The sequence below is a fragment of the Protomyctophum bolini genome (assembly GCF_963924005.1).
Source record: "Protomyctophum bolini genome assembly, chromosome: 6".
NCBI lineage: Eukaryota > Metazoa > Chordata > Actinopteri > Myctophiformes > Myctophidae > Protomyctophum > Protomyctophum bolini.
In genome coordinates, this window is record NC_137867.1 from 19,940,101 (window position 1) to 20,228,458 (window position 288,358).

At 36.3% G+C, this 288,358-nt stretch overlaps 4 protein-coding genes across 5 annotated transcripts; 3 read left to right on the plus strand and 1 right to left on the minus strand.

Moving 5' to 3' along the window:
• Nucleotides 1-3,280: 3,280 nt before the first annotated feature.
• On the minus strand, nucleotides 3,281-18,989 carry LOC308316399 (ras-related protein Rab-3C-like; the record flags this gene model as incomplete). Its single annotated transcript, XM_080765005.1, has 5 exons — nucleotides 3,281-3,595; nucleotides 4,198-4,322; nucleotides 9,663-9,781; nucleotides 15,862-16,086; nucleotides 18,972-18,989. 5 exons carry the CDS (start codon nucleotides 18,987-18,989, stop codon nucleotides 3,405-3,407), a joined length of 678 nt encoding a protein of 225 aa, XP_080621131.1. The 3' UTR covers nucleotides 3,281-3,404.
• A 6,159-nt stretch (nucleotides 18,990-25,148) lies between these two features.
• Nucleotides 25,149-31,838, plus strand: LOC308316806 (serine/threonine-protein kinase PLK2-like). The gene is made up of 14 exons (XM_080765580.1): nucleotides 25,149-25,359; nucleotides 25,466-25,573; nucleotides 25,695-25,811; nucleotides 26,024-26,153; nucleotides 26,415-26,598; nucleotides 27,029-27,227; nucleotides 27,472-27,619; nucleotides 27,854-27,948; nucleotides 28,476-28,608; nucleotides 29,041-29,121; nucleotides 29,678-29,837; nucleotides 30,246-30,375; nucleotides 30,546-30,656; nucleotides 30,898-31,838. Exons 1-14 carry the CDS (start codon nucleotides 25,222-25,224, stop codon nucleotides 31,087-31,089), a joined length of 1,926 nt encoding a protein of 641 aa, XP_080621706.1. The 5' UTR covers nucleotides 25,149-25,221; the 3' UTR covers nucleotides 31,090-31,838.
• A 49,106-nt stretch (nucleotides 31,839-80,944) lies between these two features.
• LOC308317219 (mesoderm induction early response protein 3-like) lies at nucleotides 80,945-96,642 on the plus strand. The gene is made up of 13 exons (XM_080766074.1): nucleotides 80,945-80,952; nucleotides 81,766-81,790; nucleotides 82,088-82,233; nucleotides 82,585-82,707; nucleotides 85,127-85,250; nucleotides 85,438-85,511; nucleotides 86,000-86,072; nucleotides 86,579-86,727; nucleotides 87,048-87,129; nucleotides 90,511-90,605; nucleotides 90,707-90,834; nucleotides 92,153-92,307; nucleotides 93,703-96,642. Exons 3-13 carry the CDS (start codon nucleotides 82,135-82,137, stop codon nucleotides 94,176-94,178), a joined length of 1,578 nt encoding a protein of 525 aa, XP_080622200.1. The 5' UTR covers nucleotides 80,945-80,952; nucleotides 81,766-81,790; nucleotides 82,088-82,134; the 3' UTR covers nucleotides 94,179-96,642.
• Nucleotides 96,643-98,003: 1,361 nt separating this feature from the next.
• LOC308316674 (zinc phosphodiesterase ELAC protein 1-like) lies at nucleotides 98,004-213,697 on the plus strand. 2 transcript variants are annotated; one of them, XM_080765378.1, is made up of 5 exons: nucleotides 98,004-98,250; nucleotides 98,336-98,542; nucleotides 98,898-98,956; nucleotides 212,250-212,460; nucleotides 212,811-213,697. In XM_080765378.1, exons 1-5 carry the CDS (start codon nucleotides 98,082-98,084, stop codon nucleotides 213,287-213,289), a joined length of 1,125 nt encoding a protein of 374 aa, XP_080621504.1. In that variant the 5' UTR covers nucleotides 98,004-98,081; the 3' UTR covers nucleotides 213,290-213,697. The 2 variants fall into 2 exon arrangements, with proteins under 2 accessions (XP_080621504.1, XP_080621505.1); XM_080765379.1 differs by having other exon boundaries at nucleotides 98,004-98,238.
• The last annotated feature ends 74,661 nt before the right edge of the window (nucleotides 213,698-288,358 follow it).

Below are 288,358 nucleotides of genomic sequence, written 5' to 3' on the forward strand. Positions count from 1 at the left end.
AGATGGTTAGGAAGTGTAGCTCGGTTTCCACTTCGTTTAGTGTGCAGTGGGTGCATAGTCTGTCTTCTCTCGGGATACAGGTCTGCCTATGACGGCCTTTCTCGATCGCGAGACTGTGCTCACTGAGTCTGTACCTAGTTAAGATTTTTCTTTGTTTTGGGTCGGTCACGGTGCTCAAGTATTCTGCCACTGTGTATTCTCTGTTTAGGGCCAGATAGCATTCTAGTTTACTCTGCTTTTGTGTTGCTTCTTTCCAATGTGTCAGATAGTTTTCCCTTTGCTGTTTTATAATTTGGTTTAGTCCAATGGGTTTTCTATCTCGTGGCTCTGTTTGTGTTTGTGCCCGGAGTTCCAGGGCCAGCTGGCTGAGGGGGCATCTCTCTAGAGTTTCACTGTGTGTGAGTGCCTTGTTTTGTTTCACATGATCTTGTGCGGTTTAACTGATCGTTAAAAAAATAGCTCACTATAAAGTAAAAACAGAGAAATATTTTCTCTGGTAGACTCCTATAGCCTAGGCTACCTGGCACCGCCTTAACTAATAGGCCTATGCAGGATATAGAAAGCCAAAATATCTTCTATTTCTTGTAATTACATAGGTTAAAGTAACTAATCAATCATTGTTTATTTTTCAACAATCTGTTGTTATGGCCTCTTTATAAAGTAATACAGTAAGTCATAGAAATGCTGCTGAATTTGTAAGTTTATGTTCATCATAATATAGGCCTACATCACTGACCCACAGCAGCCTTCATTTTGTTACCCAACATTACCCCGTCTCTCCACAAGGTGGTATACTCTCTCCAAAAATAGAACTAGATTCTGTATGGTTCTGGTCAGTCATAGGAGTCTAATAACCATAGAGTTCCCCTTGTGGCGATCTAAATATTGCATCATGAGAATGCATGAGACCAAACAGGCACCCATGAATACAATTTCTTTTATTTCCTATCATCTCAAAAACATACTTTTTTTTCTTTCTTTTTTTACATTGCTCTCACTCTAAGATACAAATAATATATCTGCTTCTACATTAAGTCATAGTTTAAATACGAGATGTCACCAGAGCGAATGTTTTGGCTTCTTAATAGCCACATTACAGTATGTATTCAACTAATACATGTTGCTCTGAATCTTGCCTTGAGATCAGTACAACATTGTCATTTCATGGCTATTATTAGCATAAAATAATTAGATCACAAACATGCATGTGTGCACACGTATGAAGCACGTGTGCACACATGCGCACACATTACAAGGGTCTTAGAAATAAATTTGAGATGTATCCCTTATTTTGAATTACATCAGTACAGCATATGGCATTGACTAATTTATTTCCCTGACTATCTTTCACAACAACACTGCATTTTGACATGATAATACAAGTGTACCAACAACCAACAGTTAGCAGGAACAGCATACAGTACATGAATACATCTGTATAAAAGATATACACAAACAATACACCATACATTTATGTTACTGTATGTGATCACCATTTTACACACACACACACACACACACACACACACACACACACACAAAGCACACACTCTTTGTAGAGAATGTACATCTTGTGCAGTGCCATTCTGTCCAATATCAGCATTTAACCAAACTATCACTCATCTACTGTAGATGCTATTGGGGATAGGAGTGACTATGTACAGGACTTAATTCATAAAATATTGCACTTATTGGCCCATTGCATTTCACAGCAAGTGCTATGACAATGCTCTTAAATCTGAAACATAGATGGATATATATACACAATCTTAGAATATAAACACAGATAAGTCAGTATTGACTTCATGCAATTTTTTGGAGCTTTCAATTACCTACCCAAAACAAAACAACTGACGATGCAAAAAGAAGAGCTTATGTATTTTGGCACAAGTGTGGTCGTGAGGTGATGCTCTAAGAAACCTGTGGGCTTTTTAAGCTATGTGTAAGGTTATGACACTACAGTATGTGAACATTGTTTTTTTATATGATTAAGATTACTGTACTACATGTGAGTTAGTTGGCCCAAATCATGTCTCCTAAGCATTTTTTGATGTATGTTTTTTAATTTCATGAAATATTGACATGCGACTCAGTGCTTAAATGTAAAACTGCATCTGAGGATATGGCTGTTTATTCCATGCCGCAGGTGATCACTAGTGTCCTACACACTATCACATTCACTACACTGTGCCATAGCTGCATGACGCACCTTCTCTGGAAAAACGTGGGGTTAGTGTGATGATATGGGGGGTGGCTGGTGGCACGAGGTTACAATAAAACGGATGACTCTTTTGGATAAGGCTTAGTACTAGAGGGCCTGGGTAAACCAGCACAAATGATTGACTTTTTGGCAGCATGCTCATCTCATCGCACTATAAAGGGTCATCTTTAGAGGCTAAGCACAAATTACTATTTGTTTTTTAAGGTTTACGGATACACTCGTCAGAGGAATCACACATCTACAGATAGTAAAACACATGTTACAGGACCCACATCAACAATGTGTATATTCGATTCATTCCAAAACTATACATGACAAAGGAACTAACGGAGGCCGTGTTGGAGATGCTAAAAGGCCACTTTTTTATCCAAGGTAGATGATTCTTAAGGTAACAAAAATGCATACACTTATGGACTCGTAAATAGAACAGTCATACCCATGCAAACTCACACATAATTCATTACACAGCCACGCCATACCCACACATTCATCGAACAAGCACACTGCATAAAAGAAAGCCACTATATGTCCTATACAGTGCACTAAATCATATATATTTGGCAGCTTTGGGAGATAAAATATACCTATAAAAGGAAAATACATCCTGTACAGACTAAATAAAAATATTGAATCTAAATTAAAGCAATGACTGACAAATTCTACGCTCCTTTTTATTATTATTCAAAGACTTAAAGTTGTCTAGGACTATGTACTAAAATTAAAATGTTGTCCAGCATTATCAAGGATACTTAGTTTACAAGCCTATTAAGTTGCAGAATAATTAGATGACTAGTACGTCTCTAAAGGTATTTTTATGTCCTGTAATATTACACATTTTACAACACCAGTGTACTGTACAGTATGTCTGTCCGCTCGTTTGTGTTTACGTAATTGTTTGTGATATAACATGATGGAATCTTGTGAGATAGATAATCGGAACATTGTAAGACTACTGCTAAAGTAGTTGTCAATTCTAAGTCCAGAGAGAGCAGCGCTAAATACAAAATATTACCACCCAACAAAATGACTCCTGAATGGAACCTAACCCGTTGCTGAACATTGAGTTGGATGTTTATTTGAATCAGGATTGATAGTGCCACTGAAAAACAAAACATACACACAGCACACTCTCCCACACCCTGCAAGATTAGAGCTGCACTCCCTTTGCCCCTGGAATTGACCACTAACAGTTGCATCCGGGCTGCTGGAGAGGTGGAGCACTGTCTGTCAGCTTGGCAGTGGGGGCCCCCGTGGTGACGGCTGGATCAGTGTCCAGGCTCTCCGACATCTTGTCGCAAATTAGGTCAACAAGGCGCTCAAATGTCTGCTTCACGTTGACGTTATCCTTAGCACTCGTCTCAAAGAACTCAAAGCCTGGATTAGAAGGTTATGAGGAACAAAAGAAACACTCATGAGAGATGTAAAGCATATAGCCTTGATCATGAGCACAGTATATTCAAGACATTTTCTGCAAAGTTTTTAACTAGGGATTTGCTGATCACGTTTTTGTGCACCCGATCCGATTCCGATCATTTGATTTTGAGTATCTGCCGATACCAATTTTCTCCCTCGATCCGATATTTGACACACAATAGTACAATATCCAAAATTACAGACAGTCTAATGTCATAATATGGAAATAATATTGATACTCTAAGCAAGACTTTCTCAAAGACAAATACTGTAGACACAATAACCTAATCTAATCAAAAAGACAAGACGAGAATGAAGGGAATAATCAAATTTTTTTGTGCTCCTCCTGATCCGATTCAGATCATTTGAAAACTACGCGATTTGCCCTGATTACCCATCACGTGGTCGGATCGGGACAACCCTACTTTTAGCAGGTGTACTGTGTTGCATCTGAGCACAGGTTGCACGCACAGTTGTAATCTAGTGAATGTCGTCGTTGTCGTATGGAAACCTTGACATTATGGTCAATGGACTTGGGAAAGAAGAATGGCATAAGGTCTTACCCAGCTGCTCTGCCAGCAGCCTTCCACTGTCCACTGACACAACTCTCTCCTCCTCCATGTCACATTTATTCCCAGCCAGCACCACCTGTGCATTATCCCAGGAGTAGGTTTTTATCTGGGTCGACCTGCATGGAGCGAGATAACAAGAATAACAAAAGAGTCTATCTCTTTCAATTAAGAAATGCTAACTTTAAGTCATTCATACAAAAAACAATCATAATCAGCCACGAGACAGACTCAATGGTCATAACACCCACTCATGCAAAGTTTTGTAGCTAACTCCCTTAAAGCTATAGAATGAGGTGAGGTGTAATGCATTATGTGATGCAGTACGCTTTAATAATAATGGATTGCATTTTTATAGCGCTTTTCTATGCACTTACTGTGCTTACTCAAAGCGCAATGGTCCATTCATTCATACATTGGGAGGTGAAGCGGCGAACAGTTGACGCCAGTGTCCTCACTTCCCACATTCACACACCAATGGTGGCAACCACTGGAGGCAATGCAGGGTCCCCAAATTATTAAGTAATAATAATAATAATAACTATATATTTGCAAATGAATGGCTGGAAAATGGAAATTCCTTAATGATTATATTTGGTTTCAGTATTCATTTATTATATATTTTCTCTATTTTTAAGGTTATTTTTGCAGTCAGTTTGTATTGGTGGTGGGGGGCGGGGCAGGGTAATTTCCGGGGGTCCCCAGCCAAAAACATTGAGAACCCCTAATCTATAGGACGCAGAGAGCCTCCTATACCATGGTTTTCAACGTTTGGTCCATGGTCCACCAGAGGTCTAAAGTGACCTTGGTTACAGGTCTGTAACTCTGAGAATGCACAAATGGAAAGAAATTGACCCTCGATTTGAATCCATTTGTAGGTTGCATTCTTAGAGTTAAGGATTTTACAGCGTAGTTTAGGGCCCCAGTGATTTGATTGGGAATATTTGATAGTAACACACATTAGGATTGTGGCTAGTGAAGCATTTCTCTACGAATTAGATGTTTTTCTTATAAATAGATTAATTGCATAGTGCATACAGACATGGCTTCTACGGGAACATATCACATCGTTTTACAGCAAGGAACCACATTCTATATTGGATTGTTAGGTTACAGCTGATAATAAAGTTCTCTATAGAGCACCAAAGTCTGACGTCAATATCGCTAAGTCCACAGGTTTGTGTATTTATTTATTTATTTGTATTATAGTCCCATTATCTTCCCGGCGGTTTCACTCGTATGGATATGAAGAAGCAATTGACTGAGAGAAAACGTAATGTTACTGCTGCCGAATTAGTTAACATTTTCACTAGAAACAGTCAGTGACTCATAAAATATGAGTCACTGACTGCCTTAAACGATACAGAGACACCTCCCCGACAATATCACAGAGACCGTTTGTTTATTTTTGGACCACAATTCTTATATGAGACGATTTTAAGATGACCCAATGTTATTCTCCATAGAGAAAACTTCTGCGAACCCCTTGGAACCAGGGGATGAGCGAGTGACGTCAGGACTTCGGCGCTCTATGGAGCAAATGAAAGGGACATTTACTTCAGGAATCACACTATTGAGGTCAATGGTATGGGGGGTTCTGATTGGGCTGAAACCTTTCCCATATTTGGAGTCATATGTCATCCAACAGATTAATGTTACAGGCTGGCTACATGAAGCTAAGTTCCAGCCATGCCGTTCCCATGTAGATTTTAAAGATTGAGTGCTGTGATGATCTTTTTCTGTTTTGTGTGTCTATGGAGTTAACATTACTGAGTATAGTAGACCCCCAGGTGTGATTAGAATATTCAAATACGTTTTCCCTGTGTACCTTAGTACCTTAGTAGCTGAAAGCCTGAGTCAAAAGGCCCAATCGCAAATACACCAATGCGCATCACATCGCGATCTGTTGTGATCTTGTAGACCAGCAATTTTTACATTTTAAGAGATTTGGTGTTGAGCAAAAGAAAATAAAGTTAGGGGCCTAATATACAGTAGAGCTAGAGCCCTTGGGCACTACAGTCAATGAAGTATATAGGGTAGTTACTTCCTTGTTCAGACATAACCTACACAACACAATTTTGAAGAAAGCAGTTAGGTGAACGTATCTATCCTTCCCTTGGTGGTGCAGTCTACTCTGAAAGTAGGGCACCCAGCACACAACCAGCTCAACACAGAAAGAAAATCTATTGTAGGAGAAAGCTGTGTGATCTTGGCACTCACTCCCTCTCTCTGTCCCAATCTGACTTGTTAGAGAGCAGTTTAGACGTGGATCATTTCACATCCACTTGCTGATCATGTACAATTTCACTCTGACAGACGACCGAGTCAAAGGCAGAGCTGCCCACTCCGAGCTGGTGTCTGTATCAGAGTTTATGGACTTACTGCATGAAAATCAAAGTAACTAGTCCATACTCGGGGATGCATGAGCACACCCAAACTATATGCAGACTTTGGGAGCACAACCGCGAATACAACTTTGCACACTTTTGGAGAGGACCTCTGTTCATTTGATGAACCTGGCTGTGTCTGACAACCCGGTCATTTACGACCGAATCTCTCAAGATTCAAGAACAGATGGGTTCCCAGATTGTTTACGACCTGACATTGAATCGGTACCACGACCCATGAGAAGTCCATCTTTACGTTGTTTCAGCTAAGCTATGTGCTAATAACCCAGATACGTAATACAGAGATGTTCAAATACAGTAGCGGTTGAATGGAGCGAACATTGCGGGTGAGTGCTTTGGACATGATATACAAAGCACTCCTCTGCTCATAACATTTCTAAGCTCTATAGGTAGTTCATCCACCGTCCGGCTTTATTATGGGAGCACGACCACAGCTGACTTAAAACAACAGTTTAATGAAACTAACAATGAAAACTAGGAATTTCCACCAAAAGCGATAGTAGGATTAGGATATGATGGACAAGTTACAAAACTGCGTGACTGAATTAATAGAATGAAATTTGATGAAGACAAAAAGTATCTGCTATGACAAGTAGCCTCCTTGTAATATAGCTTAGTATTTGTATAATGTAGTTTAGCATAGCCCCTATATATTTTACATGATTTCCTTCTCATCTCCTCTGTCTAGGCACCTTATCATCTTTTATTGGAAATCAACAGCACCTCCATTTCATACACACTGTGTTAAGGATACTTGAGCCCCCCTCTGGTGGTACGCAGAGTGGAATGAAATATTTATATTAATACAGGTAGTTCTTCTGACCAAGCAATTGGTTGAAATAGGCTAGGATGTTGCTGCAAGGTAAATATTAATGTGACCATATAAAGCATCATATATGAAAACAAGGTTTCGTCAGAGCAGCAGCAAAATTGGCTTAGGAAACAAAAACAAAACGATTCAAAGAATACATTATATTTTCCTCCTGTGTTAATAGGATGGGGCAGGTCTACGGCGAGCTCAGGTATTTTAACGTCGGTTAATTATTATGGTGGCACTTGGAGAGCCAGATATTTTCTGTGGTGGTACTGGTATAAAAGGGTTGAAAACCCATGCAGTACAGTATATGTATGTGTTAAAAATGCTAATTCAACCCGTTTGAATATTATTTTACCTGATTTCTCATTCAGTCTGATTATTTTTTCCTATTTTGTTAAGTTGTCACAGGCAGGAAATGGACACGTCACATAGCTAATGCAGGCACAGTCTGGGAATGAGCTGTGTTGCCATGGAGACCCTTTTTTCCTGCATCCCTCTCATAAAGAACAAGGGGAAACAGAAAGTGGAATTAACCACTTGAACCCCAGCATCCCTATTCTGGGGGGAACATTTGCCAAAATTAGGCCATCTACTGTACAAGCAACATGTCTCGTTGTGAGCATGTAGTGTAGATCAGCTGTTTTTAGCAAAGAGATTTGGTGCAGGTGTAAAAAGCGGTCCAACTATGGTCAGTTTTTACTAAGATTAGAGGGTTTAAACTAAAGGGTAAAGCCCATGGCAATTACAAAAGAAAGATTCCAGTTATTTAAAGAAAGAAAAAATCTTCCTCTGCCCATCACAGTTTAATTCCTGTATGGTCTGACAAAACTCAGCAGTAACAGCAGGATGATGGCTGCTAGTCACATGTAATACTTTGACTTCTGAGGTAGCAGTTATAACCTGTTTTGTAGATGTGACACAGACACATGTAATAGTTTGACTTCTGAGGTAGCAGTTATAGATGCGAGACTGCAGTATTTAGTCAAAGGGACAGGTAATAATTAAGAGGTCTCCATTTGTTCTTAGGGTTAGTTACAGTACAAGATAAAGGAGGTAAAGAACACAAACACGATTTAAATTCTCATCATGCCAATGATAGAAGGGTACAAACTTTTAAACTTTAGCTCTAAGCTGGTCATTGTCGGCCCACAATGGAGAAAAAGCTATTGAAAGATATTGACAAGACATCTGTAAACATTACAAAAAGATATGTTTAGTGCAATGTCAGTATCTCTCTGTATCTAAGAGAGGGAGCTTATCTAAAAGCAATACCTTCTGAAATATGTCCTATCCAACATGCCTTTTTCTGTGTACCCATAATTCCCTTGGGCTGACTGTGGAAGATAACAGTGTGGTGTAAATAGACTACAGAGATTTCAAACACCTGCAGAGAGCCAGGGGCAAGGTCTTCAGCAAGATGTAGATGGAAATAACTATCTACTACTGTATGCTACAGTACCACGGTTGATAACTTCATCCGTTTCTAAATGTGTGTAAAACAATTTGTAATTTCTGTTTGGAAAAGTGTAATGCAAATATAAAGGGTATGATAATAATAATAATTATTACTTGTTCTATATCAAATCAAATGTATTATAGCACATTGTACCAAAGTGCTTCACAGGTCAGAAAAAGCAACACAATACAATACAGTAAAATACAATGCAAAAATATAGAATAATATTAAGGGCAGTTATGAGTAGCAAGGAAAACATTTCCTAACAACATAAAAGTACAGGATCATGAGGGGGATTCAAAGGCTTGTGAATATAAATAGATTTTAAGTCTTGATTTAAAAGACTCAGCGGAGTGAGCAGACCTAACAGCATAGGGAAGGCTGTTCCAAAGTGTAGGGGCTGCGAGCAGCAAACGACGAATTAACAGCAAAGGCGCAGTCGCCCCTGAGCCTTTTTTTTGTAGGATGTTCAAAGTTCCCCTGAGGGTCAGCAGACAGGGGAACTTTGGAAAAGGGTATTTGGAGAATTTGGAAAAGGGTATGGGTATGGGTATGTGAAATACACCTTCACCTTTTTCACAGTAGAGTGCTCTGTCCCTCTCTCTCTCTCCCCCCCCGTGAGAGACAGGTCACACAAACGGCATCAAACGGACAATGTCGGTATATGCAACTGTCAAATTGTCAATACAAATCAACCAAGACCATATTAAAGAAACTTGAATCATATGAGCTGAGCTGAGATCCCCAGCATAACGCATTGCAGCCAAGATGGACTCACCAGTCCTGTACGGCACCAAAGGACTCCTCATTGGTGATGTCGTACATAAGGATGAAGCCCATGGCACCACGGTAGTAGGCAGTGGTGATAGTCCTGTAGCGTTCCTGTCCAGCCGTGTCCTAAACACAGAACATTAACCAACAAAATAGGCATTCATTTAAGGCTAAAATATGCTAATAATAATTCACCCCACACCTACAGTACTACAGTAGGTCATTTGCAATATTTTACTTCAGGACGATGGCTACATTTCTTCTACAGACTAGAGTAAGAATTAAACTAACGATGAGCACAGGTAATTGGTATGCCTAATGAGATGTCAATAATGAATAATTCACAAGTTTGATTACCATGAATGGTTAATCAGAGCGAGCACACTAATGTTATCGACAGATTTCACTTTCTTCGCCATCCTACTACTTCCACATACTTTACTTTATTTACTTTCTTTTTACATTCTTTATAATGAGTCGATGGAAGAAAGGTCCCATTTTTCACAGTTCACTGTTGTGCTCTTATTACTCCTTCATACTTTAATTTTGACTCTCCATTCAAACTTTAAAATGTTCATCTATCTTTGAATTTTCATTGGTGAAAAAGTTGTTTTGAAAGGGTTTATACTTATATATATATTTATTTTATTATATATATATTTTATATGGAGGGATAGACAGTAGTTTGACAGGAAATGGGGAGAGATGGGGGGGCTGACATGCAGTAAAGGCCGTCGGGATCGGGAGTCGAACCCGCGGCACACTGCCAGACTGGATTACCTGGACCTGGACCGCTGAGACACGGTCCAGGCCCTTTTTTTGATATTTAACTTTATTTATAATTATTCCTCCCATAGTCAATGAATGGGATTTTATCCCAAATCAACCTCACTTTTGTAGCCTCATTACTCTGGCATACTTTGTCGTAGAAACGTGTATTCTAAACTTCGTGGTTCAAACCGTATTCGAAATGTTACACGGTTTTTCCAAAATTGCAGTTCAATCGCAGGCTGTTTGGCGGCCTAATCAGTGCCCGCTTAGAGTGCGGGGCCTTGTAGACTAGGGTGGAAACTGAAATTCTTTCCTTGGAAATTTACCAAACTAATTGTCGTCCCGCTGGCCTTTACAGAGCTAATAACTTTGGTTTGCAACATGCTACAGACTCGATATTTGGTCCATAGATGTAGACCACCAATAGGAGCATGCTGTAATTGCTTAAGCTCCGCCCCTCTATCTTCCTATTGGCTGGCCTTTACACAGCTCTAACGCAGCATGCTACAGTCTTGCAATTTGCTCCATGGACTTGGACCACCAATAGGAGCACGCTGTAATTGCTTAAGCCCCGCCCGCTAACTTTTATCTACAACATGCTACAGCTTGAAATTTGGTACATGGACATAGACCATCAAGAGGAACGAGCTGTAATGGCTTAATTGCTTAAGCCCCGCCCCTCTGTATTCCTATTGGTTGGCCTTTATACAGCTATAACTTGCTACAGGCGCCTCAAACTTTGGTACATGGACGTAGACCACCAATAGCAACAAGCTGTAATTGCAAATCATTAGTAGACACAGTTATAACTTTACTTACTTTATTCTGCCACTTTTTGGGCATCATACTACTTCCACATATACTTTATGCTAGAAATGTAGTTCAAACTTCAACATGTTCCGCTTTATGCAGTTATTTATACTTTTTCTACTGTTCATTATATACATTACGTTTTTCGGCGAGCCCACACAGTTTCTGCAGGAACTGCTTTTCTAGTGTTGCAACAGACTATTGTAAATGAGGATACTTTCCCGCGCGACTTCATCGGGAATCGTGTGACTGTATTTTGCTAAAAGATCCGTTGTATAGTTTAATTAATATTAAACTATACAACTATTATTGATCGAAGACTAATTAAGGCTCCAATTTAAGTATTTTTTCCCTTGGAGAAAATATGCCATATTTACAAGACTTGGGGGGAGGTTCTTAATAATTATGAAAATGTATGGAAAAGGAATTACATCAGTCAGCCTCATGGTGGCGCTATAACAGCCCACTTATACGTTTTTCCCTATAACTCAGTAAAAGTATAAGTCGTAAAAAAAATAAAATCCATGGATTTCTTGGGTCATGACACATCTCCCCACGCCCCTTTTCTGTCAGGAAATAAATTCCACCAAGTGATAGTGCGTATCATTCGGCCGTAATCGGCTTCCGAATTTAGTGGGAGGGGCCTATTTTACAAATCATGAACCATCCAATCCACCCGAAATTTGAATCAGATGTTGTGGATGGTTTAATCAACCAAGAGCTAAATGCTAAATGCGATGTAACTGTTTGTTGCAGTAAAATAGTTTTTGGGGGGATAAATCTCCTCCAAATTACTTACACATGATCATAGGGGTGACGTGACATTCTAATTTGGCTAGCAAAATTTGTGGGAGGGGCCTATATAAGCTATTGCGGCAACCACACTTTGCAATTTCCCCAAAATTGCGACATTTCTAGTTATTTCTGCTCTCTTGTTTCATAGGATTGGGGAGCAGAGCTGATAATGAGGTTGATGATCAGTATTGGCACCTGGACTCGGTGCCGACACCCTATAAAAGCCTGCCTCCCCAATTCTTCCCCTTTTCTGTTCTTTTCAGTTGCCTTCTGTACCTCTCCCACTATGCACCCTTTTCAACATTTCTGTTAATACATCCAACATGCTCACATAGTCACATATACATTTCACTCATGCATACACGCACCACACTACTGACTACTGATTTCCACATCTCACTTGTTTATTCATGATTTATTCCATTGGTAGACTGCATCTCCCCTGTTTTTTTTGTTGTGTCCTTTGGCAACCCTACACCAGTGTACAGTAACAGTGTGGGTGGTGATGCACATCTGTTTCATGGCAATGTCAGCTAAATGTTAGCAACAGCAGTACAGCTGTACTGTACATGGTAAACAGGCAGCAATTCTTAGTATTTGTCCACAGTGATTTACTCTGTCAGTCTGAATAAGGCTGTAATAGTGTTCTTGTTATAGCCAGAGGACATCTCTGACCTTCACTCCACACACAGACACAGCTCACAGCCTGTCACAGCTGGGGCTATCTACTATAACATCCAAACACGTACATGTACCTTTGTACGTGTATCGATTTGTGCACATGTCACCTGATTCTTTGACCATGTACTGCCTTTTCTCTTGTCTGATTCCTAAAGATGTCATTTGTAGGCATCCACACATTTCACATAGCCCATCTATTCATGGCCAAGTGCTTGACAATAACCTTTGCTTCTCCAAGCTATTTTGGTAACAAGCTATGCTTGTTCTCAGTTAAAACGACTGGGCAGGAGAGAATAGAAAACCAGCTGATTCTAGTAAATGCGAACCCTCCTAGAGAGCTTCGCTCATAGTCTGCTGTTTACCAGAAATCAATCCAAGAAGCTGACTGCCTTCAATGGAATGCTAACGCGAGTGGACGCTGACAATAGTCGGAAATGTGTGTCACTCATGGATTTACGCCTTAAACCATTATGAGTATCATTTTACAATATCTACTGTAAGCACAATGCTGTGCTGAAGTCACCTCAGTCTCAAACCAGGACAGTGCTGTGTTTTACTGGTATTGTAGTTCATATATTTCACAAAAGATGACGAGTGCAACACGCACAAGCCACATGGACACTAAACATCACTCTAAAAGGCCACTTAGTGTAATGCTTATCTCTTGACTCTTTGCACCTAAGTAAGACAGGGCAGAAATGCACATCTTGTTTGTGTTTGAATATGCTTGCCTTTACCAATGGCACAAACACATTACGGTGATTAGTCTGTCAATTTATTTTTACCTTCTACCGCTTTTTCACATACTGTTGAATTGCTTGATCTTTCATCTATGATTGTGAACCAACAACATGTCTTGGGGCAAACCAGTTGTTGCAGTTATTATGGCTGCAAATAACACTCTAAAGCAAGGTGGAGTGAATTTGGTATATACAAGGAAACATGGATGGATGTAGATTAGATTTAGATTAGACAGGTACAGTATGTAGGAAGGCAGAAATATGGGGAAGGCCAACAAAACCTTGAAAGTGTTATTGCAATTTAGACAGGAAACGCACGTCAAAGTAGATTAACCATTTATTGCAACAAATGGAATACAGTTAAACTAGGCGTTAAACGCTCCACTTAGGGAGATGATCCCTTAATTCTGTTGAAGCAGCATGCTAAGCAAAATCAGGGAACGATAGCAAAACCCCCATAGTGAGCAATACGTTGACACATCTTAAATCAGCAGACATTGACATTTGATCAGCAGATATAAGTGTTTTAGCCTATGCCATGCTCTGATCAAAATGTGGAGGCTGGGGTGGAGGAGGTGCTAAGCATCAGCGGATATGTGGTGTGAATTCTGATTGGAGTATGACTGTGTGACGTAATGATCAGCTGAGATGTGAATGAAAATAGGAATGACTGACGCTGACAGCTTAGGCATGCGACTCACGTGTCCCTGTATAAACTAACGCTGTGCTTCATTTCCTAATTTACATAATCGCCTGCATTTTTCAGTTTCCCACAGGCATTTTTTTTTATTACATATTGTAGTAAGAGTTGCTTCTGTGCTTTCCACCTGCTGTGAGCCAAGCTTACACTTACTCTCCTCCTGTCAGTAATGGTGAAGTCTCCATCTGTCTCTGTTCTTGTACAGCAGAATGTTTGGCAACAGGAGGGAGAAAACACTACAACAATTCTTCAATGGAATGATGCACAAAAACTACCATCCAAGTCCCATCGTTTCAACAGTGGTTGCCGCTGTCAAATATAATGAAAAATACTTTCAGCATGAAAAAAGAAAATGGCTCAAATTAATCACTTTATCCCTGACGTCCCTAGATTTTGGGCATATCGTACTAGGCAAGAATGTCTGATCTACAAGCTCACAACAGGGTGTGATGTGAGCTTGTAGATCTGATATATTTGAAAAGACGTTTTTCATTATGAGGGGGCGGGGGGATTTACTGACTTTTGAATGACTAGTTGCTATTATTATTATTTATTATTATAAGAAAAATATATAAATATTTTCTAAGCAGTTTACTACCCTTCTTGCATATGAGGAGAAGTAGAAGGCACTAATATCTACAACCATTGTGTCACAGCCTGTCACTGTGTTTGATATATATTGATCAACTGTGAGGTGCACGCGGAGTGAAGAAGATACGGACAGGGAGGTCTCAGCAGAGACCGCTAGACTAATTGTATCTTACAGACAGAGGTCACTGTTAGGAGGGAGAGGAAGATGGGGGAAGAGTTTCTTTAGAGTCCTTTTGCCATTTACAGCGTCGGTCAAATCAAAGGGGCTGACAATGTTGAGTGTAGCCGTATGCACTGTAACATTTTGAGCGTTCATTTAACCCCCAAACTGTACAAATGTAACCAACTGGACCCTATTCGGTTACATTTGTACAGTTTCAGGGTTAAATGAACGCTCAAAATGTCTCGAAGTTACAAAGGAACAAAATAATATTACTTTGAGGATTGTACTGTGTATCCAGCTTATGAAGGAAATTACATTTCTTCCAGACAGACGAACGCTGCATTCAAACATAAATGCTCTCTGATTCTATTGGGGATGGTGGGAATGCATGCATGACTGGCAAAACAAGGTGAAGCCCCTGGATGTCAATTGAATGGGATATTGCATAGACTATCAGGGCATTGTAGATGTATGGACTGTCTTATTTGGATTACATCTCAAAGGTAACAGAGCACATAGGTCAACTTCAGTGTTGTTTCTGTGCCTACAAAATAGCTTTTTATACAATAGGTTCACATACAGTAGATTCATAGGCAGTGTTCTGGAGATGTCAAAAATAGACTGAAAGAAGAGATGCTGTATATTGAGTTCCTTCATGTTGTTAAGATGGAAAAAACGCAAAGTAATCCTTTGATTTTGGTTTGTCAATGGCTAGTGCACACTGCACAGGATAAGCACACAGAAGTCTTTTTTTGCTCAACTGTATCCCAACAATTTCAACTTTCATCTTTTTTCACCCTCTTATATGTGACCAGTTGTTAAGGCAATCAAACATTTTAGTGCATGTTTTCTTGAATATTAATACTCTTTTCTTATTCATAATTAATTAACGTAGCTAAACTATAAAACTAATTAAACTGTTCAATCTGAAAAACACTTTTCTGGTAACACGTACCCAAATCTGCAGCTTGATTCTCTTGTCGTTCTTGTAGACGGTTTTCACTTTGAAGTCGATGCCCACTGTGCTGACGAAGGCTGACGTGAAGGCGTCGTCTGCATAGCGGAACAGGAATGACGTTTTGCCAACACTGCTGTTGCCAATGATCAGCAACTTAAACATGTAGTCAAAGTTCTGGTCCCCTCCCTCCCCCTTCCCTTTCACATCCTGAGTGGCAGCCATCTGTAAAAACAAACAAAAACAGGAGATTCACTTTGTCATGAAGGTTTTTGCTTTGTAAAAATTTACAGTAGTGAGAAGAACTAATGAAGGTTCTTGGCCTTGTACTCACTGACTGTTATAAAATAAATTATCCATAGGGGTGAGAGAGAGTTGTTAGTTATTGTTGTCTGGGAATCAGAATGTTCTTGGTTCAATCACTTACACCTGACTTTATGAGCAAAACAACTACCAACTGCTCCTGATCAGCAGGTTGGTGCCTAGCATAGCTGCCTCTGGTGTTGGTATGTGAATGTGTGTGAAATAAATGGATGTGACACATGCACTGCAAAGTTCTTTGGAAAAGGTACGAGAGAGAGAGAGAGAGAGAGAGAGAGAGAGAGAGAGAGAGAGAGAGAGAGAGAGAGAGAGAGAGAGAGAGAGAGAGAGAGAGAGAGAGAGAGAGAGAGAGAGAGAGAGAGAGAGAGAGAGAAGAGAGAGAGAGAGAGAGAGAGAGAGAGAGAGAGAGAGAGAGAGAGAGAGAGAGAGAGAGAGAGAGAGAGAGAGAGAGAGAGAGAGAGAGAGAGAGAGAGAGAGAGAGAGAGAGAGAAAAAGAGAGTACACAGGCTTCTTGTAGCCTTAGACCAGACGTGACAGAGGGCAGGTACTCCAGCATAGCCATGCACAGTTGGATACAGATTTAATTGGGAGTTGTGCCAATAGACAGTGGTTAAATGCAGTAAATATTCGAATGATTATTTTTTGGATTATTGTTGAAGCTATCTTACAATTAACAAACAAAACATTTTGGTGTCATGATCAGTTGTAATTAATTTGTAGATGTTGAGAAATAAAATCACACCTGTGTGAACTGAGGGTCGCTCGTATCATCATACATCATTATACATCACATTCCGTGTTCAGCCAATCAAATCATCACAAATGTCATGCCGGCCAATCACAATTTGCGTCTTCACTTTTCTTTCCTCACTTTTGGCTTTAATGTCTGTGTTTACACAGACACGAAAAGCTGGGCATACACCCCTCCAAAATAAGATATGTTTGGCAGTGGAACAGTATAAATTCATAGTTGATATGGGTACTGTAACATTTGTCTACCACCAAAATCAACATTGTCTGATTTCCTGATCCAAAACACCTTTTCAATCCACAACAAAATACAGCAATGGTTCTCAAAGTGGGGTCTGGGGACCCCCAGGTCAGGTGTCCTTAAAGGGGTTTCAGGGTGTCCCCTGACAAATGTGGTAATACAGCATAATAATAAAAAAAATCCCATGTAATTATATGCTTCAGCTATTCAAAAATAGCAGATCTACAAGCTCACAATGAGTCACATTGATGCGTTGTGAGCTTGTAGATCTGCTATGTTTCTATTCTGCAAAAAAATCTAAATCTGGAAAGATGGTGTCAAATTTGCTATTTTACTTTCCGGCCAAAAATACATTGCATGTTTAACATACAATAAATCTTCAGTTATCGAGTCCCTGACACAATCTTTTCAGATGGGGGTCCAATACAGTAAGCCTATACAGTAGCCATGCCTATACGTTGTTTCCACATCACAACCGTTGTCTAATCTACTGGCACATAATGAAATGGATCGCGGATTTGCAAATGGACTCTGAAACAGGAATTTCCGTAGTAATTCCACAAATCAAACGCCCTAAAGAGGACAGGAGTACAAAATTACAGTATAACATAGATGAGTGCAGATATTATTGCTCCAAGGTTAATGTTTCCCTGAGAAACGCTGTGCTCGTCGAATAGATTCAAATTAAATCCATTCTGTTAATTATTAAGGCGAAATCTCTATCCTGCACACCCTGCTCAATGTTACAGCTCGCATCTTGAAATGCCCTCATACAAAGGCCAAATAGGTAGCCTACTGAACAGTATTAGCAAGGACGCAGCACTATACAGAAGTGCAATGTTCGCATTTAAGGATAGAATGAATTGCAGCCACAATTCCAAGCAGTCGACCCATGAGACGTGATGTAGCATTCAGTAGCTAATGCGAACGTTACGTACAACACAAGCAATTCCATTCTGGGTATTCAGGAGGTCATTGAATGAGAAGAGCTCTCTCTCTCTCTCTCTCTCTCTCTCTCTCTCTCTCTCTCTCTCTCTCTCTCTCTCTCTCAATTTTTTTTTGTATTTGACGGAATTCTTTCACACAGCCAGTGATAAATGTAACCATAAAATACAACGACGATATTATGTCAACCAACCTGTATCGAAGGCCTCGGCTCTGCCCGTGCGTGTCTTGTCTTTGTGTTTTATTTATACTATAATGCAGGCGGTAGTAGGCTATGTATTTCAGCACCTGGGAGCTGTCCCCTTTGGTTGGGATCTGGCACGAAGCGCGAGCGACAGTGCAATCGCAAGAAGAGCATCTCTGACGTCAAAACGAACGAACAAGATGGGCGTTGTAGTTTTTTTTACAGCATCGACGCGGGCACTGCAGCCTGCAGGCTCAGAATAATGACTGTCATGACTACATTATTCAGCATGCAGCACTCACAACTGTCAACAGCTGTATATGATGTGCTTTCAAAGGGCAGGAAAATTATTATATGGACCTTTTCCATGAACATAGGTTCCTATAGCGCAGGAGCATATGAGCACTCCATAGAAACGATCTATATCCACTTTAAGCTTATACATTAACCATGCTCCTTAATCAGTATATAGTTAATTTGCTAACTTTTATCCATCTTGTGCACACACGCGCACGCGCGCGCACACACACACACACACACACACACACAGTCACACGCAACACTGTAGTACACTACAGCGTTTAGGATACAACATTTTACAAATCATGTTTGATGTTTTCTCATTTTCTCTATACTCTTGCTTGCAAGTGCAACACGACTATTACTTACCTTGCCATACAAATCCATGTGTCAGTGATGATAGTCCAATTTATTAAAACAAACAAGCTGAGCTATTTACAAAAATACAAAGTAAAGGTCGCAGTCACAGCTGTAGCCTATAATAGATTCCCACTAATGAGCCCTTCAGAAATAAATTATTTTGAGGAAGCAATAATGGCTTCTCCTTTTGCGTCACCCTGGGTCTGGCTGCCATCCCCCCCGCCCAGAAATCAAGCTCCGCTCCAGAGAGCATGCAGCGGCACACGGCTGCTGAGCAAATAGAAGAGGCGCGTGAGTGAGTGATGAGGAATATGATGGGACGTTCACTGGGAGCACCGTTTGTTTGATGAGGTCTGGTGGAAATAGAAACGTAAGCCTTGGCAGTTGGCCCTCTGTATAGTGGCTGCTCTTGTGCGTAAAACGGACACATTTTTTATTCTCTTAGGTTGTGCAGACGTATTAGATTAGACCTACTATATCCACTATTGTGGGTGTAAATGTGTGTATGTTGCCTTGCAAATAGCCCATGTCTAAACATGATTTGCCTTTTCAGCCCTAAACCCTAAACGGTAACCTGCCTTCTCGCCTATAGGCCTGACAACCAGACACAACAGAGGTTACATAATATAATATAGCCCTAAAGAAGGTCATCGCAGAATGCAGACTTATAGGCCTACAAGGCTACAACCGCTACCTGACATTCGACACTGGCTGTAAAATATTATAGGGCGGGGTGTAGCCTGCCCTACGCCATTGAAATAAATCGTTTTGCGTCTGCGTGGCTGCATGTGTGAGTGCGCGCACGCCGCACGCAGTGACAGGGGGCGCGGGCAGGTATAGGCAATGCGTTCATGTTTGTCTTTCCACACTATTGTATTGTACAACAAAATGTGTTATAGTGATATTTAGTTTAGCCGGCTAACCGTTATATTTATTTATTTGTCTATTCTCACCATCTTCAACATTCTAGATTGATCATACAGTCATCATACAATCATACAGGTTCAATCGGTATATTGGGGCCCTTGTGGGGTCTACCTGCAACATGGAAATGGTCTCATTAACTAGATTGTACCAAGAAAGTACTGGTAGGCTACTAGTTCAAGGACTATAGTTTCGCACACCAAATCGTGGTCAACAAACAAACTTATAGAACAACCTTTGCATGACAGTCTTGGCTCTTAGGTGATTATGGCACCATCTACTGTTCGAATAAGGACCAATGTAATGTCTTGTCTACAACAAAAAAAAACAACATAATATACTCTCAAAGTCATATAGGAATAGGTCATGGGTTAAAAATAAAGCAAGCAGTATAGCCTATATTGTACCGTTTAGAATAGAAGTCAAACCTTTGTTTGAGTGGATGCTTAGAGAACCCATTGATGAAGTTCAGACAGTATATATGAGGAACCTCCTTGTTCTTGCATATTTTCATCTGCTCTTCATAAAATCTGTGAATGTGGCCTAAAATTCGTGAATGTAGCCTAATATTTGAATGAATGGAATGCTAATGATGGAAATGTATTGTCATTATCAGCTACCCTAAGACGTTTTTGTCCAAAAGTTAGTGAAGATGCAATCATCTGTCTTCTTTTGAAATATCTGATGTTTCATTCATTGTCTTTTATGGGTCTTAAAGCCTGCAGGTTACAATGGAGCATACAATTGAAGTGATTCTTGAGGACGGTGTCTGTAGCTCCCTTCATCGCAACAGATACCACCCTATTCTAACTGCCTCCACAGGGACCCTGTTGACAGGCTTTTATGGCTTGTTGAGTCTGTTTGCCATGCCTGGCTTCTGCAAAATCTCAAGAAGCCTTCTGGTACTGAAATCATGCATTTAGTTGACTGCTTAATGCCCTTCCCAATTATTGCGTGCTTGTATGAAATCAAATAGGCCCATAGAAAAGCATATTTGCACAGTAACGCTTTGCTTGTCTTGAGCATAATTATGCTTTACACTAGCATCAAATGTAGAAAAAGGTACCGGTAAGTGTAGGCTATTGATATTAATCATCTTTCTTTAAAGAACTACTCTGTGGTCTATGCAACACATTTCATGGCTGAAGTGCATTCACTATGAAGATCCATAAATGTTGCATAATGGATCCTGCACTGCACCTTGAAATGATGTAAATGCATCATGCAAGTTATCTATCTATCTATCTATCTATCTATCTATCTATCTATCTATCTATCTATCTATCTATCTATCTATCTATCTATCTATCTATCACAATCTTAAAGATTAAATCCCTCCGATAGCCTACGCAGTTAATAGCTGGCATTGTGTATCATCAAAATAGAAATCATTGAACCGTTTCATTGAAGCTGTATAATTCATACAATTTAGGATGGAGGATTTGGCAACCGTTACATTTTTCTACATTGATTACAGTGGAAAAAAAGATCAGTTCTGTGTGAGTCTCCATGTAGTTTTGTTCCTTTCTGGCATTTTACAGTACTTCTATCTTCTATGATGGAACCTACAGCATTAGGTGTGTTGGACGTTTGGTTGTGCTAATGATAAACGGACACCTGCTGCTAGGGGGATCCTCCTGCTGCTTATCACTACAAATACACTGTGCAGCTTTGCATGATTGTATCTTTTGCATCTGCCCGTGTGAAAGCAGCATAACGTTGTGGCAGGATACGTACAGGTGCTCCTTTGAGTACTAGCCAAAAATAATAATGTGCCCCCCTGCTTATATGAGACAATTTAAAATGAAACTTATATGACAGTGCTGACATAATTAAGTGACATTATTCCGGGAGAGTGGCTCAGCCCTGTGGTCGCTCTTGCCTATAAGACGTATTACTGGTTTCTATAATTTTTACAATTTCTGTTTTCATATTTACATATGAATTATGTTTGTAATGGCCTATTTCATTTAGGCTCATTCTTAAAAAAAGAATCTGTAATGAGCAGAAGTTGAAGTATTACATATAACATATACCATATTTTATTTTTCCTATCCTTTATTACTCAAAATTGGCGAAGAGTAGCTAATGTGCTATTGATAGAAATACTGGGGTATTTTATTGACTTGTGTTTATCACTGTGGTTTATAGGTACCTTATGTACCATCGAGTATAGATCAAACAAAGAACGCTCTGAAGCTGCTTGAGGGACGGAGAGGTCGTCTGACCGATCTTGGCTCTGGAGATGGAAGGCTGGTTAGTTCTGGTTGGCTATTTTTCTTTTTTTAAACATTGTGCATTTATCCACCTACTGTAAGTGCAAGACTATGTTTAATCCTGTTTACCATAGATTAATTATGTCTTTATGTGCGAGTCCAGTTGAGTGTACCACTACAATATGAATATACTGTATGTGCTCTTGCAGCGATTCCCAACCTTTGGTATTGCAAAGTGCAATGTTTGTGTTTACACAAACCCAGAAAGCATGAAAACTGACTTTTCATTGTGATACCAATATGGCCATCTGACCAGTGACCACTTAACATGGCAGCTGAATGGCTGTTGTGTTAAATGGTCAAATGGGTGTGCCGCAAATGCTTTAGAGATTTTCAGTGGGCCCTGATCCAGAAAAGGTTGAGAACCACTGTGCCAGTGTGTGAATGTATGTTGTTGTTCTTGAGAGGTATTGAATATTAGTATCCCTCCTCATTCAATTTGCTTCCAATGGTTTTTGCTGGCTTCCAGTGCACTGGGTTTGAGATCAACTCCATGTTGCTGGCATATGCCAAGGGAAAGGCCTTATGGAGAGGAATACCTCCTAGCCTGCTAAAAAAGACTTCTGGAAGGTATAACTGAACTTCGAAAAGATTCATTCTTTATTTGACTATTCTTTCTTTTATTTCCGTTCTTTTGTTATAGTCCAATCTATCGGAATACAACAATGTCACAGTTTTCCTTGCTCCAGGAGTTGTGAGTTCTAGTTCTTTCTATATTTTACACAAGTCTCAACTCAGAATCTCAACCATATTGAATAATTTGATCAGGCAACATTTGATTGGCAATGGCTGATCACTGATTTGACCTTTTGTGTGAAGCTGCTAGATGAGCTTCCCGATGATGCATGTGGCTTCCCCTTCCCCAAATGGCCCCATCATTCCTCTCTTGGTTCTAATCTTGACCAGACCTGGGCATATGACATTGGAACGGTGTTGTCAAGTCTGGGAAACGTATAGCAAGACATTTGGATGATTTCAACAGCCCTTCCAGCATTTGATCTAACTCATCCAGATGTATGGAGGATCGAGATGACAGGAGACAATGCTGGAGGGCTAGTTTGAGGACAACTTAGAGATAGAACTCAATGTAAAGTATAAGGTTATGTTTTCAATGCGTTTTTCTCAATGTCATTATGTCTAGATTTGGTCTGTTACTGAAAATGATAACTGGCAAACGTATACAGTTCGGTTCTACTGTCAAATTGTGTTACTAGCTAGTAGTACACTAGTACCTACCCACATACCTACACTAATCATTACTATAAAGTACACAGTACACCCCATATACACTGACACGAAACAAGACAGGAACGCCCAAAAACGTCACATCCGTTTTTTTTACCCTGGGAAGAATTTGCTATGGCTGCCAATGCAACTTTTTCCAATCCTTAATCACATACGGACAAACATCTATGCCGATAATAACTTGCGGAGGTAACGTGCCTTATCCACGGGCAACAGATCTTTCAACGTATGGCATTGCAAATACGTTTGATAATCGCTACTCTGCGCAATATTGTTTTGGAAATGCCGCAAATTGCATTGCAGTGAACGAGAGCAAATCACAACTTACCCTGGGGGTGGTGACTCCGCCCTGAATACGCGTTTTCGTGTCAGTGTATTACTTATCATGGCTGTAGATGTATTTGACTGTACTAACAAAAGTGTTGTGCAGTGTAGTGGACTTTTTGTCACAGGAAATTCAAAATAATATTCTAATATGGGTAGAAATCTTCCCATTTTGGTGCGCATTACTTCCATCTGCACACATTTGAGATTTTGCAGGATAATTTATTATGTGCAAAATGAAAGAATCTACACAACACCACTGCAGAATAACTGGCAACTGCATATAGTCACTGCAACCTGTTGATACAGTAGTATACATGGTCCACATGGTGGTGCCAGTGTTCCAAATTAAGAATCGTGTAAAAGAGAAATGGGAGGTGAGGGGGAGAATTTCAATGAATCGAGCCTGAGCAGAATACACTTGATTTTGATTCATGTTTACAGTATTGTGGAGAGTAATATACCCCAATAGTATGCTATTTAATTATTGTAAATGTCTACATTTCTAAAGGATAGGCTATCTAGGTTGATAGGCTGATTGGGCTAATAAGCAATAACAATAACATATTGCTGTATTCCATGATGCCTGTTTGACCTCATACTAATTTATTTATTCATATAGTCTATTTTATTTGTATAATGCCAGGATGACGACGAAGATCAACATAATTATAAAGGCAGCAGGCACAGAGAGTAGGCTATATCATTAACTGGCTGCTTTTATGTAGCTCTTTTCAATTGATGAGTTCCAATCTACCTCACAGTCACAGTTCATTATTCTATCTCTATCTCGAGTCCCCCACAGTCACGTAGAGACGTAGGCATACTGCGTGTTCCGTCAGTTTCAATAATCTTGACACATTCGTCAAATCCTATTTAGAAAGTATTGAACTTCCGTTTGATGGACTTCAAAATAAGATACGTTTTTAGTGTGTCAACGCTTAACGGACAGTCAATGACAGATAATGAAAGTACTGTATGAAACAGCACTGAGCTTATCAGTTATCAGGCATATCATTATGTTACAAACGCTGTTTGGATGTGGAGTGGCCTGGTGTGGAGTTCATGTCTGAGTGACAGCGGAGGAGGGATTTGTTGCGAAAAGAGTGTCACCAAACAACACAATTATTATTATAATAGTCACTATTATTAGTATTTAATACTTAATAGCATTAATATTATTATTATTATATACATTTTATTGTTCATTAAACCTGTAGCCTATTTGTCTGTCAATGTCTCTGTTATTTTGAAGTCCACCAACCAGAAGTCAAATGCATGTGTGGGTTACACTTGACGTGCGCAAAAAGTATTGCATCTGACGGAACATGGATGGTGTCACAGAGAGGGAGGGAGACCGCGGGGTATAAAGCCACTCAGACAGCCTCCAGACTGCAGTCTGAGTTGGAAACGTGAAGCGCTCGTGCTACTACTACTCATTGGAAATACTGAGGAATATTGGGTCACAACCTGCACACAGTAACAACACCATGTGTGAATCCACGCAGAGGTCTTCGGAACCTCGAAGAAAAAGAACGGAAGACCGCAGTGCGCCTTCGGAAATGGCCAGAATAATCACAGATCCAGCGACGGGGAAGTGCTACTGTCGTGGGAAAGTTTTGGGAAAGGTACGGTAGTTTACGTGACACATTATAGAATGCATCTTTTAGCAGAGTGGCAAGTATCATTTTGGATTTACAATACTGATAATGTTTTTATTTTGACTGTTTCTAGGGAGGTTTCGCTAAATGCTATGAGATGACTGATCTCTCCACGAGTAAAGTTTACGCAGCCAAAATCATCCCACACACGCGCGTCTCCAAACCTCACCAACGGGAAAAGGTAAGCGTGCAGTGGAGTGCTTACTGGCTTTATTGGACCAATTGACTATTCAATAGCCGCTATTGCATTGCAATGTTCCTTTTCGTGTTCATTTTAGACAGTGATGTGTTTCCTTCCATAGATTGATAGAGAAATTGAACTGCACAGAGTTCTCCACCACAAGCACGTAGTCCACTTTTATCACCATTTCGAGGACAAGGAAAACATATATATTCTTTTGGAATACTGCAGTCGAAAAGTAAGTTGTATTGTAATACATTTCAAGTTTTCAACCACTGTATTATTATTAACTTACTACTAATACTATTTCAACATGTGCATTGCATTGCTGATACCCAAATCATACATTTAAGCTGGACATAGGTTTGGCACTATACATATGATATTAATGCTTTTTGTAGAGGAAAATAAATACCACAATGTTCCTTACTGTGTTTTGTCTGTGTGTAGTCATTAGCCCATATCCTGAAGGCACGTAAAGTGCTCACAGAACCAGAGGTTCGCTACTACCTAAGGCAAATCGTCTCTGGGCTGAAGTATCTCCATGAACAAGATATCCTGCATCGAGACCTCAAGCTGGGTAAGAGAGAATCCTGCAGTAACAAACACTCTACACTACAGTACAGTGTTAAGACACCAAGTGTGTTTTTCATTATTTGTTTCCTTTAAAAGTAAACAAAAAGTGTCCTGTTCATTTTGTTGTTCTGATTAAATTCCACTATTCCAGTCTATGAATTCATATAGGGCAGTCTGCACAGTGTGAAGTGTCTTCTGATTATCCTTTGATCCTTGGTTATATATCACTGCTCGCCATCTCATACGACCCGTTCTTCCCCCTCAGGTAACTTCTTTGTGAGTGAGTCCATGGACCTTAAGGTTGGAGACTTTGGTCTGGCTGCCAAGTTGGAGCCAGCAGGAAACCGAAGGAAGACGATCTGTGGCACTCCCAACTACCTGTCCCCGGAGGTGCTCAACAAGCAGGGCCATGGCTGTGAATCTGACATCTGGGCCTTGGGCTGTGTCATGTGAGTAGGGCAAATGGCACATTTACCGTTTGGCGACTTCAGCATCCCTGGGAATACTTATTTGTTTTGACTGTGTCTTTTTAATATACTGGGTCTGGAAACCACCTGCCCCCTCATAAGTGGTGGGAAATTGACACGTATAATGGATATGTTGATTGATACCTCTATAATAGAATTGAATTAACTTTACTGTTCAGCCGAGGCTGGCAAATCATCTTTAGTCTCATCAGGTTACATTAAAAACTTTTTTTTTAAAACAATTATTCAACAATTAAAACGTCATAACTTTTGAATGCAGAAGAATGTAATTAATTAAGTTTGTTAATTACATAATATCAGGTTGTGATGTGTTGATTATCCTCTGAAAATGTGTGTGTGTGTGTGTGTGTAGTGATGATGCCCATCCGCTCACTGCTGCCTTGTCTTGTAGGTACACCATGCTGTTGGGCAGACCCCCCTTTGAGACCACCAACCTGAAGGAAACTTACAGGTGTATAAGAGAGGCTCGCTATTCCATGCCCTCCTCCCTGTCCCCTCAGGCCAAGCAGCTCATCTCCAGCCTGTTGGCCAAGACACCAGAGGACAGACCCCACCTGGAGCACATCCTGAGGCACGACTTCTTCACACAGGTGAGAATACGCTAGCATTTCATTCACAAGATTGCATGCATTGCAAAATCCAATGTTCATTTATCTTTATTTTAGAATTTTACTCTGCTTTAGCATTTACTGTGTATTCTCTCTCTCTCTCTCTCTCTCTCTCTCTCTCTCTCTCTCTCTCTCTCTAAATGTCAGTGAGTAGGAGTACAATACACTGTACAACATCACATTCCTTGGCCTCCACTCACGCCTCTTACATAATTTCTCTCTGTAGGGCTTCAGTCCAGAGCGTCTGTCGGCGAGTTGTTGCCACTCTGCCCCAGATTTCCATGTGTCCAGTCCTGCCAGGAGTTTCTTCAAGAAGGCTGCCGCAGCACTCTTCGGTGGGAAGCGAGACAAGGTCAAATACTACGAGACCTTGAGTGAGTAGCGCATCAACTTTCAAGTTCTTAATCACCATTTTAGCTTCCTCCTGCTCAAGTTGACGGTTATCTTTGACCTTTATAAAAGAGCTCTGACCAGAAAGATACTGTACTTTAAACAATTGTCATGCAAATCTCATCCTGTAATACCTATGGTTCAGCTTTAATAAATGGCTTCACATTTAAGAGGCCCTGCTCTGATTGTATTAATTCTGGGGACATTTTCTTTGCTAGATAAACTAAGCAAAGAGGAAGAGGAGATTTACAAGCTGCAGCATGACCTGAAGAGAACCGTTATCAGCCAACAACACAACAACCAGCTAGCTGAGGTAAGTGACTATTAGTCCACAATCCACATAATAACTTTATAAAAGTTTATATATCCCCAAATTGATACGTGTTTGGCCGGAGACTCCCATAAGAACCTTTTGTGTAAAAAATTTCAAGATTTTGATTGAAAAGGGCACCAGAATACACAAAACATCGCAACCCATTGTGAGCTTTTTGATCGTCTATTTTCAAATATTCAAAGTATAAAATAGGGTCAAAGTGGTCGAATTTATTTTAATGCTAAATTATCTCAATTTGCTGGTGATAAACTGGACCCCCCTAAAGGACCTGGGGGGGCCACTGATGTAAGCTATGCTCAGCATAGCAGATTGACCATGAAATGAGAGGGTAGTGTTTTGATATTACAATTGGAGAGACAACAGTGAGTCATTCTTATATTTTATAACGAGCACATTTTTAGCAAATGCCCTGCTAACATTGTTAACATGCAAGCAGCTGCTGAGTCACAATCATCTAAGTTCCACGTCTTCTAAATACCCGCCTCCATCACCTCTTTCCATATCAGGATGGAAGGCCGCTTCCGCCATCTGCTGAAAGCCCTGTTGCCGTGGCAACAGAGGGCCAGTCACCGACGGCGCGAGATACCATTCGTCTGATCGTCAGGGGGAGTTTGGGGAGCTGCAGCAGTAGCAGTGAATGTGAGTTCCTTTTTTTGTTTTGTTTTTTATTTACCCCTAATCCAAATCTGATGCACATGGATAGGGACTAAGGTTTTGAACTCTTGGTCCTTGGTATCACCCAATATCTTATGTTTTACAAGCTTTGCTTACCACCTGTAGTCCAGTACATGTAGCAGCAACCTGTTTAATTTCAAGGATCCCCAGTTTGATGTATTCGGCCACGGAATCCGATTTGATACCATTCTTTAGCTCTGAAACTCCAATTTACACTGTAAAATCCTCAGGGTTAATGGAACTGATCGGAGAACATCAGAGTTGCAGACCCATAAGAGTCCATTTGGACTCGACATTGAGAAACAGTTCACTAGAACAACTGTTGCATTTCTGAGAGATGTTGCTACTAGAGTCACACTTTGACACCTGTACTGTACTTTTCCTATTTTCCTTAAGGCCTAGAGGACAATACTACAGGAAGTGTGGCGGAGACGGTGGCCAGCGTCTTCAGAGGATGTCTAGAGAACATGCCTAAAGGTAAGGCTTTCAGATTTTATTTTCCCTAAAGTTTAGCTGAAAATACAGTATTTGAACTGGGTGGGAACCCCCAAAATAATCATATTTGAAGTGGGGACCCCCCCCAAAATAATCATATTTGACTCTGTTCTACAGATAAATATTGTGAAAATAGCTGATCTACAAGCTCACAACGCCACATGCAAGACAAGGTGTTGTGAGCTTGTAGATCTGCTCATTTAAAATGTTTTTCCTCTTTCTTATATTATTTGACAGCACAGTAATCCAAAAAAATATAGAGTTTCCTGGCAGTTGGACTAATCTCAATTCCCGAGTGGTCAGGTTTAGCATTGTTTACATTGCAGTGTAAATGTATTACGGTATTTGGTTCTCCCTACATGTTGTAACTTTGTAACAACAGTTTGTCAGTCAAATGTACCAATACAGGTCCGTTTACAAGGACCTGTAATGGTCCATTTGGTCCCTTTTGTAAAGGATTTTACTGTGTATGAAAAGTAATCTTATTATACAGTACATGTTTTCCAACGGTCTTGTTCCCTGTTCTTGACTCCTGTAGCCGAGGAAATTCCCAAAGCCTCTGGAAGCTGCAACCTTCAGTGGGTCACTAAGTGGGTGGACTACTCTAACAAGTATGGCTTTGGCTACCAGCTTTCTGATCACACCGTGGGAGTTCTTTTCAACAACGGCACTCACATGAGCCTCCTGCCTGACAGGAAGTAAGAGAACAGTGGAACTTTCTTTCACCACACTGGCATTCAAGTCAACATGTCTGTGATTGTAAGGCTTTTAACAAAGCACACCTTCAAAAGAGCAAAGAGAACTGAAAAAAAGTAAATCAATTTACCTTAATGGAATTACATAACCTTTTTAAAGTTATTAGTTTCCCTCAACGGATAGGCCTACTTGACAAAAGGTTTCTGTATTGACTGAGCTGTGCTGCTAATAACTGCAGCTAGTGACATACTTGGCAAGTGCTTGCCAGCAGTGCAGATACGGAGAATAACTTGGAATAAATTCTGTGAGCTGAAATGACATAGACTCCATTTATGGTTATTGTGTGGTGAATTTGTTTATCTGGGTCTTTGTTAACCTTCTACTCTGTCTGGTCCCCACCATCTGCCTAGGACCATCCATTACTATGCTGAGCTTGGCCAGTGTTCAATATTCCCAACCTGTGAGGTTCCTGAACACTTTGTGGGACAGGTGACCGTGCTCAAGTACTTCTCCCACTACATGGAGGAGAATCTCATGGATGTAAGTAATCACCTCTTCTCCTTTGACTGTATCGCCCATCCCAGCCCATCCCTATACCACCGTTTACCACGCCTTCTTCTTTTTTTCCTTCGTGTTTAAAATAACCTGTTTTTTCGTCTACCCCCAATACCTTTCTAATCCCAGTGTGGTTTGTTCTTGTGTCTTGTTAGGGTGGGGATCTGGTTGGTATGACGGATACACACATGCCCAGACTCTACCTGCTACAGTGGCTCAAGTCCGACCGCGCCCTCATGATGCTCTTTAACGACGGCACATTTCAGGTAAACACGCCAGCTAACAAAATGCTTCTGTATGGCGCCATAGCAGGGTATGTTAATGTTAAGAGCACTGTGCTTTAGTTGAGATACTATCATTGGCCAATATTCAAATCGGTGAGGAGAAGCAAGGCTTGACATATCAGAAAACACTGTGAAAACAAAAGCAGAGAAAAAGTGTCCATGTCTTAAATTAAACATGCAAAGGGATCTATTCAAATTGCCTTCCTTTTTATTTCTTCTGCAGGTCAATTTCTACCATGACCACACAAAGATTATATTATGTTGCCAAAAGGATGAATACATGTTGACATACATCAATGAGGATCGTGTTTCCACCACCTTCAACCTCAGTTCCTTACTGACAGCTGGCTGCCCCACAGATCTGCGTGAACGCATGGAGTACTCTCTCAACATGCTACTGCAAAGATGCAGCTAAACCCAGAAGAATGTGTTGGGAACAGTTTAGAAGAATTGCCCTAATGGACCTGCCACTGGAGTGCTGCAATGGAACCAGGAAGGGAGAACAGCACCACACATGTGGGATGTCTTAGAAGGGATTTGGAGCGATGACTACACTATTCATTCCTGCATCTTGGCACCTTCATGACTAACTCAGCTGAGGTGCTGGCGTGGGGGGACAAAAAGGACAGAAAAGACTCAATGAAAAGGAAAATGTGTAGCAGAAGGGGATATGTATGTTGATCACCGGACGAGAGGAACAGAGTGTGTTGGAGTGAGAATGTAGGTACGAATGAATGGGACGGAGGCGGGTGCTTGAAGGTGAAGAGGAACACTGGGCTGGTCCCAATTGAGTTGTTTATACTTTGCAGAGTGAAACCCTAAAAACCCAAATCTCAGAATGGTAGCTGAGCTATGCTTTGGGTTATTGTACATTGTTGTATAGTGTAAACTGGCAGCTCTGCAGTGCAGAGAAAGGTGGAAGGGAAGATAACATCACACTAACTATTAAAACTGTGACTCATTCTCATGGCGGACAAATGGATTCGGCCTGCTGGGCTGGGACGAAATGGAATGGGAGAGGAGTTTGCAGGAGCATGACATGCAGTACTACAGAGGTCCACTAAGAATCTCTTTAGAGACATGGTCATATTGTTAGGAACTGTAGTAAATAACTTATTGTGGAAAAAGTGCAGTATTTATTTATTTAATAAAGAGAATTTTCAAAAAGAAAACAAATGCTTGATTGTGTCTATCCTGTTAGTTATTTTCATTCTCAAATACTGTACGTCTGCTGTCATCAGCCATATTGGAGTATTATTACCTTTCACGATTTTGTTAATGGTAATAATTCCTAAGATCTGAATGGAATTCAACACCAGTATGGATGAATGTGACTATTGGGACACGTTTCTCTTTCGCCAACATACTGAATGAGTTTAAACCTCTCCTTTTGGTTTTAAGTAAAATTGAGAAACAAACAGAATAAGTGATGTCACATTTGACTTAGAGTCATTATATTATCTAAATATTAGGCGAACACTAGGAAACTCATAAGCACCAAGTCCCACTCAAAGAAGGTCTTTGATAAGACAGGAAACATCCACTTGGGTCGGCTGAGATCGATGATAAACAAGAGACTGGGCCTGTTTACACTTTAACCAACCCTTTCAATCCCCCACCCCCCTGTGGTTGTTACTGAAGTTTCTTCATTGGTGATGAACACAAGATGACTAACGGGGCCGACAGACTGCATAAGTAGCAGCAGGCTGAACAGTCAAAGTCATAAAAGGGGCGGTAAAATATACTGCCGGGATGAGCATTATATGAGGATGAGGATTATATGGCCAGTGGTGGACAGTAATTAAGTACATTAACTACTTGAGTGCTGTACTTATTGGTTTGTTTTCTTTTTGGATACTTGTGACTTTTAGTCCACTACATTTCAACGACAATTATTGTACCCAACGGGTCACTTTTCATTGTTATTAATATTTTTTCAAGGAAAGCCATAAAGTCCACCATTGAGGCGACCGAGAGGGAAAATGCTACTGGGGGACAAGCCAGGGTCTGATCAGTCCTGGCTGGGTCACCTGAGGGAGGTCGTATGATTGTTGAAAGAAACGCCTGATGATCTCAGAGGCATGTCATCACTGAAGATGTGTCCCGGTGCATCTTTCATTTAACAGTTCTGGAAAATCTTAACATTTTTGGGGGGAATTTAGTACAGCAATACATAGATATTAAAAAGAATATGTACTTTGTAATTTGTACTTTTGAATACTTTAGTATTTAAAAGCAAATACTCCAGTAGTTTAACTCGAGCATAATTTGATTGACCAACTTTCGCTTGAAGTGGACTAATATTTGACCAGGAGTATCTACTAGTATCTCTAGTATCTGGGTTGAATACTTTGTTCACCACTGCTAAGGGCCTTCAATGAATCAGTGTTATATAGTACGAGGGATAGCATTAAGACACCAGAAACTCAAAGATGTTTAGAATTGGACATCAGAATTTGGGGAGAAAGCATAGAAGGAGTAAATCAAATCTGTTTTTATCTAATTTCCACTGATTGACATGTATCAGTTTGTGCCAGCAGTTGTTTGGTGTGCTCATGGATATATGTCCAAACATTCTATATGTTCTTAAACCTCTGAAGGTTCTTGGTGGTGAGCCGAGGACGGAGCCTTGGATCGCTGACGTTGCTATTAGTCAAAAACCATGGCTATGTCTAGGGTGGATGGTGATAACTTTTTACACTCAATTGTGTGTGTGTGTGTGTGTGTGTGTGTGTGCGTGTGTGTTCAGATGGCTTAAACTTCACAATGTATGTCAAGAACATAAAAGATCCTCATTTATATTAAAAAAGAAAAAAATCTCGATTATTCAATTAATCGAAAAAGTAATCGAAAGAACAATCGTTCAGAAAATGATTGATAGCTGCCGGTCTACATATATAGTATGAGAGTAGGTAGCCTATTGACCTGGGTCAATAGAACTTAGGTTAATCATGGATTTTTTAATCATCCTTTTAGATTATCTCTCTGAAGTTCCCTGCGTTTACCGTTTTAAATAATGAATGCCTCATGAATAAACATCCCCATGTGGAAAAATAGAACAGGAAATACAAGGAATTATTCATGACAACACTTCCAGGTCTATGTTCATGTTGCTTGACCATAATAGCTTGGATCTTGGGTCAGACTGACCAAAATAGAATCCAGTAGCAGTAGTTATAGCCTATTTACGTCAGATTATCTACCCCCTTAGACAAAATCACCCGTGGCCCTGAGTCCTGACTCACTCAGTCCGTGGCCCTGAGTCCTGACTCACTGGGATATCTCTCCAAATGGAAGCTCTTCAAGAAAGCAGGAGAATACCCCTTGTATAATAACACTGGCATCCCATTTTCTGGACATGTCATTTCATGCAGGGATGGGGGGGGGGGGGGGGGGATATATATATATATATATACTGGTATGTAGATTGGCTATTTTTTAAATATACCGTAGATTTGTTTTGTTGCAGTGAAGTGGTTAAAAAGATAGACTTTATACTGATGTTGACTTTCTGCATCAGCCATTTGAAGCTGTTCTTGCTCTGTTGTTTCACGGCACATTGGACAGTGGAGAAAGCCTTGTGCGTGCAGGCAGGCTTAGTCTAAGCTGGAGTGTCAAAGGGGATCTCTTTACTTTCAGCTTCCATCACAAAGTTCTCTCCACAGGCAAGGGAGTGACTCAGTGTGGCTTTGATTGTTACAGTAGGGCAGGCGCATTCTGCTCTAGAAGAATACCGTTTGATGTACGTACACACTCGGGGGATTATGGGACCGTTGCATGATATATCAAATGTCAGCACTCCTTCTACAATGTGGACAAAAACAGATAGAGAGGGTGCAGGGATCTCTCTCTCTCTCTTTCTCTTACTGCTGTAGCCTACAGCATGCTTATCAACCACATGAGAGATGAGAAATATAAGTTACAAACTTGTCAGGACAAAAACATGGAGAAACAATGACACGATACTGGCCTGCTACAGTTTATTTGACTCTGTGTATCTTCTACCCAGATACGTGTGTGTGTGTGTGTGTGTGTGTGTGTGTGTGTGTGTGTGTGTGTGTGTGTGTGTGTGTGTGTGTGTGTGTGTGTGTGTGTCTCTCTCTCTCTCTCTCTCTCTCTCTCTCTCTCGTAGTAGAGAAAGAGAGTGAGTGACTGAGAGTTCGATCACTTCTCTACTATACATGGTTTACTCCTTCCCGCTCTCTTCCAGGTGTTCACTTGTAATTGTGAAAATGAGTCACCCCATGGGCTGTAATACCCACTCTTTATGCCAAATAGAGTGACGTTAATGCTGTCTGATATGACGTCTGTCATCTGCTACATTCAAGCCTCTGCCTCAGCCAATTGATTGCCATGGTAACCCCACACCTGCCAATTGATTACTTAACCAGTCCACTTTTCACAGTCAGTTTGCATTCTTCAGACACAGGCAGACAGACAGATCTCCATATACAGTATGGGCACAAAAGGGACACAGACAGATAGTTAAAACGGGTACTATGACAAGTTGACAATGGGTGTTATTAGGTTCCCACGTTGCATCAAAAGTGTGCACATTACAGTAATGCATTTCTGTTTCTCATGTTCCCAGACCATTACCAACCATATGTACATACATGTATGTACTATATATCATAACCATGAGTTTACATTTTTTTAACCATATTTGTAATGAGAGAGAATGAAGAAAGAATCATACTGAGCTTGTAAATGGCCACATAAAGAAAATAAAAAAGAATGTGTGTTGTTTGCGTGCGTGCGTATGTGATTAATTAGTGTTGGCATACATACTCAAGTCCACATTGATCACAAAGCGTGAGCATTAAGTCACAGAGACTCCCTGTTTCCAGTGGTAACACTAACTAGACTGCATTGCAACAGATTGAAGCATATGTCACGCGTGCGTGCGTGTGGTAATCGCGCAGTCCTGTCATTACAAGTTCTTTTCAAGATGCTGTGGAAGTACCACCCTGCTTTTGAATGGCTGCAAGCAACAAAGTGGAAATAGCATTCCATCCATACTTCCTCTAAATTAAAGGGTGTAATATGGTAAATCCTTAAAGTTAATCTCCTTCCCCCCCTCTTTTCATTGCAAAATATTCTAAATATGCTCCATGAGATTTCAACTATGCTCAGAGCTCAGCAGCATTGAACATAGGATTATGAGCTAAATGTCTTGCAGCTGTATAATAATAATAAAGTGTTCCTGAAGAAACAGTGTGGACACTGTGCTGGTAGCGCCTAGGTGGTTGTAGTTAAGAGTGTAGTGTTAAGAATTACGGTGTTAAGAGTGTTGAGCTGTTGCTGTAGCGTTAAAACTCCAACCCATAGGCTTTATGTCCTCTCCTGATGATAGAGGTATTTTGCAACTGTAAAATCCTGGTCTCACGGGTGAGAGACCAAATACAGCTCAGACACGTGTTAATATTCCTACTTGGCCATGGGAGTTACTGGGCTTATGGGTTTAAGACAGCACTATATGTCAGGCATGTGTCGTACTCTACAGGCTACAGTATACACCAGTGGTTCCCAAAGGTGGGTCTGTGGACCCCAGGGGTCCTTGATGGAGTTCCAGGGGGCCTCCAGCTAAATGATAAAATATGGTCGACTCTAATGGATCTGTAACTCGGAGAGTTAAATTAACTTTGATTTTACAATATTTAAGGGTCCCAGAGATAGAAATGGGGGTCCGACCGTAGCCTAATTCAGGTCAAACTGGGGTTTCTTGAAATGAAAATGGTTGAAAATCACTGCTAGAGCCATAAAAATCTTCTCTTATAGGAGTGGCTAGCGCCCCCAAAAAAACCAATACATTTGAGTGAAATATGCCTTTAAGCTCATTAACCAATTTGCATAGATTGGAAATTGAACAGGTGGCAGCTGCAATTAATTAGTCATTAGGAGAGTCAGAGTACCTAGTGGAACAGGTTCAAATAAATCTCAGTGTAGATAATTACATCATAGGAATCAGAAGAACCATGTGAACATTAAACTGGACATTACAAACTTTCAATCAAGAATAAAAGGTAAGAATGGGCTATATTTTACTCAATCTTCACTCACACCTTTCGATCTAGCATACAACATTGATGCATGCTGATGTAAACAAAGGGTAAGTGTCATGGCCGCCCCAATGCATTTCCAATGGAAGTCACATGGTTTGACAACATTTTTGTTGTACGGCTTTCGGCTGTGTTTCGACTGCCCCTCTCCCCCTCTCCTCTCATACAACAAAAATGTTGTGTCAAACCATGTGACTCCCATTGGAAATGCATTGCGAGCTTGCATCATTAAACAAGTCCCATGCATCAGCTATACATCAATCTGGTGTGAAGGTGTAAGTCAGGCCTATGTCCACACTATCCATAATGTATAAATGATAGATAAGGGATCAGGACAACGAGGCCTTTTCGTGGAGGGGTCAGAATGAAATTTGGACTTAGACAGTTTTTCGTCTGTTGTACTCCCATTATGTCTGAGAGAATTGCTTTTGAATGTGGACACGGTTGTAATGGACCTCAAGTCATCTTATTCTAGAGAGCAGGATTCATAGTAATGAAAGGCACCCTCACTGAACCTGGTTCTAATAGGCTCTGTGCACAGCAGCTATATTGGAAATTGGGCCACTTCTTACTTCCTGCACGGGTCTTTCTAATTATACTAATTAAGGCTATGTTCCATTCTGATCAGGGTGCTGACATTGTGCACTTGGGTCTCAAAGTGTAATGTGGCATAATGCAATCCTCATTTTAGTGTGTGTGTGTGTGTGTGTGTGTGTGTGTGTGTGTGTGTGTGTGTGTGTGTGTGTGTGTGTGTGTGTGTGTGTGTGTGTGTGTGTGTGTGTGTGTGTGTGGAAGCAAGCTGTGGATGAGACCAAAGAGATTATAAACTAAAGAGACTAACAACCAGCAGCGCCCAGTGCCTTCGCGAGTGATGACATAAACTTGCAGTTACTTTAAAAAACATTAAAAAGTCATGCTGTACAAAACAAATACTTGTTTTTATCCTATTCTACTATCATAGTCATACTAATTTATTTATCATATTTATGAATGGATCAAAGCAGAATCTTTGGCTATAGCACAAATGGCTATAGAACAAATGGCTATAGCACAAATGGCTAATGGCTATAGAACAAATGGCTATGGCTATAGAACAAATGGCTATGGCTATAGAACAAATGGCTATGGCTATAGAACAAATGGCTATGGCTAGAACAAATGGCTATGGCTATAGAACAAATGGCTATGGCTATAGAACAAATGGCTATAGAACAAATGGTAAGGTGCTTACCCTGCTGCCCCACCTGTCCGGTTTATGTGCACAATGCGTTTTTTCGTGATTGCAACTGCGAAACAGCGCCCCTGGTGGCCAGGGTTGCGCAGCCAGATGCACTCATTTGGGGAGACGAGGGCAGATGGATGACAGATTCAGGTTCAGGTTTATTTGTCATGTGTATAGATACAGAGTATAAATACAATGAAATTTATTTTGCTCAGAGCACTCTCAGTCTTACATACACAGGACATAAACAACATCTATAGTGCAAGAAAAAGACAAAAAAACAGAAAAAAGTGAAGTGACAAAACAGTGCAATACAGTTCAAGGTCAGCTGTTCAGCAGCCTGACTGCCTGGGGGTAGAAACTGTTACTGAGACGGGTGGTACGAGATTTGATGCTCTGGTAGCGTTTTTTGGAAGGGAGTAGTTTGAACAGGGTATTTGCGGGATGGCTGGTGTCTTCCATGATGTTGTGGGCTTATTTCATACAACGAGTGGTATAGATGTTATGGAGACTGGGTAATTCTGTGCTGCCGATGATTTTAGCTGGTGTTTAACGGTCCTCTGCAACCTGTTGCAGTCCTGAGCGGTCGTGTTACCGTACCACACTGTGATACAGCCAGTTAAGACACTTTCAATTATACAGCGATAAAAGTTCACTTTTGTACTTAAGCCAAATCTTTTAAGGCGCCTCAGAAAGTACAGTCGCTGCTGCGCCTTCTTGAGGATGTACTCGTTGTTGAGTGACCATGTGAATGTGTCTGTGATGTGTATGCCCAGGAATTTAAAGTTATCAACTATGTCGACAGATGACCCTTTGATGGAAATGGGGGTGTGGATACCTTTGGACTTCCTAAAGTCTACAATGATTTATTTGGTCTTATTGGTGTTAAGTGAGAGGTTTTTGTTATCGCACCATAGAGTTAGATCCTCTATCTCCCTCCTATAGGCCCTCTCATCACCGTCGGTTATTAGTCCGATCACTGTGGTATCATCCGCAAATTTAATTGTGATGTTATTCTCATATCTGGCGACACAATCAAACGTAAACAAGCTGTACAACAGAGGACTGAGGCAGCAGCCTTGGGGCGCACCGGTTCTGGTGAGAATTGTGGATGAGCATCTCTCTCCTATGCGTACAGCCCACACCAAGGCCACTGAGTTTCAACACTAATTTAGATGGTACAATAGTGTTAAATGTGGAACTATAGTCTATGAACAGTAGTCTGACATAAGAGCTTTTCTTTTCTAGATGTACCAGGGCAGTGTGTAAAGCAAGAGAGGTTTCCGAGACAGAGTTGATTAAAACACTTTGTTGTTGTTTTGTTGTGAGTATGAACTTCGTTGACATTAAGGAAGTATTTAGACAGGTACATGGATATCTTGGTGGTGTAGCGAATCTTGTGGACCAGGCCCATATTGCAAGATGCTGTACTCTGTCGTCAACCCTAAGCCATTCCAGCCTATCAAAATGGGCAGGGGTGAGGTGGGTTCTGGCAGTGAGGCCAAGTAGTAGCCTGACCAGTTTGTTTTGGGAAGTCTGGAGATATATAAATATATCTATAGTCTTCTAGAGAATCTAGACAACCATGACGTACTACTAATGATAGTTTAGTGGGTTTCCAACCAAATCAATAAATGGGGCTGAGCACTATCTGCTCGAGCCGTGTGTTACAAAACTTAAAGATAAGGTTACTTAAATTATACAATGGTCAAAAATGGATGTATGGGGCAACCCAGGGAAACAAACCATAAATATCTATACCTGATCTAAATGAAAAAGAACCCTAGCCAACCAAAGGAAAAGAAGGGTTACAAATAATGAGACTGTATAAACTCCCTACTCTAACTCATGCCTTACCAAATATTGACTGTTACAAAAAGCAAGCTCCCATACTCCTCGAAATTATACTTTACAAATTAACTCATAACGTAAGTATAATTCATTGTAACTCTGAGTCAAAGGCATAAAACACTCGGGGTGCTCTAAACAGCTGGTGCTTGACTTGTTAGACCATGATATTCACAGCTCCCTGGACACGTATGACAAACGGAGCCACAATGCCAACGAGTTCAAGTCACAGCTGCTCTTAAGTAGCTTCCACAGGCGGGTGGGTACATGGAAGGTGAATGGTTCTCCGCCTCCAAGCATCGCAGCAGCAACCACACCTGTGACTGAGAACTTGAATCAGCACTATACAGTACAACAGCAGGCGACAGACAAATAACTATTACCATAATCGCCCCGATTATGTACAGTAACAGTTAAAAATATGAACATGTACAGTAGGCCTACAGATTGTGTCCCTATGCCCCTATCAGGCAAAACATTTAAGCAGAATTCTAGCAGAATACTCCATCTCCATTTTTCTGTAAAGCACTTTGAGCTGCATTTCATGTCATGAAAGGTGCTATACAAATAAAGTTTTATTATTATTATTATTATTAGTATAGTGCAACAGCTAATTGTGGAAAGCAAGCCATTTCACAACAATGTGTGAAGTGTGGTGAGTTTGTAAATATATAGCCTAGTTTTGTGGCGGGAGGATACAGCACTGCTTTGAAGGACTAGCCTAATCCTTTCTCCACACCTCATCCCCCTTGGGTTTAGGATGTCCTCTTCTGTTCAGTGAGTTGAATGCTGAGCTCCTCTCCTCTAATATATAAAATTCACATGAATAATTGTAAGAATATATAGGTGTATGGAAACAAAATGATTTAGTCAGTACAAAGACATTTCCTGAATCATTCTAATTTTACATAAATTAAACTTACCGTATCACACCTATTTCCTATAGCAGTTTGGCGACACATTATGTTGGTTTTTTTCAAAGGCAAAGAAATAGCTGTAAGCAGTTGTTAGCCCCACCCAATATAGTACATTTTAATTTATACATTATCGAACAATAGAATAAAATAAAAATAGAAGAAAATAAGAATGAGCCCATGCACCTTTGGGATTTCTTCCGACCCACAGCCAGAGACCTAGTTCTCAGACCCTAACCCGACCCACAGGCAGAGACCCACAGGCCTAGTTCTCAGAAGTGTCAAGAAGAATGTAGCTCATTTGTGATTCTCACAGCCTGCTTGGGTGAATGAATGTATTCTGCTATGGGCTGAGAGGATGGACCTGCAACATCGATGTCCACCAGGAAAGATAGTCTCCACAGGCCCACCCTTTAAACTGGCAGCCGCATTTCGTTGCAGACGTAAACCCATGCACACAACATGAGCATAGACAGGAAGAACCAGTTGACAACTAGAGCATGTAAGTGAGGGGCACCCTTATCATTATACATTTATTATACATCACATCACATTCCATAATCAGCCAATCAAATCATCACAAAAGTCATTCCGGCCAATCACTTTTGGTGTCTTCACTTTTCTGCCCTCATTTTTATCCTTATATGTACTTTGCTCGGCCAATCAAATCATCGCTATGGGGTGATCAGCCAATGTTTGTGTTCACGCCGACCCTCAAAGCTTGCATCCAATGTATTTATATTGGCCACAATAGTCTTACGTCGTCAATTAGTGCCCTAAACAAGTCCATAGACTTGGCTGGCCAACGATTTACGTCATAAGTGCTCTAAACTAACATTAAAAATAGTATAGACTGCTGTCATGGGCTAGTCCTGCTGTCATGTCCATGTCCCATTTATATCCATATATGGAGAGGTTCTGGACAACTTTATATGCCTATATGGACATTCGGATCGTCGGTTCTGGACAACCTCTTATCTGAACCATTCCGGCTTTGTTTATGGTTATGTTTGAATCATAGTAATGTGGCTTATTTATGGGTGTATTGGGTTTATCTGAGTCATACTGAGAATGTAGTATCAGATCTACATTATATTCAGTATGGTTTGTGTTAAGACCCAATATGATTTTGACAATTTCACTGTAGATTCCACTTTCAGCTGGGAATAAACTTAGTCCCAAATGTACCCAAGCTTTTACACGAAAAACAAACATGTCCTTTGTCCTCTGTTACCAAACAAACAGCACATAGAGTAGGGACATGCTGCCATTTGTACAGGTTTGACATATTTTCAAATTACACCAGAGTCAATCAATGTTTAGTGAAATAGTGAATTTACTCTCGCATCTATCATATACTCAGATGCCCAATGATATTGTTTCTAACCTAGTGTCCTCTACTACATCATTGGTTCTCAAAGGGGGGTCCGGGTCTGTAACTCAGAGTGTACAAATGGAACCATTTAACAGGTCCATTTAATTTGGTTCCATTTGTACACTCTCAAAGTTAAATGAACCCTAGAACACTAAACACTTGTGATTTTCACCCGGACGATTATATTTTTGCAATTTTCATAATGTTGCTGATGTCTGTGGGTCTTTCAGTACCTTCATGATGCTCAATGACATCATAGAAGGTAGGTTTGTTTCCCTGCCCACATCCCTGTGTTTAGTGATAGTGTGAAAAAATCCCATACACCCACAATGGACTTTTTAATATTTTTTCTTCACTGGACCATTCTCACATGTCTTAGGAATGGGTAGACCAAAGGAGAAGTTCCCAACTTCATTTCTCTTTTGTTTGTTTTAAAAACGCTATTGACAATGAAGGGAAAATGTACGTCATCTTGAAACCAACAACAAACAACCATTAAATTGGGACGCGTAGCCTAATGCATGTCAAACTGGGGGTCCTTGCTAGAGAATCACTGCTAGAGCCGTAAACATCTTTTCTCATGGGGGTCCCTGGCATATCTTTTCAAATGGGGGTCCACAGCCTAATAAGTGTTAATTTGGGGGTCCTTGACATGAAAAGGTTTTGAGTTTATACATGGCTCCTTCGCTGTTCCATTCCCTGCTGCTTTATGCCAGCTTTGAATGTTACCTATATCGTAGAAGGAAAGGAGTAAGTGCAGTTCAATCTGGTTCGTATACGGTCAAGCGCAATGCTTCCTGTGGAGAGTGAGGGGGTCTGACAGCCCCATCAATGAAACGATCAATACATCATCTCTCATAATAGGCCTGGCGGTCTCCACTTACTCCGCTATTGAGTGGAGTTGGAGACACACTACTGTTTCCATGGCAACTTGTTTTCTCGCCCTCGCCTGCACGTAGACACCCAGCTGCAATTAATTTGACTGCTCTCAGTTAAGCCTGATTTATACTTAGCTGCCACGCTGATGACGCCACACACACCGGAAATGGCAGATCTAAAAGCTCACAAATCGTTGCGCTGCAACAGGTTGTGAGCTTGTAGATTGGCTATTTTTGGTGAATGGCACTGCGTGCAACCAAGTATAAATCAGGCATTAGTCATCCTGTGTTATGTGTGCCTAATGCCTCAATCAATCTTCTTGTTCATATCATTTGAAGAAAAATCCGACTTCTTCCCTTCTGTGCAACATGAATTCCAGGCTGATTTATATTCTGCCCCTGTGAGGCAACACACCTACTATACATGAGAGGAATTCACTTTCTGTACAGTGTACAGGATTTTTTAATCATTCCTCAGTTATATGTAGTGTTATCCCCTTTAGTACTTCTTACTATACAGCAGTATACTGGTCGATGCCTGCACTAGCCAAGGGGAGGTAACAATAACTGCTCTGCTCTGACTGAAACAGACAGATGCTTGATAAACACCGGGCTAAGATGGTTGCCACATCACTATGAATAAATCTTCCCTCAAGTGATGGCCAAATGTGGCGCAATAATTGCTGACAGAATGTGATGCCATCATTTACTCTCCAACACGTGACTAGACAATGGATGTTATCATCAGCGTGTGTACTGTAAGTCACAAGGAGGCGGGAGCACAGCGACACATCCTACTGGATATCCTCTGTTAGGCCTGGCGGATGAGATGGGAACAATAGCCCTGAGAGATGTTAGGGGTGGGAGGGGGCGGGGGGTGGGGAGGAAGTCTCTTAAAGGATCCAGGAAGGCCTTGTTGCCAGGAGACGATGTGGTCGACTTTGTAGATGCAGGTGTCCTCGGTGATGTCACACAGCAGCTCACGGACGACAGTTGTAACCATGGTGGAAGAAGTTCTATGTCACAGTGGTTCTCAAAGTGGGGTCCACAGACCCCCAGGGGATCCTTGAGGTAGTCCTAGGGGGTCCACAGACCCGGAGTCCTAGGGGGTCCACAGACCCCCAGGGGATCCTTGAGGGAGTCCTAGGGGGTCCACAGACCCCCAGGGGATCCTTGAGGGAGTCCTAGGGGGTCCACAGACCCCCAGAGGATCCTTGAGGGAGTCCTAGGGGGTCCACAGACCCCCAGGGGATCCTTGAGGGGGTCCACAGACCCCCAGGGGATCCTTGAGGGAGTCCTAGGGGGTCCACAGACCCCCAGGGGATCCTTGAGGGAGTCCTAGGGGGTCCACAGACCCCCAGGGGATCCTTGAGGGAGTCCTAGGGGGTCCACACTCCACAGCAAAATGACATAACATCAAAATCAGTCCAACCACTTTAAGCCTTTTTATGGCCTATTTGAAAGTTGCAGTTCTACGGTACAAGCTCACAACGTGTCGCAACGCGGTGTGAGCAGCTATTTCCAAAAATATTCTTTTTTTAATACTTTTTCTTATTAAAAGTTTAGATAACTATTCAAATACAGTATAATATATTTTGGTGATCTCTTTAGTTGTCCTTAGAGATGGTCTTTAGTCAGCCTATATCCCATGGGGGGCTTCCATTATGCAAAGCAGATTACCTTACCTTCCGTGCTGTGGAGCAGCTGTCTTAACGTGATGCCCTCACCTGTGCACCTGTGTGCGTGTGTGTAAACATTTCTTTTCTCCCCATAACCCCAGTGACAGATTGATGTGTGGGGGAGGCATCACTAACAGCGTTACTCACCCACCATTAGACCACAGTGGTGTGCGTGCGTGCGTGCGTGCGTGCGTGCGTGCGTGCGTGTGTGCGTGTGTGTGTGTGCGTGAGTGCATGCACATAGGCTCATAGATTTTTTTAAATATTACACTGATAGGTTATTGGTTTGCCTATGATCCTAGATTACTATTTCTATGCATTTCATGTATTGCCTCATGGTTTCCTTGCTTACTGTAAATCGCTCTGGATTAAGAGTGTCTGCTAAATGCCTACATTGTAAATTGAGCGACGCACGCAAGTGTATGTGTGTTTGTGTGTGCGTGCTTCTAACCCACCTGCACAGACCCTTAAAGACTGAGTCACAGTTTCAAAGTAGTATATCTGCAGTGTCATACTGTATGAGTAGGGTTTGCAGGAACATGTTACCCATCAGCCTGTGTAATCATCTCTGGAATTCTGGGACACAAACATACCCTTGAGAGCAATACAGAATAACATGCAGCAAAAATGTTGGCTTCCTTGAGAGCCAAGCATTGCCTATCAGTACTGGCAGTAAAGAAAAACAGCTCTTTAAGCTACCTTGGCTTTGAACAAGCTCAGACATGGCTCAAAGTCAACACCTTGTATAGCTCTCATACAACATACATAGACATCCCTCTGTCTTTGTATGCCAGTATGTACTCCCTGCATTCCACTGTATTTACTTTCCTCTGAAATGAAGTTGTTGTTCATTGTTTGTCTTCTTGGGGATAAGTGAGAGGATCCATTGTTCAATGCCAAGAGAAGATAATGACACTTAGATGCTGTATGGAGATGTGTCTGTCTGAATTCAGAGGGTGGGCGCCAGCTAGCCTATTTTACCCGAAACATGGTTAACCACTTTTATTGACTGAGGTCCCCTATAGGGCCTAGGGGTCTATACTTGGCCCTCCTTTTTCTACACTAAGGTCACATTCTCACCTAATACTTCGGTAGACTCGAATGCGTATGGGCGGGGATTTTGGGATTCTTGCATATTTAATTGGCTGCGGTTTGCCTTCACACTGTCATTCGCAGCAATTGGAAACGCAGCAGGGGGGGACCTTTATCAATGTGTTCCATTCATAAACTAGCCTACACAGTGAAATCTATGGTAATAAAATTACACTCATAACGTGCATGTGTCGTGCCGTCTGGGGGACCCCCCCCTCTCTCTTTCTCTCTCTCTCTCTCTACGCAAGCAGCCACACACTGTTCTTTTGGGCATGGAGGCACAGCGCTGAGCGCACTGATATAACTCCCCAGTCCCCACACAGTGACAGCACTGCATGTTTACGGCACGCACAGACAGACAGACAGACAGACAGACAGACAGAATATTCTGTAGGCTATAATAGGCTACACTGCAGTGTTTTTATGTGTTTTCTTAAGCAATTGATTAATGTTGTATGTCCTCATTTCGATCAGGGCTTCAGACAGTCTCCTCATTCGACCACGTCTATCCACAGTAACGGGACATCTTTGCGCTGCGTAAAATATGAAAATATGCCTTCTCCATCTCCAACTGTGTTCAGCTCCTCACCCGCCACATTGTTTGCTTCATTTCCTTTATTTACTGCGGATTGCATTCACACCTGCACCGAATCGTAGTCAAGTGCGATTGGAAGCGAAGCGAAACCCCCGTTTTTGGACGGAGTAAAATGCGGTTCTTTGCTGCGCATTAGGATTCGATTTAGTTTGCTTTAGAGCTGATCGAATTTGAATAATTTGCCTATTCAGAACTGACCAACCCTACACACTATTCAGCAAACAACTTGAGTGTTAATGTAACACTTGGACCCTCATAAGTCCATTTATACTCTTAGAGTAACACAGACACTAGGATTTTGCTGTATACACAAAAATGCAAACTGCTGTAATGGTTAGGATGGGTTAAATGCAGCAGGCAATTTTGTGTAAATGCACATGGCAAACGCATAACATAACATCACTTTATTCCTAACGGTTGAAAAGTATTTCCATAGTCCTTCAACGTAATACATACTTTTACATTCATCACTTTCTGAAATTGGAATCTTGGGCTCTGGGAATGGAAGATATTTTATGCGGATGATGCTAAAAGAAAAGGAGGCAGATGATGCAGATGACGCAAGTCTCTGATTCAACATCCTGACATGAAAGCTGTCATAGCCCACGCTGCATGTTCATGCAGCGTGCACAACAAGCTTGTATCAAGTCCTACTTTATTTTAATCAAACGTTCCCTTATTGTGCGTACTGTAGCTCGCGAGGTACTTCTGGCAGATGTACTTGAGTGGGTCACTCTGTGGGTTATATAATTTGACATGTCAACCAGCTGACCAATTTAAGCGCACCTCGTCCCATTGTTGGACTTCCTGCTGTCACGAGCACTGCAGAATTGTACACTGTAAAAGTGTTAATTTAGTTCCGTTAGTAGGCATACACTCTCAGAGTAAAACAAACTAAAAAGAAAACACTTTGTACTGTGTATGTGCCTCTTTGCACCCATCACCGCCCTAGCACCTGTCGGCTCTGCTTCCCTCGCCTGTGGGGTTTTGTTTTTTTAAGTTTCATATCTCACTGCTCTTAAAAGGTTGCCTTTCTCATTGTGCTCAGCATCAAGTAATACATAGCAGAGCTTGAACAATAACGTAAAATATCACGTTCACTCTTGAATCATGTTTTCCTATTATGAGTCGAGTTATCTGAAGGGACTGATTCGAGAAATTCTAGTGTTGCACAGTAAAAACTTTACAACTGTTTCAGAGAGGATGACGCCACAATTATGAGGTCATTGCTGTAACTTTTCAACCACAGACAAGACGGAAGGGATAATGTCACAGCCTATCAGTAAACCATCCAATCAGCTGCAAGACACAGATGTAACAGAGGTCCAAGGTGGTAGTTATAACTCAAACCTGCCATTTAAGTGCATACTTGTTTATTTAGGCTGGGGCTCGCTCTCTCTCTCTCTGTCTCACTAATAGTCCAGACACGGCTGTGAGACTGAGACTCAGGACCACAGTGACACAGCCTCAGTGAGACTGAGACTCAGGACTACAGTGACACAGCCTCAGCACCGGGAGCCTTCAGGCATGATGTCTTCAAATCCCATTAGCCTTATTACTCATTTAAGATTACGCAGCCCAGAGACATTATTATTTATTGTATTCTACCACAGTGCATGCCCACGAGCAGTAATGCTACACTGCGCTGACTACAGATAACAACACTGATACAAACACCTCAGTGCATTTACAGTCAGTAGCACGTCTGGTTGATTAAATGGCAGTATTCATTACCACGTCTACTATTCTTTCTAAACATACTGTACCTGTATGGAACTGTGCGGGATACATTCACTTTTCTTCTCCTATAGGATCCTTTTCACACCAACCATCACTGATATGATATATTATATAATGGCAGGAATGTTCATGTGCTAGGGCTGATCACTGATAAAGCGAGCGTTCAGTATTCATGTCATTTTGAGATAGTACACAGTAAAGTCCTTAGTGTTCATTTATCCATTTGTAACTTTCAGAGTTAAATTAACACTTACTAAGGGGCACGGAGGTGCAGTCGGTAGTGCTGTCGCCTCACAGCTATAGGAGGTCCCAATTCCCACCGGGGATGCTGTGGGCGCCCATACCCTAGTTGGGTTTGGTGAACGGGCCTTTCTGTGTGGAGTTTGCATGTTCTCCCTCACAAAAACATGCAGTAATCCTCCTGGTCTCTATACTACCTCCCCCTGGTCAGCTGGGGCGCCTGATGGAGGGGAAAGGAACTGGTTGGAATAACGTGTTCCTTCCATGCGCTACGTCCTACTGGGGAAACTCCCCCCTGTCAGGTGATAAGAAGTGGCCTGCTCACTCCTCATGCATTGAAGGAAGCACGAGCTCCTTTCGGGGCTCTCCCCAGGTTGGCAGAGGGAGAGTAGTGCCCAGGATTACAGCTTAAACAGTTGGCACCGGGTGAAATTTTTTACCTAAAATGTACTTGTTATAGCCTGTGACTATATTATGACCTCATCTTCTCCCCTGCTGTGCCACAAAGCCATGTTTTTGTTTGATTAGCATGATAACATGTATATCAGTATGTGTACTGTGTGCTGTGTGTGTGTGTGTGTGTGTGTGTGTGTGTGTGTGTGTGTGTGTGTGTGTGTGTGTGTGTGTGTGTGTGTGTGTGTGTGTGTGTGTGAGAGGGATTGGGTTTAAGTTTTACAAATCATACCCTACAGTATACAGTATGAGTAGGAATCTAAGGTGTTGTGAGACACTTTTGGTTCTCAATACTACCAGACATTAGTTACAACAATACTACACTAAGACATGTAAACGCCTGCATCTCGCCATATGGCGGATTATGTGACCTTTTTGAAACCAACAGATCTACTGTACCAATAAGAGTCATGTTTTCAGGTAGCATATCGATCATTCCCAACAAGTTTAATAAAAATCCATTTGAGTTATTTTGTTTACAGAAACACTTTCACATTACAATACCCTGGCTGCCACTCGGGCATGCAGGGAAGGTAAGGTGCTACTGTATTATGATATAATACCACTTTAGTAATGAGAATGATACTGTAGCTGAACTACTATATCTTTGTCACCATCTGTCACAATATTACACTGCACTTGGCCTGCACTGCCTAACTAGTGCTATGCTGTGACAATCATTACTTATAGGTAAATACAACCAAATGCCAAGAGAGCTGTTATTTGCTTGCCAAATCTTCAGTGCATACCGAGGCACCCATCACATAGTAAAGCCAGGATGAGCATCATTAATAATACACTAAAGAAGGATACATTCTAGTGACACAGACATGTCCTGAACATCTTCGAACTGCTTTTTGACAAGTGTTCCTCTGAGTTGTCATCCTCTGCAGCCGTCAGCAGAAATAACTGCTCGCTTATTCAGCTAGTGTAACAATCTTCACAGCTTCATCAGCCAGTATAATATTCACCAGCAATATAAATATTGGATGGTTTAGAAGTGTGTGTTGAGAACAGAATGGACGGCTTACCCCTCAGTACACGCGTCACAATGCAAAATGTGCTTTACACAATGACGTTGAAAGTGATCAAACCACGTGCACTACATGCCCCTGATGTCAGCTATGACTGTTTCTTGTAGGTGGTACACCAGCGGCTCTGCAGCTGCAGATCATTGTAAGTGGGTGAGGGATCACACCTTTCCTTCCTACAGGATAAGGGATGGTTGTCTAAGCACTGGGCTTCCTTTGGCCTAAATTAACACCACATTCCCTTCCTGCCAGGCTGTTTCCTGAGTTAATGCTCCACTGTTCTTTGTGTGCTTTGTCCGGTAAAATTGCTCATTTCGTATAGCAGATGTTTTTGATTATACATTTAAATAAGAATTCAGAGACAAATCAACTTTCAACCAAGATTTGATTATTCCATATTATTTACCTATTTTTCCCTTAAGTCACTCTCTTCAGCTTAATTTATACTTCGTCAAGCGACCATATCACTCGCTGCAAATTTGTCAGCAAGCGAGACAGTCATACGACAAATTAAGCACTCTCGTTAACGCTCTCTCTCACTCACTCGCTCGCTTGCACTCCGTCGTCCCACACAATGTTTACACTCTGACCAGTGGGTGGAGTGGGTTTAGAGTAGCTTCCTGCACAACAGGAAACAGAGCAGGGGAAGAGAGCTGGGACAGGGTTACAGGGGTTGATGGATCTAGTGAGTTCAACCCATTGTCTCTGCTTTCCTCGACAGGTGTACTTACGTAGAGCCTAGAGACAAAATAACAAACAATGCTGTGTCTTATCTATATTTCTTCATGTGATTAGAGTAGATGTTATTGGGACAGGGTGAAATTTGTACCATGTATGCATAGAACATTTACAAAAATATTACTTTCTTTACTCAGATTAGACAATTGTACCTTTTGCAGATATATATTTTTTAATAGCGGTGCTCTGTGTTGCAGATTGCTATAAAAACATACAGCCTATATTACTCTTTTTCTAATATAAAACATAAACACTGCCATTGGGTACAGCAAGCATATGCACAACAGCTATGTCAATTTGACGAGTATACACGCATGCATTTCATACATGTGTTTCATACATGAGTTTCTTAAGCTGGTTTAAGCAGTAGGTGAAACTGGAAAAAATCAATGATGACATTAATAATAGAAGTATCATTCATAGTGACTGGACACACGCACGCACACACACACACACACACACACACACACACACACACACACACACACACACACGCACTCACTCACTCACTCACTCACTCACACACACACACACACACACACACACACACACACACACACACACACACACACACACACACACACACACACACACCCATCATTGGACAATAAGTTTGTTTGTGTGTCTTCGGTAAGCAAGTGTAATGTATCCTCTCGTTCTGTGCAGGTCAGGTATAGTCAGCAACATGATATAGCTAACATCATTGTACAGCTTGTTTGTTCCTGAATAGATTAAGCTAGTGGCATATTTTAGTTCTCCTGCTGCAGAAACTGCCCAGGCATGTCTGAAATGCAGAAGGAAAGAATGGAAGCACATACTGTACCACAGCTGTCTATCAGAAGGCTCAACATTTGGGCATGTCTTTTCAATAACCAGCCCTATTATATATATAGTACAGTACGGGTTTGTTTTTGTATTATTGCGAGTGATAATCCATATTCTTCACATCTGATTTAACCTATTACAAACTGTAAACACATCTCTTCAAACTCCATCTATAAATACAGGAATATCTGTCAGTGTCCTTTTTTGCCTTAATGGAAGTTAATGGATTGATTGAAATTGTGATCACTATACGAGTATACGGCTTCATTCAAAGCAGTTTATAATGGGACATGCCACCCAAAAATAGAATTCGTTTCTTACCATGTTAGGCTGGTGGTGTTTCTGAATACCACATTTAACTTGTTTCCTCTGTCTTCCTTACAATTTCTGCAATATCTGTAGGCTTACTCAGTTGATTGTAGATTTCTTCTCATCCCAGCAATTAGTTAGTTACTTAAGTTTCAAGAGAGTTCAAACTTTACCCAATTTACCCATTGTATTTGTAGTTTTAGTTCCCACATTTATTATAACTGGCTTTAAGTCAAGACTCTAATATGCTAAATTAGATCAAGAAAGCTGAACATTCTGTCTTTTGCAATGTGATTCCCTTCTAGGTAAGGGGCAGACTGGATACTAAAATAAACCTGGGAATTTAAATTCAATGTTATTTTTCATTACTTATTTGTACAGATATCAGTTAATCAGTCAGTCTATGAAATAAATACAAACTAAAGGACCAAAGATACAAAAAATATGGGACCACCCCTGCTTTGCAAACTGGACTGCGCCATCTTGATTTGCGTGTGCACCCATGCACGTGCGCGCACGCTTTCAGTCACTTTTATCTCCAATTCCTTGTCCCAGGCGGCATTTCTGATCAAAACAACGCTTATTGCACGGACCATAGCGGTCTCTGTAATGGCCGCTGTAATGGCGCCGGCCTGTACTCTCATCAGCTAGTGAGAGATCAACACCTAATCTGACAACACACCCACCATTCGGTCAACATCCGGTTCCGGTCGCGGTGTTAATTGGATCTTCAAAATCCTGGCATATATAGTAATCATTGTACTATGTTTTTGTATGGACGTGGTGTTGGGTGCCTGCACATATGCACACATGGCATCAACGCATGGTGTTGTGTGCAGGCGCCCTACACTCTGTCTTTCGTTTTCTTTTCTTTTATCCCCCTGTTCCCCTCACTGTATATATATTTTTTCCCTTTTCGCTTCCTATATGATGAATTCCTGTTCTGTTCTTTAACTACATAGAAGTGTCTATTTGTTTGTCTCTAAATGTTTTGATGAATTGAACAATGTGGACCCTGTTGTAAACAAGTGTAAGGCTTAATTGGGTCGTCCACTCACAGTTAACAGTCTTTGTATTGAGTTTGTGCTTGAAAAGTACTGTAATTCTGCAAACTGTTAATAAAGATTTCAATCAATCAATCAATCAATCATTCTTTAATTAATCCTGGCCTGGGCTAAACGGTTAAAAATGGAATGGCATGATTAAAAAAAAAAAAAAAAAAAGTTTACAGTATTTGTATTTGTAAAATGACGTTTTTATGTGGACACTCCCACCAGTTCATTAAGTATGCCTAGTTTTCCTGGTGGGTGGTGATGGGTGATCCACTGAAGCCACACCCACAGCTGTGGTTGTATGACAAAGGGGGAGGGATTAGGGGAGGGGATGATGGTGTGATGTCACTATATCACAGTTTTTTTTCATTGGCACGTTTGACTGTCAAGGTTTCAGCCTCCAACCCTAAATATACAAAGGGAAGACGTCACATCATGCAGGGTATGGATTATGAAACATATATAATACACCCATATTCCATCACAGATGGTACAAAATGAAAACAATTTTAAATAAACAAATGTATACATAATATACTCCTGTGATACAGGGAGAGCTTAACCATCATATACTCTGTATCTATAATGCAGTTATAGCATATGTGCTCCTTGTTCATGTATATGAATCTCTTACAGTATAAATCCCTCATTGCTTGTGGCTTGTGTGACCTCAGTTAACTTGTATTTGAAGCTGAAACAGCCTGAAACACTTGTCCCTAAGGGGAGCATGTTCCATGCTGCCCCATATGGTCCATTAGCTTTATGTGGCAGGTTGTACATGATGCAGTGCTCTTCTTCACTTGCACATGTGAGTACAGTCTCCTGGCTCTCTTTTTCTTAATGTTGGAAACAAAAATGGACATAAAAAAACCCTCCTTATAATCATCAATGTTATATATTTATTTTCATACTTGGTTTCCGGTGTCTTTCACCAGAAATAATCAAGCAAAAAACACGTTGTGTTGCAAGCTTGTAGATCGGCTAAATTTGGTGCGTGATACGGCACACAACCAAGTAGGCTATAAATCAGGCATTAGAGTGTGCATGAATGGTTAATGTGGTCTCCTCTGCACATTCACTCCTACCCATCTGACATGAATAGCACAGGGAAATCTTTCCAGACCTCTTTATTTTAAACTGGGTGTGGCTAGAAAGTGACTATATGAGTCGAGGCCTGGAGCAAAGCAACCATACAGTGATGTTATGGATATCATTACAAAGACATCTGCTGTATAGCTTCACATGATTGAATGAAAACAAAACCATTATTCGGGCATCTGGATCAAATTCTGTAATTTCAGTAAAACAAATCTGATCATGTGAAAGTTACTCAGTTGATATACTGTACATGATGTTCAAAGCAATGTGTTTTGGGGTCAGAGAGATCACAGGCTTGTGTGAGAGAGAATCTTGCCAAGGGTTATAGGAATACGTGTGTGTGTGTGTGTGTGTGTGTGTGTGTGTGTGTGTGTGTGTGTGTGTGTGTGTGCGCACGTCACACACCATGTCTTATCCTAACTTGCCTCGGTGATGTCACCCAACACTCTGTTCTCACACACCATGCAGGAATGGCCGATGGCACTGATGTCAGTCACTTTCCTTTATCTTTATAAGATCACAAGGCACACATACAACACAGTACATGGTGTGTCTCCATTGTCAGCAGACTCAGCAAGAATCATAGGTCTGTCAACAGTACTCAAATTGCCATCAAAGTCAGAATGAGCATTTCCTGCCCTATACTGAAGATTTGAATATCTCAACTGCCTTCTGGGTTACAACGTGACGCGTTATGAGCTTAGTTTGCCTATTTTTGGCAAAGAGATTAGAGGTTAAAGGGGGGAAATGTTGTGGACAAAGTATTATACACCCGTACGGGGACCACATCAACAATGTAGGGTTTAAGTAGTTCAGCTACAACAGGTTCTGAGGTGGACAAAGCAGTGATACATAATTGCAGCCGAATCCTCCACTATGTCAGGATGATGTCTAGAGACAAGCTGTTGTAAATGGTATAGCAGTACAGCGTCAGGGCAGAGGCCATATCGTCTTCCCACTACCATAGTGAATTTGGCAGGCATATGAGTCAACCTTACCGCAATGAATGATGGCCACGCGATGCTCCTTATACGAGATTGTCACAACAAATTGACAGTTATGAATTTCATGTCATGTTAAGCTGGCGCTCAAGGTTCGCTGTGTCCTTCGAGATGAGTGGTGTCATTTATAACATAAATTCATGGAGTGTTCTGCATTATTGTTTTGCATAGTGGCCGCCTTTATGTACTCGTCTTTGCTTAGTCATGTTGCGTTGTGCCACACCATGCATGCTATGCCATCATGATGGCTGAGTTCAACTGTATACTGAAGGGCTTATCAGAGCAGACAGTGCGACAGGCTGCATTACCGTCATAATGAAATATGTCAAGCTCTGACTGCACTCAGGGATAATTTAGAGTGTAGCAGCACTACTGAGACCTCACCCCAAGAGAGCGAGAGACAAAGGGCCTGAGAATGAGAGAGAAAAAGATGGGATACAGCGATAGATGTGTTGTTGTGTGTCCATTTCTGCCAGTCTATGTCTGCGTTTGTGTGTCTGTTGGCACACGTGCATGTGTGCGAGTGCTCGTGTGTGTGTGCATCTTGCCAAGAGCTATAGGAATACACGTTAGACTGTGTGTGTGTGTGTGTGTGTGTGTGAGAGTGTAATTATATCTTGATGAATAAAGTATTCTGCCGCAGCGCTCCAGCGGCTAAACCGAAGCGGCAGACAAGCCACAGGCCCCCAACTCAGACAGACTGTGAATGAACAGAATACTAATGCACACTGGAGTTGGAGACGGTAGATGGAGGGTAGCAGTAGAAAGATACTGGAGAGGGAGATTGATGAAATGGAGTAGAGAGCTTAAAAAGAAAAATGACTAAAGGGCACAGCAGAGGACAGAATAACAGAAAGAAAAATGTCATCGATGTACAATGTAGAGGTTAATACTCTAATATGGAGCTACAGTAAGTAACAAATGTTGTAACAAGGTCAAAAGTGTCAAAGAAGAAGGATTGGAGGAGTTCATGGGGTTTTATGAAGTGAAAAGCAAGACAAGCTTAACAAACAAGGCAAGCTAAGACCTCAGACCACTTCTGCTATTGTATCCACAGTCAGTCATAGAAATAATTCCATAGATCTGTGTTCTGAGGCATACTGGTGTCCAGGTGCATGTGCTTTGGGATTTTTTGATACATTTATTATTGCAATATACAAATATACAACAAATTATCCATAATTTTTCTCATTTCCCAATAGTCAATTATCAATCTGGCAAAAAAAAGAACAGCACCCTCTGCTGTTCTTTGAGATTAGTCAATTATTTACCCTAATAAAATATATTTTAACTTTAAACCTGACATTCATATTTTGGGCATAGTGAGATGTAAGTCCTTAGGTGACAATTTAATATTATATATTTGTTATATATTACGATTATGTTTTATTTTTTCCAAACATTTAAAGAAAATGCAGAAAATAAATAGCAACACGTTGTGAGCTGGTAGATCAGCGGCTAATCTACCAACTCACAACGTGTTGCTATTTATTTTCTTATTTTTTTTAATCATTAGCCTATTTCACTATGAATAGCCCCACATCCTCTTTGCTAACGTGCAGGAGCTCCTGGGGGTTCCCCTTGATCCCTTGGATTCATGAGAAGGGATTTAGAGGTTTGAACACATTCTGAATGCCCCTGCCGACAGATTCAGTAGTGCAGCTCGGGATCTGTTCATGAGAGATATGCCTGCATGTCTGTATTGACCCGAACAAAACTATTTTCCCTTGAGAATATCTAATATAATGTAATCTAATACAGGTGTTCCTTGGAATTTTGACTTGCCCATTGGTGTGCTTTGGGCACAAAATGTTTGAAAACCAGTATTCCATAGATAATTCCCATTTATAATGCAAAGCACAGTGTGCAAATCAGTGTGAACAAAATAACTGGATACACCACGTGAAGTGAGACAGAAGCAGAAGTTAACGAACAGGACATGCTTCAAACATTTTAGCTCACAGGATGCTAGCCTTAACATACCATCCATTCTTCAGAATATACTCTAAGTTTCACATTCACTGCTATAGTATGTCATCTTTGAACCACATTCTCTCTATGTTCCAAAAGATCTGTTTCTGTTTTGCAATTCCAAGCATTCCCACAAGCTTGTACTGTGTTCTGTGTTCACATGCATTGAATGGCATTTGCAAGGCGTCGTGAGGAGTCATTACGTTCTTGATCCATTCTCAGATAGCATGACATAGTAGAGCACTTTTCAACATTTCAATGACAATCTATTTTTCCTGCTGGATGTGCCCATTATACTCTGCTGTCTAGTAGTCTATCTTTGTCTTATGTAACGGCTCCTTAGGTTGTTAGTAACCCCCACGTTATTGTATCATACATTACCAATACAACCCCAAAGGAACACTTAAATAAAGAAAAGAAAAAGATCAGGAATATGAAGAAAACAATAAATAAAGATCCTTTGTGTCTGCCAGTCATCTGTTTAGGTCCTGTCAAGATCCAACTTAAGCTTTGAAATTTTGTTAAAAATGTTAACGAATTAAATCCATTGAACTACAAGCTCAGACAGCTTTAACTATTAATCTCTTCAATAGTGGTTGGCATTTGTAATAGGATTGCCTTCCATTTCTTTTTAAATATTCATGAAGCATAAGACCACTGCTTGACTATCAAATAAAGCTGTGTGTGTGTGTGTGTGTGTGTGTGTGTGTGTGTGTGTGTGTGTGTGTGTGTGTGTGTGTGTGTGTGTGTGTGTGTGTGTGTGTGTGTGTGTGTGTGTGTGTGTGTGTGTGTGTGTGTGTCAATTTGTAAGTCTAATGCATGAAACAGATTCTGCACTTAACTATCAGAGGGATTATAATAGAGTGATGGTTACAGCTGAACTAAACAGCGTGGTTTTGCCTGAAGTGCATGCAATGTTGTGCCGACAGACAGACAGTTCTTAATGAGGTCAGATCAACATATGAAATGTCAGAACAGGTCAGCTCCATATAAAGTTTTTTTTAATCGTCTGTCATATCTTTGTGGCTTTCACACTAAACGATTGGTCGCCGACTAGGCATCACACACTGCAAGAGTTCACCAAGATGCGATCCAGACCCGATATAGGATATACACATCATTTTGACATCTCTCTCTCTCTCTCTCTGCGTGCACGACACACACACACACACACACACACACACACACACACACACACACACACACACACACACACACACACACACACACACACACACACACACACAGGAAGTGTCACGGCTGACACTTCCAATAGCAGCAATATCATTGGACTTTCTGAAGACTCTCTATAAATGTATTTTATTTATCAAGTGTCTTGTTGTAAAGGTTGTGCCACTGTCAGTGATTACAAAACATTCATTTCTCTGCAGAGTCTCCGGTGTCTGCCATATCTCAAATGTATTTAGTTGTTCATATTAAATCCTCCTCTGCCATTTCCAGCCTCCTCCACTGAAATGACTCACAGATAAAACTAAAGGTCTGAGAAAAGTCTGAATCAACATTTGGATGCAACACGTGTACACACACACACCCACATGCACATAAATAAATGTATACACAGATGGTGTATACAAATCCACACTCTCTTTCTCTCTCTCACATGTGAACGCACACACCCACACATACACACAGAGTGGAGTGACGTCACGTAATTAGGACTTGTCAAGTCATCCAGAATCCTCTCTGGCTCTTGAGGGTGCTTGAATGTTCTGCTGCACTGCTCCCTAATCTATAAGTCTTAGGACAGTGGTTTTCATGTCAAGGACACCCAAATTCATATTTGAACCCCAAATATTTTGTACCGAGGACCACAAATCCACAATACAAGATTTGTAAAATGTTCAATAAATATTCCAAAACTTGTTCCAAGATGTTTTGAACATATAGCCAATGTATAATGTACTTTTAGAGCCTGTGTGTGTGTGTGTGTGTGTGTGTGTGTGTACAGACTTCATCCCCTCACTCCACACCGGTGTTCTTCCCTTTTCATTTATGATTTTTTAAAGCCTAAATATCGTCCAACTGTATGTACCCGTGTGTCCGTACGTACGTCGGTAATCCACGTAACTCAAGAACCGTTTGTCCCAACGGCTTCAAATTCGACACACGCGTTCCACGTGTTGGCAACCCCAGCCTAAATCCCCACAACTGCCATGTGTTTTTTTTGTCAGTCCACTTTTCATAGTCAGTTTGCACTCTTTAGACACTCTCTACACATTCTCCACAGACGTTAACCACCCCCTTCCCCCATATATGGCCAGGCCCATATATGCCCATATACTGATGACATCAGAGATCTCCATATATGGGCATAAAAGGGACAAGGACAGACAGATACAGATATCTCCATATATGCTATGACAATGGATATAACGCTATTGCAAACTAGGGTGGATATATGCATTCCCGATTTTCATTAATTGCTCCCAACTTGCATCGTTCGCGTTCCCAAGTAGGCCGGTACCCGACTGGCACAGGTCTAGTAATGTTAAATTCTGTGTCCCCAAACTAGTGAATTATGCAATTCTTGTTTCGTTGTTGTTTAATAGAAAACATCTGTTGAAAGAGCTTCCCACCATAACACGTTTCCTTGTTTGTAATGTGACGTGGGTCGGATCTGTCATTGAATGAGGGACTTTTCATTTCAGTGAACTTTCCTCTACTAACAACAGGGTTCACCATAACAAGTCCCTGTGTGTTGTCTGGCCAGCTGCACTCTATGTTTTAATGAGGACACGCATGCATGGCTTGGTAAATAGAGACAGAAGGCTGACAACAAGCTTACGGTACAGCTAGAGGTGACTCTCTTAGTGCAAGGGTAAACAAGCAGGAAAGCAGGTTGTTCACAACAGCGAGAGACACATTATCAAGCTGCACTAGCTTGATGAGTTTAGAATTGAACTAGATAAAGTGCCCCTCGGGGCACAGGTCTACCAGGGCAGGTCAGGTTGTGGCCTCCTGGTGGTGCTATAATAGGCCGTTGGGAAAAGGGTGCCATTTCTTCTTACACCTTGGATGGCAATTGGATGATTTGAGGCATTTTGTTCCAAAAATGTGTTTTGCAAAAGTCCACCTTTTGGTAGCGCTATAACAGGCCAATGTGAAAAGGGTAGGATATATTCCTCAGCCTAGTAGGAAAGTATGTGAAAGATTTCACATAATTGCACACTGCGGGCCTGGGCCATGGCTCAGTGGTCCAGGCACCTTGGCTGGTAATCCAGTCTGGCAGTGTGCCGCGGGTTCGACTCCCGATCCCGACGGCCTTTATTGCATGTCTTCCCCCACCATCTCTCTCCCCGTTTCCTGTCAGCCTACTGTCTGTCCCTCCATAAAAAATATGAAATAAAGGCGAAAGCCACAAAAACAAAACATTTAAAAAAATGAAATGCGTTCATGATTTGAAGCTTTTTGTTAAAAACGGGCCAATCCTGCAAACTTTGAAAGCCAATGTTAGCCAATTAGGATGGAATATGAAATATCGGACAGATCCGGCTTGAATACTTGACTATAGAGATAGTGTGTAACGATTTGCGGTATTTTTGGACAGAATCTGGAGGAGTAATATCAAAAAATGTGTTTTTCAAATGTCGGCCTCCTGGTAACAGGCCTTTCTGGAAAATTTGGGGCAGAGGTTCATCGTTGGCATCCAGGGAGTGTGTGCAAAATTTGGCATGGACTGGTTTAACGGTGCCGGAGATTAGCTGTACACAGACGGACAGATACATGGACGGACACACACGGACAGAGTGCAAAACAACACTCAACAACACTCAAAACAACACTCTCTCCCATGCCTTCGGCCTGGTGGAGACAATAATATTCAACATTAATGCATTCTCTTTTATTTGCGGCACCTTGCTTTTTGCCCTAAACCTCTTCATGTTGAAGAGTTGTTGTTTCTGTATATGAGATTGACTCCCTCATACGGGCCAGTATACTTTGTTGTGAACAGGAGGGAGATGCAGCCTCTTTGCCACAGTCCACCTAATCTCCCTTCTTGAATATTGTGACAATCAGGGCATCCCTGAGTTAATTTTGATTGATTGATTGATCGTATTAACAGTTTGCAGAATGGGTACAGTTCAAGGAAAGTACAGGTCAATGCAAAATCTGTTAGAGGATAAAACCAGAAAAAGCACTAAGACTTGTTTGCATAAGGGTCCTCCATTTTCAATTCATCAAAACATTTAAAGACATCCAAATACTGTATGGGGCCAGTTTAATTTAAGCAGTCTGTAAGTGCTCTTTGAGAGCAGCTGTTCGTAGGGCGTTCCACATTTTGGTAGTATAGCAGCAACATTTATTTAACCCCTTGTTTGAGCCAAATCTGGGTTGAATATAAAAAAACTAAGGAGGTCATATTTTACTTTAGGACTGGTGCCTCAAGATCGTTTGTTCCTATAAGTATACGACTTATGAACAAGCAGGCCCCATCTCAGTTCCGTGCATAAAGTGTGATGTGATCCCTCTTGGAACTATGACTGGTGGCCTTCTGTTGGCATTGTTTCTTTATTGTCAATGTACTGTGTGATCTGTTTGTATAGGTTTTCTGTATCCTGATGACTGCTGTGCACAAAACAAATTTCCGAAAGGATAAATAAAGTATCTATCTATCTGAACGTATGTTGTGGAACTCCCTCTGGTGTTGTGATTGTGGACTTTGTTGACATTAAAGGGACACTTCACCCTTTTTGCAAAAAAATATATGTTAATGACGTTTAGAAGCTTTAGATCACTTTCCTGGGGGTATTTATGTGTGTAATATGTGGTTTTAGATATTTTAGATTGTAGCAGTGAGCCTGTTGTCTCTGATGTCATGGACACTGGTCTCACTACCTTCCTGGACTACAATTCCCATAATGCTTTGGTGCACTGCTCCTCCTTGTGGATAGGGGGGAGAGCTGTCTTACTGAGACAACATGTAGTCCAGGAAGGAAGTGAGCCCAGTGTCCATGACATCAGAGACAACAGGCTCACTGCTACAATCTAAAATATCTAAAACCACATATTACACACATAAAGACCCCCAGGAAAGTGTTCTAAAGCTTCTAAACGTCATTAACATATATCTTTTTGCAAAAAGGGTGAAGTGTCCCTTTAAGGAAGTATTTTGAGTTGACATATGGTACATGGGTATTTAAAATTTAATTTAAAAGGTTGCAGTTAACTATGGAATCATGCATTTCCCGTCAGTGTGTTGGTCGGGCCCGTGACATCATCAGGGATAGAGCACGTGACATCAGGGATGGAGATCCCTGATGTCATGAATATTGGCCAGCAATATTAAGCCCATATATGGAGATCCCTGATGTCATCAATATTGGCCAGCAATATTAAGCCCATATTTGGAGATCCCTGATGTCATCAATATTGGCCAGCAACTCTACAACAGGAAAATTAAGATCTTACCCCCCATGCCAAAGCACCAGTGCTCACCCAGCAGTCTGCTGTCACCCAGGTGGATATGTTGATCTGACCCCTCATTCCAAAGCGCCAGCGCTCGCCCAGCAGTCAGCTGTCACCCAGGCGGATGCGTGCACGCGACCTCACATTCAGGTATCTTACTGATATGGTAGACTGAATTAAATTAAACAAATATAGCTACTGTACAATGCTGGTTACCAAGAACATAATCCTTTTTCTCTCTATGACCAATCAGTTGTCTCAGTCTGATTATGATTTAACCATCCCGGATGAGTCAGGGTACACCGGAAGCTTAACTGAGTAACATTGTTGAATCTGCAGAGGCAGTTAACCTCAACCCCTGGCAATTTTCCAACCATATTTGATTGGTGCTATCCATTCTGTACTCTCTTGAGTTGAAACCTGTTGTGTAATTGTTCTTTATAGTTACAAAGAATCCGTTAAAAGTTTCCTTGGACTGTAGCAGCAACTGTAAAGCAAGTCTTTATTTCATCTAACAACGAACCATAACAGAAATGGCTAGACAATGTGCAAACATTGTTGAAAATGTTTAGGGCCAGCAAGTGATATTGTTGACTGAGTTTTTTATTTGTTACAGTAAATCTCACAACAGAGTTTTATATATCTGTAGACTGTAGGCCTAAAAATATGTTTCTTTGTGGTTCTCACAGTACTAATCTCTGCTAGTCTGCTAATTTACAACTACAAATTTGAAACTGACATTGAACTAGTTCTTCCCATTCAAGTTAGCAAAATTTGATCTGTGATGTCTGGTTTTGTTTTTGACTCATAAATTATTCCAGTAGAAACCCAAGTCTTTACATTATGCTTAATTTATCCTCTATCAAACGACGGTGATACCCACCGAAAATAGCAGATTTGCACGCTTGCATCTTGTAGATCAGCTATTTTCGGCACACAATGTTGCCGAATGAAAAATCAGGATTTAATTTGCAGCTATGATGATGTGTTTTTCTGTGGGAGTGGTCATGTATGCCATTCACAGGGAAAAGATCTTGTTTACTTCACATTATTGTTTATCTCCCCAGCTGCACACAGTCAGTGGGAACCAAGGCCTGAGAGGCCCTCACACCCCTCCCCCTCCTTCCTCCATTTTCAAAACATCCCAAGAAGAAAATACATTTCAGCCTTGAAGAATTACCTCATTCATTGTTTTCACCCCTAACAGTCATAATATATACACAGTCAAATATTGACAGCTGTAAAAAGAGAGAAAAACTGTTTTTATTTGTTGGAATGAGATCACAATAAATACCCTCCCTGGCAAATTATCAATATGCATTATATTCATCTCGTCAGTTTATGAAAACCATCTTAACTGAGATTGTGCTTATTATGTTATAGATACAAAAAAGGAGGTAAATGATTGTGAATTGCATAAAGATTAGCCAGCCCGATACAATTTTGACTAACATCTGATTTAGATGGTTGCATGCTTAATTTAATGAAAAAAGGGAATAAGATATGCACATCCCCAAAGTTTTTAGACACGGTGTGCGAACATTTTTAATTGTCACAGTAGTGTTCATGAAAATCCCATAACCTGATGTCATAATGAGGAATTGTTGGCCCTTCTGTTTGTGTAATGCATTTACAACAGTGGCTTGCATACTGGCTTGCAGCCAACAGAGCGATTTGTATTTCAGCCACCTTTCAGCTATGTTCACCATCTTGAATGATGTGACTTTGAGCAGTGCACGTGTGTCCAACATGGTCCTGATCCAAACCTTTAACAACGTACTTCAGGGTTCAGTGTCACTCAGGTTATATGCTGAATAATTATTTTCAGCATATATAACCTGAGTGACACCACAATCTTATTCCATAACTTATGGAACCTTATGGACTGCTGCCTATAGGGCACTAAGGTGGCGTGGTGGTAAAGTGCCTGCCCACACTGCAGCGGTTGTGGCATTGACGAGCATCTATACGAACACAATTGGCCAATGTTCGGGAGAGGGAAGCTGGGTGCAGGAGGGTGGTCTGCATGTCACTGTACTGTATGTGCTCATTCATATGCGCTGGGGTGGCACCTGTCAGCATATTGGGCGGGACTCCCGGTGGGCTGGTTTGAGATGGTCCAGCAGGGGCCGGAACTAAACTGGCCCCTTGGGCCGGGTCTGGCCCGGTTGGGTATTGCCCATGTTTGCCCTTTCAGAGATGGTTCCAAATTTACACCCAAGCAGAATCAAACTCTAGCTGGTTTGAAACCATCATGCTTTACTGGCTTATAATTTCTTATGGTGCTGGTGAGTATTCCCTGCAGGAAGAGGCTCCCTCCCTGGCTGTCACCTCTCTACCCTGTGGGAGTACTTCCTTCCTCCAGGGCTGTGAAGGGGGAGTTCTTTGCCAATCGGTGGTGTGTTCGCGGGATCCCAGCAATGATTCATGGAGCTCGCCTGCTCTTGAGCAAGTGATGTACTCCAATCGGGCCAAACGACATTTCACACTCCTCCTCCTACGCTTACTCACAGAGCCGTCTTCACGCTGAGTCATAAACACATACACAGATATAGCTGGCCCGTGTGGGCGGAGAGTGCCCCCTATGCTCAACTGTCACTACTGCAACTGTGAGGTGTCAATCCAGCCTCCTGGAGCGCCTAATATCAAAAGAGGAAGCTCCCCCACAGCTATTTGAACTTTGTATTGATGCATCAGTTCCTGTGGCAGCAGTCAACACAGGATGATGTTTTTTCTGGCAGTTTAGAGTTGGAATTGAAATTATTACACATTTATTCCCCAGATTCACCGACCTCGATACGCCATTGTTTCCTCTCGCACAATGTCCTGTTCTCTTCAAGTATTAAGGGTTTGGTTTATAAACAGTGCATCCTCAAACTGAAAGAATTATACTTTATTATATGTTCACTGGGGAAATTCACATTTTTATGTTGGGGACACAGTTCCCAACATAATTTAACTTCATCAGTCTAATGGTCAGTGAGCTTGGTTTCATTTACACATGATACATGCTGCCACACAGAAACCGCCACAACTCACACATGCATGCACACACGCACCACTGTACTCATGTCATGTTGCAGGGCTATGCATCCACCCAGCCCTTTAGTACCACACACCCGTCCCGTCCGGATATCGCTGCTGTGCTGAACTTTACTGGGTCAGGTCTAAAGTATAAGGAAAGGGTGGAACCATCTACATTCTACAACATGTGGAGGAGGTGTGAAGGCATCCTTCCTTAAAGGAAGCATATGGACGAAGGGAGAGAGGAAATCAGATCTCCTCCAGAGTACGAAGCAAGGGATCTGGAAAGGAAGTTTAATTGAACCTTTCCAGTCTTGTGCGTGATCGATTCAATGTCCTGGGGGAAATGAGCGTCTTTTATAGAGACAACACTTTTGGCATTTGTACTGGACATGTCCTTGTAGCATGTCTTGGATGGTATGTTTGATGTATTCAATTGTTCCATTTAATTGTATTTTTCTTTCCTTCTGTTACATTAGGTGTAACGGTTGAGTTGACCAAAGAGAACAAGATTTTTTTACAGAATCTCCTCACTGGTCAATACTTTGAAGACTTATTCAAGGTTTCCTCGACTATGCATGGACCTAATGGTACCATTGCACCACAAAGGCCCTAAAACAAGGCTCCAGACATTCCTAAACAAACAAGGCTAATGCTTGGCCCTGCTCATTTTGATAGGTTGGGATGGCTTAGGGTAGACGAGAGATCACAGACTACAGCAACTTGCAATGGACCTGGTCTACAATATATGCTACACCACAAAGACACCCATTGCCTTAAACAAGGGGTTAAATTAATTTTGCTCCTATGCCACAAAAATGTAGAACAGTCGTAAAGGAATGTGAATCCCTATTCCCTACTCTCCTTCAACACCGCTCTCAAACGGGTGGTTACAATTCGAAACTGGACCCTGTAAAAAAGTCAAAGTCCCCCCCTCTCTTTACTGTACATATTTTTATTTCTAATTGGGTTTTATTTTGCATAGTACATCATTATATATGTACGGATGAATTGAAAATGGAGGACCCCAATAGAAACAGTCATTAATGCCTTCTTGGATTTGTAATCCTCTTAGCAGACCTTGTATTGGACTTTCCTGTGCTTATTCTGCAAACTGTTTTTCCAATCAATCAATCAATCAATCAATCAATCAATCAATCAAGAAAAGCAAGGTGATCAAATTATCAAATTGTTTGTTTGATTGTCATTGTTCATGTAAAATGAAAATCCTGTAAGTCCATATGGGAAGTCATATCCTTGGAAGGATGACACTTGAATAAAGAAAAACCAATCAATCAAAAAACTAAATTCATGATCATTGTGCTCGCCTACATTGAGTGACTCACATTTTCTTTCTTTCCTTCTTCGACCTTTTTCATCTACTGCTCAGCAAAGTATAGCTTTGTTATTGTTTAGATACGTAATCTGAAGGAACCAGGGAACAAGATAATGAGACACTGCTTTTTCCTTCTGTGTTGCTTTCTATTTTAATCAGGGATATATTTTGAGAGCGTTTAGAGATAACAGTCCCGTCCCATAATGTGTTGCCCATTGCTCTGCATGGAGAAATAATGGTCATTCCCAACAAATAACCTATACACTTACATTTCATATGCATTATTTACGGTTTCAACTTCTCTGCAATGAGACACAATGGGATTTGATGTAATAGATCCATTCATTCATCGGCAGAGTATGTGACATACATAAACTGCCCATCTTCTTCTAATCATTAGAAGAAGATGGGCAGTTTATGCATTATGCATTAGAATCTAATGCTTAAAAATGGCTCACAGTTAGTATAGGCCTTTTCTAGAATTCAAGACAAATTTCTAGGGGGTATCACTATCATTGGATTTTATTTGCTTCTTTGAAACCATAGTATGATGACTCTTTGACTTGCTTAACCAACTACAGTAATATCAACACTAATTCTGAGGAGCTTTTACGAAGGCAGACATCAGGGCATCAGAGGCTGAGCCACAGTAAGGGGCCAGTCATTAGGTTTCCCACGTCTAGAAGTAGTGGACTGTACATGGGTCAGTGACGTGACACCCCAAAAAAAGTGTTTTTTAAAAACCTTTAAATAACAGGAATATAAATGATTTACTTTTGTTCTACTCACTCTCATCCTTATGGAAACATATTTTGTTTTTAGATATTTTATTGGAATCAGAGTTTATTCAGCATTTTGTTGTACTTGTGCCTAAAATCGTCATATGGTGTGACATGACAATAATTGTTTATAAAATGAAAATGGAGTACACCTTTCTTAAGTTGCTCACTTTATCAAAGTCCTTTATCATAACTAACCTGTAATCCACTATAGTTTTGTGAAAACGTATTAAATCTGTATATTATTTCCGTAATCAACACTCAATGTGAGGCCCATGTTATCGGTCTTTCAATATATTTTGTATTTATTGTGACAAAACTTTCTCTAAAATTACACAAATATTTGTGACTCTTCCTTAGACTATTTGCTATGTAATCCATGAACATTAATGGTTTCATCATTAATAAAGGTATGATTTTTTTCACTATTTGGAACGTCACACCAAATTATTTAGTGTCACACCGTATGATCATATCTTCATTTTTCAAAGCAAACTGTGTTTTAACCTACTTATTAGTGAGTACTGAACTTTACAGATTGATTTAACAATTACTCAGGAAAAACAGCAACAGGAAAATTGCTTTAACATTGAATAACATGGCAATGACTGAATAAAACGAAATTAAACACAATTTATTGTGGATAGTTGCAGATTTTAGGTGAAAATGTTTAAAACAAATGTTTAAATGGACAAAAGAAGCATGGGACTTTGTTATTTATTGTTATATCTGTAGGAAAATACAGTTTGTACCATATGGTGTGACAAAAAACTCATATGGCGTGACAGGAAAACAGTCACACCATTATGATAAAGTGTCACACCATATTACGTTTTCTGCACTTAACATAACATTGAGGCTACTAGCTACACATTAGCATGCTAACAACATGCTAGCTATAACAAAGCAACATAGATTTACATGTAATTATGACCAAAAAATCTAATACCTTTAGCTTTTTTAATGAAAAAGGTGTCACACCCACAGACACTTGGAAGAGTCGCATTGGTCAGCGTTCCAACAAGATCGTATTTCATGAAAAGGTTAAAATGATAATTCACCACAGACACCTGTCATGCTATTGTAATGCAAGTGCTGAACAGCCTTACTGAAGAAGTACCTCTCTATCCCAATGGGTGTCCAAACAATTGCCTGTTGAAATGTCCCAAAATGGTGTCACACAATATGATTTTGGTTTGGGGGACAAAATCTTTTTGATCAGAAATGACTGAAAACATTATGCTTGGACTTTGAAAAGATTAGGCTCACAAATAGACATCTATATTATATTTATGGAATTTTTAAAATAATTTTAGCATTTTTTTCCTTAGTTTTATTTAAGTTCCTACTTTGAGAAACAAGGCCGGGACAGTCGCACCATATGATTTTTGCTGTGTTTGGTTGAAAATTCTGAAGAAATGAGGAATGAAATGTTTTAATCTTGAGTATGTTCACATGGAGCATAATGTCCTGCACAATATTCAGAAGGTTTTTGACAAATATATGTTTTATTTATACATGAGTGACACTGAGGACAGCCAGGGACACCATGTCACGTCACCCACCCACATGCATCCATCCTTTTTTTTTAAACAGCTATTGTTACCCTAGATACCACATGCAGTGGGCTGATACTGCTTTATCACCTAGCCTTTGTTTGGTAATAGCAGGGGATGCCTGGTTTAGCCTTTCACATTACGCCAGCATGGGAACGATCATTGTTTTGGCATTTCCATTTCATATATTTTTGCCTTTGCCATTATGTTGGCATAACATTATTTTGCTTATTTCTTGACAGACATTCTTTAAAAAAAAGAGAAGAAAATACTACTCCCTGCCCTACAGCGATTGGCATCCAGGGAGGTGATCTATCCTTCAGAGGTAAGCAGACGTGCTTCGGCCTTCATCGCATCACCCTTGGGGCTCATCTCCAGAGAGGGAGGGATCCTGAACTGAGCTGAGAGTGTGTGTGTGTGTGTGTGTGTGTGTGTGTGTGTGTGTGTGTGTGTGTGTGTGTGTGCGTGTGTGCGTGTGCATGTGCGTGTGCGCGTGCATGGTCGGTGGCCTACAGCGCTGGGAACAGCTTCAGGCAGGACTTCCTGCTCTGCACAGGAAACAAAATGGCGAGGTAGGGAGGTCTGGAACAATGCTGTGAAAATGGGCCACCACCCAGGTCAGGGGGAGAGGTGCTTGTGAATTAAGGGGAGAGCGCTGTGCCAAGCACGTCCCACCATTGCCATAAGAACCGCATATTGGAACACCTTTAGCCTTTGTGCTTGTGTTCAGAACATTCCAGCATGTGATCATTTCATGGCTGGTATCCATGAAAGCACAAACTGATGAATCACACATTAACTGGAAATTAGGCAGGCCTAATCAAGGTGATTGCAATGCTAGGTGAGATTGCAGCTCATATTCTCATATTCAGTACAACTTTTGTCTGTTTCAGCACAGGTCTCCATTAGGTCAGGTAGGTTATTGTGGCCCTGCAATGTTCGGAATTCACCAATCAGGATGGAATATAAAGAATCGGGTGTATCTGATTTGATCACTTGACTAGAGTATATAGACTATAGAGATAATGTGTTCCAATTCGCGTGATGTTTGGACAGAAATTGTAGAATATATTAAAAAAGAAGCAAAAAAACATCCTCCTGGTGGCGCTATAATGGGAGAATGTTAAAATGGTCCTCAATGTAGTGTGAATATGCTTGCAAAGTTCCACCGCAATCAGATGCTGCGTTCATGATTTGCATAATTTTGTTCAAAAAAGCCCACTCCTTCAAACTTTAGATTACAATCTTAGCCAATCAAGATGGAATATGAAAAATCAACCAGATCCATCTTGATCCCATGACTATAGAGATACTGTGTACCGATTTGTGTAAAATTTGGATAAAGGAAGGAGTAATAACCAAAAATATGTTTTACATAAGTCGGCCTCACATCTACTAAAAGGTAGATGTGAAAAATGCAAATGGGGAAAGGTTTTTCATTTGCCTCTATGGAGTGCATACAAAGATTTACAGAGATTGGTGCAGTTATTTACAGAGATTGGTGCAGTTATTTACAGAGATTGGTGCAGTTATTTGCAGAGATTGGTGCAGTTATTTGCAGAGATTGGTGCAGTTATTTGCAGAGATTGGTGCAGTTATTTGCAGAGATTGGCCGCGAATCGGCCTGGACGGACGGACGGACGGACAGACAGGGTGCAAAACATCTCTGCTATGCCTTTCGTTTCGGCCATGCCTTTTGGCCTGGCGGTAGACAAGATATTGGCTTGCAGTACATCTAGAAAAATCTGCACACCAATTCAGCCTCCCAAATATCTTTACTTTAATCGGGTAACGTTTCGGGCCGCAGCCCTTCCTCAGACCTTCAAGGAATGAGTAGACAATACATGTACAGTATATAATAGTGTGTCCCAATCACTGTCACCGATCAGGTGACATTGACACAAGTGATATGTACAAAGTCTCGAATGTTTTACTTACATTTAGAGTAGACAAGAGGCGCCTCTTAGGTAGCAGTATGATGGCCTGATCAGCCTGAGTTCTCTGTGTATGAATACAATGTCTGTAAATATTTAGGACAAATATGAATGTATTGTATTTTGTAAATGGGTGTTTATTATATCTTATACAATGGATATACTTCGAGACTTTGTACATATCACTTGTGTCAATGTCACCTGGTCGGTGACAGTGATTGGGACTGATGGTTGATGGGCCACAGGTGTGGGACGCCACACACTATATATATACATGTATTGTCTACTCATTCCTTGAAGGTCTGAACTTTTTTTTTTTTCGAACAATATTTGGAATACAAGTCCTGTGCCAAAGAGACTTTTGTCATCATGAGCATTCTCACGTTGCAAAACTCCATTCACTGATTAGAATAGCAGCGATGGTGGAAGTAGATACAGATCCTTCCTTGTTTGTAGGATGCTCTGTCTATATTTAGTCCAACACAGTTACAATACAACAGTCTGTGTTGTCCTCATGACCTGTTTGGTTCTGAGCTTGGTTTGTGTCTTTCTCGACTCACACATGCATTGCACGGCTCACTGTCTCTCACTCACATTCTCACACAAGAAGAGAGAGGGAGAGAGATACAAGCAAACAACTTCATGAGTCATATCCACTTCCATTTAATCAGAATTTATCAGTGCTCCACCTACCATTTTTGTCAGATCCTCAGTCTCACATAATACTGTAAGGTGACTGGAGTGGAATTTGTACACTTGTGTGCAGAGGTTAATTCAATGTTTCCATTTTTTGGTAGGCCTACAGCATAGTCTGATGAAGGGACGGAGGCAGTAGAAAATCCTGACTATAAAATGGAAACATTTAGCTTAATTAAATTTATACTTAAGCACAATGGTGTCACTTTCCGACAAGAGGTAATTTACAACAACAATGTGTTGTTAGCTAATCAGTTCTTGTCTGAAAATGAGACTGTCATACTACAATGTATAAAGGAGGAATTATGTATGCCTAGTTACTAGTGGACTCCCATAGAAAACCGAACCATTGCGTTGCAAACTGTTCTAAATCAGTTCTTGTTGGCAAGCAACAATGTTGCATGGCATATAAATGAAGCATTACCCGGAAAGCCTAGTTAGGTTTCCACATGCCCAGTGCCACATGCACCTCACCACCCCTATGTCCTTGCATAGCCTCACTCGGCCCAGGAACCAAAATATCTCCTGTTTCCATAGCACAGTATCTCTCAGATCCACAGATATGTGTAGCAGACTCTGGTCATTGACACTCATTTGTAATATCAGTACATTGGTGGAGGTCAAATTTCTTCCCTAACAAGTGACCAACTGTCCAACAGTACTCCAGCTACCAGTAAGAACCAATTTTGGACCCTCCTAGGTCTGTAAAGTAAAAATGATTCTAAATGGACGTTGCAAAGCAAACCGCAAAACCAGTGCAAATCACAACAAATTGAGTGCAAATGAAATCACAGAAAATCCAGTGCAAAATATATACCTTTTATACAAATAAAATTAAAATCTCAGAAAACTTTATACATGTCCTGGGGGAGAGCAAATGCAGTCTTTAGTCTACAGAAACATCATGACCATGGCCAATCAGTATCAAGTAGCATTCAAAATGTCTGCCCTCTTCGCCCCCACTGTGCCCACTTTGGCCCTGGTCCTTGTATTTCGGAAACGACGACACAAGTAGGTGGTGCGGTATGGGGACTTGACTGTGGACATCCAGCATTAGTGAACCCCAAAAAACGGAACAATTACATAATGTACCCAATGTACAGTACTACTCCCCAGGGATTTCATTCAGTTGTTTTCCATTTCCAAGCTGCACACCCACCACATCCTGATTAAGGTCTCAGAATAGGTGGGACTTAGCCAACTATTAGAGGCAGGGTTGGAAAACTCTGTGGGAGTGCTCTAAATCAACATACGAAAGGCCTGCTACACCCGCTTCGAATGCTATCAATCAACCCATAATCACAGGTTACTCATCAAAACCATGCAATGGAGCAAGTAGGCTCTACCGGAGTTTTTTTCCTTTTTTTTAGGTCTATGAAGCATACTGCTGGTGTTCATTTTCACATAGGCTATTGGTTCCAGCGATGTAATCCATCCTTTTCAAACAGTAGGAATATATAAAATAATAAATATTGCACTTAATAGTAGATATACATTTGTAGCCTACTGATCTGGAGGGCTGTCTGGGTGACTGTTCCAACACATTCAAAATTTGTTTGCAATACGTGGTGATTGGCGATGGATGGTCATTGGTCAGCCTTCTCTACACTATCAAGCTGACTTTCACGCAGCATATCGCCTTGCTTCCCCAGGGCACCATCACCACATGGCAGCAGCTGGTGCCCAAGATTCAAGCTTTTGCCAACTTCATAATGCACATCTACTCAACATGGTGGCTGACTTGTGAGACAGCTGACCTCACATTCGACTATCACCACCTATACGTGTACTGATGAGGGCATCGTAGCACCAGCAATGGCAGCACTGGAGAGATGAACTGAATGGGTGAGATGCTTCCCTAGCTGCTAGGGGAAGCATCTCACCCATTCAGTTCATTTGCAAGTGCTAGGGCCTAGCACTTGCAATGTGGGTTGCAAGTGCGGGTAATGCTTCATTTATATGCCATGCAACATTGTTGCTTGCCAACAAGAACTGATTTAGAACAGTTTGCAACGCAATGGTTCGGTTTTCTATGGGAGTCCACTAGTAACTAGGCATACATAATTCCTCCTTTATACATTGTAGTATGACAGTCTCATTTTCAGACAAGAACTTATTAGCTAACAACACATTGTTGTTGTAAATTACCTCTTGTCGGAAAGTGACACCATTGTGCTTAAGTATAAATTTAATTAAGCTAAATGTTTCCATTTTATAGTCAGGATTTTCTACTGCCTCCGTCCCTTCATCAGACTATGCTGTAGGCCTACCAAAAAATGGAAACATTGAATTAACCTCTGCACACAAGTGTACAAATTCCACTCCAGTCACCTTACAGTATTATGTGAGACTGAGGATATGCATCAATCCATGGGTTAACAGTGCAGCATTCCAGGCAGGTGTGGTGAATGTAGGCCTACGTCCCATCAACGCTGTGACTGCACCGAGCATGTTGTCAATCGGAATCAACTACCGTATATTGTCACATGAGCCAGAGCATGTGACATGTTCACAAACACACGGCACACACTACACATTCTGCTACATCAGTTGAGAGGCTCCAACGTAAGACAGCCATGGAACTATACTGTACATGTGCAGGTAGGCAGGCAATGTTAATGTGATTGGAAAGGGATGAAAAAGCAAATAGCAGACAGGGGCTTGAAGTGTGGAAAGCCTCTGTCTGAAGGCTGTGCATGGGCAGATTGGTCCGTTTAGAAAAAATGCCAAATCACAAACACAGTGTGTGAAATATGTGAAATTATACACGCACATTTCCACTAGGCCGAGGACGACATGCCACAAATTACCCCCCCAAATCAGCCTCACGGTGGCGCTATAACAGGTCAATTCCTGTTTTTAGCTAACTGCATCGATCTGTATACAACTTATGTATGCGCACTCCCTAGAGGCCATGGAAAAACATTGTCCCTGCATCCCTCCACATCTGCCGGTTATAGCGCCACCATGAGGCCGATTTCTGTAAAACACATTTCATCCAAATCTCACGCAAATCGGTCCACATGATCTCTGTAGTCATGTGATCAAGACGAGTCTGTTGGATTTCTCAGATTCTACACTGATTGGCTTACACACTATCTCTATAGTCATGTGTTCAAGACGGATCTGTCCGATATATAATTTTCCATCCTAATTGGCTAACATTGGCTTTCAACGTTTGCAGGATTGGCCCGTTTTGAACAAAAAGCCTCAAATCATCCAATTGCCATCCAAGGCAAGAAGAAATGGCACCCTTTTCACATTGGCCTATTATAGCGCCACCAGGAGGCCACAACCTGACCTGCCCTGGTGGAGACCTGTGCCGATGGGCACTTTATCTTTTCTACTGTGAAGCTTGCTCCTGCTGCAGTTTTTTAGCTGACATTAATTTCCATCAGGATTATTTGACAGCTTTTCATTTAGCCCACACAGAGATTTGTATGCAAATGAGTCAATGTTTCTTCCCATCAAAATCCTGTAATCAACAACTCTCCAACAGCCAGGCTAAAATAAAGCCTGGGAATGTGGAACTGTGATTGAATATACACAGTATGCAACCAATCGAAAGGCTCCATCCTAAAATGCAGGTGCTACAAAAGTATAAGTGCAGGTAGTTGGGCAGGGTGCGGGTGAATGCACTTGGAAAGGGATGGAAAATCAGATAGACAATACAGCAGATAGGGGGTTGAAGTGTGGCACAGTTTGGTATGTTCACTGTTTGAAGCCTGTGTTAATTCACACAATAAGTTTTCCTTTCAGAGCAGCAGATGGACAGAAAACCTATCCATCCCGTCTCTTTAAAAGGGACTGCACATTAGATCATCCAAGACAATCTTGGAAGAGCAATTGGGTTTAGTCTCTGCCATAATTATACATTTGCATTTACATCAGTGCATACATTTACATCAGTGAAGATCAACGTGTTCCGCACCTGCACATGATAGACAATCACTTGCAAAGCGGTCGCTGTCAATACAACAGTATATAACTTGACTGAAAATCCATGGGCTTTAAGGAGCCTGTGGTCACACCTTAACTTGTGAGCTTTTCTTTTCTTGTGCATTGTGTGAAATGGGTATAGAGGACTTTTTCATATCATGGGGTATTTTGTTAACTAGTATGTTTTCATCAGCCAAATGCCAACTCAATCAGAACTGAACTGGTAATGTTACATATTGTAGTGATTCATAAAGTATTATGTGTCAGTTAATTTACAAGTGGTAAGAGCGGTCTTTTGCACAATAGTTTTGTAAGCCAGAGTTGCTTAGACATGTAACACGCAGGCTATAATATGTCAATCAGGCACTTTAACAAGTGATCCCTTCCTCACCTTCTGTACTCAAGTTGCGATTAATTTGACAGCTATTACAGCTATTTGAATAAATAATGTAAATGACGCATAGATTAAGTTTAAAGATCTACACACTTGATTAAAGCAGCACTATAAACTTTCCTCTACCCCGGAATTGAACCTGGTTTCCTGCTTAAAGGACCACTTCACCACTTTTCAACCTATGTTCATATAATAGCTCCTCACTAATAATTTTTTTCTACTCGGTCTGTGTCTCATAGGAGGGCTGTGGGCAGTTCAGAAACCGTCTTCCAGTGACATCATCGATGGGGAATACAAGGTAATAGAAACTGCAGGCTTTCTAGTCCTGAAAAGTTGCAATGCGAAAATGGAAGCCATCATTCTCACGATAATGTTTAAAAAGAAATCTGCCTAATGATGATGTCACTGGAAGACGGTTTCTAAACTGCCTTCCTATGAGACACAGACTGAGTAGAAGAAAATCGTGCAATTTTATCATGATTATTAGTGAGGACCTATTATATGAAGATAGGTTGAAAAGTGGTGAAGTGGTCCTTTAAGTGCTGAAATGTTTACCATTGGGCTAATAGAGCCAGCCTGCTTGCTCAGGGGATACATTGAATCTTGACAAGGCAAAATTTGTGTCAGATCCTGTGTTTAGGTGACACAATCTAAATGTCTCAATAGAAGAGCAGGGAAACAAAATGCAATTGTATAAGTTATATTAACATACTGTACATACCATACAAATTGGACAACATTAAATGTTATTTATTTAACAAAATAACAAAAACACTGTACCAGATTAAGACCATGTAAAGCAAGCCACTAGTTAAAAAACTTAAAAATCCTTGAGAAAGCCATATGTTCAAGTGGAAGATTTACTTGTGAAACAACATATTGAATGAACATCAGTTCACATTTAACAGGTTAGAAAATAATTAGATTCTTGTCTGTTAGATTTTTTTATACAGTATTTCTGATGCTCACATTTTTTTTTCATCCCATCCAACCCAATCGCCAAAATGTTTCTGCAAAGCACTGAAATGTTGCCAGTCAAGGTTTAGGTTTAGGTTTAGGTTAAGACTAAGAGTTTTTTGCATAAAAAGTACACTTTTTATGTATGTGATGTATTGCCATCCTTTTTGTTATTGCTTAATTTAAATCGCTCTGGATTAAGAGCGTCTGCTAAATGCCTAAATTGTAATTGTAATTGTAGTTATGTATTTCAAATTAAAGAATCTATAGGATTGAGTCAAAATGTCCAGTTTCAATGCGTTTTGCACTATACAGAAACATACAGTGACATCTACATCTGTTCAATACTTAAATATTGAACTTGAATTTATTACCATATCTAAACTGCCATAATCATCTAATCTAATAACATTTAGATTCCATCACTCCTTTGTTGAAATGCAAAGTGTTTATAGAAGTGCAAAGAAGTTATACCTGGTTATTGATTATACCACTGTCCAAAAGACGAGTGATTACAATACCCTGACAAGAAAACAATCAGAATCAGAATTTGCTTTATTGTCACATTACAGGTTTACATGGTGGAAACAAGAGATGAAGCCTCACATCAATGGTCTACTGATTTAGTTCAAGAGCATGTATTCACATCAATAGAACTAATAGTGAGCAGATTTACCTATAGTTTTGTAGTGGAATATATGGCTTCCATAATCTGTCTAATTTGTATGGTTTTGTTTTACTGCTGCACATGGAAAAGTGTCATTAATACTGTAAGTTATACCACATCCAAAGTTCAGTCTGTGTCTAGTATGACGCAGGTTATAGACACCCACACAAGGAGAAACTGCTTCTGCTGAAGAAAAAGCGGAAATGGCTGTGCCTGCGCCCACTCATAATTGCTGCTGCTTGAAGTGAGCTTTTGGTGGTCTATCTTCCAAGCCACAGTGTTCATTTAACCGGAGGGTACAAAAATGTAACCAAATGGACCTGTAATAATAGTAGACCATTTTGGATTATCATCTGACTGTTACATGTAGGCCTACTGTAGGAGCCAGACCTGAATTTCAATCATTCAGGCTTATTGCACAGTCACTGTGTTCTCCCTGGTCGTTTTACTGGGAAAAATAAACACATATTTGGATGCATTTCAGCATCTCTCCAGCATTTACCACAAATGTCATCAGCCAATATACAGTAAAGAAGCTTGTTGGTGTTGCTCAACCATAACAATGTCAACTCAGAAAAACATTGTCATTGCAATGTTTTGTTGACAAAAGAGCACCTGTTCTACAGCTGCTGACCTTGCTGTCTGTTTAGCTCATGTGCGTAAATGTGTGCATCAGTAATCAACTTGTAAGCACACACTATGTTATTCAAGTTAGACCATAACGTGATTTACTCTAGAATATCAACACAGGACGGCACTTTTCAAGCAGACATCATATCCTATAGCTGGGGACAGTTTACAGTTTTTACAAAAGGCAAATTGAGATGGAAAGGAGTATAAAAGAACAGGCTACTGAATGTGAATAAGTCATAGAGCAGTGGTTTCCAAACCTTTTCATGTCAAGGACCCCCAAATTGACACTAATTAGCCCATGGACCCCCCATTTGATTTGAAAAGATGTTCCAGGGACCCCCATGCATAAGAGAAGATTTTTATGACTCTTAAGCAGTGATTCTCAACCATTTTAATTTTAAGGACATCCAGTGTTATACATGCATTAGGCTACAGATCCCCATTTAATGGCATTTATATATCTGCGACCCCGATTTATATTGTAAAAACAGTTCATTTAACTCTGAGAGTTTGGTTCCATTTGTACACTCTCAGAGTTACAGACCCTTAAGGGTCCATTTGGTTCCTTACTATCATTTAGCTGGGGACCCCCTGGAACTCAAGGACCCCTGGGGGTCCCCGGACCCCACTTTGGGAACCACTGTCATAGAGAATGAATTGCTGTTATACACTGCCACCTGGTGGTTCATACATTTTAATTGGAACTGCTAGTGCAAATCTGTAAGAATCTAGTTATGGTTCTGACAAAATGACACAGATTCAGTTTATTATTATTAATAATAATAATAAATGCAATTGATAAAGGCAACATAAATCATCACCAGTAGTATCTTTAAAAAAGTTTCCTCTGACATTTTGTTGAGCCCTATGATTCGGTTAAATATTAGGTTTTTTCAAAAAATCATCCTGTGTTAGTCTACAAGTCCTTAATAGGAAATAGGAAGAATGCTTTTTGGATGTTTACGCTAACATCATCAATCTCAGTGTTGAGCTGCAGCAGTTTACTGTGCAAAATACTGGCATCATTGAAAATGATGATAGGCCTGACATATTATTTTCTGAATATCGGGCGGTTATTAGCACTAGAAATAGGGAGTCTCCTAAAAATAATGCCTTACCTCACGTATTACATCCGTTTGGAAGAGGTGCTGGCACTTCAATCATAACTGAATAAGACTGCTGAAGCCATGCTCACTGCTTGGAATCACAATAAATTACTAAAAGCCACTTGTTCCCTTCAATAATAATGATTTATTATATATTATCTCACTTGAAAATATTATAATAAGTAAGTGTGTGTGTGTGTGTGTGTGTGTGTGTGTGTGTGTGTGTGTGTGTGTGTGTGTGTGTGTGTGTGTGTGTGTGTGTGTGTGAGAGAGAGAGAGAGACTTTTATTGATCCTGCGGGCGACAGCCGTTAAGATACAGATACAGAGTATGCGAACTACTATAAGATGCAGCACGATAAACAAACAGAAAGCACTTTGAACAACAATAGTATATGACAGTATACAGTACACCCTGTGCAATAGCCTGCACTATGGGGGTGTCCATGCAGGTCCAGAGCCCGGGTATAGGCTTTTGCGGTGGTTCTGGACAACCGGCTATCCGACAGACCTATAGATATAACCAGTAAGATGCCCTGAGGGCAAGAAGCGACCTCGCTCTAAAGGGAGAGGTCTAGAGTTTGAATGGACAGGTATCAGAAAGGGAGACATTGAAGAGGAAGGACGGGTGAGGATGGATCAACATAATGAAGGTCAGGTCAGGTCAGGTCAAGTCAGGTCCATGTATAGAGATCTAAGGGTTTGATGTTTGAGGTCAGATACAGAGTTGCTGGTCAGCTCCATATATGCAGATCTACGTGATGATCCAGTCTTTCCATGTATGGCTATCCAGGGTTTGATGAGGTCAGTGTTGTGATCTTCATATATATGGAGACGGCCAGTATAGTATGGAGCGTGTCACGAGGCATGCCCATGGGCCGGACTGACAGCCTGACGTGTCACGGACAGCCATATATGGTGGTGTGACGGACTGACAGGTTTTGCAGGTTTTCATAGTAATCTACATACGGTCGCAATATCCCAGATATTTTTGGGGACGGGTGCCTTAGCTTAGGTCCAAGGCAAGCATCATCAAGTGAAAGAGAGAGAAAGGGGACACAGAGGGAAGGGGCAAAGACAGACACATTCATCCTGATGCATATTTGTCTCTGCTCACATACTAATGAGATTGAACTTGTGATTGATAGACATGCAGTAGGCTATATGAGTATGACTCGATTCTACTTTTGAGAGGACTTCTCAGGGAGAGACGAGGTCAGTATTGTTGGGGATTGTTTGCCCTCTACTGGCCATATACTATAGCCTACTTTATTTTTGCAATGGCTGCGGTGAGTAAAACTAAAACCTTAATATGACATTTATTATTTTTGTGGTAGGCTATACCATACTGTACCTACACTGGTCTAGTGTAAAGTTAAACCCTCCAGCACATTTGTCGCGGATGGATTGTCATTTTATATAGAAATATCGAAATGAGTGTAAAGAACATAGAAACTAGACACTCTATACACAACATGTTTGGTAACATTTTGAGGATCTGTCATAAATATAAATTAGGTCCCTTCTGGCTAAATGACACTTTAGCTGCACTCACTTTGAAAGCCGTCACGACCAGAGCCTGTTACCTGCTGCTGTGATTGGCTGGGAGAGTTCATCCGTGTTACCTGGAGCTGTGATTGGCTGACAGAGCTCATCCGGGTACTGCGCTCCAACCAGCCCATTAGCTATAGGTACCAATATGGCGGAGGTAAGAGGGAAAACAGGGAAGAAGCGTCCCTTTTTAAATCGATATTTTCACGATTTTAGCGTTATTTTTTGCTTTCTATGCTATCGATTGGATACATGTTGGTTTTTTACTTGTATATCGTGTGCTCTATGTTACAAATAGTGGTGTTTAGAGGTCTAAAATATGTTTGAATGTTCAGATTGATCCTTCACTACAAGGCCGCTGCGCCTTCGCTCTCTCAGCTGCTTTGGGTAAAGCGGCCGTGTAAATTGATACGTCAATTTAGCTGGCTGCTTAAAGCAAATCAGAGCGTATCATATTTGCAATGAATGGGAATTGCAATTTCCTATTTAGAGTCATTTCATTTAGCGGGAATCGCTAAACTCGATGAATGCTAACGCTAAAAGTTCTGCGCCAACGAAACGGAGTGTTTACATTTTTCTCGAAGCATATCGGCAGGCTCTGTCTGGAGAACATTAGCCTGACCGCTTGCTAATTCATGAAAAGCCGATAGAACATATCTTGCTTTTGGTCTACACAAGCCCCAGGAATTCAAGCGACAGTCGTATGATAGTTTTCCTTGAATTACGATAACCTGTTAATGCCGAAACTGCACTCTCCAGTAGCTACAGTCTACAGGCTTTTCTAGCTACCTATTGCAGGTAACGTTAGCGGTAACTGCAGTGTTTGTGCGTAACTGTTCCCGGCAGGCATCATAGGGACAGTAGACTGTCACTGTATTATTGATTTACTATAAGTTTTAAGAGTCCTGATAACAGCTTGTCAAATCCTTCTCATGAACCCATCTGTGTTGTGGTGTCGTTTTTTCTGCAGGCTTCCTTAGGGAGTTCGAGTCCAGGTATGGACCCATTCGTTGGACCTTTTTTCTTTTTTATTTGTTATAATTTAACATTTGTATCTTAATTTTGCTATAGATTAACGATCATAATTGCACATTATCTCCACTGGTGGTGATGATGAAAGAAAATGCCATTTGTGCTGCTGCATGTATTTATATTTAAAATACGCTTTCAAAGATGGCATCTATATGTGAGATGATGTAGGATGCCAGTGTGAAACTTAATTTGTCCTTCAAACTTAAAATAGGCCAGCAATATTAAAACATTGGGAAAATAATTATTTCCTAATTCCTCAGTTGGCTCTTTATCGTCGGAGGACCATGACTTTGACCCAACAGCAGAGATGTTAGTACATGAGTACGACGACGAGAGGACATTGGAGGAGGAAGAGTCTTTGGAGGGAGAGAGGAATTTCAGATCTGAAATAGCTGATCTGGAAAAGGTAAACCAATACATCCTCCTGAGAGAAGAGTGTTTCCATTTGTTTTACAAAGCAAGACATTTTGAAACCCAATTAATGCTAAATAAATACATGACATTGTGGAGATATGAGTTGGTATTTTTGGTGAAATGGATCATAATTTGATCTCTTGATTGTTATATCAAGAGTGTTTTTTTCCGTAAATGAATGCCCTAAAGCTCAAAACGTGTTGTGTTGAGCTTTTTGTGATTTTGAATCCTGAAAAGTAACAGTTTCGTACTCTGGTCTAAATGGGTTAATAATCCAGAAGTCAATGAAATGACTCCCTTGAACATGCTGTATTAATTTTCCCTTCTTCCTCTATTTGATCAGGAGGGAAATATGCCTCTGGAGGAGCTGTTGGCCATCTATCGATATGAGGCCTCAGCAGGTTCCAGTATAGATAGCTCCTCTGGAGATTTGACTGACGAACTGCCAGACATGACCCTGGACAAGGTACATTTTGACGCACACACATGCACGCACACACAGGCAGACACATTTGAGGTTTAATTTAAACATAGCCTGTCTACAACAAAAAGCATACTTTGTTATTGGTCCTGTAGGGAAAATGCAGTTGTCAATGGCAGTACAGAAGTAAAGAAACGGGTCATATACAGACAATTGAGATACAGCTATGGGTAACAAATACTACTAATGATGGATACAAAAATGTAGAACTGGACTGGGATTAGGAAAGGAGTACCAGAGCAGGTATACTACCGAAATATGCGACTTGTTCTTTGCACTTGGACTGTGTGTTCACTAAAATACAGTACAGTATTGTCATAAATATGGATGTTAACAGCAGAAACGGCAACATAGTAATAATAAAAGCATATTTTAATCAAGTGTCCTTTAGACACCTGTGTCTGCTTTTGATCTTAATGCAGTCTATATAAAAAACAAATCTCATCGCATGTAATCTAAACGGTGAGATTCTTGTACCCCTAGGGTTTCTTACCTCACTGTATACATTGAATATGAGAATCTATATTGCACAACCTTTTTTGGCTTTGAGTGAATTTTACTGGTCTGCTGCAACTTGGGTGTTGGGATTTCTCTCAATTCCGCTGGATCAGGATGCATGTTCCAAGCTGCTAACCCCCGTCCCTAATTTGCCCACAAGTGGAAATTTGTTTACATCATCTTGCACAAATTACAACTTTGAGGTGTGGAAACATAGCACTCTACTTATGTGACTATAGTTGACCCTTTTTGGTGGACATTGATATAGTATTGTCTTTATAGTGCCAAATCATAGTAAAAGTCATCTCATGACACAGCAGACCAAGACCATATATTCTCTAATTTAGAGACCCTACGATTCCACCATGGTGTGGCAAACACAAATGGTGGCAAGGTAAAACGACTGTTTAGCTGGAGAACCATCAAGCAGAACTTTGCTGTAGGTGAGCAGCCATTCCCCTTGACGGTTATATAAATAAATAAATCTATAGAGAGACGGACGCACAGCAGCAGCAACAATAATAACTACGTAAACCCTAGATCCGCTGGCTGGGGGCTTGGTACAGTCTCTTTGAGAGAAAGTCTGAGAGATGAGAGCACAAAAACTGGAAGTGAAGCTAATGACATGCATCAATGGAAAATGAATGCATCTACAGATGTAGAGGAGCTCATTGAATCATGGGAATCCTCTGTCAGTATATAGCAGTATAACTTAAAGGCTGGTCCAAGGCAAGGCTTAGCCATTTCTAACTATAAGCTTGAATCTAAAAGAATATAAAATATGCACAAATTTCCTTTCCACTCTACTTGTCCTATATATTAAAATGGGCTAATATGGTGGCCAGCGAACCTCGGCCGCGTCACCCCGACATAACCATAAACAAACCTGATACTGTAGGAATAGCAAAGTAAGACAAATTGCTATTTCTCTTTGAATCAGAATGTGCAGAACTGCAGAACGGCACGTCTGTTTATTTCACACTCTTCACTCATACTAACAACACAACACACACACACACCCACTTCCTTGTTTACCACGAAACCCCCGCCCACTCTCTTAGGGTGAATTATTTCCCTAGAAAGCCACTACACAGGCAATACGCCCATATAATATATACAGGCAGGACCACAGTCACATCAATCTGACTCAGACATAACCTAATCTCTCAAGAACAGATTCTGTGCTGCGCTACCGAAATTCAAAGGAAACAAACAGAAGAGTGCTGTTTTTTCTTTCTTTTTTTTACCAATGGGTTCCCAGATTGGACATAACCAAACCTAATACACCCATATATAGGCATGTCTCTATCACTCAGACATAAACATAAGAAAACCCTTTATATAATTGGCATATATGGGAGATTGTCCAGAGCCACAGACCACTATGCTCATTGCTCATAGATGTGCCAATAATATACAGGCTATGGGCATATACCAATGACTTCATGGGCATAACAGGGACATGGACTGACAGATACAGAAATCTCCATATACTGTATGGGCATAGGGGACACAGGTAGACAGACACATACAGAGATCTCCATTATTTTGCATATGAGCAGTGAGCACAAAGGGGATATAGACAGACTACTCTGATAAAGCCCCGGACAGTTGGACACTGACTCGGCAATATCGGATGGATTGGCGGTGCAACATAGGTGTGAGGGCCGTGTAACGACCCGAACTCTAGATGCGAGCGCTGCGTAGTGGCCCAAACCTAGTGTAACTGTATTCCCTGTGTTCATGCCATTTACTTTGATTTTGCACTTGTGTGTCACTCTGGATAAGAATGTTTACTACATTTTGGAACTTGTTAAATACATATTTGGCTGTGCACATCCCTGGTTTGTACATTTTCAACTTTCTCCACTGGTTAAAGTTGTATAATTCTGATTTTGTTCCATAGGAGGAGATCGCTAAGGACCTGCTGTCTGGGGACTATGAGGAGGAGACCCAGTCCTCGGCTGATGATTTGACCCCATCAGTGACGTCCCATGAGGCCACCGACTTCTTCCCCAGAACTCTTAGATGTAAGTAGCGGCAAGTTCGATAGATAACAAGCTAGCTTACAAAAAAATTATCCTTTTTGGTTGACACTGGTTTGTGTGGATGGGTTGGTTGATGCTCTCCAAGGAGTCATGACATAATGCATTGAGAGTCAGGAAGTGTCATTGTAATCAAGGGTTTCAAAGTGCTTGTTTTCCATTCCCTTTTCAGCCAACCATATTTCTGATGGCGATAAGGAGTCAGAGTGTGATGATGATGGCCCGAGCCCAGAGGATTCGAGAAAGGTACAAAACTATCCAATCCAACTTTATTTATAGAGCACATTTCAAAACAGTAGACCAAAGTTCTGCACAGATTATGCAGCTGTCTGATACCATTTTATATTGGGGAGGTCCAGCCCTCCTTCAGAGACGGACAGTTGTAATATTGCTAGTTTCAACCTGGGCCTTCTCTTGCTCCAGATAAACGATCTTAGCCAGGCCTCAATAATCTTAACCACCTTACTTGAGAGGAAAATAGGGACCATCTGGATAAATAACAATCTTAAAATGGATCCTAAGAGCCAGTGGTGGGAGGCCAGGATGATGTGTTCACGTTTCCTGGTACCTGTTGAAAGTCTTGTGTTTTGGACTAGCTAGAGAGAACTTTGTAGAGTATAGCCAAACAAATGTATCATTGATGGGTTACATCAGTAACACTATAGCGGGCGTGAATACACTTGATGAATAAATGTGGCTACTTTCTTACACTGTTGTTGTTGTGTTTAACACAGGAAATAATGGTGGGGGCACAGTATCAAGCAGAGGTCCCAACTTGCATTTGTCACTACAAAGATGGAGAGAAGGGTAAATGCCACATTTTATAACTTAAAGACCAAAATGAAAAGTGCAAACTGTATGTATGACCATTTATCGATTCTCCACCTAGTGGTGTACCTAGTGTGGTGTGGTTTGGTGCAGTTTGATGGCAATACTTCCATATTGTCACGCTGCAACGGACCATATTGACAACCAATAATAATGTATGGGGTTTGAGTTTTCTGTTACTCTTATTTTATTATTATTATCATCATTATGTTATTTTCTTAATTTACTGTCTGACAGTTTTGTCAGCTCTAATATTATTATTATTATTTATCTTTTTTGGTTCTGTAAACCAATAGGGTAGGCAATTATAAGCTTCTAGCTTCAGCCTACACCTTTTCGGGCCACTCAATGTATTGTTATACATGTGAAAGGTTCGAAATAAACTAAACTAAAATGTATTCTTGAACGAGCGGTCCTGCACCTGGCAAAGCTGTCACCAAGACATAGAGATGAGAAATATTAACTGTGTGATTGTTGTTGTGCAGTATATGAAGATGATGACCAGTTACTATGGACCCCCGGCGTGTTGCCAGAAAACAAAGTTAGGGGTTTCCTGTCTGATGTCTTGTCGCGGACCACGGATGAGAAGACGGCATGTGACAAAGCAGGTTCGCACGTCAGAGACAACGAACAGGTCAGAGTCGTAAATTAAATCATCCATGAACAAGTAACTTTAATAGATGTAATCCTTCTTTTCCTAATTCTCATAGCACTGCTCAATAATGTGGACAAATTGGTCGCATATGCAAGCTTTTTGTTTGATAGCAGAGGATAGAATTGGACTCTTGTTGCAAAAAATATATATTGTCATGATGTAAATAGATGAGTAAATTACATAAACTGTTCTTTGCACTAATTGCTTTCAGTCCCTTTCATGCTCTGAACTTTAATTGCTTGCAAGACATTTTTATGTGCCTGCATTTCTGACCAATTTACTTGTCTAAATGCTAATAGGCTTTGTATGAGCTGTTGAAGTGCAACTACAACATTCGTGAAGCTCTGGAGAGATACTGCAATCATGCAAAGTCCTCAAAAGGTAATTTGAAATGGTTACATTACACTGTTGCGAAAACGAGTTTCTTAGTCGTATCACGGTCATGCAGGTGTTAATGAAGTAATACAGCTGTGTGTGTGTGTATATATATATATATATATACACCCCCCCCCCCCCCCCCCCCCATTGGACAGACTTCATTGTCCTTTTAAATGGTGCACCATTCCTAAGGAACATGGATGTGTGGGAATAGCAGCACTGCTGAGTCTGTGGGTTGCCCACACGAAGAGAAGAATTTGGCAAATCATTTGGCGTGTAGTTGTATGGGAAAATTAAGCCTTGTCCCTGGGATATGATTAGTGGAACAGCCCCATAATGATAAATGGTCTGTTAGAGTGGGATCATATGGGGGGAAAATCGTTAGCCATAGATGCATAGACTGTAAAAAATATGGACAAAGCGTTCCGCGGGTCTAACGTGAACGTAAAATGAAGCCTGTCAGTCCTTGCAATGGAAGTCGCCATCTTTCTAGATCCGTTTGGGCCCAGCTGGCCCATTGGCTGGCCCAGACAACAAGGCGGGACTTCCCCCCTTCTTCTTCGTTGGTTTTTATTTTGACTTGAGTGGGTGGGGGATCCCGTTCATAGACTGTAACGGTAGCCACTCCCCTCAGAACATGCGCGACTTTATGGTCATTATTTTTATAAATGGGACCATCATTTTCCAAAAACAATATTATGACATTAGAAATGAGACTTTAAACTAGTGACTGGAAGCAAAAAGTATTCATGACCATGTTTATTAAGGTAATACAGTCTAGGTGAAGTTGGGCCCAAATACATGGACTTCTATGGGTTTTTTTGAGCCCAATGACAGCTGGTTTAAGCTGGGTTAAAGGTGAATACCGTAATTTGTTACAATAGAAACATTTCCTAAACACACATTTCCGAACCTTTTGTGCTATGTCATTGTTTATATTATCACACATACCACCCATCACCTCTTTTTGTTTTCCATTGGTCTAAAAGTAACTGGTACATTTTTGATAGCGCTTCTATTGAGTTCCCAAGCGATACCAAAAGGTGATTTAAAAATCAGACCCGTCTGAAGTGTACTGTACAAGCCCTCCTCCCTGGCCTGTGTGTGTCTGTGTCAACAGTGACACTTGGTGGTGAACAAACGCTATTTTCGTGGACACAGGGACAGCCCCACTCACATAGCTGATTGCTGAGACAATTGCATCACAACAGACGTCCTGTACTGCAACATCATGAAGGCTAAGCTCCTGAATACTGTTGACACACTTTTATGCTACCTGTTATATTGAACTACCAAATGGATTATTTCTTGTCTACACGTTTTATGCTAATGCAAATTTGAGAGTTCCCTGGTGCAAAAAATATCAGTGATAGTCTACAGATGTGGAAAAGGTGATATGGTCAGTTGAGTCATGCTTTACTAAAATCCACTAAGAGCTGTACAGGCCTTACTGCTTGACCATGACAGTGATGTGGTCTGTGGCTCTGTGCAGGCAATTGTCCTGATATGATTTGAGGCACTTGATGAGGATGATGATAACCCAATATGAAAATGACAGCAATCAAAACCTCATCTAGTCCTCCTAAACGGACAACATATCTGCTGAGGCTCGCCAGAGTTTGATTAAGCAATATATAAAGGAATGTCCCCTCCTCGCACATCGAAACTGTTCTGGTGACTCGTTGCCTTACTAAGGTCACATTCATACCCGAGAGCTTTGCTGCGATTAAAACGAATCCTGCTGCGCATTTTCAGAAAGTGCACTTCGTTTGGCAGGTGTGAAGGCTCATTCGAATCGTAATGCGTATCAAAGAACCGCATTATACTCCGAACAAAAACGGGGGTTTCGCTTCGCTTCCAATCGCACTTGATTACGATTCGGTGCAGGTGTGAATGCAATCCGCAGTAAATAAAGGAAATGAAGCAAACAATGTGGCGGGTGAGGAGCTGAACACAGTTGGAGACGGAGAAGGCATATTTTACGCAGCGCAAAGATGTCCCGTTACCGTGGATAGATGTGGTCGAATGAGGAGACTGAAGCCCTGATCGAAATGAGGACGTGTACATTAATCAATTGCTTAAGAAAACACATAAACACTGCAGTGCAGTGTAATAGTATTATAGCCTACAGAATATTATGTCTGTCTGTGCGTGCCGTAAACATGGAGTGCTGTCACTGTGTGGGGACTAGTGGGGAGTAGGAACTTTCATCTCAATAAACGTAAACATTTTGCGCTGCTGTCTGTTATATCGGTGCGCTCGCCGCTCAGCGCTGTGCCTCCATGCCCAAAAGAACAGTGTGTGGCTGCGTGCGTATAGTGAGAGAGCGAGAGAGAGGGTGGGGGTCCAGTCCCAGACGGCACATGCACGTTATGAGTATAATTTTATCACCCCCTGCTGCGTTTCCAATTGCTGCGGATGACAGCTAGTGTGAAGGCATACCGCAGAAAATTAAATATGCAAGACTCCCAAATTCTCCGCCCATACGCATTAGTCTACCGAAGTATTAGGTGAGAATGTGACCTAAGTCACTACATGCAAAAGTGTAGCTTTTGGGCGAAAATCGCAGTTTTTATTCCAAATATGGCACCTGTGTGATTTATGCAAATCCTATTTATGCAAAAAAAAAATGTGACGAGATCCGAGATCCGATTATTTCCGAGAGACCCGACCCAGCCAGGCAGACATCATTATGGACTTTATTAAATAATAATAACATATTGACCAATTACCATTTTATGATTAAAGGGGGGGGGGGGGGGAGAGGGGTTCGCTGCAGCGGAGGGTGGGATGAGAGACTTCTCTCGTCTCTTCTCCTCAGCGTGTGTGCATTTAAAATTAACCAAAAGGATCATTTGTTTTTTACACACAATCACCAGAGTTTTAGCAGATGCGTGTACCGGTCTTGGCTGAATGGAATATTAACAAGGCACGACACTCAATGCACTTATAACCAGCACCTACTTTGTTCTCTTCTTAAATCCATGTGTGGGGATACACAGGAGAGTTGTCATGGTTGCGTTAACCTTCTTATATTAATTTGATTTGACCTTTGCTTGATTTTAACATTTGCAACAACAAAAAAAGCACAGACAGTACACACACAAGTCACACACGGATCCACTCGGACATTACACATAATTGACGGACCCAAGATCCGCGGGGGATATGTCCGATTCCGACCCTGCCCGAGTGATACGATAAAACACGCCTCCGACCCGAGCAGGTCTCGGGGTCCACTCTGGTATTTTCAGAGTACCTTTGCCCGCGGCACAGCGTTTGAACCCTGCACAATGTCACCTTTTTCACCCTGGGCCTGTTTGCATGCCTTTTATATTGGTGTGTAACATAATCCATAAGAAAATTCTGAATCTTTCATTACAGAAGAATCGCCTCCATGGTCAGAAGATGAATGTAGGAACTTTGAGCATGCACTACAGATGTATGACAAGAATTTCCACCTCATACAGAAACACAAGGTGAGGCTTCTTTTTTTTTATTTGATGCAATGCGGATGTATGATGAACGCAATGTTGTCTTTACCCAGGAAAGTCTATTAATTTATCACCTCCTCTGTCAGGTTACAACACGGACAGTAGCAGAATGTGTGGCTTTTTACTACATGTGGAAAAAGTCGGAGCGCTTTGACTTCTTTGTTCAGCAGAATCGTTTTGGGAAGAAGAAGTACAGCAGCTATCCTGGCGTAACGTAAGTGAGGGAAAGGGGAATGTCTTTCCATTCTTATACACAGGGCTGCACACAACTTTTTTTGGTCTAGTACTCAGAGGAGCACCTGGAGAAGTTACTTGGTGCTCCCAAAATGCGGCGACCCGTCTCGCCGGATGGATAAGAGAGGGATGCATGAATAACTTATAGCAAAACGATATTTATTGGATAAGTGCGGACTGGGGAGTCAATGGAGAGTATTGCAACTCTAGATTCATCCCATTATTGCAAATTGCAGTTATAGCTGTGTGGTCCAGCCCTATATGCATATTCTAATACAAACTTCTTAATACTTTCTAAGGATAATATGAGCATCAAAGCAATATTTAGATACTTTTTTTATTTAAATAGCCGATCTACTAGCTCACAACGTGTTGTGTAGGCGACACGTTGTGAGCTTGCAGATCAGCTATTTGTTTAACATACGACACGTCGTACGGCGAAGCATATGTCAGGTTTCCCTTTTTGTTTTTAGCCGAGGCGACGTACACAATCAACACAGAGTCAGACAGTCCTCGGTGCAAAATAAACAGTGTACACTACCCGACTTTACGATAATAAGGGACAGTATGTCGGGACACGGTGTTGTCATGTTGATAAGCTTCATGTTGTGCAGCAGTAGTGCCAGTCCGCAATGCTTTGCACTCCTCCCACTCCACTATGTCGGAACTAAAACCTGTACCCGTAAAAAGTCGGTGGCCAGTGCCTAGGCTGTGAGAGACATCGCACACGAGCAACTTGCTCCAGCACCCGGAAAACAAACACAAGCACAGCGGCAAATGGGAAGAGTGCAAAGCATCCAAAGCATGCCCTTTTACAACTTTTACTTTTTTGTTTGCTCCACATCTGAAACGGAGAAGCCGAACCATTTGTGTCAGGTTTTCTCAGTAGTAAACTCCTATCCTCCTGTCAACCGCCCTCCTCCCAGCAGCGAGCAGCATGGAATCCTCCCTCGTTTGAGTAAGGACGCGCAGTGATTAGCCACAATGGCCAGTGCACTTGTGCAAGACGTGCTGTGATTGGCCAGTAGTAGCTACTTTGAGTGGCAGTCAGTGGGAAATTCTCTCGCCACAGAATTTACTAGTATTCTGGCCATAATAATCATTCTGCACGGCCCCAGCTGTTGGTTGGTACGCAGAAGCACTTCCCGGCGCTTGATTGACAGCGCAGAATGAATTTTGACGACGCATGTGCAATGGCTTATACATACTGTATAGGCCTGTGTTATTCATGAATACCTTATTAACTAATTCAGGAATTTTGTCAAGTAATGTATTTTTTTCTCTCCCTGTTACCCAAGTGACCTGATGGACAGGCTGGTGGATGAGGCTGAGGGACTGGCAGTGGACAGCACCTCATCTGTGTGCTCAGGAGGAGGTGGAGGAGGGAGGATGGAGCCCACCACAGACCAGCAGCTCAGTCTGCTCAATTCCATTACAGCCAGTGACCTCACAGGTCGGTATCATTGAGGTCATACTGCTTTTGTGGAATATGAAGAAATCACATACATTTTAACATTATGCTTCGTATCATGTTGCAGGAAATGCATACCTACCAACCTGCAATCATTTTGCATACTAACTACGCAATTCTAGGTTTCGGTAGGCCGATACGAAATGCCCGCTGAAATTGTGCAATTTTGGGGATTGGCACAGTATAACAATTCAACCAAAAATATTCTGTATTTATTTACCACTCCTAGTAAACCCAACATTGCTAAATATCTTCAGTAATGTTATGTACTAGTTTTTGTGCATTGTTTGATTGGTCTCTTGATCAGACCTGCTTTGGTGTGCGATAAACAACTAACGTAGCAAATAATTATTTTCAGCAAGCCTCGGCATGTTGCATAGTAGAAAAGGCACGGTGTGCAATTATATTTACATCAGCTACAAAGGAGCTACAGGTAATATCTAAGATAAACCTTCAAAACCCTCTTCTGAAGTAAATTCAGGTATCCTAGCAGCAACCGGTGTAACATGTGTCTGCGACTGCTGTTGTGTATGAAGCCCGGATTTATACTTCGTCACATGACTGTGTTGCTGTATTGTGGTACAGCTTATTTCTTTTCTGCATTACTAAAGTAAAGTGATCAAATTATCTGAAGTTATTAGAATGTTCTCTGAGCAGTTTGAGTAACACATTTTGGTCATCCTATCCACATTATGTAGTGGTCCTCGGAAACTACATAGAAACAGTGTGCCGCCAATGTAAATCTTGGACTTCATGTGACCAGCCTATGATGTCAGTCATCTGTGACGTATCTGACATGACATTTTGTGGCCCAGACCTTTTGCTGGTTGTCCGAAACTAAAATACGTTATTTTGCTTTATATCCACAGCCATTGTCTCTGTCTGGCTTTGACGTACTGCCCCTGACGATTGAATATAAATATAAAAACGCATTTGATGCTATTAAATGAATACACAAGGTGCTGAGGACGAGTTCTTATCGATATAAGAAGGCCTCACTAGTCTCTTTCTGGAGCAAGGATGGGCTTCACCTCAGCTCGCTAGCATTGGCACTATTGCTATTAGCATCCAAGATGGCGGCAAACCTGAAGTGCCATACTAAAACGGACTCTAATCCGGTGGCACCCAAGTGCCACCTCTTTTGTCCACCAGGTGGCACTCATTGTGTTAATTAAAAAAGCTAAATCCATGTGACAAATAATTAGTGTAGTTACACATGTGGCCTACAGAGTGTGCATAAAGGTTTGGTGCTTACCTGTCCAGTGGTTCATGAGATTAGCTAAAGACAGATACGCCCTCTGTCATAGACGGCATGGCCTCTTCTGTGTAAATCTCCTGAAAGCCCAGTATTCATTTGTTTATCCTTTCTCCATACAGCTTTGAGTAACAGTGTGGCCACAGTGTGCAGCCCTGCAGAAGTCGGTTGTTTGGATTCCTACAGCTTCCCACCTCTGGAGAGCCTCCACCGCGGACCATTGAACCACGAAGAGCCCTTGGGCTTCCCCACCAACGGAGGGGATCCTGACTGCCTCAACATGCTCGACGCCGGCTTCTACCACTCGGACCTGGGCCAGCTTGGAGGGGTGTGTGTCAGTAAAGACTGCGAGCGTCCTTCTAAGAGACTCAAGATGGCACTCCCCGACTCCTTTATTAGCGATGTCTCTGTAGGCAACATTGGTGTGGACTTTGAAGGGCGGCGGACCGGGCCTCACCACCACCGAATCACTGGTGCCAAAATGGCCGTGTCCGTCACAGACTTTGGGAGCTTGGCTGGTAGCGGTGAGCCCAATGGGTTTCTGGGTGCACATGCACGGCACCACACACAGCACACCGCAGCACTCCAGTCAGAGTGATCCTCTTTTCTTTTTGTCTTTTTTCCCCCCTCCCTCTTTTAAATACCCACCCCATCCTGCTTGTACATAAGACTCACTGGAGAATCTGATTTCTTTAATTCTATTATATTGTTTGTTTTTGTTTTCATTTTATGTGTAATATGACATCAGTGATGTCTATCATATAGAACTAAAATCTTGATTTCTCTCAAGAGTTTATATAGCCATTTGACTTTTTGTTTTTGTGGTGTTGAGATGTTTAAGTCCTTGTACAGTGGAGCCCAGAGGCTGCAGTAGAAGAGTTGTGTATCTTCCTTCTTTCCTCACATCTGCACAACATCTTCAGAGCTATCCTGCCATTCTGTTCAGCTGCCAAAACAGCTTCATTGTCTGCCTCTATTGTTTGTATGTAGTTGCGTTTTTATTTTTATTTTTTGGTACTTAAAAAAAAAATCTGAATCGGTCTTTGGTTTACAGGTACTTCATGGGCTGGAGCAGATGGTTAAAAATGTCCCACAACAGGCCTGACTAGATATTGTGTGAAAGTCAACACTCACTAGCATGGAGACGAGGAACTTCGAGGCAAGCAGCACTTACAGTAGATGGCTATGGGTGTTTGTTTGAGTCGTTGATGTTTTTGGTTTTGTTCTCTCCTGTGGAACCTTATTTGGTGTTATTCCCCATGTTTACTTAACAGTCCAAAGTGGCCAAAAGGTATTATTTAAATGTCTGAGAATACTTAAATCACTCCTGATTATAATCCTCTATACAGTCTGTTTCTGTCACACTTTGAAACTAATCATGGTTGATGGTTCAGAATCACTTTACAGACTAGTAGTGAACCTGCAATATTGAACTGCAAAACATTGATTCTATTATAGTGTTTTATAAGGCCACATGGGCTTATAAGACACTAACATACAATTCACAATTGTGCAGAAAAGGAAACGCTATTTAGTTACACTATTTAGTTCATCCACTTGTCCTTTTTCATATTAAATTGCAATGTAAAAACTTGGTTTTGGCCCACAGATTTGGGAGTTAAAACATTGTCCCCAAACAAGTAGCAACATTTTCAGACCACTTTAAAAGAAACTTGCCTAAACCTGCTAGCAGTATTATTTCTTTATTTAAAGCCACTCTGTTTGCTTTGTTTTAATGTTTGTACTGATAAGATTATGCCTTGTATCTGGTTCAGAATTTCATGTCCAGTTGGGGTTTAGTAGCTGAAATTGAGCTGTTTTCTTGACTGAATTACATAATTGTGAGCTGTAAAGTGTTTGGCAGATTGTCAGTTGAATGGATGCAGTAGTCGTGTTTACTTAATGTATCTATGCATTGTGATATGAATACGTAGTTTTTGTTTTTTTTCAGGGGTACATTGTAATGAATGACTGTCATGTCCATAGATCCAGTAATCCACAATTGTGTATACAGATTATTTCATTATGAACCATTGCTAGTCTGTTCAATTTATAAGGCCATCATCAGAGGAGACACTTCTGCGTTTCTTGTAAATACTTAGCAAATAGCCTTTAAAAAGTCTATCAACTGACCTCTTACACTTGTGAATCTATGTTGATACAAAGGATTTAATTTGATTCCTTGTCAAAAGGCAATAATTTGTAGATATGTACAGACATTACATTTAGCATTTTACCGATTTGACTTTTGTGATCTTATTTTATCTTGTTTTTCTTTTGGAAAGACGTCACATACCCCGACACCAGTGGACGGCTGAACCACGCATGCCAGCTGTATTTGTTCATTAAAAGTACCACTGAAAAACGGCTTTACCGAAGACGTATCAATATTACTCAATGTTGCATTTTGCATTCAAATCTTGCAGTAATGTGTAAAAGATGCCTATTTTCTTTTTTTTTCTCCAAAAAAGCTAAAGTTGTATGTGTAAAAGCTTTTACACAATCTTGTCTATATTGTTTGTCTTGATGGTAAAGGGATGGCTGCTGCTCTTAAGTATGTGGAGAGCTAGATTCTCTTCCAAATGCGATGCGCATTGTGCAGTAGGTCCTCTGAGCTCTTCTAGCTTTAGCAGTGCAGTGATATTTATTTCACCTGTGGTTTGTACAAAGACTCAGCAAAACTGTCAGAATGTAAAGGCCATTGACTAAGTAGTAGAAGTAGGTTTTTCACCACCCTGTGAACTCTCAAAAATGTGATATTTTATTGATATCTCTGGTATGAGACTTGTGTGTGTGTGTAAGCAAGCACTAAACAAATTTTATTTTATATTTTGTATTGTGTTTTGAAGTTTAAAAAAAGGAAGAAAAAAATTATAGAAGTTGTGGTTTTAAGACTAAACTCAAGTCCTTTGACGAAAAAGAAAATGGCTTTGTGAATAAAAAACTACAAAACGTAAAAATGTATATCCAGAAATGTAGACAATCAAGACATTCACTATCAGAAATGTTCAAGAAGCTATCTTTATTGTTTATAAGAATTGTACATAAATATTGAGTTGATTTTTCCCCCTTTGTTAAACATTATTTTGTATTTTCTGTTGTACTTTAATACCTTGTGTACAGATCCAGAAATAAAGCTCTGGAAAAGATAACCATGACCCTTACTTATTTACCATAGATAGCCTACTTATATTCATGTATAGCAAATATACCAGATTTGTTTCTTCTCTAGATGACGTTGGGCGCTTAATGAATTGGAACAGGCTTACCAAAGCAAATGCATATTGGAATTAACTAATCACTGTGTGGTTCGATATGTTCAAAGCACCATGGACGGCTCCTTGCTCCTGTATGGAGGCATGTCATTACTGTCATACTGACCATGATTGATAGTGTTTACATTCATTATTTTATGGTTTTCTATGACATGCTGATGCTGCTGGATGTCAGTCACTCCCAGAGCCTCTTTGATTGATTGATTGATTGAAATATTTATTAACAGTTTGTAGAATTACAGTACATTTCAAGCACAAACTTACTCAATACAAAGACTTAACTGTGAGTGGACGACCCAATTAAGCATTACACTTGTTTACAACAGGGTCCACATTGTTCAATTCATCAAAACATTTAGAGACATACAAATAGACACTTCTATGTAGTTAAAAAACAGAACAGGAATTCATCATATAGGAAGCAAAAAGGGAAAAGATACATATACAGTGAGGGGAAAGGGGCGTGGGTGGGGGGAAGGATTCAGATTTTACAGAGGCCAGTTTCAAATTGCAGCCAACCATAGGTGCCCTTTGAGAGCGGTTTTGAAGGAGTCAAGGGATTCACATGTCTTAATGACTGTTGGTAGGGCGTTACACATTTTGGTGGCATAGGAGCGAAAATAATTTAGTCCCTTGTTTGTGCCGAATCTGGGTTGTACATGGTTTGCACTGCCTCTGGTGTTGTGTGGGTGTGTAGTATACTAAGCTAAGGCTTTTTAGTGGTCACTCCCAGGTTAAATAAAAACGTCTGGGTTTCCGAGGCTACTGCGAGTAGTTTGAAATAGACACTCATGCTTTCTGGGGTATTATTTGGGGCCTTGAACACAATGAATATCAACTGTTTAATACTTTCCAGTAAATAGATGGAGGGGGGGGGGGGGGATTGTGACGGTTAATGCTGTCATAAAGCCACTCCCAGGTTAAAACAGAATTTTAGCAAAAGCAGGATAATAAACAATGTGTCTATGAGGCGCGTGCCACGTGGTATCATATTTCTCCTGTTGTGTGTACTAATGTATATCTGCCATTACATTATTATTATACGATTAAAGAAATATTAGAAAAATAAGTAAACATACGTCGCTTGTGTTGCGCGTCATCATCGTGAGCCTGTGTTTACATTACAACTGGAACTGCTGGAACTGGAACGTGGCCTCGGTCAGTACTCAGTTCATGTCAAGAGTTGTTTTATAAACATATTATTTTATTTATTTTTTCAGGAGAAAATGACAATGGATCTGACTTTTCTGGGGACTGGGTCTGCCTATCCGGCCCCGCACCGCGGCGCCTCCGCGCTGGTTCTGAGGACCGAGGGAGAATGTTGGCTGTTCGACTGCGGCGAGGGAACCCAGACTCAGATCATGAAGAGTCAGCTGCGAGCTGGTGAGTCTACGTGTACGTGGTTCTCAAACAATCTTATGTCAAAGAATGTCTGTATTGACTACTGCAATATTTTTCATGTTTTTACAATTATATACAGGTCGAATCACTAAAGTTTTCATCTCCCACTTGCATGGGGATCACCTGTTTGGCCTGCCTGGACTCCTGTGTACTGTGAGTCTCAACACGAACCCAAGCCTCTCCGAGTCTTTACCCTGTGTGGATATTTATGGGCCCCGGGGCCTTAGGCACTTCCTCAGGGTGACTCTTGGTCTGACGGGTTCACAACTTCTCTTCCCTTATGCAGGCAGGTCATTGATATTCAAGCTTCATTTCAACATACATTACATACTTTTAGTTTTAACCCAGTTGGATATGCTAAAAACAAGGCGTTGCCCTTTCCAGGAGTGCTAGCTGGAAGGCTGACTGATGTAATGTTGATATAGAAAGCAATGTGCAACTACTCCAAACTGAATGTGCACTAAAATGTCTAAATCATCTAATTTACTCCAAGTCTGCAAATCACATGTGTAGTCTGGGTTTGGGCATTCAGTGTTAGATTTTATTTTTCTAATTACATTTATTTAACTGTCTCATGTTCTGTTTCTCTGATCTGCTCCATTCCTCTCCACTCTCTTCTATTTTACTTGTATACAATTTAGTGCATGAACTGGAACCGACTCCAGACCAGAGTCCACCAGAAGGGCAACTCAGCCTTGAAGTATGTATTTGATTAATTATATAATTATTATTATTCACATCTAGCTACAAATACTGGATAACTCACCCTGGTAGAAAAGGGGCTTGCCCGTTTTTCATCCCAGAGGTTTCCCCAGAGAGGGGTGGGAGGGGCTAGGAGCAGGGGGGCAACTTAGGCGATAGTCCTGTAATGTATGCAGATTCAAACACAGTTTACACACTGCCTTACAATGCTTACATACACTACAGCAAACCTTTAGTTACCTTAGGTTCAAGATTCATAACTTATATGCAATTGGCTGTTTATATTCTTTTTGGAAAAATATAAAAAGATTCTCCTATGGAAAGGCTATTATTTTACTTATATTGATAATTTAGTATTATGTAAGGTTTTGCCCACTCAAATGTTGTCAGAGAATCCCCACATAGCCTACAACAACTTCCGTGAACCGACACTGTCTACTGTTGTGAAAGTTTCAACACCAAAGTTGGCGTGAATTAGCAAACTGGACATTTAGACTGAATGTTTCCTTTATCCTGAAAATTCCGGGAGGGTGAGTTGTCCTGTTACCCTAGCTATAAATTCCACAACTCTGTGTGTGCACTGCAACTGTGCATATGTATATAATATACGGTAACGTACTAACGGTATATGATATCTGTCGTCATCGCTTATGTCAAGAACCATCCATGGTGGGCGGCTGTGGTTCAGGATGTAGAGCAGGTCGTCCAATGATCTGTGGGTCGGCGGTTTGAATCCCGGCTCCTCCTGTCCACATGTCGAAGTGTCCTTGGACACTGAACCCCACATTTCCTCCAATGAGTTGGTCGGTGTGAGCTTGCCATAATGTTTTAGGAGCTGTTTCTCAACAACCAAAGTGTCAAATAATGGTTAGAAGCTGTTTTTCAACAACCAAAAGTGTCAAATAATGTTTTAGGAGCTGTTTCTCAACAACCAAAGTGTCAAATAATGGTTAGAAGCTGTTTTTTAACAACCAAAAGTGTCAAATAATGTTTTATGAGCTGTTTCTCAACAACCAAAGTGTCAAATAATGGTTAGAAGCTGTTTTTCAACAACCAAAAGTGTCAAATAATGTTTTAGGAGCTGTTTCTCAACAACCGAAAGTGTCAAATAATGTTTTAGGAGCTGTTTCTCAACAACCAAAGTGTCAAATAATGGTTAGAAGCTGTTTTTCAACAACCAAAAGTGTCAAATAATGTTTTAGGAGCTGTTTCTCAACAACCAAAGTGTCAAATAATGGTTAGAAGCTGTTTTTCAACAACCAAAAGTGTCAAATAATGTTTTATGAGCTGTTTCTCAACAACCAAAAGTGTCAAATAATGTTTTAGGAGCTGTTTCTCAACAACCAAAGTGTCAAATAATGTTTAGAAGCTGTTTTTCAACAACCAAAAGTGTCAAATAATGTTTTAGGAGCTGTTTCTCAACAACCAAAAGTGTCAAATAATGTTTTAGGAGCTGTTTCTCAACAACCAAAGTGTCAAATAATGGTTAGAAGCTGTTTTTTAACAACCAAAAGTGTAAAATAATGTTTTATGAGCTGTTTCTCAACAACCCAAAGTGTCAAATAATGGTTAGAAGCTGTTTTTCAACAACCAAAAGTGTCAAATAATGTTTTAGGAGCTGTTTCTCAACAACCAAAAGTGTCAAATAATGTTTTAGGAGCTGTTTCTCAACAACCAAAGTGTAAAATAATGGTTAGAAGCTGTTTTTCAACAACCAAAAGTGTCAAATAATGTTTTAGGAGCTGTTTCTCAACAACCAAAGTGTCAAATAATGGTTAGAAGCTGTTTTTCAACAACCAAAAGTGTCAAATAATGTTTTAGGAGCTGTTTCTCAACAACCAAAAGTGTCAAATAATGTTTTAGGAGCTGTTTCTCAACAACCAAAGTGTCAAATAATGGTTAGAAGCTGTTTTTCAACAACCAAAAGTGTCAAATAATGTTTTAGGAGCTGTTTCTCAACAACCGAAAGTGTCAAATAATGTTTTAGGAGCTGTTTCTCAACAACCAAAGTGTCAAATAATGGTTAGAAGCTGTTTTTCAACAACCAAAAGTGTCAAATAATGTTTTAGGAGCTGTTTCTCAACAACCAAAGTGTCAAATAATGTTTAGAAGCTGTTTTTCAACAACCAAAAGTGTCAAATAATGTTTTAGGAGCTGTTTCTCAACAACCAAAAGTGTCAAATAATGTTTTAGGAGCTGTTTCTCAACAACCAAAGTGTCAAATAATGGTTAGAAGCTGTTTTTTAACAACCAAAAGTGTCAAATAATGTTTTATGAGCTGTTTCTCAACAACCCAAAGTGTCAAATAATGGTTAGAAGCTGTTTTTCAACAACCAAAAGTGTCAAATAATGTTTTAGGAGCTGTTTCTCAACAACAAAGTGTCAAATAATGTTTTAGGAGCTGTTTCTCAACAACCAAAGTGTCAAATAATGGTTAGAAGCTGTTTTTCAACAACCAAAAGTGTCAAATAATGTTTTAGGAGCTGTTTCTCAACAACCAAAAGTGTAAAATAATGTTTTAGGAGCTGTTTCTCAACAACCAAAGTGTCAAATAATGGTTAGAAGCTGTTTTTCAACAACCAAAAGTGTCAAATAATGTTTTAGGAGCTGTTTCTCAACAACCAAAGTGTCAAATAATGTTTTAGGAGCTGTTTCTCAATAACCAAAAGTGTAAAATAATGTTTTAGGAGCTGTTTCTCAACAACCAAAGTGTCAAATAATGGTTAGAAGCTGTTTTTCAACAACCAAAAGTGTCAAATAATGTTTTAGGAGCTGTTTCTCAACAACCAAAAGTGTAAAATAATGTTTTAGGAGCTGTTTCTCAACAACCAAAGTGTCAAATAATGGTTAGAAGCTGTTTTTCAACAACCAAAAGTGTCAAATAATGTTTTAGGAGCTGTTTCTCAATAACCAAAAGTGTAAAATAATGTTTTAGGAGCTGTTTCTCAACAACCAAAGTGTCAAATAATGGTTAGAAGCTGTTTTTCAACAACCAAAAGTGTCAAATAATGTTTTAGGAGCTGTTTCTCAACAACCAAAAGTTTAAAATAATGTTTTAGGAGCTGTTTCTCAACAACCAAAGTGTCAAATAATGGTTAGAAGCTGTTTTTCAACAACCAAAAGTGTCAAATAATGTTTTAGGAGCTGTTTCTCAATAACCAAACGTGTAAAATAATGTTTTAGGAGCTGTTTCTCAACAACCAAAGTGTCAAATAATGGTTAGAAGCTGTTTTTCAACAACCAAAAGTGTCAAATAATGTTTTAGGAGCTGTTTCTCAACAACCAAAAGTGTAAAATAATGTTTTAGGAGCTGTTTCTCAACAACCAAAAGTGTAAAATAATGTTTTAGGAGCTGTTTCTCAACAACCAAAGTGTCAAATAATGGTTAGAAGCTGTTTTTCAACAACCAAAAGTGTCAAATAATGTTTTAGGAGCTGTTTCTCAACAACCAAAAGTGTAAAATAATGTTTTAGGAGCTGTTTCTCAACAACCAAAGTGTCAAATAATGGTTAGAAGCTGTTTTTCAACAACCAAAAGTGTCAAATAATGTTTTAGGAGCTGTTTCTCAACAACTAAAAGTGTAAAATAATGTAGAAAAGGGGCTTGCCCGTTTTTCATCCCAGAGGTTTCCCCAGAGAGGGGTGGGAGGGGCTAGGAGCAGGGGGGCAACTTAGGCGATAGTCCTGTAATGTATGCAGATTCAAACACAGTTTACACACTGCCTTACAATGCTTACATACACTACAGCAAACCTTTAGTTACCTTAGGTTCAAGATTCATAACTTATATGCAATTGGCTGTTTATATTCTTTTTGGAAAAATATAAAAAGATTCTCCTATGGAAAGGCTATTATTTTACTTATATTGATAATTTAGTATTATGTAAGGTTTTGCCCACTCAAATGTTGTCAGAGAATCCCCACATAGCCTACAACAACTTCCGTGAACCGACACTGTCTACTGTTGTGAAAGTTTCAACACCAAAGTTGGCGTGAATTAGCAAACTGGACATTTAGACTGAATGTTTCCTTTATCCTGAAAATTCCGGGAGGGTGAGTTGTCCTGTTACCCTAGCTATAAATTCCACAACTCTGTGTGTGCACTGCAACTGTGCATATGTATATAATATACGGTAACGTACTAACGGTATATGATATCTGTCGTCATCGCTTATGTCAAGAACCATCCATGGTGGGCGGCTGTGGTTCAGGATGTAGAGCAGGTCGTCCAATGATCTGTGGGTCGGCGGTTTGAATCCCGGCTCCTCCTGTCCACATGTCGAAGTGTCCTTGGACACTGAACCCCACATTTCCTCCAATGAGTTGGTCGGTGTGAGCTTGCCATAATGTTTTAGGAGCTGTTTCTCAACAACCAAAGTGTCAAATAATGGTTAGAAGCTGTTTTTCAACAACCAAAAGTGTCAAATAATGTTTTAGGAGCTGTTTCTCAACAACCAAAGTGTCAAATAATGGTTAGAAGCTGTTTTTTAACAACCAAAAGTGTCAAATAATGTTTTATGAGCTGTTTCTCAACAACCAAAGTGTCAAATAATGGTTAGAAGCTGTTTTTCAACAACCAAAAGTGTCAAATAATGTTTTAGGAGCTGTTTCTCAACAACCGAAAGTGTCAAATAATGTTTTAGGAGCTGTTTCTCAACAACCAAAGTGTCAAATAATGGTTAGAAGCTGTTTTTCAACAACCAAAAGTGTCAAATAATGTTTTAGGAGCTGTTTCTCAACAACCAAAGTGTCAAATAATGGTTAGAAGCTGTTTTTCAACAACCAAAAGTGTCAAATAATGTTTTATGAGCTGTTTCTCAACAACCAAAAGTGTCAAATAATGTTTTAGGAGCTGTTTCTCAACAACCAAAGTGTCAAATAATGTTTAGAAGCTGTTTTTCAACAACCAAAAGTGTCAAATAATGTTTTAGGAGCTGTTTCTCAACAACCAAAAGTGTCAAATAATGTTTTAGGAGCTGTTTCTCAACAACCAAAGTGTCAAATAATGGTTAGAAGCTGTTTTTTAACAACCAAAAGTGTAAAATAATGTTTTATGAGCTGTTTCTCAACAACCCAAAGTGTCAAATAATGGTTAGAAGCTGTTTTTCAACAACCAAAAGTGTCAAATAATGTTTTAGGAGCTGTTTCTCAACAACCAAAAGTGTCAAATAATGTTTTAGGAGCTGTTTCTCAACAACCAAAGTGTCAAATAATGGTTAGAAGCTGTTTTTCAACAACCAAAAGTGTCAAATAATGTTTTAGGAGCTGTTTCTCAACAACCAAAGTGTCAAATAATGGTTAGAAGCTGTTTTTCAACAACCAAAAGTGTCAAATAATGTTTTAGGAGCTGTTTCTCAACAACCAAAAGTGTCAAATAATGTTTTAGGAGCTGTTTCTCAACAACCAAAGTGTCAAATAATGGTTAGAAGCTGTTTTTCAACAACCAAAAGTGTCAAATAATGTTTTAGGAGCTGTTTCTCAACAACCAAAAGTGTCAAATAATGTTTTAGGAGCTGTTTCTCAACAACCAAAGTGTAAAATAATGGTTAGAAGCTGTTTTTCAACAACCAAAAGTGTCAAATAATGTTTTAGGAGCTGTTTCTCAACAACCAAAGTGTCAAATAATGGTTAGAAGCTGTTTTTCAACAACCAAAAGTGTCAAATAATGTTTTAGGAGCTGTTTCTCAACAACCAAAAGTGTCAAATAATGTTTTAGGAGCTGTTTCTCAACAACCAAAGTGTCAAATAATGGTTAGAAGCTGTTTTTCAACAACCAAAAGTGTCAAATAATGTTTTAGGAGCTGTTTCTCAACAACCGAAAGTGTCAAATAATGTTTTAGGAGCTGTTTCTCAACAACCAAAGTGTCAAATAATGGTTAGAAGCTGTTTTTCAACAACCAAAAGTGTCAAATAATGTTTTAGGAGCTGTTTCTCAACAACCAAAGTGTCAAATAATGTTTAGAAGCTGTTTTTCAACAACCAAAAGTGTCAAATAATGTTTTAGGAGCTGTTTCTCAACAACCAAAAGTGTCAAATAATGTTTTAGGAGCTGTTTCTCAACAACCAAAGTGTCAAATAATGGTTAGAAGCTGTTTTTTAACAACCAAAAGTGTCAAATAATGTTTTATGAGCTGTTTCTCAACAACCCAAAGTGTCAAATAATGGTTAGAAGCTGTTTTTCAACAACCAAAAGTGTCAAATAATGTTTTAGGAGCTGTTTCTCAACAACAAAGTGTCAAATAATGTTTTAGGAGCTGTTTCTCAACAACCAAAGTGTCAAATAATGGTTAGAAGCTGTTTTTCAACAACCAAAAGTGTCAAATAATGTTTTAGGAGCTGTTTCTCAACAACCAAAAGTGTAAAATAATGTTTTAGGAGCTGTTTCTCAACAACCAAAGTGTCAAATAATGGTTAGAAGCTGTTTTTCAACAACCAAAAGTGTCAAATAATGTTTTAGGAGCTGTTTCTCAACAACCAAAGTGTCAAATAATGTTTTAGGAGCTGTTTCTCAATAACCAAAAGTGTAAAATAATGTTTTAGGAGCTGTTTCTCAACAACCAAAGTGTCAAATAATGGTTAGAAGCTGTTTTTCAACAACCAAAAGTGTCAAATAATGTTTTAGGAGCTGTTTCTCAACAACCAAAAGTGTAAAATAATGTTTTAGGAGCTGTTTCTCAACAACCAAAGTGTCAAATAATGGTTAGAAGCTGTTTTTCAACAACCAAAAGTGTCAAATAATGTTTTAGGAGCTGTTTCTCAATAACCAAAAGTGTAAAATAATGTTTTAGGAGCTGTTTCTCAACAACCAAAGTGTCAAATAATGGTTAGAAGCTGTTTTTCAACAACCAAAAGTGTCAAATAATGTTTTAGGAGCTGTTTCTCAACAACCAAAAGTTTAAAATAATGTTTTAGGAGCTGTTTCTCAACAACCAAAGTGTCAAATAATGGTTAGAAGCTGTTTTTCAACAACCAAAAGTGTCAAATAATGTTTTAGGAGCTGTTTCTCAATAACCAAACGTGTAAAATAATGTTTTAGGAGCTGTTTCTCAACAACCAAAGTGTCAAATAATGGTTAGAAGCTGTTTTTCAACAACCAAAAGTGTCAAATAATGTTTTAGGAGCTGTTTCTCAACAACCAAAAGTGTAAAATAATGTTTTAGGAGCTGTTTCTCAACAACCAAAAGTGTAAAATAATGTTTTAGGAGCTGTTTCTCAACAACCAAAGTGTCAAATAATGGTTAGAAGCTGTTTTTCAACAACCAAAAGTGTCAAATAATGTTTTAGGAGCTGTTTCTCAACAACCAAAAGTGTAAAATAATGTTTTAGGAGCTGTTTCTCAACAACCAAAGTGTCAAATAATGGTTAGAAGCTGTTTTTCAACAACCAAAAGTGTCAAATAATGTTTTAGGAGCTGTTTCTCAACAACTAAAAGTGTAAAATAATGTTTTAGGAGCTGTTTCTCAACAACCAAAGTGTCAAATAATGTTAGAAGCTGTTTTTCAATAACCAAAAGTGTCAAATAATGTTTTAGGAGCTGTTTCTCAATAACCAAAAGTGTAAAATAATGTTTTAGGAGCTGTTTCTCAACAACCAAAGTGTCAAATAATGGTTAGAAGCTGTTTTTCAACAACCAAAAGTGTCAAATAATGTTTTAGGAGCTGTTTCTCAACAACCAAAAGTGTAAAATAATGTTTTAGGAGCTGTTTCTCAACAACCAAAGTGTCAAATAATGGTTAGAAGCTGTTTTTCAACAACCAAAAGTGTCAAATAATGTTTTAGGAGCTGTTTCTCAACAACCAAAATTGTAAAATAATGTTTTAGGAGCTGTTTCTCAACAACCAAAGTGTCAAATAATGGTTAGAAGCTGTTTTTCAACAACCAAAAGTGTCAAATAATGTTTTAGGAGCTGTTTCTCAATAACCAAAAGTGTAAAATAATGTTTTAGGAGCTGTTTCTCAACAACCAAAGTGTCAAATAATGGTTAGAAGCTGTTTTTCAACAACCAAAAGTGTCAAATAATGTTTTAGGAGCTGTTTCTCACTAACCAAAAGTGTAAAATAATGTTTTAGGAGCTGTTTCTCAACAACCAAAGTGTCAAATAATGTTTAGAAGCTGTTTTTCAACAACCAAAAGTGTCAAATAATGTTTTAGGAGCTGTTTCTCAACAACCAAAAGTGTCAAATAATGTTTTAGGAGCTGTTTCTCAACAACCAAAGTGTCAAATAATGGTTAGAAGCTGTTTTTTAACAACCAAAAGTGTCAAATAATGTTTTATGAGCTGTTTCTCAACAACCCAAAGTGTCAAATAATGGTTAGAAGCTGTTTTTCAACAACCAAAAGTGTCAAATAATGTTTTAGGAGCTGTTTCTCAACAACCAAAAGTGTAAAATAATGTTTTAGGAGCTGTTTCTCAACAACCAAAGTGTCAAATAATGGTTAGAAGCTGTTTTTCAACAACCAAAAGTGTCAAATAATGTTTTAGGAGCTGTTTCTCAACAACCAAAAGTGTAAAATAATGTTTTAGGAGCTGTTTCTCAACAACCAAAGTGTCAAATAATGGTTAGAAGCTGTTTTTCAACAACCAAAAGTGTCAAATAATGTTTTAGGAGCTGTTTCTCAACAACCAAAAGTGTAAAATAATGTTTTAGGAGCTGTTTCTCAACAACCAAAGTGTCAAATAATGGTTAGAAGCTGTTTTTCAATAACCAAAAGTGTCAAATAATGTTTTAGGAGCTGTTTCTCAATAACCAAAAGTGTAAAATAATGTTTTAGGAGCTGTTTCTCAACAACCAAAGTGTCAAATAATGGTTAGAAGCTGTTTTTCAACAACCAAAAGTGTCAAATAATGTTTTAGGAGCTGTTTCTCAACAACCAAAAGTGTAAAATAATGTTTTAGGAGCTGTTTCTCAACAACCAAAGTGTCAAATAATGGTTAGAAGCTGTTTTTCAACAACCAAAAGTGTCAAATAATGTTTTAGGAGCTGTTTCTCAACAACCAAAATTGTAAAATAATGTTTTAGGAGCTGTTTCTCAACAACCAAAGTGTCAAATAATGGTTAGAAGCTGTTTTTCAACAACCAAAAGTGTCAAATAATGTTTTAGGAGCTGTTTCTCAATAACCAAAAGTGTAAAATAATGTTTTAGGAGCTGTTTCTCAACAACCAAAGTGTCAAATAATGGTTAGAAGCTGTTTTTCAACAACCAAAAGTGTCAAATAATGTTTTAGGAGCTGTTTCTCACTAACCAAAAGTGTAAAATAATGTTTTAGGAGCTGTTTCTCAACAACCAAAGTGTCAAATAATGTTTAGAAGCTGTTTTTCAACAACCAAAAGTGTCAAATAATGTTTTAGGAGCTGTTTCTCAACAACCAAAAGTGTCAAATAATGTTTTAGGAGCTGTTTCTCAACAACCAAAGTGTCAAATAATGGTTAGAAGCTGTTTTTTAACAACCAAAAGTGTCAAATAATGTTTTATGAGCTGTTTCTCAACAACCCAAAGTGTCAAATAATGGTTAGAAGCTGTTTTTCAACAACCAAAAGTGTCAAATAATGTTTTAGGAGCTGTTTCTCAACAACCAAAAGTGTCAAATAATGTTTTAGGAGCTGTTTCTCAACAACCAAAGTGTCAAATAATGGTTAGAAGCTGTTTTTCAACAACCAAAAGTGTCAAATAATGTTTTAGGAGCTGTTTCTCAACAACCAAAAGTGTAAAATAATGTTTTAGGAGCTGTTTCTCAACAACCAAAGTGTCAAATAATGGTTAGAAGCTGTTTTTCAACAACCAAAAGTGTCAAATAATGTTTTAGGAGCTGTTTCTCAACAACCAAAGTGTCAAATAATGTTTTAGGAGCTGTTTCTCAATAACCAAAAGTGTAAAATAATGTTTTAGGAGCTGTTTCTCAACAACCAAAGTGTCAAATAATGGTTAGAAGCTGTTTTTCAACAACCAAAAGTGTCAAATAATGTTTTAGGAGCTGTTTCTCAACAACCAAAAGTGTAAAATAATGTTTTAGGAGCTGTTTCTCAACAACCAAAGTGTCAAATAATGGTTAGAAGCTGTTTTTCAACAACCAAAAGTGTCAAATAATGTTTTAGGAGCTGTTTCTCAATAACCAAAAGTGTAAAATAATGTTTTAGGAGCTGTTTCTCAACAACCAAAGTGTCAAATAATGGTTAGAAGCTGTTTTTCAACAACCAAAAGTGTCAAATAATGTTTTAGGAGCTGTTTCTCAACAACCAAAAGTTTAAAATAATGTTTTAGGAGCTGTTTCTCAACAACCAAAGTGTCAAATAATGGTTAGAAGCTGTTTTTCAACAACCAAAAGTGTCAAATAATGTTTTAGGAGCTGTTTCTCAATAACCAAACGTGTAAAATAATGTTTTAGGAGCTGTTTCTCAACAACCAAAGTGTCAAATAATGGTTAGAAGCTGTTTTTCAACAACCAAAAGTGTCAAATAATGTTTTAGGAGCTGTTTCTCAACAACCAAAAGTGTAAAATAATGTTTTAGGAGCTGTTTCTCAACAACCAAAAGTGTAAAATAATGTTTTAGGAGCTGTTTCTCAACAACCAAAGTGTCAAATAATGGTTAGAAGCTGTTTTTCAACAACCAAAAGTGTCAAATAATGTTTTAGGAGCTGTTTCTCAACAACCAAAAGTGTAAAATAATGTTTTAGGAGCTGTTTCTCAACAACCAAAGTGTCAAATAATGGTTAGAAGCTGTTTTTCAACAACCAAAAGTGTCAAATAATGTTTTAGGAGCTGTTTCTCAACAACCAAAAGTGTAAAATAATGTTTTAGGAGCTGTTTCTCAACAACCAAAGTGTCAAATAATGGTTAGAAGCTGTTTTTCAATAACCAAAAGTGTCAAATAATGTTTTAGGAGCTGTTTCTCAATAACCAAAAGTGTAAAATAATGTTTTAGGAGCTGTTTCTCAACAACCAAAGTGTCAAATAATGGTTAGAAGCTGTTTTTCAACAACCAAAAGTGTCAAATAATGTTTTAGGAGCTGTTTCTCAACAACCAAAAGTGTAAAATAATGTTTTAGGAGCTGTTTCTCAACAACCAAAGTGTCAAATAATGGTTAGAAGCTGTTTTTCAACAACCAAAAGTGTCAAATAATGTTTTAGGAGCTGTTTCTCAACAACCAAAATTGTAAAATAATGTTTTAGGAGCTGTTTCTCAACAACCAAAGTGTCAAATAATGGTTAGAAGCTGTTTTTCAACAACCAAAAGTGTCAAATAATGTTTTAGGAGCTGTTTCTCAATAACCAAAAGTGTAAAATAATGTTTTAGGAGCTGTTTCTCAACAACCAAAGTGTCAAATAATGGTTAGAAGCTGTTTTTCAACAACCAAAAGTGTCAAATAATGTTTTAGGAGCTGTTTCTCACTAACCAAAAGTGTAAAATAATGTTTTAGGAGCTGTTTCTCAACAACCAAAGTGTCAAATAATGGTTAGAAGCTGTTTTTCAACAACCAAAAGTGTCAAATAATGTTTTAGGAGCTGTTTCTCAATAACCAAAAGTGTAAAATAATGTTTTAGGAGCTGTTTCTCAACAACCAAAGTGTCAAATAATGTTTTAGGAGCTGTTTCTCAACAACCAAAGTGTCAAATAATGGTTAGAAGCTGTTTTTCAACAACCAAAAGTGTCAAATAATGTTTTAGGAGCTGTTTCTCAACAACCAAAAGTGTAAAATAATGTTTTAGGAGCTGTTTCTCAACAACCAAAGTGTCAAATAATGGTTAGAAGCTGTTTTACAACAACCAAAAGTGTCAAATAATGTTTTAGGAGCTGTTTCTCAATAACCAAAAGTGTAAAATAATGTTTTAGGAGCTGTTTCTCAACAACCAAAGTGTCAAATAATGGTTAGAAGCTGTTTTTCAACAACCAAAAGTGTCAAATAATGTTTTAGGAGCTGTTTCTCAATAACCAAAAGTGTAAAATAATGTTTTAGGAGCTGTTTCTCAACAACCAAAGTGTCAAATAATGGTTAGAAGCTGTTTTTCAACAACCAAAAGTGTAAAATAATGTTTTAGGAGCTGTTTCTCAATAACCAAAAGTGTAAAATAATGTTTTAGGAGCTGTTTCTCAACAACCAAAGTGTCAAATAATGGTTAGAAGCTGTTTTTCAACAACCAAAAGTGTCAAATAATGTTTTAGGAGCTGTTTCTCAACAACCAAATGTGTAAAATAATGTTTTAGGAGCTGTTTCTCAACAACCAAAGTGTCAAATAATGGTTAGAAGCTGTTTTTCAACAACCAAAAGTGTCAAATAATGTTTTAGGAGCTGTTTCTCAATAACCAAAAGTGTAAAATAATGTTTTAGGAGCTGTTTCTCAACAACCAACGTGTCAAATAATGGTTAGAAGCTGTTTTTCAACAACCAAAAGTGTCAAATAATGTTTTAGGAGCTGTTTCTCAACAACCAAAAGTGTAAAATAATGTTTTAGGAGCTGTTTCTCAACAACCAAAGTGTCAAATAATGGTTAGAAGCTGTTTTTCAACAACCAAAAGTGTCAAATAATGTTTTAGGAGCTGTTTCTCAACAACCAAAAGTGTAAAATAATGTTTTAGGAGCTGTTTCTCAACAACCAAAGTGTCAAATAATGGTTAGAAGCTGTTTTTCAACAACCAAAAGTGTCAAATAATGTTTTAGGAGCTGTTTCTCAACAACCAAAAGTGTAAAATAATGTTTTAGGAGCTGTTTCTCAATAACCAAAAGTGTAAAATAATGTTTTAGGAGCTGTTTCTCAACAACCAAAGTGTCAAATAATGGTTAGAAGCTGTTTTTCAACAACCAAAAGTGTCAAATAATGTTTTAGGAGCTGTTTCTCAATAACCAAAAGTGTAAAATAATGTTTTAGGAGCTGTTTCTCAACAACCAAAGTGTCAAATAATGGTTAGAAGCTGTTTTTCAACAACCAAAAGTGTCAAATAATGTTTTAGGAGCTGTTTCTCAACAACCAAAAGTGTAAAATAATGTTTTAGGAGCTGTTTCTCAAAAACCAAAGTGTCGAATAATGGTTAGAAGCTGTTTTTCAACAACCAAAAGTGTCAAATAAGGTTTTAGGAGCTGTTTCTCAATAACCAAAAGTGTAAAATAATGTTTTAGGAGCTGTTTCTCAAAAACCAAAGTGTCAAATAATGGTTAGAAGCTGTTTTTCAACAACCAAAAGTGTCAAATAATGTTTTAGGAGCTGTTTCTCAATAACCAAAAGTGTAAAATAATGTTTTAGGAGCTGTTTCTCAACAACCAAAGTGTCAAATAATGGTTAGAAGCTGTTTTTCAACAACCAAAAGTGTCAAATAATGTTTTAGGAGCTGTTTCTCAATAACCAAAAGTGTAAAATAATTTGCCAAAATAATTTGCCTCCCAAAATAATTTGCCAAAATAATTTGCCTCCCAAAATAATTTGCCAAAATAATTTGCCTCCCAAAATAATTTGCCAAAATAATTTGCCTCCCAAAATAATTTGCCAAAATAATTTGCCTCCCAAAATAATTTGCCTCCCAAAAACATTTGCCTCCCAAAATAATTTGCCAAAATAATTTGCCTCCCAAAATAATTTGCCAAAATAATTTGCCTCCCAAAATAATTTGCCAAAATAATTTGCCTCCCAAAATAATTTGCCTCCCAAAAACATTTGCCTCCCAAAATAATTTGCCAAAATAATTTGCCTCCCAAAATAATTTGCCAAAATAATTTGCTTCCCAAAATAATTTGCCAAAATAATTTGCCAAAATAATTTGCCTCCCAAAATAATTTGCCTCTCAAAATAATTTGCCTCCCAAAATAATTTGCATGCCAAAATAATTTGCCTCCCAAAATAATTTGCCAAAATAATTTGCCTCCCAAAATAATTTGCCAAAATAATTTGCCAAAATAATTTGCCTCCCAAAATAATTTGCCTCCCAAAATAATTTGCCAAAATAATTTGCCTCCCAAAATAATTTGCCAAAATAATTTGCCTCCCAAAATAATTTGCCTCCCAAAATAATTTGCCAAAATAATTTGCCTCCCAAAATAATTTGCCTCCCAAAATAATTTGCCTCCCAAAATAATTTGCCAAAATAATTTGCCTCCCAAAATAACCAGAACCAAAGTGTCAAATAATGGTTAGAAGCTGTTTTTCAATAACCAAAAGTGTCAAATAATGTTTTAGGAGCTGTTTCTCAATAACCAAAAGTGTAAAATAATGTTTTAGGAGCTGTTTCTCAACAACCAAAGTTTCAAATAATGGTTAGAAGCTGTTTTTCAACAACCAAAAGTGTCAAATAATGTTTTAGGAGCTGTTTCTCAATAACCAAAAGTGTAAAATAATGTTTTAGGAGCTGTTTCTCAACAACCAAAGTGTCAAATAATGGTTAGAAGCTGTTTTTCAACAACCAAAAGTGTAAAATAATGTTTTAGGAGCTGTTTCTCAATAACCAAAAGTGTAAAATAATGTTTTAGGAGCTGTTTCTCAACAACCAAAGTGTCAAATAATGGTTAGAAGCTGTTTTTCAACAACCAAAAGTGTCAAATAATGTTTTAGGAGCTGTTTCTCAACAACCAAATGTGTAAAATAATGTTTTAGGAGCTGTTTCTCAACAACCAAAGTGTCAAATAATGGTTAGAAGCTGTTTTTCAACAACCAAAAGTGTCAAATAATGTTTTAGGAGCTGTTTCTCAATAACCAAAAGTGTAAAATAATGTTTTAGGAGCTGTTTCTCAACAACCAAAGTGTCAAATAATGGTTAGAAGCTGTTTTTCAACAACCAAAAGTGTCAAATAATGTTTTAGGAGCTGTTTCTCAACAACCAAAAGTGTAAAATAATGTTTTAGGAGCTGTTTCTCAACAACCAAAGTGTCAAATAATGGTTAGAAGCTGTTTTTCAACAACCAAAAGTGTCAAATAATGTTTTAGGAGCTGTTTCTCAACAACCAAATGTGTAAAATAATGTTTTAGGAGCTGTTTCTCAACAACCAAAGTGTCAAATAATGGTTAGAAGCTGTTTTTCAACAACCAAAAGTGTCAAATAATGTTTTAGGAGCTGTTTCTCAACAACCAAATGTGTCAAATAATGTTTTAGGAGCTGTTTCTCAATAACCAAAAGTGTAAAATAATGTTTTAGGAGCTGTTTCTCAACAACCAAAGTGTCAAATAATGGTTAGAAGCTGTTTTTCAACAACCAAAAGTGTCAAATAATGTTTTAGGAGCTGTTTCTCAACAACCAAAGTGTCAAATAATGGTTAGAAGCTGTTTTTCAACAACCAAAAGTGTCAAATAATGTTTTAGGAGCTGTTTCTCAACAACCAAAAGTGTAAAATAATGTTTTAGGAGCTGTTTCTCAACAACCAAAGTGTCAAATAATGGTTAGAAGCTGTTTTTCAACAACCAAAAGTGTCAAATAATGTTTTAGGAGCTGTTTCTCAACAACCAAAAGTGTAAAATAATGTTTTAGGAGCTGTTTCTCAACAACCAAAGTGTCAAATAATGGTTAGAAGCTGTTTTTCAACAACCAAAAGTGTCAAATAATGTTTTAGGAGCTGTTTCTCAATAACCAAAAGTGTAAAATAATGTTTTAGGAGCTGTTTCTCAACAACCAAAGTGTCAAATAATGGTTAGAAGCTGTTTTTCAAAAACCAAAAGTGTCAAATAATGTTTTAGGAGCTGTTTCTCACTAACCAAAAGTGTAAAATAATGTTTTAGGAGCTGTTTCTCAACAACCAAAGTGTCAAATAATGGTTAGAAGCTGTTTTTCAACAACCAAAAGTGTCAAATAATGTTTTAGGAGCTGTTTCTCAACAACCAAAAGTGTAAAATAATGTTTTAGGAGCTGTTTCTTAACAACCAAAGTGTCAAATAATGGTTAGAAGCTGTTTTTCAACAACCAAAAGTGTCAAATAATGTTTTAGGAGCTGTTTCTCAATAACCAAAAGTGTAAAATAATGTTTTAGGAGCTGTTTCTCAACAACCAAAGTGTCAAATAATGGTTAGAAGCTGTTTTTCAACAACCAAAAGTGTCAAATAATGTTTTAGGAGCTGTTTCTCAATAACCAAAAGTGTAAAATAATGTTTTAGGAGCTGTTTCTCAATAACCAAAAGTGTAAAATAATGTTTTAGGAGCTGTTTCTCAACAACCAACGTGTCAAATAATGGTTAGAAGCTGTTTTTCAACAACCAAAAGTGTCAAATAATGTTTTAGGAGCTGTTTCTCAACAACCAAAAGTGTAAAATAATGTTTTAGGAGCTGTTTCTCAACAACCAAAGTGTCAAATAATGGTTAGAAGCTGTTTTTCAACAACCAAAAGTGTCAAATAATGTTTTAGGAGCTGTTTCTCAACAACCAAAAGTGTAAAATAATGTTTTAGGAGCTGTTTCTCAACAACCAAAGTGTCAAATAATGGTTAGAAGCTGTTTTTCAACAACCAAAAGTGTCAAATAATGTTTTAGGAGCTGTTTCTCAACAACCAAAAGTGTAAAATAATGTTTTAGGAGCTGTTTCTCAATAACCAAAAGTGTAAAATAATGTTTTAGGAGCTGTTTCTCAACAACCAAAGTGTCAAATAATGGTTAGAAGCTGTTTTTCAACAACCAAAAGTGTCAAATAATGTTTTAGGAGCTGTTTCTCAATAACCAAAAGTGTAAAATAATGTTTTAGGAGCTGTTTCTCAACAACCAAAGTGTCAAATAATGGTTAGAAGCTGTTTTTCAACAACCAAAAGTGTCAAATAATGTTTTAGGAGCTGTTTCTCAACAACCAAAAGTGTAAAATAATGTTTTAGGAGCTGTTTCTCAAAAACCAAAGTGTCGAATAATGGTTAGAAGCTGTTTTTCAACAACCAAAAGTGTCAAATAAGGTTTTAGGAGCTGTTTCTCAATAACCAAAAGTGTAAAATAATGTTTTAGGAGCTGTTTCTCAAAAACCAAAGTGTCAAATAATGGTTAGAAGCTGTTTTTCAACAACCAAAAGTGTCAAATAATGTTTTAGGAGCTGTTTCTCAATAACCAAAAGTGTAAAATAATGTTTTAGGAGCTGTTTCTCAACAACCAAAGTGTCAAATAATGGTTAGAAGCTGTTTTTCAACAACCAAAAGTGTCAAATAATGTTTTAGGAGCTGTTTCTCAATAACCAAAAGTGTAAAATAATTTGCCAAAATAATTTGCCTCCCAAAATAATTTGCCAAAATAATTTGCCTCCCAAAATAATTTGCCAAAATAATTTGCCTCCCAAAATAATTTGCCAAAATAATTTGCCTCCCAAAATAATTTGCCAAAATAATTTGCCTCCCAAAATAATTTGCCTCCCAAAAACATTTGCCTCCCAAAATAATTTGCCAAAATAATTTGCCTCCCAAAATAATTTGCCAAAATAATTTGCCTCCCAAAATAATTTGCCAAAATAATTTGCCTCCCAAAATAATTTGCCTCCCAAAAACATTTGCCTCCCAAAATAATTTGCCAAAATAATTTGCCTCCCAAAATAATTTGCCAAAATAATTTGCTTCCCAAAATAATTTGCCAAAATAATTTGCCAAAATAATTTGCCAAAATAATTTGCCTCCCAAAATAATTTGCCTCTCAAAATAATTTGCCTCCCAAAATAATTTGCATGCCAAAATAATTTGCCTCCCAAAATAATTTGCCAAAATAATTTGCCTCCCAAAATAATTTGCCAAAATAATTTGCCAAAATAATTTGCCTCCCAAAATAATTTGCCTCCCAAAATAATTTGCCAAAATAATTTGCCTCCCAAAATAATTTGCCAAAATAATTTGCCTCCCAAAATAATTTGCCTCCCAAAATAATTTGCCAAAATAATTTGCCTCCCAAAATAATTTGCCAAAATAATTTGCCTCCCAAAATAATTTGCCTCCCAAAATAATTTGCCAAAATAATTTGCCTCCCAAAATAACCAGAACCAAAGTGTCAAATAATGGTTAGAAGCTGTTTTTCAATAACCAAAAGTGTCAAATAATGTTTTAGGAGCTGTTTCTCAATAACCAAAAGTGTAAAATAATGTTTTAGGAGCTGTTTCTCAACAACCAAAGTGTCAAATAATGGTTAGAAGCTGTTTTTCAACAACCAAAAGTGTCAAATAATGTTTTAGGAGCTGTTTCTCAATAACCAAAAGTGTAAAATAATGTTTTAGGAGCTGTTTCTCAACAACCAAAGTGTCAAATAATGGTTAGAAGCTGTTTTTCAACAACCAAAAGTGTAAAATAATGTTTTAGGAGCTGTTTCTCAATAACCAAAAGTGTAAAATAATGTTTTAGGAGCTGTTTCTCAACAACCAAAGTGTCAAATAATGGTTAGAAGCTGTTTTTCAACAACCAAAAGTGTCAAATAATGTTTTAGGAGCTGTTTCTCAACAACCAAATGTGTAAAATAATGTTTTAGGAGCTGTTTCTCAACAACCAAAGTGTCAAATAATGGCTAGAAGCTGTTTTTCAACAACCAAAAGTGTCAAATAATGTTTTAGGAGCTGTTTCTCAATAACCAAAAGTGTAAAATAATGTTTTAGGAGCTGTTTCTCAACAACCAAAGTGTCAAATAATGGTTAGAAGCTGTTTTTCAACAACCAAAAGTGTCAAATAATGTTTTAGGAGCTGTTTCTCAACAACCAAAAGTGTAAAATAATGTTTTAGGAGCTGTTTCTCAACAACCAAAGTGTCAAATAATGGTTAGAAGCTGTTTTTCAACAACCAAAAGTGTCAAATAATGTTTTAGGAGCTGTTTCTCAACAACCAAATGTGTAAAATAATGTTTTAGGAGCTGTTTCTCAACAACCAAAGTGTCAAATAATGGTTAGAAGCTGTTTTTCAACAACCAAAAGTGTCAAATAATGTTTTAGGAGCTGTTTCTCAATAACCAAAAGTGTAAAATAATGTTTTAGGAGCTGTTTCTCAACAACCAAAGTGTCAAATAATGGTTAGAAGCTGTTTTTCAACAACCAAAAGTGTCAAATAATGTTTTAGGAGCTGTTTCTCAATAACCAAAAGTGTAAAATAATTTGCCAAAATAATTTGCCTCCCAAAATAATTTGCCAAAATAATTTGCCTCCCAAAATAATTTGCCAAAATAATTTGCCTCCCAAAATAATTTGCCAAAATAATTTGCCTCCCAAAATAATTTGCCAAAATAATTTGCCTCCCAAAATAATTTGCCTCCCAAAAACATTTGCCTCCCAAAATAATTTGCCAAAATAATTTGCCTCCCAAAATAATTTGCCAAAATAATTTGCCTCCCAAAATAATTTGCCAAAATAATTTGCCTCCCAAAATAATTTGCCAAAATAATTTGCCTCCCAAAATAATTTGCCTCCCAAAAACATTTGCCTCCCAAAATAATTTGCCAAAATAATTTGCCTCCCAAAATAATTTGCCAAAATAATTTGCCTCCCAAAATAATTTGCCAAAATAATTTGCCTCCCAAAATAATTTGCCTCCCAAAAACATTTGCCTCCCAAAATAATTTGCCAAAATAATTTGCCTCCCAAAATAATTTGCCAAAATAATTTGCTTCCCAAAATAATTTGCCAAAATAATTTGCCAAAATAATTTGCCTCCCAAAATAATTTGCCAAAATAATTTGCCAAAATAATTTGCCTCCCAAAATAATTTGCCTCCCAAAATAATTTGCCAAAATAATTTGCCTCCCAAAATAATTTGCCAAAATAATTTGCCTCCCAAAATAATTTGCCTCCCAAAATAATTTGCCAAAATAATTTGCCTCCCAAAATAATTTGCCAAAATAATTTGCCTCCCAAAATAATTTGCCAAAATAATTTGCCTCCCAAAATAATTTGCCAAAATAATTTGCCTCCCAAAATAACCAGAACCAAAGTGTCAAATAATGGTTAGAAGCTGTTTTTCAATAACCAAAAGTGTCAAATAATGTTTTAGGAGCTGTTTCTCAATAACCAAAAGTGTAAAATAATGTTTTAGGAGCTGTTTCTCAACAACCAAAGTGTCAAATAATGGTTAGAAGCTGTTTTTCAACAACCAAAAGTGTCAAATAATGTTTTAGGAGCTGTTTCTCAATAACCAAAAGTGTAAAATAATGGTTTAGGAGCTGTTTCTCAACAACCAAAGTGTCAAATAATGGTTAGAAGCTGTTTTTCAACAACCAAAAGTGTAAAATAATGTTTTAGGAGCTGTTTCTCAATAACCAAAAGTGTAAAATAATGTTTTAGGAGCTGTTTCTCAACAACCAAAGTGTCAAATAATGGTTAGAAGCTGTTTTTCAACAACCAAAAGTGTCAAATAATGTTTTAGGAGCTGTTTCTCAACAACCAAATGTGTAAAATAATGTTTTAGGAGCTGTTTCTCAACAACCAAAGTGTCAAATAATGGTTAGAAGCTGTTTTTCAACAACCAAAAGTGTCAAATAATGTTTTAGGAGCTGTTTCTCAATAACCAAAAGTGTAAAATAATGTTTTAGGAGCTGTTTCTCAACAACCAAAGTGTCAAATAATGGTTAGAAGCTGTTTTTCAACAACCAAAAGTGTCAAATAATGTTTTAGGAGCTGTTTCTCAACAACCAAAAGTGTAAAATAATGTTTTAGGAGCTGTTTCTCAACAACCAAAGTGTCAAATAATGGTTAGAAGCTGTTTTTCAACAACCAAAAGTGTCAAATAATGTTTTAGGAGCTGTTTCTCAACAACCAAATGTGTAAAATAATGTTTTAGGAGCTGTTTCTCAACAACCAAAGTGTCAAATAATGGTTAGAAGCTGTTTTTCAACAACCAAAAGTGTCAAATAATGTTTTAGGAGCTGTTTCTCAATAACCAAAAGTGTAAAATAATGTTTTAGGAGCTGTTTCTCAACAACCAAAGTGTCAAATAATGGTTAGAAGCTGTTTTTCAACAACCAAAAGTGTCAAATAATGTTTTAGGAGCTGTTTCTCAACAACCAAAGTGTCAAATAATGGTTAGAAGCTGTTTTTCAACAACCAAAAGTGTCAAATAATGTTTTAGGAGCTGTTTCTCAACAACCAAAAGTGTAAAATAATGTTTTAGGAGCTGTTTCTCAACAACCAAAGTGTCAAATAATGGTTAGAAGCTGTTTTTCAACAACCAAAAGTGTCAAATAATGTTTTAGGAGCTGTTTCTCAACAACCAAAAGTGTAAAATAATGTTTTAGGAGCTGTTTCTCAACAACCAAAGTGTCAAATAATGGTTAGAAGCTGTTTTTCAACAACCAAAAGTGTCAAATAATGTTTTAGGAGCTGTTTCTCAATAACCAAAAGTGTAAAATAATGTTTTAGGAGCTGTTTCTCAACAACCAAAGTGTCAAATAATGGTTAGAAGCTGTTTTTCAAAAAACAAAAGTGTCAAATAATGTTTTAGGAGCTGTTTCTCACTAACCAAAAGTGTAAAATAATGTTTTAGGAGCTGTTTCTCAACAACCAAAGTGTCAAATAATGGTTAGAAGCTGTTTTTCAACAACCAAAAGTGTCAAATAATGTTTTAGGAGCTGTTTCTCAATAACCAAAAGTGTAAAATAATGTTTTAGGAGCTGTTTCTCAACAACCAAAGTGTCAAATAATGTTTTAGGAGCTGTTTCTCAACAACCAAAAGTGTAAAATAATGTTTTAGGAGCTGTTTCTCAACAACCAAAGTGTCAAATAATGGTTAGAAGCTGTTTTTCAACAACCAAAAGTGTCAAATAATGTTTTAGGAGCTGTTTCTCAACAACCAAAAGTGTAAAATAATGTTTTAGGAGCTGTTTCTTAACAACCAAAGTGTCAAATAATGGTTAGAAGCTGTTTTTCAACAACCAAAAGTGTCAAATAATGTTTTAGGAGCTGTTTCTCAATAACCAAAAGTGTAAAATAATGTTTTAGGAGCTGTTTCTCAACAACCAAAGTGTCAAATAATGGTTAGAAGCTGTTTTTCAACAACCAAAAGTGTCAAATAATGTTTTAGGAGCTGTTTCTCAATAACCAAAAGTGTAAAATAATGTTTTAGGAGCTGTTTCTCAATAACCAAAAGTGTAAAATAATGTTTTAGGAGCTGTTTCTCAACAACCAAAGTGTCAAATAATGGTTAGAAGCTGTTTTTCAACAACCAAAAGTGTCAAATAATGTTTTAGGAGCTGTTTCTCAACAACCAAAAGTGTAAAATAATGTTTTAGGAGCTGTTTCTCAACAACCAAAGTGTCAAATAATGGTTAGAAGCTGTTTTTCAACAACCAAAAGTGTCAAATAATGTTTTAGGAGCTGTTTCTCAACAACCAAAGTGTCAAATAATGGTTAGAAGCTGTTTTTCAACAACCAAAAGTGTCAAATAATGTTTTAGGAGCTGTTTCTCAACAACCAAAAGTGTAAAATAATGTTTTAGGAGCTGTTTCTCAACAACCAAAGTGTCAAATAATGGTTAGAAGCTGTTTTTCAACAACCAAAAGTGTCAAATAATGTTTTAGGAGCTGTTTCTCAACAACCAAATGTGTAAAATAATGTTTTAGGAGCTGTTTCTCAACAACCAAAGTGTCAAATAATGGTTAGAAGCTGTTTTTCAACAACCAAAAGTGTCAAATAATGTTTTAGGAGCTGTTTCTCAATAACCAAAAGTGTAAAATAATGTTTTAGGAGCTGTTTCTCAACAACCAAAGTGTCAAATAATGGTTAGAAGCTGTTTTTCAACAACCAAAAGTGTCAAATAATGTTTTAGGAGCTGTTTCTCAACAACCAAAGTGTCAAATAATGGTTAGAAGCTGTTTTTCAACAACCAAAAGTGTCAAATAATGTTTTAGGAGCTGTTTCTCAACAACCAAAAGTGTAAAATAATGTTTTAGGAGCTGTTTCTCAACAACCAAAGTGTCAAATAATGGTTAGAAGCTGTTTTTCAACAACCAAAAGTGTCAAATAATGTTTTAGGAGCTGTTTCTCAACAACCAAAAGTGTAAAATAATGTTTTAGGAGCTGTTTCTCAACAACCAAAGTGTCAAATAATGGTTAGAAGCTGTTTTTCAATAACCAAAAGTGTCAAATAATGTTTTAGGAGCTGTTTCTCAATAACCAAAAGTGTAAAATAATGTTTTAGGAGCTGTTTCTCAACAACCAAAGTGTCAAATAATGGTTAGAAGCTGTTTTTCAACAACCAAAAGTGTCAAATAATGTTTTAGGAGCTGTTTCTCAACAACCAAAGTGTCAAATAATGGTTAGAAGCTGTTTTTCAACAACCAAAAGTGTCAAATAATGTTTTAGGAGCTGTTTCTCAACAACCAAAAGTGTAAAATAATGTTTTAGGAGCTGTTTCTCAACAACCAAAGTGTCAAATAATGGTTAGAAGCTGTTTTACAACAACCAAAAGTGTCAAATAATGTTTTAGGAGCTGTTTCTCAATAACCAAAAGTGTCAAATAATGTTTTAGGAGCTGTTTCTCAACAACCAAAAGTGTAAAATAATGTTTTAGGAGCTGTTTCTCAACAACCAAAGTGTCAAATAATGGTTAGAAGCTGTTTCTCAACAACCAAAGTGTCAAATAATGGTTAGAAGCTGTTTTTCAACAAGCAAAAGTGTCAAATAATGTTTTAGGAGCTGTTTCTCAATAACCAAAAGTGTAAAATAATGTTTTAGGAGCTGTTTCTCAACAACCAAAGTGTCAAATAATGGTTAGAAGCTGTTTTTCAACAACCAAAAGTGTCAAATAATGTTTTAGGAGCTGTTTCTCAACAACCAAAAGTGTAAAATAATGTTTTAGGAGCTGTTTCTCAACAACCAAAAGTGTAAAATAATGTTTTAGGAGCTGTTTCTCAACAACCAAAGTGTCAAATAATGGTTAGAAGCTGTTTTTCAACAACCAAAAGTGTCAAATAATGTTTTAGGAGCTGTTTCTCAATAACCAAAAGTTTAAAATAATGTTTTAGGAGCTGTTTCTCAACAACCAAAGTGTCAAATAATGGTTAGAAGCTGTTTTTCAACAACCAAAAGTGTCAAATAATGTTTTAGGAGCTGTTTCTCAACAACCAAAAGTGTAAAATTATGTTTTAGGAGCTGTTTCTCAACAACCAAAGTGTCAAATAATGATTAGAAGCTGTTTTTCAACAACCAAAAGTGTCAAATAATGTTTTAGGAGCTGTTTCTCAATTACCAAAAGTGTAAAATAATGTTTTAGGAGCTGTTTCTCAACAACCAAAGTGTCAAATAATGGTTAGAAGCTGTTTTTCAACAACCAAAAGTGTCAAATAATGTTTTAGGAGCTGTTTCTCAACAACCAAATGTGTAAAATAATGTTTTAGGAGCTGTTTCTCAACAACCAAAGTGTCAAATAATGGTTAGAAGCTGTTTTTCAACAACCAAAAGTGTCAAATAATGTTTTAGGAGCTGTTTCTCAATAACCAAAAGTGTAAAATAATGTTTTAGGAGCTGTTTCTCAACAACCAAAGTGTCAAATAATGGTTAGAAGCTGTTTTTCAACAACCAAAAGTGTCAAATAATGTTTTAGGAGCTGTTTCTCAACAACCAAAAGTGTAAAATAATGTTTTAGGAGCTGTTTCTCAACAACCAAAGTGTCAAATAATGGTTAGAAGCTGTTTTTCAACAACCAAAAGTGTCAAATAATGTTTTAGGAGCTGTTTCTCAATAACCAAAAGTGTAAAATAATGTTTTAGGAGCTGTTTCTCAACAACCAAAGTGTCAAATAATGGTTAGAAGCTGTTTTTCAACAACCAAAAGTGTCATATAATGTTTTAGGAGCTGTTTCTCAATAACCAAAAGTGTAAAATAATTTGCCAAAATAATTTGCCTCCCAAAATAATTTGCCAAAATAATTTGCCTCCCAAAATAATTTGCCAAAATAATTTGCCTCCCAAAATAATTTGCCAAAATAATTTGCCTCCCAAAATAATTTGCCAAAATAATTTGCCTCCCAAAATAATTTGCCTCCCAAAAACATTTGCCTCCCAAAATAATTTGCCAAAATAATTTGCCTCCCAAAATAATTTGCCAAAATAATTTGCTTCCCAAAATAATTTGCCAAAATAATTTGCCTCCCAAAATAATTTGCCTCCCAAAATAATTTGCCAAAATAATTTGCCTCCCAAAATAATTTGCCAAAATAATTTGCCTCCCAAAATAATTTGCCAAAATAATTTGCCTCACAAAATAATTTGCCAAAATAATTTGCCTCCCAAAATAATTTGCCAAAATAATTTGCCTCCCAAAATAATTTGCCAAAATAATTTGCCTCCCAAAATAATTTGCCTCCCAAAATAATTTGCATGCCAAAATAATTTGCCTCCCAAAATAATTTGCCAAAATAATTTGCCTCCCAAAATAATTTGCCAAAATAATTTGCCAAAATAATTTGCCTCCCAAAATAATTTGCCTCCCAAAATAATTTGCCAAAATAATTTGCCTCCCAAAATAATTTGCCAAAATAATTTGCCTCCCAAAATAATTTGCCAAAATAATTTGCCAAAATAATTTGCCTCCCAAAATAATTTGCCAAAATAATTTGCCTCCCAAAATAATTTGCCAAAATAATTTGCCTCCCAAAATAATTTGCCAAAATAATTTGCCTCACAAAATAATTTGCCAAAATAATTTGCCTCCCAAAATAATTTGCCTGCCAAAATAATTTGCCAAAATAATTTGCCTCCCAAAATAATTTGCCAAAATAATTTGCCTCCCAAAATAATTTGCCTCCCAAAATAATTTGCCTCCCAAAATAATTTGCATGCCAAAATAATTTGCCTCCCAAAATAATTTGCCAAAATAATTTGCCTCCCAAAATAATTTGCCTCCCAAAATAATTTGCCAAAATAATTTGCCTCCCAAAATAATTTGCCTCCCAAAATAATTTGCCAAAATAATTTGCCTCCCAAAATAATTTGCCAAAATAATTTGCCTCCCAAAATAATTTGCCAAAATAATTTGCCTCACAAAATAATTTGCCAAAATAATTTGCCTCCCAAAATAATTTGCCTCCCAAAATAATTTGCCAAAATAATTTGCCTCCCAAAATAATTTGCCAAAATAATTTGCCTCCCAAAATAATTTGCCTCCCAAAATAATTTGCATGCCAAAATAATTTGCCTCCCAAAATAATTTGCCAAAATAATTTGCCTCCCAAAATAATTTGCCTCCCAAAATAATTTGCCAAAATAATTTGCCTCCCAAAATAATTTGCCAAAATAATTTGCCTCCCAAAATAATTTGCCAAAATAATTTGCCTCCCAAAATAATTTGCCAAAATAATTTGCCTCCCAAAATAATTTGCCAAAATAATTTGCCAAAATAATTTGCCTCCCAAAATAATTTGCCAAAATAATTTGCCTCCCAAAATAATTTGCCAAAATAATTTGCCTCCCAAAATAATTTGCCAAAATAATTTGCCTCACAAAATAATTTGCCAAAATAATTTGCCTCCCAAAATAATTTGCCTGCCAAAATAATTTGCCAAAATAATTTGCCTCCCAAAATAATTTGCCAAAATAATTTGCCTCCCAAAATAATTTGCCAAAATAATTTGCCTCCCAAAATAATTTGCCAAAATAATTTGCCTCCCAAAATAATTTGCCAAAATAATTTGCCTCCCAAAATAATTTGCCAAAATAATTTGCCTCCCAAAATAATTTGCCAAAATAATTTGCCAAAATAATTTGCCTCCCAAAATAATTTGCCAAAATAATTTGCCTCCCAAAATAATTTGCCAAAATAATTTGCCTCCCAAAATAATTTGCCAAAATAATTTGCCTCACAAAATAATTTGCCAAAATAATTTGCCTCCCAAAATAATTTGCCTGCCAAAATAATTTGCCAAAATAATTTGCCTCCCAAAATAATTTGCCAAAATAATTTGCCTCCCAAAATAATTTGCCTCCCAAAATAATTTGCCTCCCAAAATAATTTGCCAAAATAATTTGCCTCCCAAAATAATTTGCCAAAATAATTTGCCTCCCAAAATAATTTGCCAAAATAATTTGCTTCCCAAAATAATTTGCCAAAATAATTTGCCTCCCAAAATAATTTGCCTCCCAAAATAATTTGCCAAAATAATTTGCCTCCCAAAATAATTTGCCAAAATAATTTGCCTCCCAAAATAATTTGCCAAAATAATTTGCCTCACAAAATAATTTGCCAAAATAATTTGCCTCCCAAAATAATTTGCCAAAATAATTTGCCTCCCAAAATAATTTGCCAAAATAATTTGCCTCCCAAAATAATTTGCCTCCCAAAATAATTTGCATGCCAAAATAATTTGCCTCCCAAAATAATTTGCCAAAATAATTTGCCAAAATAATTTGCCTCCCAAAATAATTTGCCTCCCAAAATAATTTGCCAAAATAATTTGCCTCCCAAAATAATTTGCCAAAATAATTTGCCTCCCAAAATAATTTGCCAAAATAATTTGCCAAAATAATTTGCCTCCCAAAATAATTTGCCAAAATAATTTGCCTCCCAAAATAATTTGCCAAAATAATTTGCCTCCCAAAATAATTTGCCAAAATAATTTGCCTCACAAAATAATTTGCCAAAATAATTTGCCTCCCAAAATAATTTGCCTGCCAAAATAATTTGCCAAAATAATTTGCCTCCCAAAATAATTTGCCAAAATAATTTGCCTCCCAAAATAATTTGCCTCCCAAAATAATTTGCCTCCCAAAATAATTTGCATGCCAAAATAATTTGCCTCCCAAAATAATTTGCCAAAATAATTTGCCTCCCAAAATAATTTGCCTCCCAAAATAATTTGCCAAAATAATTTGCCTCCCAAAATAATTTGCCTCCCAAAATAATTTGCCAAAATAATTTGCCTCCCAAAATAATTTGCCAAAATAATTTGCCAAAATAATTTGCCTCCCAAAATAATTTGCCAAAATAATTTGCCTCCCAAAATAATTTGCCAAAATAATTTGCCTCCCAAAATAATTTGCCAAAATAATTTGCCTCACAAAATAATTTGCCAAAATAATTTGCCTCCCAAAATAATTTGCCTGCCAAAATAATTTGCCAAAATAATTTGCCTCCCAAAATAATTTGCCAAAATAATTTGCCTCCCAAAATAATTTGCCTCCCAAAATAATTTGCCTCCCAAAATAATTTGCATGCCAAAATAATTTGCCTCCCAAAATAATTTGCCAAAATAATTTGCCTCCCAAAATAATTTGCCTCCCAAAATAATTTGCCAAATTAATTTGCCTCCCAAAATAATTTGCCTCCCAAAATAATTTGCCAAAATAATTTGCCTCCCAAAATAATTTGCCAAAATAATTTGCCTCCCAAAATAATTTGCCAAAATAATTTGCCTCACAAAATAATTTGCCAAAATAATTTGCCTCCCAAAATAATTTGCCTCCCAAAATAATTTGCCAAAATAATTTGCCTCCCAAAATAATTTGCCAAAATAATTTGCCTCCCAAAATAATTTGCCTCCCAAAATAATTTGCATGCCAAAATAATTTGCCTCCCAAAATAATTTGCCAAAATAATTTGCCTCCCAAAATAATTTGCCTCCCAAAATAATTTGCCAAAATAATTTGCCTCCCAAAATAATTTGCCAAAATAATTTGCCAAAATAATTTGCCTCCCAAAATAATTTGCCAAAATAATTTGCCTCCCAAAATAATTTGCCAAAATAATTTGCCTCCCAAAATAATTTGCCAAAATAATTTGCCTCACAAAATAATTTGCCAAAATAATTTGCCTCCCAAAATAATTTGCCTCCCAAAAACATTTGCCTCCCAAAATAATTTGCCAAAATAATTTGCCTCCCAAAATAATTTGCCAAAATAATTTGCCAAAATAATTTGCCTCCCAAAATAATTTGCCTCCCAAAATAATTTGCCAAAATAATTTGCCTCCCAAAATAATTTGCCAAAATAATTTGCCTCCCAAAATAATTTGCCAAAATAATTTGCCTCACAAAATAATTTGCCAAAATAATTTGCCTCCCAAAATAATTTGCCAAAATAATTTGCCTCCCAAAATAATTTGCCAAAATAATTTGCCTCCCAAAATAATTTGCCTCCCAAAATAATTTGCATGCCAAAATAATTTGCCTCCCAAAATAATTTGCCAAAATAATTTGCCTCCCAAAATAATTTGCCAAAATAATTTGCCAAAATAATTTGCCTCCCAAAATAATTTGCCTCCCAAAATAATTTGCCAAAATAATTTGCCTCCCAAAATAATTTGCCAAAATAATTTGCCTCCCAAAATAATTTGCCAAAATAATTTGCCAAAATAATTTGCCAAAATAATTTGCCTCCCAAAATAATTTGCCAAAATAATTTGCCTCCCAAAATAATTTGCCAAAATAATTTGCCTCCCAAAATAATTTGCCTCCCAAAATAATTTGCCAAAATAATTTGCCTCCCAAAATAATTTGCCTCCCAAAATAATTTGCCAAAATAATTTGCCTCCCAAAATAATTTGCCAAAATAATTTGCCTCCCAAAATAATTTGCCAAAATAATTTGCCTCCCAAAATAATTTGCCAAAATAATTTGCCTCACAAAATAATTTGCCTCCCAAAATAATTTGCCAAAATAATTTGCCTCCCAAAATAATTTGCCAAAATAATTTGCCTCCCAAAATAATTTGCCTCCCAAAATAATTTGCATGCCAAAATAATTTGCCTCCCAAAATAATTTGCCAAAATAATTTGCCTCCCAAAATAATTTGCCAAAATAATTTGCCAAAATAATTTGCCTCCCAAAATAATTTGCCTCCCAAAATAATTTGCCAAAATAATTTGCCTCCCAAAATAATTTGCCAAAATAATTTGCCTCCCAAAATAATTTGCCAAAATAATTTGCCTCCCAAAATAATTTGCCAAAATAATTTGCCTCCCAAAATAATTTGCCAAAATAATTTGCCTCCCAAAATAATTTGCCTCCCAAAATAATTTGCCAAAATAATTTGCCTCCCAAAATAATTTGCCTCCCAAAATAATTTGCCAAAATAATTTGCCTCCCAAAATAATTTGCCAAAATAATTTGCCTCCCAAAATAATTTGCCAAAATAATTTGCCTCACAAAATAATTTGCCTCCCAAAATAATTTGCCTCCCAAAATAATTTGCCTCCCAAAATAATTTGCCTCCCAAAATAATTTGCCAAAATAATTTGCCTCCCAAAATAATTTGCCTCCCAAAATAATTTGCATGCCAAAATAATTTGCCTCCCAAAATAATTTGCCAAAATAATTTGCCTCCCAAAATAATTTGCCTCCCAAAATAATTTGCCAAAATAATTTGCCTCCCAAAATAATTTGCCAAAATAATTTGCCAAAATAATTTGCCTCCCAAAATAATTTGCCAAAATAATTTGCCTCCCAAAATAATTTGCCAAAATAATTTGCCTCCCAAAATAATTTGCCAAAATAATTTGCCTCCCAAAATAATTTGCCAAAATAATTTGCCTCCCAAAATAATTTGCCAAAATAATTTGCCTCCCAAAATAATTTGCCAAAATAATTTGCCTCCCAAAATAATTTGCCAAAATAATTTGCCTCCCAAAATAATTTGCCAAAATAATTTGCCTCCCAAAATAATTTGCCAAAATAATTTGCCTCCCAAAATAACCAGAACCAAAGTGTCAAATAATGGTTAGAAGCTGTTTTTCAATAACCAAAAGTGTCAAATAATGTTTTAGGAGCTGTTTCTCAATAACCAAAAGTGTAAAATAATGTTTTAGGAGCTGTTTCTCAACAACCAAAGTGTCAAATAATGGTTAGAAGCTGTTTTTCAACAACCAAAAGTGTCAAATAATGTTTTAGGAGCTGTTTCTCAACAACCAAAAGTGTAAAATAATGTTTTAGGAGCTGTTTCTCAACAACCAAAGTGTCAAATAATGGTTAGAAGCTGTTTTTCAACAACCAAAAGTGTCAAATAATGTTTTAGGAGCTGTTTCTCAACAACCAAAATTGTAAAATAATGTTTTAGGAGCTGTTTCTCAACAACCAAAGTGTCAAATAATGGTTAGAAGCTGTTTTTCAACAACCAAAAGTGTCAAATAATGTTTTAGGAGCTGTTTCTCAATAACCAAAAGTGTAAAATAATGTTTTAGGAGCTGTTTCTCAACAACCAAAGTGTCAAATAATGGTTAGAAGCTGTTTTTCAACAACCAAAAGTGTCAAATAATGTTTTAGGAGCTGTTTCTCACTAACCAAAAGTGTAAAATAATGTTTTAGGAGCTGTTTCTCAACAACCAAAGTGTCAAATAATGGTTAGAAGCTGTTTTTCAACAACCAAAAGTGTCAAATAATGTTTTAGGAGCTGTTTCTCAATAACCAAAAGTGTAAAATAATGTTTTAGGAGCTGTTTCTCAACAACCAAAGTGTCAAATAATGTTTTAGGAGCTGTTTCTCAACAACCAAAAGTGTAAAATAATGTTTTAGGAGCTGTTTCTCAACAACCAAAGTGTCAAATAATGGTTAGAAGCTGTTTTACAACAACCAAAAGTGTCAAATAATGTTTTAGGAGCTGTTTCTCAACAACCAAAAGTGTAAAATAATGTTTTAGGAGCTGTTTCTCACTAACCAAAGTGTCAAATAATGGTTAGAAGCTGTTTTACAACAACCAAAAGTGTCAAATAATGTTTTAGGAGCTGTTTCTCAACAACCAAAATTGTAAAATAATGTTTTAGGAGCTGTTTCTCAACAACCAAAGTGTCAAATAATGGTTAGAAGCTGTTTTTCAACAACCAAAAGTGTCAAATAATGTTTTAGGAGCTGTTTCTCAATAACCAAAAGTGTAAAATAATGTTTTAGGAGCTGTTTCTCAACAACCAAAGTGTCAAATAATGGTTAGAAGCTGTTTTTCAACAACCAAAAGTGTCAAATAATGTTTTAGGAGCTGTTTCTCACTAACCAAAAGTGTAAAATAATGTTTTAGGAGCTGTTTCTCAACAACCAAAGTGTCAAATAATGGTTAGAAGCTGTTTTTCAACAACCAAAAGTGTCAAATAATGTTTTAGGAGCTGTTTCTCAATAACCAAAAGTGTAAAATAATGTTTTAGGAGCTGTTTCTCAACAACCAAAGTGTCAAATAATGTTTTAGGAGCTGTTTCTCAACAACCAAAAGTGTAAAATAATGTTTTAGGAGCTGTTTCTCAACAACCAAAGTGTCAAATAATGGTTAGAAGCTGTTTTACAACAACCAAAAGTGTCAAATAATGTTTTAGGAGCTGTTTCTCAACAACCAAAAGTGTAAAATAATGTTTTAGGAGCTGTTTCTCAACAACCAAAGTGTCAAATAATGGTTAGAAGCTGTTTTACAACAACCAAAAGTGTCAAATAATGTTTTAGGAGCTGTTTCTCAATAACCAAAAGTGTAAAATAATGTTTTAGGAGCTGTTTCTCAACAACCAAAGTGTCAAATAATGGTTAGAAGCTGTTTTTCAACAACCAAAAGTGTCAAATAATGTTTTAGGAGCTGTTTCTCAACAACCAAATGTGTAAAATAATGTTTTAGGAGCTGTTTCTCACTAACCAAAGTGTCAAATAATGGTTAGAAGCTGTTTTACAACAACCAAAAGTGTCAAATAATGTTTTAGGAGCTGTTTCTCAACAACCAAATGTGTAAAATAATGTTTTAGGAGCTGTTTCTCAACAACCAAAGTGTCAAATAATGGTTAGAAGCTGTTTTTCAACAACCAAAAGTGTCAAATAATGTTTTAGGAGCTGTTTCTCAACAACCAAAAGTGTCAAATAATGTTTTAGGAGCTGTTTCTCAACAACCAAAGTGTCAAATAATGGTTAGAAGCTGTTTTTCAACAACCAAAAGTGTCAAATAATGTTTTAGGAGCTGTTTCTCAACAACCAAAAGTGTCAAATAATGTTTTAGGAGCTGTTTCTCAACAACCAAAGTGTCAAATAATGGTTAGAAGCTGTTTTTCAACAACCAAAAGTGTCAAATAATGTTTTAGGAGCTGTTTCTCAACAACCGAAAGTGTCAAATAATGTTTTAGGAGCTGTTTCTCAACAACCAAAGTGTCAAATAATGGTTAGAAGCTGTTTTTCAACAACCAAAAGTGTCAAATAATGTTTTAGGAGCTGTTTCTCAACAACCAAAGTGTCAAATAATGGTTAGAAGCTGTTTTTCAACAACCAAAAGTGTCAAATAATGTTTTATGAGCTGTTTCTCAACAACCAAAAGTGTCAAATAATGTTTTAGGAGCTGTTTCTCAACAACCAAAGTGTCAAATAATGTTTAGAAGCTGTTTTTCAACAACCAAAAGTGTCAAATAATGTTTTAGGAGCTGTTTCTCAACAACCAAAAGTGTCAAATAATGTTTTAGGAGCTGTTTCTCAACAACCAAAGTGTCAAATAATGGTTAGAAGCAGTTTTTTAACAACCAAAAGTGTAAAATAATGTTTTAGGAGCTGTTTCTCAACAACCAAAGTGTCAAATAATGTTTAGAAGCTGTTTTTCAACAACCAAAAGTGTCAAATAATGTTTTAGGAGCTGTTTCTCAACAACCAAAAGTGTCAAATAATGTTTTAGGAGCTGTTTCTCAACAACCAAAGTGTCAAATAATGGTTAGAAGCTGTTTTTCAACAACCAAAAGTGTAAAATAATGTTTTAGGAGCTGTTTCTCAACAACCAAAGTGTCAAATAATGTTTAGAAGCTGTTTTTCAACAACCAAAAGTGTCAAATAATGTTTTAGGAGCTGTTTCTCAACAACCAAAAGTGTCAAATAATGTTTTAGGAGCTGTTTCTCAACAACCAAAGTGTCAAATAATGGTTAGAAGCTGTTTTTCAACAACCAAAAGTGTCAAATAATGTTTTAGGAGCTGTTTCTCAACAACCAAAAGTGTCAAATAATGTTTTAGGAGCTGTTTCTCAACAACCAAAGTGTCAAATAATGGTTAGAAGCTGTTTTTCAACAACCAAAAGTGTCAAATAATGTTTTAGGAGCTGTTTCTCAACAACCAAAAGTGTAAAATAATGTTTTAGGAGCTGTTTCTCAACAACCAAAGTGTCAAATAATGGTTAGAAGCTGTTTTTCAACAACCAAAAGTGTCAAATAATGTTTTAGGAGCTGTTTCTCAATAACCAAAAGTGTCAAATAATGTTTTAGGAGCTGTTTCTCAACAACCAAAGTGTCAAATAATGGTTAGAAGCTGTTTTTCAACAACCAAAAGTGTCATATAATGTTTTAGGAGCTGTTTCTCAATAACCAAAAGTGTAAAATAATTTGCCAAAATAATTTGCCTCCCAAAATAATTTGCCAAAATAATTTGCCTCCCAAAATAATTTGCCAAAATAATTTGCCTCCCAAAATAATTTGCCAAAATAATTTGCCTCACAAAATAATTTGCCAAAATAATTTGCCTCCCAAAATAATTTGCCTCCCAAAAACATTTGCCTCCCAAAATAATTTGCCAAAATAATTTGCCTCCCAAAATAATTTGCCAAAATAATTTGCTTCCCAAAATAATTTGCCAAAATAATTTGCCTCCCAAAATAATTTGCCTCCCAAAATAATTTGCCAAAATAATTTGCCTCCCAAAATAATTTGCCAAAATAATTTGCCTCCCAAAATAATTTGCCAAAATAATTTGCCTCACAAAATAATTTGCCAAAATAATTTGCCTCCCAAAATAATTTGCCTCCCAAAATAATTTGCCAAAATAATTTGCCTCCCAAAATAATTTGCCAAAATAATTTGCCTCCCAAAATAATTTGCCTCCCAAAATAATTTGCCTCCCAAAATAATTTGCATGCCAAAATAATTTGCCTCCCAAAATAATTTGCCAAAATAATTTGCCTGCCAAAATAATTTGCCTCCCAAAATAATTTGCCAAAATAATTTGCCTCCCAAAATAATTTGCCAAAATAATTTGCCTCCCAAAATAATTTGCCAAAATAATTTGCCAAAATAATTTGCCTCACAAAATAATTTGCCAAAATAATTTGCCTCCCAAAATAATTTGCCTCCCAAAATAATTTGCCTCCCAAAATAATTTGCCAAAATAATTTGCCTCCCAAAATAATTTGCCAAAATAATTTGCCTCCCAAAATAATTTGCCTCCCAAAATAATTTGCCAAAATAATTTGCCTCCCAAAATAATTTGCCTCCCAAAATAATTTGCCAAAATAATTTGCCTCCCAAAATAATTTGCCAAAATAATTTGCCTCCCAAAATAATTTGCCAAAATAATTTGCCTCCCAAAATAATTTGCCTCCCAAAATAATTTGCCAAAATAATTTGCCTCCCAAAATAATTTGCCAAAATAATTTGCCTCCCAAAATAATTTGCCTCCCAAAATAATTTGCATGCCAAAATAATTTGCCTCCCAAAATAATTTGCCAAAATAATTTGCCTCCCAAAATAATTTGCCTCCCAAAATAATTTGCCAAAATAATTTGCCTCCCAAAATAATTTGCCTCCCAAAATAATTTGCCAAAATAATTTGCCTCCCAAAATAATTTGCCAAAATAATTTGCCTCCCAAAATAATTTGCCTCCCAAAATAATTTGCCAAAATAATTTGCCTCCCAAAATAATTTGCCAAAATAATTTGCCTCCCAAAATAATTTGCCAAAATAATTTGCCTCCCAAAATAATTTGCCAAAATAATTTGCCTCCCAAAATAATTTGCCAAAATAATTTGCCTCCCAAAATAACCAGAACCAAAGTGTCAAATAATGGTTAGAAGCTGTTTTTCAATAACCAAAAGTGTCAAATAATGTTTTAGGAGCTGTTTCTCAATAACCAAAAGTGTAAAATAATGTTTTAGGAGCTGTTTCTCAACAACCAAAGTGTCAAATAATGGTTAGAAGCTGTTTTTCAACAACCAAAAGTGTCAAATAATGTTTTAGGAGCTGTTTCTCAACAACCAAAAGTGTAAAATAATGTTTTAGGAGCTGTTTCTCAACAACCAAAAGTGTCAAATAATGTTTTAGGAGCTGTTTCTCAACAACCAAAAGTGTCAAATAATGTTTTAGGAGCTGTTTCTCAACAACCAAAGTGTCAAATAATGGTTAGAAGCTGTTTTTCAACAACCAAAAGTGTCAAATAATGTTTTAGGAGCTGTTTCTCAACAACCAAAAGTGTCAAATAATGTTTTAGGAGCTGTTTCTCAACAACCAAAGTGTCAAATAATGGTTAGAAGCTGTTTTTCAACAACCAAAAGTGTCAAATAATGTTTTAGGAGCTGTTTCTCAATAACCAAAAGTGTAAAATAATGTTTTAGGAGCTGTTTCTCAACAACCAAAGTGTCAAATAATGGTTAGAAGCTGTTTTTCAACAACCAAAAGTGTAAAATAATGTTTTAGGAGCTGTTTCTCAACAACCAAAATTGTAAAATAATGTTTTAGGAGCTGTTTCTCAACAACCAAAGTGTCAAATAATGGTTAGAAGCTGTTTTTCAATAACCAAAAGTGTAAAATAATGTTTTAGGAGCTGTTTCTCAACAACCAAAGTGTCAAATAATGGTTAGAAGCTGTTTTTCAACAACCAAAAGTGTCAAATAATGTTTTAGGAGCTGTTTCTCACTAACCAAAAGTGTAAAATAATGTTTTAGGAGCTGTTTCTCAACAACCAAAGTGTCAAATAATGGTTAGAAGCTGTTTTACAACAACCAAAAGTGTCAAATAATGTTTTAGGAGCTGTTTCTCAACAACCAAAAGTGTAAAATAATGTTTTAGGAGCTGTTTCTCACTAACCAAAGTGTCAAATAATGGTTAGAAGCTGTTTTACAACAACCAAAAGTGTCAAATAATGTTTTAGGAGCTGTTTCTCAACAACCAAAATTGTAAAATAATGTTTTAGGAGCTGTTTCTCAACAACCAAAGTGTCAAATAATGGTTAGAAGCTGTTTTTCAACAACCAAAAGTGTCAAATAATGTTTTAGGAGCTGTTTCTCAATAACCAAAAGTGTAAAATAATGTTTTAGGAGCTGTTTCTCAACAACCAAAGTGTCAAATAATGGTTAGAAGCTGTTTTTCAACAACCAAAAGTGTCAAATAATGTTTTAGGAGCTGTTTCTCACTAACCAAAAGTGTAAAATAATGTTTTAGGAGCTGTTTCTCAACAACCAAAGTGTCAAATAATGGTTAGAAGCTGTTTTTCAACAACCAAAAGTGTCAAATAATGTTTTAGGAGCTGTTTCTCAATAACCAAAAGTGTAAAATAATGTTTTAGGAGCTGTTTCTCAACAACCAAAGTGTCAAATAATGTTTTAGGAGCTGTTTCTCAACAACCAAAAGTGTAAAATAATGTTTTAGGAGCTGTTTCTCAACAACCAAAGTGTCAAATAATGGTTAGAAGCTGTTTTACAACAACCAAAAGTGTCAAATAATGTTTTAGGAGCTGTTTCTCAACAACCAAAAGTGTAAAATAATGTTTTAGGAGCTGTTTCTCAACAACCAAAGTGTCAAATAATGGTTAGAAGCTGTTTTACAACAACCAAAAGTGTCAAATAATGTTTTAGGAGCTGTTTCTCAATAACCAAAAGTGTAAAATAATGTTTTAGGAGCTGTTTCTCAACAACCAAAGTGTCAAATAATGGTTAGAAGCTGTTTTTCAACAACCAAAAGTGTCAAATAATGTTTTAGGAGCTGTTTCTCAACAACCAAAAGTGTAAAATAATGTTTTAGGAGCTGTTTCTCAAAAACCAAAGTGTCGAATAATGGTTAGAAGCTGTTTTTCAACAACCAAAAGTGTCAAATAAGGTTTTAGGAGCTGTTTCTCAACAACCAAAAGTGTCAAATAATGTTTTAGGAGCTGTTTCTCAACAACCAAAGTGTCAAATAATGGTTAGAAGCTGTTTTTCAACAACCAAAAGTGTCAAATAATGTTTTAGGAGCTGTTTCTCAACAACCAAAAGTGTCAAATAATGTTTTAGGAGCTGTTTCTCAACAACCAAAGTGTCAAATAATGGTTAGAAGCTGTTTTTCAACAACCAAAAGTGTCAAATAATGTTTTAGGAGCTGTTTCTCAACAACCGAAAGTGTCAAATAATGTTTTAGGAGCTGTTTCTCAACAACCAAAGTGTCAAATAATGGTTAGAAGCTGTTTTTCAACAACCAAAAGTGTCAAATAATGTTTTAGGAGCTGTTTCTCAACAACCAAAGTGTCAAATAATGGTTAGAAGCTGTTTTTCAACAACCAAAAGTGTCAAATAATGTTTTATGAGCTGTTTCTCAACAACCAAAAGTGTCAAATAATGTTTTAGGAGCTGTTTCTCAACAACCAAAGTGTCAAATAATGTTTAGAAGCTGTTTTTCAACAACCAAAAGTGTCAAATAATGTTTTAGGAGCTGTTTCTCAACAACCAAAAGTGTCAAATAATGTTTTAGGAGCTGTTTCTCAACAACCAAAGTGTCAAATAATGGTTAGAAGCTGTTTTTTAACAACCAAAAGTGTAAAATAATGTTTTAGGAGCTGTTTCTCAACAACCAAAGTGTCAAATAATGTTTAGAAGCTGTTTTTCAACAACCAAAAGTGTCAAATAATGTTTTAGGAGCTGTTTCTCAACAACCAAAAGTGTCAAATAATGTTTTAGGAGCTGTTTCTCAACAACCAAAGTGTCAAATAATGGTTAGAAGCTGTTTTTCAACAACCAAAAGTGTCAAATAATGTTTTAGGAGCTGTTTCTCAACAACCAAAAGTGTCAAATAATGTTTTAGGAGCTGTTTCTCAACAACCAAAGTGTCAAATAATGGTTAGAAGCTGTTTTTCAACAACCAAAAGTGTCAAATAATGTTTTAGGAGCTGTTTCTCAATAACCAAAAGTGTAAAATAATGTTTTAGGAGCTGTTTCTCAACAACCAAAGTGTCAAATAATGGTTAGAAGCTGTTTTTCAACAACCAAAAGTGTCAAATAATGTTTTAGGAGCTGTTTCTCAACAACCAAAAGTGTAAAATAATGTTTTAGGAGCTGTTTCTCAACAACCAAAGTGTCAAATAATGGTTAGAAGCTGTTTTTCAACAACCAAAAGTGTCAAATAATGTTTTAGGAGCTGTTTCTCAATAACCAAAAGTGTAAAATAATGTTTTAGGAGCTGTTTCTCAACAACCAAAGTGTCAAATAATGGTTAGAAGCTGTTTTTCAACAACCAAAAGTGTCATATAATGTTTTAGGAGCTGTTTCTTAATAACCAAAAGTGTAAAATAATTTGCCAAAATAATTTGCCTCCCAAAATAATTTGCCAAAATAATTTGCCTCCCAAAAAAATTTGCCAAAATAATTTGCCTCCCAAAATAATTTGCCAAAATAATTTGCCTCACAAAATAATTTGCCAAAATAATTTGCCAAAATAATTTGCCTCCCAAAATAATTTGCCTCCCAAAAACATTTGCCTCCCAAAATAATTTGCCAAAATAATTTGCCTCCCAAAATAATTTGCCAAAATAATTTGCTTCCCAAAATAATTTGCCAAAATAATTTGCCTCCCAAAATAATTTGCCAAAATAATTTGCCTCCCAAAATAATTTGCCAAAATAATTTGCCTCCCAAAATAATTTGCCAAAATAATTTGCCTCACAAAATAATTTGCCAAAATAATTTGCCAAAATAATTTGCCTCCCAAAATAATTTGCCAAAATAATTTGCCTCCCAAAATAATTTGCCTCCCAAAATAATTTGCCTCCCAAAATAATTTGCCTCCCAAAATAATTTGCCTCCCAAAATAATTTGCATGCCAAAATAATTTGCCTCCCAAAATAATTTGCCAAAATAATTTGCCTGCCAAAATAATTTGCCTCCCAAAATAATTTGCCTCCCAAAATAATTTGCCAAAATAATTTGCCTCCCAAAATAATTTGCCAAAATAATTTGCCTCACAAAATAATTTGCCAAAATAATTTGCCTCCCAAAATAATTTGCCTCCCAAAATAATTTGCCAAAATAATTTGCCTCCCAAAATAATTTGCCAAAATAATTTGCCTCCCAAAATAATTTGCCTCCCAAAATAATTTGCCTCCCAAAATAATTTGCATGCCAAAATAATTTGCCTCCCAAAATAATTTGCCAAAATAATTTGCCTCCCAAAATAATTTGCCTCCCAAAATAATTTGCCAAAATAATTTGCCTCCCAAAATAATTTGCCAAAATAATTTGCCTCCCAAAATAATTTGCCAAAATAATTTGCCTCCCAAAATAATTTGCCAAAATAATTTGCCTCCCAAAATAATTTGCCAAAATAATTTGCCTCCCAAAATAATTTGCCAAAATAATTTGCCAAAATAATTTGCCTCCCAAAATAATTTGCCTCCCAAAATAATTTGCCAAAATAATTTGCCTCCCAAAATAATTTGCCAAAATAATTTGCCTCCCAAAATAATTTGCCTCCCAAAATAATTTGCATGCCAAAATAATTTGCCTCCCAAAATAATTTGCCAAAATAATTTGCCTCCCAAAATAATTTGCCTCCCAAAATAATTTGCCAAAATAATTTGCCTCCCAAAATAATTTGCCTCCCAAAATAATTTGCCAAAATAATTTGCCTCCCAAAATAATTTGCCAAAATAATTTGCCTCCCAAAATAATTTGCCAAAATAATTTGCCTCCCAAAATAATTTGCCAAAATAATTTGCCTCCCAAAATAATTTGCCAAAATAATTTGCCTCCCAAAATAATTTGCCTCCCAAAATAATTTGCCAAAATAATTTGCCTCCCAAAATAATTTGCCAAAATAATTTGCCTCCCAAAATAACCAGAACCAAAGTGTCAAATAATGGTTAGAAGCTGTTTTTCAATAACCAAAAGTGTCAAATAATGTTTTAGGAGCTGTTTCTCAATAACCAAAAGTGTAAAATAATGTTTTAGGAGCTGTTTCTCAACAACCAAAGTGTCAAATAATGGTTAGAAGCTGTTTTTCAACAACCAAAAGTGTCAAATAATGTTTTAGGAGCTGTTTCTCAACAACCAAAAGTGTAAAATAATGTTTTAGGAGCTGTTTCTCAACAACCAAAGTGTCAAATAATGGTTAGAAGCTGTTTTTCAACAACCAAAAGTGTCAAATAATGTTTTAGGAGCTGTTTCTCAACAACCAAAATTGTAAAATAATGTTTTAGGAGCTGTTTCTCAACAACCAAAGTGTCAAATAATGGTTAGAAGCTGTTTTTCAACAACCAAAAGTGTCAAATAATGTTTTAGGAGCTGTTTCTCAATAACCAAAAGTGTAAAATAATGTTTTAGGAGCTGTTTCTCAACAACCAAAGTGTCAAATAATGGTTAGAAGCTGTTTTTCAACAACCAAAAGTGTCAAATAATGTTTTAGGAGCTGTTTCTCACTAACCAAAAGTGTAAAATAATGTTTTAGGAGCTGTTTCTCAACAACCAAAGTGTCAAATAATGGTTAGAAGCTGTTTTACAACAACCAAAAGTGTCAAATAATGTTTTAGGAGCTGTTTCTCAACAACCAAAAGTGTAAAATAATGTTTTAGGAGCTGTTTCTCACTAACCAAAGTGTCAAATAATGGTTAGAAGCTGTTTTACAACAACCAAAAGTGTCAAATAATGTTTTAGGAGCTGTTTCTCAACAACCAAAATTGTAAAATAATGTTTTAGGAGCTGTTTCTCAACAACCAAAGTGTCAAATAATGGTTAGAAGCTGTTTTTCAACAACCAAAAGTGTCAAATAATGTTTTAGGAGCTGTTTCTCAATAACCAAAAGTGTAAAATAATGTTTTAGGAGCTGTTTCTCAACAACCAAAGTGTCAAATAATGGTTAGAAGCTGTTTTTCAACAACCAAAAGTGTCAAATAATGTTTTAGGAGCTGTTTCTCACTAACCAAAAGTGTAAAATAATGTTTTAGGAGCTGTTTCTCAACAACCAAAGTGTCAAATAATGGTTAGAAGCTGTTTTTCAACAACCAAAAGTGTCAAATAATGTTTTAGGAGCTGTTTCTCAATAACCAAAAGTGTAAAATAATGTTTTAGGAGCTGTTTCTCAACAACCAAAGTGTCAAATAATGTTTTAGGAGCTGTTTCTCAACAACCAAAAGTGTAAAATAATGTTTTAGGAGCTGTTTCTCAACAACCAAAGTGTCAAATAATGGTTAGAAGCTGTTTTACAACAACCAAAAGTGTCAAATAATGTTTTAGGAGCTGTTTCTCAACAACCAAAAGTGTAAAATAATGTTTTAGGAGCTGTTTCTCAACAACCAAAGTGTCAAATAATGGTTAGAAGCTGTTTTACAACAACCAAAAGTGTCAAATAATGTTTTAGGAGCTGTTTCTCAATAACCAAAAGTGTAAAATAATGTTTTAGGAGCTGTTTCTCAACAACCAAAGTGTCAAATAATGGTTAGAAGCTGTTTTTCAACAACCAAAAGTGTCAAATAATGTTTTAGGAGCTGTTTCTCAACAACCAAATGTGTAAAATAATGTTTTAGGAGCTGTTTCTCACTAACCAAAGTGTCAAATAATGGTTAGAAGCTGTTTTACAACAACCAAAAGTGTCAAATAATGTTTTAGGAGCTGTTTCTCAACAACCAAATGTGTAAAATAATGTTTTAGGAGCTGTTTCTCAACAACCAAAGTGTCAAATAATGGTTAGAAGCTGTTTTACAACAACCAAAAGTGTCAAATAATGTTTTAGGAGCTGTTTCTCAACAACCAAAATTGTAAAATAATGTTTTAGGAGCTGTTTCTCAACAACCAAAGTGTCAAATAATGGTTAGAAGCTGTTTTTCAACAACCAAAAGTGTCAAATAATGTTTTAGGAGCTGTTTCTCAATAACCAAAAGTGTAAAATAATGTTTTAGGAGCTGTTTCTCAACAACCAAAGTGTCAAATAATGGTTAGAAGCTGTTTTTCAACAACCAAAAGTGTCAAATAATGTTTTAGGAGCTGTTTCTCACTAACCAAAAGTGTAAAATAATGTTTTAGGAGCTGTTTCTCAACAACCAAAGTGTCAAATAATGGTTAGAAGCTGTTTTTCAACAACCAAAAGTGTCAAATAATGTTTTAGGAGCTGTTTCTCACTAACCAAAAGTGTAAAATAATGTTTTAGGAGCTGTTTCTCAACAACCAAAGTGTCAAATAATGGTTAGAAGCTGTTTTTCAACAACCAAAAGTGTCAAATAATGTTTTAGGAGCTGTTTCTCAATAACCAAAAGTGTAAAATAATGTTTTAGGAGCTGTTTCTCAACAACCAAAGTGTCAAATAATGTTTTAGGAGCTGTTTCTCAACAACCAAAAGTGTAAAATAATGTTTTAGGAGCTGTTTCTCAACAACCAAAGTGTCAAATAATGGTTAGAAGCTGTTTTACAACAACCAAAAGTGTCAAATAATGTTTTAGGAGCTGTTTCTCAACAACCAAAAGTGTAAAATAATGTTTTAGGAGCTGTTTCTCAACAACCAAAGTGTCAAATAATGGTTAGAAGCTGTTTTACAACAACCAAAAGTGTCAAATAATGTTTTAGGAGCTGTTTCTCAATAACCAAAAGTGTAAAATAATGTTTTAGGAGCTGTTTCTCAACAACCAAAGTGTCAAATAATGGTTAGAAGCTGTTTTTCAACAACCAAAAGTGTCAAATAATGTTTTAGGAGCTGTTTCTCAACAACCAAAAGTGTAAAATAATGTTTTAGGAGCTGTTTCTCAAAAACCAAAGTGTCGAATAATGGTTAGAAGCTGTTTTTCAACAACCAAAAGTGTCAAATAAGGTTTTAGGAGCTGTTTCTCAACAACCAAAAGTGTCAAATAATGTTTTAGGAGCTGTTTCTCAACAACCAAAGTGTCAAATAATGGTTAGAAGCTGTTTTTCAACAACCAAAAGTGTCAAATAATGTTTTAGGAGCTGTTTCTCAACAACCAAAAGTGTCAAATAATGTTTTAGGAGCTGTTTCTCAACAACCAAAGTGTCAAATAATGGTTAGAAGCTGTTTTTCAACAACCAAAAGTGTCAAATAATGTTTTAGGAGCTGTTTCTCAACAACCGAAAGTGTCAAATAATGTTTTAGGAGCTGTTTCTCAACAACCAAAGTGTCAAATAATGGTTAGAAGCTGTTTTTCAACAACCAAAAGTGTCAAATAATGTTTTAGGAGCTGTTTCTCAACAACCAAAGTGTCAAATAATGGTTAGAAGCTGTTTTTCAACAACCAAAAGTGTCAAATAATGTTTTATGAGCTGTTTCTCAACAACCAAAAGTGTCAAATAATGTTTTAGGAGCTGTTTCTCAACAACCAAAGTGTCAAATAATGTTTAGAAGCTGTTTTTCAACAACCAAAAGTGTCAAATAATGTTTTAGGAGCTGTTTCTCAACAACCAAAAGTGTCAAATAATGTTTTAGGAGCTGTTTCTCAACAACCAAAGTGTCAAATAATGGTTAGAAGCTGTTTTTTAACAACCAAAAGTGTAAAATAATGTTTTAGGAGCTGTTTCTCAACAACCAAAGTGTCAAATAATGTTTAGAAGCTGTTTTTCAACAACCAAAAGTGTCAAATAATGTTTTAGGAGCTGTTTCTCAACAACCAAAAGTGTCAAATAATGTTTTAGGAGCTGTTTCTCAACAACCAAAGTGTCAAATAATGGTTAGAAGCTGTTTTTCAACAACCAAAAGTGTCAAATAATGTTTTAGGAGCTGTTTCTCAACAACCAAAAGTGTCAAATAATGTTTTAGGAGCTGTTTCTCAACAACCAAAGTGTCAAATAATGGTTAGAAGCTGTTTTTCAACAACCAAAAGTGTCAAATAATGTTTTAGGAGCTGTTTCTCAATAACCAAAAGTGTAAAATAATGTTTTAGGAGCTGTTTCTCAACAACCAAAGTGTCAAATAATGGTTAGAAGCTGTTTTTCAACAACCAAAAGTGTCAAATAATGTTTTAGGAGCTGTTTCTCAACAACCAAAAGTGTAAAATAATGTTTTAGGAGCTGTTTCTCAACAACCAAAGTGTCAAATAATGGTTAGAAGCTGTTTTTCAACAACCAAAAGTGTCAAATAATGTTTTAGGAGCTGTTTCTCAATAACCAAAAGTGTAAAATAATGTTTTAGGAGCTGTTTCTCAACAACCAAAGTGTCAAATAATGGTTAGAAGCTGTTTTTCAACAACCAAAAGTGTCATATAATGTTTTAGGAGCTGTTTCTCAATAACCAAAAGTGTAAAATAATTTGCCAAAATAATTTGCCAAAATAATTTGCCTCCCAAAATAATTTGCCAAAATAATTTGCCTCCCAAAAAAATTTGCCAAAATAATTTGCCTCCCAAAATAATTTGCCAAAATAATTTGCCTCACAAAATAATTTGCCAAAATAATTTGCCAAAATAATTTGCCTCCCAAAATAATTTGCCTCCCAAAAACATTTGCCTCCCAAAATAATTTGCCAAAATAATTTGCCTCCCAAAATAATTTGCCAAAATAATTTGCTTCCCAAAATAATTTGCCAAAATAATTTGCCTCCCAAAATAATTTGCCAAAATAATTTGCCTCCCAAAATAATTTGCCAAAATAATTTGCCTCCCAAAATAATTTGCCAAAATAATTTGCCTCACAAAATAATTTGCCAAAATAATTTGCCAAAATAATTTGCCTCCCAAAATAATTTGCCAAAATAATTTGCCTCCCAAAATAATTTGCCTCCCAAAATAATTTGCCTCCCAAAATAATTTGCCTCCCAAAATAATTTGCATGCCAAAATAATTTGCCTCCCAAAATAATTTGCCAAAATAATTTGCCTGCCAAAATAATTTGCCTCCCAAAATAATTTGCCTCCCAAAATAATTTGCCAAAATAATTTGCCTCCCAAAATAATTTGCCAAAATAATTTGCCTCACAAAATAATTTGCCAAAATAATTTGCCTCCCAAAATAATTTGCCTCCCAAAATAATTTGCCAAAATAATTTGCCTCCCAAAATAATTTGCCAAAATAATTTGCCTCCCAAAATAATTTGCCTCCCAAAATAATTTGCCTCCCAAAATAATTTGCATGCCAAAATAATTTGCCTCCCAAAATAATTTGCCAAAATAATTTGCCTCCCAAAATAATTTGCCTCCCAAAATAATTTGCCAAAATAATTTGCCTCCCAAAATAATTTGCCAAAATAATTTGCCTCCCAAAATAATTTGCCAAAATAATTTGCCTCCCAAAATAATTTGCCAAAATAATTTGCCTCCCAAAATAATTTGCCAAAATAATTTGCCTCCCAAAATAATTTGCCAAAATAATTTGCCAAAATAATTTGCCTCCCAAAATAATTTGCCTCCCAAAATAATTTGCCTCCCAAAATAATTTGCCAAAATAATTTGCCTCCCAAAATAATTTGCCAAAATAATTTGCCTCCCAAAATAATTTGCCTCCCAAAATAATTTGCATGCCAAAATAATTTGCCTCCCAAAATAATTTGCCAAAATAATTTGCCTCCCAAAATAATTTGCCTCCCAAAATAATTTGCCAAAATAATTTGCCTCCCAAAATAATTTGCCTCCCAAAATAATTTGCCAAAATAATTTGCCTCCCAAAATAATTTGCCAAAATAATTTGCCTCCCAAAATAATTTGCCAAAATAATTTGCCTCCCAAAATAATTTGCCAAAATAATTTGCCTCCCAAAATAATTTGCCAAAATAATTTGCCTCCCAAAATAATTTGCCAAAATAATTTGCCTCCCAAAATAATTTGCCTCCCAAAATAATTTGCCAAAATAATTTGCCTCCCAAAATAATTTGCCAAAATAATTTGCCTCCCAAAATAACCAGAACCAAAGTGTCAAATAATGGTTAGAAGCTGTTTTTCAATAACCAAAAGTGTCAAATAATGTTTTAGGAGCTGTTTCTCAATAACCAAAAGTGTAAAATAATGTTTTAGGAGCTGTTTCTCAACAACCAAAGTGTCAAATAATGGTTAGAAGCTGTTTTTCAACAACCAAAAGTGTCAAATAATGTTTTAGGAGCTGTTTCTCAACAACCAAAAGTGTAAAATAATGTTTTAGGAGCTGTTTCTCAACAACCAAAGTGTCAAATAATGGTTAGAAGCTGTTTTTCAACAACCAAAAGTGTCAAATAATGTTTTAGGAGCTGTTTCTCAACAACCAAAATTGTAAAATAATGTTTTAGGAGCTGTTTCTCAACAACCAAAGTGTCAAATAATGGTTAGAAGCTGTTTTTCAACAACCAAAAGTGTCAAATAATGTTTTAGGAGCTGTTTCTCAATAACCAAAAGTGTAAAATAATGTTTTAGGAGCTGTTTCTCAACAACCAAAGTGTCAAATAATGGTTAGAAGCTGTTTTTCAACAACCAAAAGTGTCAAATAATGTTTTAGGAGCTGTTTCTCACTAACCAAAAGTGTAAAATAATGTTTTAGGAGCTGTTTCTCAACAACCAAAGTGTCAAATAATGGTTAGAAGCTGTTTTACAACAACCAAAAGTGTCAAATAATGTTTTAGGAGCTGTTTCTCAACAACCAAAAGTGTAAAATAATGTTTTAGGAGCTGTTTCTCACTAACCAAAGTGTCAAATAATGGTTAGAAGCTGTTTTACAACAACCAAAAGTGTCAAATAATGTTTTAGGAGCTGTTTCTCAACAACCAAAATTGTAAAATAATGTTTTAGGAGCTGTTTCTCAACAACCAAAGTGTCAAATAATGGTTAGAAGCTGTTTTTCAACAACCAAAAGTGTCAAATAATGTTTTAGGAGCTGTTTCTCAATAACCAAAAGTGTAAAATAATGTTTTAGGAGCTGTTTCTCAACAACCAAAGTGTCAAATAATGGTTAGAAGCTGTTTTTCAACAACCAAAAGTGTCAAATAATGTTTTAGGAGCTGTTTCTCACTAACCAAAAGTGTAAAATAATGTTTTAGGAGCTGTTTCTCAACAACCAAAGTGTCAAATAATGGTTAGAAGCTGTTTTTCAACAACCAAAAGTGTCAAATAATGTTTTAGGAGCTGTTTCTCAATAACCAAAAGTGTAAAATAATGTTTTAGGAGCTGTTTCTCAACAACCAAAGTGTCAAATAATGTTTTAGGAGCTGTTTCTCAACAACCAAAAGTGTAAAATAATGTTTTAGGAGCTGTTTCTCAACAACCAAAGTGTCAAATAATGGTTAGAAGCTGTTTTACAACAACCAAAAGTGTCAAATAATGTTTTAGGAGCTGTTTCTCAACAACCAAAAGTGTAAAATAATGTTTTAGGAGCTGTTTCTCAACAACCAAAGTGTCAAATAATGGTTAGAAGCTGTTTTACAACAACCAAAAGTGTCAAATAATGTTTTAGGAGCTGTTTCTCAATAACCAAAAGTGTAAAATAATGTTTTAGGAGCTGTTTCTCAACAACCAAAGTGTCAAATAATGGTTAGAAGCTGTTTTTCAACAACCAAAAGTGTCAAATAATGTTTTAGGAGCTGTTTCTCAACAACCAAATGTGTAAAATAATGTTTTAGGAGCTGTTTCTCACTAACCAAAGTGTCAAATAATGGTTAGAAGCTGTTTTACAACAACCAAAAGTGTCAAATAATGTTTTAGGAGCTGTTTCTCAACAACCAAATGTGTAAAATAATGTTTTAGGAGCTGTTTCTCAACAACCAAAGTGTCAAATAATGGTTAGAAGCTGTTTTTCAACAACCAAAAGTGTCAAATAATGTTTTAGGAGCTGTTTATCAACAACCAAAAGTGTAAAATAATGTTTTAGGAGCTGTTTCTCAACAACCAAAGTGTCAAATAATGGTTAGAAGCTGGTTTTCAACAACCAAAAGTGTCAAATAATGTTTTAGGAGCTGTTTCTCAACAACCAAAAGTGTCAAATAATGTTTTAGGAGCTGTTTCTCAACAACCAAAGTGTCAAATAATGGTTAGAAGCTGTTTTTCAACAACCAAAAGTGTCAAATAATGTTTTAGGAGCTGTTTCTCAACAACCAAAAGTGTCAAATAATGTTTTAGGAGCTGTTTCTCAACAACCAAAGTGTCAAATAATGGTTAGAAGCTGTTTTTCAACAACCAAAAGTGTCAAATAATGTTTTAGGAGCTGTTTCTCAACAACCGAAAGTGTCAAATAATGTTTTAGGAGCTGTTTCTCAACAACCAAAGTGTCAAATAATGGTTAGAAGCTGTTTTTCAACAACCAAAAGTGTCAAATAATGTTTTAGGAGCTGTTTCTCAACAACCAAAGTGTCAAATAATGGTTAGAAGCTGTTTTTCAACAACCAAAAGTGTCAAATAATGTTTTATGAGCTGTTTCTCAACAACCAAAAGTGTCAAATAATGTTTTAGGAGCTGTTTCTCAACAACCAAAGTGTCAAATAATGTTTAGAAGCTGTTTTTCAACAACCAAAAGTGTCAAATAATGTTTTAGGAGCTGTTTCTCAACAACCAAAAGTGTCAAATAATGTTTTAGGAGCTGTTTCTCAACAACCAAAGTGTCAAATAATGGTTAGAAGCTGTTTTTTAACAACCAAAAGTGTAAAATAATGTTTTAGGAGCTGTTTCTCAACAACCAAAGTGTCAAATAATGTTTAGAAGCTGTTTTTCAACAACCAAAAGTGTCAAATAATGTTTTAGGAGCTGTTTCTCAACAACCAAAAGTGTCAAATAATGTTTTAGGAGCTGTTTCTCAACAACCAAAGTGTCAAATAATGGTTAGAAGCTGTTTTTCAACAACCAAAAGTGTCAAATAATGTTTTAGGAGCTGTTTCTCAACAACCAAAAGTGTCAAATAATGTTTTAGGAGCTGTTTCTCAACAACCAAAGTGTCAAATAATGGTTAGAAGCTGTTTTTCAACAACCAAAAGTGTCAAATAATGTTTTAGGAGCTGTTTCTCAATAACCAAAAGTGTAAAATAATGTTTTAGGAGCTGTTTCTCAACAACCAAAGTGTCAAATAATGGTTAGAAGCTGTTTTTCAACAACCAAAAGTGTCAAATAATGTTTTAGGAGCTGTTTCTCAACAACCAAAAGTGTAAAATAATGTTTTAGGAGCTGTTTCTCAACAACCAAAGTGTCAAATAATGGTTAGAAGCTGTTTTTCAACAACCAAAAGTGTCAAATAATGTTTTAGGAGCTGTTTCTCAATAACCAAAAGTGTAAAATAATGTTTTAGGAGCTGTTTCTCAACAACCAAAGTGTCAAATAATGGTTAGAAGCTGTTTTTCAACAACCAAAAGTGTCATATAATGTTTTAGGAGCTGTTTCTCAATAACCAAAAGTGTAAAATAATTTGCCAAAATAATTTGCCTCCCAAAATAATTTGCCAAAATAATTTGCCTCCCAAAATAATTTGCCAAAATAATTTGCCTCCCAAAATAATTTGCCAAAATAATTTGCCTCACAAAATAATTTGCCAAAATAATTTGCCTCCCAAAAACATTTGCCTCCCAAAATAATTTGCCAAAATAATTTGCCTCCCAAAATAATTTGCCAAAATAATTTGCTTCCCAAAATAATTTGCCAAAATAATTTGCCTCCCAAAATAATTTGCCTCCCAAAATAATTTGCCAAAATAATTTGCCTCCCAAAATAATTTGCCAAAATAATTTGCCTCCCAAAATAATTTGCCAAAATAATTTGCCTCACAAAATAATTTGCCAAAATAATTTGCCTCCCAAAATAATTTGCCTCCCAAAATAATTTGCCTCCCAAAATAATTTGCCAAAATAATTTGCCTCCCAAAATAATTTGCCAAAATAATTTGCCTCCCAAAATAATTTGCCAAAATAATTTGCCTCCCAAAATAATTTGCCTCCCAAAATAATTTGCCTCCCAAAATAATTTGCATGCCAAAATAATTTGCCTCCCAAAATAATTTGCCAAAATAATTTGCCTGCCAAAATAATTTGCCTCCCAAAATAATTTGCCTCCCAAAATAATTTGCCAAAATAATTTGCCTCCCAAAATAATTTGCCAAAATAATTTGCCTCCCAAAATAATTTGCCAAAATAATTTGCCTCCCAAAATAATTTGCCTCCCAAAATAATTTGCCAAAATAATTTGCCTCCCAAAATAATTTGCCAAAATAATTTGCCTCCCAAAATAATTTGCCAAAATAATTTGCCTGCCAAAATAATTTGCCTCCCAAAATAATTTGCCAAAATAATTTGCCTCACAAAATAATTTGCCAAAATAATTTGCCTCCCAAAATAATTTGCCTCCCAAAATAATTTGCCAAAATAATTTGCCTCCCAAAATAATTTGCCAAAATAATTTGCCTCCCAAAATAATTTGCCTCCCAAAATAATTTGCATGCCAAAATAATTTGCCTCCCAAAATAATTTGCATGCCAAAATAATTTGCCTCCCAAAATAATTTGCCAAAATAATTTGCCTCCCAAAATAATTTGCCTCCCAAAATAATTTGCCAAAATAATTTGCCTCCCAAAATAATTTGCCTCCCAAAATAATTTGCCAAAATAATTTGCCTCCCAAAATAATTTGCCAAAATAATTTGCCTCCCAAAATAATTTGCCAAAATAATTTGCCTCCCAAAATAATTTGCCAAAATAATTTGCCTCCCAAAATAATTTGCCAAAATAATTTGCCTCCCAAAATAATTTGCCAAAATAATTTGCCTCCCAAAATAATTTGCCAAAATAATTTGCCTCCCAAAATAATTTGCCAAAATAATTTGCCTCCCAAAATAATTTGCCAAAATAATTTGCCTCCCAAAATAATTTGCCAAAATAATTTGCCTCCCAAAATAATTTGCCAAAATAATTTGCCTCCCAAAATAATTTGCCAAAATAATTTGCCTCCCAAAATAATTTGCCAAAATAATTTGCCTCCCAAAATAATTTGCCTCCCAAAATAATTTGCCAAAATAATTTGCCTCCCAAAATAATTTGCCAAAATAATTTGCCTCCCAAAATAATTTGCCAAAATAATTTGCCAAAATAATTTGCCTCCCAAAATAATTTGCCAAAATAATTTGCCTCCCAAAATAATTTGCCAAAATAATTTGCCTCCCAAAATAATTTGCCTCCCAAAATAATTTGCCAAAATAATTTGCCTCCCAAAATAATTTGCCTCCCAAAATAATTTGCCAAAATAATTTGCCTCCCAAAATAATTTGCCAAAATAATTTGCCAAAATAATTTGCCAAAATAATTTGCCTCACAAAATAATTTGCCAAAATAATTTGCCTCCCAAAATAATTTGCCTCCCAAAATAATTTGCCTCCCAAAATAATTTGCCTCCCAAAATAATTTGCCAAAATAATTTGCCTCTCAAAATAATTTGCCTCCCAAAATAATTTGCATGCCAAAATAATTTGCCTCCCAAAATAATTTGCCAAAATAATTTGCCTCCCAAAATAATTTGCCTCCCAAAATAATTTGCCAAAATAATTTGCCTCCCAAAATAATTTGCCAAAATAATTTGCCTCCCAAAATAATTTGCCTCCCAAAATAATTTGCCAAAATAATTTGCCTCCCAAAATAATTTGCCAAAATAATTTGCCTCCCAAAATAATTTGCCAAAATAATTTGCCTCCCAAAATAATTTGCCAAAATAATTTGCCTCCCAAAATAATTTGCCAAAATAATTTGCCTCCCAAAATAATTTGCCAAAATAATTTGCCTCCCAAAATAATTTGCCAAAATAATTTGCCTCCCAAAATAATTTGCCAAAATAATTTGCCTCCCAAAATAATTTGCCAAAATAATTTGCCTCCCAAAATAACCAGAACCAAAGTGTCAAATAATGGTTAGAAGCTGTTTTTCAATAACCAAAAGTGTCAAATAATGTTTTAGGAGCTGTTTCTCAATAACCAAAAGTGTAAAATAATGTTTTAGGAGCTGTTTCTCAACAACCAAAGTGTCAAATAATGGTTAGAAGCTGTTTTTCAACAACCAAAAGTGTCAAATAATGTTTTAGGAGCTGTTTCTCAACAACCAAAAGTGTAAAATAATGTTTTAGGAGCTGTTTCTCAACAACCAAAGTGTCAAATAATGGTTAGAAGCTGTTTTTCAACAACCAAAAGTGTCAAATAATGTTTTAGGAGCTGTTTCTCAACAACCAAAATTGTAAAATAATGTTTTAGGAGCTGTTTCTCAACAACCAAAGTGTCAAATAATGGTTAGAAGCTGTTTTTCAACAACCAAAAGTGTCAAATAATGTTTTAGGAGCTGTTTCTCAATAACCAAAAGTGTAAAATAATGTTTTAGGAGCTGTTTCTCAACAACCAAAGTGTCAAATAATGGTTAGAAGCTGTTTTTCAACAACCAAAAGTGTCAAATAATGTTTTAGGAGCTGTTTCTCACTAACCAAAAGTGTAAAATAATGTTTTAGGAGCTGTTTCTCAACAACCAAAGTGTCAAATAATGGTTAGAAGCTGTTTTACAACAACCAAAAGTGTCAAATAATGTTTTAGGAGCTGTTTCTCAACAACCAAAAGTGTAAAATAATGTTTTAGGAGCTGTTTCTCACTAACCAAAGTGTCAAATAATGGTTAGAAGCTGTTTTACAACAACCAAAAGTGTCAAATAATGTTTTAGGAGCTGTTTCTCAACAACCAAAATTGTAAAATAATGTTTTAGGAGCTGTTTCTCAACAACCAAAGTGTCAAATAATGGTTAGAAGCTGTTTTTCAACAACCAAAAGTGTCAAATAATGTTTTAGGAGCTGTTTCTCAATAACCAAAAGTGTAAAATAATGTTTTAGGAGCTGTTTCTCAACAACCAAAGTGTCAAATAATGGTTAGAAGCTGTTTTTCAACAACCAAAAGTGTCAAATAATGTTTTAGGAGCTGTTTCTCACTAACCAAAAGTGTAAAATAATGTTTTAGGAGCTGTTTCTCAACAACCAAAGTGTCAAATAATGGTTAGAAGCTGTTTTTCAACAACCAAAAGTGTCAAATAATGTTTTAGGAGCTGTTTCTCAATAACCAAAAGTGTAAAATAATGTTTTAGGAGCTGTTTCTCAACAACCAAAGTGTCAAATAATGTTTTAGGAGCTGTTTCTCAACAACCAAAAGTGTCAAATAATGTTTTAGGAGCTGTTTCTCAACAACCAAAGTGTCAAATAATGGTTAGAAGCTGTTTTTTAACAACCAAAAGTGTAAAATAATGTTTTAGGAGCTGTTTCTCAACAACCAAAGTGTCAAATAATGTTTAGAAGCTGTTTTTCAACAACCAAAAGTGTCAAATAATGTTTTAGGAGCTGTTTCTCAACAACCAAAAGTGTCAAATAATGTTTTAGGAGCTGTTTCTCAACAACCAAAGTGTCAAATAATGGTTAGAAGCTGTTTTTCAACAACCAAAAGTGTCAAATAATGTTTTAGGAGCTGTTTCTCAACAACCAAAAGTGTCAAATAATGTTTTAGGAGCTGTTTCTCAACAACCAAAGTGTCAAATAATGGTTAGAAGCTGTTTTTCAACAACCAAAAGTGTCAAATAATGTTTTAGGAGCTGTTTCTCAATAACCAAAAGTGTAAAATAATGTTTTAGGAGCTGTTTCTCAACAACCAAAGTGTCAAATAATGGTTAGAAGCTGTTTTTCAACAACCAAAAGTGTCAAATAATGTTTTAGGAGCTGTTTCTCAACAACCAAAAGTGTAAAATAATGTTTTAGGAGCTGTTTCTCAACAACCAAAGTGTCAAATAATGGTTAGAAGCTGTTTTTCAACAACCAAAAGTGTCAAATAATGTTTTAGGAGCTGTTTCTCAATAACCAAAAGTGTAAAATAATGTTTTAGGAGCTGTTTCTCAACAACCAAAGTGTCAAATAATGGTTAGAAGCTGTTTTTCAACAACCAAAAGTGTCATATAATGTTTTAGGAGCTGTTTCTCAATAACCAAAAGTGTAAAATAATTTGCCAAAATAATTTGCCTCCCAAAATAATTTGCCAAAATAATTTGCCTCCCAAAAAAATTTGCCAAAATAATTTGCCTCCCAAAATAATTTGCCAAAATAATTTGCCTCACAAAATAATTTGCCAAAATAATTTGCCAAAATAATTTGCCTCCCAAAATAATTTGCCTCCCAAAAACATTTGCCTCCCAAAATAATTTGCCAAAATAATTTGCCTCCCAAAATAATTTGCCAAAATAATTTGCTTCCCAAAATAATTTGCCAAAATAATTTGCCTCCCAAAATAATTTGCCAAAATAATTTGCCTCCCAAAATAATTTGCCAAAATAATTTGCCTCCCAAAATAATTTGCCAAAATAATTTGCCTCACAAAATAATTTGCCAAAATAATTTGCCAAAATAATTTGCCTCCCAAAATAATTTGCCAAAATAATTTGCCTCCCAAAATAATTTGCCTCCCAAAATAATTTGCCTCCCAAAATAATTTGCCTCCCAAAATAATTTGCCTCCCAAAATAATTTGCCTCCCAAAATAATTTGCCAAAATAATTTGCCTGCCAAAATAATTTGCCTCCCAAAATAATTTGCCAAAATAATTTGCCTCCCAAAATAATTTGCCAAAATAATTTGCCTCCCAAAATAATTTGCCAAAATAATTTGCCTCACAAAATAATTTGCCAAAATAATTTGCCTCCCAAAATAATTTGCCTCCCAAAATAATTTGCCAAAATAATTTGCCTCCCAAAATAATTTGCCAAAATAATTTGCCTCCCAAAATAATTTGCCTCCCAAAATAATTTGCCTCCCAAAATAATTTGCATGCCAAAATAATTTGCCTCCCAAAATAATTTGCCAAAATAATTTGCCTCCCAAAATAATTTGCCTCCCAAAATAATTTGCCAAAATAATTTGCCTCCCAAAATAATTTGCCAAAATAATTTGCCTCCCAAAATAATTTGCCAAAATAATTTGCCTCCCAAAATAATTTGCCAAAATAATTTGCCTCCCAAAATAATTTGCCAAAATAATTTGCCAAAATAATTTGCCTCCCAAAATAATTTGCCTCCCAAAATAATTTGCCAAAATAATTTGCCTCCCAAAATAATTTGCCAAAATAATTTGCCTCCCAAAATAATTTGCCTCCCAAAATAATTTGCATGCCAAAATAATTTGCCTCCCAAAATAATTTGCCAAAATAATTTGCCTCCCAAAATAATTTGCCTCCCAAAATAATTTGCCAAAATAATTTGCCTCCCAAAATAATTTGCCTCCCAAAATAATTTGCCAAAATAATTTGCCTCCCAAAATAATTTGCCAAAATAATTTGCCTCCCAAAATAATTTGCCAAAATAATTTGCCTCCCAAAATAATTTGCCAAAATAATTTGCCTCCCAAAATAATTTGCCAAAATAATTTGCCTCCCAAAATAATTTGCCAAAATAATTTGCCTCCCAAAATAATTTGCCTCCCAAAATAATTTGCCAAAATAATTTGCCTCCCAAAATAATTTGCCAAAATAATTTGCCTCCCAAAATAACCAGAACCAAAGTGTCAAATAATGGTTAGAAGCTGTTTTTCAATAACCAAAAGTGTCAAATAATGTTTTAGGAGCTGTTTCTCAATAACCAAAAGTGTAAAATAATGTTTTAGGAGCTGTTTCTCAACAACCAAAGTGTCAAATAATGGTTAGAAGCTGTTTTTCAACAACCAAAAGTGTCAAATAATGTTTTAGGAGCTGTTTCTCAACAACCAAAAGTGTAAAATAATGTTTTAGGAGCTGTTTCTCAACAACCAAAGTGTCAAATAATGGTTAGAAGCTGTTTTTCAACAACCAAAAGTGTCAAATAATGTTTTAGGAGCTGTTTCTCAACAACCAAAATTGTAAAATAATGTTTTAGGAGCTGTTTCTCAACAACCAAAGTGTCAAATAATGGTTAGAAGCTGTTTTTCAACAACCAAAAGTGTCAAATAATGTTTTAGGAGCTGTTTCTCAATAACCAAAAGTGTAAAATAATGTTTTAGGAGCTGTTTCTCAACAACCAAAGTGTCAAATAATGGTTAGAAGCTGTTTTTCAACAACCAAAAGTGTCAAATAATGTTTTAGGAGCTGTTTCTCACTAACCAAAAGTGTAAAATAATGTTTTAGGAGCTGTTTCTCAACAACCAAAGTGTCAAATAATGGTTAGAAGCTGTTTTACAACAACCAAAAGTGTCAAATAATGTTTTAGGAGCTGTTTCTCAACAACCAAAAGTGTAAAATAATGTTTTAGGAGCTGTTTCTCACTAACCAAAGTGTCAAATAATGGTTAGAAGCTGTTTTACAACAACCAAAAGTGTCAAATAATGTTTTAGGAGCTGTTTCTCAACAACCAAAATTGTAAAATAATGTTTTAGGAGCTGTTTCTCAACAACCAAAGTGTCAAATAATGGTTAGAAGCTGTTTTTCAACAACCAAAAGTGTCAAATAATGTTTTAGGAGCTGTTTCTCAATAACCAAAAGTGTAAAATAATGTTTTAGAAGCTGTTTCTCAACAACCAAAGTGTCAAATAATGGTTAGAAGCTGTTTTTCAACAACCAAAAGTGTCAAATAATGTTTTAGGAGCTGTTTCTCACTAACCAAAAGTGTAAAATAATGTTTTAGGAGCTGTTTCTCAACAACCAAAGTGTCAAATAATGGTTAGAAGCTGTTTTTCAACAACCAAAAGTGTCAAATAATGTTTTAGGAGCTGTTTCTCAATAACCAAAAGTGTAAAATAATGTTTTAGGAGCTGTTTCTCAACAACCAAAGTGTCAAATAATGTTTTAGGAGCTGTTTCTCAACAACCAAAAGTGTAAAATAATGTTTTAGGAGCTGTTTCTCAACAACCAAAGTGTCAAATAATGGTTAGAAGCTGTTTTACAACAACCAAAAGTGTCAAATAATGTTTTAGGAGCTGTTTCTCAACAACCAAAAGTGTAAAATAATGTTTTAGGAGCTGTTTCTCAACAACCAAAGTGTCAAATAATGGTTAGAAGCTGTTTTACAACAACCAAAAGTGTCAAATAATGTTTTAGGAGCTGTTTCTCAATAACCAAAAGTGTAAAATAATGTTTTAGGAGCTGTTTCTCAACAACCAAAGTGTCAAATAATGGTTAGAAGCTGTTTTTCAACAACCAAAAGTGTCAAATAATGTTTTAGGAGCTGTTTCTCAACAACCAAATGTGTAAAATAATGTTTTAGGAGCTGTTTCTCACTAACCAAAGTGTCAAATAATGGTTAGAAGCTGTTTTACAACAACCAAAAGTGTCAAATAATGTTTTAGGAGCTGTTTCTCAACAACCAAATGTGTAAAATAATGTTTTAGGAGCTGTTTCTCAACAACCAAAGTGTCAAATAATGGTTAGAAGCTGTTTTTCAACAACCAAAAGTGTCAAATAATGTTTTAGGAGCTGTTTATCAACAACCAAAAGTGTAAAATAATGTTTTAGGAGCTGTTTCTCAACAACCAAAGTGTCAAATAATGGTTAGAAGCTGTTTTTCAACAACCAAAAGTGTCAAATAATGTTTTAGGAGCTGTTTCTCAACAACCAAAAGTGTCAAATAATGTTTTAGGAGCTGTTTCTCAACAACCAAAGTGTCAAATAATGGTTAGAAGCTGTTTTTCAACAACCAAAAGTGTCAAATAATGTTTTAGGAGCTGTTTCTCAACAACCAAAAGTGTCAAATAATGTTTTAGGAGCTGTTTCTCAACAACCAAAGTGTCAAATAATGGTTAGAAGCTGTTTTTCAACAACCAAAAGTGTCAAATAATGTTTTAGGAGCTGTTTCTCAACAACCGAAAGTGTCAAATAATGTTTTAGGAGCTGTTTCTCAACAACCAAAGTGTCAAATAATGGTTAGAAGCTGTTTTTCAACAACCAAAAGTGTCAAATAATGTTTTAGGAGCTGTTTCTCAACAACCAAAGTGTCAAATAATGGTTAGAAGCTGTTTTTCAACAACCAAAAGTGTCAAATAATGTTTTATGAGCTGTTTCTCAACAACCAAAAGTGTCAAATAATGTTTTAGGAGCTGTTTCTCAACAACCAAAGTGTCAAATAATGTTTAGAAGCTGTTTTTCAACAACCAAAAGTGTCAAATAATGTTTTAGGAGCTGTTTCTCAACAACCAAAAGTGTCAAATAATGTTTTAGGAGCTGTTTCTCAACAACCAAAGTGTCAAATAATGGTTAGAAGCTGTTTTTTAACAACCAAAAGTGTAAAATAATGTTTTAGGAGCTGTTTCTCAACAACCAAAGTGTCAAATAATGTTTAGAAGCTGTTTTTCAACAACCAAAAGTGTCAAATAATGTTTTAGGAGCTGTTTCTCAACAACCAAAAGTGTCAAATAATGTTTTAGGAGCTGTTTCTCAACAACCAAAGTGTCAAATAATGGTTAGAAGCTGTTTTTCAACAACCAAAAGTGTCAAATAATGTTTTAGGAGCTGTTTCTCAACAACCAAAAGTGTCAAATAATGTTTTAGGAGCTGTTTCTCAACAACCAAAGTGTCAAATAATGGTTAGAAGCTGTTTTTCAACAACCAAAAGTGTCAAATAATGTTTTAGGAGCTGTTTCTCAATAACCAAAAGTGTAAAATAATGTTTTAGGAGCTGTTTCTCAACAACCAAAGTGTCAAATAATGGTTAGAAGCTGTTTTTCAACAACCAAAAGTGTCAAATAATGTTTTAGGAGCTGTTTCTCAACAACCAAAAGTGTAAAATAATGTTTTAGGAGCTGTTTCTCAACAACCAAAGTGTCAAATAATGGTTAGAAGCTGTTTTTCAACAACCAAAAGTGTCAAATAATGTTTTAGGAGCTGTTTCTCAATAACCAAAAGTGTAAAATAATGTTTTAGGAGCTGTTTCTCAACAACCAAAGTGTCAAATAATGGTTAGAAGCTGTTTTTCAACAACCAAAAGTGTCATATAATGTTTTAGGAGCTGTTTCTCAATAACCAAAAGTGTAAAATAATTTGCCAAAATAATTTGCCTCCCAAAATAATTTGCCAAAATAATTTGCCTCCCAAAATAATTTGCCAAAATAATTTGCCTCCCAAAATAATTTGCCAAAATAATTTGCCTCACAAAATAATTTGCCAAAATAATTTGCCTCCCAAAATAATTTGCCTCCCAAAAACATTTGCCTCCCAAAATAATTTGCCAAAATAATTTGCCTCCCAAAATAATTTGCCAAAATAATTTGCTTCCCAAAATAATTTGCCAAAATAATTTGCCTCCCAAAATAATTTGCCTCCCAAAATAATTTGCCAAAATAATTTGCCTCCCAAAATAATTTGCCAAAATAATTTGCCTCCCAAAATAATTTGCCAAAATAATTTGCCTCACAAAATAATTTGCCTCCCAAAATAATTTGCCTCCCAAAATAATTTGCCAAAATAATTTGCCTCCCAAAATAATTTGCCAAAATAATTTGCCTCCCAAAATAATTTGCCAAAATAATTTGCCTCCCAAAATAATTTGCCTCCCAAAATAATTTGCCTCCCAAAATAATTTGCATGCCAAAATAATTTGCCTCCCAAAATAATTTGCCAAAATAATTTGCCTGCCAAAATAATTTGCCTCCCAAAATAATTTGCCTCCCAAAATAATTTGCCAAAATAATTTGCCTCCCAAAATAATTTGCCAAAATAATTTGCCTCCCAAAATAATTTGCCAAAATAATTTGCCTCCCAAAATAATTTGCCTCCCAAAATAATTTGCCAAAATAATTTGCCTCCCAAAATAATTTGCCAAAATAATTTGCCTCCCAAAATAATTTGCCAAAATAATTTGCCTGCCAAAATAATTTGCCTCCCAAAATAATTTGCCAAAATAATTTGCCTCACAAAATAATTTGCCAAAATAATTTGCCTCCCAAAATAATTTGCCTCCCAAAATAATTTGCCAAAATAATTTGCCTCCCAAAATAATTTGCCAAAATAATTTGCCTCCCAAAATAATTTGCCTCCCAAAATAATTTGCATGCCAAAATAATTTGCCTCCCAAAATAATTTGCATGCCAAAATAATTTGCCTCCCAAAATAATTTGCCAAAATAATTTGCCTCCCAAAATAATTTGCCTCCCAAAATAATTTGCCAAAATAATTTGCCTCCCAAAATAATTTGCCTCCCAAAATAATTTGCCAAAATAATTTGCCTCCCAAAATAATTTGCCAAAATAATTTGCCTCCCAAAATAATTTGCCAAAATAATTTGCCTCCCAAAATAATTTGCCAAAATAATTTGCCAAAATAATTTGCCTCCCAAAATAATTTGCCAAAATAATTTGCCTCCCAAAATAATTTGCCAAAATAATTTGCCTCCCAAAATAATTTGCCAAAATAATTTGCCTCCCAAAATAATTTGCCAAAATAATTTGCCTCCCAAAATAATTTGCCAAAATAATTTGCCTCCCAAAATAATTTGCCAAAATAATTTGCCTCCCAAAATAATTTGCCAAAATAATTTGCCTCCCAAAATAATTTGCCTCCCAAAATAATTTGCCAAAATAATTTGCCTCCCAAAATAATTTGCCAAAATAATTTGCCTCCCAAAATAATTTGCCTCCCAAAATAATTTGCCAAAATAATTTGCCTCCCAAAATAATTTGCCAAAATAATTTGCCTCCCAAAATAATTTGCCTCCCAAAATAATTTGCCAAAATAATTTGCCTCCCAAAATAATTTGCCTCCCAAAATAATTTGCCAAAATAATTTGCCTCCCAAAATAATTTGCCAAAATAATTTGCCTCCCAAAATAATTTGCCAAAATAATTTGCCTCACAAAATAATTTGCCAAAATAATTTGCCTCCCAAAATAATTTGCCTCCCAAAATAATTTGCCAAAATAATTTGCCTCCCAAAATAATTTGCCAAAATAATTTGCCTCCCAAAATAATTTGCCTCCCAAAATAATTTGCATGCCAAAATAATTTGCCTCCCAAAATAATTTGCCAAAATAATTTGCCTCCCAAAATAATTTGCCTCCCAAAATAATTTGCCAAAATAATTTGCCTCCCAAAATAATTTGCCAAAATAATTTTGCCAAAATAATTTGCCTCCCAAAATAATTTGCCTCCCAAAATAATTTGCCAAAATAATTTGCCTCCCAAAATAATTTGCCAAAATAATTTGCCTCCCAAAATAATTTGCCAAAATAATTTGCCTCCCAAAATAATTTGCCAAAATAATTTGCCTCCCAAAATAATTTGCCAAAATAATTTGCCTCCCAAAATAATTTGCCAAAATAATTTGCCTCCCAAAATAATTTGCCAAAATAATTTGCCTCCCAAAATAATTTGCCAAAATAATTTGCCTCCCAAAATAATTTGCCAAAATAATTTGCCTCCCAAAATAATTTGCCAAAATAATTTGCCTCCCAAAATAACCAGAACCAAAGTGTCAAATAATGGTTAGAAGCTGTTTTTCAATAACCAAAAGTGTCAAATAATGTTTTAGGAGCTGTTTCTCAATAACCAAAAGTGTAAAATAATGTTTTAGGAGCTGTTTCTCAACAACCAAAGTGTCAAATAATGGTTAGAAGCTGTTTTTCAACAACCAAAAGTGTCAAATAATGTTTTAGGAGCTGTTTCTCAACAACCAAAAGTGTAAAATAATGTTTTAGGAGCTGTTTCTCAACAACCAAAGTGTCAAATAATGGTTAGAAGCTGTTTTTCAACAACCAAAAGTGTCAAATAATGTTTTAGGAGCTGTTTCTCAACAACCAAAATTGTAAAATAATGTTTTAGGAGCTGTTTCTCAACAACCAAAGTGTCAAATAATGGTTAGAAGCTGTTTTTCAACAACCAAAAGTGTCAAATAATGTTTTAGGAGCTGTTTCTCAATAACCAAAAGTGTAAAATAATGTTTTAGGAGCTGTTTCTCAACAACCAAAGTGTCAAATAATGGTTAGAAGCTGTTTTTCAACAACCAAAAGTGTCAAATAATGTTTTAGGAGCTGTTTCTCACTAACCAAAAGTGTAAAATAATGTTTTAGGAGCTGTTTCTCAACAACCAAAGTGTCAAATAATGGTTAGAAGCTGTTTTACAACAACCAAAAGTGTCAAATAATGTTTTAGGAGCTGTTTCTCAACAACCAAAAGTGTAAAATAATGTTTTAGGAGCTGTTTCTCACTAACCAAAGTGTCAAATAATGGTTAGAAGCTGTTTTACAACAACCAAAAGTGTCAAATAATGTTTTAGGAGCTGTTTCTCAACAACCAAAATTGTAAAATAATGTTTTAGGAGCTGTTTCTCAACAACCAAAGTGTCAAATAATGGTTAGAAGCTGTTTTTCAACAACCAAAAGTGTCAAATAATGTTTTAGGAGCTGTTTCTCAATAACCAAAAGTGTAAAATAATGTTTTAGGAGCTGTTTCTCAACAACCAAAGTGTCAAATAATGGTTAGAAGCTGTTTTTCAACAACCAAAAGTGTCAAATAATGTTTTAGGAGCTGTTTCTCACTAACCAAAAGTGTAAAATAATGTTTTAGGAGCTGTTTCTCAACAACCAAAGTGTCAAATAATGGTTAGAAGCTGTTTTTCAACAACCAAAAGTGTCAAATAATGTTTTAGGAGCTGTTTCTCAATAACCAAAAGTGTAAAATAATGTTTTAGGAGCTGTTTCTCAACAACCAAAGTGTCAAATAATGTTTTAGGAGCTGTTTCTCAACAACCAAAAGTGTAAAATAATGTTTTAGGAGCTGTTTCTCAACAACCAAAGTGTCAAATAATGGTTAGAAGCTGTTTTACAACAACCAAAAGTGTCAAATAATGTTTTAGGAGCTGTTTCTCAACAACCAAAAGTGTAAAATAATGTTTTAGGAGCTGTTTCTCAACAACCAAAGTGTCAAATAATGGTTAGAAGCTGTTTTACAACAACCAAAAGTGTCAAATAATGTTTTAGGAGCTGTTTCTCAATAACCAAAAGTGTAAAATAATGTTTTAGGAGCTGTTTCTCAACAACCAAAGTGTCAAATAATGTTTTAGGAGCTGTTTCTCAACAACCAAAAGTGTAAAATAATGTTTTAGGAGCTGTTTCTCAACAACCAAAGTGTCAAATAATGGTTAGAAGCTGTTTTACAACAACCAAAAGTGTCAAATAATGTTTTAGGAGCTGTTTCTCAACAACCAAAAGTGTAAAATAATGTTTTAGGAGCTGTTTCTCAACAACCAAAGTGTCAAATAATGGTTAGAAGCTGTTTTACAACAACCAAAAGTGTCAAATAATGTTTTAGGAGCTGTTTCTCAATAACCAAAAGTGTAAAATAATGTTTTAGGAGCTGTTTCTCAACAACCAAAGTGTCAAATAATGGTTAGAAGCTGTTTTTCAACAACCAAAAGTGTCAAATAATGTTTTAGGAGCTGTTTCTCAACAACCAAATGTGTAAAATAATGTTTTAGGAGCTGTTTCTCACTAACCAAAGTGTCAAATAATGGTTAGAAGCTGTTTTACAACAACCAAAAGTGTCAAATAATGTTTTAGGAGCTGTTTCTCAACAACCAAATGTGTAAAATAATGTTTTAGGAGCTGTTTCTCAACAACCAAAGTGTCAAATAATGGTTAGAAGCTGTTTTTCAACAACCAAAAGTGTCAAATAATGTTTTAGGAGCTGTTTATCAACAACCAAAAGTGTAAAATAATGTTTTAGGAGCTGTTTCTCAACAACCAAAGTGTCAAATAATGGTTAGAAGCTGTTTTTCAACAACCAAAAGTGTCAAATAATGTTTTAGGAGCTGTTTCTCAACAACCAAAAGTGTCAAATAATGTTTTAGGAGCTGTTTCTCAACAACCAAAGTGTCAAATAATGGTTAGAAGCTGTTTTTCAACAACCAAAAGTGTCAAATAATGTTTTAGGAGCTGTTTCTCAACAACCAAAAGTGTCAAATAATGTTTTAGGAGCTGTTTCTCAACAACCAAAGTGTCAAATAATGGTTAGAAGCTGTTTTTCAACAACCAAAAGTGTCAAATAATGTTTTAGGAGCTGTTTCTCAACAACCGAAAGTGTCAAATAATGTTTTAGGAGCTGTTTCTCAACAACCAAAGTGTCAAATAATGGTTAGAAGCTGTTTTTCAACAACCAAAAGTGTCAAATAATGTTTTAGGAGCTGTTTCTCAACAACCAAAGTGTCAAATAATGGTTAGAAGCTGTTTTTCAACAACCAAAAGTGTCAAATAATGTTTTATGAGCTGTTTCTCAACAACCAAAAGTGTCAAATAATGTTTTAGGAGCTGTTTCTCAACAACCAAAGTGTCAAATAATGTTTAGAAGCTGTTTTTCAACAACCAAAAGTGTCAAATAATGTTTTAGGAGCTGTTTCTCAACAACCAAAAGTGTCAAATAATGTTTTAGGAGCTGTTTCTCAACAACCAAAGTGTCAAATAATGGTTAGAAGCTGTTTTTTAACAACCAAAAGTGTAAAATAATGTTTTAGGAGCTGTTTCTCAACAACCAAAGTGTCAAATAATGTTTAGAAGCTGTTTTTCAACAACCAAAAGTGTCAAATAATGTTTTAGGAGCTGTTTCTCAACAACCAAAAGTGTCAAATAATGTTTTAGGAGCTGTTTCTCAACAACCAAAGTGTCAAATAATGGTTAGAAGCTGTTTTTCAACAACCAAAAGTGTCAAATAATGTTTTAGGAGCTGTTTCTCAACAACCAAAAGTGTCAAATAATGTTTTAGGAGCTGTTTCTCAACAACCAAAGTGTCAAATAATGGTTAGAAGCTGTTTTTCAACAACCAAAAGTGTCAAATAATGTTTTAGGAGCTGTTTCTCAATAACCAAAAGTGTAAAATAATGTTTTAGGAGCTGTTTCTCAACAACCAAAGTGTCAAATAATGGTTAGAAGCTGTTTTTCAACAACCAAAAGTGTCAAATAATGTTTTAGGAGCTGTTTCTCAACAACCAAAAGTGTAAAATAATGTTTTAGGAGCTGTTTCTCAACAACCAAAGTGTCAAATAATGGTTAGAAGCTGTTTTTCAACAACCAAAAGTGTCAAATAATGTTTTAGGAGCTGTTTCTCAATAACCAAAAGTGTAAAATAATGTTTTAGGAGCTGTTTCTCAACAACCAAAGTGTCAAATAATGGTTAGAAGCTGTTTTTCAACAACCAAAAGTGTCATATAATGTTTTAGGAGCTGTTTCTCAATAACCAAAAGTGTAAAATAATTTGCCAAAATAATTTGCCTCCCAAAATAATTTGCCAAAATAATTTGCCTCCCAAAATAATTTGCCAAAATAATTTGCCTCCCAAAATAATTTGCCAAAATAATTTGCCTCACAAAATAATTTGCCAAAATAATTTGCCTCCCAAAATAATTTGCCTCCCAAAAACATTTGCCTCCCAAAATAATTTGCCAAAATAATTTGCCTCCCAAAATAATTTGCCAAAATAATTTGCTTCCCAAAATAATTTGCCAAAATAATTTGCCTCCCAAAATAATTTGCCTCCCAAAATAATTTGCCAAAATAATTTGCCTCCCAAAATAATTTGCCAAAATAATTTGCCTCCCAAAATAATTTGCCAAAATAATTTGCCTCACAAAATAATTTGCCAAAATAATTTGCCTCCCAAAATAATTTGCCAAAATAATTTGCCTCCCAAAATAATTTGCCAAAATAATTTGCCTCCCAAAATAATTTGCCAAAATAATTTGCCTCCCAAAATAATTTGCCTCCCAAAATAATTTGCCAAAATAATTTGCCTCCCAAAATAATTTGCCTCCCAAAATAATTTGCCTCCCAAAATAATTTGCATGCCAAAATAATTTGCCTCCCAAAATAATTTGCCAAAATAATTTGCCTGCCAAAATAATTTGCCTCCCAAAATAATTTGCCTCCCAAAATAATTTGCCAAAATAATTTGCCTCCCAAAATAATTTGCCAAAATAATTTGCCTCCCAAAATAATTTGCCAAAATAATTTGCCTCCCAAAATAATTTGCCTCCCAAAATAATTTGCCAAAATAATTTGCCTCCCAAAATAATTTGCCAAAATAATTTGCCTCCCAAAATAATTTGCCAAAATAATTTGCCTGCCAAAATAATTTGCCTCCCAAAATAATTTGCCAAAATAATTTGCCTCACAAAATAATTTGCCAAAATAATTTGCCTCCCAAAATAATTTGCCTCCCAAAATAATTTGCCAAAATAATTTGCCTCCCAAAATAATTTGCCAAAATAATTTGCCTCCCAAAATAATTTGCCTCCCAAAATAATTTGCATGCCAAAATAATTTGCCTCCCAAAATAATTTGCATGCCAAAATAATTTGCCTCCCAAAATAATTTGCCAAAATAATTTGCCTCCCAAAATAATTTGCCTCCCAAAATAATTTGCCAAAATAATTTGCCTCCCAAAATAATTTGCCTCCCAAAATAATTTGCCAAAATAATTTGCCTCCCAAAATAATTTGCCAAAATAATTTGCCTCCCAAAATAATTTGCCAAAATAATTTGCCTCCCAAAATAATTTGCCAAAATAATTTGCCAAAATAATTTGCCTCCCAAAATAATTTGCCAAAATAATTTGCCTCCCAAAATAATTTGCCAAAATAATTTGCCTCCCAAAATAATTTGCCAAAATAATTTGCCTCCCAAAATAATTTGCCAAAATAATTTGCCTCCCAAAATAATTTGCCAAAATAATTTGCCTCCCAAAATAATTTGCCAAAATAATTTGCCTCCCAAAATAATTTGCCAAAATAATTTGCCTCCCAAAATAATTTGCCTCCCAAAATAATTTGCCAAAATAATTTGCCTCCCAAAATAATTTGCCAAAATAATTTGCCAAAATAATTTGCCTCCCAAAATAATTTGCCAAAATAATTTGCCTCCCAAAATAATTTGCCAAAATAATTTGCCTCCCAAAATAATTTGCCTCCCAAAATAATTTGCCAAAATAATTTGCCTCCCAAAATAATTTGCCTCCCAAAATAATTTGCCAAAATAATTTGCCTCCCAAAATAATTTGCCAAAATAATTTGCCTCCCAAAATAATTTGCCAAAATAATTTGCCTCACAAAATAATTTGCCAAAATAATTTGCCTCCCAAAATAATTTGCCTCCCAAAATAATTTGCCAAAATAATTTGCCTCCCAAAATAATTTGCCAAAATAATTTGCCTCCCAAAATAATTTGCCTCCCAAAATAATTTGCATGCCAAAATAATTTGCCTCCCAAAATAATTTGCCAAAATAATTTGCCTCCCAAAATAATTTGCCTCCCAAAATAATTTGCCAAAATAATTTGCCTCCCAAAATAATTTGCCAAAATAATTTGCCAAAATAATTTGCCTCCCAAAATAATTTGCCTCCCAAAATAATTTGCCAAAATAATTTGCCTCCCAAAATAATTTGCCAAAATAATTTGCCTCCCAAAATAATTTGCCAAAATAATTTGCCTCCCAAAATAATTTGCCAAAATAATTTGCCTCCCAAAATAATTTGCCAAAATAATTTGCCTCCCAAAATAATTTGCCAAAATAATTTGCCTCCCAAAATAATTTGCCAAAATAATTTGCCTCCCAAAATAATTTGCCAAAATAATTTGCCTCCCAAAATAATTTGCCAAAATAATTTGCCTCCCAAAATAATTTGCCAAAATAATTTGCCTCCCAAAATAACCAGAACCAAAGTGTCAAATAATGGTTAGAAGCTGTTTTTCAATAACCAAAAGTGTCAAATAATGTTTTAGGAGCTGTTTCTCAATAACCAAAAGTGTAAAATAATGTTTTAGGAGCTGTTTCTCAACAACCAAAGTGTCAAATAATGGTTAGAAGCTGTTTTTCAACAACCAAAAGTGTCAAATAATGTTTTAGGAGCTGTTTCTCAACAACCAAAAGTGTAAAATAATGTTTTAGGAGCTGTTTCTCAACAACCAAAGTGTCAAATAATGGTTAGAAGCTGTTTTTCAACAACCAAAAGTGTCAAATAATGTTTTAGGAGCTGTTTCTCAACAACCAAAATTGTAAAATAATGTTTTAGGAGCTGTTTCTCAACAACCAAAGTGTCAAATAATGGTTAGAAGCTGTTTTTCAACAACCAAAAGTGTCAAATAATGTTTTAGGAGCTGTTTCTCAATAACCAAAAGTGTAAAATAATGTTTTAGGAGCTGTTTCTCAACAACCAAAGTGTCAAATAATGGTTAGAAGCTGTTTTTCAACAACCAAAAGTGTCAAATAATGTTTTAGGAGCTGTTTCTCACTAACCAAAAGTGTAAAATAATGTTTTAGGAGCTGTTTCTCAACAACCAAAGTGTCAAATAATGGTTAGAAGCTGTTTTACAACAACCAAAAGTGTCAAATAATGTTTTAGGAGCTGTTTCTCAACAACCAAAAGTGTAAAATAATGTTTTAGGAGCTGTTTCTCACTAACCAAAGTGTCAAATAATGGTTAGAAGCTGTTTTACAACAACCAAAAGTGTCAAATAATGTTTTAGGAGCTGTTTCTCAACAACCAAAATTGTAAAATAATGTTTTAGGAGCTGTTTCTCAACAACCAAAGTGTCAAATAATGGTTAGAAGCTGTTTTTCAACAACCAAAAGTGTCAAATAATGTTTTAGGAGCTGTTTCTCAATAACCAAAAGTGTAAAATAATGTTTTAGGAGCTGTTTCTCAACAACCAAAGTGTCAAATAATGGTTAGAAGCTGTTTTTCAACAACCAAAAGTGTCAAATAATGTTTTAGGAGCTGTTTCTCACTAACCAAAAGTGTAAAATAATGTTTTAGGAGCTGTTTCTCAACAACCAAAGTGTCAAATAATGGTTAGAAGCTGTTTTTCAACAACCAAAAGTGTCAAATAATGTTTTAGGAGCTGTTTCTCAATAACCAAAAGTGTAAAATAATGTTTTAGGAGCTGTTTCTCAACAACCAAAGTGTCAAATAATGTTTTAGGAGCTGTTTCTCAACAACCAAAAGTGTAAAATAATGTTTTAGGAGCTGTTTCTCAACAACCAAAGTGTCAAATAATGGTTAGAAGCTGTTTTACAACAACCAAAAGTGTCAAATAATGTTTTAGGAGCTGTTTCTCAACAACCAAAAGTGTAAAATAATGTTTTAGGAGCTGTTTCTCAACAACCAAAGTGTCAAATAATGGTTAGAAGCTGTTTTACAACAACCAAAAGTGTCAAATAATGTTTTAGGAGCTGTTTCTCAATAACCAAAAGTGTAAAATAATGTTTTAGGAGCTGTTTCTCAACAACCAAAGTGTCAAATAATGGTTAGAAGCTGTTTTTCAACAACCAAAAGTGTCAAATAATGTTTTAGGAGCTGTTTCTCAACAACCAAATGTGTAAAATAATGTTTTAGGAGCTGTTTCTCACTAACCAAAGTGTCAAATAATGGTTAGAAGCTGTTTTACAACAACCAAAAGTGTCAAATAATGTTTTAGGAGCTGTTTCTCAACAACCAAATGTGTAAAATAATGTTTTAGGAGCTGTTTCTCAACAACCAAAGTGTCAAATAATGGTTAGAAGCTGTTTTTCAACAACCAAAAGTGTCAAATAATGTTTTAGGAGCTGTTTATCAACAACCAAAAGTGTAAAATAATGTTTTAGGAGCTGTTTCTCAACAACCAAAGTGTCAAATAATGGTTAGAAGCTGTTTTTCAACAACCAAAAGTGTCAAATAATGTTTTAGGAGCTGTTTCTCAACAACCAAAAGTGTCAAATAATGTTTTAGGAGCTGTTTCTCAACAACCAAAGTGTCAAATAATGGTTAGAAGCTGTTTTTCAACAACCAAAAGTGTCAAATAATGTTTTAGGAGCTGTTTCTCAACAACCAAAAGTGTCAAATAATGTTTTAGGAGCTGTTTCTCAACAACCAAAGTGTCAAATAATGGTTAGAAGCTGTTTTTCAACAACCAAAAGTGTCAAATAATGTTTTAGGAGCTGTTTCTCAACAACCGAAAGTGTCAAATAATGTTTTAGGAGCTGTTTCTCAACAACCAAAGTGTCAAATAATGGTTAGAAGCTGTTTTTCAACAACCAAAAGTGTCAAATAATGTTTTAGGAGCTGTTTCTCAACAACCAAAGTGTCAAATAATGGTTAGAAGCTGTTTTTCAACAACCAAAAGTGTCAAATAATGTTTTATGAGCTGTTTCTCAACAACCAAAAGTGTCAAATAATGTTTTAGGAGCTGTTTCTCAACAACCAAAGTGTCAAATAATGTTTAGAAGCTGTTTTTCAACAACCAAAAGTGTCAAATAATGTTTTAGGAGCTGTTTCTCAACAACCAAAAGTGTCAAATAATGTTTTAGGAGCTGTTTCTCAACAACCAAAGTGTCAAATAATGGTTAGAAGCTGTTTTTTAACAACCAAAAGTGTAAAATAATGTTTTAGGAGCTGTTTCTCAACAACCAAAGTGTCAAATAATGTTTAGAAGCTGTTTTTCAACAACCAAAAGTGTCAAATAATGTTTTAGGAGCTGTTTCTCAACAACCAAAAGTGTCAAATAATGTTTTAGGAGCTGTTTCTCAACAACCAAAGTGTCAAATAATGGTTAGAAGCTGTTTTTCAACAACCAAAAGTGTCAAATAATGTTTTAGGAGCTGTTTCTCAACAACCAAAAGTGTCAAATAATGTTTTAGGAGCTGTTTCTCAACAACCAAAGTGTCAAATAATGGTTAGAAGCTGTTTTTCAACAACCAAAAGTGTCAAATAATGTTTTAGGAGCTGTTTCTCAATAACCAAAAGTGTAAAATAATGTTTTAGGAGCTGTTTCTCAACAACCAAAGTGTCAAATAATGGTTAGAAGCTGTTTTTCAACAACCAAAAGTGTCAAATAATGTTTTAGGAGCTGTTTCTCAACAACCAAAAGTGTAAAATAATGTTTTAGGAGCTGTTTCTCAACAACCAAAGTGTCAAATAATGGTTAGAAGCTGTTTTTCAACAACCAAAAGTGTCAAATAATGTTTTAGGAGCTGTTTCTCAATAACCAAAAGTGTAAAATAATGTTTTAGGAGCTGTTTCTCAACAACCAAAGTGTCAAATAATGGTTAGAAGCTGTTTTTCAACAACCAAAAGTGTCATATAATGTTTTAGGAGCTGTTTCTCAATAACCAAAAGTGTAAAATAATTTGCCAAAATAATTTGCCTCCCAAAATAATTTGCCAAAATAATTTGCCTCCCAAAATAATTTGCCAAAATAATTTGCCTCCCAAAATAATTTGCCAAAATAATTTGCCTCACAAAATAATTTGCCAAAATAATTTGCCTCCCAAAATAATTTGCCTCCCAAAAACATTTGCCTCCCAAAATAATTTGCCAAAATAATTTGCCTCCCAAAATAATTTGCCAAAATAATTTGCTTCCCAAAATAATTTGCCAAAATAATTTGCCTCCCAAAATAATTTGCCTCCCAAAATAATTTGCCAAAATAATTTGCCTCCCAAAATAATTTGCCAAAATAATTTGCCTCCCAAAATAATTTGCCAAAATAATTTGCCTCACAAAATAATTTGCCAAAATAATTTGCCTCCCAAAATAATTTGCCTCCCAAAATAATTTGCCAAAATAATTTGCCTCCCAAAATAATTTGCCTCCCAAAATAATTTGCCAAAATAATTTGCCAAAATAATTTGCCTCCCAAAATAATTTGCCTCCCAAAATAATTTGCCTCCCAAAATAATTTGCATGCCAAAATAATTTGCCTCCCAAAATAATTTGCCAAAATAATTTGCCTGCCAAAATAATTTGCCTCCCAAAATAATTTGCCTCCCAAAATAATTTGCCAAAATAATTTGCCTCCCAAAATAATTTGCCAAAATAATTTGCCTCCCAAAATAATTTGCCAAAATAATTTGCCTCCCAAAATAATTTGCCTCCCAAAATAATTTGCCTCCCAAAATAATTTGCCAAAATAATTTGCCTCCCAAAATAATTTGCCAAAATAATTTGCCTGCCAAAATAATTTGCCTCCCAAAATAATTTGCCAAAATAATTTGCCTCACAAAATAATTTGCCAAAATAATTTGCCTCCCAAAATAATTTGCCTCCCAAAATAATTTGCCAAAATAATTTGCCTCCCAAAATAATTTGCCAAAATAATTTGCCTCCCAAAATAATTTGCCTCCCAAAATAATTTGCATGCCAAAATAATTTGCCTCCCAAAATAATTTGCATGCCAAAATAATTTGCCTCCCAAAATAATTTGCCAAAATAATTTGCCTCCCAAAATAATTTGCCTCCCAAAATAATTTGCCAAAATAATTTGCCTCCCAAAATAATTTGCCTCCCAAAATAATTTGCCAAAATAATTTGCCTCCCAAAATAATTTGCCAAAATAATTTGCCTCCCAAAATAATTTGCCAAAATAATTTGCCTCCCAAAATAATTTGCCAAAATAATTTGCCTCCCAAAATAATTTGCCAAAATAATTTGCCTCCCAAAATAATTTGCCAAAATAATTTGCCTCCCAAAATAATTTGCCAAAATAATTTGCCTCCCAAAATAATTTGCCAAAATAATTTGCCTCCCAAAATAATTTGCCAAAATAATTTGCCTCCCAAAATAATTTGCCAAAATAATTTGCCTCCCAAAATAATTTGCCAAAATAATTTGCCTCCCAAAATAATTTGCCAAAATAATTTGCCTCCCAAAATAATTTGCCAAAATAATTTGCCTCCCAAAATAATTTGCCAAAATAATTTGCCTCCCAAAATAATTTGCCAAAATAATTTGCCTCCCAAAATAATTTGCCAAAATAATTTGCCTCCCAAAATAATTTGCCTCCCAAAATAATTTGCCAAAATAATTTGCCTCCCAAAATAATTTGCCAAAATAATTTGCCTCCCAAAATAATTTGCCAAAATAATTTGCCAAAATAATTTGCCTCCCAAAATAATTTGCCAAAATAATTTGCCTCCCAAAATAATTTGCCAAAATAATTTGCCTCCCAAAATAATTTGCCTCCCAAAATAATTTGCCAAAATAATTTGCCTCCCAAAATAATTTGCCTCCCAAAATAATTTGCCAAAATAATTTGCCTCCCAAAATAATTTGCCAAAATAATTTGCCTCCCAAAATAATTTGCCAAAATAATTTGCCTCCCAAAATAATTTGCCAAAATAATTTGCCTCCCAAAATAATTTGCCAAAATAATTTGCCTCCCAAAATAATTTGCCAAAATAATTTGCCTCCCAAAATAATTTGCCAAAATAATTTGCCTCCCAAAATAATTTGCCAAAATAATTTGCCTCCCAAAATAATTTGCCAAAATAATTTGCCTCCCAAAATAATTTGCCAAAATAATTTGCCTCCCAAAATAATTTGCCAAAATAATTTGCCTCCCAAAATAATTTGCCAAAATAATTTGCCTCCCAAAATAATTTGCCAAAATAATTTGCCTCCCAAAATAATTTGCCTCCCAAAATAATTTGCCAAAATAATTTGCCTCCCAAAATAATTTGCCAAAATAATTTGCCTCCCAAAATAATTTGCCAAAATAATTTGCCAAAATAATTTGCCTCCCAAAATAATTTGCCAAAATAATTTGCCTCCCAAAATAATTTGCCAAAATAATTTGCCTCCCAAAATAATTTGCCTCCCAAAATAATTTGCCAAAATAATTTGCCTCCCAAAATAATTTGCCTCCCAAAATAATTTGCCAAAATAATTTGCCTCCCAAAATAATTTGCCAAAATAATTTGCCTCCCAAAATAATTTGCCTCCCAAAATAATTTGCCAAAATAATTTGCCTCCCAAAATAATTTGCCAAAATAATTTGCCTCCCAAAATAATTTGCCAAAATAATTTGCCTCCCAAAATAATTTGCCAAAATAATTTGCCTCCCAAAATAATTTGCCAAAATAATTTGCCTCCCAAAATAATTTGCCAAAATAATTTGCCTCCCAAAATAATTTGCCAAAATAATTTGCCTCCCAAAATAATTTGCCAAAATAATTTGCCTCCCAAAATAACCAGAACCAAAGTGTCAAATAATGGTTAGAAGCTGTTTTTCAATAACCAAAAGTGTCAAATAATGTTTTAGGAGCTGTTTCTCAATAACCAAAAGTGTAAAATAATGTTTTAGGAGCTGTTTCTCAACAACCAAAGTGTCAAATAATGGTTAGAAGCTGTTTTTCAACAACCAAAAGTGTCAAATAATGTTTTAGGAGCTGTTTCTCAACAACCAAAAGTGTAAAATAATGTTTTAGGAGCTGTTTCTCAACAACCAAAGTGTCAAATAATGGTTAGAAGCTGTTTTTCAACAACCAAAAGTGTCAAATAATGTTTTAGGAGCTGTTTCTCAACAACCAAAATTGTAAAATAATGTTTTAGGAGCTGTTTCTCAACAACCAAAGTGTCAAATAATGGTTAGAAGCTGTTTTTCAACAACCAAAAGTGTCAAATAATGTTTTAGGAGCTGTTTCTCAATAACCAAAAGTGTAAAATAATGTTTTAGGAGCTGTTTCTCAACAACCAAAGTGTCAAATAATGGTTAGAAGCTGTTTTTCAACAACCAAAAGTGTCAAATAATGTTTTAGGAGCTGTTTCTCACTAACCAAAAGTGTAAAATAATGTTTTAGGAGCTGTTTCTCAACAACCAAAGTGTCAAATAATGGTTAGAAGCTGTTTTTCAACAACCAAAAGTGTCAAATAATGTTTTAGGAGCTGTTTCTCAATAACCAAAAGTGTAAAATAATGTTTTAGGAGCTGTTTCTCAACAACCAAAGTGTCAAATAATGTTTTAGGAGCTGTTTCTCAACAACCAAAAGTGTAAAATAATGTTTTAGGAGCTGTTTCTCAACAACCAAAGTGTCAAATAATGGTTAGAAGCTGTTTTACAACAACCAAAAGTGTCAAATAATGTTTTAGGAGCTGTTTCTCAACAACCAAAAGTGTAAAATAATGTTTTAGGAGCTGTTTCTCACTAACCAAAGTGTCAAATAATGGTTAGAAGCTGTTTTACAACAACCAAAAGTGTCAAATAATGTTTTAGGAGCTGTTTCTCAACAACCAAATGTGTAAAATAATGTTTTAGGAGCTGTTTCTCAACAACCAAAGTGTCAAATAATGGTTAGAAGCTGTTTTTCAACAACCAAAAGTGTCAAATAATGTTTTAGGAGCTGTTTATCAACAACCAAAAGTGTAAAATAATGTTTTAGGAGCTGTTTCTCAACAACCAAAGTGTCAAATAATGGTTAGAAGCTGTTTTTCAACAACCAAAAGTGTCAAATAATGTTTTAGGAGCTGTTTCTCAACAACCAAAAGTGTCAAATAATGTTTTAGGAGCTGTTTCTCAACAACCAAAGTGTCAAATAATGGTTAGAAGCTGTTTTTCAACAACCAAAAGTGTCAAATAATGTTTTAGGAGCTGTTTCTCAACAACCAAAAGTGTCAAATAATGTTTTAGGAGCTGTTTCTCAACAACCAAAGTGTCAAATAATGGTTAGAAGCTGTTTTTCAACAACCAAAAGTGTCAAATAATGTTTTAGGAGCTGTTTCTCAACAACCGAAAGTGTCAAATAATGTTTTAGGAGCTGTTTCTCAACAACCAAAGTGTCAAATAATGGTTAGAAGCTGTTTTTCAACAACCAAAAGTGTCAAATAATGTTTTAGGAGCTGTTTCTCAACAACCAAAGTGTCAAATAATGTTTAGAAGCTGTTTTTCAACAACCAAAAGTGTCAAATAATGTTTTATGAGCTGTTTCTCAACAACCAAAAGTGTCAAATAATGTTTTAGGAGCTGTTTCTCAACAACCAAAGTGTCAAATAATGTTTAGAAGCTGTTTTTCAACAACCAAAAGTGTCAAATAATGTTTTAGGAGCTGTTTCTCAACAACCAAAAGTGTCAAATAATGTTTTAGGAGCTGTTTCTCAACAACCAAAGTGTCAAATAATGGTTAGAAGCTGTTTTTTAACAACCAAAAGTGTAAAATAATGTTTTAGGAGCTGTTTCTCAACAACCAAAGTGTCAAATAATGTTTAGAAGCTGTTTTTCAACAACCAAAAGTGTCAAATAATGTTTTATGAGCTGTTTCTCAACAACCAAAAGTGTCAAATAATGTTTTAGGAGCTGTTTCTCAACAACCAAAGTGTCAAATAATGTTTAGAAGCTGTTTTTCAACAACCAAAAGTGTCAAATAATGTTTTAGGAGCTGTTTCTCAACAACCAAAAGTGTCAAATAATGTTTTAGGAGCTGTTTCTCAACAACCAAAGTGTCAAATAATGGTTAGAAGCTGTTTTTTAACAACCAAAAGTGTAAAATAATGTTTTAGGAGCTGTTTCTCAACAACCAAAGTGTCAAATAATGTTTAGAAGCTGTTTTTCAACAACCAAAAGTGTCAAATAATGTTTTAGGAGCTGTTTCTCAACAACCAAAAGTGTCAAATAATGTTTTAGGAGCTGTTTCTCAACAACCAAAGTGTCAAATAATGGTTAGAAGCTGTTTTTCAACAACCAAAAGTGTCAAATAATGTTTTAGGAGCTGTTTCTCAACAACCAAAAGTGTCAAATAATGTTTTAGGAGCTGTTTCTCAACAACCAAAGTGTCAAATAATGGTTAGAAGCTGTTTTTCAACAACCAAAAGTGTCAAATAATGTTTTAGGAGCTGTTTCTCAATAACCAAAAGTGTAAAATAATGTTTTAGGAGCTGTTTCTCAACAACCAAAGTGTCAAATAATGGTTAGAAGCTGTTTTTCAACAACCAAAAGTGTCAAATAATGTTTTAGGAGCTGTTTCTCAACAACCAAAAGTGTAAAATAATGTTTTAGGAGCTGTTTCTCAACAACCAAAGTGTCAAATAATGGTTAGAAGCTGTTTTTCAACAACCAAAAGTGTCAAATAATGTTTTAGGAGCTGTTTCTCAATAACCAAAAGTGTAAAATAATGTTTTAGGAGCTGTTTCTCAACAACCAAAGTGTCAAATAATGGTTAGAAGCTGTTTTTCAACAACCAAAAGTGTCAAATAATGTTTTAGGAGCTGTTTCTCAACAACCAAAAGTGTAAAATAATGTTTTAGGAGCTGTTTCTCAACAACCAAAGTGTCAAATAATGGTTAGAAGCTGTTTTTCAACAACCAAAAGTGTCAAATAATGTTTTAGGAGCTGTTTCTCAATAACCAAAAGTGTAAAATAATGTTTTAGGAGCTGTTTCTCAACAACCAAAGTGTCAAATAATGGTTAGAAGCTGTTTTTCAACAACCAAAAGTGTCATATAATGTTTTAGGAGCTGTTTCTCAATAACCAAAAGTGTAAAATAATTTGCCAAAATAATTTGCCTCCCAAAATAATTTGCCAAAATAATTTGCCTCCCAAAATAATTTGCCAAAATAATTTGCCTCCCAAAATAATTTGCCAAAATAATTTGCCTCACAAAATAATTTGCCAAAATAATTTGCCTCCCAAAATAATTTGCCTCCCAAAAACATTTGCCTCCCAAAATAATTTGCCAAAATAATTTGCCTCCCAAAATAATTTGCCAAAATAATTTGCTTCCCAAAATAATTTGCCAAAATAATTTGCCTCCCAAAATAATTTGCCTCCCAAAATAATTTGCCAAAATAATTTGCCTCCCAAAATAATTTGCCAAAATAATTTGCCTCCCAAAATAATTTGCCAAAATAATTTGCCTCACAAAATAATTTGCCAAAATAATTTGCCTCCCAAAATAATTTGCCTCCCAAAATAATTTGCCAAAATAATTTGCCTCCCAAAATAATTTGCCAAAATAATTTGCCTCCCAAAATAATTTGCCAAAATAATTTGCCTCCCAAAATAATTTGCCTCCCAAAATAATTTGCATGCCAAAATAATTTGCCTCCCAAAATAATTTGCCAAAATAATTTGCCTGCCAAAATAATTTGCCTCCCAAAATAATTTGCCTCCCAAAATAATTTGCCAAAATAATTTGCCTCCCAAAATAATTTGCCAAAATAATTTGCCTCCCAAAATAATTTGCCAAAATAATTTGCCTCCCAAAATAATTTGCCTCCCAAAATAATTTGCCAAAATAATTTGCCAAAATAATTTGCCTCCCAAAATAATTTGCCAAAATAATTTGCCTCCCAAAATAATTTGCCAAAATAATTTGCCTGCCAAAATAATTTGCCTCCCAAAATAATTTGCCAAAATAATTTGCCTCACAAAATAATTTGCCAAAATAATTTGCCTCCCAAAATAATTTGCCAAAATAATTTGCCTCCCAAAATAATTTGCCAAAATAATTTGCCTCCCAAAATAATTTGCCTCCCAAAATAATTTGCATGCCAAAATAATTTGCCTCCCAAAATAATTTGCATGCCAAAATAATTTGCCTCCCAAAATAATTTGCCAAAATAATTTGCCTCCCAAAATAATTTGCCTCCCAAAATAATTTGCCAAAATAATTTGCCTCCCAAAATAATTTGCCTCCCAAAATAATTTGCCAAAATAATTTGCCTCCCAAAATAATTTGCCAAAATAATTTGCCTCCCAAAATAATTTGCCAAAATAATTTGCCTCCCAAAATAATTTGCCAAAATAATTTGCCTCCCAAAATAATTTGCCAAAATAATTTGCCTCCCAAAATAATTTGCCAAAATAATTTGCCTCCCAAAATAATTTGCCAAAATAATTTGCCTCCCAAAATAATTTGCCAAAATAATTTGCCTCCCAAAATAATTTGCCAAAATAATTTGCCTCCCAAAATAATTTGCCAAAATAATTTGCCTCCCAAAATAATTTGCCAAAATAATTTGCCTCCCAAAATAATTTGCCAAAATAATTTGCCTCCCAAAATAATTTGCCAAAATAATTTGCCTCCCAAAATAATTTGCCAAAATAATTTGCCTCCCAAAATAATTTGCCAAAATAATTTGCCTCCCAAAATAATTTGCCAAAATAATTTGCCTCCCAAAATAATTTGCCTCCCAAAATAATTTGCCAAAATAATTTGCCTCCCAAAATAATTTGCCAAAATAATTTGCCTCCCAAAATAATTTGCCAAAATAATTTGCCAAAATAATTTGCCAAAATAATTTGCCTCCCAAAATAATTTGCCAAAATAATTTGCCTCCCAAAATAATTTGCCAAAATAATTTGCCTCCCAAAATAATTTGCCTCCCAAAATAATTTGCCAAAATAATTTGCCTCCCAAAATAATTTGCCTCCCAAAATAATTTGCCAAAATAATTTGCCTCCCAAAATAATTTGCCAAAATAATTTGCCTCCCAAAATAATTTGCCAAAATAATTTGCCTCCCAAAATAATTTGCCAAAATAATTTGCCTCCCAAAATAATTTGCCAAAATAATTTGCCTCCCAAAATAATTTGCCAAAATAATTTGCCTCCCAAAATAATTTGCCAAAATAATTTGCCTCCCAAAATAATTTGCCAAAATAATTTGCCTCCCAAAATAATTTGCCAAAATAATTTGCCTCCCAAAATAATTTGCCAAAATAATTTGCCTCCCAAAATAATTTGCCAAAATAATTTGCCTCCCAAAATAATTTGCCAAAATAATTTGCCTCCCAAAATAATTTGCCAAAATAATTTGCCTCCCAAAATAATTTGCCTCCCAAAATAATTTGCCAAAATAATTTGCCTCCCAAAATAATTTGCCAAAATAATTTGCCTCCCAAAATAATTTGCCAAAATAATTTGCCAAAATAATTTGCCTCCCAAAATAATTTGCCAAAATAATTTGCCTCCCAAAATAATTTGCCAAAATAATTTGCCTCCCAAAATAATTTGCCTCCCAAAATAATTTGCCAAAATAATTTGCCTCCCAAAATAATTTGCCTCCCAAAATAATTTGCCAAAATAATTTGCCTCCCAAAATAATTTGCCAAAATAATTTGCCTCCCAAAATAATTTGCCTCCCAAAATAATTTGCCAAAATAATTTGCCTCCCAAAATAATTTGCCAAAATAATTTGCCTCCCAAAATAATTTGCCAAAATAATTTGCCTCCCAAAATAATTTGCCAAAATAATTTGCCTCCCAAAATAATTTGCCAAAATAATTTGCCTCCCAAAATAATTTGCCAAAATAATTTGCCTCCCAAAATAATTTGCCAAAATAATTTGCCTCCCAAAATAATTTGCCAAAATAATTTGCCTCCCAAAATAACCAGAACCAAAGTGTCAAATAATGGTTAGAAGCTGTTTTTCAATAACCAAAAGTGTCAAATAATGTTTTAGGAGCTGTTTCTCAATAACCAAAAGTGTAAAATAATGTTTTAGGAGCTGTTTCTCAACAACCAAAGTGTCAAATAATGGTTAGAAGCTGTTTTTCAACAACCAAAAGTGTCAAATAATGTTTTAGGAGCTGTTTCTCAACAACCAAAAGTGTAAAATAATGTTTTAGGAGCTGTTTCTCAACAACCAAAGTGTCAAATAATGGTTAGAAGCTGTTTTTCAACAACCAAAAGTGTCAAATAATGTTTTAGGAGCTGTTTCTCAACAACCAAAATTGTAAAATAATGTTTTAGGAGCTGTTTCTCAACAACCAAAGTGTCAAATAATGGTTAGAAGCTGTTTTTCAACAACCAAAAGTGTCAAATAATGTTTTAGGAGCTGTTTCTCAATAACCAAAAGTGTAAAATAATGTTTTAGGAGCTGTTTCTCAACAACCAAAGTGTCAAATAATGGTTAGAAGCTGTTTTTCAACAACCAAAAGTGTCAAATAATGTTTTAGGAGCTGTTTCTCACTAACCAAAAGTGTAAAATAATGTTTTAGGAGCTGTTTCTCAACAACCAAAGTGTCAAATAATGGTTAGAAGCTGTTTTTCAACAACCAAAAGTGTCAAATAATGTTTTAGGAGCTGTTTCTCAATAACCAAAAGTGTAAAATAATGTTTTAGGAGCTGTTTCTCAACAACCAAAGTGTCAAATAATGTTTTAGGAGCTGTTTCTCAACAACCAAAAGTGTAAAATAATGTTTTAGGAGCTGTTTCTCAACAACCAAAGTGTCAAATAATGGTTAGAAGCTGTTTTACAACAACCAAAAGTGTCAAATAATGTTTTAGGAGCTGTTTCTCAACAACCAAAAGTGTAAAATAATGTTTTAGGAGCTGTTTCTCACTAACCAAAGTGTCAAATAATGGTTAGAAGCTGTTTTACAACAACCAAAAGTGTCAAATAATGTTTTAGGAGCTGTTTCTCAACAACCAAATGTGTAAAATAATGTTTTAGGAGCTGTTTCTCAACAACCAAAGTGTCAAATAATGGTTAGAAGCTGTTTTTCAACAACCAAAAGTGTCAAATAATGTTTTAGGAGCTGTTTATCAACAACCAAAAGTGTAAAATAATGTTTTAGGAGCTGTTTCTCAACAACCAAAGTGTCAAATAATGGTTAGAAGCTGTTTTTCAACAACCAAAAGTGTCAAATAATGTTTTAGGAGCTGTTTCTCAACAACCAAAAGTGTCAAATAATGTTTTAGGAGCTGTTTCTCAACAACCAAAGTGTCAAATAATGGTTAGAAGCTGTTTTTCAACAACCAAAAGTGTCAAATAATGTTTTAGGAGCTGTTTCTCAACAACCAAAAGTGTCAAATAATGTTTTAGGAGCTGTTTCTCAACAACCAAAGTGTCAAATAATGGTTAGAAGCTGTTTTTCAACAACCAAAAGTGTCAAATAATGTTTTAGGAGCTGTTTCTCAACAACCGAAAGTGTCAAATAATGTTTTAGGAGCTGTTTCTCAACAACCAAAGTGTCAAATAATGGTTAGAAGCTGTTTTTCAACAACCAAAAGTGTCAAATAATGTTTTAGGAGCTGTTTCTCAACAACCAAAGTGTCAAATAATGTTTAGAAGCTGTTTTTCAACAACCAAAAGTGTCAAATAATGTTTTATGAGCTGTTTCTCAACAACCAAAAGTGTCAAATAATGTTTTAGGAGCTGTTTCTCAACAACCAAAGTGTCAAATAATGTTTAGAAGCTGTTTTTCAACAACCAAAAGTGTCAAATAATGTTTTAGGAGCTGTTTCTCAACAACCAAAAGTGTCAAATAATGTTTTAGGAGCTGTTTCTCAACAACCAAAGTGTCAAATAATGGTTAGAAGCTGTTTTTTAACAACCAAAAGTGTAAAATAATGTTTTAGGAGCTGTTTCTCAACAACCAAAGTGTCAAATAATGTTTAGAAGCTGTTTTTCAACAACCAAAAGTGTCAAATAATGTTTTATGAGCTGTTTCTCAACAACCAAAAGTGTCAAATAATGTTTTAGGAGCTGTTTCTCAACAACCAAAGTGTCAAATAATGTTTAGAAGCTGTTTTTCAACAACCAAAAGTGTCAAATAATGTTTTAGGAGCTGTTTCTCAACAACCAAAAGTGTCAAATAATGTTTTAGGAGCTGTTTCTCAACAACCAAAGTGTCAAATAATGGTTAGAAGCTGTTTTTTAACAACCAAAAGTGTAAAATAATGTTTTAGGAGCTGTTTCTCAACAACCAAAGTGTCAAATAATGTTTAGAAGCTGTTTTTCAACAACCAAAAGTGTCAAATAATGTTTTAGGAGCTGTTTCTCAACAACCAAAAGTGTCAAATAATGTTTTAGGAGCTGTTTCTCAACAACCAAAGTGTCAAATAATGGTTAGAAGCTGTTTTTCAACAACCAAAAGTGTCAAATAATGTTTTAGGAGCTGTTTCTCAACAACCAAAAGTGTCAAATAATGTTTTAGGAGCTGTTTCTCAACAACCAAAGTGTCAAATAATGGTTAGAAGCTGTTTTTCAACAACCAAAAGTGTCAAATAATGTTTTAGGAGCTGTTTCTCAATAACCAAAAGTGTAAAATAATGTTTTAGGAGCTGTTTCTCAACAACCAAAGTGTCAAATAATGGTTAGAAGCTGTTTTTCAACAACCAAAAGTGTCAAATAATGTTTTAGGAGCTGTTTCTCAACAACCAAAAGTGTAAAATAATGTTTTAGGAGCTGTTTCTCAACAACCAAAGTGTCAAATAATGGTTAGAAGCTGTTTTTCAACAACCAAAAGTGTCAAATAATGTTTTAGGAGCTGTTTCTCAATAACCAAAAGTGTAAAATAATGTTTTAGGAGCTGTTTCTCAACAACCAAAGTGTCAAATAATGGTTAGAAGCTGTTTTTCAACAACCAAAAGTGTCAAATAATGTTTTAGGAGCTGTTTCTCAACAACCAAAAGTGTAAAATAATGTTTTAGGAGCTGTTTCTCAACAACCAAAGTGTCAAATAATGGTTAGAAGCTGTTTTTCAACAACCAAAAGTGTCAAATAATGTTTTAGGAGCTGTTTCTCAATAACCAAAAGTGTAAAATAATGTTTTAGGAGCTGTTTCTCAACAACCAAAGTGTCAAATAATGGTTAGAAGCTGTTTTTCAACAACCAAAAGTGTCATATAATGTTTTAGGAGCTGTTTCTCAATAACCAAAAGTGTAAAATAATTTGCCAAAATAATTTGCCTCCCAAAATAATTTGCCAAAATAATTTGCCTCCCAAAATAATTTGCCAAAATAATTTGCCTCCCAAAATAATTTGCCAAAATAATTTGCCTCACAAAATAATTTGCCAAAATAATTTGCCTCCCAAAATAATTTGCCTCCCAAAAACATTTGCCTCCCAAAATAATTTGCCAAAATAATTTGCCTCCCAAAATAATTTGCCAAAATAATTTGCTTCCCAAAATAATTTGCCAAAATAATTTGCCTCCCAAAATAATTTGCCTCCCAAAATAATTTGCCAAAATAATTTGCCTCCCAAAATAATTTGCCAAAATAATTTGCCTCCCAAAATAATTTGCCAAAATAATTTGCCTCACAAAATAATTTGCCAAAATAATTTGCCTCCCAAAATAATTTGCCTCCCAAAATAATTTGCCAAAATAATTTGCCTCCCAAAATAATTTGCCAAAATAATTTGCCTCCCAAAATAATTTGCCAAAATAATTTGCCTCCCAAAATAATTTGCCTCCCAAAATAATTTGCATGCCAAAATAATTTGCCTCCCAAAATAATTTGCCAAAATAATTTGCCTGCCAAAATAATTTGCCTCCCAAAATAATTTGCCTCCCAAAATAATTTGCCAAAATAATTTGCCTCCCAAAATAATTTGCCAAAATAATTTGCCTCCCAAAATAATTTGCCAAAATAATTTGCCTCCCAAAATAATTTGCCTCCCAAAATAATTTGCCAAAATAATTTGCCAAAATAATTTGCCTCCCAAAATAATTTGCCAAAATAATTTGCCTCCCAAAATAATTTGCCAAAATAATTTGCCTGCCAAAATAATTTGCCTCCCAAAATAATTTGCCAAAATAATTTGCCTCACAAAATAATTTGCCAAAATAATTTGCCTCCCAAAATAATTTGCCAAAATAATTTGCCTCCCAAAATAATTTGCCAAAATAATTTGCCTCCCAAAATAATTTGCCTCCCAAAATAATTTGCATGCCAAAATAATTTGCCTCCCAAAATAATTTGCATGCCAAAATAATTTGCCTCCCAAAATAATTTGCCAAAATAATTTGCCTCCCAAAATAATTTGCCTCCCAAAATAATTTGCCAAAATAATTTGCCTCCCAAAATAATTTGCCAAAATAATTTGCCTCCCAAAATAATTTGCCAAAATAATTTGCCTCCCAAAATAATTTGCCAAAATAATTTGCCTCCCAAAATAATTTGCCAAAATAATTTGCCTCCCAAAATAATTTGCCAAAATAATTTGCCTCCCAAAATAATTTGCCAAAATAATTTGCCTCCCAAAATAATTTGCCAAAATAATTTGCCTCCCAAAATAATTTGCCAAAATAATTTGCCTCCCAAAATAATTTGCCAAAATAATTTGCCTCCCAAAATAATTTGCCAAAATAATTTGCCTCCCAAAATAATTTGCCAAAATAATTTGCCTCCCAAAATAATTTGCCAAAATAATTTGCCTCCCAAAATAATTTGCCAAAATAATTTGCCTCCCAAAATAATTTGCCTCCCAAAATAATTTGCCAAAATAATTTGCCTCCCAAAATAATTTGCCAAAATAATTTGCCTCCCAAAATAATTTGCCAAAATAATTTGCCAAAATAATTTGCCTCCCAAAATAATTTGCCAAAATAATTTGCCTCCCAAAATAATTTGCCAAAATAATTTGCCTCCCAAAATAATTTGCCTCCCAAAATAATTTGCCAAAATAATTTGCCTCCCAAAATAATTTGCCTCCCAAAATAATTTGCCAAAATAATTTGCCTCCCAAAATAATTTGCCAAAATAATTTGCCTCCCAAAATAATTTGCCAAAATAATTTGCCTCCCAAAATAATTTGCCAAAATAATTTGCCTCCCAAAATAATTTGCCAAAATAATTTGCCTCCCAAAATAATTTGCCAAAATAATTTGCCTCCCAAAATAATTTGCCAAAATAATTTGCCTCCCAAAATAATTTGCCAAAATAATTTGCCTCCCAAAATAATTTGCCAAAATAATTTGCCTCCCAAAATAATTTGCCAAAATAATTTGCCTCCCAAAATAACCAGAACCAAAGTGTCAAATAATGTTTTAGGAGCTGTTTCTCAATAACCAAAAGTGTAAAATAATGTTTTAGGAGCTGTTTCTCAACAACCAAAGTGTCAAATAATGGTTAGAAGCTGTTTTTCAACAACCAAAAGTGTCAAATAATGTTTTAGGAGCTGTTTCTCAACAACCAAAAGTGTAAAATAATGTTTTAGGAGCTGTTTCTCAACAACCAAAGTGTCAAATAATGGTTAGAAGCTGTTTTTCAACAACCAAAAGTGTCAAATAATGTTTTAGGAGCTGTTTCTCAACAACCAAAATTGTCAAATAATGTTTTAGGAGCTGTTTCTCAACAACCAAAGTGTCAAATAATGGTTAGAAGCTGTTTTTCAACAACCAAAAGTGTCAAATAATGTTTTAGGAGCTGTTTCTCAATAACCAAAAGTGTAAAATAATGTTTTAGGAGCTGTTTCTCAACAACCAAAGTGTCAAATAATGGTTAGAAGCTGTTTTTCAACAACCAAAAGTGTCAAATAATGTTTTAGGAGCTGTTTCTCACTAACCAAAAGTGTAAAATAATGTTTTAGGAGCTGTTTCTCAACAACCAAAGTGTCAAATAATGGTTAGAAGCTGTTTTTCAACAACCAAAAGTGTCAAATAATGTTTTAGGAGCTGTTTCTCAATAACCAAAAGTGTAAAATAATGTTTTAGGAGCTGTTTCTCAACAACCAAAGTGTCAAATAATGTTTTAGGAGCTGTTTCTCAACAACCAAAAGTGTAAAATAATGTTTTAGGAGCTGTTTCTCAACAACCAAAGTGTCAAATAATGGTTAGAAGCTGTTTTACAACAACCAAAAGTGTCAAATAATGTTTTAGGAGCTGTTTCTCAACAACCAAAAGTGTAAAATAATGTTTTAGGAGCTGTTTCTCACTAACCAAAGTGTCAAATAATGGTTAGAAGCTGTTTTACAACAACCAAAAGTGTCAAATAATGTTTTAGGAGCTGTTTCTCAACAACCAAAATTGTAAAATAATGTTTTAGGAGCTGTTTCTCAACAACCAAAGTGTCAAATAATGGTTAGAAGCTGTTTTTCAACAACCAAAAGTGTCAAATAATGTTTTAGGAGCTGTTTCTCAATAACCAAAAGTGTAAAATAATGTTTTAGGAGCTGTTTCTCAACAACCAAAGTGTCAAATAATGGTTAGAAGCTGTTTTTCAACAACCAAAAGTGTCAAATAATGTTTTAGGAGCTGTTTCTCACTAACCAAAAGTGTAAAATAATGTTTTAGGAGCTGTTTCTCAACAACCAAAGTGTCAAATAATGGTTAGAAGCTGTTTTTCAACAACCAAAAGTGTCAAATAATGTTTTAGGAGCTGTTTCTCAATAACCAAAAGTGTAAAATAATGTTTTAGGAGCTGTTTCTCAACAACCAAAGTGTCAAATAATGTTTTAGGAGCTGTTTCTCAACAACCAAAAGTGTAAAATAATGTTTTAGGAGCTGTTTCTCAACAACCAAAGTGTCAAATAATGGTTAGAAGCTGTTTTACAACAACCAAAAGTGTCAAATAATGTTTTAGGAGCTGTTTCTCAACAACCAAAAGTGTAAAATAATGTTTTAGGAGCTGTTTCTCAACAACCAAAGTGTCAAATAATGGTTAGAAGCTGTTTTACAACAACCAAAAGTGTCAAATAATGTTTTAGGAGCTGTTTCTCAATAACCAAAAGTGTAAAATAATGTTTTAGGAGCTGTTTCTCAACAACCAAAGTGTCAAATAATGGTTAGAAGCTGTTTTTCAACAACCAAAAGTGTCAAATAATGTTTTAGGAGCTGTTTCTCAACAACCAAATGTGTAAAATAATGTTTTAGGAGCTGTTTCTCACTAACCAAAGTGTCAAATAATGGTTAGAAGCTGTTTTACAACAACCAAAAGTGTCAAATAATGTTTTAGGAGCTGTTTCTCAACAACCAAATGTGTAAAATAATGTTTTAGGAGCTGTTTCTCAACAACCAAAGTGTCAAATAATGGTTAGAAGCTGTTTTTCAACAACCAAAAGTGTCAAATAATGTTTTAGGAGCTGTTTCTCAACAACCAAAAGTGTCAAATAATGTTTTAGGAGCTGTTTCTCAACAACCAAAGTGTCAAATAATGGTTAGAAGCTGTTTTTCAACAACCAAAAGTGTCAAATAATGTTTTAGGAGCTGTTTCTCAACAACCAAAAGTGTCAAATAATGTTTTAGGAGCTGTTTCTCAACAACCAAAGTGTCAAATAATGGTTAGAAGCTGTTTTTCAACAACCAAAAGTGTCAAATAATGTTTTAGGAGCTGTTTCTCAACAACCGAAAGTGTCAAATAATGTTTTAGGAGCTGTTTCTCAACAACCAAAGTGTCAAATAATGGTTAGAAGCTGTTTTTCAACAACCAAAAGTGTCAAATAATGTTTTAGGAGCTGTTTCTCAACAACCAAAGTGTCAAATAATGGTTAGAAGCTGTTTTTCAACAACCAAAAGTGTCAAATAATGTTTTATGAGCTGTTTCTCAACAACCAAAAGTGTCAAATAATGTTTTAGGAGCTGTTTCTCAACAACCAAAGTGTCAAATAATGTTTAGAAGCTGTTTTTCAACAACCAAAAGTGTCAAATAATGTTTTAGGAGCTGTTTCTCAACAACCAAAAGTGTCAAATAATGTTTTAGGAGCTGTTTCTCAACAACCAAAGTGTCAAATAATGGTTAGAAGCTGTTTTTCAACAACCAAAAGTGTCAAATAATGTTTTAGGAGCTGTTTCTCAATAACCAAAAGTGTAAAATAATGTTTTAGGAGCTGTTTCTCAACAACCAAAGTGTCAAATAATGGTTAGAAGCTGTTTTTCAACAACCAAAAGTGTCAAATAATGTTTTAGGAGCTGTTTCTCAACAACCAAAAGTGTAAAATAATGTTTTAGGAGCTGTTTCTCAACAACCAAAGTGTCAAATAATGGTTAGAAGCTGTTTTTCAACAACCAAAAGTGTCAAATAATGTTTTAGGAGCTGTTTCTCAACAACCAAAGTGTCAAATAATGGTTAGAAGCTGTTTTTCAACAACCAAAAGTGTCAAATAATGTTTTATGAGCTGTTTCTCAACAACCAAAAGTGTCAAATAATGTTTTAGGAGCTGTTTCTCAACAACCAAAGTGTCAAATAATGTTTAGAAGCTGTTTTTCAACAACCAAAAGTGTCAAATAATGTTTTAGGAGCTGTTTCTCAACAACCAAAAGTGTCAAATAATGTTTTAGGAGCTGTTTCTCAACAACCAAAGTGTCAAATAATGGTTAGAAGCTGTTTTTCAACAACCAAAAGTGTCAAATAATGTTTTAGGAGCTGTTTCTCAATAACCAAAAGTGTAAAATAATGTTTTAGGAGCTGTTTCTCAACAACCAAAGTGTCAAATAATGGTTAGAAGCTGTTTTTCAACAACCAAAAGTGTCAAATAATGTTTTAGGAGCTGTTTCTCAACAACCAAAAGTGTAAAATAATGTTTTAGGAGCTGTTTCTCAACAACCAAAGTGTCAAATAATGGTTAGAAGCTGTTTTTCAACAACCAAAAGTGTCAAATAATGTTTTAGGAGCTGTTTCTCAATAACCAAAAGTGTAAAATAATGTTTTAGGAGCTGTTTCTCAACAACCAAAGTGTCAAATAATGGTTAGAAGCTGTTTTTCAACAACCAAAAGTGTCATATAATGTTTTAGGAGCTGTTTCTCAATAACCAAAAGTGTAAAATAATTTGCCAAAATAATTTGCCTCCCAAAATAATTTGCCAAAATAATTTGCCTCCCAAAATAATTTGCCAAAATAATTTGCCTCCCAAAATAATTTGCCAAAATAATTTGCCTCACAAAATAATTTGCCTCACAAAATAATTTGCCAAAATAATTTGCCAAAATAATTTGCCTCCCAAAATAATTTGCCTCCCAAAAACATTTGCCTCCCAAAATAATTTGCCAAAATAATTTGCCTCCCAAAATAATTTGCCAAAATAATTTGCTTCCCAAAATAATTTGCCAAAATAATTTGCCTCCCAAAATAATTTGCCTCCCAAAATAATTTGCCAAAATAATTTGCCTCCCAAAATAATTTGCCAAAATAATTTGCCTCCCAAAATAATTTGCCAAAATAATTTGCCTCACAAAATAATTTGCCAAAATAATTTGCCTCCCAAATAATTTGCCTCCCAAAATAATTTGCCAAAATAATTTGCCTCCCAAAATAATTTGCCAAAATAATTTGCCTCCCAAAATAATTTGCCTCCCAAAATAATTTGCCTCCCAAAATAATTTGCATGCCAAAATAATTTGCCTCCCAAAATAATTTGCCAAAATAATTTGCCTGCCAAAATAATTTGCCTCCCAAAATAATTTGCCAAAATAATTTGCCTCCCAAAATAATTTGCCAAAATAATTTGCCTCCCAAAATAATTTGCCAAAATAATTTGCCTCACAAAATAATTTGCCAAAATAATTTGCCTCCCAAAATAATTTGCCTCCCAAAATAATTTGCCTCCCAAAATAATTTGCCTCCCAAAATAATTTGCCAAAATAATTTGCCTCCCAAAATAATTTGCCTCCCAAAATAATTTGCCTCCCAAAATAATTTGCCAAAATAATTTGCCTCCCAAAATAATTTGCCTCCCAAAATAATTTGCCAAAATAATTTGCCTCCCAAAATAATTTGCCAAAATAATTTGCCTCCCAAAATAATTTGCCAAAATAATTTGCCTCCCAAAATAATTTGCCAAAATAATTTGCCTCCCAAAATAATTTGCCAAAATAATTTGCCTCCCAAAATAATTTGCCAAAATAATTTGCCTCCCAAAATAATTTGCCTCCCAAAATAATTTGCATGCCAAAATAATTTGCCTCCCAAAATAATTTGCCAAAATAATTTGCCTCCCAAAATAATTTGCCTCCCAAAATAATTTGCCTCCCAAAATAATTTGCCTCCCAAAATAATTTGCCTCCCAAAATAATTTGCCAAAATAATTTGCCTCCCAAAATAATTTGCCAAAATAATTTGCCTCACAAAATAATTTGCCAAAATAATTTGCCTCCCAAAATAATTTGCCTCCCAAAATAATTTGCCAAAATAATTTGCCTCCCAAAATAATTTGCCTCCCAAAATAATTTGCCTCCCAAAATAATTTGCATGCCAAAATAATTTGCCTCCCAAAATAATTTGCCAAAATAATTTGCCTCCCAAAATAATTTGCCTCCCAAAATAATTTGCCTCCCAAAATAACCAAAATAATTTGCCTCCCAAAATAATTTGCCAAAATAATTTGCCTCCCAAAATAATTTGCCAAAATAATTTGCCTCCCAAAATAATTTGCCAAAATAATTTGCCTCACAAAATAATTTGCCAAAATAATTTGCCTCCCAAAATAATTTGCCTCCCAAAATAATTTGCCAAAATAATTTGCCTCCCAAAATAATTTGCCAAAATAATTTGCCTCCCAAAATAATTTGCCAAAATAATTTGCCTCCCAAAATAATTTGCCAAAATAATTTGCCTCACAAAATAATTTGCCAAAATAATTTGCCAAAATAATTTGCCTCCCAAAAACATTTGCCTCCCAAAATAATTTGCCAAAATAATTTGCCTCCCAAAATAATTTGCCAAAATAATTTGCTTCCCAAAATAATTTGCCAAAATAATTTGCCTCCCAAAATAATTTGCCTCCCAAAATAATTTGCCTCCCAAAATAATTTGCCTCCCAAAATAATTTGCCAAAATAATTTGCCTCCCAAAATAATTTGCCAAAATAATTTGCCTCCCAAAATAATTTGCCAAAATAATTTGCCTCACAAAATAATTTGCCAAAATAATTTGCCTCCCAAAATAATTTGCCTCCCAAAATAATTTGCCAAAATAATTTGCCTCCCAAAATAATTTGCCTCCCAAAATAATTTGCCTCCCAAAATAATTTGCATGCCAAAATAATTTGCCTCCCAAAATAATTTGCCAAAATAATTTGCCTGCCAAAATAATTTGCCTCCCAAAATAATTTGCCAAAATAATTTGCCTCCCAAAATAATTTGCCAAAATAATTTGCCTCCCAAAATAATTTGCCAAAATAATTTGCCTCACAAAATAATTTGCCAAAATAATTTGCCAAAATAATTTGCCTCCCAAAATAATTTGCCTCCCAAAATAATTTGCCTCCCAAAATAATTTGCCAAAATAATTTGCCTCCCAAAATAATTTGCCTCCCAAAATAATTTGCCTCCCAAAATAATTTGCATGCCAAAATAATTTGCCTCCCAAAATAATTTGCCAAAATAATTTGCCTCCCAAAATAATTTGCCTCCCAAAATAATTTGCCAAAATAATTTGCCTCCCAAAATAATTTGCCAAAATAATTTGCCTCCCAAAATAATTTGCCAAAATAATTTGCCTCCCAAAATAATTTGCCAAAATAATTTGCCTCCCAAAATAATTTGCCAAAATAATTTGCCTCCCAAAATAATTTGCCAAAATAATTTGCCTCCCAAAATAATTTGCCAAAATAATTTGCCTCCCAAAATAATTTGCCTCCCAAAATAATTTGCATGCCAAAATAATTTGCCTCCCAAAATAATTTGCCAAAATAATTTGCTTCCCAAAATAATTTGCCAAAATAATTTGCCTCCCAAAATAATTTGCCTCCCAAAATAATTTGCCAAAATAATTTGCCTCCCAAAATAATTTGCCAAAATAATTTGCCTCCCAAAATAATTTGCCAAAATAATTTGCCTCACAAAATAATTTGCCTCACAAAATAATTTGCCAAAATAATTTGCCTCCCAAAATAATTTGCCTCCCAAAATAATTTGCCTCCCAAAATAATTTGCCTCCCAAAATAATTTGCCAAAATAATTTGCCTCCCAAAATAATTTGCCTCCCAAAATAATTTGCCAAAATAATTTGCCTCCCAAAATAATTTGCCAAAATAATTTGCCTCCCAAAATAATTTGCCTCCCAAAATAATTTGCCAAAATAATTTGCCTCCCAAAATAATTTGCCAAAATAATTTGCCTCCCAAAATAATTTGCCAAAATAATTTGCCTCCCAAAATAATTTGCCTCCCAAAATAATTTGCCAAAATAATTTGCCTCCCAAAATAACCAGAACCAAAGTGTCAAATAATGGTTAGAAGCTGTTTTTCGATAACCAAAAGTGTCAAATAATGTTTTAGGAGCTGTTTCTCAATAACCAAAAGTGTAAAATAATGTTTTAGGAGCTGTTTCTCAACAACCAAAGTGTCAAATAATGGTTAGAAGCTGTTTTTCAACAACCAAAAGTGTCAAATAATGTTTTAGGAGCTGTTTCTCAACAACCAAAAGTGTAAAATAATGTTTTAGGAGCTGTTTCTCAACAACCAAAAGTGTCAAATAATGTTTTAGGAGCTGTTTCTCAACAACCAAAAGTGTCAAATAATGTTTTAGGAGCTGTTTCTCAACAACCAAAGTGTCAAATAATGGTTAGAAGCTGTTTTTCAACAACCAAAAGTGTCAAATAATGTTTTAGGAGCTGTTTCTCAACAACCAAAAGTGTCAAATAATGTTTTAGGAGCTGTTTCTCAACAACCAAAGTGTCAAATAATGGTTAGAAGCTGTTTTTCAACAACCAAAAGTGTCAAATAATGTTTTAGGAGCTGTTTCTCAATAACCAAAAGTGTAAAATAATGTTTTAGGAGCTGTTTCTCAACAACCAAAGTGTCAAATAATGGTTAGAAGCTGTTTTTCAACAACCAAAAGTGTCAAATAATGTTTTAGGAGCTGTTTCTCAACAACCAAAAGTGTAAAATAATGTTTTAGGAGCTGTTTCTCAACAACCAAAGTGTCAAATAATGGTTAGAAGCTGTTTTTCAACAACCAAAAGTGTCAAATAATGTTTTAGGAGCTGTTTCTCAATAACCAAAAGTGTAAAATAATGTTTTAGGAGCTGTTTCTCAACAACCAAAGTGTCAAATAATGGTTAGAAGCTGTTTTTCAACAACCAAAAGTGTCATATAATGTTTTAGGAGCTGTTTCTCAATAACCAAAAGTGTAAAATAATTTGCCAAAATAATTTGCCTCCCAAAATAATTTGCCAAAATAATTTGCCTCCCAAAATAATTTGCCAAAATAATTTGCCTCCCAAAATAATTTGCCAAAATAATTTGCCTCACAAAATAATTTGCCAAAATAATTTGCCAAAATAATTTGCCTCCCAAAAACATTTGCCTCCCAAAATAATTTGCCAAAATAATTTGCCTCCCAAAATAATTTGCCAAAATAATTTGCTTCCCAAAATAATTTGCCAAAATAATTTGCCTCCCAAAATAATTTGCCTCCCAAAATAATTTGCCTCCCAAAATAATTTGCCAAAATAATTTGCCTCCCAAAATAATTTGCCAAAATAATTTGCCTCCCAAAATAATTTGCCAAAATAATTTGCCTCACAAAATAATTTGCCAAAATAATTTGCCTCCCAAAATAATTTGCCTCCCAAAATAATTTGCCAAAATAATTTGCCTCCCAAAATAATTTGCCTCCCAAAATAATTTGCCTCCCAAAATAATTTGCATGCCAAAATAATTTGCCTCCCAAAATAATTTGCCAAAATAATTTGCCTGCCAAAATAATTTGCCTCCCAAAATAATTTGCCAAAATAATTTGCCTCCCAAAATAATTTGCCAAAATAATTTGCCTCCCAAAATAATTTGCCAAAATAATTTGCCTCACAAAATAATTTGCCAAAATAATTTGCCTCCCAAAATAATTTGCCTCCCAAAATAATTTGCCAAAATAATTTGCCTCCCAAAATAATTTGCCAAAATAATTTGCCTCCCAAAATAATTTGCCTCCCAAAATAATTTGCCTCCCAAAATAATTTGCATGCCAAAATAATTTGCCTCCCAAAATAATTTGCCAAAATAATTTGCCTCCCAAAATAATTTGCCTCCCAAAATAATTTGCCTCCCAAAATAACCAAAATAATTTGCCTCCCAAAATAATTTGCCAAAATAATTTGCCTCCCAAAATAATTTGCCAAAATAATTTGCCTCCCAAAATAATTTGCCAAAATAATTTGCCTCACAAAATAATTTGCCAAAATAATTTGCCTCCCAAAATAATTTGCCTCCCAAAATAATTTGCCAAAATAATTTGCCTCCCAAAATAATTTGCCAAAATAATTTGCCTCCCAAAATAATTTGCCTCCCAAAATAATTTGCCTCCCAAAATAATTTGCATGCCAAAATAATTTGCCTCCCAAAATAATTTGCCAAAATAATTTGCCTCCCAAAATAATTTGCCAAAATAATTTGCCTCCCAAAATAACCAGAACCAAAGTGTCAAATAATGGTTAGAAGCTGTTTTTCGATAACCAAAAGTGTCAAATAATGTTTTAGGAGCTGTTTCTCAATAACCAAAAGTGTAAAATAATGTTTTAGGAGCTGTTTCTCAACAACCAAAGTGTCAAATAATGGTTAGAAGCTGTTTTTCAACAACCAAAAGTGTCAAATAATGTTTTAGGAGCTGTTTCTCAACAACCAAAAGTGTAAAATAATGTTTTAGGAGCTGTTTCTCAACAACCAAAAGTGTCAAATAATGTTTTAGGAGCTGTTTCTCAACAACCAAAAGTGTCAAATAATGTTTTAGGAGCTGTTTCTCAACAACCAAAGTGTCAAATAATGGTTAGAAGCTGTTTTTCAACAACCAAAAGTGTCAAATAATGTTTTAGGAGCTGTTTCTCAACAACCAAAAGTGTCAAATAATGTTTTAGGAGCTGTTTCTCAACAACCAAAGTGTCAAATAATGGTTAGAAGCTGTTTTTCAACAACCAAAAGTGTCAAATAATGTTTTAGGAGCTGTTTCTCAATAACCAAAAGTGTAAAATAATGTTTTAGGAGCTGTTTCTCAACAACCAAAGTGTCAAATAATGGTTAGAAGCTGTTTTTCAACAACCAAAAGTGTCAAATAATGTTTTAGGAGCTGTTTCTCAACAACCAAAAGTGTAAAATAATGTTTTAGGAGCTGTTTCTCAACAACCAAAGTGTCAAATAATGGTTAGAAGCTGTTTTTCAACAACCAAAAGTGTCAAATAATGTTTTAGGAGCTGTTTCTCAATAACCAAAAGTGTAAAATAATGTTTTAGGAGCTGTTTCTCAACAACCAAAGTGTCAAATAATGGTTAGAAGCTGTTTTTCAACAACCAAAAGTGTCATATAATGTTTTAGGAGCTGTTTCTCAATAACCAAAAGTGTAAAATAATTTGCCAAAATAATTTGCCTCCCAAAATAATTTGCCAAAATAATTTGCCTCCCAAAATAATTTGCCAAAATAATTTGCCTCCCAAAATAATTTGCCAAAATAATTTGCCTCACAAAATAATTTGCCAAAATAATTTGCCAAAATAATTTGCCTCCCAAAAACATTTGCCTCCCAAAATAATTTGCCAAAATAATTTGCCTCCCAAAATAATTTGCCAAAATAATTTGCTTCCCAAAATAATTTGCCAAAATAATTTGCCTCCCAAAATAATTTGCCTCCCAAAATAATTTGCCTCCCAAAATAATTTGCCTCCCAAAATAATTTGCCAAAATAATTTGCCTCCCAAAATAATTTGCCAAAATAATTTGCCTCCCAAAATAATTTGCCAAAATAATTTGCCTCACAAAATAATTTGCCAAAATAATTTGCCTCCCAAAATAATTTGCCTCCCAAAATAATTTGCCAAAATAATTTGCCTCCCAAAATAATTTGCCTCCCAAAATAATTTGCCTCCCAAAATAATTTGCATGCCAAAATAATTTGCCTCCCAAAATAATTTGCCAAAATAATTTGCCTGCCAAAATAATTTGCCTCCCAAAATAATTTGCCAAAATAATTTGCCTCACAAAATAATTTGCCAAAATAATTTGCCTCCCAAAATAATTTGCCTCCCAAAATAATTTGCCAAAATAATTTGCCTCCCAAAATAATTTGCCAAAATAATTTGCCTCCCAAAATAATTTGCCTCCCAAAATAATTTGCCTCCCAAAATAATTTGCATGCCAAAATAATTTGCCTCCCAAAATAATTTGCCAAAATAATTTGCCTCCCAAAATAATTTGCCTCCCAAAATAATTTGCCAAAATAATTTGCCTCCCAAAATAATTTGCCAAAATAATTTGCCTCCCAAAATAATTTGCCAAAATAATTTGCCTCCCAAAATAATTTGCCAAAATAATTTGCCTCCCAAAATAATTTGCCTCCCAAAATAATTTGCCAAAATAATTTGCCTCCCAAAATAATTTGCCTCCCAAAATAATTTGCATGCCAAAATAATTTGCCTCCCAAAATAATTTGCCAAAATAATTTGCTTCCCAAAATAATTTGCCAAAATAATTTGCCTCCCAAAATAATTTGCCTCCCAAAATAATTTGCCAAAATAATTTGCCTCCCAAAATAATTTGCCAAAATAATTTGCCTCCCAAAATAATTTGCCAAAATAATTTGCCTCACAAAATAATTTGCCAAAATAATTTGCCTCCCAAAATAATTTGCCTCCCAAAATAATTTGCCAAAATAATTTGCCTCCCAAAATAATTTGCCTCCCAAAATAATTTGCCTCCCAAAATAATTTGCATGCCAAAATAATTTGCCTCCCAAAATAATTTGCCAAAATAATTTGCCTGCCAAAATAATTTGCCTCCCAAAATAATTTGCCAAAATAATTTGCCTCCCAAAATAATTTGCCAAAATAATTTGCCTCCCAAAATAATTTGCCAAAATAATTTGCCTCACAAAATAATTTGCCAAAATAATTTGCCTCCCAAAATAATTTGCCAAAATAATTTGCCTCCCAAAATAATTTGCCAAAATAATTTGCCTCCCAAAATAATTTGCCTCCCAAAATAATTTGCCTCCCAAAATAATTTGCATGCCAAAATAATTTGCCTCCCAAAATAATTTGCCAAAATAATTTGCCTCCCAAAATAATTTGCCTCCCAAAATAATTTGCCAAAATAATTTGCCTCCCAAAATAATTTGCCAAAATAATTTGCCTCCCAAAATAATTTGCCAAAATAATTTGCCTCCCAAAATAATTTGCCAAAATAATTTGCCTCCCAAAATAATTTGCCAAAATAATTTGCCTCCCAAAATAATTTGCCAAAATAATTTGCCTCCCAAAATAATTTGCCAAAATAATTTGCCTCCCAAAATAATTTGCCTCCCAAAATAATTTGCATGCCAAAATAATTTGCCTCCCAAAATAATTTGCCAAAATAATTTGCCTCCCAAAATAATTTGCCTCCCAAAATAATTTGCCTCCCAAAATAATTTGCCAAAATAATTTGCCTCCCAAAATAATTTGCCAAAATAATTTGCCTCCCAAAATAATTTGCCAAAATAATTTGCCTCCCAAAATAATTTGCCAAAATAATTTGCCTCCCAAAATAATTTGCCAAAATAATTTGCCTCCCAAAATAATTTGCCAAAATAATTTGCCTCCCAAAATAATTTGCCAAAATAATTTGCCTCCCAAAATAACCAGAACCAAAGTGTCAAATAATGGTTAGAAGCTGTTTTTCAATAACCAAAAGTGTCAAATAATGTTTTAGGAGCTGTTTCTCAATAACCAAAAGTGTAAAATAATGTTTTAGGAGCTGTTTCTCAACAACCAAAGTGTCAAATAATGGTTAGAAGCTGTTTTTCAACAACCAAAAGTGTCAAATAATGTTTTAGGAGCTGTTTCTCAACAACCAAAAGTGTAAAATAATGTTTTAGGAGCTGTTTCTCAACAACCAAAGTGTCAAATAATGGTTAGAAGCTGTTTTTCAACAACCAAAAGTGTCAAATAATGTTTTAGGAGCTGTTTCTCAACAACCAAAATTGTAAAATAATGTTTTAGGAGCTGTTTCTCAACAACCAAAGTGTCAAATAATGGTTAGAAGCTGTTTTTCAACAACCAAAAGTGTCAAATAATGTTTTAGGAGCTGTTTCTCAATAACCAAAAGTGTAAAATAATGTTTTAGGAGCTGTTTCTCAACAACCAAAGTGTCAAATAATGGTTAGAAGCTGTTTTTCAACAACCAAAAGTGTCAAATAATGTTTTAGGAGCTGTTTCTCACTAACCAAAAGTGTAAAATAATGTTTTAGGAGCTGTTTCTCAACAACCAAAGTGTCAAATAATGGTTAGAAGCTGTTTTACAACAACCAAAAGTGTCAAATAATGTTTTAGGAGCTGTTTCTCAACAACCAAAAGTGTAAAATAATGTTTTAGGAGCTGTTTCTCACTAACCAAAGTGTCAAATAATGGTTAGAAGCTGTTTTACAACAACCAAAAGTGTCAAATAATGTTTTAGGAGCTGTTTCTCAACAACCAAAATTGTAAAATAATGTTTTAGGAGCTGTTTCTCAACAACCAAAGTGTCAAATAATGGTTAGAAGCTGTTTTTCAACAACCAAAAGTGTCAAATAATGTTTTAGGAGCTGTTTCTCAATAACCAAAAGTGTAAAATAATGTTTTAGGAGCTGTTTCTCAACAACCAAAGTGTCAAATAATGGTTAGAAGCTGTTTTTCAACAACCAAAAGTGTCAAATAATGTTTTAGGAGCTGTTTCTCACTAACCAAAAGTGTAAAATAATGTTTTAGGAGCTGTTTCTCAACAACCAAAGTGTCAAATAATGGTTAGAAGCTGTTTTTCAACAACCAAAAGTGTCAAATAATGTTTTAGGAGCTGTTTCTCAATAACCAAAAGTGTAAAATAATGTTTTAGGAGCTGTTTCTCAACAACCAAAGTGTCAAATAATGTTTTAGGAGCTGTTTCTCAACAACCAAAAGTGTAAAATAATGTTTTAGGAGCTGTTTCTCAACAACCAAAGTGTCAAATAATGGTTAGAAGCTGTTTTACAACAACCAAAAGTGTCAAATAATGTTTTAGGAGCTGTTTCTCAACAACCAAAAGTGTAAAATAATGTTTTAGGAGCTGTTTCTCAACAACCAAAGTGTCAAATAATGGTTAGAAGCTGTTTTACAACAACCAAAAGTGTCAAATAATGTTTTAGGAGCTGTTTCTCAATAACCAAAAGTGTAAAATAATGTTTTAGGAGCTGTTTCTCAACAACCAAAGTGTCAAATAATGGTTAGAAGCTGTTTTTCAACAACCAAAAGTGTCAAATAATGTTTTAGGAGCTGTTTCTCAACAACCAAAAGTGTAAAATAATGTTTTAGGAGCTGTTTCTCAAAAACCAAAGTGTCGAATAATGGTTAGAAGCTGTTTTTCAACAACCAAAAGTGTCAAATAAGGTTTTAGGAGCTGTTTCTCAACAACCAAAAGTGTCAAATAATGTTTTAGGAGCTGTTTCTCAACAACCAAAGTGTCAAATAATGGTTAGAAGCTGTTTTTCAACAACCAAAAGTGTCAAATAATGTTTTAGGAGCTGTTTCTCAACAACCAAAAGTGTCAAATAATGTTTTAGGAGCTGTTTCTCAACAACCAAAGTGTCAAATAATGGTTAGAAGCTGTTTTTCAACAACCAAAAGTGTCAAATAATGTTTTAGGAGCTGTTTCTCAACAACCGAAAGTGTCAAATAATGTTTTAGGAGCTGTTTCTCAACAACCAAAGTGTCAAATAATGGTTAGAAGCTGTTTTTCAACAACCAAAAGTGTCAAATAATGTTTTAGGAGCTGTTTCTCAACAACCAAAGTGTCAAATAATGGTTAGAAGCTGTTTTTCAACAACCAAAAGTGTCAAATAATGTTTTATGAGCTGTTTCTCAACAACCAAAAGTGTCAAATAATGTTTTAGGAGCTGTTTCTCAACAACCAAAGTGTCAAATAATGTTTAGAAGCTGTTTTTCAACAACCAAAAGTGTCAAATAATGTTTTAGGAGCTGTTTCTCAACAACCAAAAGTGTCAAATAATGTTTTAGGAGCTGTTTCTCAACAACCAAAGTGTCAAATAATGGTTAGAAGCTGTTTTTTAACAACCAAAAGTGTAAAATAATGTTTTAGGAGCTGTTTCTCAACAACCAAAGTGTCAAATAATGTTTAGAAGCTGTTTTTCAACAACCAAAAGTGTCAAATAATGTTTTAGGAGCTGTTTCTCAACAACCAAAAGTGTCAAATAATGTTTTAGGAGCTGTTTCTCAACAACCAAAGTGTCAAATAATGGTTAGAAGCTGTTTTTCAACAACCAAAAGTGTCAAATAATGTTTTAGGAGCTGTTTCTCAACAACCAAAAGTGTCAAATAATGTTTTAGGAGCTGTTTCTCAACAACCAAAGTGTCAAATAATGGTTAGAAGCTGTTTTTCAACAACCAAAAGTGTCAAATAATGTTTTAGGAGCTGTTTCTCAATAACCAAAAGTGTAAAATAATGTTTTAGGAGCTGTTTCTCAACAACCAAAGTGTCAAATAATGGTTAGAAGCTGTTTTTCAACAACCAAAAGTGTCAAATAATGTTTTAGGAGCTGTTTCTCAACAACCAAAAGTGTAAAATAATGTTTTAGGAGCTGTTTCTCAACAACCAAAGTGTCAAATAATGGTTAGAAGCTGTTTTTCAACAACCAAAAGTGTCAAATAATGTTTTAGGAGCTGTTTCTCAATAACCAAAAGTGTAAAATAATGTTTTAGGAGCTGTTTCTCAACAACCAAAGTGTCAAATAATGGTTAGAAGCTGTTTTTCAACAACCAAAAGTGTCATATAATGTTTTAGGAGCTGTTTCTCAATAACCAAAAGTGTAAAATAATTTGCCAAAATAATTTGCCTCCCAAAATAATTTGCCAAAATAATTTGCCTCCCAAAATAATTTGCCAAAATAATTTGCCTCCCAAAATAATTTGCCAAAATAATTTGCCTCACAAAATAATTTGCCAAAATAATTTGCCAAAATAATTTGCCTCCCAAAATAATTTGCCTCCCAAAATAATTTGCCAAAATAATTTGCCTCCCAAAATAATTTGCCAAAATAATTTGCTTCCCAAAATAATTTGCCAAAATAATTTGCCTCCCAAAATAATTTGCCAAAATAATTTGCCTCCCAAAATAATTTGCCAAAATAATTTGCCTCCCAAAATAATTTGCCAAAATAATTTGCCTCACAAAATAATTTGCCAAAATAATTTGCCTCCCAAAATAATTTGCCAAAATAATTTGCCTCCCAAAATAATTTGCCAAAATAATTTGCCTCCCAAAATAATTTGCCTCCCAAAATAATTTGCCTCCCAAAATAATTTGCATGCCAAAATAATTTGCCTCCCAAAATAATTTGCCAAAATAATTTGCCTCCCAAAATAATTTGCCTCCCAAAATAATTTGCCAAAATAATTTGCCTCCCAAAATAATTTGCCAAAATAATTTGCCTCCCAAAATAATTTGCCAAAATAATTTGCCTCCCAAAATAATTTGCCAAAATAATTTGCCTCCCAAAATAATTTGCCAAAATAATTTGCCTCCCAAAATAATTTGCCAAAATAATTTGCCAAAATAATTTGCCTCCCAAAATAATTTGCCAAAATAATTTGCCTCCCAAAATAATTTGCCAAAATAATTTGCCTCCCAAAATAATTTGCCAAAATAATTTGCCTCCCAAAATAATTTGCCTCCCAAAATAATTTGCATGCCAAAATAATTTGCCTCCCAAAATAATTTGCCAAAATAATTTGCCTCCCAAAATAATTTGCCTCCCAAAATAATTTGCCAAAATAATTTGCCTCCCAAAATAATTTGCCAAAATAATTTGCCTCCCAAAATAATTTGCCAAAATAATTTGCCTCCCAAAATAATTTGCCAAAATAATTTGCCTCCCAAAATAATTTGCCAAAATAATTTGCCTCCCAAAATAATTTGCCAAAATAATTTGCCTCCCAAAATAATTTGCCAAAATAATTTGCCTCCCAAAATAATTTGCCAAAATAATTTGCCTCCCAAAATAATTTGCCAAAATAATTTGCCTCCCAAAATAATTTGCCAAAATAATTTGCCTCCCAAAATAATTTGCCAAAATAATTTGCCTCCCAAAATAACCAGAACCAAAGTGTCAAATAATGGTTAGAAGCTGTTTTTCAATAACCAAAAGTGTCAAATAATGTTTTAGGAGCTGTTTCTCAATAACCAAAAGTGTAAAATAATGTTTTAGGAGCTGTTTCTCAACAACCAAAGTGTCAAATAATGGTTAGAAGCTGTTTTTCAACAACCAAAAGTGTCAAATAATGTTTTAGGAGCTGTTTCTCAACAACCAAAAGTGTAAAATAATGTTTTAGGAGCTGTTTCTCAACAACCAAAGTGTCAAATAATGGTTAGAAGCTGTTTTTCAACAACCAAAAGTGTCAAATAATGTTTTAGGAGCTGTTTCTCAACAACCAAAATTGTAAAATAATGTTTTAGGAGCTGTTTCTCAACAACCAAAGTGTCAAATAATGGTTAGAAGCTGTTTTTCAACAACCAAAAGTGTCAAATAATGTTTTAGGAGCTGTTTCTCAATAACCAAAAGTGTAAAATAATGTTTTAGGAGCTGTTTCTCAACAACCAAAGTGTCAAATAATGGTTAGAAGCTGTTTTTCAACAACCAAAAGTGTCAAATAATGTTTTAGGAGCTGTTTCTCACTAACCAAAAGTGTAAAATAATGTTTTAGGAGCTGTTTCTCAACAACCAAAGTGTCAAATAATGGTTAGAAGCTGTTTTACAACAACCAAAAGTGTCAAATAATGTTTTAGGAGCTGTTTCTCAACAACCAAAAGTGTAAAATAATGTTTTAGGAGCTGTTTCTCACTAACCAAAGTGTCAAATAATGGTTAGAAGCTGTTTTACAACAACCAAAAGTGTCAAATAATGTTTTAGGAGCTGTTTCTCAACAACCAAAATTGTAAAATAATGTTTTAGGAGCTGTTTCTCAACAACCAAAGTGTCAAATAATGGTTAGAAGCTGTTTTTCAACAACCAAAAGTGTCAAATAATGTTTTAGGAGCTGTTTCTCAATAACCAAAAGTGTAAAATAATGTTTTAGGAGCTGTTTCTCAACAACCAAAGTGTCAAATAATGGTTAGAAGCTGTTTTTCAACAACCAAAAGTGTCAAATAATGTTTTAGGAGCTGTTTCTCACTAACCAAAAGTGTAAAATAATGTTTTAGGAGCTGTTTCTCAACAACCAAAGTGTCAAATAATGGTTAGAAGCTGTTTTTCAACAACCAAAAGTGTCAAATAATGTTTTAGGAGCTGTTTCTCAATAACCAAAAGTGTAAAATAATGTTTTAGGAGCTGTTTCTCAACAACCAAAGTGTCAAATAATGTTTTAGGAGCTGTTTCTCAACAACCAAAAGTGTAAAATAATGTTTTAGGAGCTGTTTCTCAACAACCAAAGTGTCAAATAATGGTTAGAAGCTGTTTTACAACAACCAAAAGTGTCAAATAATGTTTTAGGAGCTGTTTCTCAACAACCAAAAGTGTAAAATAATGTTTTAGGAGCTGTTTCTCAACAACCAAAGTGTCAAATAATGGTTAGAAGCTGTTTTACAACAACCAAAAGTGTCAAATAATGTTTTAGGAGCTGTTTCTCAATAACCAAAAGTGTAAAATAATGTTTTAGGAGCTGTTTCTCAACAACCAAAGTGTCAAATAATGGTTAGAAGCTGTTTTTCAACAACCAAAAGTGTCAAATAATGTTTTAGGAGCTGTTTCTCAACAACCAAATGTGTAAAATAATGTTTTAGGAGCTGTTTCTCACTAACCAAAGTGTCAAATAATGGTTAGAAGCTGTTTTACAACAACCAAAAGTGTCAAATAATGTTTTAGGAGCTGTTTCTCAACAACCAAATGTGTAAAATAATGTTTTAGGAGCTGTTTCTCAACAACCAAAGTGTCAAATAATGGTTAGAAGCTGTTTTTCAACAACCAAAAGTGTCAAATAATGTTTTAGGAGCTGTTTCTCAACAACCAAAAGTGTAAAATAATGTTTTAGGAGCTGTTTCTCAACAACCAAAGTGTCAAATAATGGTTAGAAGCTGTTTTTCAACAACCAAAAGTGTCAAATAATGTTTTAGGAGCTGTTTCTCAACAACCAAAAGTGTCAAATAATGTTTTAGGAGCTGTTTCTCAACAACCAAAGTGTCAAATAATGGTTAGAAGCTGTTTTTCAACAACCAAAAGTGTCAAATAATGTTTTAGGAGCTGTTTCTCAACAACCAAAAGTGTCAAATAATGTTTTAGGAGCTGTTTCTCAACAACCAAAGTGTCAAATAATGGTTAGAAGCTGTTTTTCAACAACCAAAAGTGTCAAATAATGTTTTAGGAGCTGTTTCTCAACAACCGAAAGTGTCAAATAATGTTTTAGGAGCTGTTTCTCAACAACCAAAGTGTCAAATAATGGTTAGAAGCTGTTTTTCAACAACCAAAAGTGTCAAATAATGTTTTAGGAGCTGTTTCTCAACAACCAAAGTGTCAAATAATGGTTAGAAGCTGTTTTTCAACAACCAAAAGTGTCAAATAATGTTTTATGAGCTGTTTCTCAACAACCAAAAGTGTCAAATAATGTTTTAGGAGCTGTTTCTCAACAACCAAAGTGTCAAATAATGTTTAGAAGCTGTTTTTCAACAACCAAAAGTGTCAAATAATGTTTTAGGAGCTGTTTCTCAACAACCAAAAGTGTCAAATAATGTTTTAGGAGCTGTTTCTCAACAACCAAAGTGTCAAATAATGGTTAGAAGCTGTTTTTTAACAACCAAAAGTGTAAAATAATGTTTTAGGAGCTGTTTCTCAACAACCAAAGTGTCAAATAATGTTTAGAAGCTGTTTTTCAACAACCAAAAGTGTCAAATAATGTTTTAGGAGCTGTTTCTCAACAACCAAAAGTGTCAAATAATGTTTTAGGAGCTGTTTCTCAACAACCAAAGTGTCAAATAATGGTTAGAAGCTGTTTTTCAACAACCAAAAGTGTCAAATAATGTTTTAGGAGCTGTTTCTCAACAACCAAAAGTGTCAAATAATGTTTTAGGAGCTGTTTCTCAACAACCAAAGTGTCAAATAATGGTTAGAAGCTGTTTTTCAACAACCAAAAGTGTCAAATAATGTTTTAGGAGCTGTTTCTCAACAACCGAAAGTGTCAAATAATGTTTTAGGAGCTGTTTCTCAACAACCAAAGTGTCAAATAATGGTTAGAAGCTGTTTTTCAACAACCAAAAGTGTCAAATAATGTTTTAGGAGCTGTTTCTCAACAACCAAAGTGTCAAATAATGGTTAGAAGCTGTTTTTCAACAACCAAAAGTGTCAAATAATGTTTTAGGAGCTGTTTCTCAATAACCAAAAGTGTAAAATAATGTTTTAGGAGCTGTTTCTCAACAACCAAAGTGTCAAATAATGGTTAGAAGCTGTTTTTCAACAACCAAAAGTGTCAAATAATGTTTTAGGAGCTGTTTCTCAACAACCAAAAGTGTAAAATAATGTTTTAGGAGCTGTTTCTCAACAACCAAAGTGTCAAATAATGGTTAGAAGCTGTTTTTCAACAACCAAAAGTGTCAAATAATGTTTTAGGAGCTGTTTCTCAATAACCAAAAGTGTAAAATAATGTTTTAGGAGCTGTTTCTCAACAACCAAAGTGTCAAATAATGGTTAGAAGCTGTTTTTCAACAACCAAAAGTGTCATATAATGTTTTAGGAGCTGTTTCTCAATAACCAAAAGTGTAAAATAATTTGCCAAAATAATTTGCCTCCCAAAATAATTTGCCAAAATAATTTGCCTCCCAAAATAATTTGCCAAAATAATTTGCCTCCCAAAATAATTTGCCAAAATAATTTGCCTCACAAAATAATTTGCCAAAATAATTTGCCTCCCAAAATAATTTGCCTCCCAAAAACATTTGCCTCCCAAAATAATTTGCCTCCCAAAATAATTTGCCAAAATAATTTGCTTCCCAAAATAATTTGCCAAAATAATTTGCCTCCCAAAATAATTTGCCTCCCAAAATAATTTGCCAAAATAATTTGCCTCCCAAAATAATTTGCCAAAATAATTTGCCTCCCAAAATAATTTGCCAAAATAATTTGCCTCACAAAATAATTTGCCAAAATAATTTGCCTCCCAAAATAATTTGCCTCCCAAAATAATTTGCCAAAATAATTTGCCTCCCAAAATAATTTGCCAAAATAATTTGCCTCCCAAAATAATTTGCCTCCCAAAATAATTTGCCTCCCAAAATAATTTGCATGCCAAAATAATTTGCCTCCCAAAATAATTTGCCAAAATAATTTGCCTGCCAAAATAATTTGCCTCCCAAAATAATTTGCCTCCCAAAATAATTTGCCAAAATAATTTGCCTCCCAAAATAATTTGCCAAAATAATTTGCCTCCCAAAATAATTTGCCTCCCAAAATAATTTGCCTCCCAAAATAATTTGCCAAAATAATTTGCCTGCCAAAATAATTTGCCTCCCAAAATAATTTGCCAAAATAATTTGCCTCACAAAATAATTTGCCTCCCAAAATAATTTGCCTCCCAAAATAATTTGCCAAAATAATTTGCCTCCCAAAATAATTTGCCAAAATAATTTGCCTCCCAAAATAATTTGCCTCCCAAAATAATTTGCATGCCAAAATAATTTGCCTCCCAAAATAATTTGCATGCCAAAATAATTTGCCTCCCAAAATAATTTGCCTCCCAAAATAATTTGCCTCCCAAAATAATTTGCCAAAATAATTTGCCTCCCAAAATAATTTGCCTCCCAAAATAATTTGCCAAAATAATTTGCCTCCCAAAATAATTTGCCAAAATAATTTGCCTCCCAAAATAATTTGCCAAAATAATTTGCCTCCCAAAATAATTTGCCAAAATAATTTGCCTCCCAAAATAATTTGCCAAAATAATTTGCCTCCCAAAATAATTTGCCAAAATAATTTGCCTCCCAAAATAATTTGCCAAAATAATTTGCCTCCCAAAATAATTTGCCAAAATAATTTGCCTCCCAAAATAATTTGCCAAAATAATTTGCCTCCCAAAATAATTTGCCTCCCAAAATAATTTGCCAAAATAATTTGCCTCCCAAAATAACCAGAACCAAAGTGTCAAATAATGGTTAGAAGCTGTTTTTCAATAACCAAAAGTGTCAAATAATGTTTTAGGAGCTGTTTCTCAATAACCAAAAGTGTAAAATAATGTTTTAGGAGCTGTTTCTCAACAACCAAAGTGTCAAATAATGGTTAGAAGCTGTTTTTCAACAACCAAAAGTGTCAAATAATGTTTTAGGAGCTGTTTCTCAACAACCAAAAGTGTAAAATAATGTTTTAGGAGCTGTTTCTCAACAACCAAAGTGTCAAATAATGGTTAGAAGCTGTTTTTCAACAACCAAAAGTGTCAAATAATGTTTTAGGAGCTGTTTCTCAACAACCAAAATTGTAAAATAATGTTTTAGGAGCTGTTTCTCAACAACCAAAGTGTCAAATAATGGTTAGAAGCTGTTTTTCAACAACCAAAAGTGTCAAATAATGTTTTAGGAGCTGTTTCTCAATAACCAAAAGTGTAAAATAATGTTTTAGGAGCTGTTTCTCAACAACCAAAGTGTCAAATAATGGTTAGAAGCTGTTTTTCAACAACCAAAAGTGTCAAATAATGTTTTAGGAGCTGTTTCTCACTAACCAAAAGTGTAAAATAATGTTTTAGGAGCTGTTTCTCAACCAAAGTGTCAAATAATGGTTAGAAGCTGTTTTTCAACAACCAAAAGTGTCAAATAATGTTTTAGGAGCTGTTTCTCAATAACCAAAAGTGTAAAATAATGTTTTAGGAGCTGTTTCTCAACAACCAAAGTGTCAAATAATGTTTTAGGAGCTGTTTCTCAACAACCAAAAGTGTAAAATAATGTTTTAGGAGCTGTTTCTCAACAACCAAAGTGTCAAATAATGGTTAGAAGCTGTTTTACAACAACCAAAAGTGTCAAATAATGTTTTAGGAGCTGTTTCTCAACAACCAAAAGTGTAAAATAATGTTTTAGGAGCTGTTTCTCAACAACCAAAGTGTCAAATAATGGTTAGAAGCTGTTTTACAACAACCAAAAGTGTCAAATAATGTTTTAGGAGCTGTTTCTCAATAACCAAAAGTGTAAAATAATGTTTTAGGAGCTGTTTCTCAACAACCAAAGTGTCAAATAATGGTTAGAAGCTGTTTTTCAACAACCAAAAGTGTCAAATAATGTTTTAGGAGCTGTTTCTCAACAACCAAATGTGTAAAATAATGTTTTAGGAGCTGTTTCTCACTAACAAAAGTGTCAAATAATGGTTAGAAGCTGTTTTACAACAACCAAAAGTGTCAAATAATGTTTTAGGAGCTGTTTCTCAACAACCAAATGTGTAAAATAATGTTTTAGGAGCTGTTTCTCAACAACCAAAGTGTCAAATAATGGTTAGAAGCTGTTTTTCAACAACCAAAAGTGTCAAATAATGTTTTAGGAGCTGTTTCTCAACAACCAAAAGTGTAAAATAATGTTTTAGGAGCTGTTTCTCAACAACCAAAGTGTCAAATAATGGTTAGAAGCTGTTTTTCAACAACCAAAAGAGTCAAATAATGTTTTAGGAGCTGTTTCTCAACAACCAAAAGTGTCAAATAATGTTTTAGGAGCTGTTTCTCAACAACCAAAGTGTCAAATAATGGTTAGAAGCTGTTTTTCAACAACCAAAAGTGTCAAATAATGTTTTAGGAGCTGTTTCTCAACAACCAAAAGTGTCAAATAATGTTTTAGGAGCTGTTTCTCAACAACCAAAGTGTCAAATAATGGTTAGAAGCTGTTTTTCAACAACCAAAAGTGTCAAATAATGTTTTAGGAGCTGTTTCTCAACAACCGAAAGTGTCAAATAATGTTTTAGGAGCTGTTTCTCAACAACCAAAGTGTCAAATAATGGTTAGAAGCTGTTTTTCAACAACCAAAAGTGTCAAATAATGTTTTAGGAGCTGTTTCTCAACAACCAAAGTGTCAAATAATGGTTAGAAGCTGTTTTTCAACAACCAAAAGTGTCAAATAATGTTTTATGAGCTGTTTCTCAACAACCAAAAGTGTCAAATAATGTTTTAGGAGCTGTTTCTCAACAACCAAAGTGTCAAATAATGTTTAGAAGCTGTTTTACAACAACCTAAAGTGTCAAATAATGTTTTAGGAGCTGTTTCTCAACAACCAAAAGTGTCAAATAATGTTTTAGGAGCTGTTTCTCAACAACCAAAGTGTCAAATAATGGTTAGAAGCTGTTTTTTAACAACCAAAAGTGTAAAATAATGTTTTAGGAGCTGTTTCTCAACAACCAAAGTGTCAAATAATGTTTAGAAGCTGTTTTTCAACAACCAAAAGTGTCAAATAATGTTTTAGGAGCTGTTTCTCAACAACCAAAAGTGTCAAATAATGTTTTAGGAGCTGTTTCTCAACAACCAAAGTGTCAAATAATGGTTAGAAGCTGTTTTTCAACAACCAAAAGTGTCAAATAATGTTTTAGGAGCTGTTTCTCAACAACCAAAAGTGTCAAATAATGTTTTAGGAGCTGTTTCTCAACAACCAAAGTGTCAAATAATGGTTAGAAGCTGTTTTTCAACAACCAAAAGTGTCAAATAATGTTTTAGGAGCTGTTTCTCAACAACCAAAAGTGTCAAATAATGTTTTAGGAGCTGTTTCTCAACAACCAAAGTGTCAAATAATGGTTAGAAGCTGTTTTTCAACAACCAAAAGTGTCAAATAATGTTTTAGGAGCTGTTTCTCAACAACCAAAAGTGTCAAATATTGTTTTAGGAGCTGTTTCTCAACAACCAAAGTGTCAAATAATGGTTAGAAGCTGTTTTTCAACAACCAAAAGTGTCAAATAATGTTTTAGGAGCTGTTTCTCAACAACCAAAGTATCAAATAATGGTTAGAAGCTGGCAAATTATTTTGGCAAATTATTTTGGCAAATTATTAAAAACTTTGTTTTTAGATACGGGAGGCAAACAAATTCCATCAAAACACTATTTTTAGATACGGGAGGCAAACGAATTCCATCAAAACACTGTTTTTAGATACGGGAGGCAAACGAATTCCATCAAAACACTGTTTTTAGATACGGGAGGCAAACGAATTCCATCAAAACACTGTTTTTAGATACGGGAGGCAAAAGTGTCAAATAATGTTTTAGGAGCTGTTTCTCAACAACCAAAGGTGTCAAATAATGTTTTAGGAGCTGTTTCTCAACAACCAAAGTGTCAAATAATGTTTAGAAGCTGTTTTTTAACAACCAAAAGTGTCAAATAATGGTTAGAAGCTGTTTTTCAACAACCAAAAGTGTCAAATAATGTTTTAGGAGCTGTTTCTCAACAACCAAAAGTGTCAAATAATGTTTTAGGAGCTGTTTCTCAACAACCAAAGTGTCAAATAATGGTTAGAAGCTGTTTTTCAACAACCAAAAGTGTCAAATAATGGTTAGAAGCTGTTTTTCAACAACCAAAAGTGTCAAATAATGTTTTAGGAGCTGTTTCTCAACAACCAAAAGTGTCAAATAATGTTTTAGGAGCTGTTTCTCAACAACCAAAGTGTCAAATAATGGTTAGAAGCTGTTTTTCAACAACCAAAAGTGTCAAATAATGTTTTAGGAGCTGTTTCTCAACAACCAAAGTGTCAAATAATGGTTAGAAGCTGGCAAATTATTTTGGCAAATTATTTTGGCAAATTATTAAAAACTTTGTTTTTAGATACGGGAGGCAAACGAATTCCATCAAAACACTATTTTTAGATACGGGAGGCAAACGAATTCCATCAAAACACTGTTTTTAGATACGGGAGGCAAACGAATTCCATCAAAACACTATTTTTAGATACGGGAGGCAAACGAATTCCATCAAAACACTGTTTTTAGATACGGGAGGCAAACGAATTCCATCAAAACACTGTTTTTAGATACGGGAGGCAAACAAATTCCATCAAAACACTGTTTTTAGATACGGGAGGCAAACGAATTCCCTCAAAACACTGTTTTTAGATACGGGAGGCAAACAAATTCCATCAAAACACTGTTTTTAGATACGGGAGGCAAACGAATTCCATCAAAACACTGTTTTTAGATACGGGAGGCAAACGAATTCCCTCAAAACTCTGTTTATAGATACCTACAAGCTCGTAGCGAGCCACTCGGTGGCGCGCTATGAGCTTGTAGATCTGCTATTTTTCAATAGCTAAAGCATAACATAATGCTAACACCAAAAGGGGTTCCCGCCCAAATTGGGTTAATCCAGTACATTTTGAAATCCGGACATATTTCGACATGGAAGCATTGATGCTTTTGCTTAAACGGATAGTTCACAATGTTTTAACTTGAGCTGTATGAAATACTTGCCATTTAATATAGTTGTTGCAACTGTATTGCTTGCCAGAGTCTCGTGGTGGGAGTTCTGCTCTGGTTTTGGTGAATATTAATCCATTCTGGACGGGAACCCCTTTTGGTTGGTGTGTGAATGTGGGAAGTGAGGTCGCTGGCGACAACTGTTCGCCGCTTCACCTCCCAATGTATGAATGAATGAACCATTGTAAAGCGCTTTGAGCACTTGGAAAAGCGCTCTAAAAATGCAATTCATCATCCAAACAATCGTCTTCACATTCAGTGTAAGTATTAATGACGCAGTGCTGATTGTGAAGTTGGCCAACTTGGCCATATCAGCAGTTTCCCAGAACCGGTTGTTATGACCCGGGTACTTTTCAACTGGTGTTGGCTGATTATATTTGGGAACTATAGGAGGGAGACCATTTTTGTGTTACACCTGGTGACCCCTAGGCTGGGTTGTAACACCGGTGTGCGCCACAACTACATGGAAAGTCAATGCAAAGGTGGCTGTTGCCCACAAATGAATCGATACGCAATGTGACCAATGAAAGGCACACAGGTTCTATACTATCACCACAACAACATAACATCAATACACAATACCAACACAGCTACAGAAAACCAATATAAAATGAACACTACTCACCAACAAAATCAACAATTCACAACAACAATACAACAGCTACACAGCTTGGACATATTTTGCATGCATTGTGATGGAATACCACGTTGTTATTTTTCCATGTGTTTGTCTTCTGTTTATTATGTTGATTTATTTAACCCATTGAGACGGGGAAAGGCATCTGTGTCATTTTAGATTTCAGCATTGCACACTGTGAGCTTATACATCTGCTAATTTTGAAAAATCTTGAAAGTGTGAGAACTACTGATTTAGAAGGCATTTGTAGAATTGGCCTCAGTTCTTCATGGTTTTTAATCTGGTCTCCTTCCTTGTTTTTCTTTAGATGACAGCAGAACATGGTCCTCTTCACCCTCAGGAGCGTCCTGGGAGGAGCATTTCACTTGATGCCTCCACTGACTGCTACCACCTCCTAGAGGACAAGAGATTTGTGGTCAAGGCCTTCAGGTTGTACCACCGTATCCCATCATTTGGCTTCTCCATTCAAGAGCACGATCGGCCTGGGAGACTCAACACTGCACTGCTTCGGGAGTTGGGTATAATGACTTCCAGTATTTATTTTTACTAGTTAGTCAGTCAGTACAAAGTGTTTAGTTTTGCCCAAGACAAGTCCATGGCCTTATGACAGTCATTTGTTTGTAGCATCCCTCCTCCCACAAATCAAATGCAAACCAGGCTACATCACCAGTGGTTGTCCGATTCAAAGAATCAGTGCCAAAAATGTAATTAAAAAAGCAATTTGTGCAGCTTATTCATGGTGGTAGTTAGCTATAGAAATGCACAATCTAGTGGTTTGAAAATGTTGCACCTTTTAAAGCCAGCCAGATTGTAAGAGCAGTCACAGTACATGGATGGTTTGCCTGATCCCATTTTTTATGCCCCATAGGTCTGAAGCCAGGACCACTTTATGGGCGCCTGAAAGCAGGTGAATCAGTAACACTAGAGAGCGGACGTATGGTGTCTTCTAGTGAGGTATTGGAAGAGGCCATACCCGGGAGGAAAGTCTGCATTCTAGGGGATTGTAGCTCAGTCACTGGAGAAGGTCCATTGCGTATGTGCAACAAAGCAGACATTTTGGTTCACGAGGCCACCCTGGGAGATGAGCACCATGAGAAAGCAGTGGAGCATGGTCACAGTACACCTAAAATGGCTGCGGCAGTGGCCCGGGCATGCTGTGCACGGAGATTGGTACTGTACCACTTTAGTCAGCGGTACAAGCCATGCGCTTTGCGTAAGGAGGGGGATGAAGATGACATTACAGAACTCAGGATACAGGCTGAGGATGCGCTACAAGGGAGTGGTATAGAAGTGACTTTGGCTGAGGACTTTCTCACTCTGCCAATTCCACTCAAAAGGTCACAGTAATGCTCTAGATTTAGTATTATTTATACTGATATGAATAAATTGCCCTGAAAATGAACAGAATCCAATCACTATCAAAAAAAGAGTAAAAAACATCGGAGCACTCCCATCAGTTTGGTTTGGTATTGAGTATTCAACATGGTTTGGTATTGAGTGATCATAAGTAGCAGTTAATAACCGTTAATAGCAGTTAATAGCCAATAGACCAGTAAGACGCGCAAACGCGGGAAGCGAACGCAGCTGAGACCCTGCAGATCATGTCTGTCTGTCTGTCTGTCTGTCCCGCTGTTACTGTATATGTTGACCTGGCCCCTTTTGTTCCCATATATGGAGCTGAGTGGACCTGGCCCCTTTTGTGCCCATATATGGAGCTGAGTGATTGCTGATGCAACACACTCCATATTTGGATAGCGGGACAGACACACACACAGACAGACACACAGACAGACATGATCTGCTAGGTCTCATTGCAAACGCAGTGAGCACTTACTATGAGACCTAGCAGATCATGTCTGTGTGTGTGTCTGTCTGTCTGTCTGTCCGTGTGTCTTTCCCGCTATCCAAATATGGAGTGTGTTGCATCAGCAATCACTCAGCTCCATATATGGGCACAAAAGGGGCCAGGTCCACTCGGCTCCATATATGGGCACAAAAGGGGCCAGGTCCACTCGGCTCCATATATGGGCACAAAAGGGGCACCATATAAGGAGTCCCCAAAGCAGCTATACGTCCAAAACCCAAATATGTACGAGCTGCGTTCGCTTCCCGCGTTTGCGCGTCTTACTCGTAGTAAGTGCTCATTGGGTTCGCAATAATGACTTATAGTAGCATAATGGGGAGGGATCCAAACATCCATACCTCCTTCATAGAGACACAAGGTTCATTTATCACAAAGCCATATCATTGCTAATTATTATTATTATTTATTTATTTTGATAAATAAGGTGGATAAGTTGAGGATGTGTGTACAATGAATATTAATGTGTCACATAACATTAAAGACGGTATCATGAGGGGAAAGGAGTGCATATTTGGAATTAATCAGGTTGTGGAAGAAAATACTGTATAGAAAGAATGCCATTACATCTATCTGATGACAAACCTCCAGGTACAGACAATCTTGACTACAGACAATAAGTGTTCACTACCTAGAAATATTGTCAAATATATCGTCTATGAAACCTTGCATTTTTGACACCTAACCCACAATCCCAGTCACTCACCCCAGGCAAGCCCCCAGGTCATCGTGACATCAGCCCCCTGGTCACCCCAGGTGCCCAGGTCATTGTGACATCATCAGGGATGGATATATGGTAAATGTGTCATCAATATTGGCCAGCAACTCATCTTACCTCAAACCCTTAAGGCCTATTCATAGTCTGGATTTTTGGTGGTGAGGTGACCACCGCTCCAGTGGTGAGCTGACCACCGGAGCTGAAATAACGTTGAGCGGTGGTAAAAACAGAGAGAAGGGCTGGAGCGGTGGCGGTGGTTTGCTCTTCACCGCGGCTCGTGATGTCATGTTGTAGTTCGGTGGTCACCCCACCACCGTAAATCCAGACTATGTATGAGCCTTTAGATCTCCATATATGGATATATGTCAGAACCTGTTCCATTTGTTGATCCTTCCCCATCCATCATTCCTCTTCGATGTCTCCCTTTTTGTCCATTCAGTTCTCAACAGGCCCGAAACTTTTAAAACAGGTCCGAAACTTAAGGCCCAGCCCTACCTGGGCCCTCATCAAACCTTGTCCCCGCTACCACCCTTAGCTTTCCATATACTGTATGGAGCTGACCTGTTCTGACATTCCATATGTTGATCTGACCTCATCAAACCCTGTACACTCAAGACATACTCCTTATATGGGAAGTACATAATTCATTCCATGTTGATCTGACCCCACCATGCCAAAGCGCCAGCGCTCGCCCAGCAGTCTGCCGTCAAGTCTTGCTAGTGTACAGTACTCAAGTAAATGTACTTCATTGAACAATTAGAAATTAGGAGCTAAACTGTCCTGTGTAGTGCAGTGATGTAAACTTGTAAAGTAAGTAACTAATTACATTTACTTATGTACTGTACTTAAGTATAATTTAGAGGTATTTGTACTTTATTTGACTATTTCTAATTTTCAATACTTTTAGTCCACTACATCTCTTAGCCAAATATTGTACTTTTATGCCACTACAGTTCTTTTTTGAAAACTTGAGTTACTTTGTAGATTCTGATTAGTTCACTAGTTGGAATAAACACACCATTGTGGAAGGTTTAAAGGGTTTATTGAATGAAAGAATGATGTGATGAGGAGGAGAGTGATGATGAGGAGGAGGGCGAGGCGTGGGTTCTGGGGGGGGTGGTCGCCGACCCTGAAGTCTTTGGGGAGGGGGTCGTGTGGCGGTCATCCCGCGGTACACGTGGAGGCGTGACCGCGTGGCGGTCAGCCCGTGGTACGCTTGGAGGCGTGATCCCCCCGTGGGAACTGTGAGGAAGGGAGGAGGTGAGGAGAGATGGAAGAGATGGAGCAGTGGAGATGCTGCTGGTCTTGAGGTGGTGATGGTGGCGGGATACGAAAAGCATAGAGGATGCTGGGTTGTCTGGGGCGGGTATAAGTAGGCTCAGGTAGATTGTCATGGAGGGCGGAGGATGGCGTGAAGTTATGGTCAAGGTGTGTTTCTCCTCCTCCTGAACATCAGTTGTTCCAACTCCATTTCACTAGTTGGAATAAACACACCATTGTGGAAGGTTTAAAGGTTTTATTGAATGAAAGAATGAAGTGATGAGGAGGAGAGTGATGATGAGGAGGAGGGCGAGGCGTGGGTTCCGGGGGGGGGTCGCCGACCCTGAAGTCTTTGGGGAGGGGGTCGCGTGGCGGTCATCCCGCGGTACACGTGGAGGCGTGACCGCGTGGCGGTCAGCCCGCGGTACGCTTGGAGGCGTGATCCCCAAAAAGGACTACTGGGGCGACCACTAGGCCAGGGAGTTGTGGGCCTGCTTGATGTCGTGGAGGGAGGAGCGGATGTAGGTCAGGTATGCTTGGGATGACCATCTACCTAGCAGGCGGACGGTGTGCTCCTGGAGGCCTCGGCTGGCGGCTGTGGAGGGGGCGCCGATGCGGAAGGAGTGGCCGGAAAAGTTTTCCGCGGGGTAGCCTGAGATGGTGAGGATTTGGCGGAGGTGGAGGAGGAACCAGCCGCGGGTGGCGACGGTTCCGTGTTCGTCAGTGAAGAGGGGGTCCGGGGGGAGAGCGTGCTGGGATTGTCTGAGGCGGACGTGGTTGGCCAGGGATTCGAAGGGACAGGTGGGAGAGTTGAGGCGGAAGAGGTAGATGGGAATTAGGCGATGCTGGGAGGTCTTGCTTCGTTTCAGTGTGAAGACCAGTGTGTCGTGGTCGTGGGAGGTTATGTCGGAGAGGCAGGGGTGGATTGCGGGGTCGAAGTTCCGGTTGGCGGCTGTGAACTTCCGAGCAGCGGAGAGAGCCGTAGAAGGCGAGGAGGAACATGGATTCGAGGGTGGAGTTGAGGGTTTGGTTGGCGTAGCCGGATCTGATGGTATGGATGCAGGAGGCCAGGATCTCTATGGTGAGGGGGAGGCGCCGAGGAGGGAGCCGTTCACCGCGCTGTAATCCTTTGAGTTGGAGAAGGATTTGGGGGTGCTGAGTGAAGGGATGGGGTGAACCGGTTAGGAGTTTGGTGAAGAAACTGATCCCGCAGAGGTAGACTCGGATTGTGGAGGAACGGGTGGAGAGGGCAGAGGCGCTGTGGCTGATGTAGGCGGAGAGGGAGAGGAGATCGAGGGAAGGGAAGTGTAGGTTGTGGCGGAGGTGGAAGGACTGGAAGTTGTTCCACGCTGTCCGGTAGGATGAGAGGGTGGAGTCTGCTATGCTCAGCAGGATGGATTGCTGGGACTGGAGGATGAGGTGGTGGAGAGGATGCTCTAGGGGAAGGTGATGTCGTAAAATGGAGGGACTGGGACCGGAAGGGGATCGGAGTGTGGGGCCAAGGTCTTGAATTCCTGGAAAAGAAAGCGAGAAAGGGAGTCAGCGATGGCGTTGTGGTGGCTAGGGACGTGGGCAGCGCGGAGGAGAAACTGGTGGGTGACTGAGAGCCAGGTTAGGCGGTGCAGGAGGGAAAATAATAGGCGTCCTGCCAGAAAACCCCAAAAAACATTTCCAGCTGTCAGGGTGGAGGGGTAGTTCAGGCCTCCGAGGAGGAAGCAGGCGGTTGCGGGGTCTGGGTGGCGTGAAAGTGTGGCGGCCGGGGCGGGGATGTTGATGGGGGTGGAGAGAGTCAGCTGGGTTTGGAGGGATTGGTGGGGTGTTGGGGGCAGGTGATGCGGGCATGGGCGCCCCCGCAGTGGGTGCAAACATGGAGCATCTTGCAGACGGAAGCGGAGCACCCTTGACTGTTAAAATTATTGCAAATGGCTTCGGTACTGGCTGGCGGCGGGTAAAAGTAGGCTCAGGTAGATTGTCATGGAGGGCGGAGGATGGCGTGAAGGTATGGTCAAGGTGTGTTTCTCCGCCTCCTGAACATCAGTTGTTCCAACTCCATTATTACAACACACTTCAAAACACATAACCACTTCAGCACTATATATTTCAGCTATTTGAAAATAGATCTATACGCTGACAATGGGTGTCGTCCTCGACAGTACCCTTTCATTCCACACCCACATCAACACCACCATCCGATCTGCCTACTTCCAACTCAGAAACATCAACCGCCTCCGCCCCTCACTCACTCCCCACAGTGCCACTATCCTGGTTCACTCTCTTGTCACTTCCCGCCTGGACTACTGTAATTCCCTTCTCTTTGGTCTCCCCCACAAACTCCTCCATAAACTCCAACTAGTCCAGAATGCTGCTGCGCGTATCGTCACCAGAACCCCTGTCATCAGTCACATCACCCCTGTTTTACACCAACTCCACTGGCTCCCCATCAAATACCATATCGACTTCAAAATCCTTCTCCACACATTCAAGGCCATCCATAACCTCGCACCCCCATACCTGTCTGACCTTGTCCACGTCAACATCCCCATCCGGTCTCTCAGGTCTGCCTCCTCCCTCACCCTGAAAGTCCTCCCAGCCCATCTCTCCACCATGGGCTCAAGAGCCTTCAGCCGCTCTGCCCCTCACCTCTGGAACTCCCTCCCCCCTGACATCAGAAACATGGACTTTATGCTTTAGCTTTATGCTTTAGCTATTTAAAAATAGCAGATCTACAAGCTCATAGTGCGCCACCGAGTGGCGCGCTACGAGCTTGTAGGTCTGCTATTTTTGAAAAATCTAAGAACGACTGCCATAGAAACATAGCTTTTTCAGAAAACTGTCAGGATGTAGAAGACATTTTTTTATGTGATCTCAGGTCAGAATGGGTTAAAGGTCAGGTCACGGTTATATTTGACCTGTATTCGTGATTTATTTTTGTGAAAACTTAACAATGTCACAATAACTGGTATTCATAATAACATGAGTGTAACATGCAATGCAACTACATTCAATATCGGTATGCTTCAAGTCATACTCATGGTGATGTCTGCCTCGCCATATTATCCACCGTCAACACTGAAGGTGTACCATATGCTCACCAGCCTCTACTTATCGTGCTTGCTCTCCATGTGTATGTCTCATTTGTGTGAAGGACATTATTCACACCATTCACATACAGAGTGTGAATTTAGCCAATGATTGGATTGTAGAGATGATGGTGGTGAACTTGTGAGGGTACACACTGTTATAATCTGATCGCCCATGGCTGTGTACTTGTATGTGAGTACACAATGTACTTGATATGTATTGTGTACTGCCTGAACTGTAGCATACTTTATAGTTAGCTACGGGAGACATCTCAGACAGCAAGGTCAACTTGCTGCAGAGGTTATTATGTCTCAAGTGTTGCTGTCACGTCATTGGGATCCAGCTCTATATATTTCCTGTGTGTGTGTAATAAACTTTGTGAACCTTTAGTATGATACTGTCTCGTGTCGCGTTATTGTTCTCCCGGGCCCGCCGCCGCTGTCGCCGTACCAAAGGTATACTTCAACCGGATTGTCACACACCACCCAGCCGGCACACACTACCTGTCTGTCAAACCAGACGAGGATCCAGTACTTGGAGTTTACAACAAGTATGTAGGACTAGTAGCATGCCAAAGTTATACATTTCTCATATTTGGTTTCGGTACGATATAGGCTATAGCCCATGGTCCAAAATGATGAGAAACGAGGATAACTTTTTTTTTTCAAAATTTCAAAAACATGGGCTATAACCCATCGTTTTTGTCATTTTGTCATTTTTTTCAAATCCTCAAAAATGATGAAAAACGGCGCGCTATAGTATGCCGTACGATATGGGCTATAGCCCATGGTCCAAAATGATTAGAAACGAGGCTAACTTTTTTTTTCAAAATTTCAAAAACATGGGCTATAACCCATCGTTTTTGTCATTTCGTCATTTTTTTCAAATCATCAAAAATGATGAAAAACGGCGCGCTATAGTATGCCGTACGATATAGGCTATAGCCCATGGTCCAAAATGATGAGAAACGAGGATAACTTTTTTTTTTCAAAATTTCAAAAACATGGGCTATAACCCATCGTTTTTGTCATTTTGTCATTTTTTTCAAATCCTCAAAAATGATGAAAAACGGCGCGCTATAGTATGCCGTACGATATGGGCTATAGCCCATGGTCCAAAATGATGAGAAACGAGGCTAACTTTTTTTTTCAAAATTTCAAAAACATGGGCTATAACCCATCGTTTTTGTCATTTCGTCATTTTTTTCAAATCATCAAAAATGATGAAAAACGGCGCGCTATAGTATGCCGTACGATATAGACTATAGCCCATGGTCCAAAATGATGAGAAACGAGGATAACTTTTTTTTTCAAAATTTCAAAAACATGGGCTATAACCCATCGTTTTTGTCATTTCGTAATTTTTTTCAAATCCTCAAAAATGATGAAAAACGGCGCGCTATAGTATGCCGTACGATATGGGCTACAGCCCATGGTCCAAAATGATGAGAAACGAGGATAACTTTTTTTTTCAAAATTTCAAAAACATGGGCTATAACCCATCGTTTTTGTCATTTCGTCATTTTTTTCAAATCCTCAAAAATGATGAAAAACAGCGCGCTATAGTATGCCGTACGATATGGGCTATAGCCCATGGTCCAAAATGATTAGAAACGAGGCTAACTTTTTTTTTCAAAATTTCAAAAACATGGGCTATAACCCATCGTTTTTGTCATTTCGTCATTTTTTTCAAATCATCAAAAATGATGAAAAACGGCGCGCTATAGTATGCCGTACGATATAGGCTATAGCCCATGGTCCAAAATGATGAGAAACGAGGATAACTTTTTTTTTTCAAAATTTCAAAAACATGGGCTATAACCCATCGTTTTTGTCATTTTGTCATTTTTTTCAAATCCTCAAAAATGATGAAAAACGGCGCGCTATAGTATGCCGTACGATATGGGCTATAGCCCATGGTCCAAAATGATGAGAAACGAGGCTAACTTTTTTTTTCAAAATTTCAAAAACATGGGCTATAACCCATCATTTTTGTCATTTCGTCATTTTTTTCAAATCATCAAAAATGATGAAAAACGGCGCGCTATAGTATGCCGTACGATATAGACTATAGCCCATGGTCCAAAATGATGAGAAACGAGGATAACTTTTTTTTTCAAAATTTCAAAAACATGGGCTATAACCCATCGTTTTTGTCATTTCGTAATTTTTTTCAAATCCTCAAAAATGATGAAAAACGGCGCGCTATAGTATGCCGTACGATATGGGCTACAGCCCATGGTCCAAAATGATGAGAAACGAGGCTAACTTTTTTTTTCAAAATTTCAAAAACATGGGCTATAACCCATTGTTTTTGTCATTTCGTCATTTTTTTCAAATCCTCAAAAATGATGAAAAACGGCGCGCTATAGTATGCCGTACGATATGGGCTATAGCCCATGGTCCAAAATGATGAGAAACGAGGCTAACTTTTTTTTTCAAAATTTCAAAAAACATGGGCTATAACCCATCGTTTTTGTCATTTTGTCATTTTTTTCAAATCCTCAAAAACGATGAAAAACGGCGCGCTATAGTATGCCGTACGATATAGGCTATAGCCCATGGTCCAAAATGATGAGAAACGAGGATAACTGTTTTTTTCCAAAATTTCAAAAACATGGGCTATAACCCATCGTTTTTGTCATTTTGTCATTTTTTTCAAATCCTCAAAAATGACGAAAAAAACGGCGCGCTATAGTATGCCGTACGATATGGGCTATAGCCCATGGTCCAAAATGATGAGAAACGAGGCTAACTTTTCTTTTCAAAATTTCAAAAACATGGGCTATAACCCATCGTTTTTGTCATTTCGTAATTTTTTTCAAATCATCAAAAATGATGAAAAACGGCGCGCTATAGTATGCCGTACGATATAGGCTATAGCCCATGGTCCAAAATGATGAGAAACGAGGCTAACTTTTTTTTTCAAAATTTCAAAAACATGGGCTATAACCCATCGTTTTTGTCATTTCGTCATTTTTTTCAAATCCTCAAAAATGATGAAAAACGGCGCGCTATAGTATGCCGTACGATATGGGCTATAGCCCATGGTCCAAAATGATGAGAAACGAGGCTAACTTTTTTTTTCAAAATTTCAAAAACATGGGCTATAACCCATCGTTTTTGTCATTTCGTCATTTTTTTCAAATCATCAAAAATGATGAAAAACGGCGCGCTATAGTATGCCGTACGATATAGGCTATAGCCCATGGTCCAAAATGATGAGAAACGAGGATAACTTTTTTTTTCAAAATTTCAAAAACATGGGCTATAACCCATCGTTTTTGTCATTTCGTCATTTTTTTCAAATCCTCAAAAATGATGAAAAACGGCGCGCTATAGTACGCCGTACGATATGGGCTACAGCCCATGGTCCAAAATGATGAGAAACGAGGCTAACTTTTTTTTTCAAAATTTCAAAAACATGGTCTATAACCCATCGTTTTTGTCATTTCGTCATTTTTTTCAAATCCTCAAAAATTATGAAAAACGGCGCGCTATAGTATGCCGTACGATATGGGCTATAGCCCATGGTCCAAAATGATGAGAAACAAGGCTAACTTTTTTTTTCAAAATTTCAAAAACATGGGCTATAACCCATTGTTTTTGTCATTTCGTCATTTTTTTCAAATCCTCAAAAATGATGAAAAACGGCGCGCTATAGTATGCCGTACGATATAGGCTATAGCCCATGGTCCAAAATGATGAGAAACGAGGATAACTGTTTTTTTTCAAAATTTCAAAAACATGGGCTATAACCCATCGTTTTTGTCATTTTGTCATTTTTTTCAAATCCTCAAAAATGATGAAAAACGGCGCGCTATAGTATGCCGTACGATATGGGCTATAGCCCATGGTCCAAAATGATGAGAAACGAGGCTAACTTTTTTTTTCAAAATTTCAAAAACATGGGCTATAACCCATCGTTTTTGTCATTTCGTCATTTTTTTCAAATCATCAAAAATGATGAAAAACGGCGCGCTATAGTATTCTGTACGATATGAGCTAAAGCCCATGGTCCAAAATGATGAGAAACGAGGCTAACTTTTTTTTTCAAAATTTCAAAAACATGGGCTATAACCCATCGTTTTTGTCATTTCGTCATTTTTTTCAAATCCTCAAAAATTATGAAAAACGGCGCGCTATAGTATGCCGTACGATATGGGCTACAGCCCATGGTCCAAAATGATGAGAAACGAGGCTAACTTTTTTTTTCAAAATTTCAAAAACATGGGCTATAACCCATCGTTTTTGTCATTTTGTCATTTTTTTCAAATCCTCAAAAATGATGAAAAACGGCGCGCTATAGTATGCCGTACGATATGGGCTATAGCCCATGGTCCAAAATGATGAGAAACGAGGCTAACTTTTTTTTTCAAAATTTCAAAAACATGGGCTATAACCCATTGTTTTTGTCATTTCGTCATTTTTTTCAAATCCTCAAAAATGATGAAAAACGGCGCGCTATAGTATGCCGTACGATATGGGCTATAGCCAATGGTCCAAAATGATGAGAAACGAGGCTAACTTTTTTTTTCAAAATTTCAAAAAACATGGGCTATAACCCATCGTTTTTGTCATTTTGTCATTTTTTTCAAATCCTCAAAAATGATGAAAAACGGCGCGCTATAGTATGCCGTACGATATGGGCTATAGCCCATGGTCCAAAATGATGAGAAACGAGGCTAACTTTTTTTTTCAAAATTTCAAAAACATGGGCTATAACCCATCGTTTTTGTCATTTCGTCATTTTTTTCAAATCCTCAAAAATGATGAAAAACGGCGCGCTATAGTATGCCGTACGATATGGGCTATAGCCCATGGTCCAAAATGATGAGAAACGAGGCTAACTTTTTTTTTCAAAATTTCAAAAACATGGGCTATAACCCATTGTTTTTGTCATTTCGTCATTTTTTTCAAATCCTCAAAAATGATGAAAAACGGCGCGCTATAGTATGCCGTACGATATGGGCTATAGCCAATGGTCCAAAATGATGAGAAACGAGGCTAACTTTTTTTTTCAAAATTTCAAAAAACATGGGCTATAACCCATCGTTTTTGTCATTTTGTCATTTTTTTCAAATCCTCAAAAATGATGAAAAACGGCGCGCTATAGTATGCCGTACGATATGGGCTATAGCCCATGGTCCAAAATGATGAGAAACGAGGCTAACTTTTTTTTTCAAAATTTCAAAAACATGGGCTATAACCCATCGTTTTTGTCATTTCGTCATTTTTTTCAAATCCTCAAAAATGATGAAAAACGGCGCGCTATAGTATGCCGTACGATATGGGCTATAGCCCATGGTCCAAAATGATGAGAAACGAGGCTAACTTTTTTTTTTTAAATTTCAAAAACATGGGCTATAACCCATTGTTTTTGTCATTTCGTCATTTTTTTCAAATCCTCAAAAATGATGAAAAACGGCGCGCTATAGTATGCCGTACGATATGGGCTATAGCCCATGGTCCAAAATGATGAGAAACGAGGCTAACTTTTTTTTTCAAAATTTCAAAAACATGGGCTATAACCCATTGTTTTTGTCATTTCGTCATTTTTTTCAAATCCTCAAAAATGATGAAAAACGGCGCGCTATAGTATGCCGTACGATATGGGCTATAGCCCATGGTCCAAAATGATGAGAAACGAGGCTAACTTTTTTTTTCAAAATTTCAAAAAACATGGGCTATAACCCATCGTTTTTGTCATTTTGTCATTTTTTTTAAATCCTCAAAAATGATGAAAAACGGCGCGCTATAGTATGCCGTACGATATGGGCTATAGCCCATGGTCCAAAATGATGAGAAACGAGGCTAACTTTTTTTTTCAAAATTTCAAAAACATGGGCTATAACCCATCGTTTTTGTCATTTCGTCATTTTTTTCAAATCCTCAAAAATGATGAAAAACGGCGCGCTATAGTATGCTGTACGATATGGGCTACAGCCCATGGTCCAAAATGATGAGAAACGAGGCTAACTTTTTTTTTCAAAATTTCAAAAAACATGGGCTATAACCCATCGTTTTTGTCATTTTGTCATTTTTTTCAAATCCTCAAAAATGATGAAAAACGGCGCGCTATAGTATGCCGTACGATATGGGCTATAGCCCATGGTCCAAAATGATTAGAAACGAGGCTAACTTTTTTTTTCAAAATTTCAAAAACATGGGCTATAACCCATCGTTTTTGTCATTTCGCCATTTTTTTCAAATCCTCAAAAATGATGAAAAACGGCGCGCTATAGTATGCCGTACGATATGGGCTATAGCCCATGGTCCAAAATGATGAGAAACGAGGCTAACTTTTTTTTCCAAAATTTCAAAAACATGGGCTATAACCCATCGTTTTTGTCATTTCGTCATTTTTTTCAAATCATCAAAAATGATGAAAAACGGCGCGCTATAGTATGCCGTACGATATAGACTATAGCCCATGGTCCAAAATGATGAGAAACGAGGATAACTTTTTTTTTCAAAATTTCAAAAACATGGGCTATAACCCATCGTTTTTGTCATTTCGTAATTTTTTTCAAATCCTCAAAAATGATGAAAAACGGCGCGCTATAGTATGCCGTACGATATGGGCTACAGCCCATGGTCCAAAATGATGAGAAACGAGGCTAACTTTTTTTTTCAAATTTTCAAAAACATGGGCTATAACCCATTGTTTTTGTCATTTCGTCATTTTTTTCAAATCCTCAAAAATGATGAAAAACGGCGCGCTATAGTATGCCGTACGATATGGGCTATAGCCCATGGTCCAAAATGATGAGAAACGAGGCTAACTTTTTTTTAAAAAATTTCAAAAAACATGGGCTATAACCCATCGTTTTTGTCATTTTGTCATTTTTTTCAAATCCTCAAAAATGATGAAAAACGGCGCGCTATAGTATGCCGTACGATATGGGCTATAGCCCATGGTCCAAAATGATGAGAAACGAGGCTAACTTTGTTTTTCAAAATTTCAAAAACATGGGCTATAACCCATCGTTTTTGTCATTTTGTCATTTTTTTCAAATCCTCAAAAATGACGAAAAAAACGGCGCGCTATAGTATGCCGTACGATATGGGCTATAGCCCATGGTCCAAAATGATGAGAAACGAGGCTAACTTTTTTTTTCAAAATTTCAAAAACATGGGCTATAACCCATCGTTTTTGTCATTTCGTCATTTTTTTCAAATCCTCAAAAATTATGAAAAACGGCGCGCTATAGTATGCCGTACGATATGGGCTATAGCCCATGGTCCAAAATGATGAGAAACGAGGCTAACTTTTTTTTTCAAAATTTCAAAAACATGGGCTATAACCCATTGTTTTTGTCATTTCGTCATTTTTTTCAAATCCTCAAAAATGATGAAAAACGGCGCGCTATAGTATGCCGTACGATATGGGCTATAGCCCATGGTCCAAAATGATGAGAAACGAGGCTAACTTTTTTTTTCAAAATTTCAAAAAACATGGGCTATAACCCATCGTTTTTGTCATTTTGTCATTTTTTTCAAATCCTCAAAAATGATGAAAAACGGCGCGCTATAGTATGCCGTACGATATGGGCTATAGCCCATGGTCCAAAATGATGAGAAACGAGGCTAACTTTTTTTTTTCAAAATTTCAAAAACATGGGCTATAACCCATCGTTTTTGTCATTTCGCCATTTTTTTCAAATCATCAAAAATGATGAAAAACGGCGCGCTATAGTATGCCGTACGATATAGGCTATAGCCCATGGTCCAAAATGATGAGAAACGAGGATAACTGTTTTTTTTCAAAATTTCAAAAACATGGGCTATAACCCATCGTTTTTGTCATTTTGTCATTTTTTTCAAATCCTCAAAAATGATGAAAAACGGCGCGCTATAGTATGCCGTACGATATGGGCTATAGCCCATGGTCCAAAATGATGAGAAACGAGGCTAACTTTTTTTTTCAAAATTTCAAAAACATGGCCTATAACCCATCGTTTTTGTCATTTCGTCATTTTTTTCAAATCATCAAAAATGATGAAAAACGGCGCGCTATAGTATTCTGTACGATATGAGCTAAAGCCCATGGTCCAAAATGATGAGAAACGAGGCTAACTTTTTTTTTCAAAATTTCAAAAACATGGGCTATAACCCATCGTTTTTGTCATTTCGTCATTTTTTTCAAATCCTCAAAAATTATGAAAAACGGCGCGCTATAGTATGCCGTACGATATGGGCTACAGCCCATGGTCCAAAATGATGAGAAACGAGGCTAACTTTTTTTTTCAAAATTTCAAAAACATGGGCTATAACCCATCGTTTTTGTCATTTTGTCATTTTTTTCAAATCCTCAAAAATGATGAAAAACGGCGCGCTATAGTATGCCGTACGATATGGGCTATAGCCCATGGTCCAAAATGATGAGAAACGAGGCTAACTTTTTTTTTCAAAATTTCAAAAACATGGGCTATAACCCATTGTTTTTGTCATTTCGTCATTTTTTTCAAATCCTCAAAAATGATGAAAAACGGCGCGCTATAGTATGCCGTACGATATGGGCTATAGCCCATGGTCCAAAATGATGAGAAACGAGGATAACTTTTTTTTTCAAAATTTCAAAAAACATGGGCTATAACCCATCGTTTTTGTCATTTTGTCATTTTTTTCAAATCCTCAAAAATGATGAAAAACGGCGCGCTATAGTATGCCGTACGATATGGGCTATAGCCCATGGTCCAAAATGATGAGAAACGAGGCTAACTTTTTTTTCCAAAATTTCAAAAACATGGGCTATAACCCATTGTTTTTGTCATTTCGTCATTTTTTTCAAATCCTCAAAAATGATGAAAAACGGCGCGCTATAGTATGCCGTACGATATGGGCTATAGCCCATGGTCCAAAATGATGAGAAACGAGGCTAACTTTTTTTTTCAAAATTTCAAAAACATGGGCTATAACCCATTGTTTTTGTCATTTCGTCATTTTTTTCAAATCCTCAAAAATGATGAAAAACGGCGCGCTATAGTATGCCGTACGATATGGGCTATAGCCCATGGTCCAAAATGATGAGAAACGAGGCTAACTTTTTTTTTCAAAATTTCAAAAAACATGGGCTATAACCCATCGTTTTTGTCATTTTGTCATTTTTTTCAAATCCTCAAAAATGATGAAAAACGGCGCGCTATAGTATGCCGTACGATATGGGCTATAGCCCATGGTCCAAAATGATGAGAAACGAGGCTAACTTTTTTTTTCAAAATTTCAAAAACATGGGCTATAACCCATCGTTTTTGTCATTTCGTCATTTTTTTCAAATCCTCAAAAATGATGAAAAACGGCGCGCTATAGTATGCTGTACGATATGGGCTACAGCCCATGGTCCAAAATGATGAGAAACGAGGCTAACTTTTTTTTTCAAAATTTCAAAAACATGGGCTATAACCCATCGTTTTTGTCATTTCGTCATTTTTTTCAAATCCTCAAAAATGATGAAAAACGGCGCGCTATAGTATGCCGTACGATATGGGCTATAGCCCATGGTCCAAAATGATGAGAAACGAGGCTAACTTTTTTTTTCAAAATTTCAAAAACATGGGCTATAACCCATTGTTTTTGTCATTTCGTCATTTTTTTCAAATCCTCAAAAATGATGAAAAACGGCGCGCTATAGTATGCCGTACGATATGGGCTATAGCCCATGGTCCAAAATGATGAGAAACGAGGATAACTTTTTTTTTCAAAATTTCAAAAAACATGGGCTATAACCCATCGTTTTTGTCATTTTGTAATTTTTTTCAAATCCTCAAAAATGATGAAAAACGGCGCGCTATAGTATGCCGTACGATATGGGCTATAGCCCATGGTCCAAAATGATAAGAAACGAGGCTAACTTTTTTTTTCAAAATTTCAAAAACATGGGCTATAACCCATCGTTTTTGTCATTTCGTCATTTTTTTCAAATCCTCAAAAATGATGAAAAACGGCGCGCTATAGTATGCCGTACGATATGGGCTATAGCCCATGGTCCAAAATGATGAGAAACGAGGCTAACTTTTTTTTTCAAAATTTCAAAAACATGGGCTATAACCCATCGTTTTTGTCATTTCGTCATTTTTTTCAAATCCTCAAAAATGATGAAAAACGGCGCGCTATAGTATGCCGTACGATATGGGCTATAGCCCATGGTCCAAAATGATGAGAAACGAGGCTAACTTTTTTTTTCAAAATTTCAAAAACATGGGCTATAACCCATTGTTTTTGTCATTTCGTCATTTTTTTCAAATCCTCAAAAATGATGAAAAACGGCGCGCTATAGTATGCCGTACGATATAGGCTATAGCCCATGGTCCAAAATGATGAGAAACGAGGATAACTTTTTTTTTCAAAATTTCAAAAACATGGGCTATAACCCATCGTTTTTGTCATTTTGTCATTTTTTTCAAATCCTCAAAAATGATGAAAAACGGCGCGCTATAGTATGCCGTACGATATGGGCTATAGCCCATGGTCCAAAATGATGAGAAACGAGGCTAACTTTTTTTTTCAAAATTTCAAAAACATGGGCTATAACCCATTGTTTTTGTCATTTCGTCATTTTTTTCAAATCCTCAAAAATGATGAAAAACGGCGCGCTATAGTATGCCGTACGATATGGGCTATAGCCCATGGTCCAAAATGATGAGAAACGAGGCTAACTTTTTTTTTCAAAATTTCAAAAACATGGGCTATAACCCATCGTTTTTGTCATTTCGTCATTTTTTTCAAATCCTCAAAAATGATGAAAAACGGCGCGCTATAGTATGCCGTACGATATGGGCTATAGCCCATGGTCCAAAATGATGAGAAACGAGGCTAACTTTTCTTTTCAAAATTTCAAAAACATGGGATATAACCCATCGTTTTTGTCATTTCGTCATTTTTTTCAAATCCTCAAAAATGATGAAAAACGGCGCGCTATAGTATGCCGTACGATATAACCTATAGCCCATGGTCCAAAATGATGAGAAACGAGGCTAACTTTGTTTTTCAAAATTTCAAAAACATGGGCTATAACCCATCGTTTTTGTCATTTTGTCATTTTTTTCAAATCCTCAAAAATGACGAAAAAAACGGCGCGCTATAGTATGCCGTACGATATGGGCTATAGCCCATGGTCCAAAATGATGAGAAACGAGGCTAACTTTTTTTTTCAAAATTTCAAAAACATGAGCTATAACCCATCGTTTTTGTCATTTCGTCATTTTTTTCAAATCATCAAAAATGATGAAAAACGGCGCGCTATAGTATGCCGTACGATATAGGCTATAGCCCATGGTCCAAAATGATGAGAAACGAGGCTAACTTTTTTTTTCAAAATTTCAAAAACATGGGCTATAACCCATCGTTTTTGTCATTTCGTCATTTTTTTCAAATCCTCAAAAATGATGAAAAACGGCGCGCTATAGTATGCCGTACGATATGGGCTATAGCCCATGGTCCAAAATGATGAGAAACGAGGCTAACTTTTTTTTTCAAAATTTCAAAAACATGGGCTATAACCCATCGTTTTTGTCATTTCGTCATTTTTTTCAAATCATCAAAAATGATGAAAAACGGCGCGCTATAGTATGCCGTACGATATAGGCTATAGCCCATGGTCCAAAATGATGAGAAACGAGGATAACTTTTTTTTTCAAAATTTCAAAAACATGGGCTATAACCCATCGTTTTTGTCAGTTCGTCATTTTTTTCAAATCCTCAAAAATGATGAAAAACGGCGCGCTATAGTATGCCGTACGATATGGGCTACAGCCCATGGTCCAAAATGATGAGAAACGAGGCTAACTTTTTTTTTCAAAATTTCAAAAACATGGTCTATAACCCATCGTTTTTGTCATTTCGTCATTTTTTTCAAATCCTCAAAAATGATGAAAAACGGCGCGCTATAGTATGCCGTACGATATGGGCTATAGCCCATGGTCCAAAATGATGAGAAACGAGGCTAACTTTTTTTTTCAAAATTTCAAAAAACATGGGCTATAACCCATCGTTTTTGTCATTTTGTCATTTTTTTCAAATCCTCAAAAATGATGAAAAACGGCGCGCTATAGTATGCCGTACGATATGGGCTATAGCCCATGGTCCAAAATGATGAGAAACGAGGCTAACTTTTTTTTTTCAAAATTTCAAAAACATGGGCTATAACCCATCGTTTTTGTCATTTCGCCATTTTTTTCAAATCATCAAAAATGATGAAAAACGGCGCGCTATAGTATGCCGTACGATATAGGCTATAGCCCATGGTCCAAAATGATGAGAAACGAGGATAACTGTTTTTTTTCAAAATTTCAAAAACATGGGCTATAACCCATCGTTTTTGTCATTTTGTCATTTTTTTCAAATCCTCAAAAATGATGAAAAACGGCGCGCTATAGTATGCCGTACGATATGGGCTATAGCCCATGGTCCAAAATGATGAGAAACGAGGCTAACTTTTTTTTTCAAAATTTCAAAAACATGGCCTATAACCCATCGTTTTTGTCATTTCGTCATTTTTTTCAAATCATCAAAAATGATGAAAAACGGCGCGCTATAGTATTCTGTACGATATGAGCTAAAGCCCATGGTCCAAAATGATGAGAAACGAGGCTAACTTTTTTTTTCAAAATTTCAAAAACATGGGCTATAACCCATCGTTTTTGTCATTTCGTCATTTTTTTCAAATCCTCAAAAATTATGAAAAACGGCGCGCTATAGTATGCCGTACGATATGGGCTACAGCCCATGGTCCAAAATGATGAGAAACGAGGCTAACTTTTTTTTTCAAAATTTCAAAAACATGGGCTATAACCCATCGTTTTTGTCATTTTGTCATTTTTTTCAAATCCTCAAAAATGATGAAAAACGGCGCGCTATAGTATGCCGTACGATATGGGCTATAGCCCATGGTCCAAAATTATGAGAAACGAGGCTAACTTTTTTTTTCAAAATTTCAAAAACATGGGCTATAACCCATTGTTTTTGTCATTTCGTCATTTTTTTCAAATCCTCAAAAATGATGAAAAACGGCGCGCTATAGTATGCCGTACGATATGGGCTATAGCCCATGGTCCAAAATGATGAGAAACGAGGCTAACTTTTTTTTTCAAAATTTCAAAAAACATGGGCTATAACCCATCGTTTTTGTCATTTTGTCATTTTTTTCAAATCCTCAAAAATGATGAAAAACGGCGCGCTATAGTATGCCGTACGATATGGGCTATAGCCCATGGTCCAAAATGATGAGAAACGAGGCTAACTTTTTTTTTCAAAATTTCAAAAACATGGGCTATAACCCATCGTTTTTGTCATTTCGTCATTTTTTTCAAATCCTCAAAAATGATGAAAAACGGCGCGCTATAGTATGCCGTACGATATGGGCTATAGCCCATGGTCCAAAATGATGAGAAACGAGGCTAACTTTTTTTTTCAAAATTTCAAAAACATGGGCTATAACCCATCGTTTTTGTCATTTCGTCATTTTTTTCAAATCCTCAAAAATGATGAAAAACGGCGCGCTATAGTATGCCGTACGATATGGGCTATAGCCCATGGTCCAAAATGATGAGAAACGAGGCTAACTTTTTTTTTCAAAATTTCAAAAACATGGGCTATAACCCATTGTTTTTGTCATTTCGTCATTTTTTTCAAATCCTCAAAAATGATGAAAAACGGCGCGCTATAGTATGCCGTACGATATGGGCTATAGCCCATGGTCCAAAATGATGAGAAACGAGGATAACTTTTTTTTTTCAAAATTTCAAAAAACATGGGCTATAACCCATCGTTTTTGTCATTTTGTCATTTTTTTCAAATCCTCAAAAATGATGAAAAACGGCGCGCTATAGTATGCCGTACGATATGGGCTATAGCCCATGGTCCAAAATGATGAGAAACGAGGCTAACTTTTTTTTTCAAAATTTCAAAAACATGGCCTATAACCCATCGTTTTTGTCATTTCGTCATTTTTTTCAAATCATCAAAAATGATGAAAAACGGCGCGCTATAGTATTCTGTACGATATGAGCTAAAGCCCATGGTCCAAAATGATGAGAAACGAGGCTAACTTTTTTTTTCAAAATTTCAAAAACATGGGCTATAACCCATCGTTTTTGTCATTTCGTCATTTTTTTCAAATCCTCAAAAATTATGAAAAACGGCGCGCTATAGTATGCCGTACGATATGGGCTACAGCCCATGGTCCAAAATGATGAGAAACGAGGCTAACTTTTTTTTTCAAAATTTCAAAAACATGGGCTATAACCCATCGTTTTTGTCATTTTGTCATTTTTTTCAAATCCTCAAAAATGATGAAAAACGGCGCGCTATAGTATGCCGTACGATATGGGCTATAGCCCATGGTCCAAAATGATGAGAAACGAGGCTAACTTTTTTTTTCAAAATTTCAAAAACATGGGCTATAACCCATTGTTTTTGTCATTTCGTCATTTTTTTCAAATCCTCAAAAATGATGAAAAACGGCGCGCTATAGTATGCCGTACGATATGGGCTATAGCCCATGGTCCAAAATGATGAGAAACGAGGCTAACTTTTTTTTTCAAAATTTCAAAAAACATGGGCTATAACCCATCGTTTTTGTCATTTTGTCATTTTTTTCAAATCCTCAAAAATGACGAAAAACGGCGCGCTATAGTATGCCGTACGATATGGGCTATAGCCCATGGTCCAAAATGATGAGAAACGAGGCTAACTTTTTTTTTCAAAATTTCAAAAACATGGGCTATAACCCATCGTTTTTGTCATTTCGTCATTTTTTTCAAATCCTCAAAAATGATGAAAAACGGCGCGCTATAGTATGCCGTACGATATGGGCTATAGCCCATGGTCCAAAATGATGAGAAACGAGGCTAACTTTTTTTTTCAAAATTTCAAAAACATGGGCTATAACCCATCGTTTTTGTCATTTCGTCATTTTTTTCAAATCCTCAAAAATGATGAAAAACGGCGCGCTATAGTATGCCGTACGATATGGGCTATAGCCCATGGTCCAAAATGATGAGAAACGAGGCTAACTTTTTTTTTCAAAATTTCAAAAACATGGGCTATAACCCATTGTTTTTGTCATTTCGTCATTTTTTTCAAATCCTCAAAAATGATGAAAAACGGCGCGCTATAGTATGCCGTACGATATGGGCTATAGCCCATGGTCCAAAATGATGAGAAACGAGGATAACTTTTTTTTTTCAAAATTTCAAAAAACATGGGCTATAACCCATCGTTTTTGTCATTTTGTCATTTTTTTCAAATCCTCAAAAATGATGAAAAACGGCGCGCTATAGTATGCCGTACGATATGGGCTATAGCCCATGGTCCAAAATGATGAGAAACGAGGCTAACTTTTTTTTTCAAAATTTCAAAAACATGGGCTATAACCCATTGTTTTTGTCATTTCGTCATTTTTTTCAAATCCTCAAAAATGATGAAAAACGGCGCGCTATAGTATGCCGTACGATATGGGCTATAGCCCATGGTCCAAAATGATGAGAAACGAGGCTAACTTTTTTTTTCAAAATTTCAAAAACATGGGCTATAACCCATTGTTTTTGTCATTTCGTCATTTTTTTCAAATCCTCAAAAATGATGAAAAACGGCGCGCTATAGTATGCCGTACGATATGGGCTATAGCCCATGGTCCAAAATGATGAGAAACGAGGCTAACTTTTTTTTTCAAAATTTCAAAAAACATGGGCTATAACCCATCGTTTTTGTCATTTTGTCATTTTTTTCAAATCCTCAAAAATGATGAAAAACGGCGCGCTATAGTATGCCGTACGATATGGGCTATAGCCCATGGTCCAAAATGATGAGAAACGAGGCTAACTTTTTTTTTCAAAATTTCAAAAACATGGGCTATAACCCATCGTTTTTGTCATTTCGTCATTTTTTTCAAATCCTCAAAAATGATGAAAAACGGCGCGCTATAGTATGCTGTACGATATGGGCTACAGCCCATGGTCCAAAATGATGAGAAACGAGGCTAACTTTTTTTTTCAAAATTTCAAAAACATGGGCTATAACCCATCGTTTTTGTCATTTCGTCATTTTTTTCAAATCCTCAAAAATGATGAAAAACGGCGCGCTATAGTATGCCGTACGATATGGGCTATAGCCCATGGTCCAAAATGATGAGAAACGAGGCTAACTTTTTTTTTCAAAATTTCAAAAACATGGGCTATAACCCATTGTTTTTGTCATTTCGTCATTTTTTTCAAATCCTCAAAAATGATGAAAAACGGCGCGCTATAGTATGCCGTACGATATGGGCTATAACCCATGGTCCAAAATGATGAGAAACGAGGATAACTTTTTTTTTCAAAATTTCAAAAAACATGGGCTATAACCCATCGTTTTTGTCATTTTGTCATTTTTTTCAAATCCTCAAAAATGATGAAAAACGGCGCGCTATAGTATGCCGTACGATATGGGCTATAGCCCATGGTCCAAAATGATAAGAAACGAGGCTAACTTTTTTTTTTCAAAATTTCAAAAACATGGGCTATAACCCATTGTTTTTGTCATTTCGTCATTTTTTTCAAATCCTCAAAAATGATGAAAAACGGCGCGCTATAGTATGCCGTACGATATGGGCTATAGCCCATGGTCCAAAATGATAAGAAACGAGGCTAACTTTTTTTTTCAAAATTTCAAAAACATGGGCTATAACCCATCGTTTTTGTCATTTCGTCATTTTTTTCAAATCCTCAAAAATGATGAAAAACGGCGCGCTATAGTATGCCGTACGATATGGGCTATAGCCCATGGTCCAAAATGATGAGAAACGAGGCTAACTTTTTTTTTCAAAATTTCAAAAACATGGGCTATAACCCATCGTTTTTGTCATTTCGTCATTTTTTTCAAATCCTCAAAAATGATGAAAAACGGCGCGCTATAGTATGCCGTACGATATGGGCTATAGCCCATGGTCCAAAATGATGAGAAACGAGGCTAACTTTTTTTTTCAAAATTTCAAAAACATGGGCTATAACCCATCGTTTTTGTCATTTCGTCATTTTTTTCAAATCATCAAAAATGATGAAAAACGGCGCGCTATAGTATGCCGTACGATATAGGCTATAGCCCATGGTCCAAAATGATGAGAAACGAGGATAACTTTTTTTTTCAAAATTTCAAAAACATGGGCTATAACCCATCGTTTTTGTCATTTCGTCATTTTTTTCAAATCCTCAAAAATGATGAAAAACGGCGCGCTATAGTATGCCGTACGATATGGGCTACAGCCCATGGTCCAAAATGATGAGAAACGAGGCTAACTTTTTTTTTCAAAATTTCAAAAACATGGTCTATAACCCATCGTTTTTGTCATTTCGTCATTTTTTTCAAATCCTCAAAAATTATGAAAAACGGCGCGCTATAGTATGCCGTACGATATGGGCTATAGCCCATGGTCCAAAATGATGAGAAACGAGGCTAACTTTTTTTTTCAAAATTTCAAAAACATGGGCTATAACCCATTGTTTTTGTCATTTCGTCATTTTTTTCAAATCCTCAAAAATGATGAAAAACGGCGCGCTATAGTATGCCGTACGATATGGGCTATAGCCCATGGTCCAAAATGATGAGAAACGAGGCTAACTTTTTTTTTCAAAATTTCAAAAAACATGGGCTATAACCCATTGTTTTTGTCATTTCGTCATTTTTTTCAAATCCTCAAAAATGATGAAAAACGGCGCGCTATAGTATGCCGTACGATATGGGCTATAGCCCATGGTCCAAAATGATGAGAAACGAGGCTAACTTTTTTTTTCAAAATTTCAAAAAACATGGGCTATAACCCATCGTTTTTGTCATTTTGTCATTTTTTTCAAATCCTCAAAAATTATGAAAAACGGCGCGCTATAGTATGCCGTACGATATGGGCTATAGCCCATGGTCCAAAATGATGAGAAACGAGGCTAACTTTTTTTTTTCAAAATTTCAAAAACATGGGCTATAACCCATCGTTTTTGTCATTTCGCCATTTTTTTCAAATCATCAAAAATGATGAAAAACGGCGCGCTATAGTATGCCGTACGATATAGGCTATAGCCCATGGTCCAAAATGATGAGAAACGAGGATAACTGTTTTTTTTCAAAATTTCAAAAACATGGGCTATAACCCATCGTTTTTGTCATTTTGTCATTTTTTTCAAATCCTCAAAAATGATGAAAAACGGCGCGCTATAGTATGCCGTACGATATGGGCTACAGCCCATGGTCCAAAATGATGAGAAACGAGGCTAACTTTTTTTTTCAAAATTTCAAAAACATGGTCTATAACCCATCGTTTTTGTCATTTCGTCATTTTTTTCAAATCCTCAAAAATTATGAAAAACGGCGCGCTATAGTATGCCGTACGATATGGGCTATAGCCCATGGTCCAAAATGATGAGAAACGAGGCTAACTTTTTTTTTCAAAATTTCAAAAACATGGGCTATAACCCATTGTTTTTGTCATTTCGTCATTTTTTTCAAATCCTCAAAAATGATGAAAAACGGCGCGCTATAGTATGCCGTACGATATGGGCTATAGCCCATGGTCCAAAATGATGAGAAACGAGGCTAACTTTTTTTTTCAAAATTTCAAAAAACATGGGCTATAACCCATCGTTTTTGTCATTTTGTCATTTTTTTCAAATCCTCAAAAATGATGAAAAACGGCGCGCTATAGTATGCCGTACGATATGGGCTATAGCCCATGGTCCAAAATGATGAGAAACGAGGCTAACTTTTTTTTTTCAAAATTTCAAAAACATGGGCTATAACCCATCGTTTTTGTCATTTCGCCATTTTTTTCAAATCATCAAAAATGATGAAAAACGGCGCGCTATAGTATGCCGTACGATATAGGCTATAGCCCATGGTCCAAAATGATGAGAAACGAGGATAACTGTTTTTTTTCAAAATTTCAAAAACATGGGCTATAACCCATCGTTTTTGTCATTTTGTCATTTTTTTCAAATCCTCAAAAATGATGAAAAACGGCGCGCTATAGTATGCCGTACGATATGGGCTATAGCCCATGGTCCAAAATGATGAGAAACGAGGCTAACTTTTTTTTTTCAAAATTTCAAAAACATGGCCTATAACCCATCGTTTTTGTCATTTCGTCATTTTTTTCAAATCATCAAAAATGATGAAAAACGGCGCGCTATAGTATTCTGTACGATATGAGCTAAAGCCCATGGTCCAAAATGATGAGAAACGAGGCTAACTTTTTTTTTCAAAATTTCAAAAACATGGGCTATAACCCATCGTTTTTGTCATTTCGTCATTTTTTTCAAATCTTCAAAAATTATGAAAAACGGCGCGCTATAGTATGCCGTACGATATGGGCTACAGCCCATGGTCCAAAATGATGAGAAACGAGGCTAACTTTTTTTTTCAAAATTTCAAAAACATGGGCTATAACCCATCGTTTTTGTCATTTTGTCATTTTTTTCAAATCCTCAAAAATGATGAAAAACGGCGCGCTATAGTATGCCGTACGATATGGGCTATAGCCCATGGTCCAAAATGATGAGAAACGAGGCTAACTTTTTTTTTCAAAATTTCAAAAACATGGGCTATAACCCATTGTTTTTGTCATTTCGTCATTTTTTTCAAATCCTCAAAAATGATGAAAAACGGCGCGCTATAGTATGCCGTACGATATGGGCTATAGCCCATGGTCCAAAATGATGAGAAACGAGGCTAACTTTTTTTTTCAAAATTTCAAAAAACATGGGCTATAACCCATCGTTTTTGTCATTTTGTCATTTTTTTCAAATCCTCAAAAATGATGAAAAACGGCGCGCTATAGTATGCCGTACGATATGGGCTATAGCCCATGGTCCAAAATGATGAGAAACGAGGCTAACTTTTTTTTTCAAAATTTCAAAAACATGGGCTATAACCCATCGTTTTTGTCATTTCGTCATTTTTTTCAAATCCTCAAAAATGATGAAAAACGGCGCGCTATAGTATGCCGTACGATATGGGCTATAGCCCATGGTCCAAAATGATGAGAAACGAGGCTAACTTTTTTTTTCAAAATTTCAAAAACATGGGCTATAACCCATCGTTTTTGTCATTTTGTCATTTTTTTCAAATCCTCAAAAATGATGAAAAACGGCGCGCTATAGTATGCCGTACGATATGGGCTATAGCCCATGGTCCAAAATGATGAGAAACGAGGCTAACTTTTTTTTTCAAAATTTCAAAAACATGGGCTATAACCCATCGTTTTTGTCATTTCGTCATTTTTTTCAAATCCTCAAAAATGATGAAAAACGGCGCGCTATAGTATGCCGTACGATATGGGCTATAGCCCATGGTCCAAAATGATGAGAAACGAGGCTAACTTTTTTTTTCCAAAATTTCAAAAACATGGGCTATAACCCATCGTTTTTGTCATTTCGCCATTTTTTTCAAATCATCAAAAATGATGAAAAACGGCGCGCTATAGTATGCCGTACGATATAGGCTATAGCCCATGGTCCAAAATGATGAGAAACGAGGATAACTGTTTTTTTTCAAAATTTCAAAAACATGGGCTATAACCCATCGTTTTTGTCATTTTGTCATTTTTTTCAAATCCTCAAAAATGATGAAAAACGGCGCGCTATAGTATGCCGTACGATATGGGCTATAGCCCATGGTCCAAAATGATGAGAAACGAGGCTAACTTTTTTTTTCAAAATTTCAAAAACATGGCCTATAACCCATCGTTTTTGTCATTTCGTCATTTTTTTCAAATCATCAAAAATGATGAAAAACGGCGCGCTATAGTATTCTGTACGATATGAGCTAAAGCCCATGGTCCAAAATGATGAGAAACGAGGCTAACTTTTTTTTTCAAAATTTCAAAAACATGGGCTATAACCCATCGTTTTTGTCATTTCGTCATTTTTTTCAAATCTTCAAAAATTATGAAAAACGGCGCGCTATAGTATGCCGTACGATATGGGCTACAGCCCATGGTCCAAAATGATGAGAAACGAGGCTAACTTTTTTTTTCAAAATTTCAAAAACATGGGCTATAACCCATCGTTTTTGTCATTTTGTCATTTTTTTCAAATCCTCAAAAATGATGAAAAACGGCGCGCTATAGTATGCCGTACGATATGGGCTATATCCCATGGTCCAAAATGATGAGAAACGAGGCTAACTTTTTTTTTCAAAATTTCAAAAACATGGGCTATAACCCATTGTTTTTGTCATTTCGTCATTTTTTTCAAATCCTCAAAAATGATGAAAAACGGCGCGCTATAGTATGCCGTACGATATGGGCTATAGCCCATGGTCCAAAATGATGAGAAACGAGGCTAACTTTTTTTTTCAAAATTTCAAAAAACATGGGCTATAACCCATCGTTTTTGTCATTTTGTCATTTTTTTCAAATCCTCAAAAATGATGAAAAACGGCGCGCTATAGTATGCCGTACGATATGGGCTATAGCCCATGGTCCAAAATGATGAGAAACGAGGCTAACTTTTTTTTTCAAAATTTCAAAAACATGGGCTATAACCCATCGTTTTTGTCATTTCGTCATTTTTTTCAAATCCTCAAAAATGATGAAAAACGGCGCGCTATAGTATGCCGTACGATATGGGCTATAGCCCATGGTCCAAAATGATGAGAAACGAGGCTAACTTTTTTTTTCAAAATTTCAAAAACATGGGCTATAACCCATCGTTTTTGTCATTTTGTCATTTTTTTCAAATCCTCAAAAATGATGAAAAACGGCGCGCTATAGTATGCCGTACGATATGGGCTATAGCCCATGGTCCAAAATGATGAGAAACGAGGCTAACTTTTTTTTTCAAAATTTCAAAAACATGGGCTATAACCCATTGTTTTTGTCATTTCGTCATTTTTTTCAAATCCTCAAAAATGATGAAAAACGGCGCGCTATAGTATGCCGTACGATATGGGCTATAGCCCATGGTCTAAAATGATGAGAAACGAGGCTAACTTTTTTTTTCAAAATTTCAAAAAACATGGGCTATAACCCATCGTTTTTGTCATTTTGTCATTTTTTTCAAATCCTCAAAAATGATGAAAAACGGCGCGCTATAGTATGCCGTACGATATGGGCTATAGCCCATGGTCCAAAATGATGAGAAACGAGGCTAACTTTTTTTTTCAAAATTTCAAAAACATGGGCTATAACCCATCGTTTTTGTCATTTCGTCATTTTTTTCAAATCCTCAAAAATGATGAAAAACGGCGCGCTATAGTATGCCGTACGATATGGGCTATAGCCCATGGTCCAAAATGATGAGAAACGAGGCTAACTTTTTTTTTCAAAATTTCAAAAACATGGGCTATAACCCATTGTTTTTGTCATTTCGTCATTTTTTTCAAATCCTCAAAAATGATGAAAAACGGCGCGCTATAGTATGCCGTACGATATGGGCTATAGCCCATGGTCCAAAATGATGAGAAACGAGGCTAACTTTTTTTTTCAAAATTTCAAAAACATGGGCTATAACCCATCGTTTTTGTCATTTCGTCATTTTTTTCAAATCCTCAAAAATGATGAAAAACGGCGCGCTATAGTATGCTGTACGATATGGGCTACAGCCCATGGTCCAAAATGATGAGAAACGAGGCTAACTTTTTTTTTCAAAATTTCAAAAACATGGGCTATAACCCATCGTTTTTGTCATTTCGTCATTTTTTTCAAATCCTCAAAAATGATGAAAAACGGCGCGCTATAGTATGCCGTACGATATGGGCTATAGCCCATGGTCCAAAATGATGAGAAACGAGGCTAACTTTTTTTTTCAAAATTTCAAAAACATGGGCTATAACCCATTGTTTTTGTCATTTCGTCCTTTTTTTCAAATCCTCAAAAATGATGAAAAACGGCGCGCTATAGTATGCCGTACGATATGGGCTATAGCCCATGGTCCAAAATGATGAGAAACGAGGATAACTTTTTTTTTTCAAAATTTCAAAAAACATGGGCTATAACCCATCGTTTTTGTCATTTTGTCATTTTTTTCAAATCCTCAAAAATGATGAAAAACGGCGCGCTATAGTATGCCGTACGATATGGGCTATAGCCCATGGTCCAAAATGATGAGAAACGAGGCTAACTTTTTTTTTCAAAATTTCAAAAACATGGGCTATAACCCATTGTTTTTGTCATTTCGTCATTTTTTTCAAATCCTCAAAAATGATGAAAAACGGCGCGCTATAGTATGCCGTACGATATGGGCTATAGCCCATGGTCCAAAATGATGAGAAACGAGGCTAACTTTTTTTTTCAAAATTTCAAAAACATGGGCTATAACCCATCGTTTTTGTCATTTTGTCATTTTTTTCAAATCCTCAAAAATGATGAAAAACGGCGCGCTATAGTATGCCGTACGATATGGGCTATAGCCCATGGTCCAAAATGATGAGAAACGAGGCTAACTTTTTTTTTCAAAATTTCAAAAACATGGGCTATAACCCATTGTTTTTGTCATTTCGTCATTTTTTTCAAATCCTCAAAAATGATGAAAAACGGCGCGCTATAGTATGCCGTACGATATGGGCTATAGCCCATGGTCTAAAATGATGAGAAACGAGGCTAACTTTTTTTTTCAAAATTTCAAAAAACATGGGCTATAACCCATCGTTTTTGTCATTTTGTCATTTTTTTCAAATCCTCAAAAATGATGAAAAACGGCGCGCTATAGTATGCCGTACGATATGGGCTATAGCCCATGGTCCAAAATGATGAGAAACGAGGCTAACTTTTTTTTTCAAAATTTCAAAAACATGGGCTATAACCCATCGTTTTTGTCATTTCGTCATTTTTTTCAAATCCTCAAAAATGATGAAAAACGGCGCGCTATAGTATGCCGTACGATATGGGCTATAGCCCATGGTCCAAAATGATGAGAAACGAGGCTAACTTTTTTTTTCAAAATTTCAAAAACATGGGCTATAACCCATTGTTTTTGTCATTTCGTCATTTTTTTCAAATCCTCAAAAATGATGAAAAACGGCGCGCTATAGTATGCCGTACGATATGGGCTATAGCCCATGGTCCAAAATGATGAGAAACGAGGCTAACTTTTTTTTTCAAAATTTCAAAAACATGGGCTATAACCCATCGTTTTTGTCATTTCGTCATTTTTTTCAAATCCTCAAAAATGATGAAAAACGGCGCGCTATAGTATGCTGTACGATATGGGCTACAGCCCATGGTCCAAAATGATGAGAAACGAGGCTAACTTTTTTTTTCAAAATTTCAAAAACATGGGCTATAACCCATCGTTTTTGTCATTTCGTCATTTTTTTCAAATCCTCAAAAATGATGAAAAACGGCGCGCTATAGTATGCCGTACGATATGGGCTATAGCCCATGGTCCAAAATGATGAGAAACGAGGCTAACTTTTTTTTTCAAAATTTCAAAAACATGGGCTATAACCCATTGTTTTTGTCATTTCGTCCTTTTTTTCAAATCCTCAAAAATGATGAAAAACGGCGCGCTATAGTATGCCGTACGATATGGGCTATAGCCCATGGTCCAAAATGATGAGAAACGAGGATAACTTTTTTTTTTCAAAATTTCAAAAAACATGGGCTATAACCCATCGTTTTTGTCATTTTGTCATTTTTTTCAAATCCTCAAAAATGATGAAAAACGGCGCGCTATAGTATGCCGTACGATATGGGCTATAGCCCATGGTCCAAAATGATGAGAAACGAGGCTAACTTTTTTTTTCAAAATTTCAAAAACATGGGCTATAACCCATTGTTTTTGTCATTTCGTCATTTTTTTCAAATCCTCAAAAATGATGAAAAACGGCGCGCTATAGTATGCCGTACGATATGGGCTATAGCCCATGGTCCAAAATGATGAGAAACGAGGCTAACTTTTTTTTTCAAAATTTCAAAAACATGGGCTATAACCCATTGTTTTTGTCATTTCGTCATTTTTTTCAAATCCTCAAAAATGATGAAAAACGGCGCGCTATAGTATGCCGTACGATATGGGCTATAGCCCATGGTCCAAAATGATGAGAAACGAGGCTAACTTTTTTTTTTCAAAATTTCAAAAAACATGGGCTATAACCCATCGTTTTTGTCATTTTGTCATTTTTTTCAAATCCTCAAAAATGATGAAAAACGGCGCGCTATAGTATGCCGTACGATATGGGCTATAGCCCATGGTCCAAAATGATGAGAAACGAGGCTAACTTTTTTTTTCAAAATTTCAAAAACATGGGCTATAACCCATCGTTTTTGTCATTTCGTCATTTTTTTCAAATCCTCAAAAATGATGAAAAACGGCGCGCTATAGTATGCTGTACGATATGGGCTACAGCCCATGGTCCAAAATGATGAGAAACGAGGCTAACTTTTTTTTTCAAAATTTCAAAAACATGGGCTATAACCCATCGTTTTTGTCATTTCGTCATTTTTTTCAAATCCTCAAAAATGATGAAAAACGGCGCGCTATAGTATGCCGTACGATATGGGCTATAGCCCATGGTCCAAAATGATGAGAAACGAGGCTAACTTTTTTTTTCAAAATTTCAAAAACATGGGCTATAACCCATTGTTTTTGTCATTTCGTCATTTTTTTCAAATCCTCAAAAATGATGAAAAACGGCGCGCTATAGTATGCCGTACGATATGGGCTATAACCCATGGTCCAAAATGATGAGAAACGAGGATAACTTTTTTTTTCAAAATTTCAAAAAACATGGGCTATAACCCATCGTTTTTGTCATTTTGTCATTTTTTTCAAATCCTCAAAAATGATGAAAAACGGCGCGCTATAGTATGCCGTACGATATGGGCTATAGCCCATGGTCCAAAATGATAAGAAACGAGGCTAACTTTTTTTTTCAAAATTTCAAAAACATGGGCTATAACCCATTGTTTTTGTCATTTCGTCATTTTTTTCAAATCCTCAAAAATGATGAAAAACGGCGCGCTATAGTATGCCGTACGATATGGGCTATAGCCCATGGTCCAAAATGATAAGAAACGAGGCTAACTTTTTTTTTCAAAATTTCAAAAACATGGGCTATAACCCATCGTTTTTGTCATTTCGTCATTTTTTTCAAATCCTCAAAAATGATGAAAAACGGCGCGCTATAGTATGCCGTACGATATGGGCTATAGCCCATGGTCCAAAATGATGAGAAACGAGGCTAACTTTTTTTTTCAAAATTTCAAAAACATGGGCTATAACCCATCGTTTTTGTCATTTCGTCATTTTTTTCAAATCCTCAAAAATGATGAAAAACGGCGCGCTATAGTATGCCGTACGATATGGGCTATAGCCCATGGTCCAAAATGATGAGAAACGAGGATAACTTTTTTTTTCAAAATTTCAAAAACATGGGCTATAACCCATTGTTTTTGTCATTTCGTCATTTTTTTCAAATCCTCAAAAATGATGAAAAACGGCGCGCTATAGTATGCCGTACGATATAGGCTATAGCCCATGGTCCAAAATGATGAGAAACGAGGATAACTTTTTTTTTCAAAATTTCAAAAACATGGGCTATAACCCATCGTTTTTGTCATTTTGTCATTTTTTTCAAATCCTCAAAAATGATGAAAAACGGCGCGCTATAGTATGCCGTACGATATGGGCTATAGCCCATGGTCCAAAATGATGAGAAACGAGGCTAACTTTTTTTTTCAAAATTTCAAAAAACATGGGCTATAACCCATCGTTTTTGTCATTTTGTCATTTTTTTCAAATCCTCAAAAATGATGAAAAACGGCGCGCTATAGTATGCCGTACGATATGGGCTATAGCCCATGGTCCAAAATGATGAGAAACGAGGCTAACTTTTTTTTTCAAAATTTCAAAAACATGGGCTATAACCCATCGTTTTTGTCATTTCGTCATTTTTTTCAAATCCTCAAAAATGATGAAAAACGGCGCGCTATAGTATGCCGTACGATATGGGCTATAGCCCATGGTCCAAAATGATGAGAAACGAGGCTAACTTTTTTTTTCAAAATTTCAAAAACATGGGCTATAACCCATCGTTTTTGTCATTTTGTCATTTTTTTCAAATCCTCAAAAATGATGAAAAACGGCGCGCTATAGTATGCCGTACGATATGGGCTATAGCCCATGGTCCAAAATGATGAGAAACGAGGCTAACTTTTTTTTTCAAAATTTCAAAAACATGGGCTATAACCCATTGTTTTTGTCATTTCGTCATTTTTTTCAAATCCTCAAAAATGATGAAAAACGGCGCGCTATAGTATGCCGTACGATATGGGCTATAGCCCATGGTCTAAAATGATGAGAAACGAGGCTAACTTTTTTTTTTCAAAATTTCAAAAAACATGGGCTATAACCCATCGTTTTTGTCATTTTGTCATTTTTTTCAAATCCTCAAAAATGATGAAAAACGGCGCGCTATAGTATGCCGTACGATATGGGCTATAGCCCATGGTCCAAAATGATGAGAAACGAGGCTAACTTTTTTTTTCAAAATTTCAAAAAACATGGGCTATAACCCATCGTTTTTGTCATTTTGTCATTTTTTTCAAATCCTCAAAAATGATGAAAAACGGCGCGCTATAGTATGCCGTACGATATGGGCTATAGCCCATGGTCCAAAATGATGAGAAACGAGGCTAACTTTTTTTTTCAAAATTTCAAAAACATGGGCTATAACCCATCGTTTTTGTCATTTCGTCATTTTTTTCAAATCCTCAAAAATGATGAAAAACGGCGCGCTATAGTATGCCGTACGATATGGGCTATAGCCCATGGTCCAAAATGATGAGAAACGAGGCTAACTTTTTTTTTCAAAATTTCAAAAACATGGGCTATAACCCATCGTTTTTGTCATTTTGTCATTTTTTTCAAATCCTCAAAAATGATGAAAAACGGCGCGCTATAGTATGCCGTACGATATGGGCTATAGCCCATGGTCCAAAATGATGAGAAACGAGGCTAACTTTTTTTTTCAAAATTTCAAAAACATGGGCTATAACCCATTGTTTTTGTCATTTCGTCATTTTTTTCAAATCCTCAAAAATGATGAAAAACGGCGCGCTATAGTATGCCGTACGATATGGGCTATAGCCCATGGTCTAAAATGATGAGAAACGAGGCTAACTTTTTTTTTCAAAATTTCAAAAAACATGGGCTATAACCCATCGTTTTTGTCATTTTGTCATTTTTTTCAAATCCTCAAAAATGATGAAAAACGGCGCGCTATAGTATGCCGTACGATATGGGCTATAGCCCATGGTCCAAAATGATGAGAAACGAGGCTAACTTTTTTTTTCAAAATTTCAAAAACATGGGCTATAACCCATCGTTTTTGTCATTTCGTCATTTTTTTCAAATCCTCAAAAATGATGAAAAACGGCGCGCTATAGTATGCCGTACGATATGGGCTATAGCCCATGGTCCAAAATGATGAGAAACGAGGCTAACTTTTTTTTTTCAAAATTTCAAAAACATGGGCTATAACCCATCGTTTTTGTCATTTCGCCATTTTTTTCAAATCATCAAAAATGATGAAAAACGGCGCGCTATAGTATGCCGTACGATATAGGCTATAGCCCATGGTCCAAAATGATGAGAAACGAGGATAACTGTTTTTTTTCAAAATTTCAAAAACATGGGCTATAACCCATCGTTTTTGTCATTTTGTCATTTTTTTCAAATCCTCAAAAATGATGAAAAACGGCGCGCTATAGTATGCCGTACGATATGGGCTATAGCCCATGGTCCAAAATGATGAGAAACGAGGCTAACTTTTTTTTTCAAAATTTCAAAAACATGGCCTATAACCCATCGTTTTTGTCATTTCGTCATTTTTTTCAAATCATCAAAAATGATGAAAAACGGCGCGCTATAGTATTCTGTACGATATGAGCTAAAGCCCATGGTCCAAAATGATGAGAAACGAGGCTAACTTTTTTTTTCAAAATTTCAAAAACATGGGCTATAACCCATCGTTTTTGTCATTTCGTCATTTTTTTCAAATCTTCAAAAATTATGAAAAACGGCGCGCTATAGTATGCCGTACGATATGGGCTACAGCCCATGGTCCAAAATGATGAGAAACGAGGCTAACTTTTTTTTTCAAAATTTCAAAAACATGGGCTATAACCCATCGTTTTTGTCATTTTGTCATTTTTTTCAAATCCTCAAAAATGATGAAAAACGGCGCGCTATAGTATGCCGTACGATATGGGCTATAGCCCATGGTCCAAAATGATGAGAAACGAGGCTAACTTTTTTTTTCAAAATTTCAAAAACATGGGCTATAACCCATTGTTTTTGTCATTTCGTCATTTTTTTCAAATCCTCAAAAATGATGAAAAACGGCGCGCTATAGTATGCCGTACGATATGGGCTATAGCCCATGGTCCAAAATGATGAGAAACGAGGCTAACTTTTTTTTTCAAAATTTCAAAAAACATGGGCTATAACCCATCGTTTTTGTCATTTTGTCATTTTTTTCAAATCCTCAAAAATGATGAAAAACGGCGCGCTATAGTATGCCGTACGATATGGGCTATAGCCCATGGTCCAAAATGATGAGAAACGAGGCTAACTTTTTTTTTCAAAATTTCAAAAACATGGGCTATAACCCATCGTTTTTGTCATTTCGTCATTTTTTTCAAATCCTCAAAAATGATGAAAAACGGCGCGCTATAGTATGCCGTACGATATGGGCTATAGCCCATGGTCCAAAATGATGAGAAACGAGGCTAACTTTTTTTTTCAAAATTTCAAAAACATGGGCTATAACCCATCGTTTTTGTCATTTTGTCATTTTTTTCAAATCCTCAAAAATGATGAAAAACGGCGCGCTATAGTATGCCGTACGATATGGGCTATAGCCCATGGTCCAAAATGATGAGAAACGAGGCTAACTTTTTTTTTCAAAATTTCAAAAACATGGGCTATAACCCATTGTTTTTGTCATTTCGTCATTTTTTTCAAATCCTCAAAAATGATGAAAAACGGCGCGCTATAGTATGCCGTACGATATGGGCTATAGCCCATGGTCTAAAATGATGAGAAACGAGGCTAACTTTTTTTTTCAAAATTTCAAAAAACATGGGCTATAACCCATCGTTTTTGTCATTTTGTCATTTTTTTCAAATCCTCAAAAATGATGAAAAACGGCGCGCTATAGTATGCCGTACGATATGGGCTATAGCCCATGGTCCAAAATGATGAGAAACGAGGCTAACTTTTTTTTTCAAAATTTCAAAAACATGGGCTATAACCCATCGTTTTTGTCATTTCGTCATTTTTTTCAAATCCTCAAAAATGATGAAAAACGGCGCGCTATAGTATGCCGTACGATATGGGCTATAGCCCATGGTCCAAAATGATGAGAAACGAGGCTAACTTTTTTTTTCAAAATTTCAAAAACATGGGCTATAACCCATTGTTTTTGTCATTTCGTCATTTTTTTCAAATCCTCAAAAATGATGAAAAACGGCGCGCTATAGTATGCCGTACGATATGGGCTATAGCCCATGGTCCAAAATGATGAGAAACGAGGCTAACTTTTTTTTTCAAAATTTCAAAAACATGGGCTATAACCCATCGTTTTTGTCATTTCGTCATTTTTTTCAAATCCTCAAAAATGATGAAAAACGGCGCGCTATAGTATGCTGTACGATATGGGCTACAGCCCATGGTCCAAAATGATGAGAAACGAGGCTAACTTTTTTTTTCAAAATTTCAAAAACATGGGCTATAACCCATCGTTTTTGTCATTTCGTCATTTTTTTCAAATCCTCAAAAATGATGAAAAACGGCGCGCTATAGTATGCCGTACGATATGGGCTATAGCCCATGGTCCAAAATGATGAGAAACGAGGCTAACTTTTTTTTTCAAAATTTCAAAAACATGGGCTATAACCCATTGTTTTTGTCATTTCGTCCTTTTTTTCAAATCCTCAAAAATGATGAAAAACGGCGCGCTATAGTATGCCGTACGATATGGGCTATAGCCCATGGTCCAAAATGATGAGAAACGAGGATAACTTTTTTTTTTCAAAATTTCAAAAAACATGGGCTATAACCCATCGTTTTTGTCATTTTGTCATTTTTTTCAAATCCTCAAAAATGATGAAAAACGGCGCGCTATAGTATGCCGTACGATATGGGCTATAGCCCATGGTCCAAAATGATGAGAAACGAGGCTAACTTTTTTTTTCAAAATTTCAAAAACATGGGCTATAACCCATTGTTTTTGTCATTTCGTCATTTTTTTCAAATCCTCAAAAATGATGAAAAACGGCGCGCTATAGTATGCCGTACGATATGGGCTATAGCCCATGGTCCAAAATGATGAGAAACGAGGCTAACTTTTTTTTTCAAAATTTCAAAAACATGGGCTATAACCCATTGTTTTTGTCATTTCGTCATTTTTTTCAAATCCTCAAAAATGATGAAAAACGGCGCGCTATAGTATGCCGTACGATATGGGCTATAGCCCATGGTCCAAAATGATGAGAAACGAGGCTAACTTTTTTTTTTCAAAATTTCAAAAAACATGGGCTATAACCCATCGTTTTTGTCATTTTGTCATTTTTTTCAAATCCTCAAAAATGATGAAAAACGGCGCGCTATAGTATGCCGTACGATATGGGCTATAGCCCATGGTCCAAAATGATGAGAAACGAGGCTAACTTTTTTTTTCAAAATTTCAAAAACATGGGCTATAACCCATCGTTTTTGTCATTTCGTCATTTTTTTCAAATCCTCAAAAATGATGAAAAACGGCGCGCTATAGTATGCTGTACGATATGGGCTACAGCCCATGGTCCAAAATGATGAGAAACGAGGCTAACTTTTTTTTTCAAAATTTCAAAAACATGGGCTATAACCCATCGTTTTTGTCATTTCGTCATTTTTTTCAAATCCTCAAAAATGATGAAAAACGGCGCGCTATAGTATGCCGTACGATATGGGCTATAGCCCATGGTCCAAAATGATGAGAAACGAGGCTAACTTTTTTTTTCAAAATTTCAAAAACATGGGCTATAACCCATTGTTTTTGTCATTTCGTCATTTTTTTCAAATCCTCAAAAATGATGAAAAACGGCGCGCTATAGTATGCCGTACGATATGGGCTATAACCCATGGTCCAAAATGATGAGAAACGAGGATAACTTTTTTTTTCAAAATTTCAAAAAACATGGGCTATAACCCATCGTTTTTGTCATTTTGTCATTTTTTTCAAATCCTCAAAAATGATGAAAAACGGCGCGCTATAGTATGCCGTACGATATGGGCTATAGCCCATGGTCCAAAATGATAAGAAACGAGGCTAACTTTTTTTTTCAAAATTTCAAAAACATGGGCTATAACCCATTGTTTTTGTCATTTCGTCATTTTTTTCAAATCCTCAAAAATGATGAAAAACGGCGCGCTATAGTATGCCGTACGATATGGGCTATAGCCCATGGTCCAAAATGATAAGAAACGAGGCTAACTTTTTTTTTCAAAATTTCAAAAACATGGGCTATAACCCATCGTTTTTGTCATTTCGTCATTTTTTTCAAATCCTCAAAAATGATGAAAAACGGCGCGCTATAGTATGCCGTACGATATGGGCTATAGCCCATGGTCCAAAATGATGAGAAACGAGGCTAACTTTTTTTTTTCAAAATTTCAAAAACATGGGCTATAACCCATCGTTTTTGTCATTTCGTCATTTTTTTCAAATCCTCAAAAATGATGAAAAACGGCGCGCTATAGTATGCCGTACGATATGGGCTATAGCCCATGGTCCAAAATGATGAGAAACGAGGATAACTTTTTTTTTCAAAATTTCAAAAACATGGGCTATAACCCATTGTTTTTGTCATTTCGTCATTTTTTTCAAATCCTCAAAAATGATGAAAAACGGCGCGCTATAGTATGCCGTACGATATAGGCTATAGCCCATGGTCCAAAATGATGAGAAACGAGGATAACTTTTTTTTTCAAAATTTCAAAAACATGGGCTATAACCCATCGTTTTTGTCATTTTGTCATTTTTTTCAAATCCTCAAAAATGATGAAAAACGGCGCGCTATAGTATGCCGTACGATATGGGCTATAGCCCATGGTCCAAAATGATGAGAAACGAGGCTAACTTTTTTTTTCAAAATTTCAAAAACATGGGCTATAACCCATTGTTTTTGTCATTTCGTCATTTTTTTCAAATCCTCAAAAATGATGAAAAACGGCGCGCTATAGTATGCCGTACGATATAGGCTATAGCCCATGGTCCAAAATGATGAGAAACGAGGCTAACTTTTTTTTTCAAAATTTCAAAAACATGGGCTATAACCCATCGTTTTTGTCATTTTGTCATTTTTTTCAAATCCTCAAAAATGATGAAAAACGGCGCGCTATAGTATGCCGTACGATATGGGCTATAGCCCATGGTCCAAAATGATGAGAAACGAGGCTAACTTTTTTTTTCAAAATTTCAAAAAACATGGGCTATAACCCATCGTTTTTGTCATTTTGTCATTTTTTTCAAATCCTCAAAAATGATGAAAAACGGCGCGCTATAGTATGCCGTACGATATGGGCTAAAGCCCATGGTCCAAAATGATGAGAAACGAGGCTAACTTTTTTTTTCAAAATTTCAAAAACATGGGCTATAACCCATCGTTTTTGTCATTTCATCATTTTTTTCAAATCCTCAAAAATGATGAAAAACGGCGCGCTATAGTATGCCGTACGATATGGGCTATAGCCCATGGTCCAAAATGATGAGAAACGAGGCTAACTTTGTTTTTCAAAATTTCAAAAACATGGGCTATAACCCATCGTTTTTGTAATTTTGTCATTTTTTTCAAATCCTCAAAAATGACGAAAAAAACGGCGCGCTATAGTATGCCGTACGATATGGGCTATAGCCCATGGTCCAAAATGATGAGAAACGAGGCTAACTTTTTTTTTCAAAATTTCAAAAACATGGGCTATAACCCATCGTTTTTGTCATTTCGTCATTTTTTTCAAATCATCAAAAATGATGAAAAACGGCGCGCTATAGTATGCCGTACGATATAGGCTATAGCCCATGGTCCAAAATGATGAGAAACGAGGCTAACTTTTTTTTTCAAAATTTCAAAAACATGGGCTATAACCCATCGTTTTTGTCATTTCGTCATTTTTTTCAAATCCTCAAAAATGATGAAAAACGGCGCGCTATAGTATGCCGTACGATATGGGCTATAGCCCATGGTCCAAAATGATGAGAAACGAGGCAAACTTTTTTTTTCAAAATTTCAAAAACATGGGCTATAACCCATCGTTTTTGTCATTTCGTCATTTTTTTCAAATCATCAAAAATGATGAAAAACGGCGCGCTATAGTATGCCGTACGATATAGGCTATAGCCCATGGTCCAAAATGATGAGAAACGAGGATAACTTTTTTTTTCAAAATTTCAAAAACATGGGCTATAACCCATCGTTTTTGTCATTTCGTCATTTTTTTCAAATCCTCAAAAATGATGAAAAACGGCGCGCTATAGTATGCCGTACGATATGGGCTACAGCCCATGGTCCAAAATGATGAGAAACGAGGCTAACTTTTTTTTTCAAAATTTCAAAAACATGGTCTATAACCCATCGTTTTTGTCATTTCGTCATTTTTTTCAAATCCTCAAAAATTATGAAAAACGGCGCGCTATAGTATGCCGTACGATATGGGCTATAGCCCATGGTCCAAAATGATGAGAAACGAGGCTAACTTTTTTTTTCAAAATTTCAAAAACATGGGCTATAACCCATTGTTTTTGTCATTTCGTCATTTTTTTCAAATCCTCAAAAATGATGAAAAACGGCGCGCTATAGTATGCCGTACGATATGGGCTATAGCCCATGGTCCAAAATGATGAGAAACGAGGCTAACTTTTTTTTTCAAAATTTCAAAAACATGGCCTATAACCCATCGTTTTTGTCATTTCGTCATTTTTTTCAAATCATCAAAAATGATGAAAAACGGCGCGCTATAGTATTCTGTACGATATGAGCTAAAGCCCATGGTCCAAAATGATGAGAAACGAGGCTAACTTTTTTTTTCAAAATTTCAAAAACATGGGCTATAACCCATCGTTTTTGTCATTTCGTCATTTTTTTCAAATCCTCAAAAATTATGAAAAACGGCGCGCTATAGTATGCCGTACGATATGGGCTACAGCCCATGGTCCAAAATGATGAGAAACGAGGCTAACTTTTTTTTTCAAAATTTCAAAAACATGGGCTATAACCCATCGTTTTTGTCATTTCGCCATTTTTTTCAAATCATCAAAAATGATGAAAAACGGCGCGCTATAGTATGCCGTACGATATAGGCTATAGCCCATGGTCCAAAATGATGAGAAACGAGGATAACTGGTTTTTTTCAAAATTTCAAAAACATGGGCTATAACCCATCGTTTTTGTCATTTTGTCATTTTTTTCAAATCCTCAAAAATGATGAAAAACGGCGCGCTATAGTATGCCGTACGATATGGGCTATAGCCCATGGTCCAAAATGATGAGAAACGAGGCTAACTTTTTTTTTCAAAATTTCAAAAACATGGCCTATAACCCATCGTTTTTGTCATTTCGTCATTTTTTTCAAATCATCAAAAATGATGAAAAACGGCGCGCTATAGTATTCTGTACGATATGAGCTAAAGCCCATGGTCCAAAATGATGAGAAACGAGGCTAACTTTTTTTTTCAAAATTTCAAAAACATGGGCTATAACCCATCGTTTTTGTCATTTCGTCATTTTTTTCAAATCCTCAAAAATTATGAAAAACGGCGCGCTATAGTATGCCGTACGATATGGGCTACAGCCCATGGTCCAAAATGATGAGAAACGAGGCTAACTTTTTTTTTCAAAATTTCAAAAACATGGGCTATAACCCATCGTTTTTGTCATTTTGTCATTTTTTTCAAATCCTCAAAAATGATGAAAAACGGCGCGCTATAGTATGCCGTACGATATGGGCTATAGCCCATGGTCCAAAATGATGAGAAACGAGGCTAACTTTTTTTTTCAAAATTTCAAAAACATGGGCTATAACCCATTGTTTTTGTCATTTCGTCATTTTTTTCAAATCCTCAAAAATGATGAAAAACGGCGCGCTATAGTATGCCGTACGATATGGGCTATAGCCCATGGTCCAAAATGATGAGAAACGAGGCTAACTTTTTTTTTCAAAATTTCAAAAAACATGGGCTATAACCCATCGTTTTTGTCATTTTGTCATTTTTTTCAAATCCTCAAAAATGATGAAAAACGGCGCGCTATAGTATGCCGTACGATATGGGCTATAGCCCATGGTCCAAAATGATGAGAAACGAGGCTAACTTTTTTTTTCAAAATTTCAAAAACATGGGCTATAACCCATCGTTTTTGTCATTTCGTCATTTTTTTCAAATCCTCAAAAATGATGAAAAACGGCGCGCTATAGTATGCCGTACGATATGGGCTATAGCCCATGGTCCAAAATGATGAGAAACGAGGCTAACTTTTTTTTTCAAAATTTCAAAAACATGGGCTATAACCCATTGTTTTTGTCATTTCGTCATTTTTTTCAAATCCTCAAAAATGATGAAAAACGGCGCGCTATAGTATGCCGTACGATATGGGCTATAGCCCATGGTCCAAAATGATGAGAAACGAGGCTAACTTTTTTTTTCAAAATTTCAAAAACATGGGCTATAACCCATTGTTTTTGTCATTTCGTCATTTTTTTCAAATCCTCAAAAATGATGAAAAACGGCGCGCTATAGTATGCCGTACGATATGGGCTATAGCCCATGGTCCAAAATGATGAGAAACGAGGCTAACTTTTTTTTTCAAAATTTCAAAAAACATGGGCTATAACCCATCGTTTTTGTCATTTTGTCATTTTTTTTAAATCCTCAAAAATGATGAAAAACGGCGCGCTATAGTATGCCGTACGATATGGGCTATAGCCCATGGTCCAAAATGATGAGAAACGAGGCTAACTTTTTTTTTCAAAATTTCAAAAACATGGGCTATAACCCATCGTTTTTGTCATTTCGTCATTTTTTTCAAATCCTCAAAAATGATGAAAAACGGCGCGCTATAGTATGCTGTACGATATGGGCTACAGCCCATGGTCCAAAATGATGAGAAACGAGGCTAACTTTTTTTTTCAAAATTTCAAAAACATGGGCTATAACCCATTGTTTTTGTCATTTCGTCATTTTTTTCAAATCCTCAAAAATGATGAAAAACGGCGCGCTATAGTATGCCGTACGATATGGGCTATAGCCCATGGTCCAAAATGATGAGAAACGAGGCTAACTTTTTTTTCCAAAATTTCAAAAAACATGGGCTATAACCCATCGTTTTTGTCATTTTGTCATTTTTTTCAAATCCTCAAAAATGATGAAAAACGGCGCTCTATAGTATGCCGTACGATATGGGCTATAGCCCATGGTCCAAAATGATGAGAAACGAGGCTAACTTTTTTTTTCAAAATTTCAAAAACATGGGCTATAACCCATCGTTTTTGTCATTTCGTCATTTTTTTCAAATCCTCAAAAATGATGAAAAACGGCGCGCTATAGTATGCCGTACGATATGGGCTATAGCCCATGGTCCAAAATGATGAGAAACGAGGCTAACTTTTTTTTTCAAAATTTCAAAAACATGGGCTATAACCCATTGTTTTTGTCATTTCGTCATTTTTTTCAAATCCTCAAAAATGATGAAAAACGGCGCGCTATAGTATGCCGTACGATATGGGCTATAGCCCATGGTCCAAAATGATGAGAAACGAGGCTAACTTTTTTTTTCAAAATTTCAAAAACATGGGCTATAACCCATTGTTTTTGTCATTTCGTCATTTTTTTCAAATCCTCAAAAATGATGAAAAACGGCGCGCTATAGTATGCCGTACGATATGGGCTATAGCCCATGGTCCAAAATGATGAGAAACGAGGCTAACTTTTTTTTTCAAAATTTCAAAAAACATGGGCTATAACCCATCGTTTTTGTCATTTTGTCATTTTTTTTAAATCCTCAAAAATGATGAAAAACGGCGCGCTATAGTATGCCGTACGATATGGGCTATAGCCCATGGTCCAAAATGATGAGAAACGAGGCTAACTTTTTTTTTCAAAATTTCAAAAACATGGGCTATAACCCATCGTTTTTGTCATTTCGTCATTTTTTTCAAATCCTCAAAAATGATGAAAAACGGCGCGCTATAGTATGCTGTACGATATGGGCTACAGCCCATGGTCCAAAATGATGAGAAACGAGGCTAACTTTTTTTTTCAAAATTTCAAAAACATGGGCTATAACCCATCGTTTTTGTCATTTCGTCATTTTTTTCAAATCCTCAAAAATGATGAAAAACGGCGCGCTATAGTATGCCGTACGATATGGGCTATAGCCCATGGTCCAAAATGATGAGAAACGAGGCTAACTTTTTTTTTCAAAATTTCAAAAACATGGGCTATAACCCATTGTTTTTGTCATTTCGTCATTTTTTTCAAATCCTCAAAAATGATGAAAAACGGCGCGCTATAGTATGCCGTACGATATGGGCTATAGCCCATGGTCCAAAATGATGAGAAACGAGGATAACTTTTTTTTTCAAAATTTCAAAAAACATGGGCTATAACCCATCGTTTTTGTCATTTTGTCATTTTTTTCAAATCCTCAAAAATGATGAAAAATGGCGCGCTATAGTATGCCGTACGATATGGGCTATAGCCCATGGTCCAAAATGATGAGAAACGAGGCTAACTTTTTTTTTCAAAATTTCAAAAACATGGGCTATAACCCATTGTTTTTGTCATTTCGTCATTTTTTTCAAATCCTCAAAAATGATGAAAAACGGCGCGCTATAGTATGCCGTACGATATGGGCTATAGCCCATGGTCCAAAATGATGAGAAACGAGGCTAACTTTTTTTTTCAAAATTTCAAAAACATGGGCTATAACCCATTGTTTTTGTCATTTCGTCATTTTTTTCAAATCCTCAAAAATGATGAAAAACAGCGCGCTATAGTATGCCGTACGATATGGGCTATAGCCCATGGTCCAAAATGATGAGAAACGAGGCTAACTTTTTTTTTCAAAATTTCAAAAAACATGGGCTATAACCCATCGTTTTTGTCATTTTGTCATTTTTTTTAAATCCTCAAAAATGATGAAAAACGGCGCGCTATAGTATGCCGTACGATATGGGCTATAGCCCATGGTCCAAAATGATGAGAAACGAGGCTAACTTTTTTTTTCAAAATTTCAAAAACATGGGCTATAACCCATCGTTTTTGTCATTTCGTCATTTTTTTCAAATCCTCAAAAATGATGAAAAACGGCGCGCTATAGTATGCTGTACGATATGGGCTACAGCCCATGGTCCAAAATGATGAGAAACGAGGCTAACTTTTTTTTTCAAAATTTCAAAAACATGGGCTATAACCCATCGTTTTTGTCATTTCGTCATTTTTTTCAAATCCTCAAAAATGATGAAAAACGGCACGCTATAGTATGCCGTACGATATGGGCTATAGCCCATGGTCCAAAATGATGAGAAACGAGGCTAACTTTTTTTTTCAAAATTTCAAAAACATGGGCTATAACCCATTGTTTTTGTCATTTCGTCATTTTTTTCAAATCCTCAAAAATGATGAAAAACGGCGCGCTATAGTATGCCGTACGATATGGGCTATAGCCCATGGTCCAAAATGATGAGAAACGAGGATAACTTTTTTTTTCAAAATTTCAAAAAACATGGGCTATAACCCATCGTTTTTGTCATTTTGTCATTTTTTTCAAATCCTCAAAAATGATGAAAAACGGCGCGCTATAGTATGCCGTACGATATGGGCTATAGCCCATGGTCCAAAATGATGAGAAACGAGGCTAACTTTTTTTTTCAAAATTTCAAAAACATGGTTTATAACCCATTGTTTTTGTCATTTCGTCATTTTTTTCAAATCCTCAAAAATGATGAAAAACGGCGCGCTATAGTATGCCGTACGATATGGGCTATAGCCCATGGTCCAAAATGATGAGAAACGAGGCTAACTTTTTTTTTCAAAATTTCAAAAACATGGGCTATAACCCATTGTTTTTGTCATTTCGTCATTTTTTTCAAATCCTCAAAAATGATGAAAAACGGCGCGCTATAGTATGCCGTACGATATGGGCTATAGCCCATGGTCCAAAATGATGAGAAACGAGGCTAACTTTTTTTTTCAAAATTTCAAAAAACATGGGCTATAACCCATCGTTTTTGTCATTTTGTCATTTTTTTCAAATCCTCAAAAATGATGAAAAACGGCGCGCTATAGTATGCCGTACGATATGGGCTATAGCCCATGGTCCAAAATGATGAGAAACGAGGCTAACTTTTTTTTTCAAAATTTCAAAAACATGGGCTATAACCCATCGTTTTTGTCATTTCGTCATTTTTTTCAAATCCTCAAAAATGATGAAAAACGGCGCGCTATAGTATGCTGTACGATATGGGCTACAGCCCATGGTCCAAAATGATGAGAAACGAGGCTAACTTTTTTTTTCAAAATTTCAAAAACATGGGCTATAACCCATCGTTTTTGTCATTTCGTCATTTTTTTCAAATCCTCAAAAATGATGAAAAACGGCGCGCTATAGTATGCCGTACGATATGGGCTATAGCCCATGGTCCAAAATGATGAGAAACGAGGCTAACTTTTTTTTTCAAAATTTCAAAAACATGGGCTATAACCCATTGTTTTTGTCATTTCGTCATTTTTTTCAAATCCTCAAAAATGATGAAAAACGGCGCGCTATAGTATGCCGTACGATATGGGCTATAACCCATGGTCCAAAATGATGAGAAACGAGGATAACTTTTTTTTTCAAAATTTCAAAAAACATGGGCTATAACCCATCGTTTTTGTCATTTTGTCATTTTTTTCAAATCCTCAAAAATGATGAAAAACGGCGCGCTATAGTATGCCGTACGATATGGGCTATAGCCCATGGTCCAAAATGATGAGAAACGAGGCTAACTTTTTTTTTCAAAATTTCAAAAACATGGGCTATAACCCATTGTTTTTGTCATTTCGTCATTTTTTTCAAATCCTCAAAAATGATGAAAAACGGCGCGCTATAGTATGCCGTACGATATAGGCTATAGCCCATGGTCCAAAATGATGAGAAACGAGGATAACTTTTTTTTTCAAAATTTCAAAAACATGGGCTATAACCCATCGTTTTTGTCATTTTGTCATTTTTTTCAAATCCTCAAAAATGATGAAAAACGGCGCGCTATAGTATGCCGTACGATATGGGCTATAGCCCATGGTCCAAAATGATGAGAAACGAGGCTAACTTTTTTTTTCAAAATTTCAAAAACATGGGCTATAACCCATTGTTTTTGTCATTTCGTCATTTTTTTCAAATCCTCAAAAATGATGAAAAACGGCGCGCTATAGTATGCCGTACGATATAGGCTATAGCCCATGGTCCAAAATGATGAGAAACGAGGATAACTTTTTTTTTCAAAATTTCAAAAACATGGGCTATAACCCATCGTTTTTGTCATTTTGTCATTTTTTTCAAATCCTCAAAAATTATGAAAAACGGCGCGCTATAGTATGCCGTACGATATGGGCTATAGCCCATGGTCCAAAATGATGAGAAACGAGGCTAACTTTTTTTTTCAAAATTTCAAAAAACATGGGCTATAACCCATCGTTTTTGTCATTTTGTCATTTTTTTCAAATCCTCAAAAATGATGAAAAACGGCGCGCTATAGTATGCCGTACGATATGGGCTATAGCCCATGGTCCAAAATGATGAGAAACGAGGCTAACTTTTTTTTTCAAAATTTCAAAAACATGGGCTATAACCCATCGTTTTTGTCATTTCGTCATTTTTTTCAAATCCTCAAAAATGATGAAAAACGGCGCGCTATAGTATGCCGTACGATATGGGCTATAGCCCATGGTCCAAAATGATGAGAAACGAGGCTAACTTTTTTTTTCAAAATTTCAAAAACATGGGATATAACCCATCGTTTTTGTCATTTCGTCATTTTTTTCAAATCCTCAAAAATGATGAAAAACGGCGCGCTATAGTATGCCGTACGATATGGGCTATAGCCCATGGTCCAAAATGATGAGAAACGAGGCTAACTTTTTTTTTCAAAATTTCAAAAACATGGGCTATAACCCATTGTTTTTGTCATTTCGTCATTTTTTTCAAATCCTCAAAAATGATGAAAAACGGCGCGCTATAGTATGCCGTACGATATAGGCTATAGCCCATGGTCGAAAAATGATGAGAAACGAGGATAACTTTTTTTTTCAAAATTTCAAAAACATGGGCTATAACCCATCGTTTTTGTCATTTTGTCATTTTTTTCAAATCCTCAAAAATGATGAAAAACGGCGCGCTATAGTATGCCGTACGATATGGGCTATAGCCCATGGTCCAAAATGATGAGAAACGAGGCTAACTTTTTTTTTCAAAATTTCAAAAACATGGGCTATAACCCATTGTTTTTGTCATTTCGTCATTTTTTTCAAATCCTCAAAAATGATGAAAAACGGCGCGCTATAGTATGCCGTACGATATAGGCTATAGCCCATGGTCCAAAATGATGAGAAACGAGGATAACTTTTTTTTTCAAAATTTCAAAAACATGGGCTATAACCCATCGTTTTTGTCATTTTGTCATTTTTTTCAAATCCTCAAAAATGATGAAAAACGGCGCGCTATAGTATGCCGTACGATATGGGCTATAGCCCATGGTCCAAAATAATGAGAAACGAGGCTAACTTTTTTTTTCAAAATTTCAAAAACATGGGCTATAACCCATTGTTTTTGTCATTTCGTCATTTTTTTCAAATCCTCAAAAATGATGAAAAACGGCGCGCTATAGTATGCCGTACGATATAGGCTATAGCCCATGGTCCAAAATGATGAGAAACGAGGATAACTTTTTTTTTCAAAATTTCAAAAACATGGGCTATAACCCATCGTTTTTGTCATTTTGTCATTTTTTTCAAATCCTCAAAAATGATGAAAAACGGCGCGCTATAGTATGCCGTACGATATGGGCTATAGCCCATGGTCCAAAATGATGAGAAACGAGGCTAACTTTTTTTTTCAAAATTTCAAAAAACATGGGCTATAACCCATCGTTTTTGTCATTTTGTCATTTTTTTCAAATCCTCAAAAATGATGAAAAACGGTGCGCTATAGTATGCCGTACGATATGGGCTATAGCCCATGGTCCAAAATGATGAGACACGAGGCTAACTTTTTTTTTCAAAATTTCAAAAACATGGGCTATAACCCATCGTTTTTGTCATTTCGTCATTTTTTTCAAATCCTCAAAAATGATGAAAAACGGCGCGCTATAGTATGCCGTACGATATGGGCTATAGCCCATGGTCCAAAATGATGAGAAACGAGGCTAACTTTTTTTTTCAAAATTTCAAAAACATGGGATATAACCCATCGTTTTTGTCATTTCGTCATTTTTTTCAAATCCTCAAAAATGATGAAAAACGGCGTGCTATAGTATGCCGTACGATATGGGCTATAGCCCATGGTCCAAAATGATGAGAAACGAGGCTAACTTTTTTTTTCAAAATTTCAAAAACATGGGCTATAACCCATCGTTTTTGTCATTTCGTCATTTTTTTCAAATCCTCAAAAATGATGAAAAACGGCGCGCTATAGTATGCCGTACGATATGGGCTATAGCCCATGGTCCAAAATGATGAGAAACGAGGCTAACTTTTTTTTTCAAAATTTCAAAAACATGGGCTATAACCCATTGTTTTTGTCATTTCGTCATTTTTTTCAAATCCTCAAAAATGATGAAAAACGGCGCGCTATAGTATGCCGTACGATATGGGCTATAGCCCATGGTCCAAAATGATGAGAAACGAGGCTAACTTTTTTTTTCAAAATTTCAAAAAACATGGGCTATAACCCATCGTTTTTGTCATTTTGTCATTTTTTTCAAATCCTCAAAAATGATGAAAAACGGCGCGCTATAGTATGCCGTACGATATGGGCTATAGCCCATGGTCCAAAATGATGAGAAACGAGGCTAACTTTTTTTTTCAAAATTTCAAAAACATGGGCTATAACCCATTGTTTTTGTCATTTCGTCATTTTTTTCAAATCCTCAAAAATGATGAAAAACGGCGCGCTATAGTATGCCGTACGATATGGGCTATAGCCCATGGTCCAAAATGATGAGAAACGAGGCTAACTTTTTTTTTCAAAATTTCAAAAAACATGGGCTATAACCCATCGTTTTTGTCATTTTGTCATTTTTTTCAAATCCTCAAAAATGATGAAAAACGGCGCGCTATAGTATGCCGTACGATATGGGCTATAGCCCATGGTCCAAAATGATGAGAAACGAGGCTAACTTTTTTTTTCAAAATTTCAAAAACATGGGCTATAACCCATCGTTTTTGTCATTTCGTCATTTTTTTCAAATCCTCAAAAATGATGAAAAACGGCGCGCTATAGTATGCTGTACGATATGGGCTACAGCCCATGGTCCAAAATGATGAGAAACGAGGCTAACTTTTTTTTTCAAAATTTCAAAAACATGGGCTATAACCCATCGTTTTTGTCATTTCGTCATTTTTTTCAAATCCTCAAAAATGATGAAAAACGGCGCGCTATAGTATGCCGTACGATATGGGCTATAGCCCATGGTCCAAAATGATGAGAAACGAGGCTAACTTTTTTTTTCAAAATTTCAAAAACATGGGCTATAACCCATTGTTTTTGTCATTTCGTCATTTTTTTCAAATCCTCAAAAATGATGAAAAACGGCGCGCTATAGTATGCCGTACGATATGGGCTATAACCCATGGTCCAAAATGATGAGAAACGAGGATAACTTTTTTTTTCAAAATTTCAAAAAACATGGGCTATAACCCATCGTTTTTGTCATTTTGTCATTTTTTTCAAATCCTCAAAAATGATGAAAAACGGCGCGCTATAGTATGCCGTACGATATGGGCTATAGCCCATGGTCCAAAATGATGAGAAACGAGGCTAACTTTTTTTTTCAAAATTTCAAAAACATGGGCTATAACCCATTGTTTTTGTCATTTCGTCATTTTTTTCAAATCCTCAAAAATGATGAAAAACGGCGCGCTATAGTATGCCGTACGATATAGGCTATAGCCCATGGTCCAAAATGATGAGAAACGAGGATAACTTTTTTTTTCAAAATTTCAAAAACATGGGCTATAACCCATCGTTTTTGTCATTTTGTCATTTTTTTCAAATCCTCAAAAATGATGAAAAACGGCGCGCTATAGTATGCCGTACGATATGGGCTATAGCCCATGGTCCAAAATGATGAGAAACGAGGCTAACTTTTTTTTTCAAAATTTCAAAAACATGGGCTATAACCCATTGTTTTTGTCATTTCGTCATTTTTTTCAAATCCTCAAAAATGATGAAAAACGGCGCGCTATAGTATGCCGTACGATATAGGCTATAGCCCATGGTCCAAAATGATGAGAAACGAGGATAACTTTTTTTTTCAAAATTTCAAAAACATGGGCTATAACCCATCGTTTTTGTCATTTTGTCATTTTTTTCAAATCCTCAAAAATGATGAAAAACGGCGCGCTATAGTATGCCGTACGATATGGGCTATAGCCCATGGTCCAAAATGATGAGAAACGAGGCTAACTTTTTTTTTCAAAATTTCAAAAAACATGGGCTATAACCCATCGTTTTTGTCATTTTGTCATTTTTTTCAAATCCTCAAAAATGATGAAAAACGGCGCGCTATAGTATGCCGTACGATATGGGCTATAGCCCATGGTCCAAAATGATGAGAAACGAGGCTAACGTTTTTTTTCAAAATTTCAAAAACATGGGCTATAACCCATCGTTTTTGTCATTTCGTCATTTTTTTCAAATCCTCAAAAATGATGAAAAACGGCGCGCTATAGTATGCCGTACGATATGGGCTATAGCCCATGGTCCAAAATGATGAGAAACGAGGCTAACTTTTTTTTTCAAAATTTCAAAAACATGGGATATAACCCATCGTTTTTGTCATTTCGTCATTTTTTTCAAATCCTCAAAAATGATGAAAAACGGCGCGCTATAGTATGCCGTACGATATGGGCTATAGCCCATGGTCCAAAATGATGAGAAACGAGGCTAACTTTTTTTTTCAAAATTTCAAAAACATGGGATATAACCCATCGTTTTTGTCATTTCGTCATTTTTTTCAAATCCTCAAAAATGATGAAAAACGGCGCGCTATAGTATGCCGTACGATATGGGCTATAGCCCATGGTCCAAAATGATGAGAAACGAGGCTAACTTTTTTTTTCAAAATTTCAAAAACATGGGCTATAACCCATCGTTTTTGTCATTTTGTCATTTTTTTCAAATCCTCAAAAATGATGAAAAACGGCGCGCTATAGTATGCCGTACGATATGGGCTATAGCCCATGGTCCAAAATGATGAGAAACGAGGCTAACTTTTTTTTTCAAAATTTCAAAAACATGGGCTATAACCCATTGTTTTTGTCATTTCGTCATTTTTTTCAAATCCTCAAAAATGATGAAAAACGGCGCGCTATAGTATGCCGTACGATATAGGCTATAGCCCATGGTCCAAAATGATGAGAAACAAGGATAACTTTTTTTTTCAAAATTTCAAAAACATGGGCTATAACCCATCGTTTTTGTCATTTTGTCATTTTTTTCAAATCCTCAAAAATGATGAAAAACGGCGCGCTATAGTATGCCGTACGATATGGGCTATAGCCCATGGTCCAAAATGATGAGAAACGAGGCTAACTTTTTTTTTCAAAATTTCAAAAACATGGGCTATAACCCATTGTTTTTGTCATTTCGTCATTTTTTTCAAATCCTCAAAAATGATGAAAAACGGCGCGCTATAGTATGCCGTACGATATAGGCTATAGCCCATGGTCCAAAATGATGAGAAACGAGGATAACTTTTTTTTTCAAAATTTCAAAAACATGGGCTATAACCCATCGTTTTTGTCATTTTGTCATTTTTTTCAAATCCTCAAAAATGATGAAAAACGGCGCGCTATAGTATGCCGTACGATATGGGCTATAGCCCATGGTCCAAAATGATGAGAAACGAGGCTAACTTTTTTTTTCAAAATTTCAAAAAACATGGGCTATAACCCATCGTTTTTGTCATTTTGTCATTTTTTTCAAATCCTCAAAAATGATGAAAAACGGTGCGCTATAGTATGCCGTACGATATGGGCTATAGCCCATGGTCCAAAATGATGAGAAACGAGGCTAACTTTTTTTTTCAAAATTTCAAAAACATGGGCTATAACCCATCGTTTTTGTCATTTCGTCATTTTTTTCAAATCCTCAAAAATGATGAAAAACGGCGCGCTATAGTATGCCGTACGATATGGGCTATAGCCCATGGTCCAAAATGATGAGAAACGAGGCTAACTTTTTTTTTCAAAATTTCAAAAACATGGGATATAACCCATCGTTTTTGTCATTTCGTCATTTTTTTCAAATCCTCAAAAATGATGAAAAACGGCGTGCTATAGTATGCCGTACGATATGGGCTATAGCCCATGGTCCAAAATGATGAGAAACGAGGCTAACTTTTTTTTTCAAAATTTCAAAAACATGGGCTATAACCCATTGTTTTTGTCATTTCGTCATTTTTTTCAAATCCTCAAAAATGATGAAAAACGGTGCGCTATAGTATGCCGTACGATATAGGCTATAGCCCATGGTCCAAAATGATGAGAAACGAGGATAACTTTTTTTTTCAAAATTTCAAAAACATGGGCTATAACCCATCGTTTTTGTCATTTTGTCATTTTTTTCAAATCCTCAAAAATGATGAAAAACGGCGCGCTATAGTATGCCGTACGATATGGGCTATAGCCCATGGTCCAAAATGATGAGAAACGAGGCTAACTTTTTTTTTCAAAATTTCAAAAACATGGGATATAACCCATCGTTTTTGTCATTTCGTCATTTTTTTCAAATCCTCAAAAATGATGAAAAACGGCGCGCTATAGTATGCCGTACGATATGGGCTATAGCCCATGGTCCAAAATGATGAGAAACGAGGCTAACTTTTTTTTCAAAATTTCAAAAACATGGGCTATAACCCATTGTTTTTGTCATTTCGTCATTTTTTTCAAATCCTCAAAAATGATGAAAAACGGCGCGCTATAGTATGCCGTACGATATAGGCTATAGCCCATGGTCCAAAATGATGAGAAACGAGGATAACTTTTTTTTTCAAAATTTCAAAAACATGGGCTATAACCCATCGTTTTTGTCATTTTGTCATTTTTTTCAAATCCTCAAAAATGATGAAAAACGGCGCGCTATAGTATGCCGTACGATATGGGCTATAGCCCATGGTCCAAAATGATGAGAAACGAGGCTAACTTTTTTTTTCAAAATTTCAAAAACATGGGCTATAACCCATTGTTTTTGTCATTTTGTCATTTTTTTCAAATCCTCAAAAATGATGAAAAACGGCGCGCTATAGTATGCCGTACGATATAGGCTATAGCCCATGGTCCAAAATGATGAGAAACGAGGATAACTTTTTTTTTCAAAATTTCAAAAACATGGGCTATAACCCATCGTTTTTGTCATTTTGTCATTTTTTTCAAATCCTCAAAAATGATGAAAAACGGCGCGCTATAGTATGCCGTACGATATGGGCTATAGCCCATGGTCCAAAATGATGAGAAACGAGGCTAACTTTTTTTTTCAAAATTTCAAAAACATGGGCTATAACCCATTGTTTTTGTCATTTCGTCATTTTTTTCAAATCCTCAAAAATGATGAAAAACGGCGCGCTATAGTATGCCGTACGATATAGGCTATAGCCCATGGTCCAAAATGATGAGAAACGAGGATAACTTTTTTTTTCAAAATTTCAAAAACATGGGCTATAACCCATCGTTTTTGTCATTTTGTCATTTTTTTCAAATCCTCAAAAATGATGAAAAACGGCGCGCTATAGTATGCCGTACGATATGGGCTATAGCCCATGGTCCAAAATGATGAGAAACGAGGCTAACTTTTTTTTTCAAAATTTCAAAAACATGGGCTATAACCCATTGTTTTTGTCATTTCGTCATTTTTTTCAAATCCTCAAAAATGATGAAAAACGGCGCGCTATAGTATGCCGTACGATATAGGCTATAGCCCATGGTCCAAAATGATGAGAAACGAGGATAACTTTTTTTTTCAAAATTTCAAAAACATGGGCTATAACCCATCGTTTTTGTCATTTTGTCATTTTTTTCAAATCCTCAAAAATGATGAAAAACGGCGCGCTATAGTATGCCGTACGATATGGGCTATAGCCCATGGTCCAAAATGATGAGAAACGAGGCTAACTTTTTTTTTCAAAATTTCAAAAAACATGGGCTATAACCCATCGTTTTTGTCATTTTGTCATTTTTTTCAAATCCTCAAAAATGATGAAAAACGGTGCGCTATAGTATGCCGTACGATATGGGCTATAGCCCATGGTCCAAAATGATGAGAAACGAGGCTAACTTTTTTTTTCAAAATTTCAAAAACATGGGCTATAACCCATCGTTTTTGTCATTTCGTCATTTTTTTCAAATCCTCAAAAATGATGAAAAACGGCGCGCTATAGTATGCCGTACGATATGGGCTATAGCCCATGGTCCAAAATGATGAGAAACGAGGCTAACTTTTTTTTTCAAAGTTTCAAAAACATGGGATATAACCCATCGTTTTTGTCATTTCGTCATTTTTTTCAAATCCTCAAAAATGATGAAAAACGGCGTGCTATAGTATGCCGTACGATATGGGCTATAGCCCATGGTCCAAAATGATGAGAAACGAGGCTAACTTTTTTTTTCAAAATTTCAAAAACATGGGCTATAACCCATTGTTTTTGTCATTTCGTCATTTTTTTCAAATCCTCAAAAATGATGAAAAACGGTGCGCTATAGTATGCCGTACGATATAGGCTATAGCCCATGGTCCAAAATGATGAGAAACGAGGATAACTTTTTTTTTCAAAATTTCAAAAACATGGGCTATAACCCATCGTTTTTGTCATTTTGTCATTTTTTTCAAATCCTCAAAAATGATGAAAAACGGCGCGCTATAGTATGCCGTACGATATGGGCTATAGCCCATGGTCCAAAATGATGAGAAACGAGGCTAACTTTTTTTTTCAAAATTTCAAAAACATGGGCTATAACCCATTGTTTTTGTCATTTCGTCATTTTTTTCAAATCCTCAAAAATGATGAAAAACGGCGCGCTATAGTATGCCGTACGATATAGGCTATAGCCCATGGTCCAAAATGATGAGAAACGAGGATAACTTTTTTTTTCAAAATTTCAAAAACATGGGCTATAACCCATCGTTTTTGTCATTTTGTCATTTTTTTCAAATCCTCAAAAATGATGAAAAACGGCGCGCTATAGTATGCCGTACGATATGGGCTATAGCCCATGGTCCAAAATGATGAGAAACGAGGCTAACTTTTTTTTTCAAAATTTCAAAAACATGGGCTATAACCCATCGTTTTTGTCATTTCGTCATTTTTTTCAAAATCCTCAAAAATGATGAAAAACGGCGCGCTATAGTATGCCGTACGATATAGGCTATAGCCCATGGTCCAAAATGATGAGAAACGAGGATAACTTTTTTTTCCAAAATTTCAAAAACATGGGCTATAACCCATCGTTTTTGTCATTTTGTCATTTTTTTCAAATCCTCAAAAATGATGAAAAACGGCGCGCTATAGTATGCCGTACGATATGGGCTATAGCCCATGATCCAAAATGATGAGAAACGAGGCTAACTTTTTTTTTCAAAATTTCAAAAACATGGGCTATAACCCATTGTTTTTGTCATTTCGTCAATTTTTTCAAATCCTCAAAAATGATGAAAAACGGCGCGCTATAGTATGCTGTACGATATGGGCTACAGCCCATGGTCCAAAATGATGAGAAACGAGGCTAACTTTTTTTTTCAAAATTTCAAAAAACATGGGCTATAACCCATCGTTTTTGTCATTTCGTCATTTTTTTCAAATCCTCAAAAGTGATGAAAAACGGCGCGCTATAGTATGCCGTACGATATGGGCTATAGCCCATGGTCCAAAATGATGAGAAACGAGGCTAACTTTTTTTTTCAAAATTTCAAAAACATGGGCTATAACCCATCGTTTTTGTCATTTCGTCATTTTTTTCAAATCATCAAAAATGATGAAAAACGGCGCGCTATAGTATTCCGTACGATATAGGCTATAGCCCATGGTCCAAAATGATGAGAAACGAGGATAACTTTTTTTTTCAAAATTTCAAAAACATGGGCTATAACCCATCGTTTTTGTCATTTCGTCATTTTTTTCAAATCCTCAAAAATGATGTAAAACGGCGCGCTATAGTATGCCGTACGATATGGGCTATAGCCCATGGTCCAAAATGATGAGAAACGAGGCTAACTTTTTTTTTCAAAATTTCAAAAACATGGGCTATAACCCATCGTTTTTGTCATTTCGTCATTTTTTTCAAATCCTCAAAAATGATGAAAAACGGCGCGCTATAGTATGCCGTACGATATGGGCTATAGCCCATGGTCCAAAATGATGAGAAACGAGGCTAACTTTTTTTTTCAAAATTTCAAAAACATGGGCTATAACCCATTGTTTTTGTCATTTCGTCATTTTTTTCAAATCCTCAAAAATGATGAAAAACGGCGCGCTATAGTATGCCGTACGATATGGGCTATAGCCCATGTTCCAAAATGATGAGAAACGAGGCTAACTTTTTTTTTCAAAATTTCAAAAACATGGGCTATAACCCATTGTTTTTGTCATTTCGTCATTTTTTTCAAATCCTCAAAAATGATGAAAAACGGCGCGCTATAGTATGCCGTACGATATGGGCTATAGCCCATGGTCCAAAATGATGAGAAACGAGGCTAACTTTTTTTTTCAAAATTTCAAAAAACATGGGCTATAACCCATCGTTTTTGTCATTTTGTCATTTTTTTCAAATCCTCAAAAATGATGAAAAACGGCGCGCTATAGTATGCCGTACGATATGGGCTATAGCCCATGGTCCAAAATGATGAGAAACGAGGCTAACTTTTTTTTTCAAAATTTCAAAAACATGGGCTATAACCCATCGTTTTTGTCATTTCGTAATTTTTTTCAAATCCTCAAAAATGATGATAAACGGCGCGCTATAGTATGCTGTACGATATGGGCTACAGCCCATGGTCCAAAATGATGAGAAACGAGGCTAACTTTTTTTTTTTTAAATTCAAAAACATGGGCTATAACCCATCGTTTTTGTCATTTCGTCATTTTTTTCAAATCCTCAAAAATGATGAAAAACGGCGCGCTATAGTATGCCGTACGATATGGGCTATAGCCCATGGTCCAAAATGATGAGAAACGAGGCTAACTTTTTTTTTTTTAAATTCAAAAACATGGGCTATAACCCATCGTTTTTGTCATTTCGTCATTTTTTTCAAATCCTCAAAAATGATGAAAAACGGCGCGCTATAGTATGCCGTACGATATGGGCTATAGCCCATGGTCCAAAATGATGAGAAACGAGGCTAACTTTTTTTTTCAAAATTTCAAAAACATGGGCTATAACCCATTGTTTTTGTCATTTCGTCATTTTTTTCAAATCCTGAAAAATTATGAAAAACGGCGCGCTATAGTATGCCGTACGATATGGGCTATAGCCCATGGTCCAAAATGATGAGAAACGAGGCTAACTTTTTTTTTCAAAATTTCAAAAACATGGGCTATAACCCATCGTTTTTGTCATTTCGTCATTTTTTTCAAATCATCAAAAATGATGAAAAACGGCGCGCTATAGTATGCCGTACGATATAGGCTATAGCCCATGGTCCAAAATGATGAGAAACGAGGATAACTTTTTTTTTCAAAATTTCAAAAACATGGGCTATAACCCATCGTTTTTGTCATTTCGTCATTTTTTTCAAATCCTCAAAAATGATGAAAAACGGCGCGCTATAGTATGCCGTACGATATGGGCTATAGCCCATGATCCAAAATGATGAGAAACGAGGCTAACTTTTTTTTTCAAAATTTCAAAAACATGGGCTATAACCCATCGTTTTTGTCATTTCGTCATTTTTTTCAAATCATCAAAAATGATGAAAAACGGCGCGCTATAGTATGCCGTACGATATAGGCTATAGCCCATGGTCCAAAATGATGAGAAACGAGGATAACTTTTTTTTTCAAAATTTCAAAAACATGGGCTATAACCCATCGTTTTTGTCATTTTGTCATTTTTTTCAAATCCTCAAAAATGATGAAAAACGGCGCGCTATAGTATGCCGTACGATATGGGCTATAGCCCATGGTCCAAAATGATGAGAAACGAGGCTAACTTTTTTTTTCAAAATTTCAAAAACATGGGCTATAACCCATCGTTTTTGTCATTTCGTCATTTTTTTCAAATCATCAAAAATGATGAAAAACGGCGCGCTATAGTATGCCGTACGATATGGGCTATAGCCCATGGTCCAAAATGATGAGAAACGAGGCTAACTTTTTTTTTCAAAATTTCAAAAACATGGGCTATAACCCATTGTTTTTGTCATTTCGTCATTTTTTTCAAATCCTCAAAAATGATGAAAAACGGCGCGCTATAGTATGCCGTACGATATAGGCTATAGCCCATGGTCCAAAATGATGAGAAACGAGGATAACTTTTTTTTTCAAAATTTCAAAAACATGGGCTATAACCCATCGTTTTTGTCATTTTGTCATTTTTTTCAAATCCTCAAAAATGATGAAAAACGGCGCGCTATAGTATGCCGTACGATATGGGCTATAGCCCATGGTCCAAAATGATGAGAAACGAGGCTAACTTTTTTTTTCAAAATTTCAAAAACATGGGCTATAACCCATTGTTTTTGTCATTTCGTCATTTTTTTCAAATCCTCAAAAATGATGAAAAACGGCGCGCTATAGTATGCCGTACGATATAGGCTATAGCCCATGGTCCAAAATGATGAGAAACGAGGATAACTTTTTTTTTCAAAATTTCAAAAACATGGGCTATAACCCATCGTTTTTGTCATTTTGTCATTTTTTTCAAATCCTCAAAAATGATGAAAAACGGCGCGCTATAGTATGCCGTACGATATGGGCTATAGCCCATGGTCCAAAATGATGAGAAACGAGGCTAACTTTTTTTTTCAAAATTTCAAAAAACATGGGCTATAACCCATCGTTTTTGTCATTTTGTCATTTTTTTCAAATCCTCAAAAATGATGAAAAACGGCGCGCTATAGTATGCCGTACGATATGGGCTATAGCCCATGGTCCGAAATGATGAGAAACGAGGCTAACTTTTTTTTTCAAAATTTCAAAAACATGGGCTATAACCCATCGTTTTTGTCATTTCGTCATTTTTTTCAAATCCTCAAAAATGATGAAAAACGGCGCGCTATAGTATGCCGTACGATATGGGCTATAGCCCATGGTCCAAAATGATGAGAAACGAGGCTAACTTTTTTTTTCAAAATTTCAAAAACATGGGATATAACCCATCGTTTTTGTCATTTCGTCATTTTTTTCAAATCCTCAAAAATGATGAAAAACGGCGCGCTATAGTATGCCGTACGATATGGGCTATAGCCCATGGTCCAAAATGATGAGAAACGAGGCTAACTTTTTTTTTCAAAATTTCAAAAACATGGGCTATAACCCATTGTTTTTGTCATTTCGTCATTTTTTTCAAATCCTCAAAAATGATGAAAAACGGCGCGCTATAGTATGCCGTACGATATAGGCTATAGCCCATGGTCCAAAATGATGAGAAACGAGGATAACTTTTTTTTTCAAAATTTCAAAAACATGGGCTATAACCCATCGTTTTTGTCATTTTGTCATTTTTTTCAAATCCTCAAAAATGATGAAAAACGGCGCGCTATAGTATGCCGTACGATATGGGCTATAGCCCATGGTCCAAAATGATGAGAAACGAGGCTAACTTTTTTTTTCAAAATTTCAAAAACATGGGCTATAACCCATTGTTTTTGTCATTTCGTCATTTTTTTCAAATCCTCAAAAATGATGAAAAACGGCGCGCTATAGTATGCCGTACGATATAGGCTATAGCCCATGGTCCAAAATGATGAGAAACGAGGATAACTTTTTTTTTCAAAATTTCAAAAACATGGGCTATAACCCATCGTTTTTGTCATTTTGTCATTTTTTTCAAATCCTCAAAAATGATGAAAAACGGCGCGCTATAGTATGCCGTACGATATGGGCTATAGCCCATGGTCCAAAATAATGAGAAACGAGGCTAACTTTTTTTTTCAAAATTTCAAAAACATGGGCTATAACCCATTGTTTTTGTCATTTCGTCATTTTTTTCAAATCCTCAAAAATGATGAAAAACGGCGCGCTATAGTATGCCGTACGATATAGGCTATAGCCCATGGTCCAAAATGATGAGAAACGAGGATAACTTTTTTTTTCAAAATTTCAAAAACATGGGCTATAACCCATCGTTTTTGTCATTTTGTCATTTTTTTCAAATCCTCAAAAATGATGAAAAACGGCGCGCTATAGTATGCCGTACGATATGGGCTATAGCCCATGGTCCAAAATGATGAGAAACGAGGCTAACTTTTTTTTTCAAAATTTCAAAAAACATGGGCTATAACCCATCGTTTTTGTCATTTTGTCATTTTTTTCAAATCCTCAAAAATGATGAAAAACGGTGCGCTATAGTATGCCGTACGATATGGGCTATAGCCCATGGTCCAAAATGATGAGACACGAGGCTAACTTTTTTTTTCAAAATTTCAAAAACATGGGCTATAACCCATCGTTTTTGTCATTTCGTCATTTTTTTCAAATCCTCAAAAATGATGAAAAACGGCGCGCTATAGTATGCCGTACGATATGGGCTATAGCCCATGGTCCAAAATGATGAGAAACGAGGCTAACTTTTTTTTTCAAAATTTCAAAAACATGGGATATAACCCATCGTTTTTGTCATTTCGTCATTTTTTTCAAATCCTCAAAAATGATGAAAAACGGCGTGCTATAGTATGCCGTACGATATGGGCTATAGCCCATGGTCCAAAATGATGAGAAACGAGGCTAACTTTTTTTTTCAAAATTTCAAAAACATGGGCTATAACCCATCGTTTTTGTCATTTCGTCATTTTTTTCAAATCCTCAAAAATGATGAAAAACGGCGCGCTATAGTATGCCGTACGATATGGGCTATAGCCCATGGTCCAAAATGATGAGAAACGAGGCTAACTTTTTTTTTCAAAATTTCAAAAACATGGGCTATAACCCATTGTTTTTGTCATTTCGTCATTTTTTTCAAATCCTCAAAAATGATGAAAAACGGCGCGCTATAGTATGCCGTACGATATGGGCTATAGCCCATGGTCCAAAATGATGAGAAACGAGGCTAACTTTTTTTTTCAAAATTTCAAAAAACATGGGCTATAACCCATCGTTTTTGTCATTTTGTCATTTTTTTCAAATCCTCAAAAATGATGAAAAACGGCGCGCTATAGTATGCCGTACGATATGGGCTATAGCCCATGGTCCAAAATGATGAGAAACGAGGCTAACTTTTTTTTTCAAAATTTCAAAAACATGGGCTATAACCCATCGTTTTTGTCATTTCGTCATTTTTTTCAAATCCTCAAAAATGATGAAAAACGGCGCGCTATAGTATGCTGTACGATATGGGCTACAGCCCATGGTCCAAAATGATGAGAAACGAGGCTAACTTTTTTTTTCAAAATTTCAAAAACATGGGCTATAACCCATCGTTTTTGTCATTTCGTCATTTTTTTCAAATCCTCAAAAATGATGAAAAACGGCGCGCTATAGTATGCCGTACGATATGGGCTATAGCCCATGGTCCAAAATGATGAGAAACGAGGCTAACTTTTTTTTTCAAAATTTCAAAAACATGGGCTATAACCCATTGTTTTTGTCATTTCGTCATTTTTTTCAAATCCTCAAAAATGATGAAAAACGGCGCGCTATAGTATGCCGTACGATATGGGCTATAACCCATGGTCCAAAATGATGAGAAACGAGGATAACTTTTTTTTTCAAAATTTCAAAAAACATGGGCTATAACCCATCGTTTTTGTCATTTTGTCATTTTTTTCAAATCCTCAAAAATGATGAAAAACGGCGCGCTATAGTATGCCGTACGATATGGGCTATAGCCCATGGTCCAAAATGATGAGAAACGAGGCTAACTTTTTTTTTCAAAATTTCAAAAACATGGGCTATAACCCATCGTTTTTGTCATTTTGTCATTTTTTTCAAATCCTCAAAAATGATGAAAAACGGCGCGCTATAGTATGCCGTACGATATGGGCTATAGCCCATGGTCCAAAATGATGAGAAACGAGGCTAACTTTTTTTTTCAAAATTTCAAAAACATGGGCTATAACCCATTGTTTTTGTCATTTCGTCATTTTTTTCAAATCCTCAAAAATGATGAAAAACGGCGCGCTATAGTATGCCGTACGATATAGGCTATAGCCCATGGTCCAAAATGATGAGAAACGAGGATAACTTTTTTTTTCAAAATTTCAAAAACATGGGCTATAACCCATCGTTTTTGTCATTTTGTCATTTTTTTCAAATCCTCAAAAATGATGAAAAACGGCGCGCTATAGTATGCCGTACGATATGGGCTATAGCCCATGGTCCAAAATGATGAGAAACGAGGCTAACTTTTTTTTTCAAAATTTCAAAAACATGGGCTATAACCCATTGTTTTTGTCATTTCGTCATTTTTTTCAAATCCTCAAAAATGATGAAAAACGGCGCGCTATAGTATGCCGTACGATATAGGCTATAGCCCATGGTCCAAAATGATGAGAAACGAGGATAACTTTTTTTTTCAAAATTTCAAAAACATGGGCTATAACCCATCGTTTTTGTCATTTTGTCATTTTTTTCAAATCCTCAAAAATGATGAAAAACGGCGCGCTATAGTATGCCGTACGATATGGGCTATAGCCCATGGTCCAAAATGATGAGAAACGAGGCTAACTTTTTTTTTCAAAATTTCAAAAAACATGGGCTATAACCCATCGTTTTTGTCATTTTGTCATTTTTTTCAAATCCTCAAAAATGATGAAAAACGGTGCGCTATAGTATGCCGTACGATATGGGCTATAGCCCATGGTCCAAAATGATGAGAAACGAGGCTAACTTTTTTTTTCAAAATTTCAAAAACATGGGCTATAACCCATCGTTTTTGTCATTTCGTCATTTTTTTCAAATCCTCAAAAATGATGAAAAACGGCGCGCTATAGTATGCCGTACGATATGGGCTATAGCCCATGGTCCAAAATGATGAGAAACGAGGCTAACTTTTTTTTTCAAAATTTCAAAAACATGGGATATAACCCATCGTTTTTGTCATTTCGTCATTTTTTTCAAATCCTCAAAAATGATGAAAAACGGCGTGCTATAGTATGCCGTACGATATGGGCTATAGCCCATGGTCCAAAATGATGAGAAACGAGGCTAACTTTTTTTTTCAAAATTTCAAAAACATGGGCTATAACCCATCGTTTTTGTCATTTCGTCATTTTTTTCAAATCCTCAAAAATGATGAAAAACGGCGCGCTATAGTATGCCGTACGATATGGGCTATAGCCCATGGTCCAAAATGATGAGAAACGAGGCTAACTTTTTTTTTCAAAATTTCAAAAACATGGGCTATAACCCATTGTTTTTGTCATTTCGTCATTTTTTTCAAATCCTCAAAAATGATGAAAAACGGCGCGCTATAGTATGCCGTACGATATGGGCTATAGCCCATGGTCCAAAATGATGAGAAACGAGGCTAACTTTTTTTTTCAAAATTTCAAAAACATGGGCTATAACCCATTGTTTTTGTCATTTCGTCATTTTTTTCAAATCCTCAAAAATGATGAAAAACGGCGCGCTATAGTATGCCGTACGATATGGGCTATAGCCCATGGTCCAAAATGATGAGAAACGAGGCTAACTTTTTTTTTCAAAATTTCAAAAAACATGGGCTATAACCCATCGTTTTTGTCATTTTGTCATTTTTTTCAAATCCTCAAAAATGATGAAAAACGGCGCGCTATAGTATGCCGTACGATATGGGCTATAGCCCATGGTCCAAAATGATGAGAAACGAGGCTAACTTTTTTTTTCAAAATTTCAAAAACATGGGCTATAACCCATCGTTTTTGTCATTTCGTCATTTTTTTCAAATCCTCAAAAATGATGAAAAACGGCGCGCTATAGTATGCCGTACGATATGGGCTATAGCCCATGGTCCAAAATGATGAGAAACGAGGCTAACTTTTTTTTTCAAAATTTCAAAAACATGGGCTATAACCCATTGTTTTTGTCATTTCGTCATTTTTTTCAAATCCTCAAAAATGATGAAAAACGGCGCGCTATAGTATGCCGTACGATATGGGCTATAACCCATGGTCCAAAATGATGAGAAACGAGGATAACTTTTTTTTTCAAAATTTCAAAAAACATGGGCTATAACCCATCGTTTTTGTCATTTTGTCATTTTTTTCAAATCCTCAAAAATGATGAAAAACGGCGCGCTATAGTATGCCGTACGATATGGGCTATAGCCCATGGTCCAAAATGATGAGAAACGAGGCTAACTTTTTTTTTCAAAATTTCAAAAACATGGGCTATAACCCATCGTTTTTGTCATTTCGTCATTTTTTTCAAATCCTCAAAAATGATGAAAAACGGCGCGCTATAGTATGCCGTACGATATGGGCTATAGCCCATGGTCCAAAATGATGAGAAACGAGGCTAACTTTTTTTTTCAAAATTTCAAAAACATGGGATATAACCCATCGTTTTTGTCATTTCGTCATTTTTTTCAAATCCTCAAAAATGATGAAAAACGGCGCGCTATAGTATGCCGTACGATATGGGCTATAGCCCATGGTCCAAAATGATGAGAAACGAGGCTAACTTTTTTTTTCAAAATTTCAAAAACATGGGCTATAACCCATTGTTTTTGTCATTTCGTCATTTTTTTCAAATCCTCAAAAATGATGAAAAACGGCGCGCTATAGTATGCCGTACGATATAGGCTATAGCCCATGGTCCAAAATGATGAGAAACGAGGATAACTTTTTTTTTCAAAATTTCAAAAACATGGGCTATAACCCATCGTTTTTGTCATTTTGTCATTTTTTTCAAATCCTCAAAAATGATGAAAAACGGCGCGCTATAGTATGCCGTACGATATGGGCTATAGCCCATGGTCCAAAATGATGAGAAACGAGGCTAACTTTTTTTTTCAAAATTTCAAAAACATGGGCTATAACCCATTGTTTTTGTCATTTCGTCATTTTTTTCAAATCCTCAAAAATGATGAAAAACGGCGCGCTATAGTATGCCGTACGATATAGGCTATAGCCCATGGTCCAAAATGATGAGAAACAAGGATAACTTTTTTTTTCAAAATTTCAAAAACATGGGCTCTAACCCATCGTTTTTGTCATTTTGTCATTTTTTTCAAATCCTCAAAAATGATGAAAAACGGCGCGCTATAGTATGCCGTACGATATGGGCTATAGCCCATGGTCCAAAATGATGAGAAACGAGGCTAACTTTTTTTTTCAAAATTTCAAAAACATGGGCTATAACCCATTGTTTTTGTCATTTCGTCATTTTTTTCAAATCCTCAAAAATGATGAAAAACGGCGCGCTATAGTATGCCGTACGATATAGGCTATAGCCCATGGTCCAAAATGATGAGAAACGAGGATAACTTTTTTTTTCAAAATTTCAAAAACATGGGCTATAACCCATCGTTTTTGTCATTTTGTCATTTTTTTCAAATCCTCAAAAATGATGAAAAACGGCGCGCTATAGTATGCCGTACGATATGGGCTATAGCCCATGGTCCAAAATGATGAGAAACGAGGCTAACTTTTTTTTTCAAAATTTCAAAAAACATGGGCTATAACCCATCGTTTTTGTCATTTTGTCATTTTTTTCAAATCCTCAAAAATGATGAAAAACGGTGCGCTATAGTATGCCGTACGATATGGGCTATAGCCCATGGTCCAAAATGATGAGAAACGAGGCTAACTTTTTTTTTCAAAATTTCAAAAACATGGGCTATAACCCATCGTTTTTGTCATTTCGTCATTTTTTTCAAATCCTCAAAAATGATGAAAAACGGCGCGCTATAGTATGCCGTACGATATGGGCTATAGCCCATGGTCCAAAATGATGAGAAACGAGGCTAACTTTTTTTTTCAAAATTTCAAAAACATGGGATATAACCCATCGTTTTTGTCATTTCGTCATTTTTTTCAAATCCTCAAAAATGATGAAAAACGGCGTGCTATAGTATGCCGTACGATATGGGCTATAGCCCATGGTCCAAAATGATGAGAAACGAGGCTAACTTTTTTTTTCAAAATTTCAAAAACATGGGCTATAACCCATTGTTTTTGTCATTTCGTCATTTTTTTCAAATCCTCAAAAATGATGAAAAACGGTGCGCTATAGTATGCCGTACGATATAGGCTATAGCCCATGGTCCAAAATGATGAGAAACGAGGATAACTTTTTTTTTCAAAATTTCAAAAACATGGGCTATAACCCATCGTTTTTGTCATTTTGTCATTTTTTTCAAATCCTCAAAAATGATGAAAAACGGCGCGCTATAGTATGCCGTACGATATGGGCTATAGCCCATGGTCCAAAATGATGAGAAACGAGGCTAACTTTTTTTTTCAAAATTTCAAAAACATGGGATATAACCCATCGTTTTTGTCATTTCGTCATTTTTTTCAAATCCTCAAAAATGATGAAAAACGGCGCGCTATAGTATGCCGTACGATATGGGCTATAGCCCATGGTCCAAAATGATGAGAAACGAGGCTAACTTTTTTTTTCAAAATTTCAAAAACATGGGCTATAACCCATTGTTTTTGTCATTTCGTCATTTTTTTCAAATCCTCAAAAATGATGAAAAACGGCGCGCTATAGTATGCCGTACGATATAGGCTATAGCCCATGGTCCAAAATGATGAGAAACGAGGATAACTTTTTTTTTCAAAATTTCAAAAACATGGGCTATAACCCATCGTTTTTGTCATTTTGTCATTTTTTTCAAATCCTCAAAAATGATGAAAAACGGCGCGCTATAGTATGCCGTACGATATGGGCTATAGCCCATGGTCCAAAATGATGAGAAACGAGGCTAACTTTTTTTTTCAAAATTTCAAAAACATGGGCTATAACCCATTGTTTTTGTCATTTCGTCATTTTTTTCAAATCCTCAAAAATGATGAAAAACGGCGCGCTATAGTATGCCGTACGATATAGGCTATAGCCCATGGTCCAAAATGATGAGAAACGAGGATAACTTTTTTTTTCAAAATTTCAAAAACATGGGCTATAACCCATCGTTTTTGTCATTTTGTCATTTTTTTCAAATCCTCAAAAATGATGAAAAACGGCGCGCTATAGTATGCCGTACGATATGGGCTATAGCCCATGGTCCAAAATGATGAGAAACGAGGCTAACTTTTTTTTTCAAAATTTCAAAAACATGGGCTATAACCCATTGTTTTTGTCATTTCGTCATTTTTTTCAAATCCTCAAAAATGATGAAAAACGGCGCGCTATAGTATGCCGTACGATATAGGCTATAGCCCATGGTCCAAAATGATGAGAAACGAGGATAACTTTTTTTTTCAAAATTTCAAAAACATGGGCTATAACCCATCGTTTTTGTCATTTTGTCATTTTTTTCAAATCCTCAAAAATGATGAAAAACGGCGCGCTATAGTATGCCGTACGATATGGGCTATAGCCCATGGTCCAAAATGATGAGAAACGAGGCTAACTTTTTTTTTCAAAATTTCAAAAACATGGGCTATAACCCATTGTTTTTGTCATTTCGTCATTTTTTTCAAATCCTCAAAAATGATGAAAAACGGCGCGCTATAGTATGCCGTACGATATAGGCTATAGCCCATGGTCCAAAATGATGAGAAACGAGGATAACTTTTTTTTTCAAAATTTCAAAAACATGGGCTATAACCCATCGTTTTTGTCATTTTGTCATTTTTTTCAAATCCTCAAAAATGATGAAAAACGGCGCGCTATAGTATGCCGTACGATATGGGCTATAGCCCATGGTCCAAAATGATGAGAAACGAGGATAACTTTTTTTTTCAAAATTTCAAAAACATGGGCTATAACCCATCGTTTTTGTCATTTTGTCATTTTTTTCAAATCCTCAAAAATGATGAAAAACGGCGCGCTATAGTATGCCGTACGATATGGGCTATAGCCCATGGTCCAAAATGATGAGAAACGAGGCTAACTTTTTTTTTCAAAATTTCAAAAACATGGGCTATAACCCATTGTTTTTGTCATTTCGTCATTTTTTTCAAATCCTCAAAAATGATGAAAAACGGCGCGCTATAGTATGCCGTACGATATAGGCTATAGCCCATGGTCCAAAATGATGAGAAACGAGGATAACTTTTTTTTTCAAAATTTCAAAAACATGGGCTATAACCCATCGTTTTTGTCATTTTGTCATTTTTTTCAAATCCTCAAAAATGATGAAAAACGGCGCGCTATAGTATGCCGTACGATATGGGCTATAGCCCATGGTCCAAAATGATGAGAAACGAGGCTAACTTTTTTTTTCAAAATTTCAAAAACATGGGCTATAACCCATTGTTTTTGTCATTTCGTCATTTTTTTCAAATCCTCAAAAATGATGAAAAACGGCGCGCTATAGTATGCCGTACGATATAGGCTATAGCCCATGGTCCAAAATGATGAGAAACGAGGATAACTTTTTTTTTCAAAATTTCAAAAACATGGGCTATAACCCATCGTTTTTGTCATTTTGTCATTTTTTTCAAATCCTCAAAAATGATGAAAAACGGCGCGCTATAGTATGCCGTACGATATGGGCTATAGCCCATGGTCCAAAATGATGAGAAACGAGGCTAACTTTTTTTTTCAAAATTTCAAAAACATGGGCTATAACCCATTGTTTTTGTCATTTCGTCATTTTTTTCAAATCCTCAAAAATGATGAAAAACGGCGCGCTATAGTATGCCGTACGATATAGGCTATAGCCCATGGTCCAAAATGATGAGAAACGAGGATAACTTTTTTTTTCAAAATTTCAAAAACATGGGCTATAACCCATCGTTTTTGTCATTTTGTCATTTTTTTCAAATCCTCAAAAATGATGAAAAACGGCGCGCTATAGTATGCCGTACGATATGGGCTATAGCCCATGGTCCAAAATGATGAGAAACGAGGCTAACTTTTTTTTTCAAAATTTCAAAAAACATGGGCTATAACCCATCGTTTTTGTCATTTTGTCATTTTTTTCAAATCCTCAAAAATGATGAAAAACGGTGCGCTATAGTATGCCGTACGATATGGGCTATAGCCCATGGTCCAAAATGATGAGAAACGAGGCTAACTTTTTTTTTCAAAATTTCAAAAACATGGGCTATAACCCATCGTTTTTGTCATTTCGTCATTTTTTTCAAATCCTCAAAAATGATGAAAAACGGCGCGCTATAGTATGCCGTACGATATGGGCTATAGCCCATGGTCCAAAATGATGAGAAACGAGGCTAACTTTTTTTTTCAAAATTTCAAAAACATGGGATATAACCCATCGTTTTTGTCATTTCGTCATTTTTTTCAAATCCTCAAAAATGATGAAAAACGGCGTGCTATAGTATGCCGTACGATATGGGCTATAGCCCATGGTCCAAAATGATGAGAAACGAGGCTAACTTTTTTTTTCAAAATTTCAAAAACATGGGCTATAACCCATTGTTTTTGTCATTTCGTCATTTTTTTCAAATCCTCAAAAATGATGAAAAACGGTGCGCTATAGTATGCCGTACGATATAGGCTATAGCCCATGGTCCAAAATGATGAGAAACGAGGATAACTTTTTTTTTCAAAATTTCAAAAACATGGGCTATAACCCATCGTTTTTGTCATTTTGTCATTTTTTTCAAATCCTCAAAAATGATGAAAAACGGCGCGCTATAGTATGCCGTACGATATGGGCTATAGCCCATGGTCCAAAATGATGAGAAACGAGGCTAACTTTTTTTTTCAAAATTTCAAAAACATGGGCTATAACCCATTGTTTTTGTCATTTCGTCATTTTTTTCAAATCCTCAAAAATGATGAAAAACGGCGCGCTATAGTATGCCGTACGATATAGGCTATAGCCCATGGTCCAAAATGATGAGAAACGAGGATAACTTTTTTTTTCAAAATTTCAAAAACATGGGCTATAACCCATTGTTTTTGTCATTTTGTCATTTTTTTCAAATCCTCAAAAATGATGAAAAACGGCGCGCTATAGTATGCCGTACGATATGGGCTATAGCCCATGGTCCAAAATGATGAGAAACGAGGCTAACTTTTTTTTTCAAAATTTCAAAAACATGGGCTATAACCCATCGTTTTTGTCATTTCGTCATTTTTTTCAAATCATCAAAAATGATGAAAAACGGCGCGCTATAGTATGCCGTACGATATAGGCTATAGCCCATGGTCCAAAATGATGAGAAACGAGGATAACTTTTTTTTTCAAAATTTCAAAAACATGGGCTATAACCCATCGTTTTTGTCATTTTGTCATTTTTTTCAAATCCTCAAAAATGATGAAAAACGGCGCGCTATAGTATGCCGTACGATATGGGCTATAGCCCATGGTCCAAAATGATGAGAAACGAGGCTAACTTTTTTTTTCAAAATTTCAAAAACATGGGCTATAACCCATCGTTTTTGTCATTTCGTCATTTTTTTCAAATCATCAAAAATGATGAAAAACGGCGCGCTATAGTATGCCGTACGATATGGGCTATAGCCCATGGTCCAAAATGATGAGAAACGAGGCTAACTTTTTTTTTCAAAATTTCAAAAACATGGGCTATAACCCATTGTTTTTGTCATTTCGTCATTTTTTTCAAATCCTCAAAAATGATGAAAAACGGCGCGCTATAGTATGCCGTACGATATAGGCTATAGCCCATGGTCCAAAATGATGAGAAACGAGGATAACTTTTTTTTTCAAAATTTCAAAAACATGGGCTATAACCCATCGTTTTTGTCATTTTGTCATTTTTTTCAAATCCTCAAAAATGATGAAAAACGGCGCGCTATAGTATGCCGTACGATATGGGCTATAGCCCATGGTCCAAAATGATGAGAAACGAGGCTAACTTTTTTTTTCAAAATTTCAAAAACATGGGCTATAACCCATCGTTTTTGTCATTTCGTCATTTTTTTCAAATCATCAAAAATGATGAAAAACGGCGCGCTATAGTATGCCGTACGATATAGGCTATAGCCCATGGTCCAAAATGATGAGAAACGAGGATAACTTTTTTTTTCAAAATTTCAAAAACATGGGCTATAACCCATCGTTTTTGTCATTTTGTCACTTTTTTTCAAATCCTCAAAAATGATGAAAAACGGCGCGCTATAGTATGCCGTACGATATGGGCTATAGCCCATGGTCCAAAATGATGAGAAACGAGGCTAACTTTTTTTTTCAAAATTTCAAAAACATGGGCTATAACCCATCGTTTTTGTCATTTCGTCATTTTTTTCAAATCATCAAAAATGATGAAAAACGGCGCGCTATAGTATGCCGTACGATATGGGCTATAGCCCATGGTCCAAAATGATGAGAAACGAGGCTAACTTTTTTTTTCAAAATTTCAAAAACATGGGCTATAACCCATTGTTTTTGTCATTTCGTCATTTTTTTCAAATCCTCAAAAATGATGAAAAACGGCGCGCTATAGTATGCCGTACGATATAGGCTATAGCCCATGGTCCAAAATGATGAGAAACGAGGATAACTTTTTTTTTCAAAATTTCAAAAACATGGGCTATAACCCATCGTTTTTGTCATTTTGTCATTTTTTTCAAATCCTCAAAAATGATGAAAAACGGCGCGCTATAGTATGCCGTACGATATGGGCTATAGCCCATGGTCCAAAATGATGAGAAACGAGGCTAACTTTTTTTTTCAAAATTTCAAAAACATGGGCTATAACCCATCGTTTTTGTCATTTCGTCATTTTTTTCAAAATCCTCAAAAATGATGAAAAACGGCGCGCTATAGTATGCCGTACGATATAGGCTATAGCCCATGGTCCAAAATGATGAGAAACGAGGATAACTTTTTTTTTCAAAATTTCAAAAACATGGGCTATAACCCATCGTTTTTGTCATTTTGTCATTTTTTTCAAATCCTCAAAAATGATGAAAAACGGCGCGCTATAGTATGCCGTACGATATGGGCTATAGCCCATGATCCAAAATGATGAGAAACGAGGCTAACTTTTTTTTTCAAAATTTCAAAAACATGGGCTATAACCCATTGTTTTTGTCATTTCGTCAATTTTTTCAAATCCTCAAAAATGATGAAAAACGGCGCGCTATAGTATGCTGTACGATATGGGCTACAGCCCATGGTCCAAAATGATGAGAAACGAGGCTAACTTTTTTTTTCAAAATTTCAAAAAACATGGGCTATAACCCATCGTTTTTGTCATTTCGTCATTTTTTTCAAATCCTCAAAAATGATGAAAAACGGCGCGCTATAGTATGCCGTACGATATGGGCTATAGCCCATGGTCCAAAATGATGAGAAACGAGGCTAACTTTTTTTTTCAAAATTTCAAAAACATGGGCTATAACCCATCGTTTTTGTCATTTCGTCATTTTTTTCAAATCATCAAAAATGATGAAAAACGGCGCGCTATAGTATGCCGTACGATATAGGCTATAGCCCATGGTCCAAAATGATGAGAAACGAGGCTAACTTTTTTTTTCAAAATTTCAAAAACATGGGCTATAACCCATCGTTTTTGTCATTTCGTCATTTTTTTCAAATCATCAAAAATGATGAAAAACGGCGCGCTATAGTATGCCGTACGATATAGGCTATAGCCCATGGTCCAAAATGATGAGAAACGAGGATAACTTTTTTTTTCAAAATTTCAAAAACATGGGCTATAACCCATCGTTTTTGTCATTTCGTCATTTTTTTCAAATCCTCAAAAATGATGAAAAACGGCGCGCTATAGTATGCCGTACGATATGGGCTATAGCCCATGGTCCAAAATGATGAGAAACGAGGCTAACTTTATTTTTCAAAATTTCAAAAACATGGGCTATAACCCATCGTTTTTGTCATTTCGTCATTTTTTTCAAATCCTCAAAAATGATGAAAAACGGCGCGCTATAGTATGCCGTACGATATGGGCTATAGCCCATGTTCCAAAATGATGAGAAACGAGGCTAACTTTTTTTTTCAAAATTTCAAAAACATGGGCTATAACCCATCGTTTTTGTCATTTCGTCATTTTTTTCAAATCATCAAAAATGATGAAAAACGGCGCGCTATAGTATGCCGTACGATATAGGCTATAGCCCATGGTCCAAAATGATGAGAAACGAGGATAACTTTTTTTTTCAAAATTTCAAAAACATGGGCTATAACCCATCGTTTTTGTCATTTCGTCATTTTTTTCAAATCCTCAAAAATGATGAAAAACGGCGCGCTATAGTATGCCGTACGATATGGGCTATAGCCCATGGTCCAAAATGATGAGAAACGAGGCTAACTTTTTTTTTCAAAATTTCAAAAACATGGGCTATAACCCATCGTTTTTGTCATTTCGTCATTTTTTTCAAATCCTCAAAAATGATGAAAAACGGCGCGCTATAGTATGCCGTACGATATGGGCTATAGCCCATGGTCCAAAATGATGAGAAACGAGGCTAACTTTTTTTTTCAAAATTTCAAAAACATGGGCTATAACCCATTGTTTTTGTCATTTCGTCATTTTTTTCAAATCCTCAAAAATGATGAAAAACGGCGCGCTATAGTATGCCGTACGATATGGGCTATAGCCCATGGTCCAAAATGATGAGAAACGAGGCTAACTTTTTTTTTCAAAATTTCAAAAACATGGGCTATAACCCATTGTTTTTGTCATTTCGTCATTTTTTTCAAATCCTCAAAAATGATGAAAAACGGCGCGCTATAGTATGCCGTACGATATGGGCTATAGCCCATGGTCCAAAATGATGAGAAACGAGGCTAACTTTTTTTTTCAAAATTTCAAAAAACATGGGCTATAACCCATCGTTTTTGTCATTTTGTCATTTTTTTCAAATCCTCAAAAATGATGAAAAACGGCGCGCTATAGTATGCCGTACGATATGGGCTATAGCCCATGGTCCAAAATGATGAGAAACGAGGCTAACTTTTTTTTTCAAAATTTCAAAAACATGGGCTATAACCCATCGTTTTTGTCATTTCGTCATTTTTTTCAAATCCTCAAAAATGATGATAAACGGCGCGCTATAGTATGCTGTACGATATGGGCTACAGCCCATGGTCCAAAATGATGA

What these genes read in the sequence shown, in the direction of transcription:
- LOC308316806 (XM_080765580.1), top strand. Translation starts at nt 25,222, where the DNA reads ATGTGTGAATCCACGCAGAGGTCTTCGGAACCTCGAAGAAAAAGAACG. An exon ending in GTGGGAAAGTTTTGGGAAAG is followed by an intron (nt 25,360 to 25,465) that starts GTACGGTAGTTT and finishes GACTGTTTCTAG; the next exon opens with GGAGGTTTCGCTAAATGCTA. An exon ending in TCTAGAGAACATGCCTAAAG is followed by an intron (nt 29,122 to 29,677) that starts GTAAGGCTTTCA and finishes TGACTCCTGTAG; the next exon opens with CCGAGGAAATTCCCAAAGCC.
- LOC308316674 (XM_080765378.1), top strand. Translation starts at nt 98,082, where the DNA reads ATGACAATGGATCTGACTTTTCTGGGGACTGGGTCTGCCTATCCGGCC. An exon ending in GCGAGCTGGTGAGTCTACGT is followed by an intron (nt 98,251 to 98,335) that starts GTACGTGGTTCT and finishes AATTATATACAG; the next exon opens with GTCGAATCACTAAAGTTTTC. An exon ending in TGCACTGCTTCGGGAGTTGG is followed by an intron (nt 212,461 to 212,810) that starts GTATAATGACTT and finishes TATGCCCCATAG; the next exon opens with GTCTGAAGCCAGGACCACTT.
- LOC308317219 (XM_080766074.1), top strand. Translation starts at nt 82,135, where the DNA reads ATGTTAGTACATGAGTACGACGACGAGAGGACATTGGAGGAGGAAGAG. An exon ending in CAGACATGACCCTGGACAAG is followed by an intron (nt 82,708 to 85,126) that starts GTACATTTTGAC and finishes TTTGTTCCATAG; the next exon opens with GAGGAGATCGCTAAGGACCT. An exon ending in AGCAGCTATCCTGGCGTAAC is followed by an intron (nt 90,835 to 92,152) that starts GTAAGTGAGGGA and finishes CTGTTACCCAAG; the next exon opens with TGACCTGATGGACAGGCTGG.